Below are 288,358 nucleotides of genomic sequence, written 5' to 3'. Positions count from 1 at the left end.
TTCTACCAGTCTCCCCAACTCTTAGCCTGCAGACCCTGGGTCAGTGTTGCCAGATCTTCCAGTGGCTTAAGATAGAAATCTTGGTTTCTATATAAAATCTCCACAAAGTTTTGTAATTGGCAGTCACTTGAAATTCAAAACAAATACTGCATGCCAAACAAAACTGAACCATGATTTTGCTTCACCTCTTTCAAACCGGTAGGATTTCTTAACTCCCGCCCTATCGTTTGCAAGGCTGCCTCTCTCCCAGTGAAGTTAATATCCTATAACTATGCAGAGCAATACCTTTCCTTCATCACCAATCCGCCCCCATCCTCAAATCCTCAAATTCAAATTGTACCTCTCTGGCTGGCGAGAATCCAACCCATCGATAAGTACACATACACAGATTGACCGCAGCCCTCTTATTACACAAAGGCCTGCCCAGGCTTTAAAAAATTACCATACACAAGGATTGCTTTAAATTCTTAGCCAGAGAGAGTCCTTTTTTCCCGGAAAGAAGGAGGAGGAGGACCCTTAGTGATTATGGTCTCACAATGACACACCTGTCTCATCCACATATCCCGGTGAGCAACAACCTACAAGTGTGAAGTAACGGTCAGGAATTAGAACCATTGTGTGTGTGCGTGCCTGTACTACTGTTTTTCTGAGAACAAGGCTAGCTAGCCTTTAGAAGGATCAAATAGAATTTGAAAATCACCCTACTTTATATGGCAAGAGTTTTCAGAATATCAAAGGTTTCTTACCAAAGAAAAGTATTTGCAAGCAAATGGGTCAGAAGATTTTCCCACGATTATCTCTTGCAGAACAGGGCAATCTGAAACCGGAGAAAATGGGTGTTGCTGTGGGGGAAGGGGTGAAGTGGAGGGGCATGCTATTGAGAGCGTAAGGAAGCCGGTCCCTGAGAATCTCAGACCCAGAGACAGAATAACCTTCTCTTACTGGACATGTGAGCTTCAAGCACAAGAAAGGCTGCATTTCAAGCCAAAAGCCCTTTTCAAAGCATAAATATTGGGAAAGTAGACCAAGACATCAGCACATTCTAAACACAGCTGTGTTTGTCCACACCTACTCCCTGCCAGGCTGTGTTTGATTTAACCGGGCAGCCTAGGGGTGAAAGGCTCTCGCATCCAATTATTCAATCTCCGAGACTCTAGTTCTCCCAGCATTATTATGGTTAATGTTGGATATAGTAAATTGACCTCTTTTTAAATGTTGCAGCCAACAGAGAAGTTTTAATAATCTTTGCAGGATGAAATGTGTGTTTAGAGGGCTGTGAATTGTATTCATTCTGGGAAGGAAAATGTCCAGCCACCTGTTCCGAGTATCGCGGGCTGCTCCCGCTGGGACGGGCATTACCGCCCGCCTCCCGCCCCGTCGTCATGCATCTGAGTCCCTGTCTCCAGGACAATGTATTTATTAGTATTGGGGGTGGGGGAGAAACGGACGTAAGATCTGCCAGTAGGCTGGGCTCAGCGAGTCGGAGGGTAGCAGACCGCCGTGAGAGCTCTGGGCCCCCTGAGAATGGAGAGACCGCAGAAGTTGTCCCGAAAGTACATAGCCCTCCGGTTGTCATCAGGATAATGAGCAGGCCCGGCTGTACGGCTATCTCCAGCCTGCACCACGAGGCGAAGGGAGTTTGCGAGGGAGCACTGATGGTGCAGTGTCAGCGTGTCCCTAGTTAGGGCCTGAGGGTACAAGCGACTGAGCATCAGCATCCAATAGATAACAACAAAAGCCATTATCTCTCTCCCGGCTGGGCTGCCAAGTGCAAGGGCCAGGATTGCCTGGTGTTTGCAGTTTCCATAGCAGCGCTGTTTTGTTCTAGCTGGCAAAGTACACAGAGAGGACCGCATAAACGATGCAGGAAATGACACGACAACCCGGCAGTGCTGAGCCTGGGATCTCAGGGCACACTCTGCCCTCTGTGAGGCAGCCGTGGAGGTGAGGAAGTATGCTTTTCAAGAGTTGCCTGGAAACTAACAGCTCCTTCCAGCACGGTGCCTGGCTGAGCACGGCTGTCCATCTGAGGCTAGAGCTCTGGGCCTCTCCCCTGCACTACCCACAGCGTGGGGAGAGCGTGCAGAGCCCTCGGAAGGCCACTAAAAGGCTGGCAGCCCCTGGGCAGGCAGAGGGAGGGTGGGAAGTGGGGTGCTCCCTTCTCTTACACCCACCACCTCTTAGAGCCTTTGCTCCTCTCCTACCTCAGTGCCGCTCAGCCACCCATGGGGCTGCAAAGGGAGCACTGCAGAGGCCATGAATTTGGAGCCTCATCCCCCGTGCCTGTGCATTCATGGCTGCAGGGGGAGCCAAACCCCCCAGCCCCCCACATTGGAGAACACTGGACTAATACACCGCTCGCGTCTATTATTTGGGGAAAGACAGCTACTGCTTGCTACAAAGGAAGGAAGGAAGGAAGGAAGGAAGAAAAATCCATTATGTATGAATCATACAGTATGTAATAGGTCCAAAATTTCCTTTTATTTCAGTTTTAATCTGTCGGCTAGAGACCGAACTAGCCGTCTCAGAAAAGGAAGCAGAGTTATCTCCGGCACTAAGGAAGTTCAGCGATTTCTTGGTATTACACATCAAAGCACCACGGCAGTATTTGGGGTGTTAAAGTCCTCTAATTTAGAAACCCTCCATTATTCTTGTGCCATCTTCTCCGTGTTACTACTATAGCCTCAACCAGACAGATGGGAGAGTCAGAAGTCCTGTCAAGTCCATGTTTGCAGAAGGTCCTAAGTGTCAGAGTAAGGGGGAGGGATCAGACGCTCTGAATCCCAGTCACAGACTCCCCTCACTAGTCTGGTGACACCTCTTGTTCCCCGCCCTGCACGCGCACACAGAGGCTTGAATGCAGCTAAATTGAATGCCGTGTGCATCCTTCCTGCTCTAGGATGGAGCTGCTCGACTGTGACTTCTCCTCTGTGTGGATCCAGCTGAACATATCCCCATGTAACCTAAACTTCTCCCGTATCTGAGTATCTGTGCATTTGGACCTTCAGGCTAATGGTCTTAAACGTTTCTCATTTAAGTAAGCCAGAAAAGAGTGTGGTCTCAGCGAATTCTAAAATGTCTACATTAAGGGGTGCCCGGGTGGCTCAGTGGGTTGAGCCTCTGCCTTCAGCTCAGGTCATGATCCAAGGGTCCAGGGATCGAGCCCCGCATCAAGTTCTTTGCTCAGCAGAGAGCCTGCTTCTCTTTCTCTCTCTGCCTGCCTCTCTGCCTACTTGCGATCTCTGTGTGTCAAATAATAAAATATTTTTTAAAAATGATTAAAAGGATAGGGAGATAGACCCAAGACAGAAGGACCTGGGGAAAATCCACATAATTCAAACTTCACAGTAAACAAAGGACACCTGTTGGAAGGATTGATTTTTACCTATGATCACAGACCAGATCTCATTTGTTTTTATTTCTCCAGATTCATAACCAGTTGCCAGGCCCATGCTAGGTGCTCCTAATTATTTGTTAAAACTGATGATATTCCCCAGGTCCCAGCATCAGTGTGGGAAGAACGGTCTACAGAATGCTTACATGCACCCTGGGCTCACCCGCTGAGCCTCCCACCTGCTCCCCATTGGGAGCCAGCCCGCTGGGAGCTTCTGAGTTCACAGGAGTGGTCCTGTGGCGCTCCCTGTGACGCCGGAAACCAGCGTGGGTCAGGTCTCGAGGGGGAAAAGCAGCAGCAGTGTCTGCCCCTGTGTTTCCACACTAGCGAAGAATTTATTCTTTCTAATTATGAGTTAAAAATGAAAATACTTGTCTCCCTCAGTCCCTCAAGAAACAACAGAAAGCGTATCACCGTTCACATCGTGTCGTGTTCGTGACCAGCCCTCTGAGTTTTGCACAAAACACTCTCAATTTGGAGAGGTGTGAAGGGAGCAACTAACAAAATAAAAACGCAAATCAAAAAGCCTCTGACGCGCGGAGCTTCCCGTTTCGTATTAGCCATCGTTTAGGGAGTGTTTATGAACTGCCCGTCCACTGCACTGAGTGGGATACTAACATCTGATTTATTCTTCAAACACCTGGAAGTTGACATGCATCCCCTTCGTCCAAGCGACGAAACAGAGAACAGAGAGACAGTATAGTTTGCCTTGATCACAAAGCTACTAAGCAATGGATACAAAACAGGAATCCAAGTTTGACCCCAAATTCCAGGCATGCTCTTTCCCACTATAAGCTGTCCCTCCCGCCTGCGGCAAGAGGCAGTAAACATGCTGTATAAATGATGAATGAGTCTACGGAAATGTCCCAACCACTGCTCCCCAGACAGACAGGAGGAAAAAGCACTGGCAATGCTTTTTTTTTTTTTTTTTTTTCAAATTTTTTGAATAGGTAAAACAGTTACAGGTTTCAAAAATCAAACCATCTTCAGAGGTACAGAGTGAAACATCTTTATTCCCACCCCATCCCTGCTCAGCTCTCTAAATAGGTAATGCTTTATGGTATTCTGAGAATAGCCTTCAGAGTTCCTTCATGCAAATACAAGCACATATGAATACACATTCTTTTCCTCCTTGTTTTTCACAAAAGGTAATGCACTCTACGTCTTGTTCTGCACCTTGTTTTATTTTCCATTTAAGCAAGGACTTGTCAGTCCTTCCATGCCGGTACCCAGAGTCTTCCCTCTTCTTTTATACTGCAGCCTATTACTGCTTAGCATTCTGTTGTCCTGACACATCACTGCTGATTGGGCCAGTTCCATAGTAATAGACAATTGAATGGTTTCCAATCTTTTGCCACTAAGAAAAATGCTACAATGAATGATTTTGAACATACGCCATTTCATATGTGTGCCAGGATATCTATATGATAAATTCCCAAAAACGGATTGCTGGATCAAAGGACATATGTGTTTGCAATTTAGACAGGCCCTGGCACTGTGTCCAAAGGAGATACCCTGGTGGTGCCGACACGAGATGAGAGCACCCATTTTCCTGTTGGCCTTGACAAGAGCGGTGTTGTCAAAGCTTTGAGCTCATCCAATCTGGGGGGTTAAAAACATAATATCTCCATGTATCCCTAATTTTATAAGGTTTAAGATCTTTTCATACATTTCAGGGACACCTATATTTTCTTTTCATATGCTTTGTCCATTTTTTAAAATTTCTATTGTTGCCTCCATCAGAAAGGATGAATACCCAACTTTTGTAGCAACATGGACGGGACTGGAAGAGATTATGCTGAGTGAAATAAGTCAAGCAGAGAGAATCAATTATCATATGGTTTCACTTATTTGTGGAGCATAACAAATAGCATGGAGGACAAGGGGCGTTAGAGAGGAGTAGGGAATTTGGGTAAATTGGAAGGGGAGGTGAACCATGAGAGACTATGGACTCTGAAAAACAATCTGAGGGGTTTGAAGTGGCGGGGGGCTGGGAGGTTGGGGTACCAGGTGGTGGGTATTATAGAGGGCACAGCTTGCATGGAGCACTGGGTGTGGTGAAAAAATAATGAATACTGTTTTTCTGAAAATAAATAAATTGGAAAAAATAAAATAAAATTTCTATTGTTTTCTCCATTTTAAAAATAAGATTATTGAGATTTAGAGAAAATAAAACCTTGTTGTAGGAAATCATGTCATGAAGGGATAGGTCAGAATTTGAACCCAGGTCTGTCTGGCTCCAGATGCTGAAAGTTTAACCACCAACCATTCTGTCTTGTGTTATTTTTCAAAGGAACTATTCGTGGAGTTGTTTGTTCAGAAAAAGTGCAAAAATGAGATTTTGGTTATCTCTCCGTATCTTTTTCATCAGTATGACATAAAAACGCCAAGATGATCTTTGAGTTCCATCAGATCCATTTCCACAATGAAAATTCTTTTTTTTTTTTTTTAATTTATTTGACAGAGAGAGAGAGAGACAGCAAGAGATGGAACACAAGCAGAGGGAGTGACAGAGGGAGAAGCAGACTCCCTGCCGAGCAAGGAACCAGATTCGGGACTCTATCCCAGGACCCTGGGATCATGATGCGAGCCGAAGGCAGACACCCAACAACCGAGCCACCCAGGCACCCCCGCACAATGAAAATTTCAAAGTGATAGTGGGAATAACTGGTAGAAATGGATGAGGATGGTCTACAGTGCATCAATCCAACAATCAGTGTCCAATGGGGCAAGTCTTTGAGGAGTTCCGTGTAGTCCTTGTTTTCAACAGGCATATACTCTAATTAGGAAAGGCCTGCCAAGCACACATGAAATGTGGAAGAATCAAAATTGGAAACAAATATTCTAACTTTATTAGGGAATTAGGTAAGATAAGTAACAATACTAATCTGCCAAAAACATTAATTATTTGTTCATTCATTTAACATTCTTCTTAAATTTTACTTCCAAGGTTATAAGCAAGGACGGGCTAGAATTGATAAAGGTTGGATCCTGGTTTTCTGTTTGGGAATTCATGTGGCTCCAGGGAAGCTGACTTCCTCCCAGGAATAGAGCCTCATGCAGTGTCAGTGCCATCCAGCACTCAACAAGCCCGGGTCAAAATGGCGGGCTCTGAGGCAACGACTGTCGACTAAGCATGTCCATCAGATTGATTATTAGTGCTTCGCTTGGAACTTTAGGATGAAAGTATTTTCTTTCCCTCTGAAAAGTGTGAAATAAAGTCATTTTTTGTTACCAAGAGGAGAGACACAAGGAAACAGAACTCTGAAATTTATAAAAACAAGCAAACCCATAGCTAGTGTGCTGATTTCGTGATGATGACGATACCTTTGGTTAGCCTCACAAAAGCCTCACTTGTGACATGAACCAATAACATTTCTTTATTACATAAGAGAATGTGAGGGAGTTTCTGTAGCTTAAAATCAAGAGCTTATGTGGAAGATTTCATGAGGGTATTAGCATTTGACTGGGCCTGAAGGAACTGGGTAGTATAGTGCATGGCGAGAACACTCCAGAAAACATGAGTGATCTGAGCCAAGGCAGGAATGCCTTTGTGGTACTTGACCCTGTTTTGTAGAATTGGCCTTTAAGGTGTGACAGTTAGTTCTCAGAGAGCCTCTGTGCTCCACACCCAGGGACTAGGCTGACACTTAGTCATCTTGTTTTTACATTGTCTCAACTAACTGGAACCCCCTACCATTTTTCTTTCTCTCCTCTATTGCTATGGATTCCCATCATTGGTATTCTTGCACCAGCAAATGATGGGCCACTGCATGTCCCTAGAGCATCAAGACTCTCGACTTTAAAAGATGTCCATCACTTGACATAAAGTAGACTCACAAAAAAGAGCCAAATGAAGGATGCCTGGATGGCGCAGTCAGCTGAGCATCTGACTCTTGGTGTCACCTCAGGTTGTGATCTCAGGGTCATGATCTCAGAGTCATAAGATTGAGCCTTGCATCAGGCTCCATGCTTAGTGTGGAGTCTGCTTGAGATTCTCTCTCCCTCTCCCTCTGCCCTCCTGCTCATTCTCTCTCTCTCTCAAATAAATAAATCTTTAAAAAAAAAAAAAAAAGAGCCAAATGCACTCAACCTGCGTATTTCCCACTTTTGCCTGCTGTATGGGAACCTCTTGCTTTAACCAAAGTTATGTTTACACAATACTGTAGTCTTTAAAGTGTATAACAACATCATGTCTAAAAAAATATACATACCCTAATTAAAATATATTTTTTAAATTTTTCATTTATTTATTTATTTATAGTAGAGAGAAAGGGAGCACATATGCAAGTGGGGGGAGGGGGAAGTAGAGGGAAAGAGACAAACAGACTCTGTGCTGAGTGCAGAGCCCAACACCGGGCTTGATCCCACAAACTTGAGATCAGGACCTGAGCTGACATCAGGAGTGAGATACTTAACTGACTGAGCTACCCAGGATCCCCTAATTAAAAATATTTTATTGCTAAAATATGCTAACCATCATCTGAACTTACCATGAATCATAATCACTGATCACAGATCACTGTAACAGACACAACAGTAATGAAAAAGCTTAAAATATTGCAGGAACTACCAACTGTGACACAGAAACATGAAGTGAGCAAATGCTGTTGCAAAAATAGCTCCAACAGGCATGCTTGACACAGGGTTGCCACAAACCTTCAATTTGTTAAAAAAAAAAAAAAAAAAACTCAATAACTGCAAAGTGCAACAAAGCAAAGTACAGTAAAACAAGGTATGCCTATATTGATTAAACAAGAAAATTCATTCAGCTCACTTTAGAAGTAGCTCAGTTTTTGACGGGCTGGTGGGACAGTGATGGGGTAAAAAGGGGCTATAGTTTTGAGTGTCATTATTATCGTGTAACAATGTTACCATCAATTTTACACAAAGTTAATAGATTTAAAAACACATATAGTTGTTATCTATATGATAACAACTGAGTCTGAGCACAGCTCTGCTGGGTCTTCTGCTTAGATCCTAGAAGGCCACAGTCAAGGTGCTGACTGGGCTGCAATCTCACCTGAGACTCAGCTGGGGACAGATCAGCTTTCAGTCTCACTCAGGTTGTTGACAAAATGCAGCTCCTGGTGATTGTAGGACTGTGGGTATCAGTTTTTTGCTGAATATCAGCCAGAGGCAGCCCTCTGTCTCTATGGGCCAACTGCATTTCCTTGCCACATGGGGCTCCCCCTACATGGCTTCTTGCTTCTTTAAAGGGAGAGAGGGGCACCTGGGTGGTACCATCCATTAAGCGGCAAGGCCACTTTAGCTCAGGCCATGATCTCAAGATTGTGAGAGCCCATGAAGGGCTCTGTGCTCAGCACAGTCTACTTGAGATCCTCTCCCCCTCTCCCTCTGCCCCTCCTGCTCGCGAGAGAGATTCCAGCAAGGTGGGAGCTATAATCCTATGTAACAGGATCCTATAATCATGTACACATAATCTCAAACATCCCAGCACTTTTGCCATATTCTGTTGGTCAGAAGCAAGTCACAGCTCCTTCCCTCTCTCAAGGGAAGAGAGTCATAAGAGTGCGAACACCAGGAGGTGGGGAGGGGGAACAGGGACCTCCTTACCTTAAGTCAATGTGCCACAAGGTGAGAGAAGACTTCATCTAAAATTGAAACCAAAAAAGTCTCCTTTTAAATATCTTCATTTCCTTGGTCGTGTGGATTGAGACCTGCACCCTCTTACCAAGCTCCTGGTCGAAATCAAAGAAAACCAATGTTAGTTCAATGATGACCCACCTTCAGCAGATGCATCAGTGTCTACCTCACATTGAGCCCAGCAACACTTTCACTTTGCCCGCCCTTTCCACATCCTAGGGCTTGCCCAGGGCAGTGGGAGAATAGGGGGTTTGTTCGTGGGCACATGGGAGATAATGGGGTTCTTCCTGAGCGCCTACAGGGGTGTACATTTGTGTGTGTGTGTGGTACTGAGCTCCAAGGCCTTGTAGCAGAGATGATGGATCGCCACTGAAGAAAAATGACAGTCAGAATAAGAAGACGAAGCCAATTTGTCACTTAATGCAGAGCCTGATGGTGCTGTAACGGCAGCCCGGCACTGGGATTGATTACAAACAAGATGACACTTCCCCGTGGGCTGCCTCGCGCGTTATTATAAATAAATACCATTCGCTTTAGCATCTGCATTACTGCAGAGGACAGATTATACATCAGCGCCTTGGGTATACAGTAAACATCCCCAGGAGTACAGTGGCCCTCCTCAACCTACAAGAGGAGTCTTGCCCCATGTGACACCGTTTCATAAATAACATAGGGCTACAGCACAGCCCCATGAGCACGGAGTTTCACTCATATTAGAGATTCATTTCCATGCAGGTCACACTTTAAAGCGTGGTGGGTTTTTGTTGCAAATGGCCTAGGGCCCCTCGGCATCTGCACGGTGTTTTTTACTGTTCACTGGCGGTGAAGCCCCTGGGAACCACCTGATTCCTGAGAGTATTTGCTGAAAATCAGAGTTCGGCTTTCAAGATGGAAATAAATCTGTTGGATTTCTCAAATATCCCCTTGCCCTTGCCCTGACTGTTCCAAATCCGTCATTCTGTAGTTTCCAAATAAGTCATTTTAACCACGGAATAAAAAAACAACTCTTTCCTATTTATTTGCTTATGCCTTGCTCCAGGACAGGGCTGGATTTGATCTACCTGTGGAAAATATCTTTTTTTCATTTCCATGCCCGTCCACTCGTTTTCTATCTTCCTCCATACCTCTTCTCTGGACATTTCCCTATCTCTTCGGTTCTCTTCCTCCTGAGTGCAGACCCGCGCGGGGAGGGGGGCGGGGTGGCCTCGCCTTTTCCTAGGTGTGACACGAGTGCCCTCTGCTGTCCAGAATGTGAACAGCTCTGCATCCCCGCGGGTTCCGAGCCGCCGAGCCGCTTGGAAGGAAGCGTGCCCACGTTCTCCCTTCTTTAGGCAAACGCTGGAAGTATTGTTAAAATGAATAATTTATTAAACCACAATTGTTTATTGACTGCCCTTTCATTATTTACTTTTCTGTTATTAAACACACTCGGCGGAGTGCCTGGGTGTCAGCCCGTAACCGACTTGCAGCTTCTTTCTGAGCCGATGATGCTCCCTGCCCCCTCGCTCCACTCCTCACGAGACATTTTCGATCTCTTTTGTCGGGTCAGGGTCAAACTACAGTTGTTCTGTGATGACTTTATCAATTCTCAGTTGATAGACTCTAAATGAAAAAATGCCTACTGCTACCTCGTCACTGCTTAAGAAGAAGAGTTATTTATGTAATGTTTTGTCAGTCCAGCAGGGTCTGTGACAGAGGCAAGGAGCCAAGTGATATAACGGAAAAGATGTTTTTAATGCCTTTTTTGAGTCTCCCTTCCTTACATCAAGGAGCAGATGATATCCATTCTAGGCTGTCCTTCCAAACCCAAAGAGGCATGAGAGGAAATGTCGCCACCCCTCTCAGAAAGTAATAGCCAGACCTGTTCTAAGTAAGCATGCTAATTACGGCCCTTCTGCTTGAGGTGATTCAAAGTCAAGAACACTGGATAAACGTGGGAGGGGCCCCTTTCCTCAAGAAAATTCTCTTGACCCATATTTGAAAGGAAGCATCCGTCCACACCCAGAGTGGGTCCGGTTTTTAAAGAGCAAACATTTCCGTCACTCAGAATTACAGAAATATTTGCTGTTACCCTTAAACAAATGAGTGAATGAATAAATAGGCTCAAAGCAAAGAAGAAACAGAGACTTCGATTTTATTCTAAAATTCATTTTTTTTAAAAACTTGGTTGATACTATACTTAATCTGCTCGATCCTATACTCAGGCACAAGAAAGCTCTCATACCCCTCTCAGGCCTTCTCTGTCTCTATCCCCGGACATACCCTCTGTCCTCTAGAAACAAGGCAATTGTTTCATCTTCAAATAACTCATTAGGAATTTATGTTTTATGACTTTCCAGGAAAACCCACACCTTGATATTTTCTCTCCCAACACTATTTGTAGGCTCAGCATCGGGGGGGGGGGGGGGGGGCTGGGGGCTGGGGGAGAGGTGGGGAACACAAAAAGATATGCCAGAGGGTAGTGGGGGGCAGATCGGGGAGGCACCCTACCAGCAGATTTGCATAAACCAAATAGTATCTGTAAGATACAGTCATTTTAATTTGACCTTCTGACCTGGGTTCCAGTGATGGTTTTGCAGGTAATCAGCTGTGTGACTTGAACATGTCTCATTAACTCACTAAGCTTCAATTTCCTTGTTTGTACAATGAAACTGATGCCTCTTCCTTTGTGAAATTAAATATGAGCGTTCATACATGTCATGTATGCAAAGTACTTAGCACAACCGGGAGTTCAATAAACATGCAATATGTGTATGGGACCCTCACCTTTCTATTGTCATTCCCTTCTTTCCATCCCATACACCATAGTCAAGAAAAAGATTATCCTGGGGCTCCTGGGTGGCTCAGTCATTAAGCATCTGCCTTTGGCTCTGGTCATGATCCCAGGGTCTTTGGATCCAGGCCTGCCATGGGCTCCCTACTCAGAGGGGAGCCTGCTTCTCTCTTCCTCTTCCACTCCCCCCTGCTTGTGTTTCTTCTCTAGCTCTCTCTCTGTCAAATAAATAAATAAAATCTTAAAAAAAAAAAAAAAAGGAAAAGGAAAGGATTATCCTCTGTTAAGCTTCCTAGACAACTCTGCTTGCCTTCATCTATTTAGACCAGCAAACGTTCTTCAAATCCCTACTATTCTAGGTACTATCCTAGGCTCTAGCTACTCAAATGTGAAAAAGAGAATCCTCACCCTCTAGGAAGAGAACACATAAATTAATAATCTATATAATAAAATTAAATCTCTATTTGTCTCTTTGTTATTAGCACCAAAATAATTGGGGTCATACATGGCTATGTGGCATTGATGAAATCCACTTTGGGGAAGGGTGTTTAGGAGTAGGAAGAAATAACAATTATTTCTCTGCATACAAAGTAATAACACACCATTTCATCCAGAGTAACACAGTACTCTAAAAGTTTAAATTTATAAATCTGCATATTTTGAATGTTGCTGTAATTTTACGGATGATAAAGAAGACTCAAAATATTCATGATTTTTTTTGCAGTTGTCCATTCTAATATCTCTATTTTTTTTCTCTGTGCATTTACATAAGAAATCATGCTAGGGAAAAACTGTCATCTTGAAGATAAATCTTAGCTCGCAAGGCCTATGAAAATATGAGAATTTTAAGAGTCCAAAACTCTAAAGTTTTTCTCTATTGGATCCTCGATTTCTAGTTCAAAATATGGCATTAAGTAGGTGTTTAATGGATCTTTTATGACAGAAAGAGGTAACAACAGGAGGGCTGGTCAAGAGAGACAGGTTCTTCCAAGCAGTATCCCCTCTGGGCTACACAGGGGCCCCCACAGACAAGAGGCAAGAACCAGGTGCTCTCCTGAGCACCTGGAGATGGGCAGCAGCCTCCCAGACGCTGAAACCCTGAGGAAGGAAGATATCCAAGGGAGGAACCCAAGGGACACATCAGGAGACCACCTGAAGAGACATGCCACTCAGGCCACAGGGAGAAAACACAAATAGAATTTCAAACAAAGGAGCCCAAAATTGATTGTTCTGAATTTAATATTTGTTCAAGGTCTGAAATTCATCTCGATTGCCAAGCCCTAAAATAGAAAGTCTAAAGGATTGGTTATTTCAATGATAAAGGCAGGACCTTATCATCTAGAATCCGGAACATTTAAAAAATAGCAAAAGAGCCACCACAGTACATTTTTTAAGGATGCAGACAAGAGAAATCAATAATTAGTCCCTGGACCCAGTAATTCTCTCAGATCAGCCCCATTTGCTTCCCAGTGTCTGCAGCGAACAAGCGCATTCTCTCAAAACCACCAAGGCAGGCATTCAGATGTGCACTCGCTGATTTTTTATCAAACTGCATCCCACAAGCGGATCCCCCACCAATAATGATTTCTATGAGTTCCAACTAATAGAATAAAAAAAAAGTGTAGTTTAAAAAGCAGCTTTATTACTAAGCTGGAAATTATTATAACTCTGAATTATTAAAATTTTTTAAAATCGCTACAATTGAAATATTTATTTTTAGACTTCCCATTAAACTTTGTTTAACAATAATTAAACACTGTCCTGACAACACTAGGTAATACAGCCAGTTCAAAAAAGAAAAAAGAAGTGGGGTTGCCTGGGTGACTTGGTCAGTTAAGCGTCTGACTCTTGATTTCTGCTCAGGTCATGATCTCAGGGTCCTGAGACTGGAACACCCCACCCCCCCACCCCCACCTGAGGAACTCAGCAGGTAGTCTGCCTGGGATTCTCTGTCTCCCTCTCCTCGGCCCCTCCCCCTACTTTAAAAAAAGAAAAGGAAGGAGTGAAATGACCAAGCTCTGTGCAGAGTTTCGTGCAAGCAGCAAAGAGCGTTCCCAACACAGCTGGAGGGTTGGAAGAGAAGAAAGGAAGAGAGGCAGTCTTCCGGGGAGACTCAGTTGAGCCTTCAAACTTCCCCTCACCTCACTGCAGCTCCACCTGTCTTTCCATTCGTATCTCAATACAAATACAAATCATCCTCAACTTAGGACCAACCCAATAAACCCATCATCAAGCCGAAAATGCATTCACTACATCTAACCTACCAACCACCACAGCTTAGCCTTGCCTACCTTCAGTGTGCTCAGAACACTTCCATTAGCCTACTGGCGAAATCCTCTAACACCAAGCCTATCTGATGATAAAGTGTGGAATACCTGGTATAATTGACTGAATACGGGGCTGAAAGTGAACACAGAACAGCCATGTGGGCGCACAGTCATCGTAAGTGTACTGGTAATTCGCCCTCGTGGGTAAATAACCCCACAGCTGCCACTGCCAGGCATCATGAGAGTTTTGTAGGGCGTATCACCAGCCCAGAAGAGCATCAAAATTCGAAGTACAGTTTCCAACCAAATGCATATCACTTCCACACCATCATATAGTTGAAAGATCATCAGTCGATCTGTCAGAAGTTGGGGACCATCTGCATGTGTGGCCATATTTGAAATGAATGAGTAAACCTGAATACCGAGTATATCCAAACCCGAGCAAGGGAGTTCGTTATTGAAAACCTCAAGCACACTGAAGGCTACTCTGTTGTCACATGGAAGCCAAGTGACTGACCTAATCATCCATTTTCAAAATATCTTTATATTTTGAAATATCTCAAGATAGTTTCAAAGCAAAAGCAGAAAAGAGGAGGAAGAGAGGGAGAGGAAGGAGGAGGCTGAGTAAGTCCCCCAGCAGCAAAGAGCTGGAAATGTTCCTTTTTATGGAGAAACTTTCTTCCATAAATGTTATCTGTCTACCCAGATCAGAATTTACAGAGAGCCTATCATCATAAACCCAAGCACTTTTCATTATATTTATTGGAGAAAGGGAGGACTCTTGCTCCGCAAAGTGCTTGGACATTTCCTGAGCGGTGATGCTAAGTGCAAGAAGGGGTTATATGTCCCCCGCCTTCTTCCCTGATCCATAAGACCCTCTCTTGGGAGCATCGTGGATGTTGGGATAGATCGGCACGATGTGAGGTCAAGGAAAATGGTGATCGAATGTTGGCAAAGATATCTACAAATGACACCCATGTCATCGCTTCGAAAATACATTTCGCTCAAATGGCAGCAGAAGAATTTTTGATGAGCTTGGAGAGAGTGAAGTAATACCATTGTCTGACAATAGCCTGAGCTTTCCTGCACAGCCTCTACAGGGATCTATTAAAGACACAGGAAATGGAAAGAGAAGCTCCGTGTGTGATGAATGTCAGTTACTATTACTTTTTATGAAGCTCTTCTGGAAAGGCCCTGGGTATAGACTGGTAGGTAACAAGGTAAATACATAAATAAACAATCACCTGCCTTCTAGGGTTATTTGCCTCAGCCCTTTCTGTGAACTTGTTGAGACTTGAGGAGGTTACCAGAGAGATTTGAGACAGAGTGTAATTTGAACTTGTCACTGCAGCCATATGCTGAACAAAACAAAAAAGATTTGTGGCTTCCGTCTGGGAGATCTGATGGATTAGGGCATTAGATCCTTCACTTGTTGGTAGGGGGAAATAAAGAATACTCAAATCCCCCTCACCTTGGTGTGTGCCTCTTAGCGCTTTATGGATGGTTTTGTTCTGATTCGGAAAGTCAGTGAGACTGAGACCCTCTACAGGCAAGTGATGGGAACATGAGAAACCACACATGGCCTTGCTTATAATAAGCCATGCTGATCTATATGTCACCGGGGGAGAATGTTCGGGAACAAAACAGACTTTCAAACAAGTGATAATAGTGCCTTATGCTTGCATGGTGTCTTTTTTTTTTTTCTGAACGCTTTTCCCAGCATTTTACAAACTTTTATAAAGCGTCCCTTGCCAGTCATCTGAATGCAGTCGTATCTAGGGTAGAATAAAGACAGCTGCTCTGCCAGAAGCGAGTATGGTTTCGGGAAGAAAGGTTATTTTATAAGTACACTTACGAAATTCTCTAATTTTTCTTTATGTCAGGGCATTTCTGTATGAGAGTGGAGATGGGTATCCGGCTCAGGATGATTCCAGTAGGACCAAGCTGGGGCATGTGATATGCTGCCCACACCCTTCACCCTCCCTACAGACATGGCTTGAATGAGCGAAAATGTGTGAAGTTAAGTGTCCCAGGAAGTGTGTGTGCATGTGGGGGGGGGGCAGAGCTGAATGACAGAGGGAGCCGTGTTCTTTGGAGATATGAGATTATGTCATGGATTAATTCCAGCCATCTCGGGGCCTCTTTACCACCAGCTGGCAGATCAGAGACATTTTCTTCTCCCTGGCAGCCTGGGAGGCTGGAGTCCTTTTCTTCTCCCTAGCAGCCAGGGCCCAGCCAGCAGCAGGAATCACTATGGGGACCCCAAAAGGCCAGATTTATGGACAGCAACCTGTGCAATCACATGAGGCTCCCCACTGGCAAGGACCCCACCCTTGATTTCATGCTCCCTTGCTGCCATCTTAAAATTCCTAATAATTTTGTCTTTGAATCTGTTTCTTTGGGGGGTTTTTTAATTTTTTTTTATTTTTTATAAGCATATATTTTTATCCCCTGGGGTACAAGTATGTGAATCGCCAGGTTTCCACACTTCTCAGCACTCACCATAGCACATACCCTCCCCAATGTCCATAACCCCACCCCGCCTTCCCCCAACCCCCCTCCCCCCAGCAACCCTCAGTTTGTTTTGTGAGATTAAGAGTCACTTATGTTTTGTCTCCCTCCCAATCCCATCTTGTTTCATTTATTCTTCTCCTACCCCCTTAACCCCCCCATGTTGCATCTCCACTTCCTCATATCAGGGAGATCATATGATAGTTGTCTTTCTCCGCTTGACTTATTTCGATAAGCATGATACCCTCTAGTTCCATCCACGTCATCACAAATGGTCAACAGACACATGAAAGTGCTCCATATCACTCGGCATCAGGGAAATACAAATTAAAACCACAATGAGATATCACCTCACACCAGTCAGAATGGCTAAAATCAACAGGTCAGGAAATGACAGATGCTGGCGAGGATGTGGAGAAAGGGGAACCCTCCTACACTGTTGGTGGGAATGCAAGCTGGTGCAACCACTCTGGAAAACAGCATGGAGGTTCCTCAAAGTGTTGAAAATAGAACTACCCTATGACCCAGCAATTGCACTACTGGGTATTTACCCTAAAGATACAAACGTAGTGATCCGAAGGGGCACGTGCACCCAAATGTTTATAGCAGCAATGTCCACAATAGCCAAACTATGGAAAGAACCTAGATGTCCATCAACAGATGAATGGATAAAGAAGATGTGGTATATATACACAATGGAATACTATGCAGCCATCAAAAGAAGTGGTTTTTTTTAAAAGATTATTTATCTATTTATGCAGAGGGGAAGCAAAGCAGGAAAGAGGAGTAGAGGGAGAGGGAGGAGCAGACTCCCCACTGAGCAGGGAACCTGACGTGGGACTCGATTCCAGGATCTCAAGATCATGACCTGAGCCAAAGGCAGACACTTAACCAACTGAGCCACCCAGGCCCCTCTCAGTCTGTGTTTTAGAAAAGAAGTCCAATGGGGAAATGGAGCACGAGCATGAGCAGAGGAGGGATGTGCGTTCACGTGGGGTCTCAGCTTTCCTTACCACCCTGTCCCACATACCATTTGCAATGTCCACGCGCAGGATTCCAGCGTTCTCATGATGCCTGGGAGTCCAGCGTGACTCTGTTACATCAGGACTGCGTGGTGCCCCCATAGCACCAGCCCCCATGAGAAGCCACATTTTCTCTTCAAACCAGAGAAAGGAATGTTCTTGGCCTAAAAGGAGTCAACAGCACTGTTAGGAAGAAGGAGCAAGGAAGCCTGTCATATCCTTTCCCATTCGTGTTACCTCTGCATAACCAGCCACACTTGCAGATGATAATGTCAGAGGAAAGGGAAAGACAGAACAGCCTATAGATCCTTTTCCCGTCTTGCTTTCCTTATTTAGAAAGCAGATGGGAGAGATTGGTAGAATGGGTCCTATCAAGGCAAAATTTTACATGGAGAGGGAAAAGCTGATTTGAGTTCCTGGTTACATCACAGTTTTTAAACTTTTGAATGATTTTTTCAGAGTGCCCAACCTAAAGGCAGTTGGCAAACCAATTGAAAAATATTTACAACATACATGACAGAAAAATAACAAATCTCCTTAACATTTTAAAAAAGCTCTTCCAAAACAGTAAGAGAAAGATGAACATCGCAATCAAACATGGGATTGAACACATCACAAAACAACTTCATGGGCCCAATGAGAAGCACCACAAAATGTTTTAAAATTCACTAATAAATGAAATGCAAATAAACACAACAATGATATATACATTTCCACCCAGGAAGTTAGAAAAGATAAAATGGGGACAGCAGCAGCTGGTATGGGCCTGAAGCGGAAGGTTACTGGAGGACACATCAACTACATGATCAAAATACCAAAAAGGGTGGCTTTGATTCAGCTGTAATGTTGTTAGAAATCTACTAGAGAGATCATGGGACTTTTACAAAGACAAATATGCAAGGTTGTTCACTACAGCATTGCTTAGAGTCTCTAACAATCATAATAACCCCAATAGCCACCTGTTGGGTACAGGCGTGATCAATTATAGTGAAAAAGAATTAGATAACTTTATACATAATAATCTGGAATATGTACACAGATTATTGTGAATTTTTTTAAATTATAGAACACAAAATGACCCATTTGGAGGAAAAGGTGTCTATCAAAATTTATATTTTTTTATTTTTTATTTTTTAAGATTGTATTTATTTGAGAGAGACAGATAGCGACAGAGATAGTGAGAGAAAGTACAAGGGGAGAGGAGAGGGAGAAGCAGGCTTTCCAATGAGCAGGGAGCCCGACATGGGGCTTGATCCCAGGACCCTGGGACCATGACCTGAGCCGAACGAAGGCAGTTGCTTAGCCGACTGAGCCACCCAGGCGCCCTAAAGGTTTATATAGTCTTATAAATTTTTCTGGAGGAGATCATATTTCAGGGTCACCTTTGGGAAGTGGAATTCATTGTAGCAGAGAGAAAATAAATAAATAAATAATGCAATATAAATAAATAAATAAATAAACCCTTTATACATTTCTGCAATGTTCAGGAAAGGAAAAAAAAAAACACATGACACAGCATGTGTCTTTGAATTTTAAAAATTCAAATGTTGAGAGTGAATTAAAATCATTTACTGCATATCTCTACAATAGAATATTAAGTAGCCATTAAAAATGAATTGTAGGGGCACCTGGGTGGCTGAGTGGGTTAAGCCTCTGCCTTAGGCTCAGGTCATGATCTCAGGGTCCTGGGATCAAGCCCCAAATTGGGCTCTCTGCTCAGCAGGGAGCCTGCTTCCCCCTCTCTCTCTGCCTGCCTCTCTGCCTGCTTGTAATCTCTGTCAAATAAAAAAATAAAATCTTTTTTAAAAAATGACACTGTAGGGACGCCTGGGTGGCTCAGTTGGTTAGACAGCTGCCTTTGGCTCAGGTCATGATCCCAGCGTCCTGGGATCGAGTCCCGCATTGGGCTCCTTGCTTGGCAGGGAGCCTGCTTCTCCTTCTGCCTCTGCCTGCCATTCTGTCTGCCTGTGCTCGCTCTCTCTCCCTCTCTCTCTCTAATAAATAAATAAAATCTTTAAAAAAAAAATGACACTGTACATCTATACATATTGACCCCAAAATATGGTCATGACATATATTTCTATAAAAAGATAAGGAAGTTATTGAGCAACACGTGTTGCACAATTACATTTGTATAAAATTTTGTCTTTTGAGAGGAGAGAGTCAACTCTCTGAAAAAATGTTCCCCAAATATTAACAGCAATTACCTTTGAGTAGTGGTACTTTTAGTGATGTTTTCCTTTCTTCTTTATGTATTCTATGTTGTATAATTATTTTTACAATGAGTGCATATCCTTTTTATAAATCAGAAAAAACAAAAAGCTATTTCTCTTTTGAACGTTTTAACATGAATAAGAAATTTCCACAGAATGAAGAAAAGGAATGTCTTCCTGATTCCCAAGAGTATCCTTAAAAGCAGCACGAATAAAAAATTAGAACCTGACTATTGTCTGACTTGAATATTTTTGCCACAGGTTTGCCAACTTTACCAAGAACAGTATGCCAACTCGCACTCCCATGCAAACTCATCCCTGATCTATTTATCCAGCGATACATTTTCAAATGTAGCTGTTTGAACTAAAATGGTTTTATTTCCAAACTAACTTATTCTGAACTTTTCCATTTATCTCTTAATCACTGTGGCTAAAGTTTAGATTTTTCTAAGAAAGTACTGACTGGAACTAATATTAGTGCTACATTAATGCAGAGGTATGTTTGCCCAATTTTGTCCTAATAGCAGTAATTATTTTAGAACCTTGCAAAGTCTCACTTTCTTATCAGTCTTCCCAATAATTCTCACCAGGAAAAATGGCAGTTTTATTCTTCTTTTCAACTGAAATTTAGAGGCCAAGAGCTAGAGTGAATTCTCACCTGACAAAAAGTTTATTGCTTTTTTCAAGACATACTGCACATTTATTAGTAGACTATGAGGTATTTATCACCAGTAATTAAAACTAAACTGTTTCTGTTGTAATAAATGCACAGAGTCAGAGATGCAATACCCTTACTTTTTATTGTTCATTTGCTCTCCCTTTAATCTAGCTAAAATTTCCTTTTTTAATGTGCTAGGTCGTTTATGTTAAGGTTGACATTAAACACACCTGTTTGGCTTTTACTAAGAAGTCACTATAAAAAGATTTCTAGAAGTACTTGGGTGGCTCAGTCGGTTAAGTGTCTGCCTTGGGCTCAGGTCATGATCTCAGCATCCTGGGACCAAGTCCAGTGTGAGACTCCCTGCTCAGTGGGGAGTCTGCTTTTCCCTCGGCCCCTTCCCCTTTCTCATGTTCTCTCTTTCTCTCTCTCTCTCAAGTAAATAAATAAAATCCTTATTTAAAAAAAAAAAAAAAAGATGTCTGGACAACCCTCTCGGATCCCCTCAGTCTTGGGAAGTTTTGTACTATCACCTTACCATCACTCAATAAATCTTGCTTTGCTGCCCACCAAAAAAAAAAAAAAAGTTTGGCAACAGCACAAAGATCCAGGAAAATTTGCATACTATTAATAGAAATAAATGTAAATCGACCTTTAAAAGATAAGGAGGTTATTTGCAACATGGAGAAGCCTTAAAAATATTCATGCCCAGGCACCTGGGTGGCTCAGTGGGTTAAGGCCTCTGCCTTAGGCTCAGGTTCTGGGATCAAGTCCCGCATCAGCCTCTCTGCTCAGCAGGGAGTCTGCTTCCTCCTCTCTCTCTCTCTCTCTCTGCCTGCCTCTATGCCTACTTGTGATCTCTGTCTGTCAAATAAATAAATAAAATCTTTAAAAAAAATATTCATGCCCTTGACCCAAAAACTTTCATTTATCCTAAAGAACTAATCACGAATATATTTGATGTGATTGGTTATGAGACTGTCCAACCATGTGGGATTGGTTTTTAAAATTGTCTAAATAACAGAACACTTTTATGCCTATAGAAATTGTGGTATAGAAAAATAATTATAATGTAATCTATAGAGAGAAGTAGTTTATAAAACAGTATGCACAACATGATCATGTAGATAGATAGATGCAAAAGTGGAAATTTATCAACCAAATATTAGTAAATCACTAAGATATAAATATCAAAATCTCTGCATGGTAAAATTATAAATGGGGTATATATTCTTCTGTGTGCCTACCTATATCTTCCAAATTCCTACAAGGTACACGTACTACTTTTACAATGAGAAAAAGTTCTTTATTAAGAGATGTAATTACTCTCTAAATACTTGAGGAATAAATGAATTCAGTTTATTTCTTTATATATTGCTTCTGCTTTAAAGATTTCCCACATATGTAAACTTGTCATTTGGGGAGGAAAATGTACCTACGGTTTTCTAGTTCAAACCCAGTCTCATTGAAACCTGAATAAGAACACCAAAAATTAAATCAAAATATCATTGCACATAAACACGTACACTTGAAAATTGAGTGTGTCACATTCTAAGAACAGCCCAGCATGGAGTTTAGGAGTAATGGTTTGGAAATATCAGCAAGTGACCCATTTTCCCCAAAGACTTCACCTATTTGAGAGTTCTATTCAATTCAAAGCACATAAACATCTAAAATGTAATAGACCTGATTTTTTGTGAAACCTCACAATTTCTTGTGCATATGTGTGTACATACGCATGTATACAAAGCAGGCTTCAAAGTTCTGGCAGAATGATAGCCCAGCAGTCAAACATGTGGCAGATCTTTGCCAGGTGAGTTCCAATTATAAGTTTAGTTGGCCACAGATTTCTAGAAAGTAGAAAGCAAGTCAGTTCACACTTGAAATTTCAGGCTTATACTTTCAACTGTCACCTTTATTTTTACCACTTTTGGGATACTGTTGTTTGGGGAATGCTTGGGATGAGAGTCACTTCAAACCACAAATAGTTTCAGTTACTTAAAATGAAAAGCGGTCTGAGATCCATGGCCATTTGTATGCCTAGGATTGACCAAAGCCACGTGGACAAGTATGGCCAGCAAAGCCCCAAGATGCTCCCTATTTCCCTTGAAACTTTTGGAATTGTAAAGAAGTTTTGTAATTTAAGGGGCAACTGTGGTGTAAAGAATTTTACATGACAGAATTTAAACCAAGTAATGCCACAATAACTTGCCTGGCTCTTCAGTTCTAAGACAATCACGTTTTAGCCGGCCTTCTGAATAAAGGGGACTTGGCAATCGTGCCTGAAACACTGCTTTTGTTTCAGCCTAAACAACCTGAAAATAAAGAACTTCCTTTAGACAGCTCTATCACGGCATGGCCAATTCTTTAGGTTTCTCTCACCTCGGCAATCCAACAAAAAGGCTTGCGCATATGAGTCATGACTGACAATGCCGGGTAAATCAAGAATATGAAATTAAGTCAAGAATGCTTCCTGCGGGGACGCCTGGGCGGCTCAGTGGGTTAAAGCCTCTGCCTTTGGATCAGGTCATGATCTCAGGGTCCTGGGATTGAGCCCCGCATCGGGCTCTCTGCTGGTCAGGGATCCTGCTTCCTTTCCTCTCTCTCTCTGCCTGCCTCTCTGCCTACTTGTGATCTCTGTCTGTCAATTAATTAATTAATTAATTAATTAAAATTAAAAAAAAAAAAAAAAGAACGCTTCCTTCCCACTCAGAGGGTCCTTTCTGAGGTGGTGTCGCGGGGAGGGGGAGCGGGAATCCCTGCATCCCTAGGAACAGAGTCAGTGCCGCTCTACAGCTCTGTCCTTGCTGAAGAGAGAATTTCAGACAAAAGCCATATTTCAGTCCAGCTAATGCACCTGTCTAACCTCCACAGGGTGGGAAGGGTAAAGACTGCCACTGACTTTACTCTTCTTCCCTTTAATGAGTTTTGAAGGGTTTCTTTTTACCAAAGAAATAATGAATGCCCCTTACAAACTGTGGGAGAAAATGTCCTGTTTGGAAGTAATTGAAAATGTGTTTTGCAGCCACTTAAAAACTCTTTTTTCCAAATAGCTTTCTTTCTAATTAACTTGCCCTAACACTTAGCTCTGGAATTCACCGGGCAGAGAGTGACATCTAGTGTGTAATAAAAGAACTTGGAAAAACAGAAACTTGGGCAAGGGCCTAAGATCCACCTTAATAACTATGACTTTTAAATACTTCCCTTTTAATATGATAATAATTGCTATATGGAAATTCAGGGCTGATATCGCAGAGCTTTCAAGATCTGAAATTATGAGAAAGGTTGTCTTCTCTTTAGGTAGGAAATTGGGGATGTTTTAAGGCACTTTTTATCTAAAGAAGCATGCTGATCCTAAAAGCAATTTGTATGGGGACAAGGTTGGGTCATAACACCTGAGAGATGAAATATGGCTTTTCCCTGAGGTCAGAAAAGTAATTTTCACTTAAAGTGAAAGGGATCGGTGATGACCAGCTGCCTCTGAACTCTAGGAGCTTGTCATCCCAGGAACGTTTCCAGGCTACCCCAGTAGAGTCCTCAAGCCTCCTGTAAGAGAAAAAGCCGTCAGGCACATCTCGCTGATGGATGCAGACGTTGACCACTCAGGTGTCTGTATACCAGAAACTGCAGGTGAAGCAACTTTGATTAAATTCCTTAATTGAAGAGTAAATATGGTGCTAATGTGGGGATATATAAGAGGCCCACAAAGTGGGCGCCTGGATGGCTCAGTTGGTTAAGCTCCTGCCTTCGGCTCAGGTAATGATCGTGGAGTTCCTGGATGGAGTCCCGCATTGGGCTCCCAGCTCAGCGGGGAGTCTGCTTCCCCCTCTGACCCTCTCCCGTCTCATGTTCTTTCTCTCCCTCTCTCTTTCTCAAATAAATAAATAAGATCTCTTAAAAAAAAAAAAAAAGCTAGAAGGAACAGAAACCATTCAGTTGGGATGAATTATGAATAAAATTTGTGACATGTGAAAATGGGAAGAAGGGGCAGTCCTGGTCAAGGAAAGCCCCTGAGCAAAATCACAGACCATGAACGGTTCCAAGTGCCACTCTGCTTCTACTGAACAGGAGGTAGCACATTCTGACTTAGCGGTAGGGTAAATACCGGAGAGAAACAGAAGAGGACGTTGATCGGTCCCATCTTGCACAGACTCTCCCTTGCCAATGGAGGGACATCTTCATGCCTTGCACCACTGCTATTATCAGGGATGCGTGTCTGTGTTCTCTGATCCACAGAGCCCACAGAGCGAACGTGACGCACAGCAGAAAAACTGGTGTACATATAGTCATCTATGATGATGAAGAGAGTCAAGGCCAGCTGCGTCCTGTCAAGGTCAGGGCAGAACCCAGGCACCCCCCATTAAAAGCCATTCCTGACAGTGAGCAATATTCCGTGAAGTTCTCCCCCCACCACGTCCACTCCTGCATCCAGATTTAAGAAAAAAGACATTCCATACTCCACAGGAGGAAGTTGAGCCCTTCTTCATGAAGGAGTAATTACCGTCTTTGACCTTGTCTCTTCTGTCAGTGAGGCCAAGATGGTTACATTTTTTGGCTGTACTTCCCTTGCCTCTTCATATCATAAGATTTTATAAAATCACATTCTATAGAAAAAATAAAAAGATAATTCCATCCTTCCTCTGTTATGACTGAGCAAAATGTGTTTTTATTATTAATAGTTTAGAAAGGTTTCCTTTGGTTTCACAGTTCCACTATTTCTTATTGAAGCCATATAAAATGTTCAGAATTCTCAAATTTGAAAAGACCTCCAACAAGTTTCTTTTATAAGTGATATGTAAAACGTTAGGGCATTTCTGATTTTCTTGAACAGTAGCTAATCTTAAATGCTAATTGCCTGACATTTCATTAAATTAGTCTGTCATCAATATCCTCAACATAATGACATATTATCAATTTCATATTATCTTTATCAATACCAATATTTTATCAAATAAGTCAAAAATGTAGATCCTTTCTTAATGTGTTTATATGATTCACTCCTCTTCATCAATTGTACTATCAAACAACCTAAGATCTTGTTCATTACTTCTATTCAAAATTCAGTTCTTCTCAATGGACTACCATCTGAGGCATGACCTGAAAAAATTTTATCATAATTCACTTTTTTTTTAAGATTTATTTACTTATTTTAGAGAGAGAGAACATAAGCAGGGGAAGGGGCAAAGGGAGAGAGAATCCTCAAACTCCCTGCTGAGCATGGAACCCAACGCATGGCTCTATCCCAGGACCCTGAGGTCATGACCTGAGCCAAAATCAAGAGTCAGCTGCTCAACCAACTGAGCCACTCAGATGCCCCTATAATTTACTTTTTGATATAAAAATTTTTTTCTATGGATTTGTCATTCCTCTTAATCATTTTTGTTTTATAGTCCATTTTTTTCTCTCGATTTTCTCCTTTATTAATAAAAATTTTAAAGGTGAGTAAAGACAATACCTTTCATGTAGATCCAAATCAAGTCTGTAATTTCTCAATAAGTATTAAAATGTTGTAAAATTTCTTTCCAAATTCACTTCTTACTAGACTGAACTTGGAGTAGACTTAGAACTCAAGAAAGAGTAAAAACATTAAAGCCCTAACTAGTTTTAGTGCACCAAACTGTGTTGGCCAGGGTTCTAGCAGAGAAAGACAAAGATTTATTGCAAGGGCTTAGCTGAATCAATTGTGGGACTGGAGAGTTGGACTAAGCAAGTTGGAACGCCACAGAGCAGGCCAGCTGACTGGAAACTAACTCCAGTCCTCGTGGAAACTTCAGTTTTGTTCTTAAGGCCTTTCCTTTGATGGGATCAGCTCCATCCTTTATAGTTAAATGATTATTTTTAATCATATCTACAAAATACCCTCACACCAACACCTAAACAATGTTTGACAGAATAATTGTTACCAATCAATAGTCTAGCCAAGTTAACACATAAAACTAACCATCACACATTTATTGACATCTACTAGATGTTGAAGACTGCACCAATAAGCAGGTTACAAAAATTAAAAACTATCTTTGATGGAAGCACAGAAGAGGAGATTAATTCTGCTGCCAGGATAGGGTTATGATTGGGGAAACCAGGAACAGCGTGGTCAAAAGCTCAAGTCTGGACTCAATCTGCTTGGCTCAAATTCTGGCTCTGATACTCCCTTCCTTCTTTACACCCTTCTTTCTTCAATCGTGAAATGAGGATAATGATAGTACCTATTTCCTATCTGTTTGAAACTTAAAGATAAGCCATGTAAAGTGCTTAAAACAAGGCCAGGCAGATAACAAGTACGTAATTAATAGTTGTCATCATTATGATTACTTGTAACGAGCCTTGAAGGTTGAATAAGAGTAATCCAGGACAGGAAGAGCATTCCAAGAACAGTAATAACAAAGGCACAGAGGTATGAAAAGGCCCTCACATCTGGAGGAGATAATTAATACAATGCAGCCAGCACGTGGAGGATGGTGAGGAAAGATGTGAAGGGTTAGATGCAGTCAGCCCATGAGGAACCTTGAATATTACATAAAAGAGTTTGTACTTTATTTTGGCAGCAAGAGGAAATAATAAGGTTTTTTCTTATGCAAATAAATAAATAACATAATCAAGTCTATGAATACCTGAAATTCAAAGATTGTAAATGAGGCCACATTTGAATAACTGCCCCAGGTCTTACTCTGAGTATTCACTGCTTGATTAACAGGAAGTCCAATCTTTGCCCAGGGTTTCTCTTCTGGTATATTTCTAAAACTTCTCCAGGGTTGTTTACCTGAGTTTTTCGACCAGTCCTGGTGACAACGTACTGTCACCTTGCCTGGTGGTACAGGTCCCCTTGCATGCCCCTCAAGGGAGCTCTCCACCACTATCAAGAGAGATCTGCTGTAACCACCACCATTACAATCCTGGATGATAGAACCAGGAGGTCCTTTTTGAAGAAAAAGAAAGCTCAATGCAAGGTTGTCCCATGATCAAAATTATCTGGATCTCAAAGCATCATAACCTTTTATATTCACATTGTCCCCCAAAATCCATTCTCTTCATCTGCTATAATAGAAGATTTATATCTGGGCACACAGCCACCTCGCTCAAGATTACATTGACCAACCCTCCTTGCAGGTAGATGAGGTCATATGACTTCTCACAAACAGGACACGAGCACAAGTGGTATATGCCACTTCTAGTCCCAGGCTTTAGAATATTATACATGTATTCCTCCACATTACTTTCATCTGCTCTCAAACTAGAATATTGACTGATTGTGATTCACTTCCAACCATGTAATTAGAATTCGGGATTTAAGAGATGGTAGAGAAAACTGGGTACCTAGATGACTTCATGGAGCAGAGTTCATATTGCAGTGTGACCAACAAAGAAATAAACTTCTATCTTCCATAAGCCACTCAATTATTGTGAGTTCTTTGTTACAATATTCTAGTTTTCCCCTACACTCAGCTCTCTCTCCCAAGATTCATACACATAGCCAAGTAAAGCTTTCAGGTAGAACCATCACCCCCATCAAAAGCTTAGACAGACTTTGATCTCAGGTTGGCTCATCGTGCCACCATTCCTATCATGAATTCTAAGTTAGTGTGTGTGTGCGATCACCATCATCCCTCCTATAATCTGGTTTATGTCAGAACTTGACAAAGATGGACAGGGTCCAATCTGGCTTTTCTTGTGGGAATTTTTCCAGCTCTTGAGCAAAGCCAAGAATATAAACAAATACCTGGGGGGTAGGGAAAACATCAAATCCCTCTTAACCGAAGCCCCTATGTCCCTCCTCTGCTCAGTCACAACTCCCTAGACCCAGGGTTCTAAGCTGACTGAGAGACCTCTGATCACTGCAAGGAGACTAGGCTGAAAAGGCAAGGACAAGGCCACATGCAAGGGGGAATGTTACAATTACCTAGAAGAGAGACCAGCCAGAAAAATACCAGTGGGAACAGAAAAAATCAAACTCAAGAGCTATGTCGGAAATAAGAACAGTAAGACTTGATGACAGACGTTTACCACAGTAATCACATAGACACTTAAATGCTTTGGGTGAGAATGTCGCTACAGGTGGTGATGATAGTAATGCAGAATGACTTACAACTGCTTGATGCCAGACCACATCATGGAAAACAGTTAACAGCAATAATAAAACATATACACAATGTTATGTAACAACTGCAAGTTATAAAAGTTTCTTTTATGATTTAAAAAGGGAGGAAATGGGAGAAATTCAGGTCTAATAAGAGGTACAAGGTGAGTGACAGAGAAAAAATTCGACCACCCTGGAAGTGAACATGTCAGTCATTGCAAAATATCCTATGTATTTCTAGAAAGCTGATTCATACCTTTTTTTTTTTTTAGAAAACCGGGTAGAATTTTCAAAAAATAACCTAGGATTCAGTTACTTTACATCTTAAAGTTACATCATCTTATCTTAAGTTCCTTTTCTGTTTATATATATGGTTCAGAGTGCTCAGTTGCAAACAAGGATTTAAGCCATGCTATGGACCAAATGTTTGTGTCCCCACAAAATTCACATGTTGAAACTCCAACCCCCCACCCCAGTATGGCTGCATTTGGATATGGGATCTCTAAGGAAGTAATTAAGGTTAAATGACGTCATCCGTGAGGAGCCCAGGTCCAACAGGGTTGGTGTCCTTGTAAAAAAAGACACCAGATAGTGTTCAGGCTCTCTGTCTCGAGTCCTCTCTCCCACCCTCCCTTTCTCCCCCCTTGTGCACTCACTGAAGAAACACCATGGCCACGTGAGGGCACAGTGAAAAGGCAGCTATCTGTAAGCTAGAAAGAAAACTCTCACCAGAAACCAAAGCATTTGGAACCTTGATCTTGGACTTCCAGCCTCCAGAACTGAAAAGATAAACTTCTGTTGCTTAAGCCACCCAGTCTGTGGTATCTTGTGATGGCAGCCCAAGCTGACTAAGGTAGTAGTGAGGCGTTTACTCCTGCTTTCCATTAAAACTAAGATGCAAGGGCACCTGGGTGGCTCAGTGCATTAAGCAGCTGCCTTTGGCTCAGGTCACGATCCCAAGGTCCTCGGATAGACCCCAGCATTGGGCTTCCTGTTCAGAGGAGAGCCTGCTTTTCCCTCTCCTTTGCCCCTCCCCCCTGCTCATGTGTGCTTTTTCTCTCTCTCTCTCTGCTCTGTCTCCCTTTCTCTCCGTCAAATAGATAAAAATCTACATAAATAAATCAAACTAAGATGGAACCATTTGTGAAGCACGTCATTATTTTATAAACAACTAAGAAAAACTTAACACTGCTCAATGAACTATAATATGTCATTGGCTGTAAGAAGCAGTCCAATTCTAAAGACCAAAAGAAAAGTGGGAATATGTGACTCTTAGAATTGAAGAAATAGATAATATGTACTAGGAAACTTATAGACCTCCCCCCAGTAGACCAGGAAAATAGGTTGAGGTGCGATGCAGCCAGAAACAAAGCACCATAGGAAAATACTCAACCACCCCATGGGGCTAATCCAGCAGAAAGAGCAGTGCCCCCACTGAACAAACCAACAGCACCTCAGAAGCTACCGCAGCTGCCCTCCAAGAACTAATGCCTCCACCTGGGAATTGCCAGAACAGCCAACCATCATCACCACCAACTTTTAGTCCCAGAGAGTGACCCGGAGAATGAAGGAGACACATTTAATAATGATGCCAACACGACAGACAGAAACTGTAAAAACAGACATTTGGCTGTCCTGGGTGGAACCTAAGACCCTAGTTGCAAGCGAGTCTGAGAAATAGACTTCGCTTCCCCATTTCTGCAGTCCAGGAAGACAGGCTAGAAGGCCATTGCCATGGGCGTGGAGTAAATATTAGAGAGTTTGTAGAAAAACTTATCCCAAAAAGATGATCAAGTAAGTATTATAACAATTTTGTTTAAGCAAAGAAAGAACCTCGGTGTAAAATAGAGACTGTTTGGGGCACCTCTGTTCTATGCTGTCTAGCACCCCAGCAGGAAGGGGAAAGGTCTCATGAAGACAGCATTCCATCAGGGGAGTTCTCTCCATTTATGCCCATCTGAGCTTCAGATCGTTGATACTGAACTTGCTCTGTCCAACTGCTTTGTATCTCAATACCTGAACGTCTCTTTTAAGTTGGAATTTTATTAAGTTGACAAATGGATTTGTTCTATAATGAGAACTGCATACAGATACAACAATCTATAAAGGTTTTATGGAAGTTTCTGGACTTGATCTCAAGTTCCTCCTCACAGAGGAGTAGTCAGTCAGGATGCTTGAATCCAATGGGTGGGAGATTCATTCTGCTTCTTCCTGTATCTTACTTTTCAATATTTTAGATTGTCCTTGTCCCATACTTTTTGTCCTCTGTGGGATATCTAGTACTTACTCCAAAGCCCTTCTTCATGGATCACAGAGTTCAAGACTTCTGTCTTGTAAATAAGTAATTATTTTGCAAATACTCTACCTCTTCATGTGATTTCTCCTCTTAAATTATACCTTCCAGAAGCCTCCAGTCACAGGACACGTCACCGAGTCTTGGAGCTCCAGAGCAAGAGAGAAGGGTCTGGCACCTAGCAAGACCCAGAACTTGGGAAACAAGTTTAGGCAATCCTGCTCAGGCTCTGAATAGGTCTCCACGGGCATTTCAAGCAGCGCAATTATTCTCTGTGGGGACCGTCAGGGGCATTTCCCCACCACGTTACATAACAATAGCACACTGCACTTATAGTTTCAATAAAAAGAAATGCTCCCAATCTTTTCCAAATGCTCTTAGGGAAATGGGGATTCTCCTAGTTAAGAACCACCAAGCCACAGAGAGGATTTCCTCCATGTCCTCAGCACAGCCCAAACCCAAGTGGCACTAGCTTCACATCACAAGGTTCCCCCTCAGTGTGTGTGAGATAAAAGCCGGGATACAGAGACAGCTAGGCCTGGGGGACTACCTCATTCAGTTGCCCGGGGACTGCTCTGGGTTTAGCAGCGAACCCCTCAGCCCCAGGCAAATGAGGAACGTTGACCCGCCTGACCCAGCCACGAGGCTGACCGGCCTGCTGAAGAGGATCGGACAAAAGAAATGCTTCTTCCAGTCAGGATGAGCTGTAGAGACAGGGAAGTGGGGCAGAGGGATGTATAGAAAAAATTACTTGTAGGGGTCTCTCTATCCCTCCTACCCCAGGCACACACCAAACCTATCCTTGTGGCCTAGAAGGCCTCAGAAACATCGAGTTTGGTGTGAGGCACCCAAGGGCAGAGGCTTCTTATCCTGCTTCCTCATGAGGAAGCAACACTCTCAATGTAGGGAAATCACACCTGGTTCTGTCACCTCATCTGTAAAATGCAGGAGGTGAAGATTTCCTCTTAGGGCACTATTTACACTCACACAGTAACTCTTTTAAAGTTCTGTCCCATCATGATCCCAGCATTCTGGGATCAAGGCCCCCATGGGGCTCCCTGTTCAGCGGGGAGTCTGCTTCGCCCTCTGCCTGCCGCTCCCCCTGCTTGTGCTCTCTCTTTCTCTCTCTCTGACAAATGAATAAACAAAATCTTTAAAAATAAATAAATAAAGTTATGTCCCTTTAACTTTTCAGAACTTTTTTCTAATTCTGGGGAACTGACAACTTTTTCAAACAAAGAGTCACAGCCGTCAGAAAGGTTTACAAGCCACCAAGGGTGCGAAGTGTGTAAGGAGCAGAGCTGCTCCCCCACCTCCTCCGTGGCTCTCTGCAGGGCGTCAGAGGAACGCACTGTGTGTGTTCACCAGAGCTGCCATGACAAAGTCCCATAGACCGGAGGCTAGAATCCAAGATCAAGGGGCTGGTTTCTTCTGAGGGCCTCTCTCAGCTCGTAAATGGCGGATTCTCCCTGTGTCTTCACATGGTCTCCCCTCAGTACAAGTGTGTGTCTCAATGTCCTTTTCTTCCAGTCAGAGGGGTTTACGGCCACCCCCAGGGATCTTAACCACGTCTGTAATCGAAATCACTTGTCTCCTAGGTAGACTAAATGGGTGAAGGGGCTCAAAAGGGGCAAACTTCCAGTTATAAAATAAATAAGCCTTGGGGAAGCACTGTACAGCGCAGTGATTGTGGTTAGTAATACTGTACTGCATATTTGGAAGTTTCTAGGAGAGTAGATTTTAAATGGGCTCAACACAAGAAAATAGATTTTGTAACGATGTATGGTGAGGGTGTCAACCAGATATATTTTGGTGATCCTGTCCTAATACATACCAACATTGAACCCTTATGTCGTACACCGGAAACTAATATAATTTTATATGTCAATTATACCTCACTTTAAAAAAAAAAAAAAAAGAAAAATACTGCCAAACCAAAACCTTAAAAAAAAAAAAAAAAGGAAAAAGAAAGAAAGAAAAGAGAAGAAATCACCTATCTCCCAACTAAAGTCACACTTTGGGGTACAAGGGTGAGAACCCAACATATGAATTTGGCAGAGACACAATTCAGCCATAACACCTACCTGCCTGGACTTGGCCTTCGTTCCTCCACTCTGGGGTCCTTGAGTCCATCTTCCCTGCGGATGACCGGATGACCGAGCCTGGAAGAGAGTCTTCAGGTAGAATCATTCACACACCATTCGTGTGATGACTGTCTTCAGAGGCTGCGCTCAGCGGTTGGTGACCGTCAGTGTGGCTGAGGGAAGCCCTCTTAAAGGGAAATGGCTCTCAAACTTTTGGGGAGAGGTAGGTAACATGGCAGTGTGATGAAAACAATTTTGACCTCATGGACTCTCGGAAAGGGCCTCAGGAAATCCTAGGTATCCCTGGACATACATTAAGAACAACTGCCTGAGAGAAGCGCTTGGGGGGCTCAGCAGGTAAGAGTCTGACTTTGGCTCACGTCATGATCTCGGGGTCCCGGGGTCCTGGAGTCCAGCCCTACATCCCTGCATCAGCTCATGTTGTACACCTGAACCTAATATAATGTTATATATCAATTATACCTCACTTTAAGAAAAGAAAAATACTGCCAAACCCAAACCGCTGAGTTGGGAGCCTGTTTTCCCTTTCCCTCTACCCCATACTCCTTGCTCATGTTCTGACACTTTCTTTCAAATAAATAAATAAATAATATTGTGGAAAAATAATAAAGAATGAAAAAGAACAACTGTCTTTAAAAAAAAACCCTCTGTGGGTGCCTTTATTCTTGACTGATACTGCTCCCTGGCGCGTACTGGTTTTCCCTGCGAGACCAGAGGGACTTCTTGCCCCAGTGCACCCCAGAAACGCGGAGCAAGGCCCACCTTTTAAGAGGTGTGCTTGCAGGTGGGTCCACAGGACCTAGGTCTTGGGAGACCGCACAAGGCAAGAATAGACATGAGTCAACATTGAACTAAGGTCAGAATGCCTCCTGGCTCGATCCTCCACAATGAGATCACTTAATCCTGGTTTTCCCACAGGTGTGTCAACAACTCCCCACATTAGGTAAATAATAGCAAACAAGCCTGTATTCATTAGGAGACATTTAGCTGAATATAAGAACCAAAAAAAAATTTTTTTTATTTTGGCTTAAACAAGACAGAAACATATGGCTCTTTCTTAGAAGAGAAATCTGGGGTAGGCAGCCCAAGGCTGGTATGGTGGCCCCGTAAAATTGTCAGGAAACAGCATACTTTTCAGCTCACAGTCGGCCTTCAGTGGCACTCACCCTCAAGGTCTAAGCTCACTGCTGAACTCTGGCCACAGCAATCATATTCCACCCAGGAGAAATGAAAAAAGAATACTTCCCAGGAATTGTGGATTCTGCTCCTTGGCCAAAAATAAGTCACATATTTACAAGGAAATTAGAAATGTTCTCTACTGGATCCACAACATCATGTCTAACCACTTTAGAAGGAGAGAATGTGTCCTGGGCGGTACTAAGCAGAGTTCACCACAAATTGTCACTTAGTTGCTCTCCCCCTATAGAAAACAGCAAAGCCAAATTGAGATGGAACACTTGGCAGCCACTCTGTGACTCGTCAGCCCGTTGACTCACTCCTACCCACCAGCCTGTCAGCAAAACCATGTTTCTACATGTCCCCGCCCTTCCAGATTGCTAAATGTATTCAAAACTCTGAACGTTAAATTCTTGAATGCAAAGTCTACTATTTAGCATATTCTTTAGATTTTCAAATTGTTTATTTTATATAAAAGCTATTATCTATACCAACCATCGGAGGAACACATACGTTAATATTAACCTGAAAGTTTGCAGGGATTATTTCTGAACAGTAGAATTACAAGACATGCTTCCTTTTTTATTATTATTATTTTCTATAGGCAAAAATGTTTCTCCAGCGCATATATATTGCTTCTATGGTTAGATAAAAGAGTCATTTCTTTTTAAGAACCCGGACTTCTAGCCTTGTCTTTCATTAGTTGAAGGATTTCTTCATCTACAACCCGCGGTAGTGGAGATCAGAAGGTAATTAGGAAATCTGATTCTTATAGTACTTTACCTGTGATCCTCTCTATACCTCATTTCATACCATGCATCTTGGGTTAAATATAAAATTATATCATGACCTTTCTGATCATTTCAAAATAACAAATTCGCATCAACTCTGTCGTATGGTTTAAACAGACCCTGAAAATAAACGAAACCTGTGAACAACATTTCGGAAGAATATTTCCGCTCGACTGTTACAACGAAACATGAGTCAGAGGCAGGGGGAGTTCCACAGTTCAGACTTTCTATGGAGAAAGGGATGCTTTTTCTCCCCCCACCCCCCCAAACTCTCCGGGAAGAATTCGCCATCTGCATTTTTAACTTTGTCATTTTCCAGGGAATTCTTTGCAACTGAAAACGAAGCCAGGAGATTGGAAACAGCTCAAGGTGCTGATCAGAGCCAACCATCTCCAGGCGGGGCTCCAGAAAGGATGGTGGCGGCAGCTGCAGTCCCCGAAGTTGCCCAGAACAAATCCCTGGCTCTCAGACAGAGCCTGTCCATGACCCCACTCTCACGCCACGCTGCCTTCTTCTTCTCCCAAAAAGGTATTCACTGAAAAAGTGAAAGACAGTTCTTCTTGGTTTTTATGTTTGTACTTGTCCTTACCCCAGAGCCAAAAGACTGACAATCTACCAATTTAAACACACCGGCTTTGCTAGAAAGACACCCAAAGGCACATGTATAAAAGCATTAACTTGAAAAACACAAAGAATAGACCAGCTATATTTACTGAAGTCTTAGAACAGTCTGTAGGGATACACAGATAAAACTGGTCTACACCGTACAAAAGGCTCAAACACTTCTTCCGGGAAAATGAAAAAATGAAGAGGAAGGGGATTATAGTGTTGACTTGAATCTCATCCATGTCTAGCCACAGCCCGACAATCCACATTTGATGTACGGTAACCACTGTCCACACCCCTCCCCACCCCAGCCCACAGCCACACCTCTCCTCTGTGCAAGCCACACGGGGAGGGGCAGCAGGATAAAGTGTAAAACTTCTGTGATCAGAACATTCTCCTCAAAGCTAAGGAAGGGTAGGCTTCAGGACCCCTCACTTAACACAATGCCTTCCCAGTCTCATTCCAAACAAATACTTGCTTTCTTATCTATTTTCCTTTTGTGATTTTTTTCCATGAAAGAGTCTCTAAATTCTATAAGCCACAGACTCCATAAAACCTGGATTCTTGCCTCAGCAAGTAAAACAATGGGTCATGTGCTCTTATACTTTTTTATCTTTTTAATTGAGATTTAAAAAAGAAAAAACAGGGCGCCTGGGTGGCTCAGTGGGTTGAGCCGCTGCCTTCGGCTCAGGTCATGATCTCGGGGTCCTGGGATCGAGTCCCGCGTCGGGCTCTCTGCTCAGCAGGGAGCCTGCTTCCCTTCCTCTCACTCTCTGTCTGCCTCTCTGCCTACTTGTGATCTCTCTCTCTCTCTCTCTGTCAAATAAATAAATAAATAAATCTTTAAAAAAGAAAAACATATACCATCTTAACCATTTTTAAGCACACAGGTTAGTGGTAGTAAGTGCATTCTTATTGGTTTTTATTTTAAAGATTTTATTTGTTTACATAATCTCTACGTCCAACATGGGGGCCCAAACTCGTAACCCCGAAATCAAGAGTTGTGTGCTCCACTGACTGAACCAGCCAGGCACCCCACTTTCATGCTGTGCAACCATCTCCACCATTTATCTCCAGAACTTTTCGATTTGCGAAAGAACACAGTACTCCCACTTTCCAGCACCCCCAGCCCCTGGCAGCCACCAGGTACTTTCTACCACTATGGATTTGACTGCTCCTGGGTACCTCATGTAAATGGAATCCTCTAGTATTTGTCTCCTCGTGACCGGCTTATTTCACTTAGCAGAGTGTCCTCAAGTTTCGTCCATGTTGTAACAGTGACGGGATTTCTTTCCTTTTTAAGGCTGACTAATATTTCACCGTCTGTATACACCATATTTTGTTTATCCATTCATCTGTCAGTCGACATTCGTACATGTTTTTTTCTTTAATTTTAAGATAAATGTGTGCAACCATTTGGAAAGCCACGCTCTTGCTTACGAAATCAGTTCCACCAAATGAGCAAAGCTGTCCCTTGTCAGTCACAGCGATGTGAGGATTCAGGGATTATCTCTTTCTGAGCTCCATGAGAAATCAGAAAGGGACAGTTTCCTTTTCATTACAGCCTGTGACTAGCCCCCTAACAAACAACACAGTCTGCATTTCCTCACCTGGGCGTTCCACGTTTCTTTCCATATCTCTTAACCTATTTTAGTGGGGTTTTTTTAACCAACCAATACACATGTGTTGAGAAAATAGTATTTCTTTTTTTTTTTTCCCAACTATTATTTAGCCCTTTCAACGTTCTGGGTGAAATACTCTACTGCAGAAAGCAAAATGAAAAAGAGAGAGAGAGAGAGAAAGAATAAAAATTACCCTGAATAAGTTCACATTCCAGAGGAGGGAATAGATTCACAGATTTTTTTTTTAATTTTTATTTATTTATTTATTTGACAGAGAGAAATCACAAGTAGATGGAGAGGCAGGCAGAGAGAGAGAGGGAAGCAGGCTCCCCGCCGAGCAGAGAGCCCGATGCGGGACTCGATCCCAGGACCCGGAGATCATAATCTGAGCTGAAGGCAGCGGCTTAACCCACTGAGCCACCCAGGTGCCCCAGATTCACATATTTTAATCCAGCATAATAAATTCATTAATAGAGGCATATAGAAGGTGCAAAGGGAGCACATTAAGGGAAGGATTTATTATTTTTAATATTTTATTTATTTATTTGTCAGAGAGATAGAGAGCACACAAGCAGGGGAAGCGGCAGGCAGAGGGAGAAGCAGACTTCCTGCTGAGCAAGGAGCCCGATGCAGCCTCAACCCCAGAATTCTGGGATCATGACCTGAGCCGAAGGCAGACGCTTAACTGACAGCCACTCGGGGATCCCGGGAAGGACTTTTTCAACATAAATGAGTCAAGCAAGATTACCCAGGAAAGATAACATTTAAACTGGGCAGTGAAAGGGATATTTGTTTGGTGAGGTAAGCTACAAAGAGTATTCCATGCAGAGGAAACAGAGTGAATAAAAGTCCTGAAGGTGTTTGGTCTGTTCAGGAAAAAGCAAATCCTCTGGTGTCTAGAGGGCAGAAAGCGTTCATAGGAGTAGCACGGGATGAGATGCAAAGGAGACTGGAGCAAAGCTGGGAAGGTTTTCTCAGGCTTGCTGAGGAATTAGGACTTCTGGTGGGCAACAGGAGCCACTGCAGATCTTTAAGTGGGATGAGGGAGCATCATGACGAAGTCTGTGTTCTGGAAACACCATCCTTTTTTTTTTTTTTTTTGACAGAGACACAAGTAGGCAGAGAGGCGGGGGGGCGGGGGAGCAGGCTCCCTGCTGAGCAGAGAGCCCCATGGGGGGCTCCATCCCAGGACCCAAGATCAGGACCTGAGCTGAAGGCAGAGCCACGCAGACACCCCTGGAAACACCATCCTTTCACCAATCTAACCACACACAGGATAGATTAATATGAAGAGACGCTGGCAGGGTGGGAGCCAGGGCAAGAGAAATGGACAAGAAGATCCCTGAATCTAAGTGAATATTTAACCGGAAGACAATGTTTTTCCTCTCCAACAGCAGAAATGAGAGCTGACAAGCAAGTTGAATCCAATCATTAAAAAAAAAAATGGCATTTCTGCCTCTTTGAATTTTAAATGGCTTCACATGTGTATGTGTGTATATATGATGTTATAGAAGAAAACGCTAATGTCAGCTACCTCTGGGCAGGCAAATTAAGGAAGATTTTTTTTTTCTCTATGCTCTCTTCTATTTCCCCATCTTCTATATGCAAATGTATTTTTCCTCTAGCAAAAGGAAAACGTTATTTTTTAAAAAGCATTTTGTTTCTTGTCATCCTTACCAAGATAATGTGTTGGAAGATATCATTTGTGTGGTGAGTTGGGAAGGGGAGCAATAGTACCGGGGATCCTTCAAAACCCAGTCCACTCCTCCATTGCCCCCAAAATAAATGCATCTGAGTTGGGGAGAGGGAGAGAAAATATGCATACAACGACATGGGTGACACTTTTCTCTGCACCCTGGCAGTGTCTCTGTCATGAAAGAGAATGAGGCAGACAATGAGGAAGATGTGAGTTGGAGAGAGGAGCCCGTCAGGTGATTGGGGCACTCAGACAAGACGGTGGGATCTGTACTAGTTTATCTTGGAGGCAGAAGGAGTGAAGGCTGGGAGGATATATTTCTAGTCGGCAGAACAGTGGGAGTGACTAGGAATGCATGCGAGGGTTTAAGGGAGACCAGGCAACTTGGAACAAAGATTCACATGGAATGTAAGGTTAGAAAGGTGGATTTGAGACCCAGAATCCGTTAGGTAGTGGGAAATCGATGTTAGTTCTGAGCAACAGTTCTGATGCAAGAAACACGGGACTTCAGGAAGATCAGTTGGAGGGTGGTAGGCAGGAGACATTGCCAGAAAGGAAATGGGGTTGAGGTGTGGCTTCCTGATTGCCACATGCACCTTAATGTCTGTTGCTAATGCTATTTTTATATTTTTTATATTTATATTTAATTTTATATTTTATATTTTTACTAGTTCCTTCTAAAAGTGCTCTTTCTTTCTCTAAAAATAAAAACAGATTTGTTGAGATATAATTCATATATCATACAATTTACCCATTGAAAGTATAGAACTGTCCGGGGTATGTTCACTTGGTTGTACAAACATCTAATTTTAGAACATTTTTATAAAAGGAACCTCGTACCCATTAGCAGTCACTCCCCATCTTCCCCCAACTCCCCAGCCCTAAGCAACCACTAGCCCACTTTCTGTCTGTATGAATTTGCCTATTCTGGACATTTCATGTAAATGAAATCACACAATATGTGGCTTTCTGTGTCTGGCTTTTCTTTCACTTCCCATGCCTTCAAGTTTTGTCCACATTCATGTAGACTTCCTTCTCTTTTATTGTCAAATAGTATTCCATTACAAGGTGATTGCACATTCTGCTTATCCATTCATCCATTGATGGTCATTTGGGTTATTTCCACTTCGAGGCTATCATAAACAATGTTCCTATGAATGTCCGTGCACAGGTTTTTGCATAGACATAGGTTTTCATTTCCCATGGGTATCTCCCTAGAAGTGGAGTTCTAGCTTATATGGTAACTGTGAAGTGGGAGAGCTAGGTTCTTGTCTCAACAGAGTCGATGAATGAATCTCACAGACACAGAGTGAGTAAAGCAATAGGAACTTATTAAGATACAGAAAAAGCTCTCAAGAGCAAGAGGGGTCTGGACAATATTGCCACTGAGGCCTTTAGGGTTGGGCTTTTATAGAAAGCTAACCAGGGAACTTAAACCCTTTTATCATCTCTACATATATCACCATTGAGAAAGGACTAGTGATAACACCTTCAATGACTTACTTCCTTTTTAAGGTCTGGTTATTCCATGTTGGTCACAGGTGATTATCATAAAAAAAGAAAAAAACAACCACCCAACATGCCTAGGGTGGGGTGGTCTGGTTTGTTCCACTTCAGCATTTGAGGGATTTCTGTGAGCATGATCACAGAACCCCCTATCTATCTCTCCCTACCTAGCCCCCCCTTACCTCACTCAACTACACTAGGTTTCTTTTTTTTCTTTTTTTTTTTAATGTTATGTTAGTCACCACAGAGTACTTCTTTAGTTTTTGATAAAGTGTTCCATGATTCATTATTTGTGCAGAACACCCAGTGCTCATTACAATCCATGCCCTCCTTAATACCCATCACCAGGCTCACCTGTCCACCCGCCTTTCCTCTGAAACCCTCAGGTTGTTTCCTGGATCCATAGTCTCTCATGGTTCATCTCCCCCTCTGATTTCCCCCCCATTCAGTTTTCCCGTCCTTCTCCTAATGACCTCCATGTTATTCCTTATATTCCACATGTGAGGGAAACCATATAATTGTCTTTCTCTGCTTGACTTATTTCACTTATCAGAATTCCCTCCAGTTCCATCCATGTTGATGCATCCTTTCTGATGACTAATATTTCACTGTGTATATGAACCACATCTTCTTTATCCATTTGTCTGTTGAAGGGCATTTCGGCTCCTTCCACAGTTTGGCTATTGTGGACATTGCTGCTATGAACATTGGGGTGTATGTGCCCCTCCTTTTCACTATAACTGTATCTTCGGGGTAAAAACTCAGTAGTGCATACACTCAGTTTCTGACTTAACGCATGCTCTCTGATAAATCTTACTGTTTGTTTATCAGTCTGTGAAGCTGGCTTATGTCTCACCCAGTGCAACTCTGAATTCCACTAGTGGAGTGCCCACCCTAACTTAACTCAGCCTCACTTATAACTTTCAAAGCCAAGAAGGAAGTAGGTGGTGTGTCAGAGCCTTCTGCTGTGCTCAAGAAAGCAGATGTGATCACAGAGCAAGTCCGGACAGCCCACGTGTGGGCTGCCCTTGTGCCTCCTACACTTTCATGGTAAAGGAAACCAAACGTCAATCTCTCTCAGCCTCTCTCTCTCTCACTCTCTCTAAAGCCTGGGTAAATCAGAAGCATCCTCAATGGAAGCAGAGCTTTCAGTCAAGGACCTTCTGCTATAATTCTCTTCCCTGTTGCCTGAAACAAAGATTGCAGAAGGAGGGATCTCAAGATCTCGAACCTGGTAACAGTCAAAGCAAAAGTCAGAGCCCAGTGCTTTAGAAGTGTGTGTAAAATTAGAAATATCAAGAAGTGTTGGGGTTTTTAAGGTTTTAAGCAAGAACCCCTGAGAAATAAATGGTAATCAAAATGAAAGAAGAAAGAGCCACACTTTGGAGCTCTCAGCAAGGTCAGGGCATTGTCATTTGAAACAAAACAAACAAAAAAAATACCGGCACAGGTGAGATAAGAGAGTTTTGAATAAACACCTTGTATCATCAGATTCCAGAACCCCTTCTCTCCTAGGAGCCAATGCAGGTAACCAAAGTCCCATACAATAGCAAAAATGCTGGTTTGGATGAAACCAGCTAAGTGACCTATGGATCAATACAAAAAGCCATCGATGTGTGGTTAAGCAATAGCAAATGATTGACCTGTACTGAAGGCTTGACAATGGAGGGAGCAAGATTTATACTTCAATATTGTTCTAACAATATTTCAACATCCCTTCCAGCCCTGTGGGATTATAAATAGATTCTGGTAAGAGTAATACCCTTACTCTCAAAATTCTGTATGTATAGGAAATAGGGTGCCAGGGGAACAGACATGCTGAGACAGAGGTGTTATAAAACTCAAGTTAGGGAAGAGATTAATGTTTCAGTGCTATAGAACAAAACATCCCCAGGAACACAAGATGACGGCCTATCTCCCTGTTATTGGGAGCTTGTAACCTACAAAGAAACATAAGAGGTAACAAGGAACTTGACATTAGAAACAGTGAACTACCCGTCTTAAGAAAGGACAGATTTCACTCTCCGTGTACAGAAGTGTTGTACGAACTGGCTTGCTAATAATCAGGAAAGTGATCTATTCAACGGGAAGAGACCGATATCCTCCTTCTCTGGTTTCTGAACTTTAATTCTGATTAGCCAGTAGCTCATCTGGAGAAAGAACTCATAACGTCTCTTTTGAGATATTCTCAAAAAAGAATCTTCCTGGGGAATTACATAAGCTTGGGATCTCTGCCATTCCTCTGCTTCCAGATATCATTTTGCTCAGCCTCCCACTGCCGTGTGTCAGCTCCATGTCACCTCCCCACTCTGAACCCTGGCATTCCGTCAGCTGGACACCCCCCGACCCGTGGCTGCTTTATTAGCTGGGTGCTTGCCCCGCCCCTAGTCCCAAATTCTTCCCTTTACCTCCTGTCTGGCTGCCTGGAGACTGACTGAGGTTGTTAGAGTGCACCTAAGGGAATTCAAGGATATGTAGTACACTGGGAGATCGGCCTCTGACCTTGTACACATGGATCTCATTACATAACTGCAGCTGACCTGCCCTCCATCTTTCCCTGCCAGCCCAAGACCAGAAGCACTGAAAAGAGATGAAGGAAGGAAGGGAGGGAGGAAGGGAGGAAGGAGAGGGTGGAAGAAGGAGAGGGTGGGCAGGAATCAACCTCTGGTGTTTTTAAAAATTCACAATAGCCCATCATATTCAACAAGAGACTTCAACTAGCAATACCTTTAAAAGTTTTTCTCTTTTGTTATTAACAACGTAAGAAACCACCCCTCTTACACTGTCAGTGGGAATGCAAACTGGTGTAGCCACTCTGGAAAACAGTATGGAGGTTCTTCAAAAAGTTAAAAATAGATCTAAACCTATGACCCAGTGATTACACTACTAGGTATTTACCCAAGGGATACAAAAACGGTGGTTCTAAGGGGCACATGTACCTGATGTTTATAGTAGTATAATCAACAATAGCAAACTATGGGAAAAGTCCAAATGTCCATCAATTGGTGAATGGATAAAGAAGTGGTATATATATTCTATGAAGTATTACTCAACCATCAAAAAGAATGAAATCTTGCCATTTGCAACGATGTGGATAGAGCTAAAGAATTTTATGCTAAGCAAAATAAGTCAGTCAGAGAAAGACAATTATATAATCTCTCATATGTGGAATTTAAGAAACAAAACAATGAACATAGGGGAAGGAAAAAAAAAAGAGAGGGAGGGAGACAAACCATAAAAGACTCTTTTAACTATCGAGTCTTAACTATTGACTCTTAACAAATTGAGGTTTGGTAGAAGGGAGGTGGGCAGGAGATGGGCAAGATGGGTGATGGGTATTAAGGAGGGCACTTGCTGTGATGAGTGCTGGTATTGTATGTAAGTGATGAAATCACTAAATTCTACTCCTGAAACCAATATTATGCTAATAAACTAGAGTTTAAATAAAAACTAAAAAAAAAAAAACTAATTAAAAAAACACATATTAACTAAATTGAATTTAAATAAAAGAAAAAAATTTAAAAATAAATTTAAAAAACAAGCAAAAAATATATAAATAAAAGTTTTTCTTTTACATTTTTTTCTTTTTCTTTTTCTTTTTTTTAAATTTTATTTACCTATTTGAGAGAGAGAGAATGCAAGCACCAGCAGGGGTTGGTGGGGTAGAAGGTGTGGGAGGGAGGGGCAGAGGGAAAGGGAGAAGCAGACTCCCGCCAAGCAAGGAGCCTAACTGGGAGCTCGATCCCAGGACCCTGAGATCATGACCTAAGCTGAAGGCTGATGCTTAACCCACTGAGCCGCTCAGGCGTCCCTTTAAGATTTTCTTTTAATATTAAATTCCCAATAAGAAAAACCTTGCATCTAACTGAGCTCTGCTTATACTCAAATTTCCTCTTCAGCAGCCAGGTTGAAGGCTGAGCAGACGCTTTTCCAAGGTGAGAAATAGCAAGTGATGGTAACTGACATTTAAAGAAAATAAAAATCCTCTGTCAAGGAGAGAAGAGTTCCCCTGCCTATGATGAAAGCGATTTTTTTTTAGAGTCCTACCGTATTTCATATACTTTGCTTGCATCCTAATATCTGCTTATGGAAAACAACAACAACAATCTATACATTATATGCATTACATTTCTCTCTTTTTGTAATTAACCTTTTATACTACAAATATGCATTCATGCTTAAAAATTCAAAAAATACAAAGGTGTACAGAGTAAAAAGAATCAAAATCTCTATTCATCTTTCCCTCAGCCTCATAGGGGTGCTATGTCATACATCCTACGTCATACATCCCCTGAGGTAGGGATGTTCAGCATGTGTTCTTCCAGAATCTAGCTTAGGTGCATGGGTCTGTTAATACATACAGGTGCTGTAAATTTATTTTTTACACATAGTGGAGTGTACTACACATATTGTCCTGAAAGTTGCTTAATAACAAGTCAGAAGCGGGGGCGCCTGGGTGGCTCAGTGGGTTAGGCCACTGCCTTCAGCTCCGGTCATGATCTCAGGGTCCTGGGATCAAGCCCCGCATCGGGCTTTCTGCTCAGCGGGGAGCCTGCTTCCTCCTCTCTCTCTGCCTGCTTGTGATCTCTCTCTGTCAAAAAATGAATAGAATCTTTAAAAAACTAAAATAAAATAACAAGTCAGAAGCAACTCCCATAACAGCGCATGTAACATGGCCTCACCGTCTTCAGCAAATGTTGTTGCCATTGTACCAGAAAGTATTCCACTGGTCCCCAGTTTGACTGTTTAATGCAAACAATGCCGCTGTAAATATACTCCACGCACAGGGACACGTATTGCTGAGTCAACCTCTAAGAACATGACTGTTTCTTCAGGTGTTGCCAAATTGCTCTCCATAGAAGTTGACAACGATAAACACTTTTAAAAAATATTTCTGAGAGCAGGTGCAGCAATCTCTCCTTTATGGCTCTTAAGGCTTGACATTTCTTTGGAAGGCCATCTTCACCTCCAGGATAATTTTTTGGAAACAAAATACTATACTTTCTTCTAGTGCTGTCATGAAACTTTTTTTTTTTTGAAGATTTTTATTTATTTATTTGATAGAGAGAGAGAGAGATCAGAAGTAGGCAGAGAGGGTGGGGGAAGCAGGCTCCCTGCTAAGCAGAGAGCCCGATGCAGAACTCAATCAGAAGACCTGAGATCATGACCTGAGCTGAGGGCAGAGGCTTAATCCAGTAAGCTACCCAGGTGCCCCTATGAAATTTTTTTTATATTTGGATTTTTAATTCATTTAGAATGTGCTTCTGAGCATGGTGTGAAACAAAAATCCAAAATAATATCATGGTGATGGTAGAATTTATATCCTGTTCCCATCTTCAGTGGAAATCTGCTAATGTCTCATTATGATGATATTTGCAGTGGTGTATGACTTTATCAAAGCTTATTAATAGTTTCTTTTAAAATAAAGAATGCAGGGCGCCTGACCTTAGGGTCCTGGGATCAAGTCCTACATCAGGCTCTCTGCTCAGCAAGGAGCCTGCCTCTCCTCTCTCTCTGCCTGTCTCTCAGCCTGCTTGTGATCTCTCTCATTCTGTCAAATAAATAAATAAAATCTTTTTAAAAATAAAATAAAATAAAGAATGCAGGGTGCCTGGGTGGCTCAGTCAGTTAAGAATCTGCCTTCAGCTCAGGTCATGATCCCAGTGTTCTGGGATCCAGCCCCACGTTGGGCTCCTTGCCCAGTGGGAAGCCTCCTTCTCCCCCTCCCTCTGCTGCTCTGCCTGCTTGTGCTCTGTCGAATAAGTAAATAAAATCTTTTTTAAAAAATAAGTAAATAAAATAAAGAATGCATATTGAATTTTGTCAGCTGTGTTTTCAGCATCTGATAAGAACATTATTTGATTATTCTTCTTTAACTGAGTAATAATTAATTAATTGCATTATTTGAACCCCTTATGCTGAAATTTCATTATTTTCCTGGGAGTTATATTTCTAAATTTTTCAATATGTTTCAAATTTCTGACACAAAAAGAAATGATATTTTTATCCCACATTATTTTAAAAGATTTGAAAATGAAAATCTAATTATTCTGCTTTTTCAATGTCCGAAGCCCTGTTAGTTACACAGAAGAATATATTTTTATTTTTGTTTCTTTCTAAAAAAGAATAAATGCTCAAGTTGCTATGGTAGCTTGTGGTAGCATTCCACTTACTCTCCTGAGATTTTTTTTTTTTCTCTCAACACTTTCATTCACATTCAGTTGAAGGTCATCTTGTAATGCAGCAAGCATTTATTATGCAGCTTTCATGTGCCAGGTTCTGGGCTTGCTGTTATAAGGGATTCAAAATGCCTATGAACGAGTCAGTCCTCAATCCACTGAAGCAACACCTAATTATGGGAGTCTCAACCCTTATCTATAAACTCAGAGGGAAACCATGTTTATGCTACCTAATTCCTGAAAGGCACAATTTCAAAAAAATTTTTCTAAGCTTTTATTTATTTATTTGATGAGAGAGAGGCAGTGAGAGAGGGAACACAAGCAAGGGGAGTGGGAGAGGGAGAAGCAGGTTTCTCGCTGAGCAGGGAGCCTGATGAGGGGCTCTATTCCAGGACCCTAGGAACCTGACCTGAGCCGAAGGCAGACACGTAACTGACTGAGCCACCCAGGAGCCCCCACATTATCAAATGTTAACAGCAGCCATGATCTCTGTTTATGTATGTGGACCTCTCTAAGTATAATCCATGTATACCATCATACTACCCATGCATAGTTAGGTCACTTATAAATTCTTTTCAAATAAAGTTGATGATGATGAGAGTGTTAAAAAATAATAAGAACTAGCAGCCACAAGAAGCATTATAGAAATCAATGTAGGACCATATATGTACAGAAAAGGTCATTTAAGCCATCTTTGTATTCTCACTACTGACGTATGAATGGTTTTGAAATATCTTTAGTGACCTCTCAACCTGAACTTAGTTCTTGTTTTTACTTGTCAGAATCTGTCAAGTATTCAAATAACATTAACTGATCTGTTTTGACCTGTCAATAATTGATGATGAAACTTCCTATACTTACTGAAAACAGATCTTATTAATTTGTGTTAATACATAATTTACAAATCAAATATTTTTTTTTCAGGTCCAATTATTTGTGAAAACTTTTGATATAGCCTTTCAATAAATATAAATCAAACAGAAATGATCTCGCAGAAAGAACTTTTCTCTGAGTCAATAGGAAATTAAATGAACAATAACAAGAGAAAGATATTGAAAAAAAATAAGGAAATTAACATTTTTAAGTCATTTAATTTCCTAGGTACATCACTAACTTCCTAGTTTTTTTCAATAAGGATTTGTTAGAATGGTGAGAAGAGTAAAGTACAAGGATTTTCATCCTTTAAAACCGGTATGTACTGCTTTTTCAAAAGCAGACATTAAAAGTAACACATGATAAGGGTGCCTGGCTGGTTCAGTTGGTAGAGAGGAGACCCTTGATCTCTAGGTCATGAGTGCAAGGCCCACGTTGGGCCTAGAGCTTACTTTTTAAAAAAAGAAAGAAAAGTGACACATGATATGTGATGCTGAGCTCTGCATTCTTTGAGAAGACGGAATTTATTGAACAGAACTGTAGGAAAAAATAATTGAGGAACCATTACTAATATACCAAGGAGACTTGCAATCATTCTGCAGTTTTTACTGAGTATATACTTTCCAGAACTTTTTAAACTAAGGGTAATACTTGTCTAGAAAACTAAGAATATTTGCTTACAATGCAAAATCAGGTTTCAGCTCTAAAAGAAAGCCTATTAAAAAACATCAGCAAAAAAAAATAATAAATAAAAAATAAAAAACAAAAAATCAGCAAACAACAAAAGCAAAAATCCCAAGTATTTCTTCAGCAATTCTAATAAAAGAATATATTTATTTGTCAAAATTTTTTAAAAATTTTTTCCAGTTCTTTTTTCTTTTTTCTCTAAAAAGGATGACATTTAAAGAGACTCAGATGTATGAGGGACTGCTCCTTGGTCACAAAGAATTATAAACAGAGGCAACAGTAAGAGCAATGAAGATTTTTGTATTTCTTATTTCAAGTTGTCTTTTCTCCACAAGTATCTTTTTTAATTGGTAAATAAGTGATAGAGAGGAAATGGGTAAATTCAAATGTTAAATTCCTTTCATTTCCAAATGATCACCTGCTTTTAAAATCAGTGTTTTTCTTTGTTTGTTTTGTTTTTAAGTAGGCTCTGTGCCCAAAGTGGGGCTCAGACTCATCACCTGAGACCAGAAGTCACGTGATTTACCCACTCAGCCAGCCAGGTGTCCCTCTTTGTTTGTTTTGATTTGGGTTCATTAAAAATTAGGAAAAGTACATGCTTGTTGGGGAAAAAAAAATTTTTAAGATTTATTTGTTTATTTTAGAGAGAGAGTGTGTGGAGTCAGGAGAAAGAGCAAAGGTAGAGGGAGATGGAGACAGAGAATCTCAAGCAGACTCTCCACAGAGTGTGAGCCAGATACGGGCTCCATCCCACGACCCTGATGTCATGACCTGAGCTGAAATCAAGAGTTAGATGCTTAACTGACTGAGTCACCCAGGTGCCCCCTGGAAAAAAATAAAAAATAAAAATTTGTCTTAAAGATTTTATTTATTTATTTGTCAGAGAGAGCGAGAGAGCGCACAAGCCAGGGGAATGGCAGTCAGAGGGAGAAGCAGGCTTCCAGCCAAGCATAGAGCCTGATGTGGGACTTGATCCAGGACCCTGGGGTCATGACCTGAGCTGAAGGCAGATGCTTAACGGACTGAGCCACCCAGGCGACTCTGAAGAAAATATTTTTAATATAAATGTACATGGAGTAAAGTGTTAAGGTTCTACTCTTCTAGCACCTCATTTCCATTCTCACTTCTCGAGGCTTGCCCTGCTTAATGGTTTTTATATTTATCTTTCCAGATTCTTTTCTGAGCAGATTTAAAAAAAAAAAAACTGTTTTTCATATGAATAGAAATATAATCCATATATTCATATGAATAGAAATATATGCTTATTTTACATATTGTTCTATCACTTTTTTTTTTTATATGCCAAGTTTACATAGCTGGAAAGGCTAGGGATTGAGACATGACTGTTGGTCTAACTCCAGAATTAACTTTCCAGTGCCCAGTTGCCCAGGACATGGCACCAATTTGGGAAGACTAGTCTAGCAGTATTGTACAGTTATATGACATCAGTTGAACTCTTGATTCGATCAATCCAATCAAGACATTCTTTTTTTTTTTTTTTAATTTAAGTAGGCTCCACACTGGGTGTGGGGTTTGAGATCAAGACCTGAGCAGATCAAGACCTGCTTGATCTTGAGATCAAGACCTGAGCAGAGATGAAGAGTTGGATGCTTAACTGACTGACCCAGCCAGGTCCCGAAGACATTGTTAGAGACTTATAAATATCCAACAAGCAGAGAATAAATTACAGTATATCAACTAGAGCACATATCAATTACCAAAAATATAAAAACTATGCTCCAACATGGAAAAGTGATCGTCATGAAATCTTAAAAGAAAAACCTTATCTTCTGGTGATTCTCAAATTCTCCCAAAACGGGAGAATTTTGCACCAAACCTAGGTCAATATCTTCACCTCCAATAACAAATCTGCCACTTAGATTTGCTGGAAATTTCCCCCTTTACAAAAAACATAAAGTCCTGTCTCCCAGGGCAGATACAATAAAAGCCTTCTAGAAAGTCTAGTCATTAAACACTGATTATTACTTACCGTTTTCCTACAGATGATGGGAACTCGGTATGGCTTGAATTGTGTCCTCTGAAACAGACGTTGATACTCTAATTCCTGATACCTGTGACCTAATTCAGAAAGAGGGTCTTTACAGATGTAATCCAGTTAAGATGAGGTTATTAAGATGGGCTCTAACCCTCTATGACTTACCTCCTAAAAGAGAGAAATCTGGGTGGGGTGCCTGGGTGACTCAGTTGTTCAGCGTCTGCCTTAGGCTCAGGTCATGATCCCAGGCTCCTGGGATCCAGCCCCACATGGGGCTCCTTCCCATCGAGGAGTCTGCCTCTCCCTCTGCCTCACTCTCTCTCTCTCTCAAATAAAACTTAAGAGAGAGAGAGAGAAATCTGGACACAGCCACACAGAAAGAGAACACAACGTGACGACATGAGCACGGAGGGAAGGCTGTGATGAGACACAGTCATGCTGCCGCAAGCCAAGGAACATGTGAGGTGAGCGGGAAGAAGGGAAGGAGAAGCCTTCCGAGAGACCATGGCCCAGTCGACGACTTGATTTTGGACTTCTGGCCTCCAGAACTATAAAAATAAGTTTCTGCTGTTTTAAGCTACCGAATTTGTCATACTTTGTCATGGCAATCCTCGGAAACTGATACAGAAATCATTAAAGATTTTTAAGAGAGGGTGGGGGGCAACATTTACTGACAACCTATGATGTTGCCTCAGGCTCTGTGCTAGAGGTTTTACCTGTTTCTTTCATTCTAACAACTCTGAGACCAAGGCATTTTACAGATAAGGAAACGGAAGCTCAGAAGCTGATCCGCTGAAGTCACCTCTGCTGGAAGGGGCTGAGGTTGAGCCCTTCCCTAAAGCCCCACAGTGTTTCCCATGCACGCCTGCCAAGGACACGGCATTGGTCTGAAAAGGCTGAATCAGCAAAATTGCAGACGCTGATGTAAAACATCAGTTCCAGTGCAACCTTTACCCAGCTGAACCAGACCTCCGTGTCTCCCTGGAAGATGGGTGAGTCAACAACCCCATCTGTTTGCTTACAGACCTTCTTACTAAATGGGAGAAGTAAAACACGGTATGTGTACAATAGCCTAGTATCTCGACAATATTCTAGTATCTAACTCCCTTTTTTGGTTTTAAAAGGATTTGCTTTAACCTTCTCATTCTCCTAAGGCGTCAGTGATGGTAGCTGGTAAATGATAAAAGCTGGTTTCCAGGTACACTCTTCGTTCATAAAGTCCATCTGGTGTGTGGTTAAGAATTTAAATTCAATCTCTGGAGCTAGAGGGGCTGGACTCTACTGTGCTGAGACACATGCTGAGTGGGTGGACGCGGGAGCTGGATTCAGACCCCACCCCACCCTTCAGCTGGCGTCCTTGTGCGGGACCTAGACTGCCCAACCTTGCGTGGCAACCCTTCAGGTAAGTTTCCACCTCCCCTGACTATGGGTAGTAGTGTTCCCCACGTCCATCACATTCTCTGCCTGAAACATCACAGGCTAAAAAGGAAGCAAAATCATCTGAGAGATCAAAGCCATTCAGTATAACTGACACTCGTGATATCACTAATGAAATCAGGCATCACCTCCATCCAAAAAAGGAAAGTAAAAACTAGGTATTACTCAGTCCCCATAGTTTTTGTCCTGTGGGATCACTTTGGTTAGAAAAGAAAGAACGACAACGGCATGGTCCTGGGATCTAGTCGATGGAGCCCTTACACGCTCATCTGATTCCGCTCAGCGAGCCTGATCAGAACGTGACACCCTGGATATGGTTCAGGATATGTGTCTCCAGGAGGACTAATTAGTAGCTCATAGAGAAGAAGCCATTCTCTGGTGCCCCCTTAATCACAGTGCCCGGGGCAACGCAGCCGTGCCCACATGAATGCCTGTTACACAAAAAGGTCACATCCTGGTGTTGCTAGTCAGAGCTGTGCTAGATCTTATTGCTGTTCATGGTTATTTCCCTGATAATCGCTCCCCGGAGGTTGGTCTGGCTACAACCTAGAATATTTGAGCATGGTAATTTGCAAGATTTATGGAAAACAATTTTTCAGAAATGTGCTCTCAATTTTCATTGGGCAAATTCCTCTTTCTCTGGTAAGTGCTGGAGCATATGGAGCAGGTAAATGTTTTAATGGACAGCATAAAAGTAACATTTTTCTTCTGAAGTTGATGATTTGCACTTAGGGCTTCCAGTCCCATTTTTTACTATAGCAAGTGTTCAGAGCAAATTAAAGGACGAGGGGGAAAACCAATCTTTCAACCTTGCTATCTTCACAGCTCAGGAATAACTGCACCATTTCCCAGACTTGTGTTACCCCCTCTGGTGCTCCCATCCTTGGGGAGGAAACTTTTATTGAATTGCTCTCCCCCAGGTTTCCTCTACCTGCCTCTCGTGTTTTGTACATTGTACTCATTCCTTTCTAACACAGTTTAAACACAATAAGATGAAAATGGCCAGCGGCAGGTTCCTGGTCTCTGGGAAGAAAGATTCGTGGTAGAAACAATCACCTAATGAAAAGTGAGAAGAAAAAATATAGCGCGGGTAAACATTACCCATGTGGGCCTGCACAGCACCTGTACTCTTCCGAGTCAGAACAATGGCAACCATTATTAATTCTTTCCTTTCATTACATGAAAAAATAATAGGAGGTCTTAGACTCAGCCCTCTAACCATGGGAAGTTAAAATCACAGCAATACAAGTCATTTGTCTGTTCAGCCACGTCCACTCATTAAGAATCCACTTTTTTGACATGCCCATTTTTCTATATCCCCAGTGTAACCACCTATATATTCTTACACGTACATTAGGTGGCCTTCCTCTAGTTTCCTTTAACGCCTTCTGTATATCTCTAGTAATGCATTTATCACTTAATATTAATTACCTAATTACCTAATAGTATGTTTGTCCTCCAAGTTGATAGCAGACAGCGGGGGTGGGGGGGGTAGCTGGCCGGGACAGTGACACATTCTATTCTCCTTTCAACACTTGGCACCTGCACCAGGTGTGAAGTAATGAATGACCACATGTGTTCAATAAAATAGCAAGTCTCACACGGTAGCAAAATAAGCTCTATTCTAAGGCCGACTTTGCGAGTCAATAGGGAAGACTGGACACCGCTGAGGAATTATGAAGTTAAAAGAATAAGTTCTTTCTCTAAAAGTTAAATGTCAAAGGGTTTTTTAAAAGCTGCTATTAGGTTTTGTGGGGTTTTTTTTTAACTCCCAAAAGGACTTGTAGAGATCACCCCATCTACTCCACTCCTTCTTCTCTGCCCTCCTCTATTTGTAGAAAAATAGAGGTTACAAAATCTGCTAAAACTCATACACCTTGTTGGCGAATGAAGCATCTCTAGAGTGAGGGTTATTGGATTGCTGCCCCCGACCCCCCCACCGCCCTGTCCACGGGCCTTGAAAGGCAAAGCAGACCAAGTCATGATCTCAGGGTCCTGGGAGGGGTGGAGCCCTGTGTGGGTGCCCTCCGCCTCTACCCCCGCTCATGATTTCTATCAAATAATTAAATAAAATCTTCAGAAATAATGAAATAAATAAAATGCAGATCAGAAAAAAGAAAACAGCCCATTAAGTCTTGTTCTGCTACTCCTCTGACCCTTTGTGATCTCTCTGACCTCTCACATCTAGGGCAGGATCTCCACACCCCTCCCCAGACGCGCATCCCCCGCCTTACTATTCTCTCATCCCCCAGGCCAATCAGATCCCCCTTCACACACCAGCAGGGCACCTTGTACTTCCCATTCATGGGACTTATCTCAGTGTGAGGTTACCTATTTGTGTGATTATTTAATTAACATCTGTGAGAGGTCTCCTCCAGATTAGATTTAGAGGTCATAAATTACATCTCTGGGGATAAGAGGCATTCTAAAAGCATTTCCTAATCCACCTTTTCTTCAACATACCAACCTAGGAGTAGAAATGGGAACAGTAGAGTAGTATCAAAACAATTTCTTTGAATCTACCTCACTTGCCAGTATGGAGCCTTCAGACTCAGTTCAAGGACACCTCCCCAACCCCGGCCAACCCCAGGGCTCTAGGGTCCCGGGTGGTCTCCCGTGTGCTCACTCTGAAAGCTCCTCAGCTCTCCTTAGACATCCCCCTTCCTGTGGGGTGCTGGCTCTCTGCCGAATGTACCCTGAGACCTCCACCTTCTTCAGACCCACCTTTGTGCTGTCACTCATGACATGTGGGTCCCAATCAGAGAGATTTTAGTCAAACCATTCTCTCCATGTCTATTCCCAGCCCTTGCTCCCTAGGGCTCAAGACTGGAATCCTTTAGGGTTGGCACAAAAGACCAACATCTCTCCCCTCTAATTGGAAACAAAGGTTCTAAACACAGACTCTAACCTTGGGACAAATTCCTTGCCAGAAGCCTCCTTCGTGGTTCATATACATAGTCCCCTATACAACCTACCAGATGGGCCCTCCATTGACCCCAGACCTATGTGCATTTTAAGGGGAACAAAACTAAGTCTCAAGTTTGGACTCCTGCTAAATTAGAGGAAGCAGTAGGTTGTCAGTGCCTGGGGTAGGAGAAGAGCAGGCAGAGACTTTGTCCTGGCTCAGAGGGGAAGAGCACCTCCCCCTGCAGTCAAGCATTGAGCAGCTGTCCTTGGGAGCAAGGCTTCCTGAGAATAACCGAGGCACAGGCACTGTGATTTCCAGCCAACGACACTTCCTGACTTGGAAATCTTGGCAGACTCGTGAGGAATATGGCCATGTGACCCCAAAGCTGAGGCAGGGAAGCCATTAGCTGAGGACTCAGACACCACTGGTTTGGGTCTTGGCTCCAAGCCTTGCCACCCTTGCCGGGTGAGCTTGAGCAAGTTTCTTAGCCCCCATGAGCCAGCTTCCTCATTCACATACCGGGACAATCTCTATCTCTTGAGAATGTTCTGAAAATTAAACAAAACCAGGTTGGGAAATCACCCAGCAAAGGGCTTGGGATAAAATAGATACTGAGTAAATATTCCTTCCCTTTCCTGTGACTTTTTTATCTGGTTTGACTTTTACAGTCACTCCTCTCCATTAGCTTTGGCCTACATTTTTTCTGCAAAAATGTTAAAAATACATATTTCATTAAGTACTAGCTAAAATTCTACTGTGCTCCTAGAGTTTATTATCACATCATTTAACACACATACACACAAAAAGTACACTTTTGGGGCACCTGGGTGGCGCAGTGGGTTAAAGCCTCTGCCTTCGGCTCAGGTCATGGTCCCAGGGTCCTGGGATCAAGCCCCATGTCGGGCTCTCTGCTCAGCAGTGAGCCTGTTTCTCCCTCTCCCTCTGCCTACTTATGATCTCTGTCTATCAAATAAATAAATACAATCTTTAATAAAATAAAATAAAAATTTTAAAAAAATTTTTTAAAGGTACACTTTTATTAATTAGTTCTTAGATTCACTCTTTCTGATGGATGGGGGCGGGGGGGGTATACCATGTTCCCCTGCTCTGAAAATGACTCCCAATTCAACAAGCTTATCTGTAGTGAAAGAATGGGAAACTAATATTTATTTATTACCCATTACATGCCAAGGTGACAGTAAAGCTTGGCAGCTAATTGCTGAGGCTTTGGAAGCACAATGCCTGGGTTTAAATCCAGACTCTACCACTTAACTAGCTGTGTAATCTTGGGCAGGTAACATAAATTCTTAGTGCCTGAGTTTTTAATCCACAAAACGGTGGTGGTGGTACCTACCTCCCAGGATGTCTGTGACAATCACATGCAATAATTAGAACAATGTATGGCACATAATAAATGCTCAAGGAATATTAGCTGCTGTTGCTTTTCTGTTTTATATGTATCTTGACAACAGCCTTTCGAAGGCTATGTTTTTCTCTCTAATCTCCCCTAAATGAGAAACTCTAACTGGGAAACACACCCCAGGGTCCACAGCTAGCACAACATTTTATGGGCCCAAAGCCCTGACCTCCTTCTACAGCCTGCCACTTTCCAGGTGGTTGCAGCTGGTTCTCTTGAAGCACTAAAACAATAACCAACACATCACTTATGAGATGGATAGTGCACACGTACTGAAGCATGGTTGACATAAAACATGTCCCCCTATTTGGAGGGAGTTTTGAATTAAATTATGACCACAGTCATGGTGAATGAACCCTGCAGCCACCTGACAGCCGGGATACAGCATGTCAAACCGAAAGCTACATAACTGTTTGAGTAAGCAAAAGGGGAAAAGGAACCCCCAGCAACTGAGGGCCAGTATGTTGTGCTAAGCGTTTCTTTAATTCTCTCAACAAGGTAAGTACTCTTTTCCCTCGTTTTCTAGATGGGGTAATTAAAGCTCAGGCGGGTTATGTGACCTCTTCCAAGGTCAGAGAGCCGGGAAGTGTCAGAGGCAGCTTAATCACACAGGTCTGCCTGGGTCCAGTGCTACAGAATTAAGTCATCTCCTGGGTGGCTCAGTCGGTTAAGTGTCTGCTTCAGCTCAGGTCATGATCCTAGAGTCCTGGGATCAAGCCCCATGTCTGGCTCCCTGCTCAGGGGGAAGCCTGCCGTTCCCCCTGCTTATGCTCTCTCTCCTGCTCCCTCTCTCTCTGAAAGAATTAAGTAAAATCTTCTTTAAATTAAATAAATAATTAAATAAATCAGCTCCGTAAGGACTGGTTATTTCTTTATGATCTCCTCGCAAACCCCTTGCTTAAATACGATACTATCTAAAGTTTATCAAGTGTCTGCTGCAGGCCAGGCTCTGTTCTAAGCACTTCCATGCAATATTTCGTCCAATTTTCACCAAGGTCCTAGGAGGTGGGTACTGTTATCATCACAGCTTACAGAAGAGGAAACAGACCTTAGGGTGTTAAGAGCTTTTTCAGGTCCCATATCCTGGAGGCAGAGTCTGGTGATTTCCGAGTGTGTGATCTGAAGCACTAGCCTAGGCTTTCTCCCATACACAGAGGTTCTAAGCATGGAAGATAAACCGAGTATTCCTTCCACACCAACATGCTAAACTAGAAAGAACCCTGGTCTACAAGCAGCTGATCTGAGCTCTGACTCTCACTGTGCAGAGCTGAGCACTCAGTTTCCTTCTCTGTAAGTGAGAGAGGTCACACCTCTGTTTCCTCTGGTGCTAGAATCTAGGATTTACAGCACAGCAGCATAAACACCAAAACAAATCGGTAGAGAAGATTTCAGTTGGCCAGAGATACTCCTCATCAAAGAGACCTCTTAAGACTTTACAGCAGTTTGGGGCGCTGGGTGGCTCAGTGGGTTAAGCTGCTGCCTTCCGCTGCCTTCAGCTCAGATCATGATCCCAGGGTCCTAGGATGGAGTACTGCATCGGGCTCTCTGCTCAGCAGGGAGCCTGTATACTCCAGTAAGGGCAGGGACAAGGAAAGGGCAAAGAAGCCACAGTAAGGTTGCAAAATGCTACAAATTCTTTTAGAGTTGTTTATTGACTTCTTCCCCACTGGCTTCCTCTCAAACTTTAGGGAACATAACAGAGAGCTCTAAACTCTTAATTTTTTTCTACATGGATTCTCCCATAGGAATTCATGTGGTAATCCACTAATGTCCCTGTTGCCAATTTTAACCACAGAAATCACAGAAATCTGCTAAGGAAATGTTTGTGCTACTTCCCCTACAAGCTGACAAACAGCACTCCTCTCCGACATATTTGGAAGAGTCATCAGTAACACTTTCTGGTGAACTGACACAGTGCCCAAAGTAGGAAGACGATAAGAACAAGGCCTCCCTAATAGATCAAGGCAAATGCCAAGAAAGGGGGACCCAGAGAACAGAACAAGCTGATTTTTGTATTTTTTTTAATTAAGCTTTTTTGTTTTCTTTTTTTTTTTTTTTGAGGTAGCTGTAAATGTAAATGGACTTATGGGAAATAATAGAGAGAGATCTTGGGTAGCCTTTACCCAGTTTCCCCAGTGGTGACATCTTGCAAAACTATACTGCAACATCACAACCAGGACAGTGGCCATAATGTGGTCAAGACAGAGCCCAGCTTGCCACCCCAAGCATCCTGCACGGTGGGCGGTACCAATCACATCCACCTGCCTCCCACCCTAATCTCTAGCAGCTGTTTATCTGTTATCTTCTAGAAGGCAAACAGAATGTGACATAAGTGGAATCACACAGTATATAATTATATATATTATAATATATTATAATCACAGTATATAATCTTTGGGGATTTAATGCTCCAGAGAGTCATCCGGGTTGTTGTGACTCAATAGTTCTCGCTTGTGTGGCTAAATAGTATTCCATGGTGTGGGTGTATCCCTGTGTGCTTAACCATTTACATGTTGGAGAACACCTGTGTTGTTTCCAGGTTTGGGCTATTACTAATAAAGCTGCTATAAACATTCATGGATCGATTTTGGTGCATAAGTCTTCCATAAGTCTTCCATAAGTCTTCAGTTCTCTAGAATAAATGCCAGGAATACTACTGTTGGTTTGGATGGCCACTACATGTTTAGTTTTAGAAGAAACTGCCAAACTCTTTTTCAGAATGGCTGTAATATTTGATATTCCCACCAATGATGTATGGGAGACCCAGTTTCTCCCCATCCTTGCCAATATTTGGTGTTGCCACTTCTTATTTTAGCCATTCTTTTTTTTTTTTTTAAGATTTTATTTATTTATTTGACAGAGATCACAAGTAGGCAGAGAGGCAGGCAGAGAGAGAAGGGGAAGCAGGCTCCCCGCTGAGCAGAGCCCGATGCGGGGCTAGATCCCAGGACTCTGGGATCATGACCTGAGCTAAAGGCAGAGGCTTTAACCCACTGAGCCACCCAGATTCCCCTCTTCCCATCCTGTTAAGAGAGTCTTTCATAGGGGCACCTGGGTGGCTCTGTCAGTTAAGTGCCTGCCTTTATTTAGCTCAGCTCATGACCTCAGTGTCCTGGGATTGAGCACCACATTGGGCTCCTTGCTCAGTGGGAAGCCTGCTTCTCCCTCTCTCACTCCCCCTGCTTGTGTTCCCTCTTTCACTGTGTCTCTTTCTGCTAAATAAATAAATAAAATTTTTTTTTAAAAATTAAAATGTTGTAATTGTATATTTTACACTTAAGCCTATTATCTATTTTGATCTAATTTTTATATAAGGTGTAGGACAGGTCGAGGTTCCTTTTTTCTCTATGGATATCCAGATCCTCTAATATCATGTATTGAAAAAGCTACCTTGGGGGCACCTGGGCGGCTCAGTGGGTTAAGGCGTCTGCCTTTGGCTCAGGTCATGATCCCAGGGTCCTGGGATCGAGCCCCACATCAGGCTCTTTGCTCTGCAGGGAGCCTGTTTCCTCCTCTCTCTCTCTCTGCCTGCCTCTCTGCCTACTTGTGATCTCTGTCTGTCAAATAAATAAATAAAATCTTAAAAAAAAAAAAAAAAAGAGTCTGTTTCTGAAAAAGCTACCTTGGGGTGCCTGAGTGGCTCCCTTGTTAAGCATCTGCTTTTGGCTCAGGTCATGACTACTGGGATCGACCCCACATCAGACTGCCCGCTCAGCCGGAAGCCTGCTTCTCTCTCCCCAACTTGCCCTGTTTGTGTTCCCTCTCTCCCTGTCAAATAAATAAATAAAATCTTAAAAAAAAAAAAAAAAAAGAGAGAGAGAGAGAGAGAAAAAAGAAAAGCCCACCTTTCCTCTATTGACTTGCTTTGGCATCTTGTCAAAACTCAGTTGGCATATTTATGTGGGTTTTATTCTGGGTTCCTTGTTTTGTTCCATTAATCAATTGCCTATATTTCTACCAGTACTGCACACTCTTGATTACTATAGCTACTTAATAAGTAGCCTGAAATTGGATAGACTGATTCCTCCCACTTTGTTTTTTTTTTAAATGTTTCAGTTATTCTCATTTCTTTGCCTTTTCTCATAAATTGTAATCTCATCTATATCTATAAAAGAAAATTTGAGATTTTGATAGGAATTGCATTAAACTTTTCTTTTGGTTTGGGGAGAATTGTCATCTTTGCTATGCTGAGTTCTCCGATCCATGAACAAATGCCTCTCCATTTATTTTGGTTTACTCTGATTTCTTTCAACAGCTTTGTGTAGTTTTCAGCATACAAACCCTGCACATGTTTTGTTAGAGTTACACTTGAGTACTACTTTTTTTTTAAGCAACTCTAAGTGGTATTATATTTTTAACTTCAATGTCTGCATGTTCATTGCTAGCATACAGAAACACAATTGATTTTTGATGTTTATACTGTATTACGTGAATGTGAGGAACTCATTATTAGTTCTAGAAGGTTTTTTTTTTATAAATTTCTTAGGATTTCCTACCAAGAAAATCATATTATCTGAAAATAGGGTCAATTTTATTTATTCCTTTGCATCTGTATGCCTTTTAATTCTTTTTCCTCTTGTATTGTTGTGGATGAAACTTCTAGCATTATAATTGAATAGAATGCTGAATAAGATATCTTTGCCTTATCCCCAAAACTGGGGAGTATTATGGGCTGAAAATGTGCCCCCCACAATTCATGTGCTAAAGTCTTAATCCAAGGAACCTCAGAATGTGACTTTATTTGGAGATAGGGTCTTTAAAATTGTAAATAAATTAAAAGGGGTCTTTAGGATGGGCCCTAATCCAATATACTGACATCTTTATGAGAAGAGATTAGGACTCAAACTCGTAGAGGGAGGACTCCATGAGAACACCACAGAAGAGGGACATCTGCAAGCCAAGGAGACAAGCCTTGTAAGAAACCACCCCTGTTCACACTTGGCTAAGCTTCTAGAATTTGAGAAAATAAGTTTCTATTGTTTAAGCCACTGAGTCTGGTACTTTGCTCTGGCAAACTAATACAGAGCTAAAGCATGCATGCACTTTTCCAGCACTAAGTGTAATGTTAGCTGTAGGTTTTTTGTAGATGCTCCTTACCCACTTGAGAAAGTTCCCATCTATTCCTATTTTTCAGAGAATTTTTATCATGAATGGGTGTTAAATTTTGTGAAATGCTCTTTCTGCATCAATTAATATAAATCATGTGATTTTCTTCTTTAGCCTGTTAACAGGGTGGATTATATTTGATTCGATTTCTCTCCTCATCCTAAAGACTGCTTATATTGCTGCAAATTTACTCCAGAGAAGGAAGTTATTTTATATTTAACTTCATTTATATATCAAACTTCTGGGGTGACAAGGCTTCTTAAGTTTCCTTTATGCTTCTTTTCTGGGTCAAAAGACTTAGAGGTCCTGTTCCTGCTCCTGGCTGATTTTCGGGGGGAGGGTAATTTCATCTGATATTTTGCTCATATTTCATTACTCACTGTCATTTTCATTATCATGAACTGATATTGCCCCAGTTCCTGTGACACAAGTCCTGTGGCCGGATCATTAAGTCATCACCCATGCAACTGGCACTTTCCATTAGTCCAGAGAACCATAGTCAAACTCTAGAAAAGTCTGGAAAAGGGGTTGAGAAAAGACCTCAAGACCTCTCCCAGCCCTTAGGGCCCTGAAGCTCAAGTCTCCCTTTCCCCTGTCTGCTCTCTTCACAGACTCACAGGGCTTTTCCACAGTGCTGGGATCCAGGGAGAAAAAAAATCCTGTGGTTATGAAGAGGGGAATTGAAAGTAGGAAGCTTCCTGCTCCTGCTATTTGCATAGAACGCTGTCCTCAGCTCGTAAATCAGGGAGAGAGCAGAATCTATTCCATTGTTACTATACCCCCTTTAAGCCCCTTCTCTATCCCGCACCCAAATGTTTTATGTTTTATATGCTATGTTTTTAAATGTGTTTTCTTTTTAAGAGCATAAGTCAGATATTGTTACTTTGTGGCTTAGCCTCCAATGGCTTTCCAGTGCTCTTAGAATAATATCCGAATTCTTTATAGGATGGTTGTGACCCAGCTTCTATCACACTGGCTCCTTCTGTCCTTCCAAGTCATTAAACGGATTTTCCCACCCCAAGGCCATTACCCTGGAAGTTCCTACCCCAGCTCATCCCACATGGGGGCTCATTCTCATCTTTCAGGCTCAATTCAAATGTTACTTTCTATCACTTCCCCTTAGCTTCTTCATTGCATTGACTACTCTGTATAATTGCTGGCATATTATCTGTGTCTTTTCCCTGAACTAGAATGTGAACTCCATAAGGCACCGTTGTCTGTCTTGTTTACTGTTACACCACAGCACCTAGCACTGCCTGGGCTAAGGTGGGTGCTCGATATAAGTGTCTGTGGATAAACCCTCTGCCCCGAATCATAGTAGCCACGAAACTGAGCTTCTCAATGCACACCACATCACGGGACAAGTATCCCGCAATCCAAGAATTGATAGTCTGAAGTTTGTTCTTAAAGAAAAAGGCAAATACTCAATGTGCTAAGAATTACTGTTAAGAAGATGTCTCTGTCCCACCCCCAAAATAGATAAAATTGGGGAAAATTTACCATTTGAAAAGAGAAAGAACACATAATGGCGAGAACCCACATCTTTCAGGTGTTGCTGAAAAGATGGCGTGCTTGCTAATCTCCATCTACCGTGTATCCTCAGGAAGACATGGCTGGAATACAGAGATGTTAAGAACCTTAAACTTCTTTCAAGTTATACACCAAGGGCCGTGGTTCAAATGGAGCCTAAAAAAAGGAGCCCCGGAAGGAGAAATCTGCCTATGTTTCTCAAACACTGTGTATTCTAGGGAAAAGCATATTTGTTTCTAAATAGCCAGTCCTTCTTTAAACATAATTATCCCGCCGTAGTGAAAAACAATCCTTTCAAAGCTAGGAAGCTGAAGGAACAACGGAGAAAGAGACCCATTGCTCCAGTGCTATGTCCCTCAGGTACCTCCTCTCCCCTCTGCTCTGCTGGCCCAGCCCTCCCAAGTGAGGTAAGAGTTACCTGGGAGGAAAGGAAGAGTCGGAAGTGAGGCTGTCCTTCCGTTGTTTGAATGATTAAATATCTTAAAGTGAACCTGTTTCCATGTATTACTAATAATAAAAAGAGAAAATAATCTTACTTTAAAAACAAACCTCTAGGGACATCTAGGTGGCTCAGTCAGTGAAGCATCTGACTTGGGCTCAGGTCATGATCCCAGGGTCCTGGGATCAAGCACGCCCTGGGCTCCCTGCTCGGTGGGAAGCCTGCTTCTCCCTTTCTCACTCCCCCTGTTTTTGTGTTCCCTCTCCAGCTGTCCCTCTCTCTGTCAAATAAATAAAATCTTAAAAACAAAGAAAAGAAAGGAATCAGAACTAAACCTGAAGCCATCAAGGAAATATAAAAGAGATTTTTAGGTAAAATAGAAAGGCAAGGAAACCATTTAGGAGGTAATGAAATGTGCCACATATAAGCTGATAAGTGCCTGAACTAGTGATATGCAGTGAAGTAAGGGCAGTGGTGTGCTGGTAAATGTTTACCAAACAGCTGGAGTGGAGGTGGGGGAGCCCTCATTTTGTAGCATCTGCCCATTTCCCTGGTGCAAACATTCCCACCATGGCCATTTTCAAGCTACTAATGTGATGTTATTGAACAGGGTCTGAAGAGAAATGCTCTCAGTTGGCTCTCACCAACCAGTCCAAGCCAGCGCCAGCACACAACAGAGCAGAGGGCATTGTTAGATTTGAAGAAAACGAATTAAGATATGGGCATGAGCTAGGGTAAGGCAAACTGCACTAACAAACAGATTTTAAAATTTAGTCATTCAAAACCAAACTTCTTTCCTTTTCAAATAACATTCAGGGGCAGAGATTCCCAAGTTGGTGAGGGCTCTGGGTCACACAGTCATTCAGGGGCCTAGGCTGACTAAGTTTCCGCCATTTTTTTTTTTTTAAGATTTTATGTATTTATTTGTCAGAAAGTAAGAGAGAGCACACAAGCAGGGGGAGCGGCAGGCAGAGGGAGAAGCAGGCAGGGGGAGAGGGAGCCTGATGCGGACTCAATTGTAAGACCCCTGGATCATGATCTGAGCCGAAGGCAGACACCCCACCAACTAACGTTGGCCGGAGTTTCCGCCATCTTTGATATGTTGCTTCCCAAGTCACTCTGGTCATCACTGGAAAGAGCAATTCAGCTCCTGAGAGGAGGAGAGAAAGAATATGAAGGAAAGCACATGGCAGGCTTAGAAGTAGCACATATCTTGCCCTGCTTATATTCCTTTGGAAAACTTAGTCACCTGGCTCTATCTAACTTCAAGGGAGGCTGAGGATTGTTGTAAAGCTGGGAAGCCAAATGGGAGATAGAGAGCATTCTGAAGTTCAGACGGCGGTCGGTGTGTGCTGCTTTGGGAAATTCTGAGAAGTACGAGCTGTGTGATAAAATTAGAGGATGCCCAGTTAGATTTGCACTTCAGACCAAAGCCAGTGAATAATTTTGTGGTATTGGTATTCCTAAATATTACACAGGACATACATATACTAAAAAATTATTTTTAGGGGCGCCTGGGTGACTCAGTGGGTTAAGCCTCTGCCTTCGGCTCAGATCATGATCTCAGGGTTCTGGGATCGAGCCCCAAATCAGGCTCTCTGCTCAGCGGGAAGCCTGCTTCCCCCTCTCTCTCTGCCTGCTTACCTGTGATGTCTGTCTGTCAAATAAATAAATAAATAAATAAATTATTTTTAAAATAAATAAGTAAATAATAAAAATAAATAAAAATAAAAAATTTTAGTTTATTCAAAATTCAGATTTAACTGAACATTTGCATCTGATTTACTACATCCAGAAATGGTAAACATCAGGTTTCACAATTGGAGGAAAGGCTAATTGGGGGTGCTATTATCTAGAGGAGAGCTGACAAGTTCAGGATAATCAAACACATGAGAGAGCCACTATAATCCACATTGTCAGTCCACTAATTTTAAAATGGGACATGTATTTGTTAGTATCAACTAGTACTTGCCATTGGTACAGGTCATTCTGGGTATAGTCAAGAAACAATAATCATAGATGAAGAGAGTATGATGGGGAAAAAAAGGCATTAGAGCCAAGTACAAAAAGATTTCCAAGATACATAAAGTAAAAAAGGCAAAGTGCAGAGTAACGTATACATACGTTTCTGCTTGCATACGTGTTTGTATGCATATGGCGTATCTGGAAAGAAATACTGAGAAACGTGACAGAGATGGTCTCTGTCAATGGACAGTGGAAGAAGAGAGGCTACTTTTTCCACTCTACCACCTTTGTAGGAGCCAGCAGCGGACCACTCTTAAGACAGAACACTTTGGCATAAAGAGTATTTTGAGTTAAAAAGCAATCAAAACCCATCAGATTCAGGAAAAGCTCTACTTTCTCCACAAACTGCCTAAAGTAATTTAGATAGAGGACCTGCTCCAGGAAGAGAGCTATCACCATTGATAACTCTACTATCATATGAACTAGGTGTAGGGCCCAAGAACAAGCTAATAAGGCTTGTGTGATCAAAGTCCTCCCTTTGTCCCATTGTTTCTGTATGGTCCAGCAAACATTTATTTACCAAACATTTACCCTTTCTCATCTTCCTGAGGATTGCGTTCCTTTCCTTCGAAGTCCAAGATGTCTACCCCCTCTCCTTAGTTCAGGATGATATATATATATATACTTTTGCTTGACTATCTTTAGAATTTCCATGTCTGTATGGGTTCCCCATACATATGCTATTATATTTTATTTTCTCCTGTTAATCTGCCTCACGTCAATTTGATTCTTAGTCCAGCTAGAAGAACCTTGAAGGGGACAGGACATTCTTGCTCCCTGACACCTTACATGCTTTTTTTTGTTTGTTTGGTTTTTATCATATGAATATATCTGTCATTCAAAAAATTAATCTTTTTTAAGGATTTTATTTATTTGTGTTAGAGAGAGAGGGGCAGAGAGTGAAGGAGAGAATCGAGAGAAGACTCCCCACTGAGCACAGAGCCTGACCCGGGCTCCATCCCAAGATCCCCAGATCACTACCTGAGCCAAAATCAAGAGTCAGACGCTTAACTGAATGAGCCACCCAGGCACCCCCCAAATATTAATCTTTTAAAAAGTAATAACACCACTTCCTACTGAAAAGAACCATACCTCCTTAAAGAACCGGATGCTTCTGGCGTTGGGGCAAGGAACGTGCACAAGGAGCCTGCAACGTGTTGTTGTGCCAGAATATGAAGCTGAGCCCCCCAGATGGTAGAAATATGAGGAGGGAATCGCGAGTTAGCTTGAAGGGTCTACTACTGGCAAAAGACGCTACCGTTTAATTATGAAAATAAATAAATACTTAAAATAATGACTTTTACCCTGTTAGAGTAAACTGAGTATCCATGAGCTAATACTCACACATACGAACATGCATATTCACTTACATTCATACATTCCCTGGTGAGGGAAAAGGGAAAGCTCTTCTTTAAATTAGAATGCCAATTAATAAATGTGGACCAAAAGATGGAGCCAAATTTCTTATTTTATAAAAATCACAGTCGTAGTTGACTTAGGACAAAATCATCAACAGATGCTGCTTTGCAGAAACTATTGAGTTCCAGATCTTGTGTGGATTAGATAATTTATCTCCTTTGACTAATACTATATATGTAATATCCTAATATTATATGTTATATATGTGTATGTGTACATATATATATGGGGGGAGTTATCTGTTAGGATTAGGTTCAACTAAATATAAGAGAACTTTCTCCCTCCTGTTGTATTTTTTGTTATTTGTTATTGTGGTGGTGGTTTTTTGTTTTGCTTTGTTTTGTTTTGTTTTTTGAGACAGAGACAGCATGAGCAGCAGGGTGAAGAGGCAAATGGAGAGAGTACCTTAAGCGGACCCCACACTCAGTGTGGAGCCTGATGTGCGGCTCCATCTCACGACCCTGAGATCATGACCTGAGCCGAAGTCAAAAGCTGGATGCTTAGTCAATTGAACCACACAGGTGCCCCTGTATATTTTTTTTAATATCTCATTTTCTCTCATGTAAAACGTGACCTTATGTAAGCAGTTCTGAAGTAGTATGCCAGCTCCATAAAGTGGTCCTTTTAGTGTCCTTTCAGTTTCATTTCGCTATTTGTCCAAGTGTTACCCTTGTCCTCATGGTTCAAAAGGACTTCCAGTGCTCCAGTCATCACACCTGCATTCCAGGAAATACATGGAGAATTCTCCACATAACCCATCCTTCCACACCTTGTTAACCCATCTTCAGTCATATGGCCCTACCTTCATGCAAAGAAGGCTAGTAAATGTAGTCTTTGAGCCCATGGTCACGTAGCTTGTAGGAGCTACTGCTGGAATTGCACCTCAGATCTCTCTCATTCCAAAGCCAGCAGCCTTCCCAACACCCACTCCTAGCCCGGCTCATCCTCAGCACAAGAGTTTGGAGCTGGGCACCATGCCAGCTCCTCTGAAGGTAATGAAGGAGAGTCAGAAGACAGGCAGGCAAGCAGGAACAAGGGGCCCCTGCCCTAAGAGGAAACCACCCTTAAAAGGCTTTTACGTCAGCCTGGAAGAAGCCCGCCAACCTTTCCCACGTGACAAGTAGATGACAAAAACCTGATTGGGTGATAGGCACACAGAGATTTAATCAGATTAAAACAATCCACTAACAAGCCCATAAGCCCCCCATATCCCAACCCCTCCACTCCTGACTTAGAAACTCCAGTGGCAGCCCTCTTGGGTCCCTTCCATCTTCTGGAGCTTTGATACTCTCCCTCAATAAACCTTGCTTTGCTGCCCAGCACTCTGTTCTGCCTCTTCCTCCTTCAAAGCGTCGTGACCAAGAATCACAGGCAGCAAAGGAAAAGAAATCCTGTAACAAAGCCACACGACGCAAGGAGCACACTCATGCGATACACAATTTACTGCAGGATTTAGGAATAAAATAAGTTTACTTGAAACAAACATAGACATGGTGTATGAGACCAAATTCATATCTATTTTTATGATGAAACAAGAGACTTGGAGAAATACTACAATGCATCAGTTGCTGTGGACTGCCCTGCACAGTTTCCACTATGCTGTCCTTCTTGTTACTGCACATCTGGTTAACAGCCTTCTGTTTTCTGACCTTATCAGCTACAGAGTGTACTCTGCCTGGAACCTACAGCCTCTACATCCCCGTAGTACTCACGTCTTACATAGTATTGATTTTTATGGGCTGCTGTTAAAAAGAAACCTACAGACCAAAGATGGTGCCACTGTGGGCCAGGCTGAGGCACCAAACAGGCTTAATACCTACTTGCAGTTTCAACCTCCCCTAGAACTGTAAGTCTTAATGGATAATTTTCCCAGAAATACCAATAAGGTAATCTACCCCTAGGGTATTCACCATCCCCCCCACCAACACACACACACACACACACACACACACAAAATGAGGTCTGCGTAGTAAGACCCTTGCCCTCCCTACTGAGGGAAGGTAGGTGATCTGGCCTGACACCAGCCTTTTCTTTTGCTAATATTCTTGCCCCACCCTCCTTCCTAGTAAAACCTTCAATTTTGTACAGCTTAGGAACTGTCCTCTACTTGATAGATGGGATGCTGCCCAATTCATAAATCATTTGATAACGCCAATTAGCTCTTCAAATTAACTTGATTCAGTTTTGTTTTTTAACATGGCCAATTGATTTTTTTTAACTTAGATTTTTAATAGAAATGTTCTGATGCTTTTAAAAGTTGGAAAATGACCAGAGATCACATTTGGAAACAGTCCCTATATAATAATATTATTATTGCTACAAAATGTAAATTCCCAATCATTTCACATAGCCTTAAGAATACCTGCTGATTTGCAAGGAAGGGTCTTGATTCTGATAAATAATTCTATGTGACCCTGAAGGCATACAGTCTTAACTCATGATTACACTCACAGCCTAGCAGTTCCTTTGATGCTAAGTTTCCAGACAAAGTTTCCTGAAGATATATCTTTCATGGGTGGAACTTTTAATTGTAGAGCTTCATGTGGCCGATGAGATCCTATTATGATGTCTGCTTAAAGGCTGTGTTTCAATTTTAAATAAAGCCTTGGTAGAATACTACCAATTTTGGTGTTTGCTCCCTGCAATTATTATACAAGCTAATGAAAAGTTTAAGAATACAATTTGGAGGACTATCAAATTGGTTCCAGACATCTGATGGAGAGGTATGCAAATGAGAAGATTGAGCTATACATAGAAAACATATTTTTTAAAAGCACAGATATGCAAGGGCTTATCAAAGTATACCAAAGTTTGATTATAATGAGATAAATGGATTATAATTTATATGGACAAGTAGCCCAGAGACTTTCCAATGTTAACAAAAATCAGCTTGATCAGTTTGCCTTAGGATTAACACAGTTTTTCAGGTGGTTGGGTAGGGAAAACGGAGAGAAGGGAACATGTAAAATATTAGACATGGGAAATTGCACTTTCTGATAGCTTGGGCTCTTATAAATAGATGATATTTAAGCCAAACAAAAAAGTAAGATTGGGGCCATTGCATTTGCTACTCTGGAAGACAGAATATTTAGACACTGGGGAAAAAATGTCTAAGAACATCCTGAAAGTCACAGAAGTTCTGTCCTTTGGGATCCAAGATTCCAGATTCTAGGTTGACCCTGTCACTAACACAGTTTAGGTGCACTCAACCAGGATTTAGCATAAGGCAGGAAAACCATAAGCTTTTAAGTCAGTATTAGGTGAACAAAACCAGATCTCAAAAAAGATCTAGGAAAAGGTTGGTTATAATTATATCTCTGATGAATGTAAATGCTGAATTTCATTGAACTTAAGAAATCATCTCAAAGTCTGAGGTATTGAAAGGTGAAGGGGAAAAAAAATCAAACCCATATCTTAGAATTGATGACACACAGTGTGGGAGACAAGGACTAGACTGAGGCACACATTTCCTTGACACACATTTCTTTGGGAAAGAAGCCAAAGAGAAATGTATGTAAAAATATAATGACAATTGTTTTAGGGAGCAGAAATGTTGTTGGGACAAGACTCAGAACTGGGTATGTGCTCAGAACAACCGTAGGCCAGGTTAATTAGGATCTTTGATAGGAGGACTATTATTATACTAGGGTCCATTACAAAGAAGATCTGTGTCAGTCTGTAGGCCCTGTGAAGTCATTAATTTGTACTGAAATAGTCACACCTACCTCTAAACCCACTGCATTAGTCTTAAAGATCCACAGAGAAACTTTTTCAACTGGTTTCTTATTCCCAAAAAACATCTCCAAGGAAGTGTGGAAGCCACATAGTCATTAAACCAATTGGTATGTTATAGGGTTGATTTTGTTGTTTGTTTGTTTTTTTTTTTAAGATTTTATTTATTTATTTATTTGACAGACAGAGATCACAAGTAGGCAGAGAGGCAGGCAGAGAGAGAGGAGAAAGCAGGCTCCCTGCCAAGCAGAGAGCCTGATGCGGGGCTCGATCCCAGGACCCTGGGATCATGACCTGAGCCAAAGGCAGAGGCTTAACCAACTGAGCCACCCAGGCACCCCTGTTGTTTTTGTTTTTTATTATTACAGGTTACATTGTTCACTGATGGACACTGATGGGATTTAAATAAGTTTTGGTTGCCATGGTAGGCCTGGGATTCTGTCAGGTGGATACTGATAACTCTAGTCAAAAGGATTCTATCCTGGGGCGCCTGGATGGCTCAGAGGGTTAAGCCTCTGACTTCAGCTCAGGTCATGATCTCAGGGTCCTGGGATTGAGCCCCACATTGGGCTCTCTGCTCAGCGAGGAGCCTGTTTCCCCACTCTCTCTGCCTGCCTCTCTGCCTGCTTGTGATCTCTGTCTGTCAAATAAATAAATAAAATCTTTTTTAAAAAAGGATTCTATCCTATCATGTTTATATTCATAATTACAGTATAATATTTTCTCTGCTTTTTTATATTTATATTATATTTATTTATTATATTTTGCATGACTGATTTGGACTATTGCTTTTAACATTCTAAATTTCCAATCTCATCAACTGTCTGTATAACTGAGACCTTCTATATTTTGTTACTTTGCTATCAATAAAGAGGAGTTCTGCATAATAATAGGGCCATGCAACCGAAAGCCTAGAAAATAGAATGCTCTTAATTGTCTAGCTGCCTGCATTGTCCGAACCTGGTTTGTTGGGCACATATCGTGGAGATGAAAGAACAGTTGTCTGTGGCAGAAAGCCCAAGATGGCATCCCAACTCTCTTTGCTTTCCTACACAACATAATCTCTGGTCTAATTTCTCGAGAGAGAAAACTACCCTGACTATAATGCTGACAGGGTAGTGTGAGACCTGGGAAAGATAGAGAAGTCTGGACTCTATAGAGAAAGTACAGGGCAAAACTGCAGGCTGCTCAACAGAATATAATATAATTGGAAACGCTATTGTAGGAATTGGTCTGGCTACCATTGTGCAGAAAATAGACAAGAGTAGACAGGGAACTTACAGTTTAAAAACAGGTCACACAAAAGCAAAACAATGACATCAATCAATCAGTAAGTACACCATGAGGGGAGCCTGGCTGGCTTAGTTGGTAGAACAGGGGACCCTTAATCTCAGGATTGTGGGTTCAAGCTCCATGTTGGTCAAGGAGACTGCTTAAAAAAAAGAAGGAAGGAAGGAAAGAAGGAAGGGAGGAAGAAAGAATTGTGATGTAATGCTGAGGAATTTCCCAATGAAATTAATATTGTTGAATATCTACTATGTGCTAGACTCTATTGCTGAGGGTATTTTTCTTATCTCATCTAATCCTAACATTAACTGTAAAATAGGTATGGCTGCTCTTATTATTCAGATGAAGAATGTAGTTCCATGAAATTATGTAATTTTCCCAATGTCATTCAGTTTCTGGGTGGTAAAACGGGGATCCAAATCCAGACTGACTGATTTCAAAGCTATTGCTCTTTCCACAAAACCAGACAGTCCTTGTACTCTAAAAACTGCAATATATTGCTGAGAGAAATTAAAGGATACCTAAATAAATGGAAAGATGTCCACATTCATGGATCAGAAGATTTAATATTGTTAAAATAGCAATACTACACAAATTGATCTACAGATTTACACATTCCCTATCAAAATCCCAGCTAGCTTTTTTTGCAGAAATTGTTAAGTTGATCCTAAAATACAGACAGAAATCCAAGGGACCAACAATAGTCAATACAATCTTGAAAAACAACAAAGCTTAAGGACTCGTGCTTTCCAATTTCAAAACTTACCACAAAGTTACAGTAATCAAGACAGTCTGGGGGCACTTGGTTGGCTCAGTTGGTTGAACCTCCAGCTGTTGATTTTAGCTTAGGTCATGCTCTTGGAGTCAGTAGACTGAACCCAGTATTGGGCTCCACACTGAGGGCAGGGCCAACTTAAGATTGTCTCTTTCCCTCTCTCTCTGCCCCTCCTCTGCAAAAGTCCGGTACTGGAAAAATGATAGACATATATGAATCAATGTGAATAGAACTGAAAATCCAGAAATAAACCCTTAGGTTCATGGCCAAATGATTTTTCAAGAAGAGTGCCAAAACAATTGGAAGTTGGACCCTTACCTAACACCATACACAAAAATGAACTAAAAATGGATCATAGAGAGGCACCTGGCTGGCTCAGTTGGAAGAGCATGTGACTCTTAATGCCAGGGTTGTGAGTATTCAGGCTCTATGTTGAGTGTAGAGATTACTTAAAAACAAAACAAAACAAAACAAACAAACAAACAAAAAAGCTACAAAGCTCTTAGAAAAAATATAGGGGTAAGTCTATGTGACTTTGGATTAAGTAATGGTTTCTTAGATATTAAACCACTAGCACAAGTGATAAAACAAATACTTTCAAGTCCATCAAACTTTAAAAGTTTTGTGCTTTAAATAGTACCATCAAGAAACCAAAAAGACAGCCCTAGAATAGAAAAAAATATGTGAAAATTATATATCTGATAAAGGCCTTCTATAAGGAACATAAGAATAAAACTTACGACTTAGTAATGAAAAGACAAATCATCCAATTTTTTTCAGTTCAAAAATATGAAAAAACATACCCCTGATCACCACTAATCAAAAACAATAAAATATCAGTTCACACCCACTAGCTAAAGTGGTTATAAACAAAAAACAGAAAGTAACAAGTCCTGCTAAGTACAGGGAAAACGGGAACTTTCCTACACTGCTGGTGGAATGTAAAATGGTACAGCTGCCTTGGAAAACAGTTTGACAGTCCCTCAAAAGGCTAAATATAGAGTTACCATATGGCTCAGCCATTCCATTCTTATGTATAAATACAAGAGAAAGGAAAACATATGTCCACACAAAAACTTGTGCACACTTGTTCACAACGGCATTATTCGTAATAGCCAAAAAGCAGAAACAACTCAAATATAGCAAATGATGAATGGTAAACGACATGCAGTACAGCTTTACAATAGAATATTTTTGGGGCATGACAAGGAATAAAGTACTTGAATCTTGAAAACATTATGCTAAGTGAAAGAAGCAGACCCAAAGACTACATACTGCATGGCTCTGCTTATATGAAATGTCTACAGTAGGGTAATCATAGAGACAGAAAGCAGATTCATGGTTGCCTAGGGATGGGAGATTCGTGGAGAAATGAAGAGTAACTACTGTATCTATGGGATTTCTTTTTAGGGTTATCAAAATGCTTTAAAACTGATTGGCATGATGGCTGCACAGTTTTGCGAGTGTATTAAAAACCACTGTATTGTATACTTTACATCGGTGAGCTGTATCGTATTTATCTCAATAAAGGTGTTAAAAAGAAAGCCCTAAATCGCCTCTTTGTTTACATTTTCAAGCAGAGGTTCAAATATTGAGTTGACAACTAGTCATTCCGTTTCCCCTTACCATCAGTATTTTCAGATTATCTTTTCTTTTCTTTTTTAAATTATAGTCAGTACTGAGGAATTGAATCTTGAGGCTCTGGTTAGATTCTAGAGTTGGGTTTTGTTTTGTTTTTCTTTTTTAAGATTTATTTATTTATTTTAGAGACAGAAATCATGTGATTTGGGGATAGGGGCAGAGGCAGAGAGAGAGAGAGAGAATAATCAAAGAGACTCCCCACTGAGCGTGGAGCCCAACGGAGGACTCAATTCCAGGACCCTGAGACCACGACCTGGGTGGAAATCAAGAGCCGGCCACTCAACTGACTGAGCCACCCCGGCAGTGGCTTGATTTTTTAGAAAGTCTGTAAACCTAACTCCCAATCCCTGTTGAGCTTTTATCAGCCTAACCCTATGGATCTCAGTTTTCTCGTTTGTGAATAAAAAAGATTGTGCAGATGATCTCTGAAAGTTCTTCCTGTGACACTAGAAGAGCTTCCACTGACTCTGTCAGTGGAAGGGCTGGTTTTCTTTTTCTCCTCAGAGCCAGTCAGGGGCGCCTGGGTGATTCAGTCCCTTAAGCGTTCAGCTCAGGTCATGATCTCCGGGTCCTGGGATGTAGCCCTGCATGCCTCCGGCTCCCTACTCAGTGCGGAGTCTGCTTCTCCCTCTCCCTCCTGCTGCCACTCTCTCTCTCTCTTTCTCTCTCTCTCATAAATAAATACAATCTTAAAAAAAAAAAAAAAAAGACCCAAACAGACAAAACCTGATATGATTTCAATTTACTTAGATGATTAGCAGGGTCAATTATGAAAAACCTCTAGCAGATCTTTGTATATAGAGAAAGAAAGCAGATGCATAACAATGTGAGTTTAACATTGTGGAGGTCAATTACCTAGGAGAACACACTAGAACAGTTAATCAAGTCTCCAGTAGTTGTATTCATTTCTTATTTCTACCCTGTTTATAAATGACCAATCAAGAAAATTAGAAAAACATATCCAAATAGGGGGAGGCCCAACCTTTAAAGATAATCACTATTAATTTTTCCATGTGTTTTCTTCCAATAATTTTGTCCTGTAGTTTGTTTTTGGGTTTTTTTTTTTTTTTCACTTAACACTATAAGCATTTCTCCATGTCACTAAGTAGTTCTTATAAACATCATTTAATGCCAGTGGCGTTTTGTTTAACCATTGCCTTATCGCTGGGCAGATAGAATGCTTCCAGTTTTCCCTATGTGGAGTAATGGTAAAAAAAAGATTAGTATCTTTACACAGAAAGCTTTTGGTATTTAGATTATTTCCTGGAATAGATTCCGGTTCCTAAGAATTAAAACTAATGAATCAAAGGACATGACCATTTCATAGCATTTTTCAAGAAGTTGTACCAATTCACATTTATATTGAGACGTGATGTTATTAATGTAATTCATGTACCAGGACCCACAAACTGGAGGTTGTCCCAGGCCAGGTCATAAATCTAAACTTAAGTCAGCCTGCACAGGAATGCCTGTCAAGGAAACCCAACATACACCCATCATAATCATCCAACTCAGCGTTAGCTAGCTTACCTTACCCTAGAAAACAGGACCTCCTAGCCTTATAAGGAAATCCCTGACATGGCTAATCATGCTGTCCTTCTATGGCTCTGCGAGACTCGCTCTTGTCCCAAATCCCTCAGGAAGAGCATTCTATCACTTGTGAAGCACTGCACTTCCCTAGACGTACATAGATTGTTTTCCCTTGAATAAAGGACATCAAACTGATTACTAAATTATTGTAGTTTTGTCATTTGACAGGGATAATTAAGATAGATTTAGTGTGCTACAACGTATAATTTAAAACCTGAAATTTCTAAGTTAGGTTTTCATCATTGAAATATTTACTGGGGCATCTGTGTGGCTCAGTCAGGTAAGGATCTGACTCTTGATTTAGGCTCAGGTCAGGATCTCAGGGTTGTGAGATCAGGCCCCGCATCGGGCTAACACTCAGCATGGAGTCACCTTGTCCCTCTCCTTCTGCTCCCCTTTCCACCTCTCCCGAAGAGTACACATGTGCGCTCTCTCTCTCTCAAATAAATAAATAAAAAGCTTTAAAAAAGATAAATATTTACTTATTTATTGTTCATTGTCTATATATCCCTATTAGAATATAAGCTCTACAAGGGCAGGAATCTTGGTTTATCGATATATCTCAAACATCTAGAACAGTGCCTGACAGATGGAAGACATTTAAATATTTATTTCAAGAACAAATGAAATAAGGAAAAGTTTATTTTTTAATCATTATTATTATCAGTTCCAACACTCAAGCGGCAAGTTTCGATTGCTGGTTGTAACAGCACTGGAAAGTGAATTACGTTCCTATATCCATCATTCTCTGGTATTATTTATCATACCACAATTGCAGTTTTAATCGTTTATCACATGCTGACTTCAAATACAAAATTTGCATTCCTTAGTGCCCATATGTAGCAGAAGCTACTAGTTCCCAATCTAATTTCAGTTTCTCTTGCTTTTTTGAAGACAATGTGCTCAGCGAGAAGACCACATCTCGCTATGGGCAGGTGTAGAAATGACTGGTGGGATATACATGGATATTTTTGGAAGTCGTTTTAGGAAAGCTCTTTAAAAAAAAAAAAAATTAAAAAAAAATGAGAACAAATAGCTGGTGTGATCCTTTATTTTTCTTCTGCTGCTTGCTGCCTACAATGTGTACATGATAGTTCCAACAGCCCTTTTTTTTTTTTTAAGATTTTGTTTATTTGTCAGAGAGAGAGCACACACACACAAGCAGGGGGAGCGGCAGGCAGAGGGAGAAGCAAGCTCCCTGCTGAACAGGGAGCCCGATGCGGGGCTCCATTCTAGAGTCCTGGGATCAAGCCCTGAGCCAAAGGCAGACGCTTAACTAACTGAGCCACCCAGGCACCCCTCAACAGCCCTATCTTGTACAATGAGGTAAGCTGAAGGATGGAAACTCTGTTCAGTGGATCATAGAGCAGAAAAATATAAGGAATTTTTGCAGGATTCCCTTTTCTTCAGTGCCTGTGGTTCTTGTCATGCCACTTCAAGGATTGAAGGGGTAGACCAGACAGAGTGGTAGGTAGCAAAGCAAGGTTATAGAGTGATAATACAAAGCTCCTGAAGAGGAAGGGGACCCAAGAGTGCAGCCACTGATAGTTTCTAAGTCTAGCGGGTTATTATGGGCTTGTTAGTGGGTTGTTTTAATCTGATTAAACCTCTGCGTGCCTGTCACCCAATCAGGTCTTTGTCATCCACCTATGACGTAGGAAAGGGTGGAGGGATCCTTCCAGGCTGGTGTAAAATCCTTTTAAGGGTGGTTTCCTTTTAGGGTAGGGGCCCCTTGTCCCTGCTTGCCTTCCTTCCGGTTATCCATCAGAATCAGAAGCTCTGGTGACATGGAGAGGTAAAAGGAGATTTCAAAACAGGTTGAGCAAGCCTACTAAGAGTTTCTTTTAATTCAGGTCAGGAGGCCATACAGGAGGAATTTATGCACTTCCTCATCAGAGAAACCATGAACTTTTTGCCAGCAGCAGGCCTTCTGCCTGGACTTAACTCCATTCTCACCAGGACATCTGAATTCTTCCTTTACATTTCTCACTTCTAAAGGAGCCAGCACAATTTGGGGACCACTTACCATCTCTCTTTTGCATACTTACCCAATCAATCCAGTTAACCTAGTTTGAATCCCCGTTTTGCTTCCAGATCCTAAATGAGAGCTGCATTCATGGCCTTTTATCTTAGTAACTCTGCCCCTTCCTAAAAAAAATAAACTATACGTAGGGGCACCTGGGTGGCTCACTCTGTTAAGCATCTGCCTTCGGCTCAGGTCATGATCCCAGGGTCCTGGGATCAAGCCCTGCATCAGGCTTCCTCTACCTGCCATTCTGCCTACTTGTGCTCTGTCAAGTAAATAAATTTTTTTAAATCTTAAAAATTAAAAAAAAATTTTTTAAGAAAAATAAATAAGGCGAGGGGGACCTGCGTGGCTCAATTGGTTAAGTGTCTGCCTTCGGCTCAGGTCCTGATCTCTAAGTCCTGGGATCCAGCCCCAGGGCAGGTTCCCTACTCAGTGGAGTCTACTTCTCCCTCTGCCCCTTCCCCTGCTCCATTTCTTACTCACACTCTCTCTCTCTCTACCTAAAATCTTTTTAAAAATAAAAAATAAATAAAAATAAGGAGAAATCGACCACATCTCTGGCCACACCATTGTCTCTGTATTGCCTGCTTTTGACCTCATTCCTCTCCTTGGGTCGAAATGGACTCCAACCGCTCCTGCTCCAACCGGGCTCCTGCACAGGCAAAGGGGCAAATGTGCCCCCTGCAAACAGAGCTGCTGCCCCTGCTGCCCCGCAGGTTGTGCCAAGTGTGCTTCGGGCTGCCTCTGCCAAGGAGGCATCGGCAAGTACAGCTGCTGTGCCTGACGTGGGTGAGAACCCATTCCAGATGTAAACAGAGCAACATGTACAAACCTGCAGTTTTGAAACATTTTTCCATTTTACCCTGTGTGCTACATTCCTGTTTCTAAGAAACATGTGAGTCATAATAAAAGTTGGTGAGTGAAAACAATAATAAAATCCTTTGCTTTATGTTCTTATCTTTTAAAGACTAAGATACGGGCTTCTTATTCCAAGCTATTGCCATGCTTTACTTTTAATCATAAGAAGGAATATTGGGTCCATAAATAGGAAGCAGGGAATACTAATAATTTCATACGGCATGAGTGGACCTTACTTCCACAAGTAAGACTATAAAATACCTCTGGATGTTGGAACACAAGAATAAAGAGCAATCTGATGGTTCCTTGAGGCCAAACTGGGTAAGAGATTAAAATCTAATTTCTGGTCATGGACTACTACAAGAGTTTGAGTGTCCATTACAGAGTCAAAGAAAAAAGGTTTTTTGAAATTTGCTTTTTTATTTATAGCTGTGTAAGTCTGTCCTCCAAGAAGGAGAGGCCAAGAATAATTAACTGTGAAATTTAAACCAGCCACCCCCACAGTCTACAGTAACCTGATTTACTGTTCCATGTCTTTATTAGCATAACTTTACTATCTCGGGATACTCTTGCCCAGGCAAATGGCTTTACTGTTCATTCCAGAACTTGTTCGAAAGATCATCAACTCTGCAATAGAAAGCATCAACATTTTTCCTACCAACACTCTTCTGACTCCTGGTCTCCTAATCCTTCCCTTGCCATTTCCACCGATCCTAAATCACAGTCATATCACAATTTGTACCTATTAGCCTCGTTGACAGTCCTGCTTTAAACCAAACTTCAAGATCTCCCTAAAAACAGGGCTCGGCCTTCCCCCTTTGAGACACAACAAAGCTCTGTTGAGATGGTAATTCTTCTGCGTGAGACAGTGAACAATAAACTCAGTTTTATCTTTGGTGATATTTGGGAACAGGCATTTAATACATGCAAAAGTTCTGTCAGGGCAAGTTCTGTGAAGGAAACCGGAAGGACCTGGAGGAGGCTGAGAGAGCTGCCATCCTGCAGAAGGTCTGAGGCAGCATACAGGTAACTTGGGAAGGGAGGAAAAGGAAAAAGGAACGTTAGATGGCAATGCAGTTCTCAGAGAATTTGCTAAGGCCAGTGTGGGGATATCTAGCCAATTCAATTACTTCTCAAAGTAGTCCTACATTTTGCAGGAACCCGACTGCCTTTGTGACCCTGGCAAGCTCAGTACCCATCAGCTGCACTGTGGGAAGCAAGACCCCAGCACCACAGCAGTGATGGGGGTCAGAGCAATCACACCTTTGCAGTCACAGCATATATAAGAAAACACATTCTCCTGACTCAGGATGCCTGATGAGTCCAGTCTCTGAAAAGACAACTTATAAAAATGTGACCTTCTCAGAAAAAACATATAACAAATGAAAAAACTCCAAAGGAGTCTAACATAGATTTTTGAATGAATATATTAGCTATAAAAAAAAAAATCTAGTCAAAGCAACTGGAATTTTTCTGCTTTTTTTTTTAAGATTTTATTTATTTATTTGACAGAGAGAGATCACAGGTAGGTAGAGAGGCTGGCAGAGAGAGAGAGAGCGGGAAGCAGGCTCCCCGCCGAGCAGAGAGCCCCATGTGGGACTCGATCCCAGGACCCTGAGATCATGACCTGAGCCGAAGGCAGCGGCTTAACCCACTGAGCCACCCAGGCACCCCTTTCTGCATTTTTAAATATGCTCAAAACAATATCAGTTATTAAATTCAGTTTATCGGGGCATGTGGGTGGACTCGGTCATTTAAGTGTCTGAATCTTGATCTGGGCTCAGGTCTTATCTCCGGGTTGTGAGTTCAAGCCCTGCATTGGGCTCCATGTTAAAATACTTAAAATAAATTAAAAATAAAAATAAAATAAAATACTTAAAAATAAATTTAGTTTACTAATTCAGTTATTAAAAACTAAAGAATAGGGTGCCTGGGTGGCTCAGTGGGTTAAAGCCTCTGCCTTTGCCTCATGCCTCTGGTCATGATCCCAGGGTCTTGGGATCAGGCCCCACCCCTGCATCGGGCTCTCTGCTCAGTAGGGATCCTGCTTCCTCCTCTGTCTCTGCCTGCCTCTCTGCCTACTTGTGATCTCTGTCAAATAAATAAATAAAACCTTTAAAAAATTTAAAAAAAAACAAACTAAAGAAAAACTTACAGTAATAGAATCTGAGAGTTCTTACTACTTTGTTTCATTTTGTTTGACTACTCATCAACGGATATATTTCCAGTCTCTAACAGTGCTATGGGCTGAATTTTGTCCCCCAAAATTCATAGGCTGAAGCCATAACCACCAACATCACTCTATTTGGAGATCAAGCCTTTAGGAAAGTAATTAAGGTTAAACTGATGAAGGATAGTTGGAAGGTGGGCAGACAGGCACAAGGGGCCCCCTTCCTAAGAGGAATCCACCCGTAAAAGGATTTTACACCAGCCTGGAAGGAGACCTCCACCCTTTTTCCCTACGATAGGTGACAAAAATTTGATTAAATGACAGGTACAGGGAAGGTTAATCAGATTAAAACAGTCAGCCAACAAGCCCATAAAAACCCCTAGACTTAAAAAATCTGGTGGCAAACCCCTCTCTCCTTGGGAACCTTGTACTACCACTTCGCTCTATCACTTTGCTATCATTCAATAAACCTGGCTTGGCTGGCTGCCACCACTGTCTGGTCTACCTCTTCATTCTCTGAAGCGGCATGACCAAGAACAGCAGGCACTGATGGAGAAAAAATCCTGTAACAAAATGAGGTCATAAAGGTTGCACCCTAATCCAAAAAGACTGGTGGCCTTCCAAAAAGCAGAAGAGAGGACGCTTGGCCGGTTCAGTTGATGGAGCATGTGACACTTGATCTTGGGGTTGTGAGTTTGAGGCCCACGTTGGGCCTACAGATTACTTTAAAAAAAAAAAAAAAAAAAAAAGAGGAAGAAAGATTTCCCCTACCCCCCCCCCCAGCCTGCAAGTGGGCTCTTCTTATGTAGCTTTGCTTCAGACAGCTGATGTTAACAGATAGAGATAATAACAGAACTGCTGGGCAAACAGGGCTAAGCAGAGAGTCTCATTAGTTTTTCAACTACAGTGTCTCCTGTGTTTACTGGGCACCTTCTCCTCATCTTCTTTTTTTTTTTTTTTTTTAAAGATTTTATTTATTTATTTGAGAGAGAGAGACGGTGAGAGAGAGCATGAGCGAGGAGAAGGTCAGAGAGCGAAGCAGACTCCCCATGGAGCTGGGAGCCCGATGTGGGACTCGATCCCGGGACTCCAGGATCACGCCCTGAGCCGAAGGCAGTCGTCCAACCAACTGCGCCACCCAGGCGTCCCTCCTCATCTTCTATTTTGAGGCTGCTCCAATCTTAAGTGAAAAAGAAAACTCACGTCGTGCTTTATCCCATTGTTTTTTTATAGGTCTCCCGCCTCGGGTCCCGTTAATCAGCCATCTAATTTCTTCCGCCATGACCACGCCTACCTAACTGTAAAAGTCAATGGATTCAGTCCCCACCTTGATCTCTTGAGAGCATTCATCATTGCTACACCCATCTAGCAACTTTCTGTCCCCTTACTTCTATGACACCGATCTCTCCTTGTTCTCTTCTGACCAAGTTTCAAGTCTTTCTCCCTTCTACCAATCTTTAAAGGTACTTGTCTCACAGGGATTTCTTTCTTTCTTTCTTTTAAGATTGTATTTATTTGTCAGAGAGTGCGCACAAGCAGGGGGACCTATAGGCTGAGGAAGAAGCAGGCTCCCCGCTGAGCAAGAAGCCTGATGTGAGACTTGATCCCAGGACCCGGGTTGGGATCATGACCTAAGCCAAAGGCAGCTTGCTTCACTGACTGAGCCACCCAGCCTTCCTGCTTCACAGGGATTTCTTCCTTAGTGCTTTTCTTATCTCACTCAAAAGTCTTTTCGTGAGTGACCTCACTATCCATGGCTTCAACTCTGGAGCTCTTGAAAGTGTTTGGCCCTGACCCTGTTATGGACTCCAAGTCCTTAGTTTTTATTTGTCTACAAAGTCACTCCACTAGGTGTTCCATGAGCACACCACGATTAAATGTTCTGACCTTAACTCAGTGCTTAAAAGGAGCACTTCCACCAGTTTTCCTTATCTGGTACTGTTATCCACTACCTAAGTCACACCTAGCCTCTGTCTTCTCCCTCGACCTTTAATCTGTCACTCAACCCTGTGGTTTCTCTTTCATACTTCTTAAACCCTTCTCTTTTCCACCATCACTGGCCCTAATTTATTTGCTGAAAGTGGAAGAGAGATGTCCATCAGGATCACCTGTGTAGTTCAAAAAAAAAGATTAATAAATAAGCATGCTTGCACTCCCCCTCCTCCCGAGATTCCAAACCAGCATATGCTCTTTTTCACCTGCACTGTTCTGATTCTTCCCAGGTCTCCAGTCCACCTTCCACACTGTTGACAGGATGATCTTTCAAAAACGCAACCTTAATAGTGCAAACTATCTGCTTATTTTTTCAGCGGTTCTTCAGAACCCTCAGGATAAAGTCCAAACTCTTCTGAAAACCTTTCGCACTTTGGTTCTTGCCCACAGCCTTCCACCTCATCTCCTGCCACTCCCTTATGGACACTCTGCACTCAAGCCTTATCAAAGTGTGGTACTTTCTGTTCCTGGAGCATCCCTCCTTTCTTTGCCTTGCTGTTCTCAGTGGATATCATCCCTCATCCCTTCCTGCTTAGAAGTCACTGTGTTCCAAATGCCTCTTCTGTCTTTTCCAGGCAATTAGGCATTTTCTGTGTTTCCACGGTATCTTGTTCATATCATAATTCTATATTTATTATCGGATAATTATATTTGGTTTTACACAATGTCTCACCCACTAAACTGTGAACAGACTGTTCAGTTCATTATTGCATGCCATAATGTAGAGCCTGCACATAATACATACTCAACAAATGTTTACTGAATGAATTTTTGAAGCAAGTTTTATGTTTTTGATTGCTTAAATCAGAAACACATTCCATTAAAACACATTACAGTGTTTAATGTGTCATAAAAATAATAGTACTAACCCATTCTCAGGATAGAATTGTCCTTTAAAATCCTTTTAATGATGACAGTTTATATTTTAACAGTATTTTTAACTTTTCAAAGCACTTTTCCCCTAACACGTTTATTATGAGTATTTCCAAACATAGGGGGAAATAACAGTGAACACCCACATACCCATCACCTAAATTCTAATTTGACATTTTGTTGTACTTGCAAAATACTTTTTATGAGCTAATTTTATTATCACCCTTTATTTTATGTAATGACTAAAGTGTGACTCTATGTTTTATAGATAAGGAAACTGAGACCAAGAGGGCTTAATGACGGGTGCCTGGGTGGCTCAGTCGAAGCCACTTCTTCGGCTCAGGTCATGACCCCAGAGTCCTGGGATCGAGCCCAGCATTGGGCTCTCTGCTCAGTTAGGTAACCTGCTTCCCCCTCTCTCTCTGCCTGTCTCTCTGCCTACTTTGATCTCTGTCAAATAAATAAATAAAATAAAATAAAAAGAGGGTTTAATGACTTGATAAGGAGATTATCTCCTAGAGTTGTGATCAACTTGTGCCAGCTGACTCATCCATACTCTCTCTGAGTATTGGATATATATCAGGGTCTGAAAAATATTTTTAATATTCTTGCTAATGAAAAGCTTCCAATGCCACAAGATAAGAGAATCAGCAAAATCATGGGAAAACCAACAAGAAAACATTTCTAACTCATAAGTCATCCAAAGAGGAATCCAGTCTTGGCTGGATTCCCCCTCACTCTACTTCCATTCCTGGTTAGTCATTTCCTTCCCGATGGGAGATGTTTCTTCCATCCATTCTTTTCCAGTACTAGATACAGATCTAGAATATCTTTCTTCTCAGCTGGTCTACTGTCTCCTGCCTTTTCATGTGCCAGAAACACATGATCTCCAATTAAAACACGACCCTAATCATATCTTTGTGTAGCTCACAAAACTTCAGTAAGTCACATTTCCTACCAAATTAAGTCTGGTATAATCTCTGACATCCGAACCATAACCTATCTAAGCGTCTGTCTTCTTACTCCTTAGCTTCCATCCTACATAACTAAGCATTGTTTTTTCCCCAAACACACACACCCAGGGCTTTCTTATTTCCTTTCTTCTTGTATAACCACCACTCCCCTCCCAAATTCCAGGTTTGTTAAATTCTAGACCTCCTAGTCATGGCCCAACTCAAATGCCAATTCTAATAAACTTTTGAGAATCCTCAAGACTTTTTTTTTTCTCTAAACTTTTTTTAAATTTCCAATTTTATCTTTTTCTTTTTTCCTCAAGACTTCTAATGCCAAGCTTGTGGCTCTTGTGGCACTAATATTAATCTACCTTGTAGAGCTTTATCGTCTGATTTCTCTTGCTACCTTCTGCCCACTTTGCTGGAATATAACACCACTGAGGAGGGGGACACTGTCATAGTCATCATGGCCCTTGCACACAGTGGGTGCTTTATATGCTTAATTTATTTAATTTCACTTAACGCAACCTATGTTTCCGAAGGGATGGGGTGGATACCTTTTTTTGTATTCACACTTACATACACACGCACACACTGATGCGGTCTTTCACCTGGACACACACGTGTCCCTAGGGCCACAGCCCTGCACGGTCTCGGGACTCTCAGCCTGTGGGCGCTTCCATTCCAGCCAGAGGAAGGGGAGGCTGCATTTCTATAAAACACTCTAACATATACTTTTTAGTTTAGAACTCCTACAGCTTCCACCCTACAAAGAATTTAAGATCTTCTTCCTGTCGAAAAGGTATTTTCCTGAGTCCGGGAACCCCAGCCTGGTCGTGCCAGGGTCCGGTCCCACGATCCCCCCTCCCGGTCTCGCTTGGTCGCGCCCGCTTTGTCAGCGCGCGGCGCTCGCCGGTTACCCTCTAGCTCTCGCCAGCCCGCAGCAGACGGCGCCGCGGCTGCCCGAGCTGCTGTTGCTCGTCCATCTCGGCTCGCCTGCCCAAGACCGCTCCTAGGCCTGGGCCGGGCGACGAGGACCGGGAGAGCATCCGCTCGGACGGCTCCCGAGAGTCTGTTGGGTTCGCCGGCCTCGACCTCGGCCAGGCTCCGCTCCTCCCGCGCGTGAGGGGCCTCGGCGGTGGCGGCGGCGGCGGCGCCCGGCATGTATCAGAGCCCGCGGCGGCTCTGCTCCGCCCTGCTGCAGAGAGACGCGTCCGGCCTGCGCCGCCTGCCCACTCCCGGACTGCGCCGCCAGTCGCCTCCGCCGGCGGCCGCCCCCCGGCCCGCGTCCCCCCGGCTCCTGGTGGCGGCCTCAGCGGCCTCGGGCGCCGCGAGGTCGTGTTCGCGAACAGGTGAGTGCACGCTGCTGCGCGGAGAACGCCGCGGCTCCGAGCGCGGCCGCCGCCTGGAGACGGCGCGGAATGAATGGGAAGTCCCGGGCTGCTGGGGTGTGGGTCAGGCCGAGAAGCGGGTCCTCCCCTCCTCCCTTTTCCGCTTTCTCCTCGCCCTACCTATCCTGGGGCTTGCACGTCCTGGAAGAACTGGAACACTGTTCGGGGTCCCGCGTGATCCTTGGATGCGGTGCCTTCGGCATTTCGCGTTCCTGACTTCTGCTAAACCTGCCCCTTCCAAGGCCGCCAATTAACTTGTGTCTGTTTTGTCTGTTTTACTTCTTACTGCGCTAGATTTTGTGTAGAAAAAGTCACCTCAAGTGATTTTTTTTAATCCTGTAACTTGTATGATTTAGATGTTACGAATTTTTTATTAAGTCATGTTAATCGTATAGTAACACACATTTACTTGTTTTACATTTATTTGGATTTTTTTCCTGAGCCTTCCACTCTTACTACCTAGGCTGTGTCCTGGTATACCCAGGTTAAGATCTTGTAAAGCCGATGCCTTCCGCTTGTCAAGAACCAATTTTATACATCACCTACCCTGGACTTTCCCTTTTGTGCTACCTCCGTTTCTGCCGGAGCACACCTTACCGTGTCCACGAATTACATACAAATTAATGATACTTTTAAAAATGAAAAATGAAGGTTCTCTTTCAAAACTGGCAGTTCATCACCCTATACAGTGCATTTTGGCAGTGCTCAAGTTAGGTTATTGCTGTTCAAGACATTCGTCAAACCATCCTGCTTTATAAATTACTGCATTTTGCTCAGAAAGTTTTGGATTAATTTAATTAGGGCAAATTGAGCAGTAGAAAGAATATGTTTAATGTGGTTTTCTTTTATTAATGAAATTGATCATCTAAAATCTAAAAGTGATTGAGTTGGAACTAAGACTTTAAACTCTTCCCAGATTATGATTGGTGAGTGGTTTGGCCAAGACACACTTTTAAAATTAGGATGGTTCACCAGGTTACTGTAGACTCCAAACTCCATATTCTTTAGAAAGGGTGGACTTGACAGTCCTATTCAGGTTTTTGGCCTTTTGGTTTTTATAGCGCGATGAATACATTCATTACATGAAATTACACTGTTCCTATTCTCAGGGTTTCTTCTCTCCCCTCCCCCTTCCCACCCCCGAGCTTTACAGGAACTTGGCATGTTGTGAAATAGCTGTTAGAATGGGTGCCACCTAATAACTGTTAGTGTTCTTTCTTGCTGGAAATTTTCAACAGGTCGTTGTTAGGTTGGAGGTGGGAGAAGGAATAAAAGAAAACCAGTTGGTCCCTTCCTGTACCAACTCATATCTCAAGAGTCCCTCAGGCCAAGTTAGTCAGTAGTGGTACATGGGAATATAGATAGCTCGTGTGACACAGATACGGCTAACTGTGCTGATGAAAAAAGGTCAGGTTGGAGAGAGCATTTGGAATGTTAGGCTTTTAACATAGGTGTTTAATGAACTTTTTAAAAGTCTCTGAAAACCTTAGTTTTACAAATAAAGGACTTGAAAGACCTTTTATGGTACTAAAGTACCATAACTTTAGTAACTTAGACAGTTACTACAAAATCTAGACAATGTTCCTTTTTCCTACAGTTTTAACTTTAGCTACTTGTTAGAAGAAACATGGGAACACATTCACTTATTCACTTATTGCTTGATCTCTTTCATTTAAGAAGTCTTTGCAGAATGCCTCACACATACTGTAGGTGCTTTATTATAAGAGGTAAAAGCATGTGAGCCTTAGTCTGCCTTTGCAGAGTTTACTCCCTAACAAGAGAAGAGTTTCCACACAAAAAAATAACTATTTAATGAAATGAAACACCTTTTCTTCTCTTAAAGTTTGCACATGACACGGGTGCTGGAGATTGGGAAGTCCCTTTCAGTAAAGATGATCATTTTAGCCTTCAAAACATGATTGATATTTGAGCTCAGTCTTGAAACATGGTTGGGGTTGAAAGAAATTAAAATATTTTATTTGGGAAAAGGCAGGAACAAAAAGGGAAAGGCATGAAGCATGGATGCAGCAGGGTGAGAGAAGAGACTGTAAAATGTTTTCCAAAGAGCTTCAGAACCAGCGTTAGGTGCTTTTAAAAATGCAGATTAATGGATCCTACTGTAGACCTATTAATAGACTTGTTATTGGTGGGCCCCAGATTCCAGATTATTCTTGTATGTCCCAAAGTTTAGGCATCTGGCAAGAGAAGTCTTCAGGTAGCTGAAAGCTACTCTTCCCTCCAAGACAGTCTGTTGTTGAGGGGCTGGGAGGGTAGGTAATGAGTCCCAGGCCTTGACTCCATTTGATAATCATTTTCTTCCTAACTTGTGCCCCTTGGCAGTCAGAGGTCACTGGAAAGGTGAGTACAGTCATCAAATCCTAGATGTTACTAGAATTTAAAGGGGAACTTGGAGAGAATCTCAGTGTTTTGCTGTCTTTCTCACACAAGGACAGCACCCCCATAAAGAAGCAGCAATTGCAGCAGTTACTGTACTAGATGAAATGCAGTCAGGAGTCATCTGTGGGTTTTTAAATGCAGTCTTCCAGATCCCTCCTCCTCAGATAATTAAGAGTTGGCTGAATTAACTGTTCACAACCACTGGAACATGTTGCTTTTTTTCTTGGTACAATTTTTAAAGCAAATACCAGCTCATTTCAGGAGGCGGCTCTATTTAGTATGTCCCTTAGCTCTGTGAGTAAGCTGTTTATGAGAGAGAAGAAATGGGAAAGCTTGTAATTACCAAGTTTCTACAGAATAAATTGCTTTCCTTGTGGGAGAACTAAGGTATCATTTTCCTGTAGCATTCAATGCTAAGAGTTTAAATAGTGAGCTGTTGGAGGCATTTGAGTTAATAATCATGTCTTCAGAATCATATTCAGCACACTTATATACGAACATTTGCAAGTCATTTAATCTTGCTTGCTATCTCAACACTGGACTTACCTAGAAAAGATTCATTCAATCCAGAAATTTTATTGAATACAGTACACTTAAAAGGTCCATATTGTATCACATGACTACATTCAGCAGGAATTGAGGAGACAGAAATCAGTGTGGCTGGTAGATTCACTGGGAAAAAACTGCTTTGAATAGGGAAAAGGAGGGTACATCTGTGGAAGGGAGCATGGTGGATGATGGGGAGAGAAGAGGACTTGAGAAGGTAGCAGGTATGCAAGCTGTGATGAACACCATCAGAAAAAGAGGTACTTCAAGAATCTGGGACGCTTGTTAAAATATAGATTTCTTGTATTTGACCTACGTACTTCAGTCAGTTGCTTCTGGGAGAAGCCTGGTTAAGTTGTATATTTAACAAGTTCCCCAGGTGATTCTTTCTGGAAATCTTGGGGAATATTTTATAAGCTTCACTCCTCTTTCCAAAGGTATGTATTTCTGGGAAGTTCGAGAAACCTGGGAGAGGATTCTGGAAGAGTGTTAAAGTCTGTGAGCTTGGGCCCCCAGGCATTTTGGAAGCCTCTGAGCAAGAACATTTACCAGAACAAAAGCAGGCTTTATGAAAGGGGAAGAGTTGGTGTATTTATGAAAGTTCAGTGAAGGAAACTTGAGTCTGACGTTGTACTGGAAGTGGATCAGTGTAGTTGTACAACTTTGGGAGTGGGTAGGTGGGTAAGTATAAAACCATGTAGGTTTCAATGATGTCTGTTAAGGAGAAGTGAGGCACTTTCTGTTAGAGGGAGGAGGAAGAAGTGAGGAAGCATCTGTATTTGCTTAAATTCTAACCAGGATTTATAGACGTGAATAAATACTGAGAAATTTAAATGATGTGCACGGATGTTTGGCTTCATACTGAACTCACTTGTATTTTCATAAAAAGCAGCTAAAGTATTTTGGATTTATTGTTGGAATAGGCAAAAACCAGGGCACCTGGGTGGCTCAGTCTGTTACATGTCTGACTCTTGGCTTCAGCTCAGGTCATGATCTCAGGGAGGTATGATGGAGCCCCACTTTGGACTCCTCACTCAGCATGGAGTCTGCTTGAGATTCTCTGCCTCTCCCTCTGTCCCTCCCTCCCACATGCTCACTTGTGCACACTCTTTTCTCTCTCTTTCTCTAAAATAAATAAATCTTTTAAAAAAAAAAAAAGGCAAAACCAGCCTTCCCACAGGAAGGAGTAAGACCTCAAGTGGATAATTTTAGTTGTCCTCTAGTCTCCACATGGTGTCAAAGCAACACTTAACATACTGTTACCATGAATTCTTTGACAGGGAAGTGGGCAGGAGTGCTCAGGGGGAAAGAAGGATAAAGAAAATTATTAGTCATATTTGAATGCCCCCCCCCAAAAAAATACTCTTTTCTCTTTCTAGTATCAACAAATGCCTGCGCACACTTTGATCTTCTGAATTTTAACATGAGGCTTGAGCATCTAGTGATTCTGATGTACAGCCCAGACTGACAACCACTTACTGACCACACACACAGGTTGACACCCATCCAGTGAAGAGATGTGTTTTACTAAATGCACAGAAGCCTGCTAGAAGTTTCTTACCAACACATTGATTCCCATGCCTCTAAAAGTTAGATTCTGCTATTGAATTATGAGGGATTGTGCAGAAAGGAAATTTTTATATATATGTATAATATATGTGTGTATATATGTATGTATAATACAGATATGTGTGTATGTTTTATATATATATATATGTTTATATATGTACATGTGTATATTCTCGGCCATGGGGTAGGCTTGGGAAGGGAGGACAGAAGAAGAGAGAGCTTAAGCAGGCTTCACACCCAGCTCAGAGCCCAGGGCTCAATCTCAGAACCCTGACATCATGACCTGAGCCAAAATCAAGAGGCATGCTTAACCAGTTGAGCCACCCAGACACCCCAAAAGGAAAATTTTAAAGCCAGTTTTATTCCATTTTCAGAATTGGAGTAGTATGAGAAGTCCACGAAAATAAAAGTTAACAATGCAGACAAAATTAGAGTCAAGAATTGATGCAGTAGAATGTCCAGGGAGTCCCTTAATCTTGTTGTGCCTGCTCTCACTGACTTCCTTTCCCCCAGTTCTTTGAGCTTCTGAAAGTCCTTGAGCCAGGTCCATTGCCCGTCTCCAGATAAACTTATGCCAGGGTACAAAGTAAATTAGTTTGCAGATTCTAAAGATACTTAAATACAATAGTTTTATATTTCCTTTTTATGTTTTGCTGTCATGAATGTCAGCCATTATTGAGGGACTGTGGAAAGAACTTTGTCTTTCAGATCTTCTAGGTCAAATAGGTTTGCTGAGACCTATTCTGGAATTAGTTTCTTTCACATGGTTCATTCTGAATTTTATTTGGTAAAAAGTCATGATGATTTTTTAAATTAAGTGTTTAGAAAATTACAGGAGTAACATGCCCATTAATAAAAATCTTTTTTCCTCAAAACTTTAAATGTCTTTATGAGTATTGATTATTTCTAGAAGCTTACAGGATTTTTCTTATCCTTTGTGTTCCAAAATCCCATCAGGAAAAATGTCTCAGCATTGGGCAAACCCATTTAATCTAAAGGCATACCTTTATTTCTTTCTTTTTAAGATTTTATTTATTTACAGAGAGCAAGCACAGCAGGGGGAGGAGCAGGCTCCCCGAGCAAGGAGATGTGGGGCTTCATCCCAGGACTCCGGGATCATGACCTGAACCGAAGGCAGACACATAATGACTGAGCCACCAGATTCTAGGTGCCCCTAGAATCTCCTTTCTTTAGCACAAGGAAAAGTGTCTTATTTTTTGGATCATTTAATCAACTCTGTCATCTCTCACTCTCATGTTCTTAAACTCCTGTTAGATTGGTGGCCATGTAGATCTATCCTGTGTATCTCTTCTCTCGTTTTTTATTTTTAACTTTTAATTTTTTTTTTTTTAAGATTCTTTTTATTCGACAGAGAGAGACACAGTAAGCGAGGAACACAAGCAGGGGGAGTGGGAGAGGGAGAAGAGGCTTCCTGCTGAGCAGAGAGAAGATGCAGGCCTCCATCCCAGGACCTCAGGATCACAACCTGAGCCAAAGGCAGATGCCTAACGACTGAGCTACCCACGTACCCTTTTCCCTCATTTTTTTAATGTCTTTTATCGCTTCTCCATTTGTGAGTTTTTCTGAGTATTTCTATTTTGCAGTCATTTTTTTTTTTTTAAATTTTTTAAGGTTTTATTTATGTCAGAGAGCCGGCACAAGCAGGGGGAACAGCAGGCTGAGGGAGAAGCAGGCTCCCTGTTAAGCAAGGAGCCTGATAATGCGGGGCTTAATGCCAGGACCCCGGGATCATGACCTGAGTCAAAGGCAGCCACTTAACCGACTGAGCACCCAGGTATCTCTCTAGGTCATTTAAAATTTCTAGACATTTTCCCTTTTTTGATAAAATTCTATTCTTGTTTCACGTCCATAATACTCTCTTGTAGCTTGCTTGCTTGTCTTATTTATTTATTTTTCAGGAGAGAGAGAGAGAGTGCACAGGCAAAGGGAGAAGCAGGCTCCCTACTGAGCTGGAAAGCCTTTGATGCAGGATTTGGTGGCTGGCAGGGCTCAATCCCAGGACCCAGGAATCAAGACCTGAGCCGAAGGCAGACACTTAGCCACTGGGTGGATGCCTGAACCACCCCTCTCCTGTAGCTTTAAAGATAATGTAGATACGTATTCCTGTTTCTCCCGCAGGCCTCTTCTAAAGGGGAGAGCAGTTTATGTGTTCTGTAAGTGGGAGGGTTATGTGGTAGGTGGACAGGTCTGCTCCCCTAGGAGGGAGCAGGCTGGAGTTAACTCCTCTTTAAATATTCTTGAGGTCAGAGTTAGACCTTGATCTTGTCTGCTTGCTTGCTTGCTTTCTTAATTTTTATATATTTATTAGTAATCTCTACACGCAGCATAAGGCTCCAACTCACTGCCCAAGTTCAAGAGTCTCATGCTCTTCTGACTGAGCCAGCCAGGCTCCCCCGGTCTGCTTTTCCTTTAGATCTGTCACCCTTGGTAACCCTCCGGAGGCATATATCCCACTTTTCTTTGAAGCATTCTCTGGCTTTGTCCCACAGCAGAAGCCACCCTTATTGGCTTCTGTCTAAGAGGGAAGCAGGGCAACTAGCTCATCTGTTTTCAGAAGTCATAGTTGAAAAGAATTACCCTAATAATTGCCCCTCAGCTTCTGCTCTGTCTTTCTTGACTCAGCTTTGAGATTCTTCAGAGCTCTCTTAGAAGAACCGTGTTTAATGGGCCTGTGGTAACTTGTACTGTATTTTCCTTTACTCTGGTTTTCTCTGCTAATGTATATCTATCTGTTTCTACCTTTTGGTATTTTTCCAAATTTTTGGCTCATTGATGGCATCCTTTCTTGTCTTCCCATACTGTTGTTTCATTCTTTATAAAAATTTGAGTACAACTACTTTATTCCTGAAAGTTCTTGGGAAGGAGAGAGTGAATGTATGTTCTGCTTCATACCTGGTGACCTATTGAGTATAACATTTCAACTCCCATTTTCTCTTTTTTTTTTAAATTTATTTGTTTCAATCCCCATTTTAAAAATGAGTGGTGGGAATAGAGATTTTAAAGCTGTTAACATGTTCACTTCAGATTATGAAAGATCATTCTTTTTCTTCATGTCCCTTAATTATTCAAGGCAGGCCATGGAAATTTGTATGTGAAAATCGTTTTCCCTTATTTCAAGTGACTGAAAATCCTTTATTGGTTTTGTGGAATACATACAGAGTGGCTATAAAATCTCATTTCAGTATAATCTAGAACAGAGGTCTGCAAACTCTTGCTGAAAAGTAGGCAATATTTTAAACCTTGTGGGCCATAATGTCTGTGTCACAGCTACTTAGCTCTGCTATTGTATTGTGGAAGCAGCCCTAGATAGGACATAAGCTTCCAGCCCTGAAATTTGAATCTCATACAGTTTTCTCATGTCATGAAATACTATTATTATGATTTTTTTTTCAAACATTAAAAAATGTGCAAGATCACCAGTGGCACAAAACAGGGGTTGCCGACTAGATGCAGCTCATGGGTTATAGTTGGTGGACTCCTGATCACAAAGGAAAAGGTCTCTATTAATCAGTAGATTTTTCCTTTTAGCTTTCATTTTTCCATTCACAACTAAAACCAGACCATTTTCTTAGGCATCATGTAGTAATACAAACTTAATGTCTTAGTGGAGAGCAGTTATCCCACCAGGTTCTGTCAGTTTCTACCTTTTCATATTTCACTTCAGAGCCATTATGCTAGAAAAATCCAGTTTGTACAAATGGTTGGTCAGCCAACAGTTGAGCACCAATTAAAACATTTAAGCTAAGCTTTGATTGTGGAGGGATTTCTTTTTCCTCAGTGATAATTTCTTTTCTTTTTTAAAAAGATTTTATTTATTTGACAGAGATTGCAAGTAGGCAGAGAGGCAGGCAGAGAGAGGGGGAAGCCGGCTCCCTGCTGAGCAGAGAGCCCTATGTAAGGCTCGATCCCAGGACCCCGAGATCATGACTTGAGCCCAAGGCAGTGGCTCAACCCCCTGAGCCACCCAGGCGCCCCTTCTTAGTGATATTTTCTAGATGAATCTGGCATGACTGAAGGTATGGCTTAGCCTGGAAAACATTTTCACATTCTTGTTTAGTCTGTGACTGCTGCCTAGTGAAGAAAGGTCGTTTGGATTGTCACACTGTGTCTAGGTGTTTGTATTTTTAGACCTGTTAGGTTAGAGTCATGACCTTCACTTGGTATCTCTAGTAATGCCACGCAGGTTGTTAACACTGCTCTGTACACTCTGTGCCATGCCAGTGCGTGTGCTGTGGTGGCAGTGACGTCGGCAGACGGAGAAGGTGGAATTCGACCTCTATTTATTCCTGTGTGTGCCCTGGCAAGGCACCATTGCAGTTGTCCTGTCAGTCCTGTCGGAGATGCTGATGAGCAACAGTCCAAGGTGCGGGTAACTTTCTCCAAGGCCAGACGCCTCAGGAGTTGTGCAGTCTTGAAAAACTGTGTCGTGATGTCTCAGCCTCAGTGTCTGTTTCTGTCATATAGTGAATGCAGTACCTACTTTGGTGGATTGTTGGAAAGAGTAATGAAAATACTTGGAAGGAGCATGGCATGTGGGCTCTTAGATGTTAAGAGCCAGCCTTCTCTTTAAACCCAGGAAGTGAACTTTGCTAAATATAACAGAATAGTGAACATTTAACTGACCACTTAGGGTTACTAGGTGTATCTAGTTTAACTCAATCCTCCCAGTAACCCAGTGGAGTAAACTAGAGTGAACCTCAGATGAAGAAACTGAGGCCCCCAAAATGTAACTTGTTCAGGATCTCATTAGTAAAAGGAGGAGCTGGGGTTTGATGCAAGCCAGCCTAACTTGGGTTCCTGTGTTTAAGACTGTTTTGCTTCTGCTGAACTGTATAGCCTGATGGTACTGAGAATAGTTGAGGCTTTGGCCATAGCACTTTCACGTACTAAGTGCTCTGTGCGTGCTTGTCACATTTAATCCATGATGCTGAATAACAGATTTGAAGACTGGACACTGACTAAAATATTTAATCCTCACCAGAAAATAGTATCTTCCTAAATTGGCACTTAGAATCCAGTTCCTAGGATCCAGGAATTAATGTCCTTCACGTCCACATTCATACACAAAATTTGAAGGTGCTTCTGTGCAGTTACCAGGGGACCTGTGTGCTAACACAGAGAGAGGGCCCCAACTACAGTCTCACCAAACTCCGGTTAAGTTTCATAGTGACTCGGGACAAGTCACTTAAAGTTCTGAACGTCAGTGTCCTTACCTGTGAAGAGCCAAGGACTTTGACAGGGTTCCTTGGCACTTCGCTCTCTCTTGGCTTTGTGTGTGTGTTTATTTGTTAGTCCAGTTTAGTTGGCATATACATATATACACATATACAGTGTTATAGTAGTTTCAGCATCTTCTGTCAACAGTTTTAAACGCCCTGGGCGAGGTGTTTGAGGAAGTCGTAAACAAAGTAGACACAGTCCCTGCCCTTTTGGAATTTACAGTCCAATAAGTAAAGGACAGGGTTTGTAGTTCAAATGTCAAGGACAGCTTCAGAGAATCAGGCCATGTGGAAGGAAGAGGGGGAGGCACTAGGGCTTTTGAGTCATAAAGCTGTACAGGCAGGGAGGCTGGAAATCTTTATTTACTGATTTTTTAAAAATAAATATTAAATATACCTCATACCCAACAATCCAAGCTGGTTATGTTGCTTATCTTTGCCTATCACCACTAATATATCTTGAAGGTGGCTACATTTATTCAGGAACTCTAAGAAGGCTAATGAAAATTTGCTTGCTACTGAAGGAATGATGTGAACTTTCTGAGGTAGTTCAGCACATGGCCAGTAGATGGTAGCAAAGGATTGCTGTTTCCATGATGCCTTCCTGTGATGTAGGTAGCTTAACAATTTTTGTGTACGGCTCTTTGAGGTTTCTTTGGGCCCAGGTTGGTCAGCTCCAGCAGCCTCCCAGGTGTGTATGCAGATTATCCTGGTCTTTTTTAGCTTTTGGTGTTTAATCAGCAGTTTTTGCCAAGCCACAGTTTCAGGAGACTAAGCTCAAACTAATTTTGAGAGAAATTCACAGGCTGAATTGTTTGGGCAAACTCCAGTGTATGCAACTGCTGAGTAACTAGAAACATGTGAACAGATGTCTCTCTGGTGTAATTTCTAAATGCTCTTAGGACTGGTTGAAATGGTAGGCCCAGCCAGTTTGGGTCTCAACCGTTATGATTCTCGTCCAGCATTCTGATCATTGGTGTGAAAGTGTTTCATTTAACCCTGATCATTTCCCTCTGATGGTTGGCACTCTTAGGCACTGATACTGTGGTCTGCCTGTTGCTTCAGCAGTGATATAAAGAATAAACATATTTTCTGTATTTTTGTGATTAGCCTACTTCTGCTTTGTTTTCTGGGAAAGAGAGGACTAAACGGGGGATGTTTACATACTACTACTATATTTCAGGAATCTAAATCTCAATTCTCTGGCAAATCTTTAAAGGCTCTCATGAGGGAGGTGAGAGTTATTTGTTCCTATAAAGTAAAATAGCTGTCAGGTATTAATGTAAGGAATGAAGGCGTCCAGTTCTAAATGGAAATGGAAATAGGGTTATAGAAAGAAGAAAAGGCAGGGGATTGAAGTGTTATTGTTAAATCATAGCTAGGATAAGAAATGAAGCTATTTTGATCTGCCTATTGCCCATACAATTTATATAATGTGTACCACACTCGGGATGACAGCTGATACTTTTCCTAGTAAAATGCCTGGGGAAAGAAATGAACTTTGGAGGAAAAAAATACAATATGGGGTCAAATCAAGAATACCCATCCCCAAATATATATAATAAAGTTGACCTAAAAGCCAGTATAACTGCCAGATAAAGTTTAACAGGTTTTGTTGAAATTTTATACTTTCAGTATCTTAATTACCACAGGGATGAATTATTTGTCCTGTCTTGCCTGAGAAAATTGGCTTTGGATGTTGAGCTATTCTGAAGCTTGGACGGTTTTTTTCAAAGCTCCATATAATAACCCCTTTTATGGCATAAAGCTTAATTAAGTAGGATGGCTTGAAATCTGGGAATTGGACATGGTTTTATGTGTGGGAAGAATTTTTTTTTTTTTTGACAGGCAGAGATTACAAGTAGACAGAGAGGCAGGCAGAGAGAGAGGGGGAAGCGGGGGGGGGGGGGGGGCTCGATCCCAGGACCCTGTGATCATGACCTGAGCTGAAGGCAGAGGCCCAACCCACTGAGCCACCCAGGTGCCCCATGGAAAGAATTTTTTTTAATCGGTTCATACTCTAAAAGAAAAAAAATGAATGTTACTAAAAAAAAAAACCAACCAGGTAAGAAACAATGAGAATAAGTTATTTCCTCATTGTAAAAAGGGCATAATAAGAGTAGCTGCCTCCTAGGATTTGTAATAAGGTTTAATTGAAAATGCAGTCAAAGCAGGCAGAATTTGTAAATGGTGCATGTTAAGTATTAAGTAATCCTTAGCTGCCACTGGCATCATTGTTTTTTGTTAGTTTTTTTATTTTAGGGTGAGTAGGGGAGGGAAGAAAGGTGCCCCATAATTTTTGCTTTCTTTTGTTCTCAAATTTACATTGCCTTACTACACTGCAGTCCTTATGTGTGTCTGAGCCTTGGTTGGCTTCACAAAAATAATACGAGAAGTCTTTGGTGTTCAGTTTTACTTATTAATTCCTAGCTTGGGATTTTGTACTTGCTTTGACATGATGTCTGTATATTACCAGAACGTTTTGGAAAATACAGCCTTTAGAAATAACTAAGTAAGCTCATACATTTTTGGGACTAGAAGAAGAAAAGAAAATGCATTGGGACTTCCCCAAATCCTTTCTGATTTTTTCTCTGGTTTCATGACTTTATGAAAATAAGTTTTTGTACAATTTTATGTATTTATTTGACAGAGAGAGAGATCACAAGCAGGCAGAGCAGCAGGCAGAGAGAGACCTGGTGGGTGGGGTGGGGGAAGCAGGCTCCCCACTGAGCAGAGAGCAGACGCAGGGATGGATCCCAGAACCCCAAGACCATGACCTGAGCCGAAGGCAAAGGTTCAACCCACTGAGCCACCCAGGTGCCCCTGAAAAGAATGTTTTTGAAGTACAGAAAAATCTAGTTTGGATAGCAGAAATAAAAGAGGGAGGTAAGCAAAGAGTATCCATGATTCAGGGATATTTGTACTCTCTGGAGCAGCAAGGAAATGGCTTTACAGCAGTGACCTCCCAGCTTCTGTGATTTTATCTTCTGCCAGTTTAAAACAAATTTAGATATGTGCTCTGTGTTCATATCAATTACATACATGTCTGCTTTCAATCTATTGTTCTTTGGGTTTTGTTTTGTTTTTTTAAGATAAAAAAAGTTCTTATTTTCTTCCCAGGGGATTGCCTTATTTTATTTTATATCCCTCAGAACAGGATGTCCATACTTAAAAGATGGTTGATCGGGGCACCCGGGTGGCTCAGTCCTTAAGTGTCTGCCTTCAGCTCAGGTCATGATCCCAAGGTCCTGGGGTCAAACGCCCTGTCTGGCTCCCTGCTCAGTGGGAAGCCTGCTTCTCCCTCTCCCACTCCCCCAGCTTCTGTTCCCTGTCTCGCCCTTCTCTCTCTGTCAAAAAAATAAATAAAATCTTTTAAAAAAATAAAAGATGGTTCATCTAGAATAGAAATTCTCACTTTTTACTCTCTAGATCCTTTCATAGTCTTCCCCTCCCTTTTTTTCCCCTTTTTTTTTTTTTTTTTTTTTTAAAGATTTTATTTATTTATTTGACAGAGAGAGATTACAAGTAGGCAGAGAGGCAGGCAGAGAGAGAGAGGAGGAAGCAGGCTCCCTGCTGAGCAGAAAGCCCGATGCGGGACTCGATCCCAGGACCCTGAGATCATGACCTGAGCCCAAGGCAGCGGCTTAACCCACTGAGCCACCCAGGCGCCCCCTTTTTTTTTTTTTTTTTTTAAGTAAGATTTTTATTTGACAGAGCAAGACGGGAAGAGAGGGGAATACAAGCAGGGGAGTGGGAGAGGAAGAGAGCAAGGAGCCTGATATGGGACTCAATCCCAGAGCCCTGGGATCATGACCTGAGCCAAAGGCAGACACTTAACAGCTGAGCCACCCAGGTACCCCAGATCCTTTTACATTCTTAAAAAAATTTTGAGGGTCCACTGAACTTTTGTTTATGTGGGTTATATATTCATATGCCTATCGATAAATATGTTAGAAAGTAGAACATGAGAAAATATAAACATGTTTATCAAGTCATTTAATAAAATAAAATCAATACTAACATAAATGACATTTTTATGGAAAAGTATCTATATTTTCCAAAACAAGAAATTAGTTAAAAGAGTGGCCTTGTTTTACATTTTTTGAAATCTCTTGAAGTCTGGCTTATTAGGAAACTGCTAGAATTCTCATATCTGCTTCTACATTCAATATGTTGTGATACGTTGTTTTGGTTAAAGTCTTTGAAGACATTCCGGTCTCACAGATAACGTAGTTGGAAAAAATTACTTTAACGTCATTTTTAGATCATTATGGATATACTTTGTGGTAGAGTGTATGTTAGTAGTTCTTTACAGCATGAAATCTGGTGCCCTATCAGTGAGCTTTTTGTGTTCTGTGACATTAAAATCAACTGATTTGTCTGGTATTTTGAACGGGTTTTTTACCCATGAATGATTTTGTATCAGTCATTTGGAAAATGTTGGTTAACTTGACTATGCAGATCTTTCAAATACTATACGATATCAAGAAATAGCATTAGTTAATATACTCCCCCCGTCTTGTCAGAAGTCTTTAAGTTTTGGGAACCCGTTGTGCTCCTGATGGCAGATAAAATTTTTCCAAAGTTTTCCTTGAAAATTTTTAACATTGACACAAATATGGTCTTTTGTTTTCCTTAAAGTGACAGGGTTGCTTACACATATTAGTGAAAATGCCTGATATCCTTACTTGATTAACTATAATTTGTCACGTTTACCACTGGGCAAAAATGGTGTTCCATGAAAAAAAGGAACTAGTTCATTTTGCAACCCAAGTTCTTTTCTGTAAGCTGTTGTATTTTGGTATGGAGCAAAAGTGCTTTATTGTGTATTTTCCATTGTCACATATTAAAAAGACATGTCATTAAGGTTCCAGGTTTAACAAAAATACTACTGCCTCACTAAGGACATTTTTAAGTAAAACTGACTTTTTTAAAACTGAAGAGTGTGTAGTGGTGAAGAATACTATGGCTACTTGGTGGAGTCCGATGCCAGGGCCTCATTCATGCTGAGGTAGCAGCAGTTCTAACACGTTTGTGGGTAAAACACGGTGAAAAAGGAAAATGGTGTCTTAGTATTATGAAAGTAGTTTTGGCCATGCATACCTCTGAAAGCGTCTCAGGCATCCCAAAGGGTCTGTAGACTACTCTCGGGAAACTGCTACTAGAACAATTTTGTTGTTTGTAAACTCAATTTCATTGGGTCAAAACCAGCATTTTTTAAAAAATGAAAGGGAATACACTAGGAAATAGCACACATTTGCTGTAGAAAAAACAGTCATTTTGTGAAACTCATTAGACATTAATATATGCCACGGGTGTGTACTGAGTTGGGAATATAGGCTTTATTTGTCACATCAGTTTTCACATTTACTGGCTTAAAATATGTACCTTAAAAGTTACACATATGAGTATATAAATACGTGCATTATATATGTTCACACAGTAACATGTGAAATGACTTTTTTTCTAGTGACATTTTGAACTTAAAATGTTCATCACCACAGAGAGGCAGTGCCTGCTGAGGAGTGAATAGACAAGGCATCAGGACCACCTCGGGCCAAAAATAAATACATAAACCCAAGCAAAATTCCTTAGGTGTAATGGTTTTATAAAAAAATTTTTAAGGACACCTGGGGGGCTCAGTTGGTTAAGTGTCTGCCTTCGGCTCGGGTCATGATGTCGGGATCCTCAGATCAAGTCCCACATCGGGCTCTGCTCAGCGGAGAGTCTGCTTATCCCTCTGCCTGCTGTTCCTCCTGCTTGTCCTCTCTCTCTGGCAAATAAAATACCTTAAAAAATGTTTTAGACTCATGTCTTTGTTCTTATCCTCACAATAATCCTAGACATATAAAGCTGTGAAATATGTTTGTGGCAAGGGGAAAAAGCAGGTAGATGGCAGAGAGAGCTAAATAGTCAGCTAATGGCAGACACCAAATGGGAAACCAGAGTCCTACAATACACATCCCTAAAATTATTTCTGTACCTATATATCTGTGTGTACAGTAAGTGAAACATGAATTCATCCTGATATCTCTGACCCTAGCTTAGTACCACATGATTCATTCTAGCCTTTTTTCCTTGCCTATCCGTAAGTTCATTCTCTGTCATTGAGAGCTATGGCTCCCATCATCCACTGTCCATTGATTTACTTGTTCAACCCCAGTATGTATGTGAAGCAGTTTTGGAATTGTTAACACCTACTACCCCCATGAGAAACTTTACTAACTACAGTTTCTTTGGTCTTGAGCTGGATAGTTTCCCATTAAAATGCTTTTTTCCAAAATTACTCAGATCACAGATCCTTTTTTACTGAACCCCGTTTGTGAGATTGCCATACATCTGTAATACAGTTAGATGCATTTGTCAAAATCTGCAGTCTGTTTTGAGATCATTCCATCTTCCACTTGATACTTACTGTTTGTACACATTAAAGTTTATTCTTCCTGGTGGACGGTTGTATGGCTTTTGACAAATGCATTGGGTTGTGTATCTACCACCTTAGTACTGTACAGAGCGTCTCCCTCACCCTCAGAATTCCCCAGGTCAGCTCTCCCCTACCCCGCTGCTTCCCTTGCTCCCTCTCTCTGCCACCCCCGTCCACTGGCAGCTACCAATCCGTATAGTTTTACCTTTCCAGAGTGTCTTGTGAACAAAACCATGTAATATGTAAGTTTTAAGGTCTGACTTCTTTCACTTAGAAAATGCATTTGAGATTTATCCATGTTGTATGGGTGTATCTTGCAAATCAGCAGCTTGTTCCTTTTCATTTTTGGATATTGTTTCATTATAAGGATTTACTATAGTTTATCCATCCGCAAGGTGAAGGGCACCTTGATTAATTCCAGTTTGGGGTGATTATTAATAAAACTGCTTCTTAACATTTGTGTACATTTTGCATGAACGTAAGTTTTCAGTTCACTGTAGGTAAAATACCTAGGGGTATGAGTTCCGAGCCATTATGGTAAGTCTATGTTTAATTCAGAAAAACCTGCCAAACTGTCTTCCAGAGATGCTGTACTTGGGAAGCAATAAATGGCAGCTTGTGAAGGAGTGGTATTTCTTATTTAAATACTTGTTAGACATAGCAGTGAAATCCATCAGAGCCTGGGCTTGATAGTTCAGTACCTTTGCTGACCTAGTTGAACTACTCCCATAGAGCTTGAGGGGCTGGCCGGTTCAGAAATGACACAGATTTTAGCTGAAGTTCAGTAGCTTTCCTGAATAAAAAAGCTTTTCTTTGCTGTATGCCTTTGGTATATATCCAGAGCATTGAAATGGTTGGTTTTGACAGTTCTTTCCAGATTTTTAATGCTTTTTGGGGAGAGTATTTGTAGGCTCCCTCATGCCCATCGTGGCCAGAGTCTCCTGCTTCCATGGTTTTTCAGACAAACATGTATAATAGCCTCCAAAAATTCTCTTGCCTCCCTCTAGCCACGACTCCATTTCTCTCCTCTTTCAGGAAAAAATTTCCACAAATTACTTCTCTGCTCTATCCTATTTTCTCTTTCCCCACAACTCCACCAAAAATCTGAAATTGCCATTGTTAAAGCCACTGAAGTTTTCCACGTTGCAGATGGTTTGTCTGTATCTTCCTCGAACTATCAGCACCATTTGACACAGGAGATAACTACTTAGGAATGGAACACTTTCTTTGCTCTGTTTGCAGGAAGATCATGTTCCCTTTCTTCTTCTGCAGCTTCACCACATCTTCCCCGATTTGCCCCAGAGCTCAGTACTTGGACTTCTTTTCTCAACTCTCTTTATTTTTTAATTTTTTTTCTCAACTCACTTTAGTTTCAAGTGCCCACCGACTTCTCCCAAACATTTATTTGCAGTTTGCTCCTCCCTCCTAAGCCTCAATCATATCGAATCACCAAACTTGTCTATTTTCTGCCAACCCCATCGAATCATCCTAGATGGTACTGGCAACTTCATATTTCTAATTGCTCTCCTGGCAACCATTGGGACCTCTTTGGCCATTCTTTAACTCCCAGACCACAGGCAGGTTATCATTAAAACTTACTGGCTCCAACTAGAGTTTTTCCAAATCTAGCCACTTTAAGTGCTGTCACTAGTCCAAGCTACCACGTCTTTTGTCTGCACAATTGTAATTGTCCTCTAATGGGTTTTCTCTGTCTGCCCGTATTTCCCTACAGTGTAGTATGGGGTTTCTTTCCTTTTTTAAGATTTTATTTATCTGACAGAGAGCGCAGGGAGCAGCAGAAGGAGAGGGATAAACCAGCTCTCTGCTGAGCAGGGAGCCGGATGCAGGACTTGATCTGGGACCCTGGTGGGATCATGACCTGAGTAAAGGCAGACACTTAACCGAATGAGCCACCCTGGTGTCCCCAGTGAGTTGTTTTTTGTTGTTGTTATTGTTGTTTTTAATGTAAATCAGATTCTCTTATTCCTGCTTAACGTTCTCCAGTGGCTTCTCATATCAGATAAAGGTTCATGTCCTTAGAGTGGACTACAGTGTGCTATATGTAATCCATCCCCCCACCCCCATCCTCACTGACCACATGTTTTTATTCATTCTTTAAATCTTTTCAGTGCGTTGCTATTTCATTAGCCTTGCCAAGCATGTTCCTGTCTTCAGGGCTTTTGCATTTGCTCCTCTGCCCAGAATGTTCTTCCATTGTATGCCCATTAAGACTTCCAGATTTATTTCCTTACCACTTTCAGGTCTCCGTTCAAATACCGTCTTTTAGTGAGACCTCCTTGGGCATCCCATGCAAATCAGCAACTCCCCACCGCTAGCATTCCCTATATCCTCTTCCTCCTTTATTCTTCACCATTGCACTTTTCACCATATGACCATATGACCATTGTCATGTATTTCCCCACTGCAGCGTAAGCTCCAAGAGGGCAGAGATCCTAGTCTGTCTGTTCACTGATCCAGTGGACTAGAGTACTAGACTGGCATCCAGGGCACGTATGTGTGTTTGGGAGAGTGAGGCAAGAAATTAAATTATGGGGACTACCTGTCTGTGATGGACCAAGGAAGTGGTTTAGTCAGAAATGAAAGCTCCATATTTTACAGTCTTCTTCTGATTATTGTTACCTATCCTGATTGTTTTATTGTTTTAACCCTTACTATACCCTAGCCCATTCCACAAAGTAAGTACTTGCTTTTTCTCTCATTAGTTCATGTGTATTCATCTTTCGCCAAATACTTGGTAACTTCTCAAGATGAAGTGCCCTTTTCAAAACTCCGAGAATAGGGAATTAAGAATGTAAAATCAACGTCCTGTGGTAAATTATGCCTGAGGACTGAGAGATTGGATTAGATTATGAAGAATAGAGTTCTACGCCAGACCACACCCAAGGTAGTGGAAGTCTGTAGAGGTGATTCAGTTGCAAAGTGTGTTGTGAGGACAGAGCCTGACACATGGGGGGCCTTCGGGTGTGCAGGGGAAGGGTGGACTGGTAGAGACATCTTTCAGAATCATCTGGCTCTCTCCTAACTCAGACTCAGTATAGGACAGGTTGCTTTGCTGCCAGGTACTTTAGTATTAGAAGGCATGTGCTGTGTCACTTTGTTACTACATAACTTGATATTCATATTTGCATCAGTCCACGTTAAGGACCATCCTTGAGTTCCTGTAAGATCTAAGGAGCAAAGACAGGACTCTAATAAATACTCCCTAACAGTAACTCTCTACCTAGTCTCTTATTCGAAATTGAGTCTAATGACATCTTTCTCAGGTAGATGAATCTACAGTAAAAGGTCAGTGCTAGTAAAACTTTTTTAAAGGCTATTTTCAGTGCATTCCATACCCAAGTACAGTTGACTCTTGAACAACGTAAGGAGGGTGGAGGAACCAGACCCCTATACAATCAAAAATTTGCATGTGACTTTTGACTCCCTCAAAACTTTACTAGTAGCCTACTGTTGACCAGAAGCCTTACTGGTAACATACAGTTGATTAGCACTTATTTTTTATTTTGTATGTTACTTGTATCATATACTGTATTCATATAATAAAGCAAGCTAGAGAAGAGAAGGTGCTATTAAAAAATTGTAAGGAAGAGAAAATACACTTAGAGTACTGTACTATTAAAAATCCACATATAATTGGATCACATGTTTAAACTGGTGTTCAGAGTCAGCCGTACTGTTAACACATGAAATTGTTCATTCTGGATGAACAATTATGCGATTTTTTTTTTGTATTTGTCTTTTTAGTTGTCAGCGTACGAGAGCAAATGCATGAAGGGAAGGGCAGAGGGAGGAGTGGGCTCTGTGCTAAGCAAAGATCCCATTGTGGGACTTGATCCTAGGACCCTGGGATCATGACCTGAGCCAAAGGCAGACCCTTAACTGACTGAGCCACCCAGGTGTCCCTAAATGCAAGTTTTTTTAATAGAAATATATATGTCCCTAATATAAATAATAGATGTTATTTTGAAGTTGCCACCTGTTCTAACCTATATGCATTTTCCAAAAATTCTTGAGGAAATTAGGATCCTTTACCAAGCCCTGATTTGATAGGTCTGTAAGCAGAGAGTTGTACACAGTGGTAGAACAGGATTGGAATTGGTCTGTGACTGTCTATCCCATTCAAGGCCTTATTACTTAGCTATGCTACAGTGTGTTCTTCATCTTTTTTGCTGCAAAGTTTGTCTTTTGAGGGTAGATTCAATTTTTGAAAAATACCGGAATACTTTGAGAGGCCCTCTTACAAATAAGATAGATAATCAAACTTAATAATATGCTGGTGGTCCAAAATGAGTTGGCTTTGGCAAAATGTTTTCCTTGATTGTGTGGCTAATAGCTTATAAATGCATTTTCAAAACTAAACCAAAAAAAAAAAAAAAAAAAAAGAACAGAGGATAAAGGAATTAGAATATCCATTTGGTTCATTTCACATCCTCACAACATTGTCAAAATAACTGTCCAAATACTACCACTACTAATTATGACCACTGAAAACAGTTTACAATATTTTATTTTTCAATTTTTTGTAACCTCTACACCCAATGTGGGGCTTGAACTCACAACCCTGAGATCAAGAATTGCATGTTCTTCCAGCTGAGCCAACCAGATGCCCCCATTTTGAAGTTTTTTAGTTGAATATATTTTCCTCATTCTGGTTGGTCCCTGTCCCTCACTCCCCTTTGAGTTGTATTAAGTCTTCATAAGTTTGTTGTGGACTCACATAGCCATTATACATGGCATTGTACTGTCAACCTCATTTAGACTTGATTTTCTAAGTAGCTGTATGTTTAATGCTTACCATCCATCTTATATCAAAGTCTTGCTGATCATTTTGGTCAGAAGTTTGTGCTTTAGTTGTAGAGATGGCAAAAATTTTTCTGCCAAGGACTGGATAGTAAACATCTAGGCTAAACATTTAGGCCAAAAGTGATCCTATTCCATATTTTGTATATGTCGGTGTTTGTGTGTTGTTCTTGTTTTAAATATTTTATTTATTTGAGAGAGAGAGAGCACTGGGCAGGGGAGGGTCAGAGGGAGAAGCAGATTCCCGCTGAGCAGGGAACCCAACGCAGGATCCTGGATCCTGCTCCAGGATCATGTTTGTGTGTTTAACAACCCTTAAACCATTCTTAGCTCGAGGATTGTACAAAAATACCTCTGGGTACAGTTTGTCAGCCCTGCTCTAAAGTTTCCTCATGGAGTCAGTATTCCAGTGTTGCTGAATATAAAATTCCTTGCTCACATACAGATGAGCCAAATAATATAAAGTTTGAGTTATATATTTAAAATATGTAACTTCATTTTCTCTTGGCATAAAACATTGCAGTTGCAGTCTGATGATAACCTGCTTTTATTTTCCTTACAAGTTACTTGATGTTTTTGCCCAGATGCCCAAGGGATTTTTTTTTCCTTTACAGTCCAGTTGGTGTTGGTCATTCTGGGTTGATATTCTCAGGTATGTGATGTGTTTTTCAATATGTAGTTCTGAGTCTTTTTTTTTTTTTTTCCAATTTTTCCCCCTTTTTTTAGAATAAAAAGTTAAGGCAGAACTTTATGTATCTGATGTTTAAATATATCCATGATGTCTTTTTTTTAACCTTACATAATTTATTCTTTTAAACGATTTTATTTTTTTCCAGCTTGGTTGGGATAATAATTAAAAGATAAGGTAGTATGTATTTAAGGTATACCACGTGTTTTGGTATACATATACCTTGTGAAATTATTGCCTCAACCAAGCTAATTAACATATCTGTCACCTCATTTACTTTGTGTGTGTTGAGATCACTTAAGTTCTACTCTCTTAAGAGATTTCCAGATTTTAATACAGTATTAACTATAGTTACCATGCTGAAATTATACCTCCAGAATATAATTCAACCTTTAATGATTAAAATTTTGTACTCTCAATAAAAGTCTTCTTGATTTACATGCAGTTTTTAGTATTTGTTTCATTTCCTTGCATTGGTTTTCCTGCTACAAGAATTCCTGTTGCCCATATATTGGGTCTTTGCTTAAATTAAATATAGTATTTATTACTATCTCCCAAATGCTCTGTCTCCATTTTTTTTTTAAACTAATTCTCTTTGTTGCCTTGTTTCTGAGTTTCCTAATTCTGATTGAGACTCTTCTATCATTTTCTTAATGACTTTTAGCTCATTTTTAATAAGATAGTTTTGATTTGCTTTCTGGGTATGTCTTTCTGGTATGCTTTCATTGTCTGAAGTGGATGTTTTTCTGTTCTTTTTACTCTTTTATGTGAAGGCTTTCCTAACTTTTTTTAGAAGGAAGTGCAGTTCAAGTCAAGTTTCTGACTTCACATAACTCCCCAAATACACAAACTCCTGTTGGACACTATTACTCTTTTTTTCATGATCATTTTTACATATTTGCTTTTTTATCACAATAACCATCCCAAACTCAGCTTGAGAAAGATATATCAAAGGGATGTGGAGGAGTCGTGTTGAAACTGAAGGACATCCGGCTAGTGGTATGCTTAAAGGCTGACCTAGGTCAAACAGTGCCATGTGTTTCACATGTGAAATGCTCCCTGGTGCCCCGTGAGTTTGAGGCACCGCCTGTGTGATATTTGGGCTCACAGCCAGTCTGGTGCTACTTTTCTGGAGGGACTACACTTGAGAAATCAACCAGTAAGACCTTGAATTTCTCTTTCTTAAAAACTAGAAGTATAGAAGAAAGATTTTCAAAGTTGTACTACCAACCAAGAAGAAAATGTCTTCCTTTGGACCCATGTACTCAGAGAGGCAAGCAGATTGATTAAAAAGAATTTTAATATATTTGAATCAAACACTTTGGAAACAGGTGTGTGCACGCATTTGCAGGTGTGTGTGTGTGTGTGTGTGGGAGAACAAACAGGCTTGCTTCCAGATGCATGTGCACTTAAATGTCTGATGTGTTTGCCTTAATCTAGTCATCTTACCTGGGGGGGAAAAAGACAACTACGTTGAGTTGATAAGAAGGAACAATAGAGCACACGCTTGCGTGCTTATTGACCTTGGTGTTTAAGGACATTCATTGGTAAATATTTGGACTTGCTTTTCTGACCTGCCACAGTGAATATGCGTGACTGCTGGTTTCAGATGCAGTCAGTGAGCCAGCCAGATAATGTATTTTATAAGAAAACTGTGTGTCTTTATCAAGAGAAGGCAGGGATATGGATGTGGTAGGGAAATCTGGATTCCTTCATACGACGATTCATCCTAACACAGAATCTTGGAGGTTGTTCCAAGTGAAACTTGACCATAATTTATACTGTACTGAACGGTAGAAAAGAAAAATCACCTGCTTACAGGTAGAACTTCCCTCGGGCTAATTAGTGGGAGATTGTGCTCTCCCCTCCTAAGTGCATTATAATCTATCAGGATAAAAAGAGAAGCACTTAGAAAATGCACTGAGCAGGCTTCCCTCAGGATCCCAGCGGGGGGTGGGGGGCAACCTTCTCTTACCCCTTCTACCTCCAACTCTTTTTCTGGATTCTTAAGAAATCTGGCAATTGATATTATAGACTGTATTGCTCAGTGACATTCAGAGTCCTCCAGAAAGCCAGAGCCCTAATGGATAGTTAACAGCTAAGAAATGGATATGGATTTAACCCAGCTGTTACTTTCCATAACAGAGGAATCTGTCTAGATGAAGTGGCCAGAGCAGCAGCCTGCTATCACCTAATCTTTTCTTCAGGATTATCATGGGCTTTCTAACATTTGGCTCTTTACAAACTGGCCTTCAAGCTTTTATTAAAATATTTAGAAAAAGGAACGTGGATTTTGTCTAGCTATGCTTTCATAATAAGACTGGGTTTATAAATTATTGAGACAAATCCTAAATTAGAAGGGACCATAAAGATCAAGGTATTTCTCTCTTAAAAGAATATCTTCGTTAATCAGAGACCAGTTTTAACATTGGTATTTCAATTAATCTGTCTTATAGAAAGTTAGAGCCTGGAAACTCCTTTAAAACACCTCTGCAGAAACGGCTTCATACATGACTCTGGTGGCAACATTGCCGTCGGTCAAGTTCTTGGCTTCTGTGGACAGTAAAGGTTTTATCTTCTATTTGAGCTGAGTGAAAATGGAAAAAAAGGCCGAAAAAGGAGCTGCGTGTATAATTGTACTTTCCTCTTCTGTAGTGTGTTCCATGGGAAACGGAACGAGCAGACTCTATAGCGCTCTCGCCAAGACACTGAACAGCAGCGCTGCCTCCCAGCACCCAGAATATTTGGTGTCACCTGACCCAGAACATCTGGAGCCCATTGATCCTAAAGAACTCCTTGAGGAATGCAGGGCTGTCCTGCACACTCGACCTCCGAGGTTCCAGAGGGATTTTGTGGATCTGAGGACAGATTGCCCCAGTAGCCATCCACCTATTCGGGTCATGCAGTGGAACATCCTCGCCCAAGGTATGCCTAATGCTTTTGTAGCTGAGCAGTTAGGTTTGCTGTGACTGCCTTTCTGTTTCTGCACACATCTTAGAGCACTGGAGGGAAGAGGTGTGGGCAGATAGAGGTGTAGAAGGATGCGGTGACTAGGACAGCACCAGGAGCTCCCAGAAGGGGAAGGTAAGAAAGAAGGCCATCCGGTTTTCACAAATAAATCCAGCACTCGAGATTTATTCCTCACCTTCCGTGTTTAAAGGACCCTCTCTTTTATCAGCCTCAAACTTTCTCTTGCCTCCAACTCTTGGTCCACAGTGCTAAGATAACATTTGTTTTTGTTTTTGTTGTTGTTGTTTAAAGATTTTATTTATTTATTTGATAGAGATCACAAGTAGGCAGAGAGACAGGCAGAGAGAGAGAGGGAAGCAGGCTCCCCACTGAGCAGAGAGCGCAATGCGGGGCCCAATCCCAGGATCCTGAGCCGAAGGCAGAGGCTTTACCCACTGAGCCACCCAGGTGCCCCCTAAGATAACATTTGTAAGGGAGAAACAGAATCTGCTGAATGAGTGGCAGGTAGAACTTCCTGCAGGGAATGGAGATGCATTGTGGGTGGTGTTGAGTCTGGGTATTCTTGAGGCCAGATTCTCACCCATATGTGTCTGTAGAACTTGAGGTCAAAGGGATATTGCTTTAGTTCTCTGTTCATTAAGTTACTACTTTGTGGGGCGCCTGGGTGGCTCCGTGGTTTAAGCCTCTGCCTTTGGCTCAGGTCATGGTCTCAGGGTTCTGGGATCGAGCCCCACATCGGGCTCTCAGCTCAGCAGGGAGCCTGCTTCCCCCTCTCTCTGTCTCTGCCTGCCTCTCTGCCTACTTGTGATCTCTCTCTCCATCAAGTAAATAAATAAAATCTTTAAAAAAAAATAAAGATAACTACTTTGTTAGGGTAGAAAGGACACCTTTCCTAGGTCTGCTGAATTAAAGATACCTTTAAAGTATTGCCTTTCCTATAGCAGTTGAAATTTTAAGAAAAAGAAACAAAGGTAGCTTTTTAAAGAAGGGCATATACTCTGACTTTTCAATCTTAGATTTGGTTTTTTTTTTTCTCCTAGGCGTTCGTCCATAAGTAGGAAAAGCTGCCTCTTTAAGATAGGTTCCTTATCACTTCATACAGCTCATAGAGTTAGGTGTTAAAATGAGTATATAGATGGGGCACCGGGCTGGCTTAGTCAAGTAGAGCATGTGACTCTTGATCTTGGGGCTGTGAGTTCAAGCTCCGTGTTTGGTGTAGAGATTACTTAAAAATAAAATTTTTTTTTACAGAATTTTTATTTATTTGACAGAGACAGTGAGAAAGGGAGCACAAGCAAGGGGAGTGGGAGAAGGAGAAGCAAGCTTCCCACTGAACAGGAAGCCCTACGTGGGACTTGATCCCAGGACTCTGGAATCATGACCTGAGCCGAAAGCAGACGCTTAACAACTGAGCCACCCAGACGTCCCAACAGTGATTTTTTTTTTAAGCTAGCATATGAGTGCCTGGATGACTTAGGCGGTTAAGGGTCTGCCTTCAGCTCAGGTCATGAACCCAGGGTCCTGGGAGCCAGCCCTGCATCAGTCTACTTGCTCAGTGGAGACTCTGTTTCTCCTTCTCCCTCTGTTCCCCCTGCTTGTGCGTGCACTCTCTTAGATAAATAAAATCTTAAAAAAAAAAAAATTAGCACATAAAGTTAAATGCATTACTTCATCTGACGTAGTTTCAGTCCCTGGGATTGTAAAGAACACTGTTGAAGGGGCGCCTGGGTGGCTCAGTGGGTTAAAACCTCTGTCTTCGGCTCAGGTCATGATCCCAGAGTCCTGGGATCGAGCCCCGCATTGGGCTCTCTGCTCAGCCGGGAGCCGCCTTCTTCTCTCTCTGCCTGCTTCTCTGTCTACTTGTAATCCCTGTCAAATAAATAAATAAAATCTTAAGGGAAAAAAAAACACTGTTGAAGGCTCAAACTTAAGGTTTTTCATCTTAGAATATAGTCCTATGAAACAGTTTTAATATGAAGGAAAATAAATTGTTTGCCTTCTCTGGATATTAAGAGTTTATTTAGTTTGGTAGGTTTTGTTTGTTCTGGGGCTTTTTAGAGAGAGAGCGGCACATGTACATGCACACACATGAGCAGGGCAGGGGTAGAGGGAGAGAGAATCTGAAGCAGGCTCCACGTTCAGAGCAGAGCCCAATGCGGGGCTCTGTCTCATGACCCTGAGATCATGATCTCAGCCAAAATCAAGAGTCGGACACTTAACCGACTGACACTTAACCACCTCAGCGCCCCAGTTTGGTGGGTTAATACAGTTCAGACAGCAAAGAATCACCCAAAGCATCTGAAACAGAGAAAGCATTCTGAGGGGCTTGAGTAGTGTCAAACTGAAGGAGACTTCTTTAGCTATAGACCATGATTTCTACGCACCTGTGACAGCTGACTGGCGTTTTTATTTCAGCTCTCGGAGAAGGAAAAGACAACTTTGTACAATGCCCCGTGGAAGCACTCAAGTGGGAAGAAAGGAAATGTCTCATCCTCGAAGAAATCCTAGCCTACCAGCCCGATATATTGTGCCTCCAAGAGGTGGACCACTATTTTGACACCTTCCAACCACTCCTCAGTAGACTGGGCTATCAAGGCACATTTTTCCCAAAGCCCTGGTCACCTTGTCTAGATGTAGAACATAACAATGGGCCAGATGGCTGTGCCTTGTTTTTCCTCCAGAACCGATTCAAGCTGGTCAACAGTGCCAATATTAGGCTGACGGCCATGACCCTGAAAACCAATCAGGTGGCCATCGCACAAACTCTAGAGTGCAAGGAGTCCAGCCGACAGTTCTGCATTGCTGTCACCCACTTAAAAGCACGTACTGGCTGGGAACGATTTCGCTCCGCTCAAGGCTGTGACCTCCTCCAGAACCTGCAGAACATCACCCAAGGAGCCAAGATTCCACTTATCGTGTGTGGGGACTTCAATGCAGAGCCAACAGAGGAGGTCTACAAACACTTTGCTTCCTCCAGCCTCAACCTGAACAGTGCCTACAAGCTGCTGAGTGCTGATGGGCAGTCAGAACCTCCGTATACTACCTGGAAGATCCGGACCTCAGGGGAATGCCGGCATACCCTGGATTATATCTGGTATTCTAAACACGCCCTCAGTGTGAGGTCAGCTCTTGATCTGCTCACTGAAGAACAGATCGGACCCAACCGGCTACCATCTTTTAATTACCCTTCAGACCACCTGTCTCTAGTGTGTGACTTCAGCTTTAATGAGGAACCCGATGGACTTTTATAAATGCTTGTCTTTTTAATCACAAGAGTCTTAACCAGGGATATTTCAGGAAACTGAAATAGGATAAGAAGTTGCCTGAGGAAGGATTCTCAGTTTCTCTAACTTCATTTTCCATGTTTCCAGCATGCCCTTGGGAAGGAATCCCATTAGTCTGCAAACCTTTTCCATTAAAACCTACAGCAAAAAAGGTGTTTGCACTCCAGTTTTGGCTTGTATTATTTTTTCCCTTAGCATTACATTTTGATCATTGACAGGCATTAAAAATTAGGCTTCTTTTATAGCTTTTTCAGTTGAAGGATGCTATATAAAAATAGACTTGCTTGAGCCCTCTATAATTAACAAAAAGTATATAGGAGCAATTTCTCTAGATAGCATTTCAAGTTATTTATTTGTGGGGTTTTAAAATGTCAGCAAGATATGCATGGCAATATTTATTTTTTTATATTTTCATGTATGATTAAGAGCATTGTGAATGTTTTAAAACCATGAAAGCATAAGTAATAGAGTATTTTATAGTGATTTTCTTAAATCTCTAAGATCTTTTTATTTGGGGTCTAACAATAGTAGTGTACAAAGGGACTGTTTAGCCTGATGGGGTTTTTTTGTTGTTGTTTATTTAAGTGGAAATGTTAGGTCTCCTTGATGACTTTCTTCATAAGTAATCCTCAGTATGCCTCCATGTTCCCATTATTGTGTTTCTTAAAAGAGATTCCATGACCAGTCAGTTTCATTATTGAATCACTGTTTCACATTTATAGCTTTCTGTTGGAATGCTGTGGTATTCATTTGCGGTCCCTCTTGGACTGTGCTCTTAAATTAGGTTATTTAGGAGCTGTTACATGGCAGTAGCTAAGAAAGTGAGTGGGGCCTTCTCTTCAGAGGTGGGAAACTAGAAAGCCTATTAACAAGGCTATCCTTGAAACCTCCTTGATAGCCAGGTGGCTAATTCAAATTGTCTAGAAAGGAAGAATGTAAAAAGTTAGAAAGATAACCTGGAATTCTCTTCCATAAGAAATAAAAGTGGTGCAAGATAATAGGTGAAGCCCCTTTCAAGCAAAATCCCAACAAATAACCTGTTGGTAATAAATTGATAAATATTTTAACCCATGAGTTGTAAATATTTAAGAATAATAAATGGTCTTTTAAAGCTAGTGATTTTAATATCTTGTCTTTTTAGTCCAAAAAGAATCTGGGAGGAGATTTGGTTTTCTAATACTGTTAACATGGTGACCCACAGTATCCATTTACACACAGACCTTCATTTTTTAAGTGGATCTGTAGCTGCACATTGAAGTCATCTATGCTATGCTTATGTAATATCTCTAGGCATCACTGTTGGAGTTCCCCAAAATGGTTCACCCAAGTATTCTGCATTAGAGCTACTTTTGAAACCAGCGAGGTGTTCAGTACATTGTATACACATCTTGGGGCTTCCTGGAAGGAGCGGCAAGCAGGAAGAACATCTGTACCAACTGTCATTTGGTTCAGATCTTAGCGTGATAATGGTAATCATATCAGCTATTGAGAAACCCAATACTGATTCCTACAGGCATTAAATATTGTTTGCATGCCCCAAAGTACACCAACCTGAAGAGAAACGATGACAGCAGCCGTAAGAGAGCAAATACGGATGAGAATAAAAGCCAAAATAATGTTTGCATTTCAGATGTTGTCCACCAGTATATGAATTAACAGGCTTGAGGGTTAGACTAAGGTTGAGGGTTAGACTAGGGATGGCTGGGAATACTAATGAGGAAAAAAGCTGGAAATACTGTGCAATTGTAATGTGCCTATAAATTAAGGAAATAGGGCGGAAATTATAATGGAACTCTCCTTATGAGTAATCCTTTGGAGTTACAGCAGTATACTTCTGTTTGTTGGTTTTGTATTTTGTCTTTATTTAAAATGGAATTATGTGAGCATTTTATGTAAATAGGTTTTAGTAGTATATTAAATCTTGGATTCTACTTCATATTTTATTTTTCCTTTTAAGTCTTTGTAGACACCTTTTCCTTATGGACTGTCAGAGTAACCAGAAGCAGAATGGTAAGTAACAAATCTGTATTCTCAATTTTTAGGCATGTTCCATTTAATGAATTTCTCTTATTCTGTCCCCCGTGTACCTTTTGGTTCAGCTTTTACTTTTATATCACATAATACTTTAATTGTGGTCATAATAAGTGTCTTAAAAGAGAAGGTAAACTGCATATTTGGAGAGAGAATGAAAGTGGCAGTGGATTTTTTCTTCCTCCGTGCCATATTTCAGTAGATTCCCTTCTACAAGGTAAAAGGAATAGGAATGACCACTTCATTCATTTGAGCAAAGGATAATGGTGTATTTACATAAGAAAAAACTAATATTTGAGTTCCTTACCTTTGGCTCTAAGAGCTTTCAATACGATCTTTTCAACTACTCTGAATTAATTTTTCTACAACTACTCTTAATTTAAAATGGGGTGTAAAACATCAGATCATTTGACCAAAGTGATCGCTAGCCATAGGAGAGCCAATATTCAGGCCTATGTCTGTCTTGGTCTAGAATGCTTGCTTCTGTCCCCACCAATATGCCCCCTTGGCCTTGAGTGAGGACAAGAGAGACAAAACGGTATGTGCGGGAGGAAGAGATCTGTTTAATGAAAAACGGTCAAACACATAGGGCAGATACTTTGTAGTACTTACGCAATACTGAATAGAAGCAAGATATGGAGGCCAGATTGTGGCTGGAAGAACAGATCTCAGTTACTCTGCTACAGTAGAGTAGTTGAAAAGTAGAATATCTGTTACTGTTTGCATACTTCTCTTTAGAAGGAAGCAGTAAGAACAGTTACTCTAGTAGTGTTTCAAACTAGAAAACGAAATTGGTGCAAATATTCTATATTGGAGCCATTTTTTAAAACAGCCAAGATTTTATAATAGTGACAGAAATGTTGCATATAATTAGATAATGTGTTTTAGGCTTCAGGAAGTTTATATCCAAGATATAAATTCTAAAAAGAGATAAAAACACATGCTCATAATCCTAATTGATTTCAATTTTAGAAAAGGAAAGGCATCCAAAAAAATGAATGTACTTGCAGAAAGAGCTTTTTTTAAGGACACGTATAAAAATACGGCACAGGCAAGCTTTCATCTAGAGGGGCTACATACCAGAGTGGGAGAGCACTGGAGTTTGGGCTTCTAAAACAAGGGAGGGGAAAACAAGTAACATCAAATACAGGGACCCGGGCTCTAGTGAAGACAGCTCCGACCAGCGTGGCCCTGAACGAGTTGCTCCATCTCTGGGGCCTCAGTTCTCTCATCCACAGAGGATTGCTTGGCACTTGCTCTGTGAACCCCATAGATTTGTGAGATGTTTGTAAAATAATATCGTCAACTGTTATATAAAATATACACAGAAGTCATTGAACCTTGCTTCAAAATTTTAAAGCAAGAAAAGGGAAGGGCATTGTACTTGGTATCTTGAAATATTCGTGGATGTTTTAACAACCGACTATCGCTATTCCAAGAATAATCATCTTTCAATTTGAAAATGCAGAACAAATTGGGTTGGTAGAAACTTGAGCCCCAAATAGGTGAGGGGCTCATAGAATGGCAAGATTTTTTTTTTCGTAATTGTTCTTCCAAGCACATGTGAGGTTGTAGGTGATCTGGTTCTTAATTTCATGAGGGGATGTCAACCCTACTTTGGTAAAAGTGTGATAAAACAAAATATTCATAATTCCAGACCTTTGTTCTCTAGATTTTTGTGGAAAGCTCACATCTAAGAAAACATTCACCTAAGATTAGACATGTGGACCCAGCCATTCCACTTGACAGAATGCTAGGAAAAGTTTTGTTGCTTCCAAGCAGCTGGTAAACTGGATTATATGGATCTCATTACTGATCAACTTACCTTTTTGCTTTGCCTCCAAGACATTCAAAACCAGACCTTATAGCTGAATTTTAATTACTGGATGACACTTCACATTGTTATAGTAGTATGTGCTCTGTATGTTTCATCTTTTGCCATCCTTTCTTTGTCCAATTTTCTTTTACCTTTTTTTTTTTTTACTTTCACTAATTCTTAGATTATGTAAATTGTAAATCTGAAATTGTTCTGGTAATAAAGCAGAGTATAAATTATCTTGCTACATGAAAGAGATTCAGACACCTAGATGGAGACAGTTTTTGTAGAAGAATGTCAAAATAGGATTACAGATCTATTATCTGTAATGTTACCTATAATACAGAGAAACACCAATCAAGAAAGACAATGGAAGACTGGGCACAGGGAATAAATAAATATATGCCCAACATCTCATTTTGGTTTCCATAGACTGGTGAACCTGAAGAGGACACACAACAAAATTCTGCAACATTGTAAGATTTAGTTTGTAAGAAAATGAGGATCAGGGGTGCCTGGGTGGCTCAGTGAGTTGAAGCCTCTGCCTTCAACTCAGGTCATGATCCCAGGGTCCTGGGATCGAGCCCCACATCGGGCTCTCTGCTCGACGTGGAGCCTGCTTCCTCCTCTCTCTGTCTGCCTGCCTCTCTGCCTACTTGTGATGTCTGTCAAATAAATAAATAAAATCTTTAAAAAAAAAAAAAAGGGGATCATTACATGTTAGACTAGGCTTACTCCTAAACTAACCTCCATTCCCCACCTTCCCTTTTTTTTTTTAATAGGAGGGAATACAGGTTGAGGCTAAAACAAAATGAGGAGGCAGAGGAGTTCTCTTTTTAGATCTGCCGCTGGCCAGCTGAACTGAGAGTGAGGAGCCCATCTTTTCCCGAACCTTAGTTTATTTGTAATACAGGCAATAGACCAGAAAATCTCTAAGGTTTCTTAAAAACATTAAACTGAGGCACTTCAACACGATTTGAGTTTCTGCTGCCACAGCCCAAATATTTTTGCAAATTTTTGCAACTGCTTCCATATCCAGTTTTATGAAATTCTCAAAATCAGTGCGAATTTAATAGCCACATCTCATTTTGAACCAAATATGGCATTACCTAGCTTGATTCACATCAGTTTATTAACCTCAAGTGACTTGGCTATTTCTAAAACCAGAATCTTCCTCAGCAAAAAACTTGCCTGTTGTTTTAAATTTTAGGCATTGCTCCAGGAAGCAATTCGAAAGTATTTTGAACAATGGTTACATTGTTGGCATTGGTATATAGCTTCCCAAAATAATTTCTTAAAGGGACAAGGCACATGAACATGCTGTACTGTTTTGTAGGACTCTTTCATCCTAGTTAAGGAGATGTTAAATATGAGGACAAGACTTTAGAATTGATGTAATCTATAGTACGAAGGCTTTTCAGAAGCCCATTTTAACATCTCGAACTGCCATTTTCCACTAAACATTTTAGAAAAGCCTGTTATGACGCAGCTTCGTGGACATAAAGCTTTCCTTGACTGTATCTATATGGCAGTGTGGTTCCCAAACTTGATGGCACCAATGAAATCTCCCAGAGGGATTTAAAAAAAATACCAATGCCTGGCTCCTGTTCCCATTGTGATCTGATTCTAGTGGACAGGAAAATTACTGTTGTGTTACAGGGAATGAATGTCCTACAACTCAAAATGTATTTTGCCTGTTAATGACAGTGATGGTATCACTTCATCAAAGTTCTAAAATAGACATTTTCTCAGAGTTAGACATAGTACTACAACGGGATGGGAAGAAGCAATTATCTTAGGAGAAGACAACTGTTGGTTTATAGCCTATTTACAGTTGTTTTGTTTTTGATATGGAGTTTTTGGTTGGTTGGTTGGTTGGGTTTTTTTGAGATTTACTTATTTGAGCGTGCACAAGCAGGAGCGTCAGAAAGAGAGGGAGAGAGAATCGCATCCAGACTCCACACCAAGCATGGAGCTTCCCACAACCCGAGATCATGACCTGAGCCGAAATCGAGTTGGATGGTTAACTGAGCCACCCAGGAGCCCCTGGAGTATTTTGCATTAAACGGTCATGTTCTGTTTATAAGTTCTTGCTTTAGAAGTTGTAACATACTGTGTTTAAGTCCTGAACTCAGCCTTACTGCTGAGTTGCAGTGTTCAAAAATAGTTATGGTCCCTTAAAAAGTGAACTAGACGAAAATCAAATCCGTCTCCCTGCTGCACTTAGGTTTTCAAAGCTCTGGAGGGGTGGTGCAGAAGGGCAAATCAGCACGCTTTCAAGGGGCAAATAGTAACCTCATTCTCATTAGGACGGCCATCACTGTGTACTGACTTCCTACCTGCTACTACTGGTTTTAATTACAGGGGACATGATTGTAAGAGAGGCTGAAGCACAGGTAAGTCAAACCACATGGTGCTTGTATTGTGAAAGGGGATAGCTAATACAGGGAGAAGTTGCAGTGATGGCTGTGGAACTCAAGTAGGGTTATTACTCTTGCCTCCCCAAAACAATGTGCTGTGTAGCACCTTGGAGAAGGCCAGGTGATTTCAAATAAAAGGAGCAAAGGATACTTTGAAAATAATCCCAAAGCCAAAATGTTCTTTGTGTAGAAGTTTAGCTGTTACATACAGTGATCAGAGATAAAAATGCACCAGGTGTCCCAGGTGCCTTCAGGGCTACCCCTCTGCTAGAATTGTCCTTTATTTTCCCTGTATCAACAAACTTTGGCCTTTTCTTTAGCTTTATTTGCTTAGTCCTTCCTGCTACACTTGATAGCACTGCCCACCAGATCTGGAAATGTTACCTCATTTGTCCTGTTAATTCTGTGAACAGTCCTTCATTTCCACTGCTGGTTCTTTTTTTCTTCTCCCATAACCCTTGTCTTCGCATACTTGGTACTTTTCAGTCTTTAGACTCAGGATTCAAAGTGGACTACTCCGTTTTCAAGCCTATTTCAGAAATTATTTTTGTCACTTCTAACTCAGTAAAGTGAACTCCTATCTAGATGAAAGCAGAGTGGTCCAGACAGTAACTATCTGCTGGAACGGCCCAGTGAGGTATGGGTGCCTGGAATGTCTGTAGCCCAGAGATGACGAAGTAGCAAGGGAGGGCATCTTAGGAAGGTAGGCAGAGTCCAGATCAATGGACTTAAATGTTATACTCTGAACTTTTAATGTTTTTAGTAAGAGATGCCATTGAAGAATTTATTTTGAAAAGATTTTATTTATTTGAGAGAGCACAAGCAAGGGGAGTAGGCAGAGGGAGAGAAAAAAGGAGCATTGCCTGAGCAGGGAGCCCGATGCTGGACTCAGTCCCAGGCCCCTGGGATCCCATGACCTGGCAGAAGGCAGATGCTGAATCGACTGAGCCACCCAGGCACCCTACCATTGAAGTATTTAAAGCAATTCCAAGGGAGTGATGAAATCTACATTTTAAATGCTCTCACCTTACAGCATGAGAAATAAAGAGCAGAGATAGGCTTGGTGTGACAAGCAGAAGTAAAGGTTGGGAAAATGGTAAAGGAAGCTACTTAAAAGGTAACATCAATGGGATTTGGTGAATGACTGGAGGTAGGAAGTAAGATGTCTAGAATGATTTCTTCTGGCATGAGTATTGGACTGCTGGTAATGGCATTTACTGAGCTAAGGAGAACAGATTTTAGAACAGAGTTTAACTGGACATGAAAGAGGAAATCAGGAATTTATACGCAATTAGATAAAACCATCTGAGTATTAAAACTCCAGGCATTTGGTAGTAAAAACCAAAGGCATGGATGAAATTATGTATCCATTAAAAGTTGAAGTGAAATCCTGATGGTAAACACTTAACAGAGTGCCAGGCACTGATTCTAAATCTTAACATATTAATTCGTCAGAGACCCATAGACAGAATCTTGCTAAGTATTAACATTAAACGGGAAGCTGAAGGAGAGCAAAGCAGACTAAGACTGGTCAGGCAGGAAGTAAACCAGAAGGATGTCATGGGAAACCAAAGAATCTTTAAGTAGGCTGAGGCACAAGATCACATGAAAAAATGAAGTGTCTGATTTTACTACTGGACTGTTGGACCTCAATGAGAACGGTTTCTTTTAAGCCAGAATTCAGCTACCAAAGAGAGCAATAGACTGTAAAACTTGTTGGAACAAGGAGAACAAGCAGGTATGAAAAGAAGGCAGAGTACAGGAGGAAGACACACCTGCCTCCTTCCTGAAACAGATGGGTAAGGATGGCTGCCACAGTAAGTAGATGCTCTTAAAGCAAAGGGTCCAGAAATGGAGGGAGTACAGCTCTGGACCTCCATGTTCTCTATAAAAAAGAGGTTTACTGGTCATTTGGTTAAGCAGGGAGTACAGCTGGAATTGTTGCTGGAAGAAGACCTAAAGAATAAATGGACAAACTGCTAATTATTGTTCAAAAGCCCTAGTAAGGCTGGACTACATAGGGGCATCAAGCCCTTGTTAGAAGGTTCTTCTTAGTGGATTACAGATTTAAGGGATTGAGATTAAAAAGCCATACCACTGATAATTTTAATCAGCAAAACACTGATCTGGTATATATACTATGTACATGTTTCCAAATCTAGACCTTAGGTATAGTTATTCTGAAAGAGACAGAAATGTCTATGTAGAGTGGTGGAGCAAGCTAGGAAGGTCTGACTTAACCCAGTTAGAACCAACTAATAATGTAGTGGCGGGGGGGGGGGATTATTTACTCAAAATTTAAGTTGCTTTAGCTGTCCTCCATAGGATATGACTTAGATTCTTAGCAAGTATGTTACCAAAACCAACACATGTCTGAGTGTCCAGTAAGTTCAGCATTTGGGGAAAGGTGTAGGTATGGAATAAGCTATATATTCTTTGCTCTCCAAAAATACCATGGAATTAGACTAAAGAAAGGAAACTATTGTGCAAAAAAAAAGACAATACAATTCAGTGCCAAAGAAAACTGAAATATTTAGGAAATGTCTTAAGAGTAGTAGAATTTGAGCTTAACTCCCAAATGGGGTAAGAATCAAGTGAGTTTTCTTTGAGCTTTTATTAAAAAGTACCATCATCAGGTTATGTTTATGGAAAAGATAAACAATTACCAAGGGTGCTGTTCTAAAAATCTGTCGACCTAAGTAGTATCTGATTGAATGCACAACTGAAGGCCACAAAACATTAAGTATCAGTTTATTTAAATTTCTAAAAGATGTAAAAATAGACAACTTTTCTTTGTAGTCGAAAGAGCATTAAGATGTAGGGTCACAGGACCTAATTTGGTGTGAAATTAGGAAATTTCTTGTAATCCCTCTGGTACCTCCATTTCCTAATTTGTAAAAGGGCTAGAGTATTACTTGATCTTCTTAACCCTCAAAAGGTCTGTTTGAGAAATAATTGGTTTGATTTGAAATACAGATACAAGTGTGGCCAAAATTAAAATAATAAACTCATGGTAAGTAGAACATTATAGTTCATGATAGTAATTAGAAAATAAGTGGCAACATGCAGATATCTGCCAAATATTAATGTAATGGAACAAACAGAAGGAAAAGTTCTTTACACAGTATTGGGAAGGAGAAATAAGACTTCTATACTTAACTAAAACTGTGTCTCTATACTAGCTTTTGAATATTGTTATAAATATCACCAGAGACCAAAACACAACATAAATTTCATTTCTATATTTCAGAAAACCTACTTGAATACACTTTGAAACAAGAGTACAACAAAATAGAATATACTTCAAATGTTGAATATACAAACTATTATAGTTCAAATCTGAACACTGGTACTTTCCCTCTTAAACTTCAACTAAAAAAAAAAAAAAAAAAAAAGAAGGAAGGAAGAAAACAAACAAACAAACAAAAACACCAGGTATCAGAGCTACCTGACAAAAATTCATGCTGAGCCTGAACTTTGAAGTGACAGGAGAACTGAAACTGCTATGTCTGCACAGACGCCAGGGCTAAGTGAGTGACACAGGCAGGATACAGCAGAAGGCCAGAGCCAACTGTTAATTTGTCCACAATTAAGAAACTGACAGACTTAAACTACCATATAAAATGTTACATGTAAATTCTATAACAATACTGTGCTAGGTACAAGATTTTTAAAATTTCTTTTTTAATAAAAAAGCTTTACACAAACAAGCCATTAGCTTATTTCAATAAAGAAAACTGAAAATTAGTCTAAGGCCTTTGTTTTAAATCAGCTTAAGCTATATGATATAAAAAAAAAAATCGCACTAGATCTTTTTTGCTATCCTCTTTCTGAAAAGCTTTTGGATCCATTTTCAATTCACATTCTAAAATACCTATATTAGCAGTCTTCACATAGCACCAGTTAAGTGAGTTCTGTGTGAACACAGTAATAATTGCTGGTATGCATATAAAATGCATCAAAAATTGCTATATGTAACAATGAGATCACCCATCCCAACCCCTCCCCACTGAAAACTATAGAACCTCTTACAGAATGTTAGTGTTCCAAGTCTTAGTGTAACTTGATATTGTAGTGAGTTGCTTGGTCCCTTTCAATCCTTTTCCTTACTGACGGGTTCAGTTGTTTCCTACTGTAAGAGGCAGTTTTCTGTCAGCATCTCCGTACGTAGTTCATTTCCCACTGAAACATGGGATAGGTAATTTATTTCCAGTAAGTCTGATTGTTTTCTTATATGCTTTAAAAAGGTTTTAAAGTCTTTTGACTTTGCTTGATGACCTCCCTTGCAAATATTTATGTTAGTACTATCACTAACATTGCGTCTAAAGTCCCTAGTAGAGCTGCTGTCTTATTTCTCACATGTCACTAGTCCTTCCGTTTTCATAGTTACGGGAAGGGCAATAGCTGAAGGCGCGCTGACAACCACTACATGGGTCACTGTCTTATTGCCATCTGCTGGCTTTTCTTCTTGTACCAGCTGCAAAGTTTTCACGTCGTGTTCCTGCTTTTTTGCCACTGCTTCTGATTTTACCTCTGGCCCTTTTATGACCGCACTGATAACTCGCGGAGGAGTCTGGCCAGACGCCTGCTGAGTAGGCACTGATAGTCTCATTACAGGTGTACCGTGGGCTATAGAAACGGGGGTAAGTGCTCTCACAGCCAGCGGGGTTCCAACAATGTTAATGCTTCCTGATCCAGTCAGATTGGACTTTGTCTGCAGTTGACACTGTGCAAGTTGTGTAGCTGGGATGGTAATAATTTTGGCAGGCTGCATGGTGATTTTGTCTCCATTTTCAGAAGAGGCTGGCATCACAGTAGGGATTGTCTGAATAACTACCTTTGGAGAGGTTGCCGTTGTTGGACTAGTGCTGGTTATTAACGGTGCACCTGCATTAACTGACTGAACTGCCACAGTCGAGATTTTCTGACCCAACGATGTCATTACAACAGGTACTTGCATTGCCACACGAACTGTCCTAGTAGATTCAAAAAAAATTGATTGAATGTCAAGTTAGACAATAGGTTTCTTAGACAAAAGGATGAATGCAAACCTATAATGTATAAAACTAATGCTCCCAAATTTTACAGGTATACTGATGGTTTAGAATATGAAATACCACAAAATATATTTTTAAAACATGCCCACATTAAGTTCCATCTATAAAACCATAAGAAAACAATTCAGGTTAGTTGAGACCTCTACTTTAACAAGAAAATAGACTTAAAAGATCAAGCACTTTTCGGAGTCTTGAGGACGGTGGATTCTTAGGCTGCTAACGTTAAAAAAGGGACATGGTTTCATTCACTGACCTTGGAGCTGCTGTTGCTGACACAGATGTGGTAGTAGTAGGAGACCTGGATGGAGTATCATGACCAGGGGAGGTGATGTTCACAACTCTAGCTACACCCTTCTCTGTCCTGGAGCAGTTCAGAGATGAGGTTTTTCCACCACGAACAGAGGTTGCTGCTTTCAGGAGACTCTCTGCAGACAGTGACACTCGTTCTAATGATTTTTCATCAGTAGCTGCTGCTAAATCTTCATTACAAGTTTCACTTTTGTCGTCATCTATGACTACTATGTTTTTGGGCATATACTTGAACTGATATACAAGCCTCTGTCCTTCAACCTTTGCAAGAATACCCCTTTGGTAATAGTATCTGTAATGGAAACAGTACTAAATGAATCAATTATATTACATTTTTTTGCCCCCCAAAAACACTATGTTGAATGGATACTAACAGAAACATTCACTTATTCCTGTTAGAGAGGAGAGGAGCTCTTACTGGCTGGAGACTATTTAAAAGGCTAAGAATTTGGATAAGAATGAAATTGGAATCTGGTGTCACAGGTCCTTTAACCTTTGGGTTTCTAAAATAGCTACAAGTTCTCTTTCTTAAAGGAAGTAATTCAACCTAATACCAAATATTTTACTGTATCTTATGGCATCAGTAAAAATTCAACTGTGATTTACACAGGTTATAAAAACAATCTGACGGTATGTGGAAAAATTACTTAAACGGTGCTTAGTAGAGAGAAATCTGTGGGACACATGAATACTGTCATAAAAACTATGTGTCCATTTACGAACACTGCTAATGAGAAAAAGCCATGTACATTGCAAAGTTTTGTAGGTTTCTCAAATGACTAAACTTAAGAGAAAACTTCATATTAAGATAAATCCATTATAATAAATTCATAGGAACTAAAAACCTGTATTAGAAACTGTATTTCATTTGGGCTTAATTTCCTTAAAGGTCTTCAACTTATTAAGGAATAGTCCCAAGTGCAAAAGCACATTTTTCTGCAAAAATGGGTTTCCAGTGATGACCTTGGAGCTGCTGAAATTTCAGACATCGAAACCAAAATCTTTCTCTCCATCTACCTCCAAACCTAAGAAACTCCTCTAGAATATCCCACCAAATTAAAACTTATAAAAGGGGGGGTTTAGAGTTTCTCTTTAAACAACTAATAGACAATACAGAGGTATACAGGTTTTATTCAATAATTCATTCTCTTGTGTTCCTACCTCAGAGCTCGTCCCATAGTTTCATAGTTCATATCTGGCTTGTTCTTATGCTTTCCCCAAAGTTTAGAGACAGCCTTTGAATCCACAAGCTTGAATATGCCTTTTTCTCTCTGAGTCCACTTAATATACCGAGGACAAGTATTTTTATCTTGAAGTAGATCTAAAAGAAACTCCCACAAGTAGGTTGTGTTTCCTTTGAAAAAAATAGTAAGACATCGATTAAAAATTCATTGATATAATTAAATACATAATTAAAAGCAAATATTTAGGGGCACTTCAGTGGCTCAGCCAATTAAGTGTCCAACTCTTGTTTTCTGCTCAAGGTCATAAGATCAAGCCCAACGTAAGGCATGGAGTCTGCTTAAGATTCTCTCTCTTTCCCTCTCCCTCTCTGCCTCTGTCTTCACTCACACCCTTGATCAAAAAAGGCAAATACTGGGGCGCCTGGGTGGCTCAGTGGATTAAGCCGCTGCCTTCGGCTCAGGTCATGATCTCAGTGTCCTGGGATCGAGTCCCGCATCGGGCTCTCTGCTCAGCAGGGAGCATGCTTCCCCCTCTGTTTCTGCCTGCCTCTCTGCCTACTTGTGATCTCTCTCTCTGTCAAATAAAATAAATAAAATCTTAAAAAAAAAAAAAAGCAAATAATTATCCTGGACAAAAATTCAGTAACTACTGTAAAATGTCCTAAGAGTCTGTCACTAAGTACTTGACTATATGAGTAATCATTTATACACTGTCAAACTGTGTTGCCTAGTAAGTTCTAGATACACTGCATTTCATTATAACATCACCCTATCCTAAATTTTGAGTTCAGTAGAGGCAAAGCGAAGGCATAATGCATAGTACTAAGTGAGTCTGAATTAAACAGAACCCAGTGTATTAATTACATAGATCTAAACCACGAATAAATTTATTTGCACCAGTATGTTTATTATATGATAAGCCCCAATTCTATGATCAAAATTCATCAAGAGGCACTTAATTGTTGAAAAGGCAAGCAATACAGAGTAAAATGTGCAAAATTTTTAAGATTTTATTTTTCTACGTAAACTCCACACCCAACACAGGGCTGGAACCCACAACCCCGAGATCAAGAGTTGTATGCGCCACTGAATGAGACTGCCAGGCACCCCGAAACATGTTTTTCTTTGATATATTTCCTTTGATTCACCTTTATGCAGGAACTCTGAAGTACATGTCTTATAAAGTACAAATTACCCATGACCCTTTAAACATTATCTCTTCCTTATCTTCTGGACATCTACTAGTCAGTTTGGATTTGATGATCAATGAGACCTACTTTCCTCTAAAAACAGGTTTTGTTTTGTTTTTTTAAATTCTTAATCTCCTTCTGACCATACCCAATATCGTGAAGATAAGCTATGTATTAGGGTTTCATTATATATGAACAGTTGAGTAAATACATTTGTCTTCAGTCTTAAAATACCAACTCCTTACATAGAAACACTAAAAAGTAACATGGAAATTCCTCTAACTAGTCCAGTATTCATCAAATGCTAACTATATATAACATATATGATGACATGACTAGCAAAATTTGAAAATGAGCTATTTCTGCAGAATAACACATTTATTCATCATACACTACTGCTCCTTAAGTGTTGTAGAGGATACAGAAGAGCATTTAAAACTTGGTACCTGCTTCAAGGAATTTACAATTTAGTTGGGAAGGGAAAAGAAAAGTTAATGACAAGTTAACAATACAAAAAAGAAGTAATAGTTTGTGAAACGACATATCACAAGGCAATGCATAATTATATTCCAAATGAATGACAGAAAATGGGATTTCAGGAATAAAAACAATGGATTGCTAAAACGGGAAAACTTGGAAGATGACTAAGATTTACATAGAGGAAAAGAGCAAATCTAGGATTCAGATAAGGAACTTCATCCCAAAAAGAGAAAGCATGACTCTTTTCATTCCCTTTGGAGAGTGGAAGATGGGCAAGTAGTGGACAGTGGTTATGGGGAGATCAGGCTGAAATTTTCACAATGCTGTTTTCCTTTGATTCCCTTTGTATAAAGCCTCTAGGGCCAGAGACTCTTAAACTGATGAAAGAAGAGAAAAGAATCCTGAGAAGGAGAAAATTAGAATATATACACCACCACTGAGTCACCAGGTCATCTCTAGGCTCCTGCTCACTATCTCTTTACTATCATCAAATCTAGATCCAAATTACAGGCTTTGTGAGAAGGACCTCTAAGAGTAGGAAGCTTCCGAACTAAGCTACTGCTACTGAGTCTAAATGCTGAAGCTCTTCCTCAGGCATTTCATTTTCATTCTGAATTCTCTGAAAAATTCAACAAATTTACTAAGCCATAGTTGAGACCAGTGTGCATCTCGTCTTGACCTAAGAAGATGAACCTTCAACTTTACAATGTTCTGTCTGCATCTCTGAAATCCCACTGCATCAGCATCAGTATTTTGTAAAAACTCTTACTATTAAACCATTATGTAACTTTCAACTACATTAAGATGTTTAATTGGGACATTTCTGTGATCAAAAGATTATCAAGCCCTATGGGTGGACATAGTAAAAGTGAGCTTATTCTGGAAGAAACTTCTGAGTAACAAAAACAATGCCTTAAACATATATAATAGGGATTTGAAAGCATCCGTGTTTGTGGAATGAGACTCAACATTCCTCGGGTTGTCTTTGGGTGTTCACTCCACCCCAGTTCCCATCCTCAAGTTAAACTGAAAGTTTTATACCTCACTTTAAGGAAAACATTCAGAAAGGGAAGCCTTCTTTACTAGATAAGGTAGTTCACTAAGCATATAATAGACATCAGCATTTAGAGTGCTATTTTATAGAAGAAACACTGCTTTTTTTTTTTTTAAGATTTTAAAGTACTTCCTACATCCAATGTGGGACTTGAACTTACAGCCTCATGATCAAGATTCAGAGGCTCTCCCAACTAAGGCAGTCAGATGCTCCCAACTGGATTTTTAATCTTCACAATTCAACATGTTGCCTCAAGTTTGACAATAAAAGACTGAAACTTTAATAAAAGGTGATTTTGACTCGCAAAAACAGTCATCACAAAGTTTTTCCTCCAGTGTTAAGTATCAGATCTTTGAGTACAAGAGACCACTGATGATGGGAATTATTTAAAAAAAGTTATAATTGTATATTTATGGTTTAACTTTTTAATATTTACTATTATATAAGTTTTAAAGTTTTTAAAAAAATTTTTTAAAGATTTCATTTACTTATTAAAGATACCAAGAGAGAGCACAAGTGGGGGAGGGAGCAACAGAGGGAGAGGGAGAAGCAGATTCCCTGCTGAGCAGGGAACCCAATGTGGGACTCCATCCCAGAACCCTGAGATCACAACTTGAGCTAAACACTTAACCAACTGTGCCACCCAGGCGCCCCGGTTTTAAAGTTTTCAACATAAAAGACAAAACCTAAGATGTTAGAAATGTAAAATGACCAAAGACAAAGAAGAGAAGTATCCTATATCTGCCCCAAATTCAATTTCTCAGTTTCTGAGTAAGTAACGATTCAATGTTACTGAATTTTTTGGTCCAAATTTGTTGGTAGCCTTATTGGAGAAAAATATTCTTTTTTTACTAAAGATTTCATTTTTGCTTTATTTAAAATTAGATGTGAAGACCACCTGTTGAAGTTTTGGGAATATATTATTCCAAAATGGATCCAACTATTAAATATTGGTCTGAAAACATTCATGAAAGTGATAAAATTCTGGTTACAGATTATCAGAACACACCTAAAACCATTACTAAAATATTACCTGAAATCATCCAACCAGAGTGCAGAATGTAGGAGGCTTATCATTAATTTTTGTTTTTAAGGCAAGTATACAAATTCTAAAGCAAAATTATGTTTTTGTTCTAATTCCTGACATGACTGGAATTGGTTGATTAGGAAATAAAGTTCAGCTTGCCTTAAGAGTTCTTGCTTCTATCAGTTAAGAAATTATGTATCAGAAGTAAGTCTTAGTTATAAACCCAACCCCTTCAATTCTGAGCGGCTCTAGGATGAGTGCTCTTACACATAGAGACCTCCCCTAGGAACAATGGCTCTTAAGAAGGCTGTGCATCAGAATGCACTTCAGATGACCTTTCCAAACACAAATGCCTACCGCCTTTTACACCCCTATAGTGTATCTATGGCTACAGAATCTCAGTGGGTAGGAACTAGGAAAAAGCTCCCCAGGCAACGCTCAGATACCCCTGATTGAGGCCTATTACCAAAGACAGTACTTCCATCTGTAGGAGTACTAGAAATCATTTTCTTACAAATGCAAAAATGTCCACGAAGGGGCAGGGGGAGTCATCTCACCTCCCAAACAGCCCTCCCCAAATTACCTTTTCCTTCTCTGGGCTTCTTCTTTATACCTAACTCAGGAGACCCATTGGAAATTGGTGATTGCTGGGTCTTTGGTTTACGGCCAACTGAAAAAAAAAAAGATTGAAACCGTACATTGAAAATGGGAAAAAAATACCAGAAGCATGATTAGCAGACTCTTTGATAACATATTTAATCATGAAACTGGACACTAATTTGTGGATTAATACACTCAGTGTATATAGAAAGTTGCACTGAAAAGGAGCATTAAAGCACTTCTGCAATTTTAAATTACAGCAGTTAGTTGGCAGCAATTTCAGTGTATAGAGCAAGTCAGGTACTACCCAACCTATTATTTACTTGGTCAGAGCCTCAATTTGCTAACCTCTTCCAACAATGCAGCAATGGAAACAAAGTCTAGTACAAACTTTTTTTCTGTTCTACAAGATTGTTAGAAAAAACTTTACCTACCTATTGCGGAGGATCTGATTATCTGCGAAGCCCTTTGAGCTCAAATGAGGAAAAGTAAGAGATATTATTTTAAACACACTACTGCTCTAAGCCAGTCCATTCACCAGAATTTAGGCATAAGTGTTCAAATTCCCCCACTTCAACGTGCAGGTACATTATAAGGATAAAAGAAAATCTTTCAATTAATTAACTATTTTATATGTCTAAAAAGTGTGCCCTTCCTTTTGCTTCTCTTCACTTCTACCAAAAGGGCTCTCCCAGAAAGACTTAGCATCCACAATGAACAGAAAACCAATACTAATACTAAAGAAGGTATAAGGCTGAAATGCGTTGTTTTCAATCCTCAGCACTGATAAAAGAATGCTGGCAGATGAGGTGAAGCCTCCAGAAAGGCTAGGAATAGTCAAGTATATTATAATTTGCAGATTAAATACATTATTACTTATCTGGTGACTATCATACATCTGGGGTTTCTAATGTCACTCTGGTCTTCATTAGCAAGGATTATTTAGAGCTAAATAAAGACCTAAAAATCAAAGCGTTTTATTTCAAAATACACAGCCATTATATTCCAGGATTTCATTATGGTAACTAATCAATAAGATGTGTGGGTGCTCTGGCAAAAATTAAAAGGGAAAGTTCGCTGGTTTCCTTATTAGAACAGAGATTAATTTCTCAATTTAAGTAATACTAAGAATACAAATGAAAAAAACAAAAACAAAAAACTCCCCTCATAGAAATGTTAGTCCAAAAGGCTTATTTTTATATAAAGCAGTACTTCCCAAATTGTACTTAAGAAATAGTTTATTTATAAGTAGTAAACAACGTTCTACAGTCAAGTTTACTTTTAGAACACTGCATGTTACCTTCTCTTGCAGATTCACAACAACCACTAGTATGTTAGAAGCTCTGGAAATAAAAAGAAGGCTCTGCTATTCAAAAATAACCTACCTAATTTTGTATGTTCCAAATGAACTTAAGCATATATATTTACATATACATTATATATAATTTTTAAATGGCCATTAAGATAATCTATTCTCAAATATATAAAATTAATATTAAATTGGCAATTTTCTGGTTTCTATCATACCAACATCCCATAGGCAGATGAACCTATTCATCTGCTTTTCATGGTTTTTTCCCTCTTCTTTCAGATCTAAAAATTTCTTGGGGCACATCGATGGGTCATTTGGTTAAGTGTCTGACTCCTGATTTCGGCCACGGTCTTGATCTCGGGATCATGAGACTGAGCCCTGCATTGGGGCACAGAGTCTGCTTAAGATTCTTTTTCTGGGGCACCTGGGTGACTCAGTGGGTTAAAGTCCCTGCCTTCGGCTTGGGTCATGATCTCAGATCCTGGGATCGAGCCCCATGTCGGGCTCTCTGCTCCACAGGGAGCCTGCTTCCACCCCTCTCTCTGCCTGCCTCTCTGTCTACTTGTGATCTGTCAAATAAATAAATAAAATCTTAAAAAAAAAAAAAGATTCTCTCTTTCTGGGTGTCTGCGTGGCTCAGTGGGTTAAGCCTCTGCCTTCCGCTCAGGTCATGATCTCAGGGTCCTGGGATCAAGCCCCACATTGGGCTCTCTGCTCAAGACGGAGCCTGCTTCACCCTATTTCCCTCTCTGCCTGCCTCTCTGCCTACTTGTGATCTCTGTCAAATAAATAAATAAAATCTTAAAAAAAAAAAAAAAAGGTTCTTTCTCCCTCTCCCTCTGCCCCCACCCCCTGCTCGTGTGCACATGTGCACGTGTGTGTGCTCTCCCTCTTCCTTAAAAAATAAATCTAAAAAATTTGTGTTTTGTAATAGCTCCTATCAATTAATCCAGTCAAAGGTTACAGTGGGGAAGTGGGTAATCAGGGCTACTTATATGTATGCCTTTTGTCTTTAAACATTTAAACAGCAGGAAGTAATTCTTCCTTCTATTCTTTCAATCATACCTCTCACAAGATACATGTAATCTATTACATGAGGAAGGAACTCAATCTTATTCTTCACTGTGTCCCTCACAATAATAAGTACAGACACACCAACATCACAGCAATCTGAAATACCTTTAATAAATGAAAGAAAATACCATTATTTCTAACACAAGTTTTCTTATTTTTGCTTTTCCTACTGTAAAATGTGAAGAAAAAGATATAGAAGAAAGTGAAATTAGAGGAGTACCATTTATAAAGAATTTAATTTCTTTCAAGTTTTACCTCTGATTCAAACAGGAAAAGGACCCACTTCCTGCCCCTCTTCTAGGGATGTCAGAGGTATGTGGAGCCTCACCCATCAGGAGTGAGAAGTTTCAGCAGGAGTCAAATAAATAGTAAGTGGAAATGCTCTTTACCCACTAGTGAGTTTATTCCACTTAAAAGTCCCTATTGGCAATACTGGTGTTTTAAGACAGAAGATATAAGAAGAAAATAATATTGGGCTTTTTATTTTAATGCCCATAAAAGAGTGGGAAGATAAGATTAAAAATAGAGAAAATAAAAAAATAAAGGTTTTTAAAAAAATAACCAAGTACCTAAAAAGATCCGAAAGCAGACAGACAAGCAGTGAATCTCTCTGACCTTCCTTCTGCTTGTCCAACATTTATTTTAATTCCATTTCCAGGCAACTTTCTTTAGAGCGCAAACACTAGCTACAGTATGAACATGTTAACACAAAACTAAAATCTCAGTTTGTTGATTCTTTGAGAATACCTAGGTAAAGATAACATCAATCATAAATCTACAGCATGTATTTTCCTATATCCCTTGACGGGGAAAAAAAAATAACCAGAAAAAATTTCACCCACTTTTCCATAAATTTATAAATATATTCTACCTTTTTTCTTTTTCATTGGTTCATGGCTATCTGGTGATGTCGGAATAGGAGAGGTATCCATTGGTTCCGATTCTTCAGTTGACACCTCCACTACAGTTTCTGTAATGACATCTGGCCTCATAGCAGCATGGATAAATTCTGGAGTTGATACACAAGGAGGGACAAACACTTCCACTATAAAAAAAAGTCAAAAAATTAAAATTTCCCACCCCCATCAATACTTCTTCATGCGGACAATTCAATATTTAGTAGAGGTGAGGTTTCTTAACAATTTATCAGAGCAGGGTAAGAGCCTAAAGTTAATTTGCTGAATATGCAATACAATCTAAAGTATGTAAGGAAATAAATGCAAAGAAAATCAGCTTGAAGGAAGTTAATCCTGTAATCCATGTGGGGATTATGAGGAATCACCTCCCTTCTTCATATTTTTAAGTACTTTGAAGCTCACTATAGAAGACTTTGAATTATTTTGACAATTGGGAAAACATTTGAAAATAAGATATCAGAGTCATAGTGAGTTCTTTAGTAGTTACTTTCCTTCCTGATACCCAGCATTATTCTCTAACTAGATAATATATCCACATGTTATAAAATTTAAAACATTTAACACATTAACACAATAAAAATCACATTTAATAAATGTGTGTCTTCAGTGAAAAGAAAGCACCTATAGATCATTTCAAAATATGTAGAAAAGGAAAACCTGCTCATTAGAGCCCACTGAATCTCATCTTCCAATATTTAAAATTTTACTTAATGTAACAGTCCTGATGTTTTGGGTCTCGAAAGCAGTATACAGAAACTGCCATTTGGTATTCTATTACATACAATAATGGTGCTCCAGCTTCCTTCTAATATGCATGAATAATCAGAATATGACATATTTCTATTTCAATTAAGAGACAGGCTAATAACACTGTTGTAGATTAATACATTGACCAATATGCCCTAATTTTCTTATCACATCCCTGAATAATACATGGGATTCCTATTCTAATTAAAAAGTACAGTTGCGGGGCACCTGTGCTCAGTGGGTTAAAGCCTCTGCCTTCGGCTCAGGTCATGATCCCAGGGTCCTGGGATCAAGCCCAGGCTCTCTGCTAAGCAGGGAGCCTGCTTCCTCCTCTCTCTCTGCCTGCCTCTCTCAGCCTACTTGTAATCTCTGCCTGTCAAATAAATAAATAAAATCTTTAAAAAAAAAAAAAAAGTACAGTTGCAAAACAAAAAGTATAGTTGCTCTTGGTATTTATAAATCCCTATAATAAGAAGGGCCAATATTATTAAGTCAAATTAACACTTGGACATTAATTAGAGGACAATGACTGTCAAAGGCAGTCTTAATGAGGGGAAAAAAAAGGGGGGGGGGACAAAAGAAAAGGAAACTCCCAGCCTTAAGGAGTATGAGGAAATGGTAGAAGCTATCTCCTCTCTCCGCCATGGAAGGTTCTCTGGAGCTACTGCCTATTTATCACTAAATAAAGGCCAGAAAGTAGTCATGGGAGGCAAATCCCTCCACCCCATCTGCCATTCCCTTTAGGTTCCTTAAGTCCCTTAAGGACTACAAAGGTTTATAATTTACCCACAGTTAAGGAAATAAGACATAACAATATAAACAGCAATTTAACAAACATTTATCTGTCTATAGTGGGTATTTTCTGTATCATTTATTATAAAAAAGTATGTAAGACTAGGGAACTAAGTACTACTGTCACCAGTATTCATGCATAATAAACCCTGAGAACAATAATTCCCATGTATTTAAGAAGAACCCCATTTTAGATATGTGAAGTGATGTGACATGCTTGTTATTAAGAACAATTCACATACCGGGACTTCTTGAATCCCTTAAGCAGGTAGGAGATTCCATATGAAGCAGGGCTTCAGCAGCTTCAATTGTCTTATCTGTACAGTGTGCATTACTGCTATGAACTGATGCTTCCACTGGGGGAAAAATAAGTTTACTCAATTAAAAATGCACAGAATACATTACTAAATAAATTAACTCATGAATAACTCTAGTATTCGTCCATATAATTTATTTACAGAAATAGTTTAAAAAATGATCTAGTATCTACTCTTTGCAAAACGAATGTTGATTATAAAGCAACTGAGAATGATCAGAAATTACTGAGAAATTTCTTAATCTTAATCCAAAGGAAAACAAAGACCCTTGAAATTTGAACCCTGTATCAATTTTAGAACTAAACGAACTTGGAGGTGGGGTGGGGGGAGGATGGTTGTAGATTAACAGTCCTAGGAGGTCCATTATGTATTGTGATATAAAGCTACTGAAATCTATACCTTGCAGAATCACAGTCAGAAACATGTACTTCCAAGTTAGTTTAATGAATTAGTTTGATTCTTACACTCTCCTATGTGAGTGCATAGCACCAGACACTTGGGAACTCTCTTCCCAATAAACTTGTCTCTTCAAGACTTCACGAAACTTTTCTGCATTTTACCCAAGAAATTTGTTTTTAAAGTTCTTATGTTTGTTTTTTCATGAAGCCTCTTCTAATTCTGCCACCTTCTGTAACTCTCTTTTAGCACTTACTTTATGATTTGTTGCTTGAATTACTTGTGAAACAATAAAATATACAGCAATCGTTTGGCTTTTCAAGTCCAACAGCTTGGGTCCTAGTCTCTGCTACTTATAATGTTACCCTAAACCAGCAATTTAATTTCTTTGTGAGGAAACTGATTTCCTCTTTCACAAAACAGGTAAATTACTTACCTCCTATAGTTGTGAGAATTAAGTGAGGAGATACCCATAAAAAAACATGTACAATGCCTGGCATATAGGTAAGAATTCTAAATCATGCTAATTTCTTATCACCCCTGTAAGATTATACGTTCCCTGAGGTCAGGGGGAACTATCTTTAATTCATCTTTATATCTGCTATAATTTGTAATATAGATTTTTAATACAAGAGGTATGCAAGTATTTCTTTTATATATTAAAGCTGAGAACAACCCACAGACCTTACAGGGAAATTGGCCAATTAAGTACAAACATATTAATGATATATTAATTTCACACCCTGACTTAAAAAATATTGAACATTCTACTTAGTTCTGAAACATGAATATGTAAGTTTCTAATTGGATAGATTTTTCTCAAAATGTCCTCTAAAAAAGATTAAAAGGAAGGAAGTATTTGTATAAATTCCGTAAGCTATATTACAAATTCACAAGTTCTACACATTAAAGACACGAATCTTTTAAAACCGTTTCCAGGAAACTTTTAAATGAAACAAAAAATCACTTAATCTCAAAATTTACCAAATGCTAAAGCCTTAGCCTTTTGGAGAGCAATTAAAAAAAAAAAAAAATCCAGAGACTGTTTTACCACCTGTTGCACATCATCCACACTCTCAACCAAGGTACTGGGTCTCTCCAGTTGCTCTTTCCATTTATGGAAATCTGCTCAAAGCTAAACAGTTCCAGAGAGGCAGCCAAACCTCTAAGTAAATCTATCTTTAGGTGACCCTGCTTACTCTTATCTGCAGCTTCACTGAAGCAAAGGATTCAATCAGTCCTTCTAGCTCAACTTTAAGAAACTTAGTAAGTATAAAATAAATTACCATTCTCAAGTAATTTTTCAAAATGCTTCCCCACAATACTCACATATACTAAAGAACCTTGGAAAGCAAATTCTCAGGTTTTTAAAACTTATTCTAGGAACTTCATTCTTTTAAAGTCTGCTTGTGTTGCAATTTAGGTGCTGTCTTAGATGCTATAAATAAACTACCCTCAGTAAACTAATTCCTTATGTAATTGTATTAAGACATACCCTAAAAACCTTACCATATTAAAATCAGAGCTTCAAACACTTCATACAGCAACAGAATTTTACCCGATTTTTTTTTAATGTTTTCAGTTATAAACAAAATGAAATGTGCCTAACAATTACAAATGCTGCTGCCCTGGGTTTTTATGTAGCTTGAGGCATATTTATAAAACCCTGATTTCATGTTAATTATGTCAGTGGAAATTATTTCTTAAAAGAGTTTTTCTTGCTCATATTTCTGACCTCAAACTCTCCTTTCTCCCAAATTCAACATATTATTTCCCAGGACAGTTTTACACTTACAGAGCAAAACAAAACACAAAAAGAATAACATTTATTAGTTCATATTTTAAACATGGGATGAGAATACCAAAATGCATACGTTCTCTGGGAATTATCAATCAGGAGATCTTGTGTTCTATGTACAGTCAACTTTTGGTTGTTGAGCATTTACCGTATATCAGACCCTGTGTTAGAAATCTGAGAGACAAATGTGAATAGATCTCTAGCTTTGTGAAGCTTATACTAATAGTTTAGAAACATAAATGGTAGTATCGAAAACAAACAGAAGTAAAATATTTCAAAACTAAAGAAAGCTATAAAAGAATTTAAACTTATTCTGTAAGCTAACAGCTTAAGTGGAGCACTGATTTCTTTTTTTTTTTTTTTGGATGCTTACTGATTTTACTTTTGTCATTTTTATTAACTATAATCCCAAGCACATGCAAACAAACACCTAAGAGCGCATACTTAGGTCAATTATTACAACAGTGTACCTATCAGTTTCCAAGAATACTTCGCCATTTTGAAAAAGAACACCCTCATCTTTTTCTTATTGATATAAGTAGTTTTTGATAAAAGAAATTTAAGAAATATTTCTCTAAGTTTCTGTAATTTTTGAAAACTTTTCAATTCACTTGGTTCAGCTCAGTAATTCAAACACAATTTAAACTAGAATTATGCACAATTCTTAAGGATAAACATGAGTTTAACAGTGTTGTACAACCAGAGTAAGCAAATTAACCACAATCAAGGGCTGAAAACTCCTTATCTCTTACTTAAAACTTGGTTTACTAATATCTTTCTAGACATGTGTATGAAATTAATGGCTCGATAAAAAAAAAAAAGCAACTCATTTTAAAAATAGAAACAATGAAGTGAAAAGTAATCTGACAGGTATTATTTTCTACTTAAGATTATTCCTTGGTGTTGCTGCTCAATCCCTTTTGAAGAAATAAATGTATCAAACAAATTTCAAAACAATTTTAATTTTACTCATAGTGCCAAAACTCAAATTTGCTTATGCCCTCCTTTCCTACTGGTTAAGTGTCTTCTTGTTCCATTTCCAGCTTTCTAATCAACTGGTGTTTGTATGGTAGACTATTCCAGACTCACTCAACAGCTGTTACAAAATACCAAACTTGGTAATTAAGTCTGACAAGAGACATACCTCTCAGCTTTGCAGAAGAGAATGCTGGCAATGGATCTAGCTCATAACAAAGTTCTTAAAGTCAAAAATAAAAATTAATAGCAATTTAATTTGAAAGCAATGGAAAAAAATTAGAAAACACTTCCTTAAATGATAGTAGTATGTCCCTACAAGGAAAACCATAAACTAATAATACAAGATCATCACTCAACCAGGCACCTGACTTAATACAGCTTATCTTCTAAAGCCCCAAGGCATAATAGGTAAGTGAAAAATACAAATGAATACAATAAAAAGGGGGAAAAGTTAAAATTTTGGGACACTCCATCTTGTCTTATTCCTCTTTGACTTTCTAATCAACAGTTACAATTTAAAAGTTTAGAAGGGAAAAGCACTAAGCTGCCTGATGAAAATATAACATGAGCCATGTTATAATTTTTAAATTTCCAACAGCCAGATTTTAAAAAGTAAGCGGAAACTGAAATTACTGTCTTTCATTTAACCCAGTATATTAAAAAATATTGTCATTTCAACAGATAATCAATATAAAAGTTTTCCACAGCTTCAGTTTTTAGGTTTAATTAAAATTCTAAAAAATTAAAAATTCAGTTTCTCAGCCACTCAACAGCCACATATGGCTAATGCCTATGGTACTGAAAAATATACAGCTACTCTCAAACTTTTCTGGTCAACAGCAACTTTCATAAACTATTTGAGGATGACAAAGAGATTTTGTTTATTATCTAAGTCCTATTTTTAGATTATATTCTATTTTAAACTGAAATTAAGAAAACATTAAAATATTTATCAATTCATTTAAAGTAATAAATCCAATTACTTCTAAGTAATATTTTAATGAAAAATAGCTTTTCTGTAACAAAAAAATGAGTAGCTTTGTTTTACATTTTGGTAAATCTTTTTAATACATGGTAGAAAGTGATTAGATTCAGATTTGCTTCTTCATTAAATTGTTGTAGTATCAAAACATGTAGCCTCTAGAAAATTCTGAACACTTGTGAAACTGAAAAGCAAATAATGTCTTAGAATTGTCATGAAAACAATTCTGACTTCACAGATTCTCTGAAAGAGGCTCAGGACTCCACAGATCCTCAGCTCAGAGATATTAGTTTTTAAGGACTGCAACTATAATTTATTGCCAAACAGAATAAAAACACCCAAATTCTATCCTGTTTCTGTAAGTTTTAGCTTCTAAACAGGGAGAGATGAAAAATTATGACTCCCTTTTCCAAGTACAACAGTATTCTGTCCACTTACACATAAAAGATTTTAAAAGTTTTTCATAAACACTTCTTTGCATCCCTTTGAACACTTAAGCTATAGATAACACAAGGAGTTTAAATAATTATCAGGAACAGGTTCCTGCCCACCCTTTTCCACTGTTTTATGTTGAATTATCCTGCTTGAATGTTAAAATACTGATGTTACAATTTAACTCAGTTTTTCTTTGAATTTTAGTCCTAATGCTGCAGTGAATTCTGAAGAGTAATTTCTTAATGTATATTCAAATAAGTTTGTTTTTTTTTTTAATGGGGGCTGGGTGGTATAGTCAGTTAAGCCTCCAACTCTTGGTTTCTACTCAGGTTGTTGTGATCCCAGGGGTCGTGAGATCCGCCCCTCCCTGGACTCCACTGGGCTCCGAGCTCAGCGGAGTCTGCTTAAATTTCCTTTCCTCTCCCTCTGCCCCTCCTCACTGCACTCGTTCTCTAAAATAAACACATCTTTAAAAACAAAAAATGAATGCCATTCTTCCAGTTTTATTTCAACACACGCTTCATTTTCTCACATCCTAAATTGTTTTCATATTGATCTTTTCAAGACTGATAACCAGATACTTCAATTTACAGTAAACTGGAAATAAGATTTTCAAGTTCAAATTTCACAATGAACTTCGACAAACCAGACAGATTTGTTTTATCAGTGAAAATACTTAAGCTACATTTCCAGAAAACTCCCTCCCTCCCATTTAATAACGGCATTAAAGTAGAAAAAAGTTCTGGTGACCATATCTCTCAACCCAATTTCTCCAATTTCTCAATTCTCAGTTTCTTAAAAAAGGAAGAAACAAGTCAAGGAAAGTATACTTGAGAAGAAGGCAGAATATTTTAAATTGAAAATCTTCTAGAAAATCTAGATCACAATTAAGAAAGTAACATTCATTGATCCTACAAACTAGACCTTTGTTTTTCCTACAATTCACTATATATGTAAGATTAGTGTTTTATATATATATATATATATATATATATATATACACACACACACACATATATATCTCTTCATATATGAAGATGATCCTAAACTATTTCATAATGTCATTCAACATATACACCTGGCCTCAAATTCCATTTTGGCACAAACATTGGCTAGCACATACTAACCTCCCAATTCAAACATTTATTTACACATTGCATTGAAAAAAAAAAAAAAACCCAAGAAGAAAAAAAAAAAAAGCCTTCACTTTCCATTAACTATTTGAACTACTTATAATCTTAGTTATTAGGGATCACCTAGTCAATCTTGTCCTCTTACAAAAAAATGAAACCTTAAAGAAGTAAAGTCACTAGGACAGAGCTAGTTTAGTGACAGCGAGATGCAGATCCTCATCTCCTGACTTAAGGATCAAAATTCTTTCTCATAAATAGCGTTATAAGTGAAAGTTTTACAACATATGTCAAGTCTTCACGAAAAAACTTTGTGTGTTGAAATAAGTGATTTTTAATAAACAAGCTTATTTATTTCATTTCATTCTTAAGACTCCTCTGACAGCAAAAATGTGATAACTAAAGCTGAAGCTGATAGCTGAAGTTGGTTAACTACATTTGATAGTTAAGCCTCAAAAGGAAGAAAATAAAGCAAAAGTAGATCACCTAGTACCTTAACATATAACAATATAGTAGTGTACCATTAAGTGCTTTAAAATCACTTAGAAACACTTGTGCTGACAATATTTGACTCAAAGCTGATCTCCTCTAGAAGTTTTCATTAATATCAGACATTATACACTAGTCATCAACCCATTACAGCAATCACTGTAGTTACATTAACATTTATATATTAAGTAGATTTACATCTGTCTCAATTAGACTGTAAAATCTTTGTGAGGAAGAATTATGTCTAACATATAATTCTCTCAAAGGAATAAAAAGGTATTCTATTTTACAAATAAAAACTTCACAAACATTACTCTTCCAACATCACTGGAAATTGGCAGCAATCTAAATTTTTATTAACTTGGATCCATGATTCCTCATCTTGTGGGCCACCTTTCCTTCCCAACTTCACACTAAGTAATCTTTGGGTAAATCAGCAAACCTGTCTCAAGTTTCCTTCTAAAATAGGACTTGTAAGAGAGCTTCAAATTACATGAAAATTATTGAGGAAGTAATTTGGAGACAATTACAGGTAAAATATATTCTTTACATAACATTATAATCATAAAGGAAACTTCAATTGTTAAGATTTGTAAATAGTAAAGAAATGCATTAGGACCAGAAAACAACATTTAACTTAAAAAAAAAAAAAAAAACTTTTATCAAAGGGATCTAAAATTTGTATTTTCAAACTGTAGACTCTCTACAGGTTTCCATTCCAAGCAAAATACCTATATGTCACATTCAGCCTCGCTAATTCCAAAAGCTTATGAAAAAAACACCTCCAATTGGCAAATTAGCCCTCTAAACTACAATATTTTTCAAAATTCTGACTGCGGGGACTATGCTAACGTTCTCTTGGTATGTTCCAATCACTGTAAACTCTTCAAAATGTTCAACACTCACAAAAATATCACCGACCCACACAATTACAGGTATTGTTAGTACCAGTAATAAAAGACCAAAAATTCCGTTCCTTAATTCATACTGTGTTATTAATAGACTGAACATACACAAAAGGAACCAAGTTCTTATTTACTAATACTTAACTTCTTGCTCTTATCAGAAAATAACTGTCAAATGTGTTTCAGTCACCATGCAGTAAACTGTTGATTTTCCTTTGGGACTTTTGAAACGTGTAACATTACATTTTACAAAAAAAAGTCTGGTCATTCATGTATCAGACAACACATACTTATATTATTCAAGACTTTATTTCAACTAAAAGTCCTGTTAAATTTAGCGATACGCATTATGTTCATGATTCTCCCCAATCGAACCGAATCCGAGTTCCACCAATCAAACTACTTTTAGATCATTTACAGCATTACCCTTCGGTATTTCCTACCTCCCAGTTCCCACAGTTGGCGGTATGAAATAGAACCCAGGGCAAGGGAACATGTATGCTTATTAGTGCTGTAAGTAAATAATATTCTAGCACTGCTACAGCGACTGAGAGTCCTCATTGCGCTGTTAAGTAAAGCTGCTTTTTCTATGTAACTTAAGTCCGTGCCCTTCCGCTGCAGCATTGGCACTGCACATCCCCCACCCCCGCGGCCACTTCCGTGTTTACACTCCTCTTCCCTCCAATTCCATGCGTACATTGTCAGCTTCACTCCCGCCCAATCTTCATTGGCTCAGCGCTGGCCCAGAGTCCCGCCCCCAGAAATCAACGTTCTTATTTGGAACATCTCAGAGAGCAGATTGGAACCAGGGGCCTGTCAATCCCGACCGTTCTGTCCTCTCCGAGGCGCTTCCGCTATGGTGGGAGGTTTGGGGGGGAGGGGAAAAGGGGGCAATTCCGTGCTGAGACTTCCCTAGGGCCAAGATTCCCTGTCGCCCACCCCACTCCTTCACATTCACCCACTATTTACGAAAATAAACGTTCTTCTCTGATGCCCCCAGGCTCCAGGTCAGGGGTACCAAATATATCCCGTGTCCTTCCCATTCTTCCCCTAAAAAAACAACCCACGAGGGAAGGGGCATTAAACCTACTTCTTCACAGCCACCCATTAAATGAGGAAAGGGAGGCGGGCCCCCGAGAGAAACATCCTCCCGGGCCATTCCACATTACTGAGTGACCCCTTCCAGAACCGTTACTCCTGAGCCTGCACAAGGTGGGGACGTAAAGAGGAGGGGCAGAGCATTTTTTTGGCGGGTATCGGTCTACCGGACATGGCCCGGGGCTGCCTCGTCCACGCGGAAGTCGTGGATCTGTGAACCAAGTCTGAAAGGAGAGCCGAGCGGGGGTGGCGAGCGTTCACCGGAGAAGCCCGCCGCCCCCGACCGCGGGCAGCAGCGGCCTCTCCGGCCAGACAGCGTGGCAGGCGCAGCCGAGAGACAACAGCCTCACTCACTTCCTGGTTCCTCAGCAACTGGGGTGAAGCGCACAACTCGTCCGCCCCCGAGTCCCCAACTTAACTGCGGCTCGGCTCTCCAGCACCGGCTGCCAGCGCTCCGCCCGGCAGCTGCCGCCGCCGCTCGCCGAACACACCCTGAAGCGACAGCGCCAGATTCGAGGCAGGTTACTCTCCAAGGTGATCACTTCCTGATTCGTCGCCTCCATTACTTCATTCACTACCCCCCTTTCCCCCGGCCGCCCCAGTGACTGAGGTGGACACTGAACCCCCTGCACTGACCGCCACAGGGGAGACACCCCGCCTTCTGTGCACCCCCTCTCCTGCTGCACCGATGCACAGGAGAAAAGTTCCCCCGTCCTTACCAGCCCGGATGAGCAGATCCAGCTGGTTCGTGGGTCCCTCATGCAGAGACGTCGCCATGTTTATCCCGGGGCTGGAGCTGCTGCTTCACATTGACTTACACCGTGAGCAGCGGCGGCAGGGGAGGAGGCGGAACCCGCGGCCGGAGATACACGCCGTGCGACCGACACACACTCACGCACTCGCACACACTCAGACGCCCGGATCCTTGCGCGTCCTCCGACAGGAAGCCGAGGCCGGCCCGCCTCCCGCCGCGGGGCTGAGAAACCCCACCACCTAACGGCAGGGGCGGCGGCGGCGGCGGTGGCGGCGGCCGCCTCGGCTGGCAACGCGATCCTTCCGCCCCGCGCCCAGACAGGAAGTCCCGGACGCCCGCCCCGGAGAGCAGCCGCGGCCCACGGCGGGGGAGACACCTGAGGCTGGAAACCGCCCCGGGAGCCGCGGCTAGGACAAGGGCCCTCGGCAGGAAGAGGCACATTTCACGCTCTGCGGAAGAAAAGTCTGCAATTGTCCCCACTTTGGAAAAGAGCCATTAATCAAATTTTCTTCCTGGAAGAGATCTAATACCTAGTCCCACAGCTGTAAATAAAGGTGGCTATTTAACTTGTTTTGGCCGTTTCGAAGCTTATGCAACATGTAACCCGTCCACTTGAAAAGCTGCACTTTAAAACAGGAATACCAATAACAACAAAAAAAGAGGCATACCTACAAAATATGCTAAAAGCTTTACTTGGAAAGTAAGGAGTTTCCAACTACTTTCAGAGGCCGACTTCGTCTTTTTCCCCACTACAGAACTGTTAAAGAGCACACTAAACAGGTATTTATTAGTAAACAACATGCCAACCTCTGGTAGATTATCCTTCCCCCATTTGCTAGTCATGAAACTCATATACCCTTTCATTCCTATTTTGTTCGTTTGGAAACAAACATTCATTTATGTCATCTCCCTTTTAAAATCTTTTTCACAGAAACTAATCCTATTATAAATATGTGCATGTTAAAATAAAATAGAAGAGGGAAAAGGGGGGATAAATTACCATTTAGTGACTATAAATTTATTGACACAGAAAATCAAACCAATAAAATGACTCGGATGAATCTTCTAAAACAAACAAACAAACAAAATGCTTCCCTGGTCCAAAAGAGGTTTGAAATAAAACGTTGCCCTAAAGTTCTTTCGACACATAATTTACATAAAAAACAGTGCCTTCTACAGAGTAAGTGCTCAATAAGTATTTGCTAAATAAACACCAGAAAAGATTTGGCAGTTACAAATTTAAGGTATAATACTTATGATCTGAATGGAATGAACTGTGCTGATAATCTTGAAGTGAAAAAAGTTTCCAGTGGTAATACTAATGTACAATTTTACAAGTTTGCCCAGTGTGTCAGTGCAGTTTCAGAATACATATACACAGCCCATGACTTTTTTTTTTTTTTTCCTTTCTTCTAAATACTCATTTATTCTCCTGGAGCTTTGTCCTAGCCCTGCCACCATGATCTCCACCCTCCCCAAAAGAACTTATATGCCATTTCCAAAATACAACTCCTCTTAAACTCAATAAGGATCTTTCTTGCATTAGGTGAACTTTCACCTACTAGACAGAACTATATGATTGGTAGCTTCTTAAATCTATGGTCAATTTTTAAAAAGGGTCATCCATTGATAGGCAGCATCTTAACCTGAGACAGTTTACAGGTGGGATGTGATACAGAATACAGCAGTTACTCCTGGCTTTAGGCAGATCACCGAAATTGATAATAAACCTGAGTTTCTACTCCTATCAATCAGTAGATTTTCCTGTATTTAAAATGGAAAAGAAGCTTATTTTTTTCTGGAGGCAACAGGTTAACTTGGCTCAAGAAGGCATTCTCAATATGCAAGTCTTTTGCAGCCTGATCTGATGCGTAACTTTTACCTTATAATTTGCTTCTTGAGATATATCTTAAGTCAACAGTATGTATTTTATTCTTTGTACATCTTAATTGTATGTATTTACCTCAGCCTTATATTTTAAGTTCCAAGAAAAGAGAAACTGTATCTATTCCTACCTAATACTTCATTGTGTGTGTGTGTGTGTACAAATCAATTCAGAAAGACTAGAAAATATTCCTATATATTTAAAGTTCTCATAAAAACACAATTCCCTGGGCTTTAATGCAATTTTGCCTTGCCACTGAAACTATGATTTCAGCCACCAATACTTCTTAGAAACCAAAAGAAGTATATTGGAAGTGGCAAGTAAGGATAAGCTGCTGCTGGAAATATAAGTTGGTACAAACTTCCAGGAAAGCAGTGTGGCATTATATATCAAGAGTCTAAAAGAGGTTCATACATTCTGACCCAGGAGTTTCATTTCCTGGGCCTAGCCTGAGGAAATAAAACATTCAGTGTATTGTTCCATTAAAAATGCATTCGAAAAAATTTTAACAACACAGTAAAATAGTAAAAATATAAACGTGCTAAGATTTAAATATCTATTTCTTCCCCCAATATGACTCAAGCCCTGTAGTACATGTGAATGTATGTATATGACATACACTATATACATGTGTATACACACACATTTCACACATACTCATCTGCACTTCTCAAGTCTTCAAGATTAAGCAAGTATTAGTAAGTAGAATAAAAAACAGTAAGAATAGATGGGGTAGGAGGTAGACAAATCATATTATGGCATATAAGAGTAAATTCATATTCTGCTAGTAAGATTACAGAAAGATATCTCCTACATCAAAGTTATTGCTATATCGTAGCAGGGGGAAAAAGATAAATAGGTAACTCTTACTGAAATAACAGCTCCTATGCTAACTGCTTTATGTTCACTTTTTTTCACATATTCCTCTCTACGTTCCTATGAATTATATATTATTACTGCGCTCATTTTATAGATGTAGAATCTAAGTTTTCTTGACCAAGTTCATAAAGTTAATGAGAGGCACGTCCAGGATTTGAACCCAACCACTGACTCCAGATTCATTACCCTCCACCACTAGCCAAGCACCAAAGTAACAAGGCCTTTTTATCTCCACTCTCCATTTATATCCATTTATTCTCCATTTACATCCATTTTCTTGTCTGAAAATCCTTTTTTTTTTTTTTTAAGAGAGTGCACATGAGCAGGGAGAGGGGGAGAGAGAAACTGAGGAAGGCTCTACACTCAGCGCACAGATCAATACCAGGGTCCATCTCACATCCCTGAGATCATGACCTGAGTCGAAATCAAGATTCAGATGCTTAACTGACTGAGCCACCCAGGTACCCCTGAAAATTCTTTTATATTCCTCCCTTCAAGACAAGGAACCCAAGACCCTTCTCCCGAGTGTGGGCTGGACTTAAAAGACTCCAAACAAGAGTGAAGGTGCAAGACTTCAGAAACTGTCTGCTTGATCTTTTCCTTTTGGGTCACTCTCTGAGGAAGCCAACTGCCATGTCATGAGTACACTCAAGTAACTGTGGAGAGGCCCTTGAGGCAAGAAACAATGCCATCTTGCCAACAGTCTTGTGTCTGTCCAGTAGAAGACAGATCCTCCAGCCCTAATCAAGCCTTCAGAGGGCTACAGCCTCACAAAAGACCTTGAGCTAGAACCAGCAAGTAAGCTACTCTCCAATCCTTAACTATAAAAACTACAGTATAAGAAATGGTTGCTGTTTTAAGCTGCTAAATCTGGGGCAATCTGTTAATCAGCAAAAGAAAGAAGGAAGACATAAGGCATTTAAACTCTCAACTTGTCACATTTCAGAGCTCAGATTTTAAAAAAGGGTAAAGTTTATAAAGCATCCAGTACAGTATCCTGACTATAAAATTCTTTATAGTCTGGGCATCAACTCTTTCATCCTCCAAGCTCTCATTTTTGAAAATGAGTCTATAATATAATCATTATCGTTAAAGTCTAATACAACAAAAAATAGATACCCTTGGCTTTTTTAATAATTTTACGGTTCCACAGTAACCAAAACGGAAAACATTCTTGAGAGATATTGTTTCCAATACCATATAAGTTGCAAATGTTTTTATTTTTAGATTACCCAGATGATTTCATTTATGCTTTCCATTTATCTCATATATTATACGAGATTATAAAATATTATATAATTACATAATAATTATAAAATATATTATACTAATTATAAAATATTACAGATTGGAAAGGAGCCTAGAGACCACATCACCTAGAGTTTTTCAAAAAATAAAGAACCTGAATATCATGATCTCTCTTCCTGGCTACCATAAATTAGATATATTACATTTTAAAAACCAAATATATAATTGTGTGCTCTATTAGATGCTAATAAAAACAAAAGACACGGTCTTTAAAGTTTTTAAAAAATTGGGCTGGAATCTAAGGAAGTAGACATTCCATGCATTAATGTTATCTTCTACAATTCAGGAGAAGGATGCCAGTTTCCTAATTTAGTAAGAACAGCTCTCTATACCAATGCACAAGTTATTTGAGAATCACCAATTTAGTCCAGAGCCCACACATTATACACATGAGGAAACCAAGGCCCCAAGAAATTAAATAATTTGGTCATACAGTATCTTAAGATTTCAAGGTAAAAAATTCTATAAAATAATCTTCTATAAAACTTAGAAATTATAAAACAGATGAAAAGTTAAATCCATTTTACTACTACTGTATTTATAAACTATAAGTTGCAAAATGATTGCTTTTTTTATGTCAAAAGCTAAAGCAATGGTTAATGTCTTTCTGACAAATTAAGGGGAAAAAAAATGAAAAAAAAAATGTGAGGAGTGAATGGTGGGAGAACAAAGAAGGCCAAATGGTCTAAACTTTTCTGATACAATTGAACTAGTAACAAAATTCAGAGCTGGGTTGTGATGTGTTGGACATGCTTAGGAGAAAAAAGTCAAGAAAACTAAGCTATAAGAAAGAAAGAAAGGAAGAGGGGAAGAGAGGAAAGAAGGAAGGAAGGAGAGGGGAAGGAAGGAAGGAAGGAAGGAAGGAAGGAAAAAAAGCATGCCTATCAAGGGCAAACTGGAAATCAAGTGACTTAGGACCATTAAGTAAATCTTCGTTCATCAGCCTTGGAAGATAGACAATAGAGGTAGAAGTAGAATCTACAGATTCACAGAGAAAAGATGAATTATTTCACATGTTTTCTGCTACTATTTTATTATCTATTTACAATTTTTTATACTACTGACTTGTTTTATTTAATAGTCAGGTTTTATAAACTATTATTAGAATGAAGATGTTTGGGAGTGCCTGGGTGGCTCAGTCATTAAGCGTCTACCTTCGGCTCAGGTCATGATCCCAGAGCCCTGGGATAGAGCCCCATATCAGTTCCCCCGTTCAGCAGGAAGCCTGCTTTTCCCTTCCCCACTCCGCCTGCTTGTGTTCCCTCTCTCTCTGTATCGCTCTCTGACAAATAAATAAAGTCTTAAATAAAATAAAATAAAATAATAAAATGAAGGTGTTTGAACCCACAGTCACATATTCATTCATTTATTCAACAAATAATTATCAAACACTTGGGGCGCCTGGGTGGCTCAGTGGTTTAAGCCTCTGCCTTCAGCTCGGGTCATGGTCTCAGGGTCCTGGGATCGAGCCCCACATCGGGCTCTCTGCTTAGCAGGGAGCCTGCTTCCCCCTCTCTCTCTGCCTGCCTCTCTGCCTACTTGTGATCTCTCTCTGTCTATCAAATAAATAAATAAAAATCTTAAAAAAAAAAATTTAAAAAAAAATTATCAAACACTTAATTTGAGCAAGTTTCTGTCATAGCCATCTATTTTTATACCTGGTAGCACTAAGTTATGTAACAAAAGAAAAAAAATTAAGCCTTCCTAATGCACACAGAACTCCCACTAAGGGTGAAATTCTTAGAGACAGTATGATGTTTAAAATTGATTATACATGAAATTAGGAAATAGTGGGTATATAATGTGTTTTTGGACTACCACCCAGGAAAGTTAAAATTACTTATATGCATAAAAGCCTTCATACATCATAGATTTTTAATGAGGGGTTCACAAAGGCAAAATTTTGTTAGTTCTCTGCATTTTTCTAAAGAGAAGGACCATGGCTTATTTTAGATTCTCAAAGAGATCCATGACTCTTAAAAGTTATTTTATCATGAGTTACCCTGCCATATGCATTTATGGACTACAAAAACTCTACAGTGAGTAAGGACTCAGTATGTACGATTTGTACAATTTTTAAGACGGCAGTTTGGGGGCGCCTGGGCAGGTCAGTCGGTTAAACATCCAACTCCTGGTTTTGGGTCAGGTCATGATCTCCCAGTAATGAGATCAAGCCCCAAGTCGAGGGGACCCCAAGTCAAGCTCTTCACTCTGCACAGCTTCAGATTCTCTCTCCCTTCCCCCCATTCCCTCATACTCCTCCTCTTTCTCTTTCTAAAAGATAAATAAATAAATAAAATCTTAAAAAAAAAAAAACTGATGGTATGGTTTACATTCATGTTTTCTGCATTTTACTTATTAAATTATTCCTGGGCCAGACTCTCCTTGAGCTTGTTGACTCTTCACTCTGGTTTACACTAGGTGACACATTGCTTCTGATTCTTAGCAGCCATTCCTAGAAGACTGTCAACTGATACTGTAGCTAGTTTTTTCTTATGGGTATTACACAAACAACTCTTTCCAAACAGCATTTATTAAGCACCCATATGTACATGATATCCAGCAAAATGAGTTTAAATATTAGTTAACGATATCTATATTTTAGATAACATTTATGACAAGTGATTTCAAGGGCTTTGGTTCTTTATTCTCATTAGAGAATATATAGTATCTTGACTACTCCGGAAATTTTTTTTCAATTCTTGTGAACCTTTACAAGAGCTAATATATGATTCACATTTAGCATGTTTATGAAAAATTTACAGTGGTAGAGTTCTCAACTATGTTACCACTTTAAGTCAAATTCTATTTTGATTGATCCCTAAAAGAATATTCAGATTAACTAATTTCTTCTCCTCTTACAGTATAGCTTCTGCACTCTTCTCACCAAAAAGTTCCTCAGACGTCAACATTAATCGAGCATTTAATTGCCAAACCCATCTGTCTCCTTTTAGTCTTCACCTGACTCCACTTCTCTTAACAAATGACGTTATTAACCAGCCCTTACTGAAATATTTCCCTTCATTTGATTTTCATGAGAATAAACTGTCTGGTTTTGGGTTTTTTTCCTATTTGTTTCTCTTCAGTTGATGTCATCCACTTCCACACAACCCTTAAATGTGATATTCTCCCATAGTATGATCTTTAACCACCTTCTCTCTTCATTCTTCACTCTCTCAATAATAGAATTTACTAACTCTTCACTACCCGGGTTTCTGTACTGATTCAAAAATCAGTACCTCCAGGCTTGACTTATTATTTTTTTAGATCTAGGTTCTAATTTCCAATTATATGACAAACATCTTGGCTAACCCACTGGTACCTAAAGGTCTTTTATCTACAAAAATCTCCTTTGCTTTCTCTACCAAGAGCATTACCATCATCCCAGGCTACAAATCTGAGTCACCTATGATCCTAGTTTAAGAACTCATCTATTATACAATTTTTTTAAAGATTTTTATCCATCCATTTGAGAGAGAGAGAGAGAGCGCAAGAGAGAGCATGGGGGGGGGACAGGGAGTTATAGAGGGAGAAGCAGGCTTCCCACTGAGCAGGGAGCCCAATGCAGGGACTTGATCCCAGAATATGACCTGAGCCAGAGGCTCAACTGACTGACCATCCTATTATACAATTTATTATATTACATATTATTATATATAATATATTATATATAATATATACAATTTTTGAGGGGGATTTAAAACATACATGAAACTATAAAAAATAATGTAAAAAATAGTCACCTTCCCACACCCAGAACCAACAACTGTTAACATTTTGTTATTTATGCCTAAAGGTGTTTTTTCCCCCCTAAGAAATAACATATTACAGGGGAAGATAACATCTTACTAGCCCCAGTCTCACATACCATTCCATCTCTCCAAAGAAACCACTATCTTAGGTTTTATGCATATTCTTTCAATTTTTTACATTTTTATGTTTTTGTGTATGCATATATTTATAGGTGTGTGTGTGTATGTGTGTATCCCAGAATAATATATATACTATTATTTTTGCATGCTTTGGGTACATAAATGACATTATTCTATATATGCTATTCTAAATTTTCTTTTTTTCATCCAAAATTTACATGCTATCCATATTGGTATAAATAAACATAGATATGCTTTTTAGATGATACATATTATTCCAGTGCATCAATTTACCTCATTTTATTCATAAAATTACCTACTGATTGACAAATAAATGTATTTCCACTTTTCACTTTCATGAACAATGCTGCAAAAAATTCCTCTCCATATTTTCTTAAATCTGTATGCTAGAGTGTTTCCACCGTATAGAAATTTTACTATAATAGAAATTACTATTATAGAAATAGTAATAGAAATTTTGACATACAAATAGAATTTTTATATAATAGAATAAGTGCATTTTTAATTTAAATGTTACTCTATCCAAAGTAGCTATGCAAGTCCAAAATTCCACCAGTGATATGTTAAGAGTATCCACTTTTCTCAAATTCTTGTCAGTACATGATATAATGAGACTTTAAAATTTCTGCCGTCTGTTGGGTGACAAGAAAACTATCATCCTTGAATTAATTTGCATATACTTAATAAGTACTTAGGATACTTTTTCATATACTTACTGGCTATTAATATTTCCCTTATAAATTGCCTAGTCATATCCTCTGTCATTTTTCTATGATACTTTTTGTCTTATTCATATGTCAAATGTTAACATATTCTAGATAATAATTCAGACATGTGTTGCAAATATCTTCTGCTAGCCTGCTGTTTGACTTTTAATTTGGTCTATAGTACCATTTGTCTTACAAAAATTTTAGGTATTGATGTAGTCAAATTAATATGTGTTTCACCTTACAATGTATGTTAAATAGTCCCTGGAATAAAAAGGAAATCATAAAGGAATTAAAAAATATTTAAAAATGAATTACAATTAAAATATAATATATCAGATAGGTATGACACAGCTAAAACAGAACTTAGAGGTCAGGAGATGGAAAAGTTTCAAAATTAACAAGCTAAGCATTCAATCATAAAGATGGACAAATCAACAGAACAAAACCAAAGAAATAGAAGGAAAGAAATAATAAAGAATAGGAAAAATGACATAGAGAACAATAATTTGTTTTTAAAGAGAGAGCAGGGGAAGGGTCAGTGGTGGTGGTGGTGGTAGGGAGAGAGAGAATCTTAAGCAGGTTCCACACCCAGCACAGAGGCCAAGCCAGGGCTTGATCTCACAACTCTGAAATCATCAAGAATTGGATGCTTAACCAACCAAGCCATCCAGGTGCCCTGAGAAGAATAATTTTAAAAAATAATGCAGATTTACAAAACCAAAAGATGATTTTGAAAAGATTGATACAATAGACTTGAGCAAGAGTTATCAAGAAAAGAAAGTACAAATATGAAACAAAAGTGGAGATATAACCACAGACACAATAGATACAAAAACAGTAAATCAGTATTATGAACAATTATATCTTAATTAAGTTTAAATGTGGATGAAATGCATAAAGAAGTTGTGTAAATTATAGAAGAAAAAATAAGTAATAAGTAGTAAAGAAATTAAATGTAATCCAAAGCCTCCTCTCCGTATTACTTATTAACGTTCCTAAACTTAAAGGAAAACAAAGCAAAATGATGAGCAACAGGTATTTTTAAATGCAAGGATAGTTCCAACATCTGAGAATCCATCAATTAACTGGCCGTATTAACAGACTAAAGAAGAAAAGTTATGACCTACCAAAAATGCAGAAAAAGCACCTAATAAGACTCCATTCTTAAGTAGAACTTAACACAAAAATAAAACCAAAGGCAGAGATGGGACGTTTTTATATACTAAAACCTACAGTGAACGTTAAACTTTAAGTTGACACTTAAGATACTTCCCTTCAAGATTAGGAACAAAATAGGGATGCCAATTAGTATCACTACTCTTCATCATACTGGAGTTCTTGACCAACATTATAAGAAAAGAAAAAGATATAAGATAACCGGAAAGGAGAGGAGGGTTGAGTTATATCAGATGAGGTCCTCCGAGACGAGTAAGCTCCCAGTTGATCCACAGATGACCACAAATAGGGAAGTAAGCCCAGCCCATCTCAGCAGAAGCACATAGCTAATCCATAGTCTCAGGAAAACCAGTAATTAGTTCTTGTTTCAAGCCAATAAATTTGGGGGGATTGTTATGCATCAATAGCTGACACAAGTAATGAGTGATGGGTATCCATTATTGGGCAAGTATAAAGGTAAAATGTGATGGATATCTATCACGGAGCATTGTGCAGCAATTCGTAGCAGCATATTACATATATACAAAGCACATGCGTGGCTATTAAGAGCAGTACTTAATAAAATAATAGGAAACAGTAAGATACATAATACCATTTATATGAATCTCAAATATATAGAATAGCATATATACAATATGTAAAAGTTGATGCTTCAAATTAAAGTTGACGTTTATGAGCAATAAGCATCATAGAAAGGGATAGATTGGATAGAAAGGGATAAATTGATTGAAAAAATATGTAAGAGGGTGTGAAATAGGGATCTAAGCCTTTCTCTGTATAAAAAGCCAACTATCTTAATACAATTTATTAAATAATCTGTCCTTTCCCACTGACTTATAAATCTATGTCTATTACTAACCAGGTATAAACACATGCTTACTCTGTCCCTGAGGTCTTTATTCTACCCTAATAAACTGTCTGTGGGTCAGTAACACATTTAAAATTTTTCTAGGGCCACAGAATCTTTCCTTATAAGTAGGAGGGCAAACACCGTATATTTTGTTCTTTTGCAGAATTGTCTAGACTATTTTTGGATCTTTAAGAGTTTATCAGATTCCTCCAGAAACAAGTCCTCTTGACCTTTTGGCTGAAATTGTACTGAATTTATAGATTAATTGGAGAAGAATTAATAGCTTTACTTTGTCCATCTTTCCATGTTCTTTGTGGGTTAAAGATTAAAGGAATCAAATGGTTTGGGTCTATTTCCTCTTCAGTAAGTTTTATATCCCCTCACATATTTATTAATGTGAAAGTTAAATTATTATTTTCATAAAGGTATTGCATATTATTGTTAGACTTATTCCTAAATACCTATTTATGTATTTTTTTACTATTATGAATGGAATCTTTTTTGTCTCATTGTTATTTTTTATTTTAAAATTTTTATTACTGAAGTATTGCTGACACACAATGTTATATTAGTCTTCGGTGTAAAGCATAGTAACTCAACAATTCTGTATGTTGCTCAGTGCTCACCAGGATATGTGTTGTTATCATTTGTCACCAGATAATATTTTTACAATATTATTGGCTGTATTCCCTGTGCTGTACTTATTATCCTCATGAATTCTTTTATTTTATAACTGGAAAATTCTACCTTTTGGTCTTCTTCACCTACTTTGCTCATCCCCCAAAGCCCGCTCCTCTGGCAACCAACACTTTGTTCTCTGTATTTACAGATCTGTTTCTGGTTTTTATTTGTTCTTTTTTTTTTTTTTTTTTAGATTCCACATATAAAAGTGAATCCATATATTTGTCTTTCTTTGTTTAATTTCACTTAGCATATTATACCCTCTGGGTCCATCCATGTTGTCACAAATAGCAAGATTTCATTCTGTTTTTATGGCTGAGTAATATTCCATTGTGTGTGTGCACGCAAACACACACCTTTTTTTTTTTTAAGATTTTATTTATTTATTTGACAAGGATCACAAGTAGGCAGAGAGGCAGGCAGAGGTTGGGGAGAAGAAACAGGCTCCCTGTTGAGCAGAGAGTCCAAAATGGGGCTCAAACCCACGACACTGGGATCATGACCTGAGCCAAAGGCAGAGGCTTTAACCCACTGAGCCACCCGGGTGCCCCAAACACACACGTTTTTTATGACTTTCTGATTATCATTCTTATATAGAGCAACTGTGATGGAACCCTCTAAGCAGGTTTAAAATCTATATAAATTCTTAAAACTTATGTGTTAATTAAACCATTTGTAAATGCCAATTTGGTTTCTTCCATTCTGATCTTCATGCCTTTTATTACTTTTTCTTACTTGCATTTGCTAGAACCCCCAGAAATAATGCTTGTTAGTAAAGATGACAGCTGGCATCCTATTTCCCTATTAATCACGACAGTTGCCATAAATTTTTAACATAGACATCTTATCAAGTCCCAATCCAGATTAAAAGTCTCAGAGGATAGTGAATTTTAACAAATGTTTTTTTGATCTACTGGGATGATTATACAGGTTTTCTCTTTTAATCTATTCATATGGCAAATTTTATTAAAGATTTTCTAATGGCCCTCTTTGCCTTCCTAGTATGTATTTAGTCATTATGTATTTTTTAATCAGTGCTAGATTTACTATTATTTATTTAAAATATTTGTAGCTATGATCATACCTAAATTCTGCAAGAAACTTACTTTTTTAATGCTGGGTCCATTTTATAGTTAAGGTTTACTACCTTCATAAAATGAGGTGGAAAGCTTTCCCTTTTCACTGTTTGCATTATACTTTGTACATAATAGGGCTTATGAATGTATCCCTTGAAATTTTATTAATAAGCCTGGGTCTGACGGATTTTACTTGAATGAGGGAATGCATATGTAAATTTAAAGAACTCAAAAGTTGACTTGAACGTTTCTATTTCTATTTTGAGTCAACTGTATATACACTTACATATACATATATATAATTTTAATTGTTCATAGGTTTTCAAATTCCTTGCCAACAGGTTGTTCATAGTATTTTCTTATGATTTTCAAACTCTAATCTATTGGCCTTATTTTTGTTCTTCACAGGGCTCATTTTCTTTGATCCACCTTTACATCCATTTTTTAGATTTTAAGATTTTTATTATCTATTTTCTTTTCTATTTCATTAATATTTACTTTTTTATCTTTATAATTTCTTCTACTTAGTTGGGATTTATTCTGTTGGTCTTTTATTACCATCTAGATGAACATGTGTTCATTATATCTTTCATATTTACCAATAAATGCATTTAGAGCTACTAAATTTTCCAGTGGGTTCTACTTAAATCAAATCTCAAATTTTTATATGCAATGCTTTCATAGTTACTTAGTTGCAAATATTTTTAATTTTCATTTTCTCTTCTATCCATCAGTGAGCCAATATAAAGTATTTTGATTTTTACCTCATTGCTGATTTCTAGTTTTATTGTATTATGATGAAAGGATACATTTTGATTGATACATATTTTCTGAACATTGTTGAGATTCCTCTATGACCTAGCACACAGTTAAAAGCTGACCTATATGCAACTGAAAAAATTTGTACAGGGTTGTATTTTATTAGGTTAGGCACAATTCTATAAATCTCTAGTTTATGAAGTGTGTCAGTCCTGCGGTTCAATTCTTTGATCTCATTTTAAATGTTGTCTCTATTTCATTTTTAAATTTTGGGAGAGGTGTGTTAAAGTCTCATTGTTTTGTAGGCATGTCCACTACTCTTTGTAATTTTAAAAGTTTTAAGTGATATTTCAAGGCTATGTTGTTAGATGCATATAAGTTTATGATGATTATGTTTTCTGGGTTGTTCCTTTTAGCAGTTTAAAGAGTCCCTGTCCCAATTAAAAATTTTTACCCTAAATTCTATGTTATTACCCCAGCTTCTTTGGTCAGTATTTTTCAGATGAATATATTGCTCTACACCCTTTATACCATTTTGTTTCATGTATCTGTTAAAAATAACACAGACTCATGTTAAGATCACAACAGATTATTTTAATATAATTTCTGGTGTTTTGGACTTATTTCTACTATCTTGACTTATGATTTGTATTTCCATTTTTTCTCCTTTGTTGCCTTCTGTTGGATTGTCAAGTTTAGTTTATTCCCTACCCCCAACTTAGTATTTTGGAAGCTATTCCTTCTATTTCTATTATTTTAGTATGTTCTAGTTGCTTAAAATAAATGTCCTTTTCACTTTTCATCTTCTCCAATCACATTTCACACAGTTCCTAACTATTTTATTCAAGGGCCACCACTATCTGGTTCCACCCTTTATAGCCTTACCGCCTCTCTCTACCATATGCCTCTACAAAGCCTAATCTCTAGTTAAACTATATTGCTTGTTAATCTCTAAATGAAATACAAAATTCCTGGCATTCTCTCCTGGCTCATGACATCTTCTCATTCACTCACTCATTCAATCAACAAATAATTTATGGAAAACTTATTTGGTGCCTAGCTCTGACCAATACCAGTAAGTACAAAGGATAAAGTCTCTGGTTTTATGAAGCATCATAATGTGGAAACATTTAATAAATATAAATAGAATAGAACAGAACATCATGAATGCATGAATTCAGGTAAGTTAACTGGTGATACTTGGTTCCCATCTTCCACTCCATCCTCAAACCACCGTCCCTGGAATACACAACTACCCACCAGGTGGCACCAAACCACACCCAGACCTTAGACTGATTGAGATGTCTTAGTCTGAATCCTGGAACCCTTCCACACACATTTTCCTCCATACACATTGTCTCACGTCATTTTATTAAACTCACAATAATGCCCTATTTTATGTGATCTGAGGTTCTAGGAATTATTTACCACCTCACCGTGGGAGTTTACTATATCACAAGTTGTGTCCTACCCAAAAAAGAAAAATGGGGGCTATGACAAAAATAACAGAATAATCCTAACTGAGATTGACGAGTATCAGCTAAAGGCAGATCTCTCTCTGAGAAAGTGACATTTAAACTGCGATCTAAAGGATGACCAGAAGTAAGAAACTGAAAAACTGGAAAGCAAACAGTACATGTGAGCACCCTGTGAAGGTAAATGCAGTTCATGGAAATTTGCATTTCATTTCATGGAAATGCAAAAAGACAACAGTGTGTGTGTGTGTGTGTGTGTGTGCGCGCATGCATGTGTGTGTGTGTGTGTGTGTGTGTGTGTATACTGAGGTGAGAGGGGTGGTATATAATTCATCAGAGTAAAATGCTTCAGAGTTTGGACTCTGGAACCCTACTTACCATCTGAATTTATTTTATTTTCTTTTTTAAAGATTTTATTTATTTATTTGACAGATAGGGATCACAAGTAGGCAGAGAGGCAGGCAGAGAGAAGGGGGAAGCAGGCTCCCACTGAGCAGAGAGCCCGATGTGGGGCTCGATCCCATGAGATCGACCTGAGACCATGACCTGAGCCGAAGGCAGAGGCTTTAACCCACTGAGCCACCCAGGTCCCCCTACCAACTAAATTTAAATCCTTGCTCCACCACTTAAATAGCTGTCTAGTCTTGGAAAAGTTATTCAGCCTAGGGTTGTTAAAAATATTAAATATATTAATATGTGAAGCCCTAAGAACTATTCCTGGCAATATAGTAAAGAAAATTGAAATGTTAGGGTTTTGTTTTTGTTGCTATTGTTATTATTTCTCGATGAGTAATAGGAGCCAAATTATTTAGTGTCTTAAAGGCCATGTTAAAAATTCTAAATATTATCCTAAGTGCAATTAGAACCCACTGAAAGGGTTTAGGGAAAGGAATGTAATGATTAAATTTATAAAAATATTTTTTAAAAATCACTTTGGTTACTATCTAAAGCATAGATTGCTTAGAGTGAAAGGGGAAAAGGCCAAGAATGAAAACAAGAAGTTAGAAGGCCAATGGCCATGATAATAACTTAAAAAATAGCTACAGATTGATCTAGGCTAGTAACAATGAAGGAAGGAAGAAATTGGTAGAGTCAAGATATATTTTGGAGGCAAAACTGACATGATTTGGTATTGGACTAGAAGGTAAGGGAGAAAAAGGTATAAATGATGACTTCTCAACCAGAAAATCCTTTCCTACTGGACAAAGATTCTTTGTCTACCAAACTTTAGTCAGGCTTCTAAACCATCTCATAGGTCCATCTGTGTATTTCCTTGTAAAATCCCATTTTAGCAAGAACTCTGCTAAGTCAGTTTAGCATCCCCCATCCTCTGTATCTGATCACTCTCGATATTTGATAGTGTTCCTCATCCTCCCCCTCCCCCAGGTGATGTGTGAACACCCTGGCTTGTCTTCAGCAAGAATCTGTTTAGGCCAAAACCTCCACTCCTCCATTCCTGATATTTCCTCTTAGTAATTTTCCATCCACTGACCCCCATCCTGCTGTTTAACTATAAATTCCCACTTGGCTTATGCTGTATTCTGAGCTGAGCCCACTCTCTATCCCTCACTGCAAAATACCTCACAATGGTCTCTATCCCTATCACAATAGTTCCCCTTTGAATGAAGTCTTCCTTACCATGCTTTAACAAGTGTCATTGAATTTTTTGTTCCGTAACACTTTCCAAATGAAATTTTATTCTCCCAGGTTCAGCGAAATTATGAAATTTCCATTACAACAGCTAATAGCTCTCTCCCCCTCATTCTCATAATACTGATTTTTTTTTAACCTTAGGTTATAAAAAGTTGTTTTCTTACATATTTTCCCTAATAAAGGGCAAGCTCCTTTACAGTTACGGTCTTACCTAGTTTCTTGTTCTAGCCCCCCGACAGACATAGCACAGGCTCTGTCTCTGCACAGCACAGACAGTCTCAGGTAACTCCACAAGTGGTCTCAAAGCCAGGGTGGCTCCTCAAGCTCTTTTACTTCCTTCCTTTACAAAGTACAAGATTTCAGCCTGCTTTCTTCTTTTTTCAGCTATTCATTCTATCTTTTGGAATTCTGTTTCTCCTAAGACTAGCTGCAGAATTCAACTCATCTCTCATTAACCCCCCATTTCTTGGGGCCCCCAAAAACAAGTATACAGGGAGTCTTTCTATTAAAGTGCTTGCTCTTAATTACTATTGAAAAACAGAAGGTGACAAAATTAAAGTAGGGTTTTGTGACCTTTATGGTTTCAAGTCTATAGTTTCTGACTCCCTTGGTGAGATGCAAGCTGAATGCACTGGCTTCTACCCTTGACTTTTATTCCCAAGGATAAGTTTCCCAAAAGTCTTTCTTTTTTTTTTTGTGGAGGCTTCTCCTCCCAGAATATAGGACTGCAGATGAAACCCAGACAAAATAATTGGTGTCTTCTTGTCTCAAGTAGATAACTGGCACTTCTGAGAGCCTCCTAAACAGACATGTAATGGTAGCAAGAAATTTAAAACAAATGTGATTCTGCTCACCTCATTTTTTTTTTCAAACTAAATAGCTAAAACTTCATACTGTAAGTCCAAATAGATGTTAACTGTAGAAAAATGTCTTTAGAGAAGAAGGGGGAAAAAAAGGATTTTCAAGTTTGTTCAAGAAAGCAAATGTCAAAAAGAAATCAGCACCTTTCTTTTTTTTTTAATTAATTAATTTATTTGACAGACAGAGATCACAAGTAGCCAGAGAGGCAGGCAGAGAGAGAGAGGGGAAGCAGGCAAGCAGAGAGCCCAATGCGGGGCTCGATCCCAGGACTCTGGGATCATGACCAGAGCCGAAGGCAGAGGCTTTAACCCACTGAGCCATTCAGGCGCCCCAAGAAATCAGCAACTTTCTATTTCTTTTTCCTCTTGGACAAAATCTTTGATTTCTGCTTGAAAAGAATTTTTTCATTCTAACTTACTATTCTAAATATTTATTTTCTGAGAATTAAATAGCATAAAAAAGGTGTTATAGAAGATAAAGGATTTAGATTTTCCTAAAAGTCTTGTCAAATGTCATGTACAATAAGAAGTACCTTTTTGCTAACAAGTTAGAGACATAACTCCTTTCTTTTTGATGTAAAACTTTCTAGACTGATCTTTTGCAAGGTCATCTAGTAATAAGAAAATGTCTCCCAAGTTCTGGCTAACAAAGAATTCATTTTGTTCAAATATATTCTTAAAAATAGGTAATAATAATAATAAAATAATAAATAAGTTATTCTGGAGAATAATTACTTATTATCACCACCCTCTAATATAAAATATATGAAAAATATTTTCTGTTAAATTTTAAAATTGTTCATTCAAGGAGCATAGTATCTTGGCTAATTTACAAAGTGAAAAGAGGGGCACTGGGTTGCTCAGTTGGTTAGGCAACTGAGTCTTGGTTTCAGCTCAGGTCATGACTTCATGGGTAGTGAGATGGAACCCTGCATGTGGTTCCTCACTCAGCAGGAAGTCTGCTTAAAAGATTCACTCTCTGTCAAATAAATAAATAAAATCTTTAAAAAAAAAAAAAAAAAGATTCACTCCCTCTGCCTCCCGCGCCAATCGCTCCAGCTCTCGCTCTCTCTCGCTTCCAAATAAATAAATAAATAAACCTACCTTTAAAAAACAAAGTGAAAAGAAATCAAACATCCAATTACGATCAAACACTAACCTTAAACTAGGAGAATAAGGGTTATCTGTTATAAAAAAGTCATTCTGTCTTAATAATGCCTACACAAAAGAGATGAAATGGGTTGTATTCCTTCTTCCCTAATGTATATACTCAATGAAAAAAAATTACAGAAACATAAAAAATTTTAAAAATAACAATTACCCTATCTCATTTCCTAATCCCACCCCCCAAGGGGTAATTAAGTGCTGTAAATAGTTGCGTTTTTTGCACTGTCCCAACTTTTTTTGTGAATGGGAAAAAGAAGTCCTCATGAGTAGTTTCCAGTACATAAAAAATTTAAAATGATGACATTTAGAAATGCTTAATTCCATTTGACTTGCTCCTCTGCCCCTAAACCCAGAGGCCTTAACTGTCAACTATGCCCTTATGATGAAATTTAAAATGACCCACCACATAGCAATAATACAATCTGGAACTTTAAATTAGCTACTACACTTGGCGATTCTTTGTCTTTCCTCACCTTTCCCCAACCCTCCCTACTCCATAGTATTATATCCTTGAATGCTTGTTTTTCTCAATTTAGTTGGTAAGCTTCTTTGAGGCCAAGCCCCATGTTTTATTCAACTTTGAATCACTTATTCCTAGGAGCCATGACACTGTTTGTATATAACAAGTACTTTGTACATGATAAATGTTACGCTTACCAGTGTCTCAAGTGTACGTAATAACTGTCATATGAAGGAGGAAGGGGGAGAATTTATCTGCTGCTTCAAATGTTTGAAAAGAAATGGTCTTAGCTTAACAGCAAATATTAACTTTATCTAAAGAACAATTTCAGGAGGTGTTAATTTATGTGATCTGATTTGTGACAGAGCAATTTTACAACATGGCAAGTTTATATGCTTCCTCTGCTATATTTGAAGCACCATGAATGCACGTATGTTGCCTGTCTCTTCTACCCCTCTAGCCCACACCTAAAATACTGCTTGGCATATAATAGATGCTCAATGAATATTTATTGATGACTTAATTAATAGTAATTTGTTACATCATCTAATATAAACATAAAAAAATTTTAGTATCTTTTCACCCCCAATAACAATATTCTGTGATGGGTATAATTCAGTATCACAAGAAGCTACTGTATTAACTGGGTTTTCATGATGGCAGAAGCTCTCTTTCAGTGCTGTCATTCCTAATAGTCTAGACAATGGTTCTCAAAGTGATCCTTGTGCCAATAGCATCACCTGGGGACTTGTTAAAAATGTAAATTTTCAAGTCCCATCCCAGATCTATTGGGTCAGAAGTTCTGGAGGTGCGGCTAGCAATCTGTATTTTAACAAGTGCTCCAGAAAATTCTGATGTATGTTCAAGTTTGAGAACCACTGGCCACAGAAATCTTTGTCATGGAACTAGAGGGATCTCAAAACACAAACAGGTCATTAAATATTAAATGAGGCTTCAAAGAAATATACTAAATGTTCAAATATCAAAGTGTCTCAGGATAAAGGAAATTAGGTCAATCAATTAAGGGACATAAAAAATTACCACTACATAGTTGAGGGCCTTTTTTTTTCCTTAGCAGGGATCATGAAAGTGTATTCAATTAGCAACATTTAAAATGGCTTTTAGGGGGCGCCCTGTGGCTCAGTGGGTTAAAACCTCTGCCTTCAGCTCCAGTCGAGATCCCAGGACCCTGGGATAGAGCCCCACATCAGGTTCTTGGCTCAGCAGGGAGCCTGCTTCCTCCTCTTTGTCTGCTCTCTGCCTACTTATGATCTCTGTCTGTTAAATAAATAAAATCTTTTTTAAAAAAATAAATTATTTAAATAAAATGGCTTTCAGATGCCTTCAGTGAGTTATTAGGAAAAAAAGAATAGCAATAGGGAAGAATATAGAGTAGGGAAGTATGAGAAGAAGGTGGATGACAGCTAAAATAATATATGGATGAGACCTAGAAAAACTGTTTTTTAGATTCTAATTGAAGCTAAGAACTTTAATTTTTTTTTAAGATTTTATTTATTTATTTGACAGACAGAGATCACAAGTAGGCAGAGAGGCAGGCAGAAAGAGGAGAGGAGGAAGCAGGCTCTCTGAGGAGCAGGCAGCCCGATGCAGGGCTCGATCCCAGGACCCTGGGATCATGACCTGAGCCGAAGGCAGAGGCTTTAACCCACTGAGCCACCCAAGCACCCAAGAACTTTAATTTTAAATAAAGGCAGAAATCACAGTAGTTTCGGCAACATCTATGACATCATAACCAGGAGAAACATCAATATGTTCATATTATAGTTGCTACAGATACCTCAAAATATAATTTATGGTCATCACTACTATGAAATTATAGGCATAAGTTAAATCTGCCACTAGCTCTCATTGTTTAATGCATTATTAAAGAAGCATATGCATTAATACTCACAATTAAAAATAGTCTAAAAGCTATGTTTCAATGTATTTGGTTCCTCTATAATCCTAAATATTGTATTTTCTATATTTAAAAAAATTGTTGTGAGAAGACCCAAAGGCTGAATTCACCATATGATCAAAGAGGCCCATGACACAAAAAGATGGAAAAACTCTACAAAAGTTAATAGCTGTGTTGAAAATGTTCTTGACCTCATTTAAATGATGCCCTTTCATGAACCTAAGAAAACTCATGGGCCTCTTTCCCAGTTTACAAGTAGGCATCAAAGATACATAAGGGACAATGACTCCTTCTGAAACAGAATTATACCAAGGCTCCCAGCTTTGAATTCTGAAAAGAAAGGCTAGCCATGCAACTAACTTAATCTCTATAATTTTTAGCTTAGTTTGGGCAATGAGCATACCTATAACTCAGACCTACACAAGCAGACAATTTAGTGGAAGGTGAATAAAAACAGTTAACTAGCTACTAGGGAGCTCTGAATGAGAAGCTAGGGAGTTCAGACTTATTTTAGGTAATGCTTTGCTTGTTTGTTTTAGTTTTCATTTACAATTCTATTTGGGAAACAACTAAATTTGTGTAAGAAACATACTTCGTTAAAAACTCTTAAAGGCTTCCCATTGCCCTTTAGATAAGGCCAGACACATACAAACCTTATAAAGTCCTCAGCAATAAGACTTTACCTCTTTAACTTCATTTTAATCCCCTTTCCTTTTCATAATCCATATTCCAGCCATACTGAATTCCCTTCTACAACTCAAATAGGCCATGTTCTCCTTCCTCCAGACTTCCTAGCATGCTGTACTCTGCTTGGCTAATTACTTCAAACCCTTCAAATCTGTTCAAATGCTACTTCCTCAGGCAGGCATTCTCTGCCCTCCTAGGCATTCCCCAGCTGTAGACTCCCTAAACTTTTCATTAATCCTATCATAACGCTCATCACACTTGATTATAATAACATGTTTAATTGTTCATTTCTCCACATAGCTGAAAGCCTGGTGAGAGGAAAGAGAGGGTCTTGTTTACCCTAAGACACTCGGCTCTGAGCCTGACATGCTGCAGCCCTTGGTTAAGAGCTGGCAGAGGATGAATGGATGGATAATTAACCTAGAAATGTGTTTTAAAGCATTCCTACATTTAAGAACCTTCAGTGAGAGCTGCATGGGTGGCTCAGTTGGTTAAGCCTCTGCCTTTGGCTCAGGTCATGATCCCAGTGTCCTGGGATCAAGTCCCACTTTGGGCTCTCTGCTCAGCAGGGAGCCTGCTTCTCCCTCTCCCTCTGCAGGCCTCTCCTCCTGCTTGCTCTCTCTCTCTCTGTCAAATAAATAAAATCTTTATTAAAAAAATGAATAAAAATTACATAGAAACATTGTTATTAGTGAAATTAGAAGTTAACTAGTGTTTTAAAAACTAAAAAGTCTGGGGCAACTGGGCGGCTCAGTGTGTTGATTTTGGCTCAAGTTGTGATTTCAGGGTCATGAGATTGAGATTTTCTCTTTCTCCCTTTCCCTTTGCCCCTCCTCCTAGAGGGCGAGTGCTTCCTCTCTCTGTCTCTCTTAAATAAATATATAAAATCCTTTAAAAAACAAATAAAAATAAAAACTAAAAGTCTGAGCACAAAGGAATGAGTGCTACTAGTTTCCAAAAGCAAACACCCTTAGTTGATCTGTTCTCTAGATATACTTATCTTTCCTAATATATAAAACGTGATTCTTATAGCATACAAATACCATTTAAAATCATTCCTTTTTGTTTCTGTTTTATTAACTGACAGGGTAGTTTTTTTACTTTTGGCCACTATCTTTTTCCTTTACATGACAATCTGTAAAACATATATTCAAGTGCACTAAAAATCAATGGCTATTTTAAAGAGTCCTTAAAGGATCCTGTTTTAAAATTATAGTTTAGAAAGCAGAAGCTTCATTTCATTTTCTTCTTGGATCACAAAATCTGATTAAAAAGTAACAGTTATGATAAAACTCTATTGATTGAAGAAGTAATGTGTCATATTAAAACACTTTTTCATCTTCTATACTCTTCATAATTTAATACCTTATAATTACTTTGTATACTTTTAAACAATACAGTTAAATGATTTTTCACTTAAACACCCTCTGTTAAAAGACAGTAAAGAGTTTAGAGACCTTACTCAGCATATATGGGACTTCTACAACCACAACTCACCTCCATTTTTTATAAACCTGATATTTTAATGTGCAATTCCCAGTAAATAGGAATTTCAGGAAGACTCATAATTGCATGATACCATATTTCATTAATTCTAAGATGTACTTCTTTTCACATTTGAACATCTCTGAAATCAGGATGTACCTTACAATTGATGGTATCCTAAAATTTGTAATTGGCAGCACTTATTTCTTTTAGTGGTCTAAAAATGTTTCTTACAACAGATGGTATCTTAGGCTAAATGAAATATAGTTATGAAAATATTAAAAACTTTTCTCTAATAATGCTTTCTAACTCATCTAAATCACAATACAATTATAATTCAAACAGTTCTAGAATCAATACTAAATGAACTTAAGATTCACATTTTACCTTTTTAGATAACTAGTGACTAGGCTAAAGCTCAAAAAAATAGATAATTAAAAAAAAAACACTTCTTTAAAAAATGTAGGAAAAACTCTAGATTTAAGAAGAAGAAATAACAGAAATGGGGAAAAAAAAAACTTGAAGATGTTCAGTCAGTAGTAGCTACCATGGAAGTGGAGGCATGAAATAGCCCTAGAGCTTAATCTATAAAAAGAAACAAATATTAGGAACATGGCAGGGGTTAACAGAGATAACAAACTGTCTAGGAGGAAAGATACTGTTGTATTATTTCTCCCTCTTAAGGGAGGAATCATTGTCACCCTTTAAGCAAAAATATGGAATAGGTAATTAAAATAATTGTAATTAAATGTAAAATTGCAAACATTCTTAGTAAATTAAAAACCAACCTACCAGCATTGTCTTCCTTCTGGCTCAATCTGTTTCACCTTCAGGTAATCCTAGGATAGGGGCTCCTTTTCAGATCCCCAGTTTTTCATGTCGATCTTCTACCTCCCTGTGGCAACAATATTTTCTAATTAAAAGAGTCCTTTTGTGCCACAGGGAGGATTTCTGATGGTATAACAAATACAAAAGTTACCACAGCTCATCATGAAGTCAACTTAGTCTTGAGATTTTTCAAGAAAGAAATCTGGCTCCTGAACTTATTTTTCATGACAGAAATCTGGTTTTATTTTTTTAAATTGCATTTCAAAAAGCTACTTTCATTTACTTAAAAAAAAAAAAAAAGGTAGTGCTTTCTTGTTGAATTAGATAAAAATTCTTATCATTTGTCTTTTCAACTAATCTCTAAACACAATTTTGTTGATCACAAAAAGAAGGTAAGTTTTCTTGATCATTTCTTTAACTATTAACACCAAATTTTTACATTTTGATACCTGGTTAAGAACCAAAATCCTACTCCTAATCAGAAGAGAGAAGTAGGAAGCTACCAGACTGCTTTCGGCCAATGTCTATTAGTAAAGCTTAGCAAATCTACTTGTATTATATAACATAATGTTAATTTTGCTTAAAATGTACATTTAAAAAAGGCCAGCAAGAAATATCAAAAGCAATACTTGCTGTTCCCTTGCTGGTAAGGGATTATGAGTGACTTTCACTGTTTGTTTTCCTTTGTAATACTTCCCAATTTCTCCAATGAGCATGTGTTGATTTTCTTACAAGAAAAAAAATCAAATTTAACTATAAGTATGAATGATTAAAACCTACTATGACTTTAAGATGAAGTTAATCTAATATCACAACATTATGGCTCTGATATATTTTGGATGGCCATACTGATGTTTTTGGATGACTACCTTTTTATATTTTAAATAACCCTAAGGTATTCAATGTTCAGCATATTAACAAAAAAGAAAATATATTTAGATCTTACATAGATGATTCTTGATTATGCTGCCATACTGAGCCAATACTCAAATCTATTTCAATCTGTATTTCCTAACAGTTATGTGTTAAACACTATATTATATACTATGTTCAACAAAATTAAGAAGTATGGTCCCTGTCTTTGAGAGACTCATATATCCATTCTGAAAACAAAAGGAGTTCGCATACACACAAGAGCAGTATGAGAAAGTACACGGTCAAGAGCCTTAGTCCAGATGGTCTCACAGAGGATCAGGAATGGGAGAGTTTAATGTAGGCCATAATCACTGTGGAGAGTTTTGTGCAGTGGGGCCTTAAAAAAATGGATAAAACCTAATCACAGTCTTGACAGGAAACTGTATTTGAGCAAAAGCTCAGAAGCATAAATAGCACAGTTCATGCAAGAGGCAATAAGGAAAGCAGCTAGTAGCTAGAATACAGTGTTTCAATAGATAAGAAGACCAGATTGAAAGGATCTACTTCTGGATGATTCCGTGATTCACGGAATTTAGCAGAGGAGTGGCTTTTGACATCTGATAAACAAAGAGCTTCAGGAGAATGCTAAAGGTAGGTGCCAAAGCACAGTAAGTCAAGGAAAAAGAACAGACTGAAGGTATAGAGCTTTTTTTTTTTTAAGTGGAAGTGAGAGGAAAGAGAAAAATACAACAGAGAAGCAAACAAATGTTCTGTTTTAACCTTCTCCATATTTGAAGGCATAAGGAAAGGTTCTAATGAAGTTAAGGGGATACTTACGGAGCACTTACTACATCAAAAGCACTGTGCTTTATATCTTTATTTTATGTAGTCCTCACGACCTTGAGTTACTAGTTTATGACAATGAAAGAGACTCTGAAAACGTTAAATACTGATAGGTAAGTAGTAAAGTAGGAATCTGAAGTCACAACTAAGTAACCATCAATATTCTTCCCTTTGCACTGGGTCAGTGGAAAGCCTTGGTAGGGGATTAGAGGGAAGAAGGAGAAGAAAATCAGAGTCCTTATTCCCTGGCTCCTCTCTGTGGCATCATCCTCAAGCCAGCTGCATCCTTTGCTCAAAGGTCCCAGATTCTTCCAAGGTGACCCTCTTTCCAGGGCTCTCTTCTTCTGGGTTCCAGCAACAATTCTCTCCCTTTGGGCCTCCGGCCAAAGGACAGAAACAGCGCTGCTGCCGCCGCCTCTGGACTACTGCTCTATTTCTTATCCTCTCCCCACACTTGCCCATATATTTATAACGAGTCATTCTGTAAGACATTTTTAAAATTTGAGTATGACATCTCCTTTGTGATGGGATCCTGGCTATATATTTGTGCATCTTTAAATGCTTAAATATTTCTCCTTAGATGTTCTGCTTCAACTCAAAATCAACACACCTACTACCAAACTTACCTGCTTCCCAAAACAGTCTTGCCTTCCTCAAATCACTATATGATACTATGACCATCACTTAAGGTAAAAAAAAAAACTGAGTAGTATCTTAGCTAGCTATGCCTCTCCCCCTAATTTGTCATGTCAAAGATTGTTAGAGCATATATAGTAGTATTGCTTATATCAGCCCCTTCTGTTCCTATCATTTCTACCTTGTTTTGCTCAAGTTGTGTCTTAATTCATACAACAGCTAGTCTTGCCTCATCCCCTCCCCTACAATCATCCACTATCTCCTGAGAAACTAATTACATCGTAGTTTCTACTCAAAACCTTCCAAACCATTTTGCTTCTTACATACCTAATCACTAAATCTTGGTTTAAATCACAGTGTAGTCACAACTCCTTAATGGAACTCCCTGTCACGGTCTCATTTACTCAGTATCTTCTAAACATGCCTTGAACTGGAATATTCCCATTACTAATTATATTTCCCTCAGCCTACAATACCTTTCACTTACCTCCTATCTGCCCATCCAAACCCTACCATCTGTCCCCCTTCCTTTCTTCAAACCTTCCCTAATCCTGTAAACTGAGCTTTCTTCTTCTGAAAATGTCTTTGAATTTATAAATAACACCCTTTGGTCCTATACTGCTTTATATTTTCTTTTTTTTTAAGATTTTATTTATCTATTTGTCACAGAGATCACAAGTAGGCAGAGAGGCAGGCAGAGAGAGGAGGAAGCAGGCTCCCTGCTGAGCAGAGAGCCCAATGTGAGGCTCCATCCCAGGACCCTGAGATCATGACCTGAGCCAAAGGCAGAGGCTTAACCAACTGAGCCACCCAAGCGCCCCCATGCTGCTTTATATTTTCAATATGATTTATATTACATATAAGTACATTATTAACCCCTTGAAGGAAGGAAACATGCTGAAAACGGTACCCTTGCACATAAGAAATGCAAACTATTTACTGGTGTGTTATCATAAATTAAAGTCAAAGTTTAAGAGGATAAGTACAGCAAGTTAAGGTGCAAGATGAAGAAGCAGATCCTAAACAGCTCAATCTTCTCAGCTAAGCCTTAGGATTTCTATCAAAACTTATCTACTATTGATTGCATTGGTATAAACTTACTACTTTTTATTTTTACTTTTTTAAACTTAACTCCTTTTTAAAAGGTAACCTATAATAGCCTTTTAAAATTTGTATGTACTTTATACATATGTACATATATATGGTATTTTTAAGAGTGAACGTGAAGACTGCATTTTCAACTCTTAGTAGGGAATCCCAGAGACTCCCTTCCAGCCCCAACTCAGCACCTCTGTCTATCTAGCAGGTCTCCAGAGCTGCTGGGCTCTGCGGCCACTAGCAAACGTATTTCCAGCCTGCCAGTCAAGACCACCCTTCATTCATACTTCACTGCTGTTCCTCAAAGACTCTTTATGATTTCTGATATCCAATTATCATCAAAAAGCAATCTACTGTTTTAAAAAGGCAACTTGTAACTTTAGATGAATACACTTAAAGTCTCAAACATATTTGGTTCTTCCTATAAAATTTGAGAGGATTACTATTACTCATAAACTCTGAGGAAAATGTAGATTTTCTCTGTCTAACAAGACAGAGATTTTCTCTGACTAACAAGATGAGAAATTATTTTATACATAAAATAAGATGGCTGAATATACACCACTATGTAATTTTAATACTCCTGCCTGGATTTCATCATGAACATTGTCTCTTGTATAGACATATACATATGGGTATACAGGAATAAAAGTAGAACAATTTCGATGTAAACATGCAGAGAACTGATATAACAGATCACTAAATATAATTATGAACATTTTTTAGGCTAATATAATCTAAATTATAATGTAGAAGTATTCCAGGAAGCATTTCCTAGATGTACAAAAGGAAATTCTGTTCTATACGGATCTCATGTCCACCAATTCACCAAATAAAAACCACTGTAGACATCTTATAAATATTTCTTTCCTTTTCTTCCCAGTCAGCTTCTTCTCCAAAGCCTATATATATATGGAATTTAAGTTAAAAATTTATAGCACCACAAGAATGAACCTGATCCTAATTCACTACCTAAAAGGAAATACATCAGGATAAGTCATAACAACATTTATTTATCTGTATATGTTCTAGATGTCAGAAGAATGAAAATTTATTCAGATTTTAACTTTCTAAAAATGTGTTTATTCTTTATGAGATGCCTGGCTGGCTTAGTCGGTAGAGCATGGGACTCTTGATCTTGGAGTTGTAAGTTCAAGCCCCATGTTGGGTGTAGAGATTACTTAAAAATAATACCTTTCTTAAAACTTATTTTATTCTTTAAATAAAAACAAAATTAAGTTTGGGACGCCTGGGTGGCTCCGTTGGTTAAGCCGCTGCCTTTGGCTCAGGTCATGATCCCAGCATCCTGGGATCGAGTCCCACATTGGGCCCCTTGCTCAGCAGGGAGCCTGCTTCTCCCTCTGCCTCTGCCTGCCACTCTGTCTGCCTGTGCTCACTCTCTCTGACAAATAAATAAATAAAATCTTTAAAAAAAAAAAACAAAACAAAACTAAGTTCAGATTAACTGATTCTAAACTAATGTATATATAAACAATCCTTATAAACTTGCATTAAAAACCTATGAGCCATAATATTTTCAAATAACTCAGTATATTGTAGTCTCAAGTTCCACATGTCTTATGATAAGTAAGTGGAAGTGTTTTAAATTGTTCTGATTATACTTGTATTAGATGTATGAGCCAGTAGACTTCAGTCTGGATTTGGTATTGCCTTTAAAAGAATTATAAATGAATTCTAAGTTTTACAGTGTTATTCTGTAAAGAGAGACAGGAATAGCTATACTATACTATTCTTCATTTTTTGAGGTAGTAAAGCAAACAGATTTTTTAAAATGAGCCAGAATGGAATTTAAAATGTTTAAATGAACTTCTCAGTTTCTTCTAGACTATTTTAGAATAATGTAAGTTATTTACTAACATTTCCTTTTAGTGCTAAAGAAAACCAATCTAAAAAATATTATCAACTAGTCAAAAACCATTTTCAAAATATCACAAAAGTAGGGACGCCTGGGTCGCTCAGTCAGTTAAGCCGCTGCCTTCTGGTCGGGTCATGATCCCAGAGTTCTCAGATCGAGTCCCACACTGGGCTCCTTGCTTGTCAGGGAGCCTGCTTCTCTCTCTACCTCTGCCTGCCACTCTGCCTGCTTGTGCATGTTCTCTCTCTCTCTGACAAATAAATACATAAAATCTTTTTTAAAAATCACAAAAGTAACTATTCTTTAACCAGACTATGTATACCCTCTTTTTCAATATTACAATCATTCTTATCTCTCCCCTGCAAATGATTATCCTCATCCTCAGAGTTCAAGATAACTAAGAAAATAAAATCCCTTAAATAGATTATATTTGCTTCCTATTTGGAATTGTTTTTACACGAGTAATTTAATTAATGAAGCACTGATCATCAATTATACAACCCATAAGATTTGGCTGACCTGCTCTGGTATTTTAATGTGATAAATATGTGTAATTTTCTACTAATGGGAATTTGGTACTATAGCTTTCATACTTTACAAAGTTTCCAGTTTGCTACCAAAATCAGAGTCTTATTTTTTTGATCAAAACATTTTCCAGAAATTTCAAACAGGTTCTTTTTTTTTCATTCAACTGAAGCTATCATACTTTTTTTTTCTTGTGCTATTAGTTTTGTTTAGTTACACCCTAGTTACACTCCTATAATAAAATCAGTTACAATACCTACTTCAAAATATCATCCTGCATAATACTTTTAAAATTTATTTGTTTATTCTTTTGACACAGAGAGAGAGATCACAAGTAGGCAGAGAGGCAGGCAGACAGAGAGGGAGAAGCAGGCTCCCTGCTGAGCAGAGAGCCTGATGTGGGGCTCGATCCCAGGACCCTGGGATCATGACCCGAGCTGAAGGCAGAGGCTTAACCCACTGAGTCACCCAGGTGCCCCTCATCCTGCATAATACTTTTAACTATACTTCCTATTCTTTTCCTCAAGAAGAAAATTTATGTCTGCCATGATGCTTCTAGCTTCAGACTGGAAAACTCTCCAAAACTCTCAAAAAAACACACATGTGTCTTCCTACCACTTGCATTATCTACTGTAAATCAAGTACCACTCCGGGCCAATCACAGAGCCTATATAAAGTATTTCGCTACCTAATCTGAGAAAATGAAGTGACTATCACTTCACACGGGGTTTGCTGGCACTGTTGTCATCATTGCTCTGCAGAGCCAGGTAACTTTTAATCCCGCAGCTCAATAAAAAATACAACTGTAGGAAAAAAAGAAAATCAAAATAAAACTGGAGAAGAACAGCAATAAGCTAGAAGAAGCTAGTAGTCTTAGGGAATGCTACTGGCATCAAATATTCAAAATTTTTAGTCACGGGACTTCAGTACATTTATAAAAACTTATCTAAGTACTTAAGAATGATGGGGCATCAGGGTGGCTCAGTCAGTTAAGCATCCAACTCGACCTCAGCTCAGGTCTTGATCTCACAGTTGTGAGTTCAAGCCCCATGTTGGGCTCCATGCATGGAGCCTACATACATACATACATACATAAATATTTAAGAGTGTTTATTAGAATTGTAAACCAAGTATAAGGATTCTTTTTCTCCATTAAGAGCTGAAGGTAAATTTTAATGTTCATTATTACAAAATCGTCACTATACTCTTTCTGGTAAAATACTCTATTTTCTTTATGGCCAGTGGCAAAAATGAAAATCTTTCTAAGAATTATATATATTAATCTCCAACTAAACATATAATTATCTCACCATAAAAAGACTGAAATATCAAAATTTCTCAGAAGACAAAAAGGGAAGGAGACTCTGATAGACTGCTACAAAGATGCTTCTGATCTAAGAAAAAAGGAATCATACTTCTCCACCAATATCAATTCAAAGAAACTCTTAATCTGTCATAGAATGAGACTACTGTCTTTATTTTTGAATTAAAAAGTTACTCTCATATACTAGCCTATGGACTTCTGTAAGTTATTCACACTCTCAGGGGAAAAAATGATAATTTTATTATTATGGGCCTGTAATCTTGTTCTGAGAGTCTATGATATGAGACCTGTTATACTAAAAAGAACTGTAATGTAGAACTGTATGTCAGTTCCCTTAAATAAGATATTTAAGGGATATTTCACTGGTTTCCAAGCAAAAAGAGGTTCTTTGGTATAGTACTCATCACAATAGTAATAGTGACACAAAATAAGGAGTTACAAATAATTAACATTTTATGAGATGTCTACCTGTTTCCACATTCTCGGTCTCAACTTCTTGTTCTTCTGCCACATCTTGCATCATGTAAGTCTCATCATCATAGACCAGAACCTGGGCTGCATAGCCCTGCTCTAATCTGGCACTTGGAACTGGCTCCACAATCACTGCTGGATAGTCAGAAACCTTTTCACTTTCCTACAAGAGCAAATTGAGAAAATAATCAACCTTTTTATTCACAAATTCTCAATTTACTTATAAATACTTGCGTTCCCATAGTCTCAAGCAGGCCACACAATGAGTGTCATATACTATAATTACGAATGTAAAAACCAAAACAGATGAAAAGGGAACTTTAATAATCAAGTCTCGGGAGGTGACATTTTAAATAAACAGGGCTTTAGGATTAAGATGACAAATTTAAAACATGCATATCATTGCACTATCTCATGAAACCCACAAAAACAAAGTAAATGACTTCTCAACACAAACCCGTAAGGAGAAGACCTAAGAGCAACAGAATCTTGGGAGATTGAAAGTGGATGGTAAGTGTATTGAAATGGCTTAGCAAACCCAAGAAAGCCAAACACAGCCTGGCAGCAAAAGGAAGCTGAGAGACAACACACTTTACACTGGAGAGCCCACAGAAAGCAATTCCCATCACTCCTGAAAATGGAGCAGCAGGTGTAGAGAAAGAGGAGGAGTTCAAACAGGAAGATTCCATTAAAGCTGTCTGAAAAGCACTTTGATTCCTAGACCATTCCCTCATGCATGATGCTAGGCAACTGGCCCTCACCTCAGGAGAAGACTGGAGAATTAACTTTCTGGTGATGGAAAAACAAAAGCATCTTTGAGGAATATTAGGCATATTTGCTTGTATTGGTATTGCACCAGAAACAGAGTTTTCAATCAGCTTTTTAGACCTCCACTCTTAATGATTAGCAGGCAGCCAAGTATTACTAGTCATCTAAGGAAGAGCCTCTACCACCGAATATATACATATACGTACACACCCACACACATATGGGGCATATTCTTCGTAGAAATAAGATATTATAGCCATAAAACAAGAACAGAATACAATTTAATCAAGATTTAAAAAGAAAGAGTTCAGAAGTTAAAAACATGACAGTTAAAATAAAAAAGACAGAGGCTTGGAAGATAAAATTGAAGCAGTCTTCTAGAAACCAGAGAAATAAGATGAATTTTTAAAAAATAGGAGCGAAAAGAGAATGCTATCAGAGGAATAGTCCAAGAGGTTCAATATCTGAATAACAGAGTTCCAGAAAAAGAAAACGGGATGGGGGAGGGGGGAGGTTGGAAAGAAATTAAAAGACTTCTAGAAAATGTTTTAAGCTGACACATATGAGCTGCCCATTTGAAAATACCTACCAGATATTTAATATAAAAAATTAAGGAAGACCTACAATGAGGCACACCACTGTAAAATACCACAACACTGGGGACAAAAAGAAAGATTCTACAAGTTTCTAGAGAGAAAATGCAAGTCACATACAAAGAATATGGACTCAGACTTCAGTCTTCTCAATAATCATATTAAAAGAAAAATGACATTGAAGCCATTTCTTCAGATTAGAAAGGAACACTATTTCTTTTTTTTTTTAAGATTTTATTTATTTATTTGACAGAGACACAGAGAGAGAGGGAACACAAGCAGGGGGGAGTGGGAGAGGGAGAAGCAGGCTTCCTCCGAGCAGGGAGCCCGATGTGGGGCTCGATCCCAGGACCCTAGGATCATGATCTGAGCTGAAGACAGTCGTTGAAAGACTGAGCCATCCAAGCACCCCTAGAAAGAAACACTATTTCTAACCTGGAATTCTTCAGCCAGTCAAATCATCTTATGAAAATTAGGTATTTTCTCAAATTTGCAAGATCTCAAAACATTTACCTTCCATACATCCTTTCTCTAGAAGCAAGTAGAGAATGTATTTCATCAAAACAAAAGTAAAATTTTATTAAGACAACAACTTAAGATAGAGAATATGGGAGATTAATGGGAGAGAAACACTAGTAATCTTGCTGAGGACTGTGAAGAGTGAGCCCAGAATGCCAGCAATGCACTGGATTTATAAGGCAAACAGTCTGGATTGCAGGAACATGATTCCTGAGACAGAAGAGAAACTGTCATCACCAAGACAACCACCAGCACTGTTCCTAAGGACACAGTCTCCAGATAAGCCTATTCCCCATTTTTATTCATATTTGGCTTACTTTGATGTATCTACCTTGCATTGCTACCTACATCACCGAAGAACACTCATTTCACCTCCTAGATGTGTCCTACTTTGATCTACTTACTCTTAAGTGTTAGAAGAAGGCAACAAAGAGCTTGGGAAACAAGCAAAAAGCAGAACAGCTTTCCCTGTGATGGTATATACACCTGCTGAACAAACCTGCAACACCAGGTCATACCATTGCCTGAAACCTGACCAAGATGATCCTATGTTTCCAAGAACTAAGTCACGACATTCCTTACTCACTTGCTGAGGAGAACCTCCTGAAACTCTGTGACTGGATGCCAGACTAGACTTCCTTTTCCTGGAAGCTTTAATCTAACTGTGATGATGCTGTCATTTCCTAACTCAGTTAGCTTGGGACATTATTCATTTTTTCAAAGTACAACAACATGTTTAGGAGTATCTCCAAAGACAATAAAGCTACAAAGAAAAGTAAAGGAATAGTACCACATAGGTCAGGATAATGGCACCTCTGCGAATATTAAGAGAGGCATACTTCATATTCTAAAATACTACTAAATGCTATTTCATTAACCTGATTGATAAGTAATATTTATTCTTTTTATTCTCAAACTAAACATATATATTTTATATACTTTTCATTTTGTATCAAACATTTCACAAAAAAATTTAAATAAATTAAAAATAAAGGTACAAGAAATTAAAAATAAACAAGCCCATATGCTTAATATTAACATTGAATTTCCTACTCTGTATGAGACAAAAAAAAAAAGTTTATATTAAAAAAGAAAATCCTAGGGCGCCTGGGTGGCTTGGTCAGTTGAGCAACGGACTCTTGGTTTCACCTCAGGGCATTATCTCAGGGTCCTGGGACTGACCCCCATTTCAGGCTCTGTATTCAGGGGGGAGTCTGCTTCCCCTCTCCCTCTCCTGCCCCCTCTGCCCTATCTCCTGCTCAAGCACTCTCCCTCTCAAATAAATAAATCTTCTTTAAAAATCCCTTCCCACAGGGCGCCTGGGTGGCTCAGTGGGTTAAGCCGCTGCCTTCGGCTCAGGTCATGATCTCAGGGTCCTGGGATCGAGTCCCACATCGGGCTCTCTGCTCAGCAGGGAGCCTGCTTCCTCCTCTCTCTCTCTGCCTGCCTCTCTGCCTACCTGTAATCTCTCTCTGTCAAATAAATAAATAAAATCTTTAAAAAAAAAAATCCCTTCCCACAAATTGGATATACTAACAGTTGAATCTCCATGCTTCTTTCTCAGCTTTATAACTACAACCTACAGGCAACATCACCTAGCTCTAACAGTTGAGGAGCATGGCATAGGTAAAAACTAACAAGATCTCCACTCATCAGAAACTCAGAATGCAACAACAGAAGTGGCATTTGAGCTAGTACTGACCCAAGCAGTAAATAAAACTCAAGATATTTATAACTTCTTTAATTCCTCTGAAATCTAATAGTATTACTATTAGTAACATTAACCTGAATTATTTTATATTGTGAACTCTCCACCTCCACCTTACCAGTAGGAAATAAACCAAGTTGTCTAAACTATGCAATACTTGAGTCCAGAATTCTGTACAACATCAACTTTCCCATTTATACTATTTTCCCCACCAACTAGGATTCTAGACCCACTCTTCTCTCTCATATACATTGGTTGGGTTTTAACATTTCAATGGTTCCATCTTTATTAGAAAAATTCAACTTTTCTTTCTTTTAACCGAACTCCAGATCTTTGCTTCTTATACCTGTATACACTCTCAAAAGATAATCTCTTTGGCTAGTTATCTACACATACATTATCATCTGGATTCCACCACCTCACTGAAACTATTCTCTTAAATGTCAATAAGGACTAAATTCTTTTCCTACTTTTCATTTTCCTTTCCCTTTCTTCAGACTCTTACACACTTTTATACACTCTTACCTCATTTTTAAAACTATTTCTTCCATCTTTTTCACTCTCTTTCTACCACTCTACTTTTAAGCATCTCCTCTGATTCTTCTTCCATCTCCAGCGACTGAAATATAGCCATTTGACTAAGGTTCTGTCCTCAGCATTTCCTTTTTAGTCTATTCTACCTTCCCCGGCAAGGCCACCCATTATTAGGGTTTATTTTAAAATAGCACCTCTATACTGATGATTACTAAATATTTTTCTTCTTCTCTGACTCATCTCCTGAACTCCAAAACAAAGTTTTAAACTACCAACTTAACATCAGTACAAGAATAATCAGCTAAGACTCCAAGCTTAACATGTTTAAATGGAACAAACAACAATATCTTTCCCTGTTCTCCCACCCTGTGTTCTTCTCTAAATCTGTTTCTTCATATTAAAAAAAGAGAAAGAGAAAAATATTCATACCATATTCATACCTCTCAAAGTCCCTTGAAAATTAAATATCCACAAAGTACATATGCTTAGCACAGGGTTTAGAACAGAGTAAATACTCAATTAGTGATAGCTAATTGTCATATTATAACACTAGTAATAGTATTCAAACCTACTATTTGCCCTCGACCGTGAAGGGCATCTTTTCACATTACAATCAGAATTGTATTACTTCTTTGTACAAAACGCTTCCATGACTCTCCACTTGTCTAAAAAGAAAACTGAACATATGAAACAATGGTTTTTAACACTCTTTGAAGTATAACCCTCAACCCACATTAGGTGTTGAATTGATTCAGATTGGGGGATTAGAGAAGACTTCCTAGAACAGGGTCCTGAATGGATGAAAAGGATTTTGATAGAAGTGGAAGGCAATTGTAGGCTCATGAGCAAAAGTCATGGAAGCTTTCCCATTTGGGAATTAAGGACAAAGCAAGTAATCAGAGAACTGTGAGAAGTAATGCAGAAAATAAGGCTGTAAATGGGATATATTATTTTTTGGAGCTGTTGTAACAAATTATCATAAACAGGGCTGTAACGCAGCTATTAATGTCCCTGCTTTTCCCCTCCCTTCTGTTCTGCTGCATTCTGTATCACCTATGAGTCAGTTTACCAGATCATACAGTAACTGTGCACTTCATTTTAAAAGAACTATAAAATTATATTATTTTATATTTCCACTATAAATGTATGAGTTCCAGTGCTCTACATCCTTTCAACACATGGTATCCCTGTTTGTTTGTTTGTTTGTTTGTTTATCCAATTAGAGAGAGAAAGAGCACAAGCTGGGGGAGAAGCAGAGGGAGAGGGAGAACCAGGATCCCCACTAAACAAAGAGCCGAATGCAGGACTTGATTCCAGGACCCCTGGATCATGACCTGTGCTGAAGGCAAACGCTTAACCAACCTAGCTACCACAACCTTCCAACACATGGTATCCCTGTTACTTTTATCATTCTGTGTAAGTATGTAGTAGTAGCTCCCTGTGGTTTTGTTTCCCTGATATATTAATACTGAATTTCCTACTGTGTATGAGGCAAAAAAAAGGGTGTTTTTATGTGCACTTATTGGCTATTCATACTATTAACCATTCAAATCTTTTCCCCATTTTAATGGACTATCTCCAACTTATTTTTTTAAAGATTTTTTATTTATTTATTTATTTATTTATTTATTTTAAGATTTATTTATTTGACAGACAGAAATCACAAGGAGGCAGAGAGGTAGACAGAGAGAGGAGGAAGCAGGCTCCCCGCTGAGCAGAGAGCCCGATGTGGGGCTCGATCCCAGGACCCTGGGATCATGACCTGAGCCGAAGGCAGAGGCTTTAACCCACTGAGCCACCCAGGCGCCTCAAGATTTTATTTATTTGAGAGAGAATAAGAGAGAGAGCATGAGAGGAGGGTCAGAGAGAGAAGCAGCCCCCCGACTGAGGCTCCATCCCAGGATCCAGGGATCACAACCCAAGAGGAAGGCAGACACTTAGAGGACTGAGCCAACCAGGCAGGTGCCCATCCTACTTATTATTTTATACATTCTGAATATAAATCCTTTGTCAGTATATATATTGTAAATATTTTTTCCAATCTTTGCTTCACCTTTTCATTTTCTTAATGGAATTTTTTTAAAAGTTTAAAGACATTATTTATTTGAGAGAAAGAGAGCACAAGCAGGTGGAGGGGCAGAGAAAGAGGTAGAAGCAGGCTCCTCACCGAGTAGGGAGCCTGATGCAGGGCTGAACCCAGGACTCTGGGATCAGGACCTGAGCCAAAGGCAGCCACCTAAATGACTGAGCTGCCCAGGTGCCCTTTAATGGAATTTTTTTTAAGAACAGAGGTTTTAAATGTAAATGAAATTCATTTTTTCTTTTAAAGCTTTTTTCATGATTTTGTGTTCAATCTAAGAAAGCATTGCCTAATTCAAGATTGAAAAAATTTTCTCCTATGTTTTCTTCCAGAAGTTTTTATAGTTTAAACATTTAATTCTATGATCAATTTTGAGTTATTCATTGTCTATGATGTGAGAATGGATTGAGTTCATTTATTTGCATATGGATATCCAGTAGTTCCACCATTATTTGTTTAAAAGACTATCCTTTCTCCACCAAATTACATTAACACCATTACTAAAAATTAATCAGTGTTATATGGATCTATACTATATTCCACTGATCTACATGTCTGTTGCCATATCAAACCACACTGTCTCAATTATTGGGACTTCATAATAAGTCTTTAAATCAGGTGGATAAGCCCTCCAACTTTGTTTTAACATATGTCTTCCAGTCCATAAACATGGTGTAACTCTTCATTTATTTAGGTCTTTAATTTCTCTCAACATGTTGAGGTTGTCTGCATACAGATCTTTTATTTACTTATTAAGCCTATCTCTGTATTATTTTGATGCTGCTAAACAGTACGTCTTCTTAAATTTCATTTTCCAGTTGTATTTTGCTTATATGAACACAACTGATTTTTATATATTCATCTGTTCTGAATTTATTAATTCTAACCATTGTGTAGATTTCTTAAGACTTTCTATATACATGATTGTATCATTTAGAAATAGACAGTTTTACTACTTCTTTTCCAATCCATAGGTCTTTTATTTTTCTTGCCCTGCAGCAATGTTGGCACTCCAATGTTGAACAGAAGTGCTTAGAGCAGATATCTTTGCTTTACTATCAACCTTAAAAGAAAAACATACCCCTTTTCACCTTTGAGTGATACTGGCTGTGGGTTTTTCACAGATGCACTTAACAGGTTGAAGAAGTTGCCCTCATTACCAGTTTAGGGAATCTGTATAGTAAACAGGTGTTGAATTTTGGCAAATGGGTTTTCTGTGGTTACTGATACGATCACATGATTCTCCCTTTTTACTTTGTTAATGTGATGCATTTCACTGATTGATTAAACCTACCTTGCTGGGATAAACTCCATTTGGGACATATGAACCCTATGCTTGCATTTTGTCAAGAATGTTTTTGTCTATGCCCATGAAAAATATTGTTTGTAGTTTTCTTCTCCTATGTATCTCTGGTCTTGGTATCAGAATAATGATGGCCTTCAAAATGAGTTAGGAAATGCTATGTTGTCTATTTTCTAAAAGAATTATGTAAGATTATTATTTCTTGCCTATATACTTGTTAAATCAACAATAAAACCATGGCACCTGGGTTGCTCAGTCAGCTGTCTGACTCTTAATCTCAGCTCAGGTCCTGATCTCAGGGCTGTAATCTCAGAATTGTGAGTTCAAGCATTGCCTTGGGCTCCATACTGGGCCGCCTGGAGCCAACTTAAAAAAAAAAAAATGCAGGCCTAGACAATCAATAAAGCCAAATTGCTCTGGAAATTTCTTTGTGGAAAAGATTTTGTCTAGGAATTCAATTTATGTTAAGATAGAGGGCTATTCAGAATTTCTATTTCATTTGGAATGACTTTCAAGGATTTTTGTCCATTTCATCTCAGTTGCCAAGCTTATTGGCATGAAGTTGTTCATAATATTTAGTGTCAATACTAAGGACTCTTTCATTCCTTATATTAGTAATTTTTTTTAAAGATTTTATTTATTTGAGAGAGTGTGCATGCACAAATGGGGGGTAGGGGCAGAGGAAGACAGAGAAGCAGACTACTCACTGAGCAGGGAGCCCAACGTGGGACTTGGTCCCACGACCCTGGGATCACAAATGGAACCGAAAACAGAAGCTTAGCTGACTGAGCCACCCTGGCACCCTCTATTAGTAATTTTTGCCTCATGGTTTTGGGTTTTTTTTTTTTTCTTCTGTAGTCTACTTAAGAGATTTATCAATTTTGCAAAGAACAAGCAGGTAATTTCTCTGATGTTTGTCCATTTTCTACCTTACTGACCTGTTCTTATTTTTATTATTTCCTTCCTTCTACTTTCGATTTAACTTGATCCTCATATTCTAGCTTATTTGGACGAAAGCTTAAATGATTTTAGACTATACACCTTTTCTAATTAATATAAGTTTTAAAAGGTATAAATTTCCCTCTAAGCACTGCTTTAACTACATTCCTCAAATTTTGATATATTGTGTTCTCATTTTCATTTAATTAGGATATTCTCTAAACTCTCTTGTGATATCTTTTTAATCCATGAGTTATATAAAAGCGAGCTGTTTAACAACCAAATATTTGAGGATTTTTCAAGAGTTTTTTGTCGTTAATTTCTAACATAATTCTGCTTTGGTCAAAAACTTTCTCTGTATGATTTCAATCCTTTAAAAAGCAGATATGGGATAACTGGGTGGTTAAGCATCTGACTTTTTTTTTAACATAGACTAATATTTTATTTGGATAAAGGGATCATTTTTAATGTGAACTCAATTAATTAATATACAGTGTATTATTAGTTTCAGAGGTAGAGTTCAGTGATTCATCAGTTCTTTTTAACACCCAGTGCTCATTATATCATGTTGCCTCCTTAATGCCCATCACCCAATTACCCCAACCCCCCTACCTGCTACCCTCCAGCAATCCTGTTTCCTATGATTAAGAGTTTCTTATGGTTTGTCTCCCCCTTTGATTCTGTCTTTTCTTTTTCCATCCCTTTCCTTATGTGCCTCTGTTTTGTTTCTTAAATTCCACGTGACTGAAATCATATAATTGTCTTTCTCTGCTTAACTTATTTCACTTAGCATAATACACTTTAGTTCCATCCATGCCCTTGCAAATAGCAAGATTTCATTTATTTTCATAGCTGAGTAATATTCCATTGAACACATACACCACATCTTTATCCATTCATCTCCTGATGGACCCCCTGCACTCTTTCCATGGTTTGGCTACTGCAGACATTGCTGCTATAAACATTGGGGTGCAGGTGCCCCTTCAGGTCACTACTTTTTGTATCTTGGGGTAAATACCTAGTAGTTGCAGTAGCTCTATTTTTAACTCTGAGAAACCTATTATCCCATTTTCCAGAGTGGCTGTACCAGCTTGCATTCTCACCAGCAATGTGAGAACTTTCTTCTTTCTCTGCATCCTCACCAACATTTGTTGTTTCCAGACTTATTAGTTTTAGCTCTCCTAACTGGTCTAAAGTGGTAGCTCATTGTGGTTTTGATTTGTATTTCCCTGATGCTGAGAGATACTGGGCATATTTTCAGGTGTCTGTTGGCCATTTGGATGTCTTCTTTGGAGAAATGTCTGTTCATGTCTTCTGTCCATTTCTTGACTGGATTATTTGTTCTTTGGTTGTTGAGTTTGAGAAGTTCTTTATAGATTTTGGACACTTTATCCAAAGTAATAAGGCATTTGCAAATATCTTCTCCCATTCTGTCAGTTGTCTTTTGGTTTTGTCAACTGTTTCCTTTACTGTGCTTAAGTTTTTTATCTTGATGAAGTCCCAGTAGTTCATTTCTGCTTTTGTTTCCCTTGCCTTGGGAGACGTGTCTAGCTAGAAATTGCTGTGGCAGAGGTCAAAGAAGTTGCTACCTGCATTCTCCTTAAGGATTTTGATTGATTCCTATCTCACGTTTAGGTCTTTCATCCATTTTAAGTTTATGTTTGTGGTTTAAGAAAATGGCCCAGTTTCATTCTTCTGCATGTGGCTGTGCAATTTCCCAACACCATTAGCTGAAGAGACTGTCTTTTTTCCATTTATTCTTTCCTGCTTTGTCAAAAATTAGTTGACTATAGAGTTGAGGGCTCTCTATTCTGTTCCATTGATCTAGGTGTCTGTTTTTGTGCCAGTACCATACTGTCTTGATGATGACAGCTTTGTAATAGAGCTTGAAGTCAGGCATTGAGATGCCACAAGCTTTGGTTCTCTTTTTCAACAACCCTTTGGCTATTTGGGGTCTTTTCTAGTTACACACAAATTTTAGGATTATTTGTTCCAGTTCTGTGAAAAATATTGATAGTATTTTGATAGGGATTGAGTTGAATGTATAGATTGCTCTAGATAGCATAAATATCCTAACAATATTTGTTCTTCCAATCCATAAGCATGGGGTGCATGCTCATTTTCTTTGTGTCTTCCTCAATTTCTTTCATGAGTACTTTATTGTTTTCTGAGTACAGATCCTTTGCCTCTTTGCTTAGGTTTATTCCTAGGTATCTTATGATTTGGGGTGCAATTATAAATGGGATCAACTCCTTAAATTTCTCTTTCTTCTGTCTCATTGTTAATGTGTAGAAATGCAACTGATTTCTGTGCATTGATTTTATATCCTGCCACTTTGCTGAATCCGTGTATGAGTTCTAGGAATTTGGGGTGGGGGGTTCAGTTTTCCATATAGAGTATCATGTCATTTGCAAAGAGTGAAAGTTTGAGTTCATCTTTGCTAATCTGGATACCTTTTATTTCTTTTTTTGTCTGATTGCTGAGGCTAGAACTTCTAGTACTATGTTGAACAACAGTGGTGAGAGTGGACATGCCTGCATGTTCCTGACCTTAGGGGGAAAGCTCTCAGTTTTTTCCCATTGAGAATGATATTCGCTGTGGGCTTTTGTATATGGCTTTTATGATACTGACGTATGTTCCCTCTATCCCTACACTGTGGAGAGGTTTAATGAAGAAAGGAAAGCATCCAACCTTGACTTCAGCTCGGGTTGTGATCTCAGGCTCATGGGATAGAGCCCCAAGTCAGGCCCCTCAATGAATGGAAAATCTGATTGTTTCCCCTACCCCTCGCTCTACCCTTTCCCTGCTCACATGCTGTCTCTCTAAAATAAATAAATCCCTTTTTAAAAAAGTATTGAGATGTGTAGATACACCTGCCTACCCAAGTTGGTGGAGCATGTGACTCTGGATCTCAGGGTTGTGAGTTCAATCCTGACACTGAGTGTAGAGATTACTTAAGAATTAAAAAAAAAAAAATTTTTTTAAAGTATTCAGATATATAGCCCAGCATATGACCTATCTCGGTTCACTGTCCATGTGCACTCAAAATGAATGTGTACTATTAGGTAGAGAGTCCCATAAATGTCCATTAGGTGAAGCTGGTTGATAATGCTGTTGAAGCCTTCTATATCCTCACGGATTTTCTAAATTGTCCTGTCAGCTTCTGAGAGGAATGGAGCAATCTCCAACTAATACTGTGGACTTATCTATGTTTTCTTTCTTATCTATGTTTCTTTTCTGTCATTTTTTGCCTTGTGTATTTTGAAGCTCTAATATTGAGTGCATATGCATTCCTTGATAAATGGTCCTTTTATCATTTATGAAATGTCTATCTTTACTCCTGGTAACATATTTTTTTTAAGATTTTTATTTATTTGACAGAGAGACACAGTGAGAGAGAGAACACAAGCAGGGGTAGTGAGAGAGGGAGAAGCAGGTTTCCCACGGAGCAGGGAGCCTGATGCAGGACTTATCCCAGGGACCTGGGATCATGATCTGAGCCAAAGGCAGCCAATTAACAACTGAACCACCCAGAAGCCCTACACCTAATCTATTTTTAATCTTATCCAGTGAAATTTTTACAAATAGTATGTATTTCATTTCTGGAAGTTTTGTTTGGGTTTTTTCTTTATTTTCTTATGTCTTTTATGGCTCTCCTCTGAGGTTCATGTTTTCTTTTAACTTCTTGAGCATATTTATAATGGCCGTTTTGAAGTCTTATCTGCTAATTTCATCATCTCTATCATTTGTTTTTCTGTCTTGATAGTTTTTTTTTCCTTCAAGTTATCGGTTATATTGTACCTCGTTCTTTGCATTTAACATGACTGGGTGTTAAGATGTGTAAATTTTACACTGTTGGGTGCAATTTACATACAGTTGTAGTATTTTAATAATGTTTACTATGAAGTTTAAGTTCCTTATAGGTCAAGTGGCACCTGGCTGGCTCAGTCTGAAAAGGATGCAACTCTTGATAGCATTGTGAGTTCAAGCTCCATGTTGGGTGTAGAGATTACTTAAAAATAAAATCTTAAAAAAAAAAAAGGTTGCTTACGGGTCTTTTTCAAGGCCAGTTTTTTTTAAGTTTTTAGGACAAGTTTGAACTACCCTTTATTTTAGGACTACTTTAGCCCAACTGGAAGGCATAATTCTAGCAATGCCCTGAGCATTTAACAAGGACTCTCTCTCCTAACTACTAAGAATTCTAATATCTCCCAGCCCTGAGTGAACTCGGGCTTAAGTATTGAGTTTATACTTTTCTGGTCATTCTTTGCCTGGTTTCAAGTTTATTATATCTGGGAAGCTTATTCAGCTAAAACCCAGAGTGCCTGAGGCTGCGTTTTGGTATTCTCTCTCTGGGTAGCTTCTTCCTCTCAGATACTCTGCACTTCAAATTAGTGTTTGTCTCTCCAAATTCCAAATTTTAGGCAACCCTCTTGGATAGCCTTCCTCCATGGGACCTTTGTACTATCACTTTGTTATCGCTCAATAAATTGCTCAATAAACCTTGCTTTGCTGCCCCAAAACAAAACAAAAACAAACAAACAAAAACAAACAAAATAAACCCCACCAAATTCAAAATTCTATTTCCTCAGTTCAGTGACACTGTCACTCTTTGTTTGGGTTCCTTCTTCCTACACTGTGATCCAGAAAGTGGCTCCAAGCAATGAGTCAGTACAGAGATCACCTGCTCTTCTCTCGGGAAGCACAGCCCTGTGCCTCCTGATGTCCAACTGTCTTAGTCCATTCAGGCTGCTGCAACAAAATACCACTATGTGGCTTATAAACAGTAGAAATTTATTGTTCACAGTTGTGGGAGCAGTAACTCCAAAATCAGGGTGCCAGCATGACTGGATGAGGGTCTTTTTCTAGGTCAAAGCCTCCTTAACGCATCCTTGCATGGCAGAAGGAGCAAGCGATCTCCCTGGAGCCTTCTATAACAGCACTAATCCCATGCATAAAGTCCCTCCCTCATGACCTAATTACCTCCCAAAGGCCCTACCTCCCAATAAATGCATCATGTTTGAGGGTTAGGATTCAACACATGAATTTTGGGGGGTCACAAACATTTAGCACAAACATAGCACCAACGTTTCAAAACTGTGCTTTCACATGTTTTCATTTTCCTCCTTGTTAATGGTTGGAATAAAAATATGGTCTGTTACTCCAACACAATCTGAGTGGAAGAACTCCCAATTCTGTCGGAAAGCAGATGTTCTCTAAAATTGTATTTGCTATGTTTTTAAGTCCTCTTTTTTTTTTTCTGCATTAACTCCCATTTCTATGAGACTTACCTGCTATACATTTCCTTTTCAAAAACTGCTGATTATTCCTACATATATACTCTTCCATACAATCTTTAGGTCCTTATAATCAATTTCCCCCCAAACTTGCCCTGACATTTGATAAAGATGGAATAAAATATGTAGACTAACTGGAGGAAATTGACATCCTCCATAATATGACTCCTTCCATCTCTCCTATTCAAGTACAAAGTACATCTCTTTGTTTGCTAAAGTCTTCTTTCATGTACCTCAGTACCATTAATTCATTGTCTTGAAAGAAGTCCCATTATCTTTTACATTTATTCCTCAATATTTTACATTTTTTTGTTAATTTTCTGAAAGGAACCTTATTTTCCATGATCTTTTCTAACTAGCCCCTTACAAAAGAAAGCTAGATATTTTTAATGTTAATTTGCACCCACCAAACTACCAACCACTCTTACTCGTTCTAATTGGTTTTCACGGACTTCCTCAGGTTTTCTTTTTTTTTTTTTTTTTTTTAAAGATTTTATTTATTTATCAGAGAGAGAGGGAGAACGAGCGATCACAGGCAGACAGAATGGCTGGCAGAGGCAGAGGGAGAAGCAGGCTCCCCGCTGAGCAAGGAGCCCGATGTGGGACTCGATCCCAGGATGCTGGGATCATGACCTGAGCCGAAGGCAGCTGCTTAACCAACTGAGCCACCCAGGGGTCCCCCTCAGGTTTTCTTAAGTAGAGAATCATATTATCTAAAGATGGTAATTTGGTCTTCTTTCCAGTGTTTATATATTTTTTCATTATCTTGTCTGATTATAGGAGAATATTAAATAATAGTTAGGATAGTGCCCATACTTATCTTTCCAATTTTATTTTTTTTCTTTCCAATTTTAAAGGAAATACTCCAGCACTTCACCATTAAACAGGATTCTGGCTATTGATTTGTATAAGTTATTTTTTATACTGTTACAGAAATATGTATCTGTATTTATATTATCAGGACTTTTAATCAGGAATGGATATTCAATTTCATAAAATCTCATTTCATCTGGTATTTTATCCTTATTAATATATCATAGGTCATGCATCTTATTAGTAGGGGTATATACATTAATTGTTACCCTTGTGTATCTAAAACATATTTAGTACTGAATTTAATATATGACTGCATTTTATATATTTATTATTATTCCATTTTTTATTTTTGCATCTATACTCATTAGTAAGACTGTAATTGGCATCTTTGGTTTTTGGTCTCTTTGCCAGAAATATACTTATTCTAATTTTATCAAATGCATTACTTTTATAATCAGGAATAAAGTTAAAAAAAATAAAGCCTAAAAATCATCAATAACTCTCCAAATGCCCACAATTTTTAAACATTTATTTTTTTCTTCAGATTCTGGAACTAGGATTATAAAATTTTGACAGGTCATTTTTTCACCCCACCCTATATTCTAGAGATAGATATTAAATCTATCTATAACATACACTATCCTCAAAATTCCCTTTGTAATATTAGGTGACATTTCAGATACTAGTTACTTTCCAATTTCTTCCTGGAGTTCTCTTTCCCCAGATGTCTATTTCTACAGCTCAATCCCTTACTTTATTTACATCTAAACTAAAATGCACCTCCTCAAGGACACCTGGGTGGCTCAGTCAGTTGTGTCTGCCTTCAGCTCAGGTCACGATCCCAGTGTCCTTGGATCAAGCCTCATGTCAGGCTCCTTGAGCAGGGAGCTTGATTCTCATTCTCCCTCTGCTGCTCCTCCTGCTTGTGTTCTCACTCCCTCTCAAATAAATAAACAAAATCTTAATAAGTTAAAAAATAAATAAAATGCTACCTCTTCAGAAAAAGCTTCTCTGACCACCCTAACTAAAATATCCCCTACCAACTCTCCATCTAACTCTAGCCCTGATTTATTCTTCATAGCCATTCTGAAATATTTCATTCCCAGTGCCTTGAAAAGTACTTGATGTACAGTAAGTAAACAATTAATATTTACTGAAGGAATAAATAAATGAAAGTAAGTGTGTATCTACATAGTATAATTTGAAGAAAGAGTTCCCCAAGAATAATTTCCCCCATTCTAGGGCCATACCACCTAAAATGCCTGTGACTACCCATAGGCTACCTACTACATAAATCATTGATCAATAATGCTTTGGTAAAATGACTTCATTTATCAGATTCTTTCTTCCATAATAATTAGTCCTCCAGGCCATGAACACCTGGGTTCCACGTAAAGGAAGAAAAATACAGTGTCTTCCAGAAACAAACTGTTGCACTCTTTTTCCCGTAATAATGATACCAAACAAGCACAAGGTAAATAGACTCTGCCTATTACTCTTGGTGATTCCCTTCTGAGGGTTAAATACAACAAAGTAAAATTATATATCAAAGAGAAAGCACTGGAAAAAGAAGTAATAATTGGTCTGGGTGATGTGAAGGGGATGGAAGTCCCCAGAGTCTCTGATCTCTTTGGGGAGTCATATCTAGAAGTGATCATATAGAAAGTGAATCTTCAAGAAACAAACAGAAACTGATTATGAGAATTATTGAATTTGAGAATTAAATACAGTCTCTAGCTGTGGCTTCTCTTAACGGACCTTAAATCAGTTTTAGATTCAAACACAGTAAGAACATTCTGGTTACCAAGTCCACTGAGAACAAAGAAAAAGTAGTACCTTCATTTTATCCCCTTCCCACTGAATTTAACTATAGTTACCTTGGAAGACTGAACAGACAAAAACAAGCAAGAAAAAGAAGCAGACTCCAGAATATACAGCCTAATATTCTAACATTTCTTGGTTCTGTTACTATTATACTATGCTGGTACTAAGGACCAGTAACAGGAGTATCTTCCACAGAATAGAGAGAAAACAGATTTTTAAAATACAGCCAGCTTTCCATTTGCCCATCTCATCTCTGATCAAATATTTGTCCATTGTTATGACAGCACTAATATATTTTAATTTAGATCCTTCCCAATACTCAGTCTTTACTGAATGGAGGGAACAGAAGCCAGGCCTTGGAAGTCCTTATATTTCTGGTACTGTTATTTTTCTACTCCTATCTCCTATTCTTTAATGTTATCAGTAATAAGAAAATAACCAAATATGCTAATGATGCAGAGTTCTACATGTAAAACATTTCAAAACCTTTCTTTCTGATTTACAAATCATCCAAATTCTTAAGTGTACGTGTGTGTGTGTATATATATATATTTAGATATACATACATATATATATACATATATATGGGATTGAAATATGATAGTTCTTCACGCTGAATTAGGTATAATAAAATAACCAAAAAGCACAGATGACAGACAACTAAAGGGAATACATAATTCTAATTTAAGATGAATCTAATTTATGTATTTAGGTACAGTATTTACCTACAGATTCTGTAATCCAAAACAATGGATTTTTATCAGGAATTAAAACCTATCTCAAAACTTTCTGTGTTCTTTCTTTCAGTTTTTTCCTCCCAGTTCATTCCAATATATGCATGTTTCAAAAACTCAGATGAGCCTGGCAATACCTACCTCAACCTTCTACTTCCTAAATTATGTGAGGGCACATAATATGTACATGTACAATTTCATGCATTGTACATTTCTACTAAAATATACATATTTAAATATATATATGTGTGTGTGTGTGTGTGTTTCCCATTAGTTTCAAAATGAGTTCATATACTGATTTCTGTGAACAAAACAGTAATGTAATACATGGGATGCCTAACCTCTTGATTTTCTACTCCATTGCTGGAAAGCTCCAAAACAGAACCTCCATTGTCAACCACTGCTGATGTCATTGTTATTCCCTGAGGAAGCTTCGAACGCTATTAATCAATGTAATTTAAAGATTCATAGATGACTGCCAGTGTTACAAGTTTGCATTATCATGTTCTAAAAGTCAACAGACTTTTAGAGTGAAGGAGATATCCAGAAATCCAGTCTTCTAAAGATGATTAACCAGAGGGCCTAAAAAGAGGAAGAATTTGAGAAGTTATTAAAAATATACAGGAAGGATATAAAACACAATCTATTTTACAATCTAATCTTTGACAGTTCTTTAGTAAACTAAGAAAAGGGAGCTCAGACTTACAAAGCCCAGTGTCAAAAGAGGGCAGTAATGAGCATTCTCCTCCTTAGAGCCGTCAACTTCATGAACAAGTTATTGCAATCAAGTGATTGCACATAGATGACCTTATGATACTTACATTCTAACGGATAAAATGTAAAATGTTATAACTTTCTCTTTTTATGAAGATGTACTTTTATTCCTGAAATATTTTCATAGAAATTTTAAAAATCTTTTATACATTGATAATAAAATATGCTAAATCAAGACAACTTCTAAAATTATTTGCCTATTTACCAAATTAAAAAATTTATTGGTTTGTAAATATTTCATTCTTCCTTGGCTCCTTTGGTTTCTTTATTTGACTAATATAATTAGACATGTCATTTGCTTATGGTAGCAATCTCATTTTGTGTTCATATTCTGAATACTCTACAAGGACTATAAAATGGATTAATTTGAGTTATATATTTAAGCTTTCAAATAGAGTAGTTTAAAAATAAAATAGCAAAATCACATTGAATGCCTTTAATATTACTTTATCATTCTTTCCTCAGTAGTTTTTGGGGTTTTTTTGCTATTGGTTAAAAATTCATTATAGCAGCGATGCCTGAGTGGCTCAGTGGGTTAAGCATCTGACTCTTCAGTTTTGGCTCAGGTCATGATCCCAGGATTGCGAGATCAAGCCCCATGTGGGGTTCCACTCTCAACAAGGAGTCTGCTTAAGATTCTCTCCCGGCTCTTCTCTGCCCCTCCCCACCACTTGTGTTCACGCTCCCTCTAAAATAAATAAAATATATATTTTTTTAATTTCAATATAGGAAACCACTTCAAATAAATATAATTCAAGCCTTTTTCCTAGTAGTGATGAATGTTGATATATACATATAATCTAGATTTATGCATTAGATTATTCCTATAAAGTTATATTTTATTTGATTTTATGTATGTTATATTTTTCATAAAAGAATTAAAGATGTATTTGTTACATATATTCATATAAAAATTAAATAATGCATAAAAATTAAGTATATTTAAATAGAAATGAATATACATTTCTAATAAATCATTCTATTAATATCCTGGCCTATATTAAAATTTGACCCCTGGCACTATACAGATATGAAAATAAAATAAAGAATTTCCATAAATTTATACAATAAAAGAAATACCTGGAAAAAAAGCAGAAATTTCACACCTTCTAAAATTCATTCAGGACTGTTAGTATTGTTTTTTATCTTATCACAGACAATGGGATAGGATGTATTTGTATTTTAACAACAAAAACTAGTAAAAATCCACAGTTCATATCACACTAAAGCTCACTACTATCATAAAAGGTAATAACTATTTTCAATATCTGTTTTCTTAACACTTAGGTAATAATAGCAGAAATAAAGTTTACTTACAATTTGATTGTTAAGTAGTGTAATCATCCTTCACTATTTTCACAAGTTGGCAAGAGCTAAAATATAAACCAGCAGTTCTTTGGAACTACTATGTGGGGGAAAAAAGACAGTATTAATATAATTCCATTTGAAAATATTTTACCCAAAATAGGTGTGATTCAGATAATACGTACTTCTTACAATAAGCCATCTCCAAATCCTGATAACACACATTATATAATGAACGTAATAAAGAAACTATTTCTAGGCTATTGAGGAATCAGAAATCTTTATCACACTTAAAATTTTAAGTCACCACTAAATTGTCAAATTATTGAATACAGACAGACCCAACATGCTAGGCCTAGGCCTCATACCATGGGCTATACTTCAAGTAACCAAAAGGATTTTAATATCTGACTGCAAGCATAAACCCTGATGCCCAGGATTATAAAATCAGGCTTAAAAATCCTAACCCAAAAACTATTGTAACACAAAATCAATGATATGCTGCCTATTAAGTCACATTCCTGCTTTCTCACCCTCCACACCTAGCTTCCATACACATCCAAACATCCCGAGCCTCCTCAAACAGCCCCCTCCCTTCAGAGGCTGATCGAATGACCTACGTACTGGATGTTAGGTCTTGCTCCATCAATTACTCCCTCCTTTTCCTTAACCTTCTCTTACAACATTGGGTCCTTCCCCTCAAAATGGCAGGATCTGTAAGACCCTTTCATCTTAAACACAGGAAAGTCATCCTCCATAATCCTGCAAAGCCCTCCAACTCCCGTTCTAGTTTGCTCCTTTCTCAGAGATGAATCTAGGGGGAAATCTCCTATCTTCTGTCTCCACTTCCTAATTCCTCAGGTGTTTCTCCTTTTATGGAAGTTTGGCATCTATCACCACCAAATGAAATTTTTACTAAATTACGATTGTCAGTCAAATTCAATGGATATATCTGTTTTCACAGGACTTGATGTCTCTTAAGTATTTGACACTACTCATCATTCCCTCCTTGAAACTCTATCTTGAATTTATCTTCTCCCTCTTTAACTACTCTTTTTCAATTCCCTCCTGTAGGCCAACCCCTAATATTCGGGGGCTTGGAGCAAGAGTACAAATGGAAGCCTACATTCTACATTTAACATTTTAAAGTTATAAATCAAGCTAACAAGCTGTTCAATTATTATATTCTATCCTCCCGTATAGAGGGAGGATAGAATATAACAATCTAAAAGGCTAAGTTCTGATTTGGAATTCTCAAACTCCCTCAAGTTCTATAGTGGCAGGGGAGTCACTCGAATTCTTTGGGAGCCTTCCCCCTTTCTCTCCTCCCACCTTTAGTTCCACTCCATTCATAAGGAGCCTCATATGTATACATGTCGACATCCCATCCCACAAGTCCAAGTTCTGGCCACATGCCTGCACACAGCAGTTGCTTGGTCATCACTTAAGCCCAGAGAAGCCGACACATGTGTTCAGTCAAGAGAGGAGAGAATCAGAGAAGAGGCTTTTGAAGCGCTACATGGGCAGGGAATTCTGGGGTTCAAATACTCAGAACTTAATGTAGAAATGGGTATCAAATGAATGAGTTTCCTTGTGCACCTCGCAGCCCCCCCACCCATATCCTCATTCTATCAGTAGGGGTAAAACTCAACAAAGGCCCAATGAGGACCTCTGAAGCACAAGGCCTAGGTTCCTGCTTAGCAAAGTCAAAGAACAGTGCTTACATGGAGGTGTTTCCAGAATCCCATCCCTAATCCTCTTCTGACTCTTTATACTTGCTCTAAGCTATCTCATGTACTGCCACGGCTTCATGCAAATCTTTCTTCCACTCTAAACCATTTTAATGGGTTCCGGTTTGTCTATTAGACAGTTTCTTTCTTTCCTTCTTTTTTTAAAGATTTTATCTATTTATTTGAGAGAGAGAAAGAGAGGACACAAGTGAGGGGAGGGGCAGAGGGAGAGAGAAAAGCAGGTTCCCCTGCTGAGCAGGGAGCTCAATGCAGGGCTCAATCTCAGGACCCCAGGATCATGACCTGAACTGAAGGCAGAAACCTAACTGATTGAGCCACCCAGGCACCCCTGTCTACTAGACACTTTCTTGCCTCTACTTCTTTGTGAAATTAAATAGGGTATAAATAAATAGCAAGCATCTATTCCAAGATATCCCAGGCACTCCATTAATTAATTTAGTCATTCAGCAAATATTGACCACCTATTATATGCTAACAGTTCTCAGTGCTAGAGGTACAGCAGTGAATAAAGTAAAAATCCTCATTCTTATGGATCTTAAATTCCAGTAGGAAGAGATAAAAATAAAATATGTATAGTATACATGTAGATGGTGACAAAGGCTAAGGAGACAAGTGAATCAAAGGGAAAGAACATTCAGCAGGGAAGAGAACTATAATTTCAAACTGGGTTGTCAGAGAAGGATTCACCAAAAAAGTGACATATGAGTAAAGACCCGAAAGTAGGGAGTGAGCTGTGCCAGTGACTGGGGGAAGAGCCCTCTAGTCAAAGGAAAGGGAAATACAGTAACTTCAGGATAGAGTACACCAGACTAGTTCAAGGATCAGCAAGAAGGGCACTGTGGCTGGAGTGAAGTGAGCAAAAGGCAAAAGGAAGAAAGAAGAAAATGGGAGAGAAAGGGGAGGGGGACATGTAGGCCCTCCTTGAGGTCTGTGACTTTTACTCCAGGAAAGAAGAGTTTTATGCAGAGAGATGGATGACTTGTTTATTATAGGAATCATTCAGAAGCTGGGTTGAAAACAGATAAGGGGACAGGGCATAAACAGGAAGATCAGTTAGGAAGCTACTATAATAATTAGGTGAGAAATGATAGTGGTTAGGACCAGAGCGGTAGGTTCTGGAGAGGGTAAAAAGTGGTCAACTGTTGGATATATTTCAAAAGTAAATGGAAAAGATTTTATAGCAATGTGAATATAGGTATGAGATAAAAAGAAGAATCAAAAATGAATCCAAAGATAGCAGTCGGAGCACAATGGAATAGCCATTAAATGAGCTAGGGAAAAGTGTGGGAAGAGTTCAATGTGTCTCAAACTAAACTCACTTTTTCCTCTGCTCAGAAAACGTATTACCTCTCCTATTGTGCTTAGCTCAGAAAGCTACCATAACCCCCACACAAGTTATCTAAAAAGTAAAGTTCTAAAGTTCAGAGTTCCTGAAAAACCATCATATTCTCTCATTCTTGACCCAATCTCTATAATCTCATATCCTCTGACCTAGCCAAGGTCTTTTTTTTTTTAAGCTTATTTATTTATTTAACAGAGAAAGAGAGAGCACAAGCGAAGGGAGCAGCAGGCAGAGGGAGAGAAGCAGCAGCCTCCCCACTGAGCAGACCCTGGGGTCATGACCTGAGCCGAAGGCAGATGCTTAACCAACTGAGCCACCCAGGTGCCCCTCAATATCACTTTCTATCACTCTCTTCCCTATCCACACAGGTACCTCCCTCATAAAAACATCAGTGAAACAATAGCTTCCAGCAGATCCTTCACTTGGTACCTCTTACCAATCTTAAAGCACAACACCTATGCCTTTCTTTCAAGGTCCTCTAAAAATCCTGCTCCTCTTTACCTTCCTAATCTTACTTCTGACTACTCTCCCAAAGTACCAAATTTTTTTTTAAGATTTTATTTATTTGACAGAAAGAGAGAGATCACAAGTAGGCAGAGAGGCAGGCAGAGAGAGAGAGAGGGGAGGAAGTAGGCTCCCTGCGGAGTAGAAAGCCCAATGCAGGGCTCGATCCCAGGACCCTGGGATCATGATCTGAGCCGAAGGTAGAGGCTTTAATCCACTGAGCCACCCAGGCGCCCCGCCAAAGTACCAAATTTTAAAAATCTGTGTTTTGTATCACCTAAACCAGTGCCTTTCATATAGCAAATACAAAGTAAAGATATGACGAATACAAGTATAAGCAAACATGTTCCCATCAGAAAAGTATCTTCAGGGTGCCTGGGTGGCTCAGTGGGTTAAGCTGCTGCCTTCAGCTCAGGTCATGATCTCAGGGTCCTGGGATTGAGTCCCGCATCGGGCTCTCTGCTCAGCAGGGAGCCTGCTTCCCTCTCTCTCTCTCTGCCTGCCTCTCCATCTACTTGTGATTTCTGTCTGTCAAATAAATAAATAAAATCTTTAAAAAAAAAATAAAAGTATCTTCACTGTTCACTACACATACCATGCTCATCCCCATCCCATCCCTTTGCTAGTCCTCTTCTCTCACCCTTTTGTTTGATTATTCAAATTCCACCTGATCCTCAAGGACAAATTTTTCCCTACAATGACATTACCTCTTTCCTATCTCTTACTATACCAGTTCTTTCAATAATATTTATTGAGCACTTACTAAATACCAAATACAGAACTATGCCAGAAACACAAAAATAGTCAGGACTCAGCCTTCAAACAGCTTAAAGTCTGGTAAGGAGAAACAACATAGAAACAATTACAATCATGTAAATGTCATTAAAGAAACTACAAAGTACAATGGGAATATAAAAAAAGGAACATCTCTCAGGGAGTTCTACAGAGACTTCAGAAAGAAACCATCATTTATTCTGGGACTATTAGACAGGACAGAAATTGACATAGCAATAAAAAGAGAAATAACTCTGAATAATAAATGTTATTCTCAGGACTGAAAAAAAACTGCAAAATGATAAAAACTGAAGTATCACTCAGAAGTAAATTCTGCTCAGACTGTTAGCTGCTTAGAGTACAAATCACACTCTCATCAGAAACAGTTCATGTGTATGACTTTATTTACATAAACTACAAAAAAACAAGGAAAACCCAAACTATGATACAAGAAATAGGATACTACAGGCAACTTCCTGGCTAGCTCAGTCCATAGAGCAGGACACTCTTAGAAATAGGATACTATGTTACAAAGGGTGAATATCACTAATATATAAAGAACACTTAAAATAGAGGAATAAAGGACCAAAAAACCCAAGGGAAAAACAGAGAAAACAAGTAAACATACAATTCACTAAAGCAGATATAAAAATGCCCCTTAAACATACGAAAAGATGTTCAAATTCACTCATTGGGAAATATAAATTTTTTATAAACCTTTTTAAATAAGAGAACTTTTCTCTCAAGTTGGTGAGAATTAAAATGTATGACTTACATTCTTTTGATAAAGCTGTACACTTATACATTGCTGCTGGGAATGCAAACTGATATAATTTGGTAATATCTAAGCAAATTGTATACACACTTTTTTTAAAGAGCTTTTTTTTTTTTTAAGATTTTATTCATTTGACAGGGAGAGAGAGAGAGAGAAAGCACAAGTAGGGCAGAACGGCAGAGGGAGACAGAGAATCAGGTTCCCTGGTGAGCAAGGAGCCTGAGGCAGGGTGACCCTGAGATAATGACCTGAGTTGAAGGCAGACGCTTAACTGAATGAGTCACCCAGGTGCCCCTAAAGAGCTTTGCTTTTTTTTTTTTTAATTTTTGTTTATTTAATTTGTGAGGGGGGCAGAAGGAAAGAATCTTAAAGCAGACTCTGCTGAGCATGGATCTCAATCTCACAACCCTGAGATCATGAGTTGGGTAACTAACCCACTGAGCCACCCAGGCGCCCCTTATAGAGCTTTACTGAAATATAACTGACATTTCATTCGGTTTGCCCATTTAAAGTATATAACTCGATGGTTATTAGTGTATTAAGAAGTACAATCATCAACAGAATCTAATTTTAGAACACTTCCAGCACCAACACCCCCCCAAAAAAAGGCCCATGTGCATTAGCAGTCACTCCCCAATCTTTCCCAACCCCTAGTCCCTGACAACCATTAACCTACTTTCCTTTTTTTTTTTTTTTTTTTTTTAAGATTTTATTTATTTGACATAGGGAAAGATCACAAATAGGCAAAGAAGCAGGGGGGGGATATGGAAGCAGACTCCTCGCTGAGCAGAGAGCCCAATGCAGGGCTCAATCCCAGGACCCTGAGATCGTGACCTGAGCCAAAGACAGTTGCTCAACCAACTGAGCCACACACGTGCCCCCATTAACCTACTTTCTATCTCTAGAGATTTGCTTGTACTGGCCATTTCCTATAAATAGCTTTATATAACATATGGACTTTTGTGATTGGTTTCTTTCACTAGGTATAATGTTTTCAGTATTCATCTATGTGTAACGTGTGTTAGTAGAGCAACATAGGGATTAGGAATGTTACCCCTTCATGCAGTCAAAAATCCAGATATAAATTCTCACTTGACTACCAAGAGCCTACTGTTGACTGAAAGCCTTACCAATTATATAAACAGTCAATTAACACATATTTTGTATGCTATATGTATTACATACTTGATTCTCAGAAGAAGTTAGAGAAAATAAAATGTTAAGAAAAATCATAAGGAAGAGAAAATACATTTACAGTAGTGTATTTATTGAAAAAAAAAATCGTGTGCAAGTAGACCCATGCAGCTCAAACTGCTGTTACTCAAAGGTCAACTACATTTCTTTTTGTTGCTGAATAATACTCTATTGAATAGATACATCATATTTTATTTATCCATTCATCAGTTGGTGCAAATTTGGGTTGTATTCTACTTTCTCACTAAATAATGCTGCTATGAAAATTCATGTACAAATTTTTATGTGGACATATGCCTTCATCTCTCTTGGGGATATACCCGGCATGGAATTGCTGAAACATACAGTAACTCTATTTAACATTTTGAAAAACTTTTTTCCAAAGTAGCTACCATTTTACATTCTCATTAGCACTCTATAAAGATTCTAATTTCTCCACATCTCCATCAATACATGTTGTAGGTAATCTGTTATGCAGCAATAGATAATACATCATCCTGGTAGATACAACAATGATCATTTGATAAAACTTTATAATTAAAGGGGCACCTGGGGTTCAGTCAGTTAAGACTTTGCCTTCAGCTCAGATCATGATCCCAGGGTCCAGGAATTCAGTCCTAAGTTGGGTTCCCTGCTAAGCAGGGAGCCTGCTTCTCCTTCTGCCTGCCACTCCACCTGCTTATGTGCTCATGCTCTTGCTTGCTTTCTCTGAAAAAAAACAAAACAACAACAAAAAAAACAAAAACCAGGAAGCCTGAGTGGCTCAGTCGGTTAAGCATCTGCCTTTGGCTCAGGTCATGATCCCAGGGTCCTGGGATCGAGTCTCACATCGCGTTCTCTGCTCAGTGGGGAGCCTGCTTCTCCTTTTGCATGCTTGTGTGCTCTCTGACAAATAAATCAAATCTTTAAAAAATAGTTTTAAAAAATTTAAAAACCTTCAGTGACTCCCTTTCCTCTTTGGACTAAAATCTAAGCATTAACATGAGATACACTTTAAAAAAAAAAGAAAAGAAAAAGAAATAAACTTTATAATTAAAAACAATGCAGCCAAAACTCAATGACAAAATATTTAAACTTTCCCCTGAAACTGGGACCAGAAAAACTGTATCTACAATTACTACATCAATTCAATTTTCACTAGCAATCCTGACCTGTAAAGTTTGATATGAAAAAATTAAAAGGTATAAGAAATGGAAAGGAAGATAGGAAGCTATCATTGTTTGCAGATGATAAGACTATCTACACAGAAAATCCAAAAGAATCTCCAGATATCAGAGTGTTTTCAAAGTATGTGGATATAGATCAATACATAAAAATCAACTGTTTTTCTATACAGAAGCGACAAACAGAAAATGTAATCTTTAAGAAGGATAAACAAGTAACAAACAGAAAATGTAATCTTTAAAAAGGACAGCACCTGGGTGGATGAGTCGGTTAAGCATCAGCTCTTGATTTCAGCTCAGGTCATGATCTCAGGGTTCTGAGATCCAGCTTCATGTCAGGCTCCACACTGAGAGGGGAGCCTGCTTAATTAAGAGTCTCTCCCCTCCGGGGGGCGGCGCCTGGGTGGCTCAGTGGGTTAAAGCCTGTGCCTTTGGCTCAGGTCATGATCTCAGGGTCCTGGAGATCGAGCCCTGCATTGGGCTCTCTGCTCTGCAGGGAGCCTGCTTCCCTCCTCTTTCTCTCTGCCTGCCTCTTTGCCTATTTGTGATCTCTGTCTATCAAATAAATAAATAAAATCCTTTAAAAATTTTTAAAAAAAGATTCTCTCTCAGCCCTGTTACCTCTCTCACTCTCAAAACAATAATGATAATAATCTTACAAATAACTAAATAGGGTAACATAATCACAAAAAAGTACAAGATACCTAAGATTCAATCTAACAAAAAATATACAAAGACCTCTATGGAGAAAATCATATAATGTATTGAAAGGAATTTAAAAAGTCTTATGCATTTGTGGAGAAAACCATGCTCACAGAAAGAAAGGCTCAATATTTTAAAGATGTCAATTCTCACCAAATTCATTTAACAAATTCAATATATTTCCAGCCAAAAATCCCAAAAGGGCTTTATCTTTTTTTTAATATTTTATTTATTTATTTATTTATTTGACAGATAGAACACAAGTAGGCAGAGAGCCAGGCAGAGGGAGAGAGAGAAAGAGGCTCACTGCTGAGCAGACAGCCCCATGTGGGGCTTGATCCTAGGACCCTGGGATCATGACCTGAGCCAAAGGCAGCTGCTTAACCGGCTAAGCCACCCAGGCGCCCCTCAAAGGGGTTTTATTAAAAAAAGAAAAAAAAAAACTTAACAATAGTGGGGAAAAAAAAGTATGTAAAAGAGTAAAGGGCAAAGTTAGCCAAGAACCTCCTGAAGAATTGCCCTACCTAATCTATACAGTTAAGCAATAAATAAAGTAAGTAATGGTGTATATACAGTCAAATATCCTAATGGAACAGAATCTAAAGGCCAGAAAAAGACTCCTGCATATTGGAAACAATATATGACAGAGGCAGTGTTAAAATCAGTGAAAAAAAAATTTAATAAATGGCATGAAAACAAGTAATTATCCATACAAGATAAGAAATTAAATCATTACCTCACACCATTCACAAAACAAATTACAGGTATATGCTAAAGACCAAAATATACAAAATACTTTGCAAAATTAGAAGAAAATACAGACTATCTTCACAAACTCAATTAAGGAGAAATTACTAGATAAGACATGGAAAGCAAAAAAAAAAAATTAATGAATTTGACTACACCAACTTTCTTTTTTTTTAATGCATAAAAACAGAAACTAAAAACAAAACTAAAAGACAAGAGACTGGGTAAATTTATTTCCCTCCTTCCATAAAAGAAAATGGTGGGGCGGGGGAAGGAACTCCTACTAATTAATTATATATAATCAAAATTCTATTAAAGATTTTTTAAAAGATTTTATTTATTTATTTATTTGACAAAGAGAGAAATCACAAGTAGGCAGAGAGGCAGGCAGAGAGGGTGGGGGAAGCAGGCTCCCTGCTGAGCAGAGAGCCTGATGTGGGGGCTTGATCCCAAGACCTTGAGATCATGACCTGAGCCAAAGGCAGAGGCTTAACCCACTGAGCCACCCAGGCACCCCTCTATTAAAGATTTTTATATAATTTGTATTAAGATACACATTGGTAAAAGTCAAGTGAATTCTTGACAAGGTTCTATTTGTCATGGTGAATTGAATGATGTGTTTATTAGATTATTAAAAATAGGGACGCCTGGGTGGCTCAGTTGGTTAAGCAGCTGCCTTCGACTCAGGTCATGATCCCAGCGTCCTGGGATCGAGTCCCACATCAGGCTCCTTGCTCGGCAGGGAGCCTGCTTCTCCCTCTGCCTCTGCCTGCCTCTCTGCCTGTGCTCGCTCTCTCCCCCTCTCTCTGACAAATAAATAAATAAAATCTTTAAAAAAAAAAAAAGATTATTAAAAATAATCAAATAGCCATGCTTGTATTCAAGTGTGTCATAAATTAAGGATTATGATTCATCTAATTTTGTATAACTGGGGTTCAAGGAAGGGGGTTCAAAACCATATTGACTTTATTAGTTTCCCACCTAAAGTGTGAAAACCTGAATTGTTTCTTTTTAAATATGTCATGTAAACTGAAAAATATTTACTAATCCCTTGACAAAGTCTCTTTTTTACAATTTAACAGGCTAGATTAATTATTTCTCATCTAATTGCTTCTTTTTTTTCATCTAATTGCTTCTTAATGCAATTCCTAATTTGTAAGAAAGCTGTATCAGCACAAGGGTTAATTATCTTGTTTGCTATTGCAGCAATTATAGCTAAACAACAGAAGGAAGAAGGGCAATTCCATTTAAATGACATTCAAGAAAAGGTAGAACTATAGGAGCAGAAAAATCAATGGGAAGAAGGTGATCTCCAAGGGCACAAAGAAATTTCTGGGGTGATAGAAATGTTCTTTTATTTTTTCAAAGATTTATTTATTTGAGAGACAGAGGGAAAGAGCACAAGCAGGTGAGAGAGAATCTCAAGCAAACTCTGTGCTGAGTGAGAAGCCCGACTCAGGGCTCCATCCCACCACCATGAAGTCAGGACCTGAGCAGAAACCAGGAGCCAGATGCTCAACAGACTGCACCACCCAGCTGTGTGCCTTGCGGTGATAGAAATGTTCTATATCTTGATTGTGGTAATGATTGCAATGCTATGAATTTGTCAAACACATAGAAATGTAACTATGAATTCCACTATATGTAAATTAAGCTTCAATAAATGACTTTAAAAGAGGGGGAGGAGTGTTTAAAATCAGAATTTAATTTATTAAAGAGACACTCTTATTCGATATTAACAATATTATGATATTAAGAACTGTAGCTTATAATCCAAATCCATAAGCAGTTTTTTTTAATATTGTTTCTTTTTTTTTTTTAACAATTTTATTTATTTTTGTGAGAGAGAAAGAGAGCATTGAATGTGTAAGCAGGAAGGGGAGTTAAGGGAGAAGCAGACTCCCTGCTGAGCAGGGAGCCCAATGCAGGACTCGATTCAGAACTTGTTACCAGGCCCCTGGGATCATGAACTGAGCCAAAGACAGATGCTTGACCAACTGAGCCACAGGCACCCATCCACATACAGTTTAATTCACAACTGACTCCTGCCCATAGAATCAGTGAATTCTTACCCCCCAAGATCCTTATTATTCTTAGCCATTTTACTGGTAAAATCAAATGTTTTTAAAACAGATTTCAATTCCTGAAATACTTCTGATTCATATAGTTTCACCATTTATTTTTCTAATTACTGAACCACAAAATTTTATGCATCATCTATTCATCCTCAGGCTCTATGAAATAGGTATAATTATCTCCCTTATTACATGAAGACTATTTTTGACAGTATCTTTCATATTTAAGAGCTAGTATGATATAACAGTTAAGAGTCTGTTGGCTACTGCATCCCCAGAACATAGTAGGTGCTCAGCAAATATTTGTTGAGTTTTGGCTTTACCTCTACGTTATCTTGGACAATTATTTATCTCTTTAAACTTCAATGTCCTCATCCCTAATAAGAGAGTAAAACAACACTGGAAAGTAGGTGTGTTTAGTTCTTTTCATTCCTTGCATAAAGTCTCTGGCACACTATGAACACTGAATGTCACTGAACTTATTATCATCTCCTCGATAGAATATTGGAACTATATAATATTGCTAAAGCTTCATGTAAGAATAAAGCAGAAGCAGAATAGATGATAATACCTAAAACCCAATTGTTCTTCATGTAGAATTGAGACATTCATTCTTATTTTGTTCATTCTCATAATTTGTTAAAACAAAAATTAGCACAACATATATATATATATATATATATATATAACATTTTAAAGGTACAAAAAGCAGGGGCACCTGATTGGCTCAGTCAGAAGGCAATGTGAATCTTGATCTCAGGGTGAGTTGTGAGTTTGAGTTGAGTCCCATGTTAGGTATAAGAGATTATTTTAAAATAAATAAATAAACTTTTTTTAAAGTTTTATTTATTTGACAGAGAGAAACATAGCGAGAGAGGGAACACAAGCAGGGTGAGTGGGAGAGGGAGAAGCAGGCTTCCCACTGAGCAGGGAGCCCGAAGGGGGACTCCATCCCAGGACTCCAAGATCATGACCTGAGCTGAAGGTAGCCACTTAACGACTAAGCCACCCAGGCGCCCCAATAAATAAACGTCTAAAAATAAGTAAGGGGCATCTGGGTGGCTCAGCCAGTTAAGTGTTCAATTCCTGATTTCAGCTCAAGTCATGATCTCAGTGTCCTGGAATCAAGTCCCACATTAGGCTCCATGCTTTTGGAGTCTCCTTGAGATTCTCTTTCCCTCTCCTCTGCCCCTTCCCCCTTGCATTTTCTCTCTCTCTCTCTAAATAAAACAAAATCTTAAAAAAAAAAAATTTAAATAAATAAAAGGATAAACAGTAAGATAATGAATCTTTTAAAAAAAGATTCCTTTGAAATGGGAATGAGATCATGTTGAGGAACTATGTCTAAGAAGTATACTCTTTAGAAATAGTTGGGCCCATAAGTAAGGGCTGGAAAAAATTTTGGCAGCAAGAGTTTATGTCATGGGACCTACTTTTTAGGCCAAGGTGATTTATCTAGATATTTAAAATTGGATGCTAGAAACTTACAGGAGAAGAGAAATTTACAGGATTAATGCAATTGCAGAAATTGCATAGGATAAAAGAAAATTATTTTAATCTGGAAGAGATCTTACAGCTCACAGAAAATTGCATGAAATAGCTTGCCAACCATAAAAAAGTTTTGCATTTCAAGAGTCCCACACCATGAATAACAATAACTTAATATTCTCATTTACTCATGGCCCTGATATTGTTACTCAGTTAAGATACATGTTCTTAATCTTATATATTCATATGTGAAATATGTATGAATGATATATAAATAGGGTTAGATAATCCGTGATTTCATCTAAATTGTTTAAAATATTTTTTAAAAGATTTTATTTATTATTTATTTTGTTAGAGAGAGCGTGCGTGCGCACAAACAGGGGGATTGGCAGGCAGAGGGAGAAGCAGGCTCCTGGCTGAGTAGGGAGCCCAATGTGGGACTTGATCCAGGACTGTGGGATCATGACCTGAGCCGAAGGCAGACATTTAACCAACTGAGCCACTCAGGCATCCCTGTTTAAAATATTTTGATGCTTTCCTTGAAAACATTCTTTGGTTGGTTTCTTCAACCAAAGAACTACAATGGCCAGGTTCCCAGGTGTAACCTAATCAATGTTGACTTGTTCAATCTATTTTATGATGATTAAAATCTAATAGAGAAGTATCATCTAAAAATACTCTTGGGTCATGTGGGTGGCTCATTTGGTTAAGCAACCAACTTGATTTTGGCTCTGGTCATGATCTCAGGATTTTAAGACTGAGTCTGTGCTGGGTGTGGAGCCTGTTTAAGACTCTCTCTCTCCCTCTCCCCCAACCATCCCCACACTTGGACATGCGCACACATGCACTTGCTCTCTCTTAAAAAAAAAAGGAATTTAAAAATACTTTGAATAATCAAACTTTACAATTATTTAAAGAACTGATGAGCAAACAGACAGCAAGACAAAATCAACCTGACTTGGCTGCTATCATCACCAGTGGAGCTAAAAAATGATAGTGCTGCCTAGTTACACTCCTTTAATATTACTATTCTCCTAATCTCTGTTACCATTTCACATAATGGTCAAATTCTAGGGCAGCAAGAATAAGGGTCAGAATAAGTATGAAAAAGCAACCACAACAAGTACATTTCAGAATCCAACCCATCTCGGGATGCCTGGGTGGCACAGCTGGGTAAGCCCCCTGCTCAGGTCATGGTATTAGGGTCCTGGGATTCAGCGCTGCATCAGGGTCTGTGCTCAGCACCAGTCCGCTTGGGTTTCTCTCTCCCCCACCCTTTATACCTCCCCTTTTTAAAAAATTATAGAATCCAACCTATCTTAAGGCTAAAGATAAGCAACAAAGTTCTGATTATTTATCAATAACCCCAAATTTATGTGACTATTCATACTCAGACTTCATGAACTATTCCTAAGAAATACTAAATTGTGGGAATAAATATGCTTAGCCATGTATATTCTGCAAATAAGCAAACTTCCAAATCAATTAAGAACCAGAAAAAAGGACTTGTACTACAAGGTTTAGTTAGGGGAAAAGTAATAATCAAAGTCAAGGCTTATGCCCTGACTGTTGCTCAGATGTTTTGAAAAGTCTAAAGTTTGGCCATCATAGCCTCTTGTTTATCCAAAAAGAGATACATAAAAAGCTTAGAAGACTTGTTTCAACTGGCTTATGGAAATCAAGCAACTCCTTTACAAGAGGCTAGGGCTAGAGGTGGTTGGGATATATGGCAGATTCCCAGTCATTAAGAAAGCCTAAAATCTAGTTAAGTTCTATTCCAGAAAGCAAAGTGGGGGAATTTTTCTTTTTTAAGGAGGGATAAATTGCTAGTTTAGCAATTGCCATCCTAAAGACCTTAGTATATTTATTTCTAAAACCTTAGCCAACTTCCTCACTTTCATGATTTAAAAAGGAAGCATAACTGCCTTATAGAAGAATCTTTTTTTAATATTCTGATTTGATAGGATATGAATCCATTAAACTCAATTTATCCTGGAGGAACGTCAATTAACTAGCCTAGTTTAGAATATTTTGCATTCTTTTTCCAAACAATAAAGGGATAATAATAGGTAACATTCATATAGCACTGCTCTGTACCAGGCATTGTTTTAAATTCATTATGTGTGTTAATCTATTTAATCTACACAATCCTACAAAACAGATATTATCCATTTCCATCTTATATTTGGGAAAACTGAAGGCATGGGGAGATTGAAATAATTTACCCAAGGTCAAGCAACAGGCAAGTGACAGAGTCACAATTTAATGTAAGCAGTCTGGCTCCAGAGACTATCTATGCTCTTAATCTTTAAGTTTTTCTGCCTCATGATTGCATAAAAGTGTTCTTGTTTTTGTTTTATTAAAACTATGAAAGAATCACATAAAACCTCTCCCACCTTACCCTGGGAGATTTTTCTACCTAATTTCTTACTGGCTCATAACATGGACAATTAGAAGCCTTAAAGGTAAGTGGAAATTACATACATCTTATCTACATTAAGTATACAGACTTTTCTTTCTCTTTTCAAGAAAAAGGGGGGGGGGGCGGATGAATTCTTTAACTCACAAATTGTCTCATGTTCTGTAGACCTTAGGGAGAAAGTGATAGCATTAGAAATTCTTTCTACTACTCTCTTCAAGCTTGAGTTTGTTTTTTTAGAAAGAAATTTTTGCCTGGAATTCTATACTAGCAACAAGCAAAGATTCTCAGATATAAGCCTTATATCCTAATTCAAGTTTACCCATATTCCAAATAAAAAGAACTACCTGAAACCAAAATATAAACATTTTCATAGTGCTAAATATAGCTGTCTCAGTTGATGCAACATGCGACTCTTAATCTCAGTGTTGTGAGTTTGAGCCCAGATCGGGCAAGGAGATTACCTAAAAATAAAAATCTTTAAAAGTAGACAGATAAGATAGATAGAAAGACAGATCCCCTGCAGAAGCAACTAGGGGAAAAAGTACATCTACTCTCCCACTTTGAGACCTGAAATATTTACAAGGTAGTAAAAGTTCTCAAAGTTTACAGATCCCTCCTCAGGGCCTGGAACATGGGCACATATAGGCCCACAGAATTATAATGGGGGCACCTGGTTTGGTCATTATGATCCCAGGGTCCTGGGATCCAGACTCGCATGGGACTCCCTGCTCGGTAAGGAGCCTGCTTCTTCCTCTTCCACTTCCCCTACTTGTGTTCCCCCTCTCACGGTCTCTCTCTGTGTCAAATAAATAAATAAAACCTTTTTTTTTTTTTAAAGATTTTATTTATTTATTATTTTGACAGAGAGAGATCACAAGTAGAGAGGCAGGCAGAGAGAGAGAGAGGGAAGCAGGCTCCCCGCTGAGCATAGAGCCCGATGCAGGACTCGATCCCAGGACTCTTGAGATCACGACCTGAGCCGAAGGCAGCGGCTTAACGCACTGAGCCACCCAGGCACCCAAATAAAACCTTTTTAAAAAGTTAAAAATTAAAAAATAAAAATAAAATAGAATAAAATACAAGAATCCATTAGCAGGCTTCCTCATACTCTTTCCTTCCCATGAGAGGAGGGCATGCAGAACTTACACTTCCCCATCAACAAAAATGCACCAACATATGTGCAGCGTTTCTGCCCAAGGAAGCCCATCAGAGATGCGGCACCCAAAGTTTTATGGAGACCTGCTCACAAGGGTACCCTTTGCCTTGTGTATACCAAAATTCCAGACCCCCAAAAGGAAAGCAGGTGTTCAACATAAACCATATTGTTTGCAAACAGTCTAGGCACAGTGAATCATCCTTTAAAAAAAAAAAAAGATTTAAGGACGCCTGGGTGGCTTAGTCCTTAAGAGTCTGCATTTGGCTCAGGTCATGTTCCCAGAGTCCTGGGGTCCAGCCCCATATAGGGCTCCCTGCTCTGCAGAAGCCTGCTTCTCCCTCTCCCACTCCTCCTGCTTGTGATCCTTCTCTCATTGTCAAATAAATAAATAAAATCTTAAAATTAAAAAAAGAAAAGATTTGATTTGAGAGAGAGAGAATGCACACAGGCCTGCACAAGGAGAGCTAAGGGCAGAGGGAGAGGGAGAAGCAGACTCCACGATGACAGGATCCCCCTGAGGTGGGATCCAGTCGCAGGACTCCGAGATCAGAACCTGAGCTAAAGTCAAATGCTTAACCAAATGAGCCGCCCAGGCGCCCCACAGTGAATCATCCTTATCAGTTACAGGAAACACCCTGAGAGCCAAGTTACCAGATGCTAGCCATGGGCCAACCTTGCAAACAGGTCTTTCCAAAGAGAGCAGTGTCAAACCTAATATGTTAACTCTTTTCTGTGCAGAAAATTATTGAACTTTGTGAAGTCTGAGACTCCTCTGTCAAAAGCAAAAAATAATAGAAACTACTTTACAGCTACAATGATTATTATAACTATCATGGTATTGTTATGCAGTATAATGGCAAAACTTCATAAAGATTTTTAAAAAAAAGAAGAAGAGGTGTGCCTGGGTGGTCAGTGTGTTAAAGCCTCTGCATTCGGTTAGGGTCATGATCCCAGGTCCTGGGATCGAGCCCCTGCATCAAGCTCTCTGCTCAGCAGGGAGCCTGCTTCCCACCCCACTGCCTGCCTCTCTGCCTATTTGTGATCTGTGTCTGTCAAATAAATAAATAAAATCTTAAAAAAAAAAAAAGACTTCAGAAAGATCACTTTGTGATAATGATGATAAGGACTACAGAAAGTTACAGATAATGTAAAACTTCAACTTAAAACTTAGTCTTCAACCCAGCAGCAACTTTTAGAGGAGGATAATGATCTGAAATGAAGAGACATCGACCTTATCTTTGTGCTGTAAAAGATATGCCAGGATTAAAATGTTTTATCATTATAGAGTGCAGATATTATGATTGAGTTTAAGTGCTTAGCTATGATATAGTAGAAGAGCATCTCCACTTCCAAAAATTAAGTAAAATTTCATGAAGGCAGTCTTCCTGGAACATTCTCAACCCATCCAGATCACAAAATAAAACATAAAACATGAGTTTGTCCTGGAAGTTTATTTAAGCACACTATTAGAGAACAAAAAAGAAGAAACATTTTACTGATCCTTTTACAAATGAATATATACTTTCTAGTTCTTACTAATTATAATCTAAAATTAAGATAACCATTCAATTTCAATTTAGAATGGCACATGTTTAACACAGAACTGAGATTCGTAAGAACTTAATGTTTTACTTATGTACCTAAATGATACCCACTGCAAGGTTATAAACAAAATTACTCAAATTGGACAGTTGCCTCATGAAAACATTGAAACTTTGGCCTTCAAGTATAGATAGAAACCAAAGGATTCTGAGATTAAATATCTATTCTGAAATCACCATATTATTTGTTTTATCCTCAATTCATGAATTTAACTTTTCTTACATTATTTATAAAGCTTAACCTTATAATCAATCTACCACAACGTCCCACTAAGTTTCCTCATTATCACTGATTATGGCTGAATAGAAACCTATAGAACACATAAATTACCACAGAAATTTTTTGGTTTTTGCTCTTTAGCCAAATTTATAACCCAATAATGCAAATTAACATATGCTAGTTTGGGAACCAAGAGAAATTAGCTTTATTCTATCTTTAATGAATCATATCAAGGATACTAAAGATATTAGGGAAAAGATAGAATGTTTTTTAATTGTCTGGATTTTATCCTGTCCCAAATCATCTTCTTGGCATTCCTCTGTAATGAAGTAAAAAGTGAAGAGTGCTTTTTATATGCTTAATGAAAATCTTTCTACCACCCCACCAACACAAACTAGAATATAAACTCCATTGGAACTGAGCCATAGCTATTTTAATCATCATTGTATATACACCTCTCAGAAGAGTGTCTGGCACATAACACACCACAATGTTAACTCCTAACTCAAGTTTTCTTTTTCTTACTTCCTTCTTCTATTCTACTATCACTAATATATATACATATATGTCCTTTGTTAAGCCACTTTAAGTCATTTTGGGGAAAAATAAGTACCTTTTAACAACTATATCTACAATACTGAATACAGTTGGATTAAATGGTTAGTGAATAAGAGGGCAAAGAAATTTATTAGATACACACTGTAAATCAGTATTAACACAGAGAGTAATTTAAAAATACCTTCCAAATTATGATATGAGTTGATTTGATATAGCTAGCTTATTTGAAATATATCTTCAATATACTTAAATACTAAAAAACTCTATTTTTTTAAATTAACACATAATTTTAAAAGCATATATTAAATATTATAGAAAAGTACATTTAATTTTACTTATTTTTATTTATTTATGTGTGAGAGAGAGAGAGCACATGAGGCGAGCAGGAGCAGAAGGAGTGGGAGAAGCAGACTCCCTGCCGAGCAGGGAGCCCAACACAGGGCTCAATCTCAGGACCCCAGAATCAAGACCTGACCTAAAGGCAGCCACTTAACTAACTGAGCCACCCAAGTGCCCCTAGAAAAGTACATTTAAATTTTTTTTTGTTCTTTATTTATTTGAAAGAGAGCACAAGCCGGGTAAGGAGCAGAAGCAGAAGCAGACTAGACCAGAGTGAGGGACAGAGAGAGAAGCAGACTCTCCTCTGAACAGGGATCCTGATGTGGGGCTCGATCCAGGGACTCAGGGACTATGACCTGAGCTGAAGGCAGACGTCCAACTGACTGAGCCCCCAAGGCACCCCAGGAAAGTACATTTTAAATATTAAAAAAAAAAAAATACGCTACATTATAAAGGGAAATATTGGAGGTTACTACTCACTTTATAGAAACCATAGCTTACTTTTTTAAAATAAACAATAGAGATACTTTGAAAAGGTACTTTACAGAGAAACCTGGGTGCAGTGGGTTGAAGCCTCTGCCTTCGGCTTGGGTCATGATCTCAGGGTCCTGGGATCAAGCCCCGCATTGGGCTCTTTGCTCAGCAGGGAGCCTGCTTCCTCCTTTCTCTCTGCCTGCCTCTCTGCCTACTTGTGATCTCTCTCTGTGTCAAATAAGTAAAAATAAAATCTTTAAAAAAGAAAATGTACTTTACTGCAAAAATTTTATTCACATAAAGCTTTACTGGACTATATTCCACACTGTCTAATCTGAAGTAATTTGAATGTCTAATTATTATTTTATGTTAATATTAGTTAGCCAAACAAAAATAACTGACTGGTGCCTGGGTGCGTCAGTAGGTTAAGCGTCTTACTTTGGCTCAGGTCATCAGTCTCAGGGTACTGGGATGAAGCCCTGCTCAGGTGAGAGTCTGCCTGTCTCTCTGTCCCTCCCTAGCTCCTGGATTCTCCTGGGTTCTCTCTGTCTCTCAAGTAAAAAATAAAATCTTTTAAAAAAATAATAACTGACTGCTTTTGCTAGTGAAATAGAGGGGGAAGAAGTTATATTTAGAAAGTCAGTCATCACACAACTAACTACATCATGTTATCTGTACCTTTTAGCCCATAATTATGAACAGTTGAAAAACTAACATGATAACATGAAATACTAACATGAATTGGTAAAATTGTTATCATAAGAATCTCTACCATTGCTATAACCATACTACAAATTTAAAGTTTTCTAGATATTGGTATTTTATTTTATTTTTAGGTAGCTAAATTTCAAGGAAGAAACATCAGGGAAGTTATTTTCCCCGCTGTTCTTTATAAAGCTAAAATCATTTACAGAAAATCCTACATACATTTACTCACATTCAAAAACTGTGAGAGAATAAACTACAAACTGAGCTGTAAATTAACTCTTTAGTCAAGAATGAAGGTCACTACAGTATTTTCCAATTTTTATAAATTGTACATTTACAACAAGCTTATTCTATACTTTCTATTCTCTAGGCTACATGCTCTTCCAGGTCATCCACAGGCTGAATCCTCCCCACCTACAATTACCTCCTCAAGTACCACCCCCTCAGAGAAGCATTTCTATCATGGCTCCCCAGTTCCAATTATATCCCATTGCCATGTAGCTCCCCAATCAGTCTCTATTTGACATCACATTACCCTATTTTGTTTCTTCATTATAATTATCATGAAAATTATCTTACTCATTTATGTTTAATATATGTCTCCTTCACCAGAATATAAATTCCATAAGAACAAGTACTGCATTTATCTTATTTACTACAATCTCTCAAGGAGCTAAGATAAATTAATACTATACAATTAAATGTACAGGCTGAGATGAAGATTTTGATATTTTGTAACGATTCTCACACATATTTGCTCTCTTAGGCTTCTTCCATTTTTTTTTCTACCCATTAACACTTACAATGAAAGAATTGGTTTACTCCAATATGGATAAGCGAGTAGATGTTATACTGTATAAGACCCAAAGTTTGAGAATTAATATCTTTCAAATTGTATACTGATCCTACATATCATTAGTAATTATAAGTAAATTGTTAATTATGTTTAAATTAAAACTATCAGATGAAATTTGGCATTTATGAGTAATACACATTCATGTATATTATGAAATACAGATGAAAATTATTGAACATAATTTATAAATACAACAAGCATCATTTCAGAATTTAACACATAGTTTAAATATCTTCTACCTAAAATGTAATTTTATCTGAAATTAAAGAAATCATCTTTAAAGAACTAAAGGACAGTAGAACTAAAAAAATAGACAATTTTAATAAAGATATAAATATTATATTAAAAAAGAAGAAAAAATGGAAATTCTGGAGATGAAAAATGTAATTCAAGTTGAAAGGCTGAAAAGTACAATAATTGGTTAACTTAAGAATTCACTAGCACAGCTCAATAGCAGATTTGAGATGATAGAAGAGTCAGTGAACTTGCAGACAGATCAACAGAAATTACCAATTCTGAAGAACAGAAAAAAATAATTTTAAAAAATGAAGAGAGCCTCAGAGACTTATGGGATACCACCAAGCACCCAACAAACATGTAATGCGAGTTCCAGAAGGAAGAGGGAGAAAAGAACAGAAAAAATATTTGAAGAAATTATAATCAAAACTTGCCTAACTGTTGAAAAATATTATCTATAGATTCAAGTTTAATGAATCCAAAGTAGGATAAACACAAAGAGATCCATACCCAGACATACCATTATTGAAAGACAAAGAAAAAGAAATTCTTAAAACTAGAAAGAGAAAAACAACTCATCAGAAACAATGGAGGCCAGAAGCAGGAGACAACATGGTCAAGACACTGAAAGAAAGAAAATTTGTAACAAAGAATCCATATCTAGCAAAAACTATTCTTCAAAAATAAAGGCAAAATAAAAACAATCCAAAAAACAAAGATTGAAATAATTCATTGATAACAGCACTGCCTTACAAGAAATCCTAAAGGAAGTCCATCAGACTGAAAGAAAATTACCAGCCCATAACTCAAATGCACAAAAAGAAATAAAGAGCAACATAAAAGGTAAACACATGTATAAATATAAAAGACTGCTTAATATTTTTTTTCTTCTCAGGGTGCCTGGGTAGCTCAGTCCATTAAGTGTCATGAGCCCAGGGGCCTGAGATCAAGTCCCACAAAGGGTTCCTTGCTCAGTGGAGAACCTGTTTCTTCCTCTCCCTCTGCCTGCTGCTCCCCTGGCTTGTGCATGTGCTCTCTCTCTCTCAAATAAATAAAATCTTTGAAAATGTTTTTTTTTCTTCTCTTAGTTGTTTTAAAAGACATACAATTGCATAAAAAATACAGAACAGTGCTGTCAGGCTACTAATACATGAAAACCTAATATGTATGACAATACTAACAGATATGATGGGAAGGAAATGGACGGAAGTTTCTACATTTTACCATAATTAGTCAATCTGAAGTAGACTGTGACAAAGAAACATATTTTAATCCCTAGAGAAACCTAAGAAAATAATCCAAAAGATCTAGTTAAAACACTAACAAAGGAATTCAAATGATACTTTGGAAAATATCTATTAACTCCAGAGGACAAGCAAAGAAATAAAAAAGAAATGAGACAGGGCACCTGGGTAGCTCAGTTGGTTGAGTGTATGCATTCTGCTTGAGTCATGATGCTGGGGCTGGGATCCAGGCATTGAGTCCCCCACCAGGCTCCCCACTCAGCAAGGAGTCTGCTTCTCCCTCTCCCTCTGCCCCTCTCTCATGCGTGCTCTCTCTCTCTCAAATAAAAAAAAAATTAGATATATCATTGCAGATATAAATCTTTCAGTGATTACATTAAATGTAAACAGATTAAACCCTCCAAACAAAAAGCAGAAATGGTCCCATTTTTTAAAAAAGCAAAGCAAATATAAGACACATTGTAGTCTCAAAAAACAAATAGACTGAAAGTAGAAACATGGGAGGTGCCTGGGTGGCTCAGTTGTTAAGCATCTGCCTTTGACTCAGGTCATGATCCCTGGGTCCTGGGATCAAGCCCCCCATAGGGCTCCCTGCTCCTCTGGAAGTTTGCTTCTCCCTCTCCCACTCCCCCTGCTTGTGTTCCCTTTCTCGCTGTGTCTGCCTCTGTCAAATAAATAAATAAAATCTTTAAAAAATAAAAAAGAAAATAGAAAGATGGAAAAATATTTGCAATACAAACAATAAGCATAAGAGAGCTGGAGTGACTATACCAACACCAGACAAAATATAACTAGAGACAAAGAGGAATCTTTCTAATGATAAAGGTCAGCTATCAGTAAAACAATTATGTATGTAAAGTGTAACTAACAATGCCCCCAAAGCATGAAGCAAAAACTGACAGAACTAAAAGGAAAAATAGACATTCCAACAGTAATAGGGATTTTAATCTGTCTCTCAATAATTAATAGTATGGCTAAACAGAAAATCATAGAAGGCCTGTAAACTATCACTCAACTTGACATGACACCTACAAAACATTCCACCCAACAACAGCATATTCTTATCTAGGACATACATATTCTTATCTAGTCCACAGGGAACATTCTTCAGAAAAGATTACATACTACACCAAAAAATTGTCTCAATAAATTTAAAATGAGAAAATCATACAAACTATGTTCTCCTACTACAGGGGAATTAAATTAAAAAATCAACAACAATGAAATGTAGGGAATCCCCAAATTATTGGGGATTATCATTATTATTATTATTATTATTATTATGCTGTACATTTCTAAATAACCCATAGTCACCCATCCAAGTACTAACCAGGCCCGACCCTGCTTAGCTAAATAACCCATAGTCAAAGAAGACATCAAAAAGGAAATTTGAAAATATTTAGAAGTGAATAAAAATTTTAAAAAGCAAAACACAGGGGCACCGGGGTGGCTTAGTTGGTTAAGCAACCAACTCTTGATTTCAGCTCATGTCATAATCTCAGGATCATGAGATTGAGCCCCTTAGGGGGCTCCATGCTCAGCATGGAGTAGGCTTGAGATTCTCGATCTCTCTCTCTCTGTCCTTCACCCCACTTGCACACACACTCTCTCTCTCTCATATAAGTAAATAAATAAAAGCTAAGACTATATATTGTATGGTTCCATTGCTATAAACTATTCAGAAAAGGCAAATCCATACAGACAAAACACAAATTAGTTGCCTGGAACTGGCTTGAAGGTGGTGGGGTAAGGGTTAACTGCAAACAGATGAGAGGTAGTTTTTGGAGGGCACAAAAATGTTCTAAAAATGACTTATAAGCTTAAACCAGTCCTGCTGTCAGTCTGTGGGAGTCAGGTATTGTGCAACTCACTGAGTCTCTGCTGTCTACCCCCATGTTGAAGAGGAGCTCTGCCTCTCCATCCCAAGCTAGAGTACCTGGAGCTGGCCTCTTGGCCTTCTGTTGGCCCAGTTGTGTAGAGTTCAACACTTTATGCAGATAAGCTCTGCCCCTGCCCAGGAGCAGGACCTGTCAGTCTGAGAAGATCCTGGGCTTTCCCCCTAGCCAGCTAGGCCACCAGCACAGAACTTCCTTTGCTGAATTAAAGTTTGTAAATGCTTTTAAAGATAAACAAACAAGGAAACAAATAAACCTGGTTTGTAATGATATCTCAATCTCACATCTTTATCCATTCATGTATTATTGATGGGACACTCAGGTTGCTTCCATATCTTGCCTATACTAAGTTATGATGCAATGAACACAGAGGCGCATTATCTTTTAAAATTAGTGTTTTCATCTTCTTCAGATAAACAGCCAGAAGTGGGTTTGCTGGATTATAGTTCTATTTTTAGTTTGCAGAAGCTCCATACTGTTTCCATAGTACCTGTCCTATTTTGCATTCCCACCAACAGTGCACAAGAGTTTCATTTCTCCATATCCTTGCCAACACTTGTAATTTCTTCTCTTTCTGATAATAGCCATTCTAAGAGGTGTGAAGTGATATCTCATTGTGGTTTTGACCAGCATTTCCTTGATTAGTAGTGATGTTGAGCATCTTTTCATGTGTCTGTTGGCATCTGTCTTTTTGGGGAAATGTCTATTGGAGTCCTCTGCCTATCTTTTAATTGGATTTTGCTTAATATATTGAGCTGTAAATTCTTTATATATTTTGGATTACTAACACCCCCCCTTATCAGTTACATCATTTACAAATATCTTCTCCCATTCAGCAGGTCCCCTTTACATTTTGCTTATGGTCTCCTTCACTAAGCAAAAAGCTTTCTAGTTTGATGTAGTTCTACTTATTTTTGTTTTGCTGTCCTTGCCTGAGAAGACAGATCCAGAAACGTATTGTTCAGACAAATGTCCAAAAGCTTACTGCCTATGTTTGCTTCTAGAACTTTGATGGTTTCTGGTTTTCATTTCAGTCTTTAATCCATTTTGAGTTTATTTTCCTATATGGTGTAAGAAAGTGGTCCAGAAGCACCTGCTGGCTCAATCGGTGGAGTATTTGGCTCTTGATCTCAGGGTCAAGAATTCAGGCCCTAGGTTGGGCATAGAGATTACTTTTAAGATAAATAAATAAATAAACCCAAGAAATTGGTCCAGTTTTATTCTTTTGCCATGTAGCTGTACAGTTTTCCCAGCACCATTTAATGAAGAGACTATCTTTTCCCTGTTGTAACTTCTTGCCTCCTCTGTCAAACATTAACTGACCCTATAAGAATGGGTTTATTTCTGGACTCTATTCTGTTCTATTGATCTGTGCCTGTTTTTGAGCAAGTACCATACTGCTTTGACAACCACTATAGCTTTGTAATATAGACTGAAATCAGGAAGCTTGATATCTTCAGCTTCCTTCTTCTTTCTCAAGATTGTTTTGGCTATACAGGGTCTTTGTATACAAATAACACTCTATACAAATTTAAGGATTATTTGTTCTAGTTCTGTGAAAAATGCCATTGGAATTTTAATAGGGATTGCAATGAATCTGTAGATTGCTTCAGACAATATGAACATTTTAACAATATTAACTTTTCTAATCCATGAGTATGGTTTATCTTTCCATTTATTTGTATCATCTTCAATTTCTTTCATCAGTGTTTTATAGTTTTCAGAGTAAGGTCTTTTAACTCCTTGGTTACATTTACTCCTCAGTATTTTATTCACTTTGATGCAATTTTGAGTGGGATTGTTCTCTTAACATCTCTTTCTGATAGTCTATTATTAGTGTACAGAAATGCAATAGATTTATGCATATTAATTTTCTGTGCTGTGTACATACCCAAGAGAAATGAAAACACAACTACAAATAGTGTACAAAAATGTTCACAGTAGCATTGTTCATAATAACTAGAAAGTGGAAACTCAAATATCCACAAATTCACAAATAATGTATATAACCATACAACAGAATATTACTTAGCAATAAAAATAATGACATAGGCTACAACAAGAATGAACTCTGAAAACATTATGCTAAGTAAAAGAAACCAGTCGTGAAAAATCACATATTCTACTTTTTTTTTAAAAGTGAGAACAAGTGCCTGCTCAAGGAAGGAGGGTGGGGAAAGAGCATCTTAAGCAGGCACCACCCCCAGCTCAATTTCAGGACCCTAAGATCATGATCTGAGCCAAAATCAAGAGGTGGATGCTCAACCGACGGAGCCATTCAGGCACCCCTGTATGATTGTCCTCATAAAAATTGTCCAGAATAGATAAATCTATAGAGACAGAAAAATCAGTGGTTGCCTAGAGCTGGGGATCTTGAGGGAAAAACGAGAGTAACCACTATAGGATTACTTTTTGGAATGATGAAAGTGTCCTAAAATTAATTACGATGATAGTTGCACAACTCTGAATATATTAAAAACCACTAAGTTGTACACTTTAAATTGATGAATTGAATGGTATATGAATTATATCTCAATAAAACTGTTACCCAAAACAAAACAAAGCAAAAAACAAAAACAAAAAAACCATGGGAGTACAAAGCCATCCATCAATAATGGTAGGCCTGCCACATCCAAAGTTACCAACCTATTATTTAGGAAGCAAAAATCTCGAAGTTATAAATATCTTCCAATCATACTCTCATAAGTTTGTAAGTGTGTGTGTGTGTGTGTGTATCAGAAACTAGAAGCAATGATTAATCAAAGTAATTAAATCACTAACCTTAAAAAACAGGTTGACATTAAATATTCAAATTTCAAATGCCCGAAGTATTTCCATTTTCTACTACATGTGTTTCCGAGGAGATAGCTCGATGATATTCATATAAACGCACTGCATAAACTGTATGGCCCTACCTATTAATGTTAATCATTCCTGAATTCTTCAAACGTAATTCAATAATTTCCAGGCTTATATAAAGTCATTTTTACTTTCCAAAAAAAAAAAAAAAACTCCAAAACGCAAATATCCAATCCTGCCTTAGTGAAGTGTACATTGTTCCGTGATTTTGGCACTATTCTGTGATTATGGCACTAAAGAAAGTGCATAATTTACCTCTTTATAGTGACTCATAGGTAAAAAGAAAATCAAATCTGATTACCAAACACAAGATTACTGTTGTATCATCACCGGATTAAAATTAAATACACAACTGAAGTAAATGTTCATGAAGGGGGGAAATTTTACAGTTTTCGAATGAAGTGCTCCCCCCTCACTCATTTAAACTAGTACCAATAACTTAAAGAAAGGCTGTTCTGCAGCGAATCTAGGTCCTAGAAAGAGAGCCCAGGATGCTGGCACATAAGAAACACCAGAAACAGGGCAATCTGGATTACTCTTGGCCTTATGGAATATTTTCTGTCTTTTATCGACAGGGAATAAAAACGCCCGACTGGAGCGGGGGGGGGGGTGGCGGGGGCGGGGGTTCGGCTACTCTACTCGCAAAGCTGCTCCGGCCGTCAGCACCAGCCCTAGCAGAGCCCTCACCGTTCCTTTCCCGCGCCCCCAAAACATCCAGTAGCACGGTCCCAAGGGGACAGCTTTTCCAAGAGAGGATCCAGAAGGCGGTCACCGGACGCGCGTTACAGAGCCCGTTTTTGTTTTGTTTAAAAAACAGATTCCTATCACAGCCAAGCCTCCCTAACCCGGGGAGAACTGGGGGAAGTGGCAGCAGGGGGCCGGCGTGGAAAGCGAGAATAAAAGAATAACCGAGTACAACCTGCCATGCAAGCGAGCCGCGGAGAGAAGGAAAGGTAAGAGGCGGCGATAAGGCCCGACGGGGAAGGAAACTGGTCTCCAGCCCTCCACGCCACCCCGCGCGGCCGGAGCCTCCCAGGTCCCGCCCCGAGCTCGCTGCCCTGCCCCGGCGCCGGCCGCAGCCTCCCGCCCTACCAGACCCTCCCAGGACGCGCTTCCTCCGGAGCCGGACCCCCGCCCTGGCCTCCCCGCGGGATAAGGCGGGTCAGTTCTGTCCGCTCCTCGGCAGAGGTGACTCGCGCGGCGATGTAAACACAGCGAGACCAGCTGCGCTCAGCCCATCCCCCCCACCCCGCCGGGGTCCGTAACCTCTTCCCTCAGCCCTGCCCCGCGCCCCGCGCTCCCCTCGGGCAGGGGAGCAGCGCGCCTTCCCCTTTCTCCAAGTCCCGCTTCCCGACCGTTGCCCGGGGGCACTCAGCCCCCTTCCCCAGCTCCTAGCCGTTGTCACCGCCACAGCCTCCGGAAAACCCTCGGCAAACCCCGGAGCAAACAACACAGGCGCGGGGCGGGGGTGCGGAGGGAGGAGGCGGCACTCGGGACAGCGAGGCTTTATCACCGCGCCCTCCGCGCTCCCTCCCACCAGCCTCGGCTGCTCGCGCTCTTACCTGCTCTCCGCGTCGCCTGGGAAGACCACGGCGTCGCTTTCCCTCCCGGCAGGGCCGCGGACTAGCACCGCCGCCGCCGTTGGCCGGGCGTCCCGAGGGAGCCGGGGCCTCCCCGGCAGCCCGAGCCGCTCCACTGGGAGAGGAGGAAACAAAACAGCGGCAAGCCGCCCCGCGCAGCGCCCCCCGCCCGCGCCGCCCCACCGATCCCCAACCGCCGAGGCGACGGCGGCGACACAGAGCCCGGCGCGGGGAGCAATGGTGGCCCCCGCCCTCGCCCCGCTCCCGGCCCCCTCCCTCCACCCCCACCTCAGCTCCTCCCCCTCGGCCTCCTGCCGCCGCCACCAGGACACTCGAGTCCGCCTCCCCCACCCCGCCCGCTCGGAGCGCTCCTCCCCTCCCCACGCGGCGAGGGGGGGCGGCACCGCCAGCCACCGCAGCGTCTGTCAAACCGGGGCCGGCTATTTATACCCCGCGGGGCCTCACCGCCGCCTGCCCCCACCGGCCCGCCAACCTGCCTCAGTGGCTCTCTCGACTCTCGCCCGCCCCTTATCCCCCAACTTCTCCCAAACCCGCCTTCTCAGGTAAAGACTCTGGCCACTTGTCCCGCTCCCTGCTCGGGGCTCCCCCATCCCACTCTCGGCTCCAACCCCAGACTGGTGCAGGGGCCCCAAGGCGCGGGCAGGCGCGTGGGGGCAGCGGGGCCGCGCGTGCACCTGCAGCGCCCGCCCGCCCCCTTCTCCCAGCTGGCCCGGACCGCACGCACACACCCTCGCCACTCTGCGAAGCCTCCCGCGGGCCCCGGCTGTCACTCCATCCCCAGCTCGACTGCCTCCCTTCTCCAGGGACAGCTCCGCGCTCGGGCAGTCTGACAGATAGTGGGGGCCGAGGGTTGGATAAACTCCTAGTCCCGGTCCCTCCAGTCTCCACTCCACAGCCGTGAAAGGTGGGGGCGCGGGCGGGCCGGAGCGCGCCGCCGGCCCCGCCCCGGCCCCTCCCCGGTCGGTGACGCTCGTGGCGCACCGCCCCTCCAGCCTCGCGCCCTCGGCGCCGCCCGCTCCTCCTCCCGGCTCGCAGACGCCCGGCCTTGTACACCCGCGACCCCGCCCCATTCCCAGAAATTACCACCCGCCCAACGGCCGGGCCGCGCGGCGGTTGGTGCCCGCGTTTGCTGACGGTCGGGTGGCGGGGCTCAGCGCGCAGCTGCGGAGCGCGGCGGGCGGCCCCTTGGCGCTGCCCCCCGAACTGCGGGCGCTCGCACCGAGCCATTGTCGCTCTTCGCTCGGTTAGCGACGGATAAGTAACTCAAGTCCGAGTATTGTTGTTGCGAGAATGCGGGAGTGTACTGGTGCGGGAGTCTTTCGGTCCAAGTGCCTAACGAATTCGAAAATGAAAACCCAGCAGTAGCTGCACGCTTCTGGCTTCCCCACTTTCACACAAAGGGGAACCTTTGAGCAGGGCACTCACGCGCCTTCCAATGCACAAAAGCCAATGACACGGTGCCCTCGACTGTCCGGCGTTTGGAGCGCCTCGCGAATGATCTTTCCTACGCACAGTTATGCATACAAACGCGAAGTTGTGCCTCGACCTAGTCCCCCACCACCACACTTCGCCGCCGCCGCTTTTCTTGTATTTGTTTCTTTAACAAAGGGCGATGACTGTCCCGGTGCACGGAGGGACTAATGCTAGTCCCTCTCGGGCTCCTGCAGCCCCACTCTGATCGACCTGACGCGGTATCCACCAGGTTCATCGCTGGGCTCCAGCCTTAGTCTTTTTGCAGCTCCATAATCAGTCATGAGAGAAGGAAAAAACCGTGAAGAATTTAAGTGGTAGCTGTTCTTTAAAGTAACGTGGGAACTATGGAAATAACCTTAGAGTAGGGCTTAAATGTCAGAGGGCTGTCAGCCCCACTGATATGTTCCTGAAGAACGGAACAATTTAATGATCTCTTTCTTTCTTTTTGAAAACTGTTAATGTCTTTTTATTTACCGGAGGAGGGGATACGGGGGTGGAAATGGTACTCTTTCTTTTCCTATCTGGAAAAGCAACTCTGGTGACTCCTTAAGAGATTTTTTACTTTTAAACCTAGGGGAAACCTGGATGGCAAATAGGGTTAATCAAAGAGATCCTCTTAACTCTGATGAAGTTTTATGGATCCCTTAGTTCTAAAACATAGCGACTCTTGGCATTCTTTTGAACTAAAGAATTCAAATCTTTAATACACAAACCGGATACTACAAACATAGCAACAGTTCTAGGGCAGTATTTCTAATCTCACATTTCCTGTAAAATAGAGGAATCATTGTCCGCTCAATAGATGTAATGAATTAATAATACTACTGAATCTTGGTGACAATAACATGTCATATTAAGGAGCATGCAAGGACAAAGCCTGATTCCTGTAGTTAGGAACAGATCTCACCGCCTGGGTCAAATTATTCCTGTTTTCAGCTACCATGAGAAGAACTGTGTCTCTCCTGCTGCCAGCTGGAAGTAAACTGGAAAGTCCCAGGTGGTTAACAATGGTAAATAACGCTGTTCTCAATTCTTCAGTGCCCCTTCCATGCATGTTCTTTGAAATGTGGCTTTGCAGTTCTTCTAATTAGAGGCAGAAAGTTTCTCCACCCTACTGATGTTGGACTTAGGTTATTCCACTTGGTTTTGGCCAAGAGTATGGGCAGAAGTAACAGTGTAACAGTTCTGAGCCTGTCCTTAGGTGATTTTTCATGTTTCTGCTTGCCTTTCTCCCACACCTGCCTTTCACAATGTGAAGAACATGCCTGGGTAGTCTGCTGGTAAAACAAGAATGAGAGACATGAAGCTGGTCTAGAACCATCCCCATCTTGGAGTCTGTGACCTGCAGAAAAAAAGGAATTGTTGTTTTAAGTGTTTGGGAGTGGTTTGCTACCCAAAACTAGTGTTCCAATAGCTGACTGGTAGAATAGGAGATGGAACGATCTGTTCCCTTGGCATTGGCCTTAAAGGTGGCAGCCTGATGTCTCTGGGGCAGCTCTTCCATAGTGGGTCTTGGAAGGGCACATCCTTTGTGGAAGCCAAGTTAAAAACCCAGAAAGTGTGTAGCATGGCATTCTAAAGACCTCAGATTCAGTAGGAAAGGGATGATGTGGTCAGTGGTCCTAGCTAATGAACATAAACTTCAGGATCTCCAGGTTGTAACTAAACTGCTCTTGCTTCTGGGGTGCCTGGGTGGCTCAGTCAATTAAGTGACAAACTCTTGATTTCTGTTCAGATCATGAGCTCAGGGTCATGAGATACAGCGAAGGGCTCCGTGCTCTTTAGGGAGTGCCTATCCCTCTGCTCCTACCCATCCTCATACTCTCTCTCTCTCTCTCTCTCTCTCTCAAATGAATAAATCTTCAGGTACCTGGTTGAGGTGTCTACCTTCAGCTCAGGTCATGATCCCAGGGTCCTGGGATCAACCCCCACATTGAGTTCCCTTCTCAGTGGGAAGTCTGCTCCTCCCTCTGCCCCTTACCCCCATGCTCTCTCTCTCTCTCTCTCACTTTCTCAAATAATAAAATCTTTAAAATAAATAAATAAAATAAAATAAATGTTTTTTTAAGTTGCTCTTCTTTTTTTTGTATTGTACAATTTATTTTGTAATTATACAAGTACTTACTAATGCAGTCTCATCATCAATTTTCAAATAATACAAAATGGACTTTTTTTTTAAGATTTTATTTATTTACTTGTCAGAGAGAGAGAGAGAGCACAGGCAGACAGAATGGCAGGCAGAGGCAGAGGGAGAAGCAGGCTCCCTGCCGAGTAAGGAGCCCCATGTAGGACTCGATTCCAGGACGCTGGGATCATGACCTGAACCAAAGGCAGCTTCTCAACCAACTGAGCCACCGAGGCGTCCCCAGAATGGACTTTTTAAAAAGCCAAGTCTCGGGCTTTCCTTCTCTACTTCTCTTTCCACTCCTCACCCTGCATACATAACCAGTCTTTCCACATCTCTACCTTTCCACAAGTAAGCATGAATAATAAATTAACATTTCAGTTTCCTGAAGTTTTTCTGTGCATTTATATACATAACACATGTAATTATGTAGACTAACTATAAATGAAATGGTATAATATGTGTATTAGATAGACTGCTTCTGCACTCCTTTTCTTGGTTTATTTACACTTTGTTCTCTCTTACTACCTAAGAAAGTCTTCTTTAAAATTTCACCGTCTTTAGTATAATGGATTAGCCAAGAGAAGATGTTTTCCAACTTTTATATCAGAATGTTAAATGGGAAAATGAACTTTTAGGGCCAGTTTAGGAATGGGAGTGATAATCAACATGAGGAACACAGAAGACTAAATTCTACTACTGGAAGCTGGCTACCACAAGGGCATTCCGCACTTAGGGAACTCTGAATTACTGACAGTCCTTAAACCTGTTGGGAGTCCCTCATTGCATACAGGCAAATCCCTATGTTACCAACAACTGTGTAGACTCTACAAGAACAGCCAGAAAAATCTCTTCTTTTTGCTTCTCTTTAAGGAGTAAGTGGTTATGGGGTACCTGGGTAGCTCAGTCAGTTAAGTGTCTGCCTTTGGCGGGTCAAGATCTTCAGATTGGATTAAGTCCCACATCAGTCTCTCTGCTCACCCGGGAGTTGGCTTCTCCCTGTCTCTTCTCCCTCCCTCTGCCTCCTGCTCCCTGCTCAGCCAGGAGTTGGCTTCTCCCTCTTCACACTTTCTCTCTCAAATAAATAAAGTATTTTAAAAAAAGAAGAGAGTAAATGATACTGAGTGCTATTGTCCAGTTATATCCTGGTATTAACCTACCTTACTTAAAAGCCACTATATCCATCCCTTCCACCGCCCCTTTCTGGGCTTCTATAAAGGTGATTATTCATAACTCTCCCATACTCTGCTTCTGCAAAGGAACCCAGGCTCCAGACTCACACCTATTTTAGGTACCACTTTGCCTTATATGCATCAGAATCTCTAAAACATTTTATCTTATTTTATTTTAAAGATTTTATTTATTTATTTGACAGAGATAGAAATCACAAGTAGGCAGAGAGGCAGGCAGAGACAGAGGGAGAAGGAGGTTCCCCACTGAGCAGAGAGCCCAGTGGACCCTGAGATCATGACCTAAGCTGAAGGCAGAGGCTTAACCCACTGAGCCACCCAGGTGCCCCTCTAAAACATTTTATATGAAAAAAGTTATAAGAGGCTTTCCCCAGAAAATGTTCAAAACCTCTGGGGGGGGGGTGTTAATTTGAAACAATCCCTAAGAATGAAATTTGTACCATTAAAAGCAATCAGATAAAATAAGCAGAAAGTACAAAGTTTGAATGTAGAGCAGAAGTTAAGTCCTCATAGAAGGGAAGTTAAATCCTCATGAGTCACACATGTAATTTTACCTTGTACTGTTTTCTAGTAAAACAAGTACTTGAAATCATTTCATATTTTGAGTTCTTGATATATTTTTAAAGCAGCTTTCTCTTTAAGAGAGTGCTTTACATTAGTTCTCTCAACAAATAAATTACTTTTAGCAAACATTTTATTGCTTTGTTAAAATATGTGAAGTGTTGGGGCGCCTGAGTGGCTCAGTGGGTTAAAGCCTCTGCCTTTGGCTCAGGTCATGATCCCAGGGTCCTGGGATGAGCCCCACATCGTGCTCTCTGCTCAGCAGGGAGCCTGCTTCCTCCTCTCTCTGCCTGCCTCTCTGTCTACTTGTGAACTCTGAGTGTCAAATAAATAAAAAAAATCTTTTAAAAAAATTTTTGAAGTGTTAAGATGGATTGTATTTTATTCTAGTTAGAATTTCTAATATTTTTCAATAATAAAACCAATTTTTGTAAGCACATTTGCCTCCTTGTCTTTATTATAAAAATCAAAAATCCAAATGAAATGTACATGAAGACAATTTTATTGGTGATTTAAGATCATATTAATCTTTAGAGTTTCTGAATAAAATAGGTTTCCTATTAAAAGCCAAGATAAATGCCATAGTAGTTAGTTAAAATGCAAAGATAAATATATTCCATGGGGAAAGTTCTGAAATAAATTTCCATATTTGTGAGCTGACTAATTTTCAAGGGCATTTAACTCTGTTTCTTCCATGCTACTAAGTTAAATTGAATTAATAAAAAAAACTTTCTTTCCATTTATTTCCTGGATCACTCTAAAGATTAGAAATGCAAACCAAAAACTTTGTTTTTTCCACTATTTGTTTTCTTTCTTCTCTGCAGTTTTTCCTATTGACCAACTAATTAGAGTGGGGGGCATTATTTTAGTAATAGTAAATAATAATGAATTAATAACAATAATATTCACCACTATTAGTATACTACTAGGTACTTTTTCTTAATCTTGGGAGTTTTTACGAGTATCTCCATCTTACAGTTCACATCCAAGGTAAGAAAGGTTAAGCTACTCATTCAAAGTTACACAGTTAACAATAGAGTTTGATATTCAATCCTTCTCCAAAGCCCATGCTTTTAACCACAAGCACTTCTTAAAGTACAGGTGTGTTTTAACTGTTCATGATCAAACATCAAGGACAAAAATTAATGCCCTCTCCTTCAGCTTTGACACTGGCCTCATGTCCTATTCTCCCAAATTTGCTGGGCTTGGATGCCACCTTGCAAGTCTACTCACCTCTGCTTGGGTCTTGCTCTGCCTAACATAGCAGATGGTTGAGTGTTTCTGGCCATCTTCCTCATCTCCCTCTCTCCAGACACTCCTTCCTCCACTGATTGCCAACATATTCCCTCTCTTCCTGTTCCTATTTCCTGTTCTTCCTGTCTGCGTCACTGTGTCTGACTAGACCTCCCACATGACGACCCCGACCACTAAGCAAAAAGAGAGAGAGAGATTAGGGTCCGGATAAGAAGCCAATCGATATGGAGGATGAAAGGGTCACTATAATTAAGAAGAACAGTAATTAAAATGTGAATACCAGGCAGGAAAAAAAATGGAATAAATGGGAAGATGGGCTGAGTGTTTTAACATACTATGAATCTAGGGGCATCTGGATGGCTCAGTTGGTTAGGTGTCCAGCTCTTGGTTTCCACTCAGGTCATGATCTCAGGGTCCTAACATCCAGCCCTGCCATGGGCTCTGTCCTCAGCAGGATTCTGCTTGAGAATCTTTCCCTCTCCCTGTGCACTTCCCCTGTTCTTGCGTGCCCGCCATCTCTCTCCCTCTCTCTCTCAAAAATAAATAAATAAATAACAAATAAATAAATCTATCTTTAAAATACCATGAATCTATATAAGTGAATGGAAACTCCTATAATGTGAAGAAGAGAGGGAAATAGTAATAGTTCTACAGTTAAAGTTAATATTCAAGAGGTATAGTAATTGATAATAACTGTAATTATATGTGATCAGAGTCCTAAATACTCAAAAAATACTTTTGAAATTTAGCATCATCTTAGTAGTGTTGATTGAATGTGTACTTACTTTTCACCTTTTATTTTAATAAAGAGTAAAGCAACTTTCTCAAGACCACCAGCAAGTGAGCAGGGGAGCCAGGCAGGAAACCCCAAGCAGGCTGGCTCCAGACTCTACATTCCTTCCTTCCGTTCCTGCTGTTCTGCTCTGCTTCCTCCTCCTCTGTGTTGTCCTCTCCAGAATTGAAGGAGAGACCAGGCCAGCTTCTCCCTATCCTGTGCTCTCTTATGAATAAACCAATACCTCTGATCTGTGATTTGAAGTGAAAGGGCCTTATTCACAATTCAACCAACCTAAAAGTAGAGAATTTCTACTCTCTACTAGAAGAGAATTTTCAGAGCCCAGCTACTAAGTCTGCATTTTTATTTGGTTACCTGGATGAAGAAAGAAAACTAATTTTTTAAAAAGATATTTATTTGTCTGACAGAGAGACAGAACACATGAGCACGGGCAGCAGCAGCAGAGGGAAAGGGAGAAACAATCTCCGTGGAGCAGGAAGCCCACAAACGTGGGGCTCAATCCCAGGACCCTGAGATTTTGACCCCAGCTGAAGGCAGACTCTTAAACAACTGAGCCACTGAGGTGCCCCAAGAAGTAAGCTTTGACAGATGGAAAGGGCAAGGTTGGAGTCCCCAACCTCCAGTTTTTAGTCTTCTAGATTTGTCAGAATATTATGTATTTACTCTGACCCAATTGTTCTACCGTTAAGAACACTGAGGCCTAAAAATAAGTGACTTGCTTTTGTTAATGCAGGACAGAGTTGGAATTTGAATCCCGCTTTTCTTATTTTCACAAGCTCCCTTTTGAGGTCACTGAGGTGAAAGTTGGGAAAGAGGAAGGTCTTTGGAAATGCTGACACCCTTGAGCCTAACCAGGGAAGTTTAGCAATAACAGTCTCCCTCTCACTGAGTATGTGGGGCAGGGCAGGAAAGGGAGGGACAAAGTAAGATGGGGGGTGGGGCAAGAAGCCTAGGGTAGAAGGAGGGAGACAAGCTTGGATCTGGTCAGGCAGAGAGAGAGAGGTGGGAAATTAAGGAGCCAAGCCAAATCTCAGGAAAGAGCTAAAATCGGTTAGGCAAACTGTGAACTCAAATGTAGGCAGTTATCTACTTTACGATTGTGTCTAAAGCTAGCCAAATCCATATGTTCAAAATTATTTTGCTTTTCAGTTTTTCCTCAGGATGTCCTGTATATTTTTATAAGGTGGTTTACATGTCTTATAAGCCGATTTTGGTGTTTTTCCAACACTTCTATGATGGAAAACTTAATCATTTTTATATTGTTCTAGGGAAATTTCAGTCTTTAATATTTTTTATTTACCATTAATCCAAAGAGCCCCTTAATCACTAACATGGTATTTGCTGAATTAGGCAGGAACTAGATACATTGAACTTCCAAATGACAAGGCTGAGTAGAGCAAGGGGCAAATTTGTATTGAAGTAAGATGCATATCTGGTTATCCGACCAAATGAGTAGCACTGACTCTTTTTGATTGTAAAATTTTAAAAATGGCAACAGCAGGTGCTTCTGTAAGTAGTCTAGATAACTTGAAAGCAGATTAATGAGTAGTTCCCAGGACCATGGTGCGCGTGATTGACTTTGTGAAACCCTCACCCCACAAAAATAAATAACTGGGATCGTGTTTTCCAGTAGCAGATTTTTGGAGTGAGATAAATGAATGAGGTAAAGGAATGAAAAAGTAAGATAAAAGTGTCTTTTGTGTACTCCAGGTATACTCATTGTTTCTATTCTTAGAGCAAAACATTTCAAAGAGATCTTTGAAATGCAAGTAGAGCATTTAAGTTTGCCCTCATGTTGGGTGTAGAGATTACATAAAAATAAAATCTTATTTAAAAAAAAAAGAAAATACAAAAAAAAAGAGAAAGCAAAATATGGTAAATTCAGGGCCTAAGGTCATTCAGTATGCTTGGTAACAAACACTTCACATTTGGGGTACCTGGCTTGCTCAGTCAATAGAGCATTTGATTCTTGATCTTGGGGTTGTAAGTACAAGCCCCATGTTGAGTGTAGAGATTACTTAAATAAATAATCTTTTGAAAAAAAAAAAGGACTTCATGTTTTTTAAATGTTAGAAATTATGAAATTCACATCAATTTGAAATGAATAGTATGACAGTAGTATAAGAAAAATCTTAATGAGCCAAGAAGAGATGAAATTTTTTTTTAAATATTAAAAATGAGCACCTGGATGGCTCAGTGGGTTAAGCCTCTGCCTTCAGCTCAGGTCATGATCTCAGGGTCCTGGGATTGAGCCCTTCATGGGATTCTCTGCTCAGCAGGGAGCCTGCTTCCTCTTTTCTCTCTGCCTGCCTCCCTGCCTACTTGTGATCTCCCTCTGTCAAATAAATAGATAAATAAAATCTTTAAAAAAAAAAACAAAAATATCCTAACGGTCAAGCTTTGAAATGTTATAAAGAAATATGGCCTCGCTTAATCAAATATAATTAGAAGCCTCCAAGAATTAGCCTAAGAAAGTGAATTTCCATGTTGGGAAGGGCAACAGATTTACCCACTACCACTCTGAGAATTTAGTCTTCCATGTGACACTCACTCTGATGATCACTTCCAGTCCTATACTGAGCCATTAAGTATGTGCCTCCCAATTAACATTTTCTTGTACTCCCTACTCTTGTCTCATTAGTTGTGAAGCTCTTTAGCTTTTCTATCGGTTCTCCTAAATTTCACTCTTACAGATTTTTCATTCTGGCAGGTTTTTAAAAGCTGATCAATATCTCAAATATTATAAAATCCAGAAAAATAAAATATACGATACTATTTTTATTAATCAGCTGCCTGACATGCCTCTAAAGTAATTTTATTACATTCACTGGCTACATAGGCTTTCATTGCTTCTCCATGTGATGAGTTTGCAAATATTATTTTCTATAGAAAGAATATAAAGATAACTAAATTTTTGTCTGGCTTAGAATATTAAAATTTGTCTTTTTAAAAAAATTTTTTGGGGCACGTGCACCCGAATGTTTATAGCAGCAATGTCCACAATAGCCAAACTATGGAAAGAACCTAGATGTCCATCAACAGATGAATGGATAAAGAAGATGTGGTATATATACACAATGGAATACTATGCAGCCATCAAAAGAAATGAAATCTTGCCATTTGCGACAACGTGGATGGAACTAGAGCGTATCATGCTCAGCGAAATAAGTCAAGCAGAGAAAGACAACTATCATATGATCTCCCTGATATGAGGAAGTGGTGATGCAACATGGGGGGTTTAGGGGGTAGGAGAAGAATAAATGAAACAAGATGGGATTGGGAGGGAGACAAACAATAAGTGACTCTTAATCTCACAAAACAAACCGAGGGTTGTTGGGGGGAGGGGGGTTGGGAGAAGGGGGGTGGGGTTATGGACATTGGGGAGGGTATGTGCTTTGGTGAGTGCTGTGAAGTGTGTAAACCTGGCGATTCACAGACCTGTACCCCTGGGAATAAAAATATATGTTTAAAAAAATTTAAAATTTAAAATTTAAAAAAAAATTTTTTTTGAAGATTTTATTTATTTGAGGGGTGCCAGGATGGCTCAGTTGGTTAGGTATCTGCCTTCAGCTCAGGTCATGATCCCAGGGTCCTGGGATCAAGCCCCACATCAGGCTACTTGTTCAGTTGGGAAGGCTGCTTTTCCCTCTCCCGCTCCCCCTGCTTGTGTTCCCTCTCTCACTCTCTCTCTCTCTCTCTCTCTGTCAAATAAATATATAAATAAATAAATAAAATCTTTTTTAAAAGAAGAATTTATTTATTTGAGAGAGAGCAGAGTGGGAGAGCGAGTGAGAGCTGGTGAGCAACAGCAGGGGGTGGGGCAGAGGAAGAGGCAGACTCCCTGCTGAGTGGGGACCCCCCCCCAACCTGGGGCTCTATCCCAGGACCTGAGCTGAGGGCAGCCCCTTAATCCACTGAGCTACCCAGGCACCCCAGCAGGTGTGTTTAAATGCTGTAACTAAAGATTAGAAATAGTTCATCTAAACTATGAACCTCAAAAAAACAAACAAAAAAACATGTAACTGTTGTAAAATACTGAACTAGTCTACAAGTTCAGGCAGCTGTCGCCAGTTTCAACCCTCTCCCAACAGGAAAAATAGCCAGTTGTGGCCGGTACAGACTCCAGAAATAAGTGAATGGAGAGAAGTGATCTGAACCAACTGTGGTTAGAACGTCTCACTTTTATAAAACCACTGTGAGTATATTGGTGGGGTCCATCCTGGGTTCTCCACAGCAGTCAGTTTAAGTAAGAAGCCCTAAACCTAAAGCTTATTAACCTGAGGCCCACCTGCCCACCTGCCCCAAGTTTTTCTGAATCATCTCAGTTCCCTTATATAATACTCCCCTTTTTGGCTTAAGCTACATTAAGTTGGCACCCATTTTTTGCAAATCAAAATGTCTCATACAAGGCTCTGTTATACGATTATGCTATCCCCAGATTACTACATTAGACCTGAAACTAGCATGCTTGGGACTCAAACTCATGACCCCAAACTCAAGAGTCCCATTTTCCACCAACTAAGCCAGCCAGGTGCCCCTCTAATTAGTATACTTGATGCTGTTTCCAATTCCAATTGGTTTCATACATCCCTGCCAGATTAATCTTCTTAAAGCATAGCTCTGACGATGTCATCACTACTCAAAATCTCTGAATACAGACTCCCCAACTTGGCATTGGAAGTGATGGGGTTCAGGACATACTGCCCCAAAATTTGGCATGTTGGCATATTAAATATTTTTTTGGCATGTTAAATATTTTAAGCTGAAGCAGTTTGATAAAATGGCAGAAGCAGGAAGGTCACTCTGACCTCCTATCCCCATCCCATAAAACCCTCTGTGAGAAGCGCCCTCTCTATACACAGAGGAAAGAAACATCCTTATCTCTGAAGACAAAGGAACACCCAGAAAAATCCTGACAAACAGGCCTTGCTAAATTTCCCCAGTTTATTACAAGTATCTCATACTCCTTAACCTATCATATATTTCTATTACTGTCCTCTCTTCATCACAGCTAGCATGAAAGAACATAGGTCTGTTTCTCTGGATCTTCATTTCTGTGTGAAGATTCCCAGGTCATGTAAAACTTATATTAAACATGTTAATATATATTATACAAATAATATATATTATATAATATTAAATGTGTTATAACATATAATATATTTTATTATATTAATATTATGTAATATGATTAATATAGATAAATATATTCATTTATATTTCTATTTATAATATATAAATATAAATTAATATGATAAAATATAGTTAATATATTTATATTATATTATTATATGATATGTATTTTTGAATAATATAATAATCCTGTTAATCAGTCTTTGTCCATTTACTTTTCAGACCAGCAGCCAGGAACCCTAGGAGGATAAAGGAAAATCTTTTCCTTCCCTACAAAGGCCTCTGTAAAATGGTCCACTGCCCATCTTACCAAGTTTACTTTCCAACATTTTCCTTGATGGAGTCTTGGCAACAGCCACAGCAGCTCTCACTCTTCATGCCCTGAGCTCTTCCACCCACGTGCCTTTGCCCAGGATCCCCCTCCCACATACAACTCCCTCTCTTACTCTGGGTGTCCTTCAGAGTCTATCTCAAATATCCTCTCCTTCATAAACTTTTCCCTAATTTCCCAACAAACTTCTCATCCCCCACCCTAAATGCGATTTCTCCCTTCCCTTGACTCATGGGATCTTTCGTTTCCTACTTTGCCAATGACACTCTATTTTTGCCTTAGTTTATAATCATTGTATACAGGAGCTCCAAAGTCAGCGAGCAAGGGGGAAAAAAGGGTTATAGTCCAGAAAATTCCTGGAAATTCCTCACAAGGTGCCAATTAGAGAGCAACCTACTGTTCTCTCTGGGTCAGCTGCACTCTCCTTCAGCATGGAAAGACATCACTGTTGCACCCCAGAGGAAAGGAATTGACCTTCATGGAGAGACCCTCCTATAGAAGTATTACCAAATCTTCAAAGCTAAAATCCCCCTCAATTTGGCGATATACCTGTCCTCCGAGCGTCACAGGAACGGTCCAGGACAGTTGTTCATTTTCCCCTAACACACTCTCTCCAGAGCGCATACCCACCGAGGAGAGAGTGAGGAGGAACTGCCTCCCCATTTAATTTTTCTCGCATTCTCTCAGTGTAGATGGTTAAATTCATGTAAATTAAATGCACATAGAATGGGATTTTATAGTAGAGAAAGTACTTAAGAGGGGTTAAGGTGCAGACTCTGGCACTAGACAAAGCGAGTTTGATTCCTGGTTCCACCACTTACCAGACGTGGAACTTGGCCAAGGTATATGATGACTTTTTCTCTTACACCCCACTTTACATCTGCAGAAAGGAACAATAAAGGGGTCTAGTTAATAAGCATGTTGTAAGGATTAGATTAATTGATCTCTAAAGTAATACTATGTGCCATTTAGGCCTTACATGAAAATTAAATGAGCTAATATAGATAAAGCACTTAGAACAGCGTCTCAGCATGTATTAGTACTCAATATTACTTATGAGTATTACTTGTCTTTCTATCTCACTTCCCTCATATGCTTTTAGAGGATTAAATGAGAGGGGACACCTGGGAGGCTCAGTTGGTCAGTCTGCCTTTGGCTCAGGTCATGATCCCAGGGTCCTGAGTTTGAGCCCCGCATCAGACTCCCTACTCAGTGGGGAGTCTCCTTTCCCTCTTGCCTGCCACTCCCCCTGCTTGTGCGCTCTCTCTCTCTGTCAAATAAATGAATTTTTTTTTAAAGTATTAAATGAGAAGCATTTAGAACAGTGCCTACCACAGAGTAAGTACTCTGTAAAGGTTGGCTATTACTATTATGCCACTATTGTGTCCTCCCTATGCAAGTTTCCTGAGGACAAGGACATCATCTTACACCATTTTACATTCTTGCAAAGACTCCAATAGTGTCTGCTACACGTGAGTCACTCAAAAAACAGTTGAAAATCAGATAATGTTTTCCTCCCCCAAAATATTGAATCACATTGACTTTATTTTTTAAAAAAGAAATCATTTCAAAACATCAGGGCACTGAGATCATTTTATTTATTTTATTTTTAAATGTAATCTCAGGCATCTGGGTGGCTCAGTTGGTTAAGGGACTGCCTTGGGCTCAGGTCGTGATCCTGGAGTCCTGAGATAGAGTCCCACATCTGGCTCCCTGCTCAGCAGGGAGTCTGCTTCTCCCTCTGACCCTCCCCTCTCTCATGCTCTCTCTCTCTCTCTCATTCTCTCTCTCACAAATAAATAAATAAAATCTTAAAAAAATAAAAGTAATCTCAATACCCAAGGTGGGGCTCAAACTTACAACCCTGAGATCAAGAGTCCCAAGCTTTACCAACTGAGCCAGTCAGGCATCCTGAATTACATTGGTTTTAATTTTTATAAGCCTTTTATAAAGAAACCAAACAAACATATATTCATGAGTACCTAAATGACTTTCCTATACTCTTAAGCTGTCTTTAGTGTCTTGCAAGGAATTCTTCCTTGCAAGAAGTCTCCCAGGTGGCACTGAATAGCTTCCAGAGTAAGAAGTTATTCAGGTACCAGAGTCAGACTGTAAATTACTTGGGGATAAATGTTGACTTCAGTTTCTCTGTGTTTTATTTCTACTAAGGACATTTGTGCTGATCTTTTTTTTTTTCTTAAAGATTTTATTTATTTATTTGACAGACATATATCACATAGGCAGAGAAACAGTCTAAGAGAGAGAGGAGGAAGCAGGCTCCCTGATGAGCAGAGAGCCTGATGCCAGCTTGGCTCCATCCCAGGACCCTGAGATCATGACCTGAACTGAAGGCAGAGACTTTAACCCACTGAGCCACCCAGGTGCCCCTAGCAACTGATCTTTAAGTTAATTCATGTTAATTCATGATCTGTGGTTTTTAAAACACCTTGGAAATGATTTTAGGACATCAAGAAATATATCATCTTCAATTTGTAACTGATTGCCAATCTTTTGGTATCCTATGTGTTTTTGTACTTTTTTGTTTTTTTAAGTAATCTCTACGTCCGGTGTGGGGGTCAAACTCATGACCCTGAGATCAAGAGTCTCATGCTTTCCTGACTGGGCTGGCGGGAGCCCCCTTTTTGTATCTTTTAAATAAAAGTAGTAATACCAACTGATCTCCCCCCCAAATTTGATGACAAATAGGGAAATAAACAAAATGCTTAGAAAGTTAATAGGACTACAGTCTATTAGTGAAAAGACTCCATTGTCAGAGATGACATTTTTCTCCTCTTTCACAGTTCACATCTTTCAAAGGGACCACATTGAGAGATAGAGAAAGGGAGACTCTCAAACAGCATCATCACTGAAACAATCTTTCCAATCAATGGGATCACAGAGGTGTCAGCCAGATAGAGCTTTGTTATTGCAAGTAGGTGTCAAATGCTCCTCTTTCTTATTTGAACAAATGGGAAATCTTATTCTTCTAGCAACTAGTGTGATCATTTCTCTTAGGAATGAGACCTACCTGTTGGGAAAGTTCCATGTTTAGCCAGCAGAGAACCTAAGATTTAAGTGTGAAGAGCTATTCATCAAAAGGAGAATAAGGGGAGGAATTTGTTGATTGCACGAAAAAGATAGGGAGTAGAGTTGCAGCCACAGAGATGATAGACTGTTGGCTGTGCCCCATGAGATGCATTCATTCAGCAATGCAGCAAATCCTTGGCAGAATTGTTAACCTCAGAAAGTACTTGGCGGTATGGAATTCCAGTGCAAAACAATGAAGAGCATGCTTCCAACATCCATCTTAGCCTAAGGTCAAGGGAGCCCCAAGGAAGCAATCTTTAAGGAATTCACAGAAATCTAAAAGCAGATTCGGGGCTCTCACAGTCCATAAAATAAGTGAGTGCTGGGACCAAGTTTTCCTAAATCTCTGAAAGGTGGGAGGCCCCAATCCTATCTGCTTCACATTATTAGTAGTATTAGGATGAAAGTAGCTTATTTTCAAAATTATGAATAATTAAACAAAATGGGAGAGATGAGAGATAAACATTTTAAGTAATTTTAACACAAACAATAGAACATTTTGCCTACAAAACCAAGCAGATCACTTTCAGTATTAGAGCAGAAATAAATTATGAGAAGGAAACTTCCTTGCTATATTAACAATTTTGAGTGGAATGTGCAAAAGTACTTAAAATAGAGATTGCTCTACTTTATTGTAGCACCTATCCTTATCCTGCCTAGAAATTATGAGCCCTCAAACAGAAATAAAAATTTTATCCTTTCTTATCTGAAGATTTAATTTTTGAGATTAAAGTTGGCCTTGGGGTACTGGGTGACGCAGTTGGTTGAGCGTCAGACTCTAGGTTTCAAGGTGGTGAGATGCAGCTCTATTGGCCCAGGGCTCAGCACTGAGTCCGCTTGAGAACCTCTCACCTTCTCCCTCTGCCCCTCCACCCTGTGCTCCTGTGCACACACACTCTCTCTCTCTCTCTCTCTCTCTCTTTCAAATAAATAAATCTTTTAAAAAATAATAATAATAAAAATGAAGTTGGCCTTTTTTCTTATTGTAAAAGCAGAGTATGGCCATTTTGGAAAAGTTTTTAAATTTGAGAGAGTAAATCCATGCCTTTTAATTTTATTTTATTTATTTATTTGTCAGAGAAAGAGAGAGAGTGAGAGAAAGCACAAGCAGGGAGACCAGCAGGCAGAGGGAGAAGCCAAGTCCCTGCTGAGCAGGAAGCCTGATTCGGAAATCGATCCCAAGACCCTGGAACCATGACCTGAGCTGAAGACAGACATTAAACCTACTGAGCCACCCAGGCGTCCCAATCCATGCATTTTTTTTAAAAAAGTATTTATTTTGGGGTGCCTGGGTGGCTCAGTTGTTTAAGTGTTTGCCTGCATCTCAGGTCTCGATGTCAGGGTCCTAGCATCAAGACCCAAATCAGGCTTTCTGTTCAGCAGGGAGTCTGCTTCTCCCTCTCACTCTCCCTCTGTGCTCTTTCTCTCGAAAGTAAATAAATCTTTTAAAAAATGAATGCAATAAAATATATTCATTTTATTTTTAGATTAATCTCTACACTCAGACAGACTTGGCCTTGCATGTGGATACTATTTGGCTCTCCTCCCTCACCACCACAGCTCAGCCACTAAGAAGCCATTACACTGTGAACTCCCAGTTTACTCCAGTGGACCTCTAGTTTATAATAGTCTTCCCAACTTACTCCTTTTCTCCATTAAAAAGAGCATACCTCTCCTTTGTTCTCCAGACTTAACTACGGTTCTACCAGCAGCTTATTTGCCCTGGATTGCAATTCTCCTTTATTCCTGAATAAAACCATTTTTGCTGGTAAAATAATTGGTAGCTTTTATTTTTACGATTAACAACAGAAAACTGACTTGAGTCACCTAAGCCAAATACAGCAATAAATTTATTGGCTCACTTATCCAACCCATGGACAGACAAGGAGGGTTGTAACAAAGCCACTCATTTTCAGGTTGCTCACTCTCCATCTTCTCCTCTGCTTCTTTTAATAGTTTGGATTTATTTTGCAAGCCAGCTTGCTACATTGAGATAGTGTAGCCTTCAGGCCCATATCCTCAGTGTCCCTGGGCATCATAGACTAATTCTTACCCAACACAGGAGTCCTATTCCCATAAGAAAAGAAAAATGTTGGGAGAAAACATTTTCCATATTCTTCATTCTTTGGCTGCTGTCTTCTCCACCACACACACTCGTACACCTAACTTCTCCCCCTACATATAATTCCAGAAGTGTCCTTGCCTAGCCACTATGCAGCCTTGTCCCAGCTCCAGGAGCTTTATGTCAGGTCAGTTCATGATCAGAGGGATGCCTAGGAGGCTCAGTTAGTTAAGCGTCTGCCTTCAGCTCAGGTCATGAACTCAGGGTCCTGGGATTGAGCCTCGAGTCAAGGTTCCTGCTCAGCAGGGAGCCTGCTTCTCCCTCTGCCTGCCACTCCCCTGCTTGTGTTCTCTTTCTTCTGTCTCTGACAAATAAATAAATAAAATATTTTTTTAAAAATCATGATCAGGGGGGCGCCTGGGTGGCTCAGTGGGTTAAGCCGCTGCCTTCGGCTCAGGTCATGATCTCAGGGTCCTGGGATCGAGTCCCACATCAGGCTCTCTGCTCAGTAGGGAGCCTGCTTCCTCCTCTCTCTCTCTGCCTGCCTCTCTGCCTACTTGTGATCTCTCTCTGTCAAATAAATAAATAAAATATTAAAAAAAAATTTTTAAAAAAATCATGATCAGGATGTTGAAGCATCTTGTTTCCTTACAACTTACAAGTAAATAATAAATCTGAATATCCTTGCTACCCCTTAATAAAAAATAAGATAAACATTCTTTTCAAAGCAATGTTCAAAAGAGGGCAAGTGGAAAAAGCCATACACAGAGTATAGGCCACGACTTCCTGGAAAGAGATAGCAAGTCAAGTCTTTTGTGGACTCAGAGCATTCAATCTCGGAGAAAGCTCTATAGAGGGGCCACTACCAAGGCTATCTATGTCTACATGTCTTAGCTGAATGGGTAGAACTATAAATTTATAGATAGCGTGCAACTGATGCAGTTTTCATGTGATGAGCCCAAAATATTTTAGAAGCTGCTTAGGCATTAAATTAAATGGCAATTAGAAGAAGAAAGAAAGATGCCATGCATACAGATGTCAAACCATTACCCTGACTACCCTGTACACTTCACTAATGTGGCTTTCTTTTTCTTTTTCAAAGTAAGTTCTACACCCAACATGGGGCTTGATCTCACAACCCTGAGATCAAGAGTGGTATGCACCACCGATGGAACCTGCCAGGTATAGCTCAGTAAGAGTGGGCAAAATGAAATAAAAAATAAATTTAAAAAGAAAAAAGAAAGGAAAGAAGGAAAGACCTAAACAAGGGAACATGTACTTGGTATCTTCCACAATAGACATTTACGCCTTATCGTTGTATTGTGTTCAGGAATTTAGGCAGATTTCAGTAGAAGGTAAAGAAATTCCTAAGGATATCCTTCTCTTTATTGAGAAGAATATTTAGAATATTATAAGAAATATTATAGGGGCACCTGGCTGGCTCAGTGGGTTAAAGCCTCTGCCTTCGGCTCAGGTCATGATCCCGGGGTCCTGGGTTCGAGCCCCGCATCGGGCTCTCTGCTCAGCAGGGAGCCTGCTTCCCTCTCACTCTCTGCCTGCCTCTCTGCCTACTTGTGATCTCTGTCAAATAAATAAATAAATAAAATCTTTAAAAAATATATTGTAATGTCCTTATTTTTGTGAAGTAACAAATATATTAGTAAGTATGAATATTGACAAAGAAAGCCAATCCATGAAATGGGCAGTATCTAAAGAATATCTTGGAAAAAAGAAAAAGACATGTGAACATGGAATCAAAGACAAGCAAATGAGCAGGACAGTAAGTTATTTGATTCTAGACTGACCCCTTTAGTGGGTCCATCTGGAGCAGGCTGAGGTAGTGCTGACCATATTTAACCCAGATATCCCTGCCGTGGGGCAACTGTCGGAAAAGAGTCTGATACTGAGCCTGACTTTTAGGTGTGCCCAAATTGAAGCATTGGGAAGGAGAGGGTCAGGGGCTGGGGACCAACTACCAAAGCATCCTCAGTGAACAAGCATGCTAAGTAATTCCATATTTTACTTCAGAGTTCCAGGTCCAATGGATTCATAAAAATGTAGTCATCTGCATAGCATGTCTCAAATTCCAAAACTTACTGTAGATGTTTCAAAAAGATAAAAGTTTTATGACTGTTCAGTTCATACAACTAAGAAAATACAAAAGTTAAGTTTTTCAAATAAGAGTTAAATACCACATTTTTCACATGCAATTCTGTCAATTTTTAATGTAAACTGTTGTTTAAATAAAAGATAGAATGGTATTTACAAAGATATGATTATTTGAGGGGCACCTGGGTGGCTCAGTCAGTTAAACATCTGCCTTCTGCTCAGGTCATGATCCTGGAGGTCTGGGATCAGCCCCATGTCAGGCTCTCTGCTCAGCGGGGAGTCTACCTCCCTCCCCGCCCTGCCTTGGGTTCTCTCTCTCTCTCTTTAAAAGGAAAAAAAAAAAACTTAATAAAAGTTAAGGTCAACTGTATATTTAAAAATGGTTAAGATGGTAAATTTTACATTATATGTATTTTACTGCAATAAAAACAATTTTTAAAAAGGTAGAATTAGACATAGATGGCAGTGTATCTTATGTACATCATTAAGTTTGCTACCTAACTGATTAATTGCATATTTTCTCATGACTAAAAGTTAGTATGTTCCAGACCTGCACTGTCTGCTGATATGGTAGTTACTGGCCACATGTGGATTTTGAGCACTTTTGTTGTGGTTTGTTCAAATTGACATGTGGTGTAAGTATAAAATACTCCAGATTTCAAAGACCTAGTAAATAACCCCCCCAAAAGATAAAATAGCTCAGTAATAATTTTTTATTGGTAACATGGTGATAATACTTTAGATATATTGAGTTAAATAAACTATATCAAAAATAATGTCACCTTTTAAATTTTTTTAAATGTCAATATTAAAATATTGAAATTCATACACATAGCTGGCACTCTATTTTCGGTGAACAGTGCTGCTTGCACAGACTTTCTGACAGCAGGAAGAGCTTAGCCCTTGTCTGCACATCCTGGGGAAAGGGAGGTGAGGAACAGTGTGGGCAGTTCTCCCAGAAAATGAAACCCTCAAATCTAAAAATCAGGCCATTATTCTTACAATGGGATACTGAAATATTTGTTTTGAACTATACGAGCCTAAAATCTGTTCAGAGTCATCATTTAAGAAGTTTTATTTTGCAGGTTTAAACAGAAAAGCTAAATTCCCTGGCAATCTACCCACAATATTCTAAAAGGAATTTCCCAATGTGGATAAAAACAGTGAACTGTAGTATTTTTCCTTCTAGAATAGAATTTTACAGAATCTACTGCAAGATTTCCGTGTTAAAAAACAAAACAAAACAAAACAACAACAACAAAAAAAAACCCCACAAAATTGAAATCGAACTAGGTGGCAGTAAGACCAAAACAATTTGTTTCATTGTAGTCTAGTCTTTAACCGTATATTTAGAAAATGAACACACAGACAGTATCTTTTCAATTACTCGTTTTCTTTGTGCACATGTAGCACTAACGTTCAGTGTGTAGGCTCCCTCCGTCAGTCCTCTCAAGTCAACCTCTTCAGAGCAACACTCAGAAAATCTCAAACCCGATGCCTTACGCCAAATCCCAGCTCTTTCTAGCATGAAAGAGAACTCACATGAATATTCACTTTCCGACTTGCAGTTGTGGAGTTTGATTATGAGCCCCTATCAGTTAAGTGTCCCTCCATCATTCTGCTTTCCCTCCTTTCTTGTGCCCACCCCGCCCCCACCTTCCCTGGAGAGCATGGTGTTGGAAGCTCTCAGATTTGGTGCCCTCTTCTGTTTAAAACTTCCAGTGCGCATCCAGGCAATTGGCCTTGCTCTCAAGCAGCCTGAAAAAGCCTGAAACTGTTGGGAACAAGCCTAGAAGGTTCCTATGCAGGTTGAAAATTGTGTAAATGGAAGCATCTAAGAAATGTGGAAACAACCAAAGGGATTCAAAAGGACTTCGTTTTCATTATCTTAAGAACAGTATGTCTGAAAATTAGACTTGTCTCACTTTCCGTTTCCAAAACTATGCCAAATACTTTTGGATTCACAATATTTCTGATTTAGTGAATATCAACACACTTTTTTTTTAAAGAAACTGAGTATTAATTTCCTATGGCTCATTTTGTTTTTTTAAGATTATTTATTTATTTATTTGACAGAGAGAGAGAGAGAGAGAGATCACAAGTAGGCAGAGAGACAGGCAGAGAGAGAGGAGGAAGCAGGCCCCCTGCTGAGCAGAAAGCCCACCGTGGGGCTCAATCCCAGGACCCCAGGATCACTACCTGAGCCGAAGGCAGAGGCTTTAACCTGCTGAGCCACCTAGGCGCCCCTCAACACACTTTTACAAATCAACGAAACCAAGTTTTCTTGCTTTCTTGTTAGAGTATATTACCTATTTCATTACACCAAAGCGAATTTTTTTAAAAGATTTTATTTATTTGTCAGAAAGAGAAAGAGGAAGAGAAAGAAAGAAAGAAAAAGAGAGAGAGAGAGAAAGAGAGAGCACAAGCAGTGGGGAGGGGCAGAGGGGAAAGCAGAGTCCCAGCTTAGCAAGGAGCCGTATACACGTCTTGATCCTAGGACCCTGGGATCATGACCAGCTAAAGGCAGACACTTAACCAACTGAGCCACCCAGCATCCCTGTTAAAATGTTTTAAAATTGTTCTGACAAAAGAGAATGTTTAAATTTGTACTACATCCTTGACCATAGTCCCACCGTTTGCTTTACCTGCTGGAGAGGTGGGGGAGGGAGGGCAGTAGAATAGAGGATAACATTCTCCAGTCTCATCAGATTGTAACTGTTGGGAAGAAAAAAATACCACTTTAGGAGCATTTGGGACAGAGATAGTGATAGAATATAAAATAGTACCATGAAGGGCACACTGTTGATGGCCACTCAGGATTCTTTCCCCTTCATGACCCTTGACTTCGCTCCTGTCCCCAGTGACCCTGACTCCCAGAAGAGCATGTTCTGCATGACCAGAAGTGAAAATAAACTAGCCATCACTTTAGGAATATCTGAGTTTGAAAAGTGTCCTTGACCTTGACCACAATTAAATTATGTTGCCACCAAAGGAACCAGATGTCTTGGTTATATCTCATGGTCCAAAAAGTTGATGATTCTCATTGATATGATTTTCATAGTTAAGAGATAAATTTGTTTCCTCATGAAATTGTGATTTTACAAAAATATAAACTTTAAGGTTGCTAAAATGAATATTGACCTGTATGTACTAAATTACTTATATACTGTATGTACTATATAATTATGTTACATTACTTTCTCAGGGGCAGAGGTCTCTACCGGGAGTTAAGGTAGTTTCCTCAGTTTCAGTACTCATACTTGCTGCTAAATGGGTGTGTGCCTCATGAACAGTAACGTAGTAAATCCTCTCTAAACTTTAGTTTCCTCATCTGTGTGCTTATGAGCTAACATGCAAAAATGTTTTTTAACCTATAAAGGTGTTGCTACCCAAATATAAAATTAAATAATTCCCTTTGGATTTGAAAATGAAGCCATTTGGGAACCCAATTTGATGATTTGCATAGTAAAAGGGTTCTATTTGTTATAAAAGCTTAGCAGCAACGTACCTGCCCTCAAGGGCTTAGAGAGACCTTTAAACCATCACGACTGAGATGCACGGGGAGAAGAGTTTCAGCCGAAGTGAATCACGTGGTCCCCGATCTGAATGGTCTACATAAGATTTTTCTTATATAATTTTTTAAATTGTATGAATAAACAAGTAATATAAAATCCGCCATCGTAACTGTTTTTCAGAGTACAGTTCAGTAGGGTTAAGCTCACATTCTTAAGCACGAGAGTTTCCAGAAGATTTTCAGCTTGCAAAAATGAAACTCTATGCACATTAAACGACTCCCTGTTTCCTCCCGGCCCCTGACACGCTCCATTCTACTCTCTGTTTCTAGGGATTTGGCAACTGTAGATACTTCAAATAAGTGAAATCGTACAGTGTTGGTCTTTTTGTGACCAGCTTATTTCACTCGGTGTTGTATCCTTACGTCTCATCCGTGCTGTATCATGTGGATGAGGTTTCTTCCCTTTTTAAAAAATTTTTTATTTATTTGACAGACAGAGATCACAAGTAGGCAGAGAGGCAGGCAGAGAGAGAGAGGGGGGAAGCAGGCTCTCTCTTGAGCAGAAAGCCCGATGCGGAGCTCGATCCCAGGACCCTAAGACCATGACCTGAGCCGAAGGCAGAGGCTTTAACCCACTGAGCAACCCAGGCGCCCCTCCTCCCTTTTTGAGGCTGAATAATATTCTACTGTGTGTCTAGACCACATTCTGTTTATCCATTTGTCGGTTGATATACATTTGGGTTGCTTTCACCTGGTCTATATAATATTTTTGTCATAATGATATTATGCTCTGAATCAGCTTGTTTAAGATCAAAGGAATACACACACATCACCTTCAATGATAAGATGGGTAGGAACCTAGGGTTCCCAGAGAGAAAGTTCGCTCTAAAAATTGCCTCATGGGGGGACCTGGGTGGTGCAGTCAGTTAAGCAGCTGCCTTCAGCTCCGGTTATGATCCCACCAGCCCTGCACCAAGCCCCACATCCCTGCTCAGCGGAGAGCCTGTTTCTCCTCCTCTCTGCCTGCCGCTCTGCCTACTTGTCCTCTCTATCTCTCTGTCAAATAAATAAATACAATCTTCAGAAAAGCAAAAATTGCCTCATCTGGCTGTTCGTACTTCAGGAGTTTGTGTAAAACAAACTATAGGAACCAGGACGTTTACTCATAGCAGTGATCTTAGCTAAGATGACTTCCCTTCGTTTTGGTATATCTAGCATTTATACGTCTTCCCAAAACAGACATTTCATTTGAGTCAGTGTATCACTATTTATTGAGGAGTCTTATCTTTGAGCAAAATGCCAGCCAGACATCCTTAGAGGCAGCTAGCCCACCTCATGCCTTACGTTGTTGCCTTCAGCTTGTGCTCTAGTCCTCAAGCCAGTTTGCTGTGAGGACGGGGCAACAGGCTTAGTTTCACCTCAGTGCACACCCTAAGACAGACTAGCTCAGATAGGAAGCAAGCATTCAGTCTCTTACTTTAGGACAGAGCTTCTAGTGTGTAAGTCTATGCCTAATAGAATATATACGGATATATATAGATATATAGATATATAAACCTGAGTTACGTGTCTCCTCCATTCTTTCCCTTAGCACATTCATTTATTCACCTATTTATTAGTATTGTCACTCAACAAAAATATGTCAAGTCCTCTGGTGTCCAGTGCCTTCATTGGCCCCTCCCACCCACCCTCTCGAAGGCCCTCAGGGTAGCCTGTGCTGGCAGTATTCATGCTCCAGACCTATTCAAGCTGCTTTCTTTTCTTTTCCTTCTTCCTTTTTAAAAAAAATATTTTACTTATTTATTTGACAGAGAGAGTGAGAGTACAAGCAGGGGGAGGGGCAGAGGAAGAGGGTTCAGAGCAGGCTCCCCACTGAGCAGAAAGCCCCCTGATGGGAGCTTCATCCCAGGACAGTGGGATCATGACCAGAGCAAGGCAGATAGATGCTCAACCAACTGAGCCTCCCAGGCGCCCTCATGCTGCTTCTTCACATCAAAAATTAGAGGGTCACAGGTGCCCGGGTGATTTAGTGGGTTAAGCCTCTGCCATCGGCTCAGGTCATGATCTCAGAGTCCTGGGATTGAGCCCTGCATTGGGCTCCCTGCTTCCCCCTCTCTCTGCCTGCCTCTCTGCCTGCTTGTGATCTCTCTCTGTCAAATAAATAAATAAAACCTTTTTAAAAAAATTTAGAGGGCCAGTAATTCAATCCTTCAGAGATCTGCTGTTTTTAATGAGTTAACTAACACATTAATTAATGTGAAAAAGTAGTTTAACTGGTGTTAATATGTTAAGTCTTTTGAGTAAATTATTTGCTCATAAAATAAGGCCCTTCGGAACACAATGCTCTCACCGAAAGGAGCAGGACCACATAACTTGCTATGCAATTTGTGGGGCCCAGTGCAAAATGAAAATGCAGGGCTTCTTGTTCAAAAATTATTAAGAATTTAAGAATTTCAGCACAACATCAGCAGAACATTAAACCTAGCCCAGGGCCCTTCTAAGTGTGAGGACCTCTGTATCTGCCCGGGTTGCACACCCACAAAGCCAGCTCTACAAAGCCATGATGTCAACTTGGAATTTGAAACAACATAGCAGGCCATTAGGGAAGATGATTTAGATGGACAGTCCTTACAGTAATACCATGAAGGCAAGTTTGTTGAAACAACTTATAAAACTATACTTACTGGGGTAGAGAAATGAGTAAATCTCTTTGGAGGTCACTAGGATATAGGAAGAAAGAGCAGTCAAACAATAGTAGAATAAGAGGTTAAATAATGTGTCCGAGGTCACATATTCACTAGGGTTTGAGTCAAGACTGAAAAATTCGTGTTCACCAGTGTCTACCCCTCTGACTGTCTCTGGCTCTATCGCGTCCTGGAGGCTTGGAAACACAAATAAAATAGCGTATTTAATTAGTTCAGATTGGCATTTGGACCCATTGCTTTAAATATAGCTAAAGGTTGAAAACAACATATTTGGCATATTTTTTCATGAAAATATAACTCACATACTATTTAAAAATAAATTTATCTTGGGATGCCTGGGTGGCTCAGTTGATTAATCGTCTGCCTTTGGCTTGGGTCATGATCCCACGACAGGTCAGGATCCCAGGGCCCTGGGATCAAGTCACTCATGAAGCACCTTGCTCAACAGGGAGTCTGCTTCTCCCTCTCCCCCTTCCACTCTACCTACTTGTGTGCACTCTGTCTCTCTCTCTCTCTCTGATAAATAAATAGAGATCTTTAAAAGAAATTAATTTATCTTAGTGGGCACAGTTGAACAATATTGTGAATATACGTCATGCCAATAAACTGTACACAAAAAATGGTTAAAAGGTAAATTTTGTTATGTATGTTTTAGCACAATAAACTTCTTTAAAGTTTTGGTACCTGTATTAGTCTGTTTGTGCCACCATAACAAAATACTACAAATGGAGTGGCTTAAACAACAGAACATTGTGGAAGTTTGAAGTCCATAGTCAAAGTGCCAGAAAATTTGGTTTCTGATGAGAGCTCTCTTCCCAACTTGTAAATAGCCACCTTTTTCTCCCTGTGTTCTCACATGGCCTTTCTTTTGTGCACATGTCGTAGGGAGAGAGCACAAAAGAGCTGTGATGCCCCTTTCTCTTAGCGGAACCAGCCTTATGGGACACATTAGGGCCCAACCCTTGTGATCTTATTTAACCTTAGTTACTTCCCTAGCAGTCCTATCTCCAAGTATATTCACACTAGGGTTAAGGCATCAAAACATAAATTTGGGGGGACACAATTCAGTCTATTGCAATACCTTTTGTCAATATGTCTTTCAGATAGGTTGCACAAATGTATAGTGCTGCTCTCTGTGTTTGCCAAGACCCTCCCTGGCTTCCACATTTACAAACGCAGACTGTTTTGAAAATGGATTTTTGGACCTTCAGGGTGGGACAAATGTTCATTATTGCACAAACAGCAGGTTCGACTAAGGGACTTAGGCCGGGATATACATTTTATTATTAAATGCTTCAGATTCGGGGTTCCTTGGTGGCTCAGTCGTTAAGCGTCTGCCTTTGGTTCAGGTCATGATTCCAGGGTGCTGGGATTGAGCCCTTCTTCAGGCTCCCTGCTCAGTGGGAAGCCTACTTCTCCCTCTTCCACTCCCCCCGATTGTGTTCCTTCTCTTGCTGTTCTGTCTCTGTCAAATAAATAAAATATTTTTTTAAAAAATGCTTCAGACTCTCAGATCTATTTTCTTGCTGTGAGCTCCATACCACGTACAAACTTTGATGGGTCCTTGGGTCCAGGAGGCACCATAGCCCATAACGCAGACGAAGCTTACAGGCGCACTTACATACTTTGCTAAAACCCTGAGGGAAGCAGTGCCTAGGTACAAGGCTTAGAGAAGATGGGAATGAATTGATGAGAAGAAACTAAAAAGTATTCTGCTAGCTGAATTAGGTGAAATATTGAAAGAATGTGAAGGGAGGGGTCATCCTGAGCAACGGGATTGAGAAGAATTCTTTGATATTGAGTTCCACAGCCTGAGGGGACGCATTTGATCACAGCTGCTCTTCTAATCCCCAGTGGCAGCTGAGCCTTCAAGAGTCCTTTTTTCATTCAAACTGATCAGGGAAAGATGACCCTTTCCCTGTGTGGATTTCCTTGTCAGACAGGAGTACGCTGTCTAGTCCTACATTCCAGATGAGGATGTAGAGACCTTTCTACGTATTCTGAAGTCCAGTTACAGACCGTGGGATCCCAGCTGCTTTCAAGAGAGGAGAAAAGGCAGCTGCACTCTAGTTCTTTCTTCATTTCTCCTCAGACTTCTTTCCAAATGGGCAGAGCCCCCCTGGAAACGGAAGATCAAAAGTACTTGGCATTTATTTTATTGTTTACATTTAAGAACAGCTTTACTGCTTTTTTTTTTTTTAAGATTTTATTTATTTATTTGAGAGAGGGAGCATGAGCGGGGGGAGGGGCAGAGGAAGAGGCTGACTCCACCCTGAGCAAGGAGCCCAACATGGGGCTTCGTCCCAGGACCGTGGGATCAAGACTTAAATTGAAAGGCAGACCTTTAACCCACTGAGCCACCTAGACACTCTGCTTTTATTTATTTATTTAAATAATACATGCCCATTTTAACACATTCAAACACAGGAAAGTGTAAAGTAAAAAGTAAAAAGTCATCTAGATTTTTTTTTTAAAGATTTCCTTTAAAAAATATTTTATTTATTTATTTGACACAGAGAGAGAGAGAGAGGGCACAAGCAGAGGGAGCAGCTGGCAGAGGGAGAAGCAGGCTTCCTACTGAGCAGGGAGCCTGATGTAGGACTCCATCCCAGGACTCTGGGATCATAACCTGAGCTGAAAAGTATCTGCTTAACTGACTGAGCCACCCAGGCATCCCTGATTTTTTTTTTTTTAAGTGATCTCTACACCCAACATGGGGCTTAAACCCACAACCCTGCGACCAATAGTCAAAGGTTTTACCGACTGAGCCATCCAGGCACCCCTCACCTAGAGACTTATTATGGATACAACCAATGTCATAATTATAGACGTATAAATAATTTTATGTAAATAAGCTCATACATGTACTCTGTGACCTGTTTTATTCAACCATAAGCATGAAATCTTTTCGAGTCAGTAAATGTGAAATAACATCATTATTCATGATTGCATAGTTTGAATTATTCATGATTGCATAGATTGCATAGATGCATTATTTTGCATATATATATGGGATGGTTCACTTAGCCATTTATCAACTAAGTTGTTCCCCATATGTGAAACTGCTAGAACAAAAACAAAGCCTGATTCTTTGTTTCTAACAAAGAAAAAGAAACACTGGTGAAATCAATGTCCTTGTACATATCTTTCACTATCTTTAGAGATATTTAAATGAGCATATCTGATGTCTTTGAGGTAGACAACATATTATGAATTATGAAGGCATGGTTAGGAGAAATTGAAAATATGCACAGCCTATTCTCTGTTTACATCCATAGAAGGTAGTTATCTCTACCTTCCTGTAGAGTACCAGGAGCTCAAGTGCTTTCATTCTGATCACCCTGTCATCCTCTTTCTTGTCTCATGTGATATTGTTTTCAGGATTTAGGCTCTATTTTGTTATTTATGTTATAGCTTTACTTGAAATTCTTTTTAAGATTTTATTTTTTTATTTGTGAGAGAGAGAGAGAGAGAGAGAGGGCATGCACAAGCAGGGGGAACAGCAGAGGGAGAGGGAGAAGCAGACTCCCCAATGAGCAGAGTCCTACATGGGGCTCAATCCCAGGACCCTGGAATCATGGCCTGAGCCAAAGGCAGTCACTTAACCAACTGAGCCACCCAGGCACTCCTAATTTTTTTTAACTTGAAAAATTTCAAGCACACAAAAAAGTGAGGAAAAAAAAGTTCAAAAAACACAAGCACTTCGCCTATCTTTATCGATTGTTAACATCTCTCTCCCCCTTCCGTTTCTCCCTCTCCCTCTTTCTCTTAGTGATATTTCTTACTCTTATGCAAGCTCAGCCATGCATTTAAAAGAACATTTATTATATCTTATCCCACATTTCTAGATATTCTATGGCAAGAAGTTTTCCAAGTTATCTGGTCAACTGTACTTCCAGAAATGGAAGTCCTAAGTTTATCAATTTGTATTCTGTTTTTCAGAGAGCATCACACAACTCTTTCATTCCACAAGAATAATTGGCTGTAAATTTATTATTTATAGTCATCTGTAAAATAATTAAAAATAATACATTATTTCTTCAAAAGTAATAATTGCATTCAACTTCTATCTGTGACTTGTGTGATAACATCCTTCTTCAGTCTCTTACATGTCTACTCATACTCCCTATATATATTTAATTTTATTTTCATAAAAACTTTGCCCTTCTTTTGCTCAATTTAAAAAAAAAAGACATTTGGAGCATGCTGGATATGGAAGAAAATCAGCAAACACCAAACTGCATCATGCTGTATTTCTGATGTGGAAAAGATGGTGGGCAGCACCCCGGGCAGAGGGACTTGCATATACAACAGCCTTGTGAAAGAAAGAGGTAGGGGGGCGCCTGGGTGGCTCAGTGGGTTAAGCCGCTGCCTTAGGCTCAGGTCATGATCTCAGGATCCTGGGATCGAGCCCCGCATCGGGCTCTCTGCTCAGCAGGGAGCCTGCTTCCTCCTCTCTCTCTCTCTGCCTGCCTCTCTGCCTACTTGTGATCTCTCTCTGTCAAATAAATAAATAAAATCTTTAAAAAAAAAAAAAGAGGTAGGGCACATTTCCTAGGAATAGAAAGAAGGACGTGTACTAGAGCACAGTAAACGAAAGGAATGCGATAAGGCTGAAGAGGTGGTTGGAGTGACCCTCAGGACGTTGAAGATAGTGTTGTTGAAGTTGCTAAGCTACTAGTTTAATCAAACTTGGGTTGGAAAAGATGACTCGGACTGCATTGGGAAGAACAGCCTAGAAGGCACAGGAATAAGGATGGAGAGACCAGTAGACTATTGTAAGAGCCTTAGTGATAACTAATGGCTAGGATTGGGAAGCTGGAAAAAGCTAAAGAGACAGTAGTCAGGTCATGATCTTGCTAAAGTGATGAGCAAAACGTTTTCAAGGGTTCACTTGGTCCTCTACCAGGATGGAAAATTGGCTGACAATGAGAAAGCCTCCTGCTGTGGGAGCCGTGGGGGCTCCATGCTTGGATCTCCTTTCAAGGAAGAACTTGCCCTTCAGCTGCAAGGAATTATTCACCTCAGCCACTCTCTTCCTGGGCAGCCCCAGCCAATTAGGGTACGTGGCAGGGTTACCGGGACTGATCATTTCTTCCCAAACCTGGGCTCCTCTCATGGACCGGTGGCTCTGTGTTGATTGGCTGAGACCTTATCAGATCTGCTTAGCCCTGAGGCCCTCCCTAGGCTAACCTGCGTTTTCCCCCTTTATCTTTCACAGGCTTTATTCACAGATAGATCTCAGTCTCATTATCTGCTTTCCACAGGACTCTACTAATCCATCTGCTAAATAATGAGGTTACAGATAGCTGATGAAGGACATCTGACCATCTATGACTATGGCCTATAAAGGCCAGAGCTAGGACACAGCTGACTGTCTGCTAAATTTTCTCAGAATATTAGGCAACCAGATTCTCCCATGCGTCCAAGGAGTCCTGCATGTAGTTCTGAAGTAGATACTCAGAGATGCAGAATGCAAAAGAGATAGTCGGGCCTTATCTTCTCTTCAGGCAAAAGGACAGGCTATGAAAAAAAAATAATAATAACAATCACACAGTTCCCTGTGAACTGTGTGATTGGTTTCACCCATAATATTATTTAACACTATATAACCCAGACTTGTGAAAATGTACTTTTTAGCCTCGTTGTGAAAACCAAAGGTGAGAATTCACACCTATACTTGGGATGAATTTTTCTCTGAAAGAAAATTAAGTTCCTACTGCCACTAAGCCTGGGGAAAAAATAGATTCAGGGACAAAAAGCCACTGAGGATTTAGAGAAGGGGGCTAAGGCTCAAAGGAGAGAAGGTCTTCCTCTTCTCTTTGGGACTTAGCAGGGTCTGGGAATTGTTGGTTCTGGATTCTGAGGCAGAGCTATGGAGATTAGAGTGGTGTAAGCAGGTTTGGTGGGGACAAAGCAAGCTGTCCCAGATTAATTACAATAGTGTGGGAACCAAACAGGGGTTAATGTAGCCAGCCAGAGGCTCTAGACAGATCTGGGATTGAGCTGTAGTTATAAATTATTTTCGGGTTGCACTCCCTCCTTGAGCCTCCAGTAAAACCATGGCTTAAGTTGTGCTATGCAGAGTTAAAAGTTTGTGGCTACATTTGGGCAAAGGCTATGAAAGGAGCACCATTCCCAGACCGTATGCCCATGTGAACCTCACGCACAAAGCAGGTCAGAATTTAGAGGGCCCAATGAATGATATCCCCGTCTCCCGCCCACACGTGGACCCAGCTGAGAGAGAGATGGAAGAGTAATGCAGAAGGAGAGGAAAAACATATCCCCTTTACTGCCACTAAAAGTCGCTGAAGGATGTGGACTAGGTGTGTCAGCCAAGGGGTGACCTACCACGCCCCGCCCCAACCCTTCCCCCGCCCCCCTGCATTGAATTTACCTACCTCATCATCTTTGGTGCTAGACAGATACACGGAAGAGCAGAGCGGATTGCGTGTTCTCTGCAGGCAGAGAAAACTCAAAGAGAAAAAGAAGGAAGAACTCCTCCCCTACTCTCCATTCAAACACCTCAGTCCTCCTGTAGGGGTCCGGAAGTAAGAGAGGGTGGAGAAAGGTTAGGGAACCAGAGCAAGAGCAACCAGTCCCCACGTAGTATGCAACAGTGAGTGTGAAGGCTAATAATTTTTGCTCAGGGTGTATAAAAACATTTGTTTCCCAAGCAGAGTCAGCCTTGTCTGTCTTCTACATCCTGTACTCCGGTTGTTCCCTCTAGTCCTTTTACGTCTCTTCCCCGTTCCACCTCTTCAGTGCTCATTGCTTTCCGTCTACCCTTACATCTCCAGTGTTGCTCCCAGGAGTAGGTCTGCTTCCCTTAGGCAAAATTCAGGCCATTAACTTTATTTATGTATTTCTGTATTTATTTATTTTTAAAAAATAATTTTTAAAATTTTATTTATTTGCTTGTCTGAGAGAGCACACAAAGCAGAGGGAGGGGCAGGCAGAGGGAGAAGCAGGCTCCCCACTGAGCAAGGAGCCTGATGTGGGACTCAATCCTAGCAACGCAGGATTAGGAATTAAAGGTAGCCACTTAACCAGCTGAGCCACCCAGGCATCCCCAGACCATTAACCTCACAACCTAATGCTTCATTATCAAACCTTTTGAGTGTTTCTAGCTACAAAAGCTCCTATCTATTCTTTCCTATTAGAAAGAACTGACCAACTTGTACTAAAGTAGTAGTTTCCAACACTGGTCTGTAACAGTCAAGTCTTTTTTTTTTCTTTTTTTTAAGATTTTATTTATTTACTTGACAAAGAAAGAGCGCATACAGGCTCTCTGCTGAGCAAGGAGTCCATGCAGGGCTAAATCGAAGGACCCTGGGATCATGACCTGAGCTAAAGGCAGACACTTAACTGACTAAGCCATCCAGGCGCCCGAAATCTTTTCTTTTTCTTTCTTTTTTTAAAGATTTTTATTTTATTTTACTTTTTTTTTTAAAGATTATATTTATTTATTTGTCAGAGAGAGCGAGCGAGAGTGAGCACAGGCAGACAGAGTGGCAGGCAGAGTCAGAGGGAGTAGCAGGCTCCCTGCGGAGCAAGGAGCCCACCCAACGTGGGACTCGATCCCAGGACGCTGGGATCATGACCTGAGCCGAAGGTAGCTGCTTAACCAACTGAGCCACCCAGGCGTCCCTATTTTATTTTACTTTTAACTATTTTATTTATTTATTTGAGAGGGAGGGCGCACAACGGCGGGAAGGTGGGGGGTGAGGCAGATGGAGAAGCCGATTTCCTGCTGAGCAGGGAGCCTAAACTAGGGCTTGATCCCAGGACCCTGAGATCATGACCTCAGCTGAAAGCAGACACTAAACCAACTGAGCCACCCAGGCACCCTTTACCTGTCAAATACTGAGATTTATCAAGACCATCGTGAGGCAAGGACAATGTAGTACATTTTTCATAAGGCTGAGTTAGTTCAAAAGATTCTGCTCTATTCTGAAATTTTATGTTGAGGGACCACATAAATAAATTCTTATATTTATTAAATGTTGGTCATTGTTAGCCTATGGTATTTTAGAAAAATGGCCTAAGATGAGAAAATTAAAAGTTGACAACCCTAAGTTGGTGTCAAAATGTTTTTAATTGTACTGAACTGGGAAATGGCTAAAGTCCTATGGTTTGCCAATTCTCAGGGACTTTTTTTTTTTAAGATTTTATTTATTTATTTGACAGAGAGAAATCACAAGTTGGCAGAGAGGCAGACAGAGAGAGAGGGGAAAGCAGGTTCCCCACAGAGCAGAAAGCCCAATGCAGGGCTTGTTCCCTTGAGCCTGAGATCATGACCTGAGCCGAAGGCAAAGGCTTAATTAACCCACTGAGCCACCCAGGCTCACCCCTCAGGGACTTTATAATCTAAAACTTGTACTGAATAAGCACCTTGACCTGACAGAATCATTGAAGTAGCAGGCCTGTCCTAATTCAAATGGCAGATGGGGTTGTATGCCAGGCAGAAAATGGAGGAAGCCAGTAGAACTGAGTAGATCTGAGACTAAGGGAAGGTATCTCAGAGAGGAGGAAGAAACAGTACTTAACAGTACCTAAATCAAAAAACCAAAGATCATGGAAAATAGGCTTGATCGGTTTGGCCATCCATGTCTATTGGGGGTTGAAGGCATGAACGTAGTCGCTGTTCCTCCTTCCCACTTCTTAACAATTTAAGAGGAATTCAAAACATCAGCTTTATAAAAATAGAGAATATAGCTTGACCCCTACTCAGAAATAGAGTTCCTTCTTCCTTCTTTCACCGAATCTGCAGAATGGGCCTACCTGTGGTACTGCCTTTAGACCCAGATGAAGGAGAGCCTCTTCTTTGGGCCCCATGCTTTGGAGGGTCACACATAACACAAAAACACAACAATTTGTTAAAGACATCCTTAAGTGCCTCTGCCACATGGACTACAGCGTTCAGTGCTCTGGAACCCGTATCCTAAGGATCCACCTTGTAACACACCATTCAGGCCCCAGGGAAATGCTTCTTCCCATCTCTTGCCCCATGTCTTCTAAACAAAAGCCAACTGCTTCTGAGTGCCAGCAGCTCAGTGTAAGGCCACAGGTGACATTGGGGATAAATACTCTGTGCTATGGGGAGGGTTTGAGTGACAAAAGTCCTTATGTAATAGAGAGGACTTGTCGAATTAATTAACTTGTCAACTCCTTTTTCTCAACAGCGTGAATGCAGTGAAAAAAGTACCGGTTTTCGGTAGGACGAAAAGTTTGTTTTTCCTTCTTTTACTCCTCTTCTAATTTGTGTCTCTGAAGCTATTCATGAACTGGTGTTTTATTTGTAGTAGCTCTACATGGCAGCTGAAGAACATTTTGCGATAAAAAAAAATGTATTTTATTTTTACATTTTTAAAGTTTTTATTTTTATTACTTATTTTATTTTATTTTTACAAATTTGAGAGAGAGACAGCATGAGCAGGGAGGAGGAGCAGAGGGAGAGGGAGAAGCAGGCTCTGCAATGAGCAGGGAGCCCGACACAGGACTCGATCCCAGGACCCTGGGATCCTGACCTGAGCTGAAGGGAGGTGCTTAACCAACTGAGCCACTAAGCACCCTCTATTTTTAAATTTGTATATGTATGGGTAGTATTTATTCCCTAATGTCGCATAATGAAATTATCCTACAAGACAGTGTCTTAAAACATCAATAATGATTTATTATGGGGCGCCTGGCTGGCTCAGTCAGTAGAGCATGTGACTCTTAATCTCAGGGTCATAGGTACAAGCCCATCATTGGAAGTGGAGCCCCTAAAATAAAATAATAATAATAATGATTTATCTTCTCTTACCATTTCTGATTATCAGAAATTTGGAAGGAGTTTGGCTGGACTGCTCTGGTTCTTGATCTCTTGGGAGGTTGTAGTCAAATGTTGGCCAGTGGTTCAGTTATCTGTAGTTGACTGGGTCTGGAGGATCGACTTCCAAAATGGTGTACCCACATATGTGCCAGGCTGATACTGGCTGTTGGCAGGAGGCCTTCGTCTTGACATGGGCTGCTTGAACATCACCACTTCATGTCTGCCAGCTTCCTCCAGAGCAAGGAGTCCACGGGATCAATGCATAAGCTTCAGTGAGTTCTATGACCTGGGATTTGGAAGTCAGCAGCATGTTTTCAGCCATATTCTGTGGGTCATGCAGACCAACCCTGATTCAGTGTGGAAGTAGACAACAAAATGGTATGAATACCAGGAGGTGAGGATAACTGGAGGCCATCTTAGAGTGTGACTAGTGCATAGGTTTAGATACATGTGTTAAGCATGACATGAATTTTTAAAAAGGACAAAAATATATTTAACATTAAAAATGTGACTACAGTAGCCCCCTGTTATTCATAATTTCATTTTCCCCGATTTGTTACCTACATTGATCCATGGTCTGGAAACATATGATCTTCCTTCTGACACATCCTCAGAAGGCCTACGGTAGCCTATGCTCTGTCACAATGCCTGTGTCATTCACCTCCCTTCATCACACCACGTAGACATTTCATTATCTCACAAGAAGAAGGGTGAGTATAGCACAATAAAATATTTTAGAAGAGAGAGACCACATTCACATAACTTTAATTATAGTATATTGTTATAATTGTTCTAGTATTAGTTATTACTGTTTATCTCTTACTGTGCCTAATTTATAAATTAAACTTTAGGGACGCCTGGGTGGCGCAGTTGGTTAAACGACTGCCTCCGGCTCAGGGCGTGATCCTGGAGTCCCGGGATCGAGTCCCACATCGGGCTCCCAGCTCCATGGGGAGTCTGCTTCTCCCTCTGACCTTCTCCTCGCTCATGCTCTCTCTCACTGTCTCTCTCTCTCAAGTAAATAAAATAAAAAAATCTTAAAAAAAAAAATAAAAAAAATAAATTAAACTTTATCATAAGTATGGGTATATAGGAAAAAGCATAATATATATAGGGTTTGGTACTATCCATGGTTTCAGATGTACTCTTGAAGGTCTTGGAATGTGTGTCCCCCATGGAAAGAAGGGGACTACTGTAGTTTTATTTTCCTATAAATATTTAATGCCACTTAATTAAATTTTTGAAAGTATAATGAAAACTTCAGCTTTTAAAAATTGTTTAAATCTTAAGATGTAATAGTCATTAATTATAATTAGCATTTTGTTTTTTCTGCCTTAATAGATAATTTAAGATATTTTACAAGAAAACAAAATTTGGGGGGAAGATACGTGAAAATAATTAAACTTAATTTACAGTTTTTTATTAAAACACTCAAATTTTATATATTTTGAATGCAGTTAGTTTATTTTTTTAATCTTTTAGATCATAGGTACTGTTTTCACAAGTTTTGTGAAAATCTTGATTAAAATGGCATAATTAGTGATTTGCTAAAACTAAGAACCCAGGGAAATAAATATAAAAAATTTACGAATTATTATTGCCTTTATTTTATACTCACAAAAGAACACCCAGATATGCACTAATAATTAAATTCACTCATCTTTCATATTTCACCTATTTTTAGTCATATTTTAGTCATATTTCAATTTTGTCACTCTGAAGGGATATTTTCCAAGGCAGAAGGATAAAATAGATTTTATTAAACATTTTTTTCTGCTTGACTTATAATCTATGCATATGTAGACATATGGTATGTGGGCCTCCATTTGAATTCTTGCCCTGCTTTCATGACTTAGCCTAGGAAACCTAAAGTCCTCTAGCACTAAAGTATAGAGGAATGGAACCTGTCCAAATCAGTTTATCATGAGGGGTGTTTTTGGACTGACAGGTCTAAAAGAGAGAACACACCTATTCCTTGCTTTTGTAAAATAAACAATATCTGTTCCATGGAACCTGGCCAATCATATACATCCGCGTTGAGGGAAGATAAGCATCTCCACTCCCCACAATACCCAAGGAGTTCAAATCTGCCAGTCCAGGCATGTCAGCAGGAGTCTCCTGGTGGAGAGCTCTTATTCAGTGACAGTGGCAGTGTTGGTGGTGGTCCATATAGACTCCAGCAGGAACCCAGGTAAGCTATAGAGGATGGAGACCCAGTCCAGTCTCTTGAGAAGAAAAATGGCAGGACACCTACATCTCTCAGTCGGTTAAGCGTCTGACTACCTGATTTCATCTCAGGTCATTATCTCTGGGTAGTAAGATAGAGCCCCAAATCAGACTTGTGCTGGGTGTGGACACTGTTTAAGATCCTCTCTCTCCCTGTCCCTCTGCCCTTCCCCCATCACTCAAGCTCTCTCTCTTTCTCTAAAGAAAGAGAGCTTCCTCTAAAGAGGAAAAAGAAAAGAAAAAATGGCAAAACCTAAGCACGTTTTGAGTATCCCAATCCAGTATATTCGTAATAAGGAAAGATTGCACTTCTGGCAGAGGATCTTGGTGTCTAAAGCATATACTGTAGCAAACGTTTAGGCACACACATCCTAGGGAAGCATGGTGGGTGATTAGGAAAGGGACAGCTTAAATGACAGACACTAGCGAACCAGAATTCAACCTGGATGTGTGGGAGTGGCAGAAGTGTAGGGCTGACAACAGAATTAAGCCCAGATATCACTTATGGGTAAAAATGAGCTTTATTTTATTCTATTTTTAACATTTATTGATCATCTTTTTTTTTTTTAAATAATCTCTATCCCCAACATGGGGCTTGAACTCAGGACCCCAAGATCAAGCATTGCATGCTCTGCACACTGAGCCAACCAGGCACTCCCAAAATGAACTTGAAGTATATTTTCTGCCTGAGTCAAGACTATCTCCGAAATTGGGAAGCCCGTGCTTAAAGTGTTGGACCTGGAAAGCAAGGACTATGGAGAATCAGTAGTTGGCTTCAGGGAGCTATTTCTGAGTAGAAAGTCTTTCAACACCCATCACATACAACATTCAGATTACCCACTCCCACCAAACATGAAATAAAGCAATTCTGGTTGCTAAGTGATGACAGTATGCCAGACAGTCCAGGTACAAGCAGAGCAAGTGATGGGAAAACTGCAGAACAGTCTCCCTTAGGATCAGTGCTTGGTGGTGTCTTGAACTACAGAGGCAGTGGTGGAGATGGAAGGAAGTGGGATGATCTGGTAGAGTAAAGGAGGGAAAGTGCTGAAAGAGAGGAGAAAATTACCAAAGCAGAATCCTTGGGAAGAAAGGTGGGGATAAGAGCAGAGCACGGGGTGGGCTAGCTTGAGCATTTATTTTAGTAGGAGAGAAGGCAGAAAACATGGGACAGAGGATACACAAGATTTATTCAATTCCTACTATATCCCAGGATGGTTCAAGGGTATGACCTTAACTCCTTTAATACTCCCAACAATTCTATGAGACAGATATTGTTATCATCCTCATCTTACAGAAAAAGAAATCCAGTCACTGGGTGGGTAAGTTGGCCCCAGGGCCCATAAATAGCAAGTAACAGAGTTGAGATTTGAACTTTAGTTGTTGGCTTCACACCTGGAGCTCTTTTTTTTTTTTTTAAAGATTTTATTTATTTATTTGACAGAGAGAAATCACAAGTAGATGGAGAGGCAGGCAGAGAGAGAGAGAGGAAAGCAGGCTCCCTGCTGAGCAGAGAGCCCGATGCGGGACTCAATCCCAGGACCCTGAGATCATGACCTGAGCTGAAGGCAGCGGCTTAACCCACTGAGCCATCCAGGCACCCCACACCTGGAGCTCTTAACACCAATAGTAAATCCCTGCACTTGGGGAAGCTGACAGGTTTGATGGTGAGAAAAATTGCAGGGAATGAACAATTATACCTCCCAAGAAATGTGCTTTATAAAAGGCCTCCAATAAACAAAAAATAATATTTCTAATCCCCTAACATAGTGCCTCCCACTTAGGAGTATTTGAAGAATCCAGGATGTGTTCGACTAACCAACACAATATCCTTTTTTCAACTTGGCCACTAGGGGGAAGAGTGGAGTATGAAAAAAAATTCGTTATCTTCACAGATTCGCGATGGCTGATAATTGGTGTTAGTTCTTTTCCTAACATTAGCAGTATATAAAACTTCTTTTGTGTTTTTTACTTATACGAGATCGTTTTCAAGTAAGACTCATCTCAGCATCCATAAATTTTTTTCCACTTTGTAATACATATGCCATATATATATTTATGCTAAGTGAAAGAAAATAGGCACAAGGAACAATATAATGTATGATTCCATTTATATGAAATGTCCAGAGAAGGCAAAGCTCTAAAGACAGACGTAGATTCGTAGTTGCCTGGATATGGGCTCAGAAGATGGGGGCTGAGAGTGAGGGATCTTACTGAGTGACAAAAATGTTCTTAATTGATATGGTGATGGTCACATATGTAAAATGGTAAAATAACTGTACAAAAAATCATTGAATTGTACACTTGGAAGAGTGAATTACATGATATGTAAAATATGCCTTTAAAAACTGTTGGAAAAAAAGAAATGTAACATTTTATGAATCAAACGACAACAAAAATCCCCACGGATTCAAAATGATTAAAAAATATAGGTTTATGTATGCATAGAAATATCTAGAGTCACTCTTAGCAGTGATTAACTCTCAGAAATGCTAGTACAGGGGCACCTGGGTGGCTCAGTCGGCTAAATGTCTGCCTTCAGCTCAGGTCATGATCCCATGGTCCTGGGCTCGAGTCCCGCATTCTGGCTCCCAGCTCAGCAGAGAGTCTGCTTTTCCCTCTTTCTCTGCCTGCTGCTCCCCCTGCTTGTGCTCACTCTCTCTGTCAAATAAATAAAATCTTTAAAAAAAAAAATGCTATTGTAGGGGTGCTTGGGTGGCTCAGTTGGTTGAGTGTCTGACTCTTGATTTTGGTTCAGGTCATGGTCTCAGGGTTATGAGATCAAGCCCCGCATCAGGCTCCACACCCAGCAGGGAGTCTGCTGGAGATTTTCTCTCTTTCTCTCCCTCTCTCTGCCCCTCCCCACCACTCTTTCTTTCTCTGTCTCTTTCTCAAATAAATAAATAAATCTTTAAAAAAAAAAAAAAGGAAAGCTATTGTAGGGGAAAACGGGGACCTGTTTTATATACTCTTGTCTTTCTGTATGATTTGGGGGGTAATAATTAAAAATTTAAAAACTAGTTTTTAAGAGATGGGAAATTAAGATGCAGGAAATGCAATGGAATTATAATTATATACCTAATGACACATATATATATATAATTATAAGTAATAAACTTTAGATAGTCGAATGTGACTTATATTTTTTGTGTTTCTGCTTATTTTCTTTTTAAAGATTTTATTTATTTATTTATTTGAGAGAGAGAGAACAAGTAGGGGCAGCAGCAGAGGGAGAGGAAGAAGCAGGCTCCCCACTGAGCAAGAAGACTGATGTAGGTCTTGATCCCATGACCCTGAGATGACCTGAGGGGAAGGCAGACGTTCAACAGACTGAACCACCGAGGTGCCCCTCTGTTTATTTTCTAATTAAAAAATGATTACATATTACTTTTACAGTAAAAACTGGAACAAGTTTACTTTAAAAAGCCAGAAAATACTGAGATAGTTTTTTTAAAAAATTAACTTCAGCATAGTGTTTATTGTATTTCATATGTAACAGGGTACTTTTTAGCTCCACAAAGGCCTGGGGCTTAGTTAGATTAAAACAAACAAACACAAAAAAACTGACTTTGAGTTTAGACCCTAACTAGTGAAGTTGAAAGGTATTCTATACTCATTCTATTTTTTTTTAAGATTTTATTTATTTATTTGACAGAGAGAGATCACAAGTAGGCAGAGAGGCAGGCAGAGAGAGAGAGGGAAGCAGTCTCCCCGCTGAGCAGAGAGCCCGATGCAGGGCTTGATCCCAGGACCCTGAGTCTACTCATTCTTATTTGAATCTACAAATTGGTATAGGGATGGTAGGAAAATACTAATGTCAGATTAGAAGTTGGGATGTAGATCCTTTCTTTGAAGGTTCGCATGTCTGATGGCTGTGGGGAGCCAGGTAGGAATCAGGTAGTGAAACTATCAGATAGTTAAAGTGGAAGAGGAAAAAAAAATTTATTTTAAGATGTTATTTACTTGAGAGGAAGAGCGTTGCAAGAGAGAGAGCACAATCAGGGGTGAGGGGCAGAGTGTGAGGGAGAAGCAAACTCCCCACTGAACAGGGAGCCTGAAGCGGGGCTCGATCCTAAGCCACTGGGATCACGACCTGAGCCAAAAGCAGGTCAAGCTTACCTGCCTGAGCCACCCAGGCACCCTGGAGAGGAAAAAAATCCTTAAGAGGACATTTGCTAGAGAGGAGGGACAATCTGGACTGATGACCCAGAACTTTGCACAGTTTTTGTCCTGAATCACAGGAGGAGATGTTCAATTGGAGTCCAGGAGGTAGTTGAGACAGGAATTACTCCCTACCTAGATACTGTTAGAATGTCTTGAAGAAAATGTCAACTTGTGATGAATTGGAAGAAATGTGCTGAGAAGGCCACTTTTTTTTTTTAAGATTTTATTTATTTATTTGACAGAGAGTGAGAGATCACAGGTAGGCAGAGCGACAGGCAGAGGGAGAGGGAGAAGCAGTCTCTCTGCTGAGCAGGGAGCCCGATGGGGGGAGTCCATCTGAGGACCCTGGGATCATGACCTGAGCCAAAGGGAAATGCTTAACTGACTGAGCCACTGAGGCACCCTGAGAAGGCCACTTCTACGAGTAACACTAGCACAAAGTGCCGGGAAGAAACACTGAGCCCCAGACATGCTGGTGGAGACCTGTACCAGAGACATGGAAACAGCAGGGCACCTGGGCTGACGTGAATACTTCTTGGAATATAAGCCTCTCGGGGCACCTGGATGGCTCAGTGGGTTAAAGCCTCTGCCTTCGGCTCAGGTCATCATCCTAGGGTCCTGGGATTGAGCCCCTGCATTGGGCTCCCTGCTCCTCTGCTCCGCAGGGAGTCTGCTCCTCCCTCTCCCTCTGCCTCTCTCACTTCTCCATTTGTGCCCTCTCTCTCTCTCAAATAAATAAATACTCAAAAAAAAAAAAAAAAGACTATAAGCCCCTTGGAGATTTTTCTCTGTGTCAGTGTGCTTAGAACAGCGCCTGCATGTAGTAGGCATGCCAGAGCTACTTACACATGATGGATGAATGGAAGCGTGAACATATGAGTGCGAGCCCAGACAGACCTTTGGCCTGTGGTGCTGCTGCGGTTTCAGCCCACGACAGCTGTTCGGGCAGGAAGGCCAAGGCTCCGGAGGCCATGGGCAAGGGCAGGCAAGGTCTGGAAGTCAGTGATGCATGGGTCACACACGATTGACATGCAAAAGGAAAACATCTCATCAGCTCATATTTTTATTTATTTATTTATTTCTCATGAGCTCATATTTAGAAAGTCAGGAGTGACGGTGCTCTGTCATCCCTCAGAGATTTAACTGACCCTCCTAGCTCATGAGTGCTCTCCTTGGACCTGTGACTCCTACCCAAGAGAGCGACCTTGCAGTGTACGACAGAGATGGTTCTAGACACAACATATGCCAAGTTTCTGAAACAGAAATAATAACTTTGTGTGGTCCAGAAGCACGGTTGTAATCCTGCTTAGAGTTTTGGTGGGGGGCGGTTTGGGGAGAAGTGGAGAGAAGGTGGAAAGAATGTCAGGAAATATGCTTTAAATTCATGATATTTTTTTAAAAAGAGGATCTCTGAAGTGAGTCCCATTTACAATTTAATGGTTACACTGTAGATGTATGTGTTATTCTTCCTGGAAAACGAAGACCTAAATTCAAAAAGTCTAATAAAATGCCTTATCGTATATCACTCTCTTTTGAACCAAGAAAATGCCCCAGAATGTCATAATTGTTACAACACGTTAGTGCCTTAGAAAAATGGGAAACTTCTGATTGGAAAGCGGAGCAACGTAAAGCTGAAGGCTTAGCTGAGACACAGCGGTCAGGAACATACCTGACTAATGGGAAGAAGCCTTGCCGTAGGGACTGCCGTTCTGATTATGTAACATCCACATTAAAAAAAAAAAAAAAAATTAGTTCATATGAAAGCATGCAAATGCCTCAGGCATGAATACAGCAGTAACTGTGCAAAGGGACCAGAAAAGCATCTGTCCTATCCGAAAATGTCCCTCTTCTGTGATTATTATGGTTACATTCCAAGACGACGGAGCTCCAGAGAGCGCTGAAATTCATCCAACAGACACGCTCGCATCCAATGTAATGAACCGTAATGGTGCCGACAGGAGTCACCTACAGACCCTAACACCTTAGACTCTGAACAGTTACCTCGACCTCCTCTCACCTGGAAGGCCCACTGACCCCAGTCTCCACTTCTTCATCTGGCCAAGGGTACTCACCCTTTGAAACTCAGGTGAGCAATCATCTTTGCCTGGAAGCCCTCAGGGACCACTGTTTCTTTCCCAACTTTCATAGGCTCCCAGAGCTACTTTAACACTGTGTGTCATATTAGTTTTACAGCCCATTTTGTCTGTCTTTCTCTTTGACTAGAATGTAAGCGTTTCCATCTATCCAGGAGCCTGCTGCGATGCCGGTAGCCTAGTAGGTCTTTCAATAAATGCCCATTAATAAATGTTATTCATTGTTTTGAAACATGGTGAATGGATTTGGCCAAATAAAAGTTATTGCTTTGAGAGCTCCCCAGCAGCAAGCCCTGATACTGCAAAGCTTTTCATTGTTCATTAAAAGAGAAAAAAAATTAAGAAGTGTTGCTGAGTTTTCTTTCCATTTCTTCTCCCCAAAAGCACAGTAAGAATTTACTATGACTTTCTCCTTATACTCAGAAAAAAATCGAAAACTGAGAATAATCACCTTTTTTTTTCCATTTTCAGTAAGGGCTCTTGCTGTGTAGCAAGCATGACTGGCAGGGATTGTTCTGGAGAACCTGGACCCTTTCCTTCTCTTCCAGGTTCAGGACGGCACATTCTCCATTCCCTCCTGACCACAAAAAAGAAGAATCTAGCCTCAAATCTGTAACACCTATCGTTAATGAGAAAAGTTGTTCTTAAGTTTCCATTTGACAGAGAAATACAGATGTCATGGGTCTTTGAACACTTGGCTAATCACAGAACCTGTAATAGTTCCCAGAAGGGAATCCTAGGAGAGCATTTGGCCCTACAGGCCAAGCAACCTCAAAATGGAGCTCGAAGATTTTACCATACAATCAAGTAACGGATTTTTAGTTTTCAGTCCAATCTTTTTAATCAATTGTAAAAGATGCTGTGTACTTGCCTTGGAATACTTTAGACAGGGCCTTTTAAAAGTATTATTTGTTCTAAAGTCAGGTAAATCTTCCTTTATCCCTAACCCCCATTTTACATTTCTGAAAATAAAGCAGGAAATTACTTCAAGAAAATCCCTGGCAGAAAATCAAATATTTTCAAGCCATTCAGAGGAAAGGAATTTTTTTTAAATTAAAAATTACCAAGGGGAGAGGGCAGGAAGCAAGTAATGTCTAATTCTTAATGTCCTAAAGGAGGAGGCTCTGGGGGGAATATTATTATCCATCATAATTAGGCACAATTTATCATTTGTGCCTGGGAACACACTGGGACCCCCTCTGACCTCCTACAGACCAGCAGTCCAAAGGAGGTGAAAAGGCAGTGTTTTGTCTGCATTTTCTGTCCATGGAGAATACTTTGGCTGTCACCTGCGGCTTGACTTCCAAGTCTTTAGTGACTGTGGAGATGCTTAGCTGGTTTCATCTTTTCCAAATGTGGGGGATACAGTAGAGAACTAGAAACACCTTGCAGAAATGCCATTCATTTGTGCAGTCTGGGTGTCTCTTTTCTGGAGACAGAAAAGAATTCTATGACTTCAACTAAGGCCTAGAATTTTGAGAGGTAGTGTATCTCGTTCTCATTTAATTACATTCTCATTACTGTATTTCTTTTCTATGTTTAATATATTCATGTTCCTTTAAAATTAAAATGACAACTGAAGTCAGTGTAGTGAATGGTTAACTTTGAAGAAGGTTTAAAGTATTAGTAATGTTTGTATTTAATAAAATTACTCACAAATCTATGGTTATTGCTTCTTCTTTCTTTCGGGTTTTACATTTCCTCACACGCATTTTCAGAGTGTGGATGTGATTTCACTGCGAGTTACTCTATCTTTGGAAGTCCATATAAATATTATAAGCAAATAACAAATATAAAACTATATTTCCTTAATCATCCTTAACTAACTTTGAGTACACATGTATCTTGACACCTTTCTGTAAGCTGTGGAGGAAGGCTAATGACACATTTTGTATCCTTATGTAGGTTGTAACTCAAAGTCTCAGATAAAGAGTGACATCCTCTTATATTATTTATCTTTCCTAAGTCAGATATTACCTTTGTGATGCTTTCCCAAGCATCACATTGTGTTATACCAACAATCTTTTTTTAAGTGGCCCTTTCTTTGACATTTTCTTGAGACCTTATACTTGAGAGTGTGGGTTTTGTTCTTCAAGCAGAGCAGAGATAACTAGAATATAAGGGGAACTAATTCATAAGCCTGGCCTGATTTCCCTCATCCTTTACCAGCTAATTACATCTACATACATATGAAGAAGGGAGGGGTGCCTGGATGGCTCAGTGGGCTTAGCCTCTTCCTTCGGGTCAGGTAGTGATCTCAGGGTCCTAAGATCAAGCCCTGCATCGGGTTCTCTGCTCGGCAGGAAGCCTACTTCCCCTCTCCTTGCCTCTCTGCCTACTTGTGATCTCTCTGTCATATGTAGAAAGAGACAGATGCAGAGAGGAACATGTTTTCCAATTTTAATTACAACAATTATATATTAGTGTGTGACACTAAGCTCTAACAAACTGACAGAACAAATCAACAAATACATAGTGTAATATATGATGATATATGATAAATATAAAATGCAAGTTTATTTTATTTCTTATGGGGATAATATTGAATGGAAGAACAGAAGTAGGTTAAAGGGAGAATATAAGTTACTTTCAAATGTACAGATGTCCTCCAGAAAGGCCAAGAGACAGAGAAAGGAAAGGGAGACTGTGGAAATGATTTTTACAAAATAAGGGGAAAAAAATTCCCAGTGGAATCAGGGACTGTGGATCAGCACAGAAATAATAGATAATGAAGACCATTTGGGCAGAGGGAAAATGCTGGAGCCTGGAGTCAACACTTTGAACTTCATTTAGAAGAGTGCTATAGAATTTTTGAGGCCTGAAAGACAATAGATGTGACACATTTGAGGGAAGGGTTTTAAGATCAGTAAGAAAATAAACCTAGAGTCATTTACATTGATAAATAAAGAACGGTCATACCGGGGCTCCTGGGTGGCTCAGTGGGTTAAAGCCTCTGCCTTCCGCTCAGGTCATGATCTCAGGGTCCTGGGATCCAGCCCAGCATCGGGCTCTCTGCTCAGCAGGGAGCCTGCTTCTTCCTCTCTCTGCCTGCCTCTCTGCTTACTTGTGATCTCTGTCAAATAAATAAATAAATAAATCTTAAAAAAAAAAAAAAGAAGAAGAAGAAGAAGAAGGGTCATACCGTGTTTATGAAAGGAGAGCTCTGAGACGGTCAGAGGAAGAAACTGTGTTTAATTACTAACCGTAGGCAAGGGGAAGAAAATGGTCAAAATTCCTCGGAAATTTGGTCTATGATGCACGTTACTTTTTGGTAGGACTCACAGACACTGTCGCATTACAGAGTCTTGGATCAGAGGCCACATCTGCCTGTAGGACAGGGTCTGCCTAGAGGTTTTCAGTCTCCTGACAGCCATCTAGCTTCAGCCCAGGCCCCTTATGACACCAACGATTCTGTCTTCCTCCATTCTCACAGGTACACGGATCTCAACTTTATAGAGCCAGAGGAAACGTAGAGGACATTCCAGTTCAGTCTTCTCATTTAACAAGTTAGCATCCTCCAGGGAGGATGTAGGATTTGTTCAAGGCCCCACAGCTGGACGCTGAAGGAGAATAAAGCCCAGGCTCCCAAGGTCATGGTAGTGCCGTATGCCACATGTATTCTTTTTTCTCTCTTTCCTTTTCAAGATTTATTTATTTATTTGAGAGAGAGAGCTCGTGCCCACGCAAAGCAGGGTGGGGGCGGGGAAGGCAGAGGGAGAGAGAAAATCTCAAGAAAGAAAAGAATCTCAAGAGAGAAAATCTCAAGCAGGCTCCTCGCTGAGCACGGAGCCTAGCACCGGGCTGGAACCCAGAACCCTGATAGCATGACAGAGCCAAAAGCAAGAGTCAGTTGCTTTAACTAACCGAGCCCCCCAAGTGCCCCTGTGTTCTTTTTTCTGTAGCAGAAGAATCAGTTAGCTAATATTCTTCTAGCTTTAGAAAAGAAGAATAAAGTGCAGTGAAACACAAAGCAGTGAGGTTTTCTTTCTTTTAGCTCACATGGTAATTTCAAAATACTTTAAACATACAAAAAATATACCAAATAGTATAATGAATACACATCTACCCATTATCTTGCTTTGAAGTATAACATTTTGCCATTTTTGTTTTACATTTTTGCGCCCCCCAGATTAATCTTTTTATGCTGTTTTGTAATGTTTTATCTAAGGTATCCTTCACTGGTCTAAAGCCAAAGAAATATTTTCTCCCCCCAATACTAAATTTTTTCTTTCATTTTACAATTATTAATCCAGGGGTGCCTGGGTAACTCAGTTGTTAAGCATCTACCTTAGGCTCAGATCATGATCCCAAGGTGCTGGAACCAAGCCCCACATTGGGCTCCCTGTTCAGAGGGAAGCCTTCCTCTCCCTCTCCCATTCCCCCTGCTTGTGCTCCCTCTCTTTCTGTGTCTCTGTCAGATAAATAAATAAAATCTAAAATAAAATAAAATAAAATAATTAATCCAGGGGCAGCTGGTGGTTTAGTCGCTTAAGCATCTGCCTTTGGCTCAGGTTATGATTCCGGGGTCCCGGGATCAAGTCCCACATCAGGCTCCTTGCTCCACAGGGAGCCTGCTTCTCCTTCTCCCTCTGCCTGCTGCTCTGCCTGCTTGTGCGCGCCCTCTCTCTCTCTCTCTCTCTCTGCATATCAAATAAATAAATAAAATCTTAAAAAATAAAATAAAAAAATTATTAATCCACTTGGAATTTTTTGACTGTATGTTGTAAGGTGATGGGCTAATTTTGTTTTATTTTTAAATTTGGATACCCAATAATCCCTGCACCATTTAGTAAAGAGTTCATTATTTCCTCACTGATTTCTTTTTTTTTTTTTTAAGATTTTTATTTTTATTTTTTTGGTAAGTAATCTCTACACCCTATGTGGGGCTCAAGCTCACAACCCTGAGATCAAGAGCTGCCCACTCGGGACGCCTGGGTGGCGCAGTTGGTTGGACGACTGCCTTCGGCTCAGGGCGTGATCCTGGAGTCCCGGGATCGAGTCCCACATCAGGCTCCCAGCTCCATGGGGAGTCTGCTTCGCTCTCTGACCTTCTCCTCGCTCATGCTCTCTCTCACACTCTCTCTCAAATAAAAAAAAAAAAAAAAAAAAAAATGAGCTGCCCACTCCACCAACTGAGCCAGCCAGGTGCCCCCTCACTGATTTCTAATTGGTCATAATTCTTTCCATCCTATGTGCAGCTTATTTCTCAGTTCCCCATTGTTTTCCATCGGCTATTTGTTTATCCGTTCACCTAACCATCTTAACTGCTATAGCTTTACAGCTTTTTACATCTAGTAGAGTAAGTTCCCATACACACCATGTTCTCCCTGTCTTAACCATATGTTTTTAGCCGTATATTTATATAAGACTGCAAACGATGGGGACTTGACTCATCCCCATGTTGACATTCCACACAGTCCAGATGATGGCCAACTGGGTGCTCTGACAAGAATATGAGAAATTCTGCTCCCAATTAATACTGAGTTCTGAGGAAACAGGAATGTGACTTTTAGGGAGAAGCAGAAAATATTACTGCAACCCGAATAGCCCATAGGTAAAAAGGAGTTATGGTGGTACTGGGAACCCTGCTTCATTACTATTATATTCGTGGGTAAGTTTTGTTAAGTGTGTTGTCACTGGACAAGAAATGTCTTTGCAAGGATTTATATAAGCTCTCATGTCAATTTCATTATCTTGATTTGATTTTTGAGTGAGTTTTGAGGAATAATGTGAAGATACTTCTGGATGTTTCTGTTCAGCTTTCCGCTGAGGAGAAAGCCAGTGACTGTCATGAAGAGTCCTGTTTAAACACTTGGGGAACAACCTCTTCAGGAGCAGTGAAGCTAGAGTAATGTGAGGCGGCACCTGTGATTGCACTGGAATCTGCCTGCGGCTACAGTTCTCATGTAAATTGATTAATGTGGCGATGCTTGTTCTAAGGCCGCAAAGGCTTCCGGGAGCACTGTTGAACCCAGCCCCTCTGCTCATTCTCTCTAGACTATTAACAAAGACATGATGGGAAACGGTCTACTTAGAAGCCTGAGCAAGATATCTTATAAATGAATGTTTTGGGGGAGGAGGAATACAAATGGAGTGAAAAATCCATTCAGAATAACAAGTGGGCTTTGTACTATGAGAAGAAAGATGTAGGCTGATTTCTTTATGAAAAAAAAAAAAACACATTTATATTTGAGAATTTCTTTACTCCAGTTTCCATACAATCTGAGAAAATTTTGTATTTACCGTAGAAGCCTCAATTATTTTAGTCAAATTGACCCTCTGAAATTTTCTCAAGATTTACTTCTTGGAATATATTTATGAAATTGCTGTTTTGAGGGGCACCTGGGTGGCTCTGTCGGTTAGGCCTCAGACTCCTAATTTCAGCTCAGGTCATGATCAAGGGGTCATGGGATTGAGCCCCATTTTTGGCTCCACACTCAGCGGGGAGTCTGCTTTTCTCCTCCCTCTGCCCATCCCCTTGTTCTCCCTCTCTCTCAAGTAAGTTTATTAAAAAATAAATAAATAAATAAGTGGTTGGTTTTGTAGGTCAAAATGGCCAAATATCAATCGTTCATAGAGATCAATTCTATATAGCCGGCCATAACTCTCTGAGCCTCATGATTTCATTCAACAAACATTTACTGAGGGCCCTAATACGGTCTTTTCTTCTTAGGCATTTCCCATTCTATTTGGAGATTCTAAAGTGTAAATAAATAATTGAAAAACAGAATGATAAACGCAATGATAGAGAAGGTACAAACTGACACAAAGGAACTTGTGAAAGATTCAACTCAGTCCGGTGAGGAAAGGTGTTGCAAAGCCGATGATGTTTGAGCTGAGTAACTGGAAAGCAGCTGAGCCAGTTGAGGAACTGGGAGTGTCTTTCTAGGTGGAGAGAACTACATGTACAAATCTTTGAGGCGTAAAACAGGATGCCAAGTTCAAGTAACAATGCTGTTAAATCATGTAGGCTCTTTGGGTCAAAGCTAGAGGCTGCAGGAAAATAGGAGTACCGACAAAGGATGAAAATGGAGAGAGGTTGAACAGGTGTGGTTTGTGGTGGGTCTCGGAGTAAGAATATTGACCGTGAAGTAATATCAAATTTAAATGTCCTCAATTAGATACTGGTGGGCTAGTGAAAAGCTTTAAACTGGGAGGCAACATGCTCAACTTATCTTCCAGAAGGAAAACTCTGTAAATGGAATGATAGGGAGACTCGCTGAGGGGCTACAGATAAGAGGAACTGAGCTAAGGGGACAGACAGTTTGGAGACTGTATGGTGATGGAAAGGACTTCGAGGAGTGAAAGGTGTGATGGCGGTGATTCAAAAGAGCTTAGTTTCAGAATAAATTCTACCATTTGAGTTCTTTTTAAAAACGTTACATTTTCCTGGGGCACCTGGGTGGCTCAGTGGGTTAAGCCTCTGCCTTCAGCTCAGGTCATGATCCCAGGGTCCTGGGATTGAGCACCGCATCTGGCTCTCTCCTCAGCAGGGAGCCTGCTTCCCGCCTCCGCCCCTCTCTGCCTGCCTCTCTGCCTACTTGTGATCTCTGTCTGTCAAATAAGTAAATAAAATCTTTTTAAAAATGTTACATTTTCTTTATTGAATGTTTTAATTTGAGCAAAATAATGGGTCAAACCTTTGTAAAATCTGCCTAAGTATCTTTTTTTATTTTTTTTAAGGTTTTATTTATTTATTTGACTGAGAGAGAGAGAGCACAGCAGGGGGAGCAGCAGAGGGAGAGAGAGCAGGGAGCCCAATATGGGACTTGATTCCAGTACCCTGGGATCATGACCTGAGCCAAAGGCAGACGCTTAACAGACTGAGCCACCCAGATGCCCCTCTAAATATCTTAATAATAGAATAAAATCACTGCATGATTAATTCAATTATCATCTAATTGAAAGATTAATTTTCTTTTCTTTTCTTTTTTTTAGACAGAGCAGCATGCACAAGGAGGGGTGGATGGGTGGGGGCAGAAAGAGAGAGAGTGGATTTGAGAATCTTAAGCAGCACAGAGCCCCACTGAGGGGTTGATCTTACGACCCTGAGATCATGAATTTTATGATCTGAACAAAAACCAAGAGTCAGGCACCCAACTGACTGAGCCACCGAGGTGTCCCTGGAAAAATTCATTTTAAAAAATCAGTTTAGGGGTGCCTGCGTGGCTCAGCCAATTAAGCATCTGACTTTGGGGCAGGTCATGATCTCAAGGCTGTGGGATCAAGCTCCATGCAGGGCTCTTCTCCATGCTCAGGGTGGAGTGGGCTTCGCCCTCTCCCTCTGCACCTCCCCCTGCTCATGCACTCTCTCTCCCAGGTAAATAAATAAATAAATAAAATATTTAAAAAATCAGTTTAGTTGGTCACTCTATGTGGCTTCTGCTTGAGACATAATAGATATAACTACAGTCTACAAATCTTCCTCTCCAAAAGAATGTTCTTTCCCTAGTTCTGAGGGAAAGGATTTCTGATTTGTGAGAAAGGATTTTCATTCTTAAATGGGAGTAATAATGCCTACAATGTTCATGTCACCTCATAAAGGAAAAAGCTAATATTCTCTTCATTTTCTTCCTCCGCCCCAGAAATCACCATCCATAAGAAATAATCTCAGAAAATTAAAGGTAAATTTTTACATTAGTTTTATTATTAATTTGGGCAGTGATTACTTAAAATTATACATCCATATGAAAAATTTGAATAATAATACTTAACTGGCCAAATTCCTCCCATTTGTTCATGAAAACTCACCCCAAAAGTTAAGTAAATAAATCTTTTTCTAGAAATTTCTTTAGCGATAACTTCAACTGAGGAAAAACATTATATAATGTGCTTTATTATAATGGACAGTATTGCTTCTGGTCAACAGATGTTATCTGACAGGACAAATACTTGGCACAGAAATTACTAGCACATTCAAAAACTAATCTTCCCTGAATTCAGCTTTGACTCAGAAGCCGGCTGTGGAATACACTGCATTAGAAAATTCACATTAAAAAAAATAAAGTAATTATTACATATTATTCAAGACTGCTCCATACATTTCTTTCAATAGTGAAAGTAGTGTTTAAATTTCAGGGGCATGTCATTGGTTAAAACATATGTTGTGTTTTTTATAAATTTAGTCCTCTTTTATACCCCTGTCTTCATCAAAGAGAACTTGGTTATCTGATTCTACTGCCATTATTAATCTTTTGTAATTGGTTTCATATTCCAAGCCCCACACTCTATATCACTTTGACTTTGTTAAGGTATATTTTCAATTTTATAAAAATCGGCCAATGATCTAATAAGAAAAATACTGTTTGTGAAATACTGTTGTTTCACATTGGTTGTTAAAGTCTAAAAAAGGCTAATAAAATATAGTTTGCTTTTGGACTTGATAGCTGCTGTTTCAAAAGGTTGTTTGTTCTAAATAAATACTGGACTTTAAAGGGAAAAAAAACCCTTCTGTAGTCACATTTGGCATTGAGTAGTTCTAAAATTTTTTTCAGAAAAGGCAACAATTGGCCAGAAGGTAAAGCCGGACAAATTCTGGATCTGTGGGGTACAGCTCATTCTTTCATCATCCCTGTTGAAGAATGTGACAGGCAACGACACAAAAGCTAGTCTGCATCAAATTCAAAGTTAAGCTTTATTTCCTAACTATCTTAACTACATATTGCTGCTTACAGTGCCCCAGCTGCATGGCTTAGTACACAACCCGCTGATTTGCTCACAATTTTATGGATCAGCAATTTGGTCTGGGTGTCCAGCTGGCCGGTTCTTACTCGTTCTTGCCTGGGATCTCTCAGTTGCAGTCGTCCGGCATGGCGGCTGAAACTGGAGGGTCTAGGATAGCCTCACACATGTTTCTGGGGTTAGCACTAGCTAGGGATGGGGCCCCTCTCTCCATAAGGTCTCTTATTCTCATGGAGACCGTACAGTAGTCTCAAGAGTCCAAGCAAATGAGAAGTCTCACAAAATGACTTCCACAGCATTCCATCAAAGCAAGGTACAAGGCAAGTTCAAATTCAAGGAGGTGGAAAAATAGTCTCCACCCCTTGATGGAAAGGAATATAAAGGCATACTTCATTGGAGTGTATGTGGTAGGACTATGTGACTGTTTTTTCCCAGTCTACCACACTAACAATGGCTCAAAATTCACAAACAATATGGAAAAAGATTGATTATATAAAAATTAAAGAAAAAATCTCTTGTACTACAAAAACACCATAAGTAAAGTAAAATGAATGACAAACTTGGAAAATAATTTCAATTTATATCAAAGTTTGCTATCTCTAGTACAGAAAACTTTCTTAAAAATAGAAAAGTAAAGGACTAACAACACTATAAAAAATACATTGAAGGGGCACCTGGGTGGCTTGGTTGGTTAAGTCTCTGCCTGATTTCAGCTGGGGTCATGATTTCAGTGTTGTGAGATGGAGCCCTGCGGTGGGCTCTGTGCTGGACATGGAGTGTGTTTATGATTCTCTCTCTCCCTCTCCCTCTGCCAGCACCCCCACTCTCTCTCCCAAAATTTAAAAAAAATGCGTTGGAGATAGGAACAGAAACTTTGCAGAAAAAGAAAGGTGCATTGCCCTTAACCCAATGAAAAAAGGTTCAAACTCACTCTTAATAAAGAAAACACAAATTAAAATCATGCTGACACGTTTTCATCTATCACACCTATCAAAAATCCAAATACTAGGGTTGCCTGGGTGGTTCAGTGGGTTAAGCCTCTGCCTTTGGCTTGGGTCATGATCTCAGGGTCCTGGGAATGAGCCCCACATCGGGCTCTCTGCTCAGTGGGGAGCCTGCTCCCCACCGCCCGCCTGCCTCTCTATTTGTGGTCTCTCTCTCTCTCTCTGTCAAATAAATAAATAAAATCTTTTAAAAAAAGCCAAATGTTTTACAATACACTCTGACAGGAAACAGGTACTCACGTACATTGTTATTTTGGGAATACAAAATAGTATGACTCCTATGGAAGGGCTTTTGCAATAGATAGCAAAATTACTTACGTATTTGATCTAGCAATCTCTTTCAGAAATCTATCCTAGTGAAACACTGGGAAAATGCAAAAAGACATTTTGCAGAAGCTTATTCAATGCAGCAGTATTTGTGATGGCAAATAAGAGAAACAACTCAAATGTCCATCAGTAGGAGACTGTTGAGTAAATCATAGTACCCACACATGTAGCTCCGTGCAACTGTAAAAAGCAATGAGAACTAGGGGAACCTGGGTGCCTCAGTCAGTTAAGCATGTGACACTTGTTTTCAGCTCACGTCGTGATGTGGGTGTTGAGGGATCCAGCCCCAGGTAGGGCTCTGTGCTCAGTGGGAAGTCTACTTGAGATCCTCTCTCCCCCTCTGCTCTTCCCCTCTCCCTGCCCTGCCCTCGCTCACTCTCTCTCTCTAAAATATATAAATAAATCTTTTTTTAAAAAATTTTTATTTATTTATTTGACAGAGAGAGAGAGAGAGATCACAAGTAGGCAGAGAGGAAGGCAGAGGGAAAAGGGGAAGCAGGCTCCCCGCTGAGCAGAGAGCGCCATGCAGGGATGGATCCCAGGACCCTGAGATCATGGCCTGAGACAAAGGCAGAGGTTCAACCCACTGAGCCACCCAGGTGCTCCAAAATGTTTTTTTTCATTGTTCATGCGATGCTGTGTGTATGTTAATCTACAATAAATATTATAACCTATATTTTATATTATACATGATCTTTAATACTATAGACTATAGATTATTTATACATTAAAAATTAGTGAATAAAAACAGAAGCACTAATGACTTTCCAACTTTATTTAAATGAGTTCAAATCAAAACTCAAGAACTAGATTAACATATATTAAGGTAGAAGTATAGCAAAATTAAAGTGAATGCAGATTGTACAGAAAGCTCAATTCCTATGATATAAAACTGAAATACAAAGATGCAACTCCGTGAGCTCTTTACTGAAATGTCATATTCTGATCTCAGAGAGCAGGAAACTATTCACACCCATAAAATCTCAAAGTCTCTCAATCCCCAAGTCTATCAGTAGATACCAGAAATCTTCAAATATTCTAGCAAAGGAGCCTGTCCTAAAGCTATGATGACTGAAACTACAAAAGCACCTATCAGACACGATGGCATTTTTTTGGCCAAAGGGTCTGTCAGCAAGAGATTAGCCCTGAGCCGGGGCGTGGGCGTCGGAACCAACGCTGGCTTGCTCCTGTGAATCATCCCCAGCAGAGGATTCTGATTCCACTGGAGGACTCTTTTCTTCCCGTTCAGCATTTCCACCAGCGCTTTCCTTGTCTGCTGTCTCGTGATCATCATTTCCGCCAACAGCTCCATCCAGAGCTTCACTCTGAACCTCCGGGGGCGCTTCGGCGCTGGCTTCTGCGGTGGTGCCCAGCCCGGCGTCTGTCGCCTCTGCCCCCACTTTAGCACTGACCGCGTCGGGCTCGCCGGCAGTGGCCTCCACATCCCCGGGACCCGCTGAAGCCTCTTCTACCGCCGCAGCTGTAACATCTGGAGTACCTTCCGCATCTACCTCCAGGACTTCCGGGGCAGACACTTCACACACGTCTGAACTTGCTTTCTCCGCTACTGCCACGTTCTCTTTTTCACCTTTAAGATTTAGTCCATTAAGCAAAGGGTTAATTTAAAGAGCATGGGAACACAGCGGAACTCCGCGAAGTCATTTTTTTTTTAAAAAGATTTTTATTTATTTATTTGAGAGAAAGAGAGAGAGAGATCACAAGTAGGCAGAGGCAGGCAGAGAGAGAGAGGAGGAAGCAGGCTCCCTGCTAAGCAGAGAGCCCAATGTGGGGCTCGATTCCAAGACCCTGAGATCATGGCCCCAGCCAAAGGCAGAGGCTTTAACCCCCTGAGTCACCCAGGCGCCCCTCCCCCGCAGTCATTTTTAAAAAATGAGACAAAGCTATCTGTACTGATATGAAATGCTCTTCAAGGTAGCCTGTTAAATGAAAAAAGCAAGAAAAAGCGCAATGTATACCGTATGGTACTATTTGTGCTAGGACAAAAGGAGGTAAGGTATACCCAGATAGTTTTTATTTGCAAAGATTCTCTAGGAGGATACAAAGAAGCTGGTATTATTGATTCGCTCTGGGGAGGGAAAATGGGCATCTGCTTTTTCATAACCCTTTTGAACCTTTAAAAAATTTACAGGGGGGCGCCTGGGTGGCCCAGTGGGTTAAAGCCTCTGCCTTCAGCTCAGGTCATGTTCCCAGGGTCCTGGGATCGAGTCCCACATCGTGCTTCCTGCTCAGCAGGGAGCCTGCTTCCACCCTTCTCTCTGCCTGCCCCTCTGCCTACTTGTGATCTCTGTCTGTCAAATAAATAAAAAAATTTAAAAATAAAATAAAATAAATGAAAGCTCTTAAAAAAAAAGAACAAAAATTTACAAATATTATTTATTTAAATACAAGGAACATGAAAATAAACAGCCAACCTTTCATATGAAGTAGCATGGAAAAACAGCCAATTTACTAGTTGATGACTGAGCAATCACTATCCTCTTTCAACCTCAGTTTTATCATCTGTAAAATGGGGAAATCGATAATATCTGCCTCAAAGAGCTATGGTGAGGACTGACTAAAATTATGGCATGACAAGGGGTTTAAAACCAAAAGTGCAGGGGGGCCTGGGTTGTTCAGTTGGTTAAGTGTCTGCCTTTGGCATGATCCCAGAGTCCTGGGATCGAGCCCCACTTTGGGCTCCCTGCTCAGTGCTCTCTAACTCTCTCAAATAAATAAATAAATAAAATCTTTAAAAAAAAAAGTGCCAGCAACGTGGGTGGCTCAGTAGGTTAAGCACCCAATTCTTGGTTTTGGCTCAGGTCACGATCTCAGCATTGTGAGACTGAGCCCCTCAGTGGGCTCCAGGCTTATCGGGGAGTCTGTTTGGGATTCTCTCTCTCCCTTTGACCACCACCCCAATAAATAAATAAACAAACAAATAAATAAATAAATAGTGCTATGGAAATGCTGAGTTTTATTATTATGACAATCAGCTTTCTCGTGATTCTATTCAGTAATATTTATTGATGATATTACATTTCTTAATATTGTCATGACTAAAAGGTTAAAATTGATTCATAAGTAGCTAGTATCTGTCACTAAATAGTGATCATAGTAATAGATAATAATGGCATTATAACTGAGATGAAAAAAGTATTCAAAGCAAGCAGTTTAAGGCAAAAAATATACATGAGGGTGAAAATGTAAAGTTTGTGTTCTAGTAGTTGCCATTTTATCATCAGATCAACTCAGGGACTTAATAGACATGATTGACTGCACTAATGTCAAGTGAACTTTGGGCAAAGACACATAGCCAAAACTGAAACAAGACTTAGTTTAATGATTTAAAAAAAAAATGAGGGAAATGAGCTGCTGAGAGAGACAGATACTAAAACATACCTGTCTGAATGGAAGTCTGAGTAGGGGAAAAGTAATATTATCAAACAAAGATTCAAAGTCACTGGTCAACAGTACAAATGTAAAACGTTTCATTTATCTAATGTACTCATCCAAAACATGTAACAATATTCTTTAGGTTTTGGTTGGGCTTTCCCTTTCTGAATGAACTTCTGCCCAAAGCCATTCTGTCGAGTTAGTAAAGAAGTCGAAAGCAAATAGTGTTCATAGCTAGAGTAAGATCATGGAAATCAGTGTCTCAAGGGAAAAAAATAATAAATCCTCTTTACCTTGAAGTGGATGTAACTCTGCTTTGTTTTTTTCTTTCAAATTTGTTACACGTTCCGTTTGTTTGCCTTGCTCTGATGTGATCGTCCTGTAAGTCTGAAAGTAAATGTGTGCTTAAGTTTCTTTATTGAGTTCTAAAACTCAACATGCCAATTTCAAAGGTATATATAATTCAAAGAAGAGAAACCAATGTACACCAGCACGCTTTTGCTTCTCCTTTGGAAATTTTTGCTACTAAGTGGAATTCTTTACAAAGGAAAGAAACAAATGCTCTAACAGGAGTCAAAGATAACAGAAAAACACAGGCAGATACAAAGATGAAGACAAAGAAGGAAAAACAAATCATGCTAGAACCAAAATACTCTGACAAGCATTTATAGACACCCCCTGGCATTTATCCCAGAGAAATGGCAACTTATGTACACACAAAAATCCTTATACAAATGTTCATGGTTGCTTTATTTGTAACAGCCAAAAGCTGGAACTGGCTGGGGGGTCCTACAACAGGTGAACGGTTAAGCAAACTGTGGTACACCCATAACTTGGAATGCTACTCAGGATTAAAAAGGAATTAACTCTCAATACAGGTTTAACAATTGGGATGAATCTCCAGGTGATTATGCTGAGTGAAAAAAGCCAGTCTCAAAAGGCTGTATACCTCGTGATTCCATTTATGTAACATTCTTGAAATGGAAAGTTGTATGCCTAGAGAACAGATTTGTGGTTGCAGGGCTAGGAAGAAGGGAGGAGAGGACAAAAAAGACTGAGGGCAATTATAAAGGACGACACAAGGGATCCTATGTCCTGACAGCAGTAGTGAATACATGAATCTACATGTGACACGACTGCCTGGAATGAAATACACATGCATGTGTGCATGTGTGCACCTGTGCACACACAAACAAAGTGCAAGCGAAAGTGGTGAAATATGAATAAGGACAGTGGATTTTATCCATGTCCACTTCCTGATTGTGATACTGGGTTATTGCGATAAAAGATGTTACTCACCAGAAGAAATGAGGCAAAGACTCTGTGAGATCTCTGTATTAGCTCTCATAACCGCACGTGAAACTCAATCATCTCGTAACCAAAAGTTTGAAAAAAATCTTCCAAAACAGCATATTTGTAGACCCTAATGAAGATTCCTTAAGTAAGCTAGAGTTTTTCCTTAAAAGCAGAACTATGACCTGACCATTGGTTATTTCAGAAACAGAATCAGGAATAAAGCTTAGCAGTAGGATTACGGATTTTTAAAATTTGCATTTTATATACATGTTCTCTAAATTTTTAATAACCAAAACCCATGTATCTTATTAAAAATTATACTTTGCAAATTACAAACCATTTTAGAGCATGTTAGAATTAGACTGTGAAAATGGAAAATCTATAACCTCAGGGGTGAAAATGATACCGAAGTGGCCCTAACAAATCCGGCAGAGTTTGGTGAATTCAGGCTTGAATCATCTGGGTTTCAAAGGATCAGCAGGAATGATGGTCACCAATCTGGATGAGAGCAGGGGATACTTTTCTGGCAGGGTGGGAGCTCCTGAGAGCTTAAACCACTATGCTGAGTCGACATGCTCCCCACTCAGTACACAAAAGCTGAGCCTGGGCAGAGGTTCACGTTCCTGAAATGGACATCCCAGCCCAAGTGAACATGCTTTTTTTTTGTTCAAGGGACTAAAACACAAGATGAGAAGAAAGGCTAGTTCAGGCAGAATCAAAGAGATGAGGATATTGGAATGATTCACACTCATGTGTAGCCAAGAGAATTGTTTTCCAAATCAAAGGTGGTCATACACAGAGTAGAAAAAAGGCCTATCAGAAGGCGCCTTTGCACAGCCTCAAATGTAGACTTCAAAACTTATTTCCAAATGATATCACTCATTATATGTAAGCATTTAAAATATCTCACAAACATCTCAGATCCTCAAAAAACTGACATAACCTGGGCCTGCCTCAGAGTCTAAGAGGCCCTTATTGTAGAAGATTCTACATGGAAATGAAAGACTGGCGGGTGACCATCTCTGGATTCCATTCAGATAAATCTAGTAGAGAACTTATTTTCGTATAGGACAAAGGGAAGGGGGGGGACTTGAATACAGGTTTTCAAGTGTCTCACATTCTGCATTTCCTCCTAACAAGAGCCTAAGACTCTTGGGAATTGAAGCTTCCTACATTCAAGAGTAAAACCACACATTCTTAGAGGTGGAAAGGGACTTGAAGCTCGTGCTTTGTCCAACTCCCACTCCCATTGAGAGAGAACAAGGCCAGAAAGGGCTCAAAGGACAGTCATTTTATAACCTTCCTGTTTATGATTGCTCTTGCAAAGAAAGATTGGACTGGAGAGATTCATGTCTGGCACTAATAAGCATAATTATGGGCATAGTGAGTTCCAGATGAAATTCCATCTATCCAGCTCCCCTATAATCACATGGCCCAGTTCAATCTCTGTTTCTCCAATGGCCTACTTCCAACAATAGTAGCTCTGGGCAGTGAACTCAACATTAAGCAATAGATGGTAGAAGGAAAGGAATCTGGGTATGAGTGAAAGCTGCTGGATCAGTGGAGGACGATAATATAAGTGACATCTTTGAAATATCTGGTTTCTTGAGGCCCTCAAAATTCTGAAGATTAGGATAAGTTATTTTGTTTTGGCCATCTACATACAAACTGCTCCTAGTTATGCCTAAAAGTCCCTTTATGCACATCTCTGTAGGGTGAAACCAAAATGTACTGGCTCTTATGTATTCTTAGGGTTTCCGAAAATTTTATATTTATTTTCCTTTTGTTCATAATGAAGATTAAATTTTGATTTAGAAAGTTTATGACAAAATGGGGAATGATTCAATAGACTTATTATTACTTATTTAATGCACAAATATTTCATCACTTTAGCTCCAAAAATCATACTATCAAAAGTTTCATTTTTTAGTGATTATCTGGAAGAAGTGGGTAAAACATTGTTTTAACTTTGCATATGTCTATTTTGAATTTTTTAAAATATATGAATAAATATTACCTTTTTAAAATAATGAATGTATACAAAGATATATAAAACTAATAAAAACCATGGAGACAGTACAAAGATTTGGGGAGGGAAGAGTGAATACATGGAACACGGAATTTTTAGGGCACTGAAACTATTCCGTATGATACTATAATGGATATATTGTTATACACTTGTCCAAACTCATAGAATGTGCAATACCGAGAGTGAACCCTAATGTACACTATAGAATTTAGTTAGTTAAAATGTATTGATATTGACTCATCAGTTGTAACAAATGTACCACACTAATGCGAGGTTGTTGATGGAGTATTGAGAGGAGATATGAGAATGCTATACTTTCTGTTGATTTTTCTATAAACCTAAATTGCTCTAAAAAAAAAAAAAAAGTCTATTGGACGCCTGGTGGCTCAGTCAGCTAAGTGTCTGCCTTCAGCTCAGGTCCTGATCCTGGGGTCCTGGGATGAAGCCCCACATCAGGATCCCTGCTCGGCAGGGAGCCTGTTTTTCCCTCTCCCTCATCCCCTCCCCACTACTGGTGTTCTTTTGCTCTCTCAAATAAATAAATAAAATATTTTTAAAAATAGTCTATTAAGTTAATCTTTCAAAATGGTTCTTGTTTAAATGTTAATAATAGTACCTACATTATAGAATTGCTGTAGTTATTAAATGAGCCGTGAGTCTGTCACTCATGTTTATATGATAAACACTCATAGGTCGACTATTACTATTAGTATTTATAATAACATCATTTTTAAAAAGAATTTATTTATTTTAGAGAGAGAGCTTGAGAGGGAGGAGGGTCAGAGGGAGAAACATACTCCCCGCCCAGCAGGGAGCCAGCAGGTCTCAAACCCAGGACTTCAGGATCATGATCTGAGCCAAAGGCAGTCATTTAACCAACTGAGCCACTCAGGTGCCCCTAATAATGTCATTTTTATTGGGAGTCACCTGTACTTGGCAGTGTATATTGTGTAAGAAATGTTGATTTCCCACCATCTTATATATTTAATTAATCTCATGTCCTGACTTTGATAATGTTTTGAGTTTTACATGTTACAAAACATATGAATTCCTAAACATTATGGTTATTTAAACACTTACATAATATCCACCAGCACTGACAGTGACACCTACAACCAGATAATAGATCATATTTGATCCAGATGATCCAAACCATTTGTTAGATGACATCCAGCGAAGAGATGCTAGGAAAACAAGTTGAAACACAGTTAGCTGTACCATTTAAGCAAAACTATTTAAAATAATTATACCTCAAAAAAATTTTCCCCTTCAGTAAACTATTAACATCAAGTGATTTTTAGCTTAAGGGAATAAAGTATCACAAAGTAGGGTAATAATTCCATTTGACATTTTCCCAATCTCATTTGATAAGTACTTATGAAACCTGTCAGCTTCGTGCTTAGCATCATGCTTTTCTTGGAAAGAGTGCAGGCGTGAGTAAGGAGAAATGACAAAAGCACTGAACAGTTTTAACAGTCCAACAAGATGCAAAAGAAATCCATTGCTATATGTACTCCACTACAGGCTTCAGTGGAAAAGATTATCTTTCCAAAAACTGAATTAAATATATTTGAACTAAAACAGGTTGAAGCCCAACACATTTCTACAAATCTATAATACAAATATCCTACGTAGACAGAAATCTTAATTTTTCTAACAAAAGCCTTTAAAAATGAGCAGATATAAGCTTGTTTAGGACAAGATGTTACAACATGGTCATGTGTGAAGAAGTACAATTCTGTACAAACCAATAGAAATAGGTAAGGGTACTGTATTATTACGTCTAAATACATAAAACTTGTAAATGTCATATGCCCTTGAATTGAAATTTTAAATAATAGACTCAGAGATAGAAAGAGCTTAAAGTTCATATAGCTCAAAT

General features: G+C 39.7%; 3 protein-coding genes and 1 long non-coding RNA gene across 12 annotated transcripts in view; 2 read left to right on the top strand and 2 right to left on the bottom strand.

Annotated features, from left to right (window-relative positions):
- The first annotated feature begins 85,190 nt into the window (after window positions 1–85,190).
- Window positions 85,191–115,496, top strand: NOCT (nocturnin). Its single transcript, XM_044268073.1, has 3 exons — window positions 85,191–85,582; window positions 109,962–110,231; window positions 112,692–115,496. Exons 1-3 carry the CDS (start codon window positions 85,393–85,395, stop codon window positions 113,525–113,527), a joined length of 1,296 nt encoding a protein of 431 aa, XP_044124008.1. The 5' UTR covers window positions 85,191–85,392; the 3' UTR covers window positions 113,528–115,496.
- Window positions 115,497–122,561: 7,065 nt separating this feature from the next.
- On the bottom strand, window positions 122,562–224,206 carry ELF2 (E74 like ETS transcription factor 2). 9 transcript variants are annotated; one of them, XM_044268063.1, is made up of 11 exons: window positions 224,071–224,206; window positions 195,437–195,524; window positions 193,687–193,927; window positions 176,228–176,393; window positions 135,813–135,926; window positions 133,986–134,159; window positions 131,163–131,201; window positions 130,712–130,798; window positions 126,355–126,547; window positions 125,138–125,485; window positions 122,562–124,803 (listed from the first exon to the last, which is right to left on the bottom strand). In XM_044268063.1, exons 3-11 carry the CDS (start codon window positions 193,756–193,758, stop codon window positions 124,176–124,178), a joined length of 1,821 nt encoding a protein of 606 aa, XP_044123998.1. In that variant the 5' UTR covers window positions 193,759–193,927; window positions 195,437–195,524; window positions 224,071–224,206; the 3' UTR covers window positions 122,562–124,175. The 9 variants fall into 9 exon arrangements, with proteins under 9 accessions (XP_044123998.1, XP_044123999.1, XP_044124000.1 ...); XM_044268064.1 differs by having other exon boundaries at window positions 133,986–134,123; XM_044268065.1 differs by lacking the exon at window positions 131,163–131,201 and having other exon boundaries at window positions 224,071–224,204.
- Window positions 223,409–237,152, top strand: LOC122919186. Its single transcript, XR_006386759.1, has 3 exons — window positions 223,409–223,461; window positions 235,600–235,703; window positions 236,864–237,152. It is a non-coding gene; the product is annotated as an uncharacterized LOC122919186 (long non-coding RNA).
- A 43,363-nt stretch (window positions 237,153–280,515) lies between these two features.
- Window positions 280,516–288,358, bottom strand: part of LOC122890091 (mitochondria localized glutamic acid rich protein) — an 11,284-nt gene continuing 3,441 nt past the window's right edge. The window contains exons 2-4 of the mRNA XM_044225788.1: window positions 287,557–287,660; window positions 283,445–283,538; window positions 280,516–281,346 (exon numbers count right to left, since the gene is read on the bottom strand). Coding sequence (XP_044081723.1) covers window positions 280,898–281,346; window positions 283,445–283,538; window positions 287,557–287,660 — 647 coding nt within the window. The 3' untranslated portion in view covers window positions 280,516–280,897. The remainder of the gene's footprint in view (window positions 281,347–283,444; window positions 283,539–287,556; window positions 287,661–288,358) is intronic.

Source organism: Neovison vison, chromosome 11 (genome assembly GCF_020171115.1).
Source record: "Neovison vison isolate M4711 chromosome 11, ASM_NN_V1, whole genome shotgun sequence".
Lineage (NCBI taxonomy): Eukaryota > Metazoa > Chordata > Mammalia > Carnivora > Mustelidae > Neogale > Neogale vison.
Note: the sequence above shows the minus strand (reverse complement) of the source record. Positions and strands in the feature narration are given on the sequence as shown.

What these genes read in the sequence shown, in the direction of transcription:
- NOCT (XM_044268073.1), top strand. Translation starts at nt 85,393, where the DNA reads ATGTATCAGAGCCCGCGGCGGCTCTGCTCCGCCCTGCTGCAGAGAGAC. An exon ending in GAGGTCGTGTTCGCGAACAG is followed by an intron (nt 85,583 to 109,961) that starts GTGAGTGCACGC and finishes CCTCTTCTGTAG; the next exon opens with TGTGTTCCATGGGAAACGGA. An exon ending in GTGGAACATCCTCGCCCAAG is followed by an intron (nt 110,232 to 112,691) that starts GTATGCCTAATG and finishes TTTTTATTTCAG; the next exon opens with CTCTCGGAGAAGGAAAAGAC.
- ELF2 (XM_044268063.1), bottom strand. Translation starts at nt 193,758, where the DNA reads ATGACATCAGCAGTGGTTGACAATGGAGGTTCTGTTTTGGAGCTTTCC. An exon ending in AATCAGATCCTCCGCAATAG is followed by an intron (nt 130,799 to 131,162) that starts GTAGGTAAAGTT and finishes TTTTTTTTTCAG; the next exon opens with TTGGCCGTAAACCAAAGACC. An exon ending in TCAGCAACAGCAGCTCCAAG is followed by an intron (nt 124,804 to 125,137) that starts GTCAGTGAATGA and finishes TGAATCTACTAG; the next exon opens with GACAGTTCGTGTGGCAATGC.